General features: G+C 35.3%; 11 protein-coding genes and 3 long non-coding RNA genes across 20 annotated transcripts; 9 read left to right on the forward strand and 5 right to left on the reverse strand.

Annotated features, from left to right (window-relative positions):
- Positions 1-12589: 12589 nt before the first annotated feature.
- Positions 12590-216199, forward strand: LOC123533021 (uncharacterized). Its single transcript, XM_053517102.1, has 6 exons — positions 12590-12596; positions 208215-208472; positions 211585-211840; positions 212367-212504; positions 213187-213832; positions 215136-216199. The coding sequence occupies exons 2-6, from the start codon at positions 208216-208218 to the stop codon at positions 215567-215569; spliced, it is 1731 nt and encodes a 576-aa protein (XP_053373077.1). The 5' UTR covers positions 12590-12596; position 208215; the 3' UTR covers positions 215570-216199.
- On the forward strand, positions 26440-43435 carry LOC123531697 (ORM1-like protein 2). Of its 2 annotated transcripts, none has more exons than XM_045312885.2 (4): positions 26440-26577; positions 38076-38281; positions 41912-42063; positions 42577-43435. In XM_045312885.2, the coding sequence occupies exons 2-4, from the start codon at positions 38108-38110 to the stop codon at positions 42710-42712; spliced, it is 462 nt and encodes a 153-aa protein (XP_045168820.1). In that variant the 5' UTR covers positions 26440-26577; positions 38076-38107; the 3' UTR covers positions 42713-43435. The 2 variants fall into 2 exon arrangements, with proteins under 2 accessions (XP_045168820.1, XP_045168821.1); XM_045312886.2 differs by having other exon boundaries at positions 26456-26565.
- On the reverse strand, positions 33541-35643 carry LOC128546510 (uncharacterized). Its single transcript, XR_008365993.1, has 3 exons — positions 34532-35643; positions 34090-34237; positions 33541-33687 (listed from the first exon to the last, which is right to left on the reverse strand). It is a non-coding gene; the product is annotated as an uncharacterized LOC128546510 (long non-coding RNA).
- On the forward strand, positions 60991-106800 carry LOC123530694 (uncharacterized). Its single transcript, XM_053517099.1, has 23 exons — positions 60991-61106; positions 61420-61512; positions 64990-65050; positions 65415-65573; positions 66306-66473; positions 67086-67100; positions 67481-67721; positions 70423-70606; positions 70817-70952; positions 72063-72131; positions 79548-79580; positions 80558-80764; positions 82426-82455; positions 83212-83247; positions 84055-84069; positions 85614-85826; positions 87739-87828; positions 88544-88567; positions 90301-90507; positions 91034-91114; positions 91439-91462; positions 99327-99533; positions 100915-106800. The coding sequence occupies exons 2-23, from the start codon at positions 61423-61425 to the stop codon at positions 100947-100949; spliced, it is 2325 nt and encodes a 774-aa protein (XP_053373074.1). The 5' UTR covers positions 60991-61106; positions 61420-61422; the 3' UTR covers positions 100950-106800.
- LOC123531772 (transient receptor potential cation channel subfamily V member 3-like) lies at positions 110804-115742 on the forward strand. The gene is made up of 2 exons (XM_045313010.2): positions 110804-112555; positions 113189-115742. Exons 1-2 carry the CDS (start codon positions 111614-111616, stop codon positions 114683-114685), a joined length of 2439 nt encoding a protein of 812 aa, XP_045168945.2. The 5' UTR covers positions 110804-111613; the 3' UTR covers positions 114686-115742.
- On the forward strand, positions 125341-128265 carry LOC128546507 (uncharacterized). The gene is made up of 2 exons (XM_053517103.1): positions 125341-125592; positions 127459-128265. Exons 1-2 carry the CDS (start codon positions 125378-125380, stop codon positions 127946-127948), a joined length of 705 nt encoding a protein of 234 aa, XP_053373078.1. The 5' UTR covers positions 125341-125377; the 3' UTR covers positions 127949-128265.
- LOC123531672 (ciliogenesis-associated TTC17-interacting protein-like) lies at positions 129051-146861 on the forward strand. The gene is made up of 10 exons (XM_045312845.2): positions 129051-129186; positions 132774-132868; positions 138835-139079; positions 140365-140451; positions 140907-140967; positions 141856-141959; positions 142848-142972; positions 143531-143607; positions 144590-144678; positions 145077-146861. The coding sequence occupies exons 1-10, from the start codon at positions 129170-129172 to the stop codon at positions 145326-145328; spliced, it is 1152 nt and encodes a 383-aa protein (XP_045168780.1). The 5' UTR covers positions 129051-129169; the 3' UTR covers positions 145329-146861.
- On the reverse strand, positions 134582-138353 carry LOC128546511 (uncharacterized). Its single transcript, XR_008365994.1, has 3 exons — positions 137196-138353; positions 135827-135934; positions 134582-135231 (listed from the first exon to the last, which is right to left on the reverse strand). It is a non-coding gene; the product is annotated as an uncharacterized LOC128546511 (long non-coding RNA).
- Positions 148796-194266, reverse strand: LOC123530863 (ubiquitin carboxyl-terminal hydrolase 40-like). 4 transcript variants are annotated; one of them, XM_053517095.1, is made up of 30 exons: positions 194206-194253; positions 193924-194125; positions 185855-185922; positions 183742-183855; positions 181795-181920; positions 181061-181099; positions 180440-180586; positions 176339-176482; positions 175566-175691; positions 174852-175061; positions 174003-174307; positions 173388-173545; positions 169669-169750; positions 169004-169172; positions 167923-168013; positions 167123-167196; positions 166270-166459; positions 165945-166056; positions 165085-165223; positions 163924-164032; positions 163373-163461; positions 159491-159614; positions 158329-158468; positions 156733-156835; positions 156093-156327; positions 154867-154932; positions 152141-152360; positions 151633-151731; positions 151134-151234; positions 148796-150683 (listed from the first exon to the last, which is right to left on the reverse strand). In XM_053517095.1, exons 2-30 carry the CDS (start codon positions 194120-194122, stop codon positions 150584-150586), a joined length of 3879 nt encoding a protein of 1292 aa, XP_053373070.1. In that variant the 5' UTR covers positions 194123-194125; positions 194206-194253; the 3' UTR covers positions 148796-150583. The 4 variants fall into 4 exon arrangements, with proteins under 4 accessions (XP_053373070.1, XP_053373072.1, XP_053373071.1 ...); XM_053517097.1 differs by having other exon boundaries at positions 156093-156312; positions 193924-194266; XM_053517096.1 differs by having other exon boundaries at positions 152141-152357; positions 193924-194266.
- LOC123532509 (collagen alpha-1(X) chain-like) lies at positions 198207-199364 on the forward strand. Its single transcript, XM_045313965.2, has 2 exons — positions 198207-198533; positions 198892-199364. The coding sequence occupies exons 1-2, from the start codon at positions 198290-198292 to the stop codon at positions 199320-199322; spliced, it is 675 nt and encodes a 224-aa protein (XP_045169900.1). The 5' UTR covers positions 198207-198289; the 3' UTR covers positions 199323-199364.
- Positions 216200-222724: 6525 nt separating the features above from the next.
- LOC123533020 (uncharacterized) lies at positions 222725-234515 on the forward strand. The gene is made up of 6 exons (XM_045314671.2): positions 222725-222811; positions 226836-227093; positions 229043-229298; positions 230778-230915; positions 231559-232204; positions 233228-234515. The coding sequence occupies exons 2-6, from the start codon at positions 226837-226839 to the stop codon at positions 233656-233658; spliced, it is 1728 nt and encodes a 575-aa protein (XP_045170606.2). The 5' UTR covers positions 222725-222811; position 226836; the 3' UTR covers positions 233659-234515.
- A 1126-nt stretch (positions 234516-235641) lies between these two features.
- Positions 235642-264658, reverse strand: LOC123533019 (coiled-coil domain-containing protein 148-like). 2 transcript variants are annotated; one of them, XM_053517100.1, is made up of 12 exons: positions 264616-264658; positions 254929-255018; positions 254356-254743; positions 253278-253456; positions 252184-252379; positions 250743-250890; positions 246654-246860; positions 244164-244304; positions 241802-241920; positions 240726-240843; positions 239509-239643; positions 235642-236571 (listed from the first exon to the last, which is right to left on the reverse strand). In XM_053517100.1, exons 2-12 carry the CDS (start codon positions 254981-254983, stop codon positions 236422-236424), a joined length of 1836 nt encoding a protein of 611 aa, XP_053373075.1. In that variant the 5' UTR covers positions 254984-255018; positions 264616-264658; the 3' UTR covers positions 235642-236421. The 2 variants fall into 2 exon arrangements, with proteins under 2 accessions (XP_053373075.1, XP_053373076.1); XM_053517101.1 differs by lacking the exons at positions 254929-255018; positions 264616-264658 and having other exon boundaries at positions 253278-253452; positions 254352-254492.
- Positions 262185-264595, forward strand: LOC128546509 (uncharacterized). Of its 2 annotated transcripts, XR_008365992.1 has the most exons (3): positions 262261-262294; positions 262754-262863; positions 264505-264595. It is a non-coding gene; the product is annotated as an uncharacterized LOC128546509 (long non-coding RNA). The 2 variants fall into 2 exon arrangements; XR_008365991.1 differs by having other exon boundaries at positions 262185-262863.
- A 6921-nt stretch (positions 264659-271579) lies between the features above and the next one.
- LOC123531868 (actin, cytoplasmic-like) lies at positions 271580-273475 on the reverse strand. The gene is made up of 2 exons (XM_045313158.2): positions 273288-273475; positions 271580-273046 (listed from the first exon to the last, which is right to left on the reverse strand). The coding sequence occupies exon 2, from the start codon at positions 273040-273042 to the stop codon at positions 271903-271905; it is 1140 nt and encodes a 379-aa protein (XP_045169093.1). The 5' UTR covers positions 273043-273046; positions 273288-273475; the 3' UTR covers positions 271580-271902.
- Positions 273476-288358: the final 14883 nt, after the last annotated feature.

A 288358-nucleotide genomic window follows, 5' to 3' on the forward strand; every position in this document is an offset into this window, starting at 1 on the left:
TAAATATACATTATAATAATCTCTAGTGTAAGTATGCATAAATTGTAATATGTACAAAGTATCTAAAGGTACAAACGGACACAGACCTGGATTGTGGGAGAAACATAAATGCAACGGTTTGGATAACAAATGCACACCAGTTTGGAAAACTTACTAGTAATCTGTTTGCGGTTTTTTGACTAACCTTTTAAGTAATGATTTTAAGACTGACAACAATAATTGTTTCTACTCGTAAGTAACATTTCCGTATTTTACATGGAAAACGTAGAGATTAGTGGTACATGTTCAAAATATATCTTCCGACATACATACCTCTTCAATTATCAATAGCTCATAGACCGCCTCAATAGCTCAGCTTGAGTGCGGGAGGTCGGGAGTTTTATTCTCGACCGCGTTATATCAAAGACGTGAAAAATGGTACTGGTAGCTCCTTTGTTTGGTACTCGTTATTTAAAGGGTTGTACCAGCATTCATTAACCAGTATGTACGTATCTATCACACGATACCATGAAAAAAGTGCGTTAGCACTTACTATTTAGCGGTTGCTCTACAGGGGACAAACGACTTGTTTACCTTATCACCTTTCTATATATGAGAAAAGGTTTATTCACCTAGTGGTGGTTTTGCTAATGACCAATTCAAGATGATCCCAGCTGTTTGTTTAGTTCTTCTACGTTATCTATACTCTAAAGTGTGTATGTATTTTGTGTATAGTTTATTATATAGATATCCATCCACTTATTGCTGTAGGGTTTCGGTATGAATGTTTCACACTGGGTTGCCATAGGGTCTAAATTAAGGCTATTTTTGATTTAACTGTTTCTGTTGATATATTAGAGCTTTATAAAAAAAAATTGTGGCAGCCACATTATCAACTAAGGCATTATGAGCCTTTAAAAAAGCAAACGACAGATGTGGTAGACAAATGAACATTAAAATAATTTGAAGAATGTGGGTTCGAAACCTCGCATGGGGTGTAGAACTTTTCATGTAAGGAATGCATTTAGCTGGCTTACAGACAGCTCTACCCTGGTTCCCGCCCATGCCTGAAATAGTGATCGGAAGGGCACCTTGGGTCTTCCTTCACCATCAAAAGTCACTATATGACCTAAATTGTGTCGGTGTGACTCTGCACACAACAAAATTTGTTTTAGATCTAATAATCCTCGAGGCGGTAGACTGGCTTGTGATCGAACCCAGGTCTTCAAATACGAATGTTTTGGATACTCTTAACCGACATGGCACTCAAACGTACTTCCATCGTATAATTTAAAAATAGTTTTAACCTCAGGTTAGATAATGATTCATTTTTTAAGATGTTCCTGGAAATTTATACTTTATCAAAAATACTTAGTTACAGTGTTAATGCTCGAATCGTTCATGCACAGTACCTCTGTTAGATTATCACCTTCAGTTTACATCTTTCACTAGATTTTATGCCATTCATAAACAACAAGACTACCAAAAGATTACTTCTGATATCCAAGAAGTTAGTGAAAGAGATAAGTGTGGTTGTATCTGTTTTTCAACATTGTAACTGATATTTCGCGCAGGAATATGAATTTAGTTTCTATCCACCTCGTTACATATACTAATTCCAAACCGTTAACTGTTTTTCTTTTAGTTCTATCCAAACCGTTACGCATATAATATTTGCGGTTGACTTAAGGTGGTATTTTTCCGCCAAAAAACTAAACTGTCAGTTTAGTGATCAATGGCAATATATGCGAAAATGTTTCTTGTAACACCTTTTTCCATTTTCCTGGTGATACAATTGCAAGATTTTTGATTACATCATTTGAAAGTTTTGTTTTCGCTTCTCAATTTCCATTATCTGTACGTTTTTATCAATAAGTATTTTAACTGGAATGATATCAAATAATCTAAACATAAGAATAAAAACTGAAGACTTAATAATTTTTTTGTGCAAAAAAATGTGTGGTGTTTTGGTAAGAATTAGCAAAACATACGTGCTGTTTTGCCTTTTGTTTGCTCGGGAGAGCCATATTGGACAGATCCAAACATACGGCTACCGGTGTAGTTACCATACAGTGAGTTATCATTATTGATTCATTTGTACTCGCATCTGGGTATGAAATTGTAAAAAACGCGACCACTTTTCATGGAACGCCAAACACGACTTTGATCGTATATTGTCATTCGGCTGAGGGAAGTTTTACTTAATGTAATGGGAACTCTAAAATTCTGGCTCACGCAAAACAGATAAAGATGAGGTTACACAATGTAATGGAACCTCTAACATTCTGGTTCTCGCAAAGTTAATGTAATGGAACCTCTAAAATTCTGGCTCTCGCAAAACAGATAAGAATGAGGTTACTTTATGTAATGGAACCTTTAAATTTCCATCCTCATCCGTCAGAGGTTCGTCTAAATCCCGAGACGAACTCAATTGGGGAACCATGGTAGACCTCTGGTATGCGGAAATGTAAAATTCTGGCTATCGCAAAACAGGTAAGAATATGGCTACTTAAGTACTTATTGACTACTAGTATATTAAGCAATGTTACAGTACACTGTTTTATATGTACATGTTTTAACCTATATGTCAGAAAGCATTTGAATAAAAGATAAAATTATAGTATGAAGAGTATTTGAATAAAAAATAAAATCAAAGAAACACGTTAACATTTTTATCAAAATTCAAGTCCTAAAATTTGCCAAAAACTGACATTGCGAACATTGCATATTGATATGTGTTTTGTAATTGTAAAGTGTCACGCAACTTCAGGGTGGAATAATTTCATTTTCACGATTAGATATTAACCAGGAGATCAATCATTTACCAACGTACAAAATATAAATGCATCAAGCTTTCTTCAACGGTGTTATTGTAACCGATCAAATATTTTCACATAACAACAAAACCGTTCGTCCATTTAAACTACTTTTTGTATGTCTTATTTTGAATTATTTTAGTTGAGATGTGGGTGATATGTTATTCGATCATGTGCTCTTCTATGGTGATATGATGTTCGATCACGTGTCCTGTGGCTTTCTGTACAATGACAAAATTTTATTCAAATAATGCTTGCTTTTTACATACAATGTAGTTTTTTATTTTATTTATTTCCATCCAGAAGGTCTGAGACCCAATACATGTGGCAATACAACAATACATATAAATATGGCGACATGCTAAAGAAGGATATATTCTAATGACATATGTAAATTTCTCATAATAATATTATTATTTTACAAATATATCTGCCAACAACATTCTATCCAGTAAGACATTATGAGTATACATGCAAAACCAATGATCACGTAATTTGAATTTTAACCCTCTGTATATCACATGTTTAAAACGAATATCTTCGAATAAAAATGTTTTCATGAATATTTCTGTCATCTCTTAAGCTACCAAAATTCCAGATCGAGTCACGTCTTGCTCGAAAAGCAAAACTAACAAGGTGTGACATCTGGATTTTTATATATTATGTGTCGCCAATAGACGAAACATCAGACAAATAAATACATTAGATGCACAGAACGTTATATTTTACTATGTAAATATTTAATATATTCGTACATTGAATAGTGAACTGAAACAATAAAAAACGAAATACAAACGTAGTAATGTTGCGTATACATACATTCAATGAGTCTATTAGTATCTTAATATATTGTTATAAACTATTGCTCAGTTACATATCTTAGACAAACGTAATATGTTGATTTCTAAAAAGTGTTGCTTCTGTAAAGTTACCTTCTTCTAACTGCAAATGCTTTTTCTACATATACGCTTAAGTTTCTTATGGCACGTTTATTTTCTGTAATGATTAATACATAAATTTACAAGATTCTTTTCGTGCTTTACATGTCATGCATTTGCCGTTGCTGTTTTTAGGGATTCAGCTGGCATAGATAACTACAATGTAGACTGTTCTATGACTTCGGTACGTAGTACGGATTAAAAGTGAGGTTCGGTGCGCACCATTATCTGGTTAATGCTACCCAGTGGTGTTTTTGCAACTGACGTTTCCAATCCGGTGCCTCATCTAGTTCCTTTATTAGTTTATTTGTCAGCGTTTTCCCTATGTTTTGCTTTGTCTGTGGGTGCGTACGCACGCGCTCGTATATGTGTGTGTGCGCGCGCGTGTGTATGTGTTTGTTGTTCGCGTGCACTGCTGTAAGTTGCGGCTTGGGGAGGCTGTTGTCTTGGGACGTGTCTTTCCTTCTCATAAATTTACCGTTGCTTTTTACAATTAACAGGTATAAAGTCGCTCTGCATTGCATGGTATATATTCATATATCATCTCACCTTCATGAATGTTTAGACTGAATTCTCGCTTTCATCACAACTTCTTGTTTGTGGCTTATTTGTATAAAACTTCATTTTCAATTGATATTTTTTTTGTCGGGCCTAATCATTAGAAATTGTTTAATTTTTGAATGGTGTCATCTATGGACCTGAATAAACATTTGTTAGTTCTCGCCACCGAAGAAGGGAAAATCCTGTTTCGGTTGAAGTTTTTGTGTATGCCGTCGTATTCTAGAAACAACATCAAAAACATCGTTTTCACCAAATTATTTGTATTTATCCAGTTTTGATAATGTGCTTGCGATGTTTCGTTTTTCGTTAACATCTGTCGAGTCGAATTGTAAGTCACGTGCCAGCTCTTTTGCTGAATATACCTTCGCGAGTTCTCTCCTTCGTTGAAGTCGAAAATCCTGTTCTAGTATCAGTGTAAACTGCAGTGTTCTCGAGACTGCCCTGCAAACATCGGGTACTTTCCTCACAACATGTTGTATCTGGTTGTTTCTTATATATCCCATGAGGACAACGAGCATGATAATTTTCATTGTTGAATAACAGTTTTCCAGTCGAAGTTTTACCATATTCTTTTTGATTTGGTGTCGACTCTGGACCTGTATTTACATTTGTTAGTTCCAGCCACCGACTGAGCCGACGATCCAGTCCCGGTTGACGTTGCAAAGAGAGCATTCGTGTTCTAGAAACAGCCTCGAACACGCCGTTATCATTAGAAGTAAGCTCATCATTTGTATCGTCGTCATCACTATCTCTTTCATCACTGACACTTTCATATCCATCTGGCAGATCATCGTCACCGACTGAGTTTAATATTCCCCTTCTTTTAAAACACTTGTCCAAAATCTTCACCGACTGGGTTCTCCATGAGAAATGGCCGTTCATTTTTAATTCGAGCCGCTATTGACAGACGGTCTGAATGCAACTGAAAGCGAACGTCCTTGAGCAGCTCCTTTTTATATTGGTAAACGTGCTAATGTCCTTTTATCAGGAAAGCTAAAAGTGCTCCCTACGTCACTCGCACTAAAACAACGTGACAGTAACCACGGCATCTTCTGTTTTTCTTTCTTTTCTTTTTTACATTTTTTCTCGTTGTATTAGCAGGTACTTTTATACATCTACTGATCGAATTACGCGGTAAGCTTGTAAATAAACACGCTCAGCGCATACATATACATGCTCAGCGCACACAGACACGCTCAGCGATCACATAAACACGTTCAACGTACACATAAACATGCTCAGCGCACACATAAACACGCCCAGCGCACACATAAACACGCTCAGTGTACACATAAACACGCTTAGCGCACACGTATATGGAACAGAATTAGGACAAAAAAACTGCATTGTGCTTTCGTACATCGGATCTTGCGATTTACCTATATGCATTTGTGATTCTCATGTTCACATGCTTCCTTCTGACACCCCAGGCATTTTGCATTGTTACATGACCATTTGTCCATCTTATGTTTGCGTGTTTCTTTCTGATATTCATACATGCTTAATTCTGAAAAATAAAAGTAACACAAACAATCAGATTTTAACCGAACAAGTAAGTTAACCAACTGATATATGAAATTTTCTACATTTTCTAAATAGTTTTAACCACAGGTAAGAGCATGCTTCATTTTAAGACGTTCCTGGAATTTTATACTTTATTAAACGGAACCCATTCTTATGCATCAGTAACAAAAATAGTAAGTTACAGTGTTAATGTTTGAATCCTTCATTTTAAGTTATTATACCTTCAGTTTACATCTTTCAATAGATTTTATGCCGTTCATGAACAACAAGACTACCAAAAGATTACTTCTGATATCCAGGAAGTTAGTGAAAGATAATACGATATTAGACATTCTTGTTTGGAATGAGATAAAAAAATATCTCGAATACTCCCCGTGTACTTCTGTGCTACTGTGTTACTGGGATAAGATGTTGCGTGCTCTAAGATGTCAAGCGCACGAATTAAGATGTCGAGTGCACCAGATAAGATGTCGTGCGCTCGAGAAAAGATGTCGTGCGCACGAGATAATCTAATCCTTAAAAAATGCATGTCCATAACATACCACTGTAAAAAGGAATATTTATATGATTTTCATTTTTGACAATATAAAGCTAACTTTCGTGTTTTTAATTAAAAAAATACAAATAAAAATGTTTAAAACTGTTTGTTCCATCTTCTTGGTCACAAGGTTTTCCCTTCATTTCTTTTTCAAATATGAAGTTATAAATCATTTACAAGAACTTCGAAGATGGTAACAAGAGTTTTGAATGATCTTCGATAGGGAATTTGTTTCCATTGAAAATCTCTGCCTTTTTTGACAAAATAAAAAACCCCCCATCAATTTTGACTTTATTTATGAATGGATTGTTTTAAAACTTTTAGGACATTTAAGTTGTCATATAAACGACATTTCAATGTTAATATTTTGTAAGATTTTTCAATTCTAAATTGTGATTTTGCTCGACACTAAGAAAAAAATGCAATTTTCTCTAAATTTTGCTCAACAGCAATTTTCACGAGAACATTTTCAGAGGGCGTAGATTTCTTATATGTTACATAGCATCTCATTTAAAAAAAATTGGTATACTTTCTAGCCATACAATCAAGGGCTTTAAAAATGCCTTATCGTTATATGGCAATTATTTATACAAATTAGATGAAAAAAGCCACAATTTGCGGCATTTACATGTCAAAATCTTAATATCACCCCTTTCTATAAATTAATTAATCAAGAAATGTTCGAACTATTTGTATTTGAAGTCATTGCAACAGACTGTATCAGTTTAAGAAAGACTGTAGTTTTACTTGTTGTTTACCACGCGACTCTTAAAAAGGATGACGCAAATAGCAGCTAAATGTGAGATGGATATGTCTCACATGCAACAAAGCGTGTTGATTTGGACAAAAAAGTAAACATATTGTCAGTATTTTTTTTATTTTAATTCTTAGTCTGTTTTTTTCCCTGTCATTTTCTAAGCAGCGCTCAACTCGTTTAAGTAACTGCGAGTATTACAAGATCCGTACAAATATACACAGTGGAACCTCTAAAATTCTGGCTCGCGCAAAACAGATAAGGAAGTGTTTACTTAACGTGATAGAACCTCTAAAACCCTGCCTCTCTCAAAACAAATAAGGTTGGTTTAAACTTTATTTCAGCAAGTTTGACATACATGGTATACAACAATAAATACATGAAATTAATGGATCGGAAAACAAGTTATTTAAAACTTATATAAATTCCTCTCCATATATGAAATAACTACAAATCATCAAATACCATATTGTCAGGAATCATGGCTAGTGATAACTAATTTTATATGACAAATAAGAATTATATAACATGGTTGAAATGCTATCTGTTTGTACTGAATTTTGTAAAATAAAAAGGAGTGTTGCTTGAATCAAGTATATACTCACGGTACCGGGGTGCAAATCGACAGAGCAGGGCCGAATTAGGTAGTAAACCTTTTTGTTGCGAGAATGTAACGCTGAACATCAACGATTAGAGATTTATTCTGCTCGAAAGAAAGCCTATCGTTGCCATTGAGAAGATTGTTTACTGACAATGGACATGGAGTATTTAAGAAAAACCTTTCACGAATTGTTTGATATTTACGACAACGAAGCAGGAAGTGATCGACAGTCTCAGTGTTTCCACAGGTGCAAAGAGCGGATTCAGTTAAAGATCTTCTTTGGATGTCATAATTCAGAGAACTGCACCCAAGACGCAGTCGAGTATGTAGAATTTGTCCCTTTCTAGAGCCACAGTTAAACAGAGGAGAAGATTTAGATAAGTTTTTGTTTAGTGCTGATTTGAAAGCTGTTAGGGTAGCTGCTTCTTTTGTCGTTTGTGGTAATGCATTCCAGTCACGGATTGTTTTGGGCAGAAATGAAGAATTGTAAGACTGTGTCCTGGCGTTTACACTTCTTATGTTTCTTAGATTGTAGCCTTCATCGTTAATTTGATCACGACCTGGAATGAGATCAGACATGTAAGATGGAGATAGACCATAAAGCATTTTGTAGAATAAGATGAGACGATGTTTTTTCCTCCGCTCTGCGAGGGTCTCCCACTTCAAATCATGTAATAGTTTCTGGATATTGCATAATTTTGTTGCACCGGTTACTATACGAGCTGCTTCGTTATGGACTGCCTCAATATCATTTTTCAGAGCTTCACTACAGTTGTCCCAGACTACATCTGAGTATTCAAGAAGAGGGCGAATGAATGAAAAATACATTCGTTCAAGGCTAGAGCGGTTAAGCACAAATTTCAGCGACCTCATTATTCCAATCCTCTGCCATGCTTTTTTCAGTATGATGGAAATATGGGTTGACCACTTCAGGTCGTTTGAGAAAGTTAGTCCAAGATGTTTATGAGTAGATACCTCTGTGATTGCTGCATTGTTCATAGATAACATTGGATGATGTGGTTTGGAGTGTTTGCGTGAGAAGACCATTGATTCAGTCTTTGATGGATTGAAAGATACTAACCAGGACTCAGACCAAGAATGAATACTTTGGAGATCTGAATTTAAGGCAGTTGATGCTTGATTGGGATTTTCGACTATTATGTACAGACTGGTGTCGTCAGCAAAAAGACGAATGTTAGAGTTGGTAATAGAGACAATGTCGTTGATATAGGTCAAAAACAGAAGAGGTCCGAGTATGGACCCTTGAGGAACGCCAGCATTAATCTGAGACCAACTAGAAGAGGCGTTTGCATAGACGACACGTTGTTTACGGGACGACAGATAGGAAGAAATCCACTGAATAAGTGAACCCTTTACACCCAGTGAAGACAGTTTCTGTAAAAGTCCACGATGCCACACCCGATCAAAGGCTTTAGAAATATCACAGAATACTGCACGCACTTCCTTTCCTTCATCAAGGGCTCGGCAAATATCATTGTAGATAATTGTAAGCTGGTTGACGGTGGAGTCGCCCTTAATAAAACCAGATTGAAAAGTTGTGAGGAGGTTGTTGTTGACAAGGTAGTTGTAAAGGTATTTATGGACACAGCGCTCCATAAGCTTGCCAATACAGCTGAGTAGGGATATCGGACGGTAGTTAGATGGTTTTGACGGATCTGACTTTTTGAATAACGGTGTGACATTTGCAAGTTTCCAAGAATTTGGAAAGTAAGATTCCATCAATAGTTTGTTAAAAAATTTGGAAAGTGGTTCGGATAGTGCTGATGTGCCTTCGCGGAGAAGTTTTGGACTGACAAGGTCTGGACCACTGGCTTTTGATGGGTCTATAAGAGTAAGAGCATCTTTTACATCCTGGGGAGTGACAGTAATATTAGATAAAGATGAGTTGGTTAACATTTGGCTATGTGGTAAGGGACGATTTTGGTCGTCAATGGTAGATTGTGAGCAGAAATACTGGTTAAGAAGTTCTACTTTTCCCTGGTCTGTGGACGCTTCCATGTTGCCTTCGTATAAGGTTGGGATAGTTTTGGATGTTTGTTTGTGTGTAAGTTGTTTTGCTGTTTTGAACCATGATTTGGCTGAAATATTGGATGAGTTAACTTTTTCAATTAATTTATTTTGATAATCTAGTTTTGCTTTGTGTATCTGATTAGTGACCTCATTACGTACTTGCCTAAATGTAGCCCATGATTCAACTGTATTAGACTTTTTTGCCCTTTTATGTATCTTATTGCGTTTTCTAATGAGTTTACGTAATTTAGTGTTAAGCCATGGGATGTTATTTGGTCGGATGGTTACTACTTTATTTGGTATAGATTCTGATGCAGCTGATAAGATACTCTCTGTAATGTCTTGAGTAACCTTTTCGAGATCATTACTGTCCATCAGAGTCTCCCAGTTCGTTGCTTGGAGTTTTGCTCTGTAGTCATCATAGTTACCTCTGTCGTACAGCCAAATCTTGCGCTTAAATGAAGTATGTTTAGGTTTGTCTAATTTTAGAACCGCAACGACTGGACAGTGAAAACGAGTGAGGTTTGGAATGAAAGGGTCAGCAACAAAGCTAGAAATGACTTGGTTCGTGTTCTTCACAAACATAAGGTCAATTAGAGAATTAGGGTGTTCAGTGAAGTGGGTAGGGAGTGTTATGAGTTGTTCTGCATTGTACGATGCCATTAGGTTTGTTATTTTATTTGAAGTGGTGTTAAGAACATTGATGTTAAAGTCTCCTGTAACAAGTATGTTATCACACGACTGGTTGAAAGCTTGATCTATGCTTTGTTCTAAGAGAAGCCAATGGTTATTGTTTGAGTCAGGTGGTCGATAGATACCTCCCAAGATAATTTTACGTTTGTTAACAATAAGTTCTAACCAAAGCGCCTCAAGACCAGTAATAGCAAGATCTACTCTTTCTGAAGCAATGATACCCTCTCGGACATAAATGGCGACACCACCACCAATACGGTTCATTCTATCACATCGAAAGGGTGGTTGAAAGTTTGGCAAGAGTAGGTCATCAGATACAACAGACATATTCAGCCAAGTCTCCGTGAAAACTAAAATGTCATATGATTGAGACTCGACTTCAAGGATCTCGATCTTGGGTTTCAAGCTCTGTATATTTAGATGCAAAACACTAAGACCACTGTTCAACACCTCACTGTATCCAGAAATTGATGATGTATCTGACACTGTAGTGTCAGGGCCAGGATTGGGTTGAACATCTCCAGAGATTAAAAGAAGTACATAGTATATATATACCGAAGTTAATATCAATAAGAAATCGCTGATTATTACAAGATACGGTAACAGGTAGTAGGACTTCAAAATCAATGGACGGCGCGCACTATAGTTAAAGGACATACACATAATCAAGGCGGATCGAATATCATACATACTGTTACGTGCTGCGCCGCCAGACAGTAATAGACAACAGGACTACCTAGAAGGGAAATCATGCTTGTCGGTTCTAACACCCCGCCAATACCGTGAACAATACAAAGAAAACAAACGAAAAAAGAAACAAAACAAAACATGATTTGAATGATAAAACTAATCAGTATTTGAAATCGGACTAATGTTTTGAGAATAAGATATGTAGCGATTAATGATAATTAGAATAATTAGAATGAACTGTTTTTAATTCCATCGTGCATTAAAAAAATAAGAGATAGAGACTTAATGAACTTCTATAAGATTTTATAAAATTAGTAACTAAGCGTAGCGAAATAATGTTTGATACCGTATGTTTTACGAAGTAATACATTTCTTATTATCATGGTTTGTTAGAAACCTAGAGTACGGTATGATAGATTCAAATTGCGTGCATGCTAACATATAACGTGTCATGCTCATGTCACGCTACTTTTTTCGCTTAGTATACTCTAAAATCTCAGCGGCGTAGGTATAGGTCATTGAACTCTTGAGACAGGAATAAGGTACAACGATGATCACCAATGCGTGACACAGGTGAAATTACAGGTGCATTTTCAGTTATAGCAAATAATGTCAATAGATATTCACCTCTGCATTTCTATAGTCCAAAAATCCAATAGAACACTTAATACAAACACATACTGTCACTTTCAAAATCACTTCTTGCAGTATTCACTGATAATTTTACATAACAAAAGTCCGGAAAAAACAAGAGATTCTACTCCGCCATGACACCGGAAGCCAAAGCCAAATAAGGTTGTGGTTACTTAATGTAATTGAACCTCTTAAATGCTGCCTCTCGCAAAACAGATAAGGTTATGTTTACTTAACGTGATAGAACCTCTAAAATTCTGGCAGGGAGCATTTTCAGAGGGCGTTGATTTTCAAAACTAGATTATGTTTCTTATATGTTACACAGCATCTCATTTTTTTAAAAAAAATTGGTAAACTTTCTAGCCATACAATCAGGGGCTTTAAAATGCCCTGTCGTTATATGGTAATTATTTCTACAAAACAGATACAAATAGCCACAATTTGCGGCATTTACATGTCGAAATCTTATTATCACCCCTTTCCATAAATTAATAAATCAATAAATGTTCGAACTATTTGTATTAGAAGTCACTGCAACAAAATATATCGGAAGAAATCAGTAGCTCTACTTGTTATTTACCACGTGACTCTTAAAAAGATGACGCAAATAGCATCCAAATGTGAGAAGGACTAAGTGTCTCACATGCAACAACCCGTGTTGATTTGAACAGAAAAGCAAGCACATTGTCAGTATTTCTTTTTCATCTTAATTGTCAGTCTGTGTTTTTTTTTCCACCGGTCATGTTTTAAGCAGCTGCTCAACCCGTTTAAGCAATTGCAAGTTATTGCAAGCTAAAGTATATATAACGGAAAAGTCGCTATCCGTACAAATATACACAGTGGAACCTCTAAAATTCTGGCTCCCGCAAAACAGATAAGGATGAGGTTACTTAATGTAATGAAACCTTTAATATTCTGGCTCTCGCAAAACAGATAAGAATGTGTTTACTCAATGTGATAGAACCTTTAAAATTCTGGCTATCGCAAAACAAATGAGGTTGTGGTGAATAATGCAATGTAACCTCTAAAATTCTGACTCCCGCAAAACAGATAAGGACGTGTTTATTTAACATGATAGAACCTCTAAAATTCTGGCTCTCGCAAAACAGATAAGGATGTGTTTACTTAACATGATAGAACCTCTAAAATTTTGGCTGACGCAAAACAGATAAGGATGTGTTTACTTAATGTGATAGAACCGCTAAAAATCTGGCTCTCGCAAATAAATAAGATTATGGTTACTTAATGTACTAGAACGTCTAAAATTCTGGTTCTCGCAGAAAAATAAGTGGTTACTTATTGAAATGGATCCTCTCAAATTCTGGCTTTCGCGAAACAAATAAGATTGTGGTTACTTTATGTATGGAACCTCTAAAATTCTGGCTTCCGCAAAACAGTTAAGGATGAGGATTCACAATGAAATAGAACCTCTAAAATTCTGGCTCTCGCAAAACAGGTAAGGATGAGGTTACTAAATGAAATGGAACCTCTAAAATTCTGGCTCTCGCAAAACAGATAAGAATATGTTTACTTAATGTGATGGAACCTCTCAAATTCTGGCTTTCGCGAAACAAATAAGATTGTGGTTACTTAAGATAAAGGAACCTTAAAATTCTGGCTTCCGCAAAACAGATAAGGTTGAGGATTCTCAATGTAATAGAACCTCTAAAATTCTGGCTGTCGCAAAACAGATAAGAAAATATTTACTTAATGTAATGGAACCTCGAACATTCTGGTTCTCGCAAAACAAGTAAGGTTGTGGTTACTTAATATAATGGAACCTTTCAAATTCTGACTCTCGCAAAACAGATAAGGATGAGGATTCTCAATGAAATGGAATCTATAAAATTCTGGCTCTCGTAAAACAGATAAGGATGTGGTTACTTAATGTATTGCAACCTCTAAAATTCTGGCTCTCGCAAAACAAATAAGGTTGTGGTTACTTAATGTATTGCAACCTCTAAAATTCTGGCTCTCGCAAAACAGATAAGGATGTGGTTACTTAATGTATTGCAACCTCTAACATTCTGGCTGTCGTAAAATAAATAAGGTTGTGGTTACTTAATGTATTGCAACCTCTAAAATTCTGGCTCTCGCAAAACGGATAAGGATGAGTTTACTTAATGTAACTCTAACATTCCATTCACATCCGTCAGATATTCGACGAAATCCCAACACGAACTCAATTGGGAGACATCTGGTATGCGAAAATGTAAAATTCTGGCTCTCGTAAAACAGATAAGATATGAGGTCACCGTGCTTGTTTAGGAGTTATCTGCCCTTAAATCTGGATTTTTCTTCAAAATCTGATATTCAAGGGCTGATAAATCCTGAACAAGTATGGTAACCGTCGATTTTTTCATAATTTTGTTTCAAACATGACACTGTGTTTATATACAAAGTTTGAACAAATTCTATTATTGGGATTTTTTTACCAAACTGCAACATACGTCCTTATGTATTTATTAACTAGATTAAGCAGTGTTACAGTACACTGCTTAATGTGCACATGTCTTAACCCATTTGAATATAAGTAATAAAATTATAGTATGGAGAGTATTTGAATAAAAAATAAAATCAAAGAAACACGTTAACATTTTTATTAAAATTTGCCAAAACCTGACATTGCGTCTTGCGTATTGATATGTGCTTTGTAATTGTAAAGTGTCACGTAACTTCAAGGTGGAATAATTTCGTATTCACGATTAGATATTCACCAGGAGCTTCTTTCTAAACATCAAACATGTACAAACGTACAATATGAATACACCAAGTTTTCTTCAACAATGTTATTGTAACCGATCAAATATTTTCACATAACAATAAAACCATTTGTCCATTTTAAACTTCTTTTTGTATGTCTTATTTTAAAATATTTTAGTTGAGATGTGGATGATATGTTATTCGATCATATGTTCTTCTATGGTGCATGTTATCCGATCAAGTGCTCTTCTATGGTGATATGTTATTCGATCATGTACTCTTCTATGGTGATATGTTATCCGATCATGTGCTCTTCTATGGTGGTATGTTATCCGATCATGTGCTCTTCTATGGTGACGTGTTATTCGATCATATGCTCTTCTATAGTGATATGTTATCCGATCATGTGCTCCTCTATGGTGGTATGTTATCCGATCATGTGCTCTTCTATGGTGATATGTTATTCGATCATATGCTCTTCTATTGTGACATGTTATCCGATCATGTGCCCTTCTATGGTGACATGTTATCCGATCATGTGCTCTACTATGGTGGTATGTTATCCGATCATGTGCGCTTCTATCGTGATATGTTATTCGATAATGTGCTCTTCTATGGTGATACGATATTCGATCATGTGCTCTTCTATGGTGATTTGTTATGCGATCATTTGCTCTTCTATGGAGATATGTTATTCGATCATGTGCTATTCTATGGTGAAATGTAATTCGATCATGTGCTCTTCTTTGGTGATATTTATTCGATCATGTGCTCTTCTTTGGTGATATGTAATTCGATCACGTGCTCTTATATAGATGGTGATACGATATTCGATCACGTGCTCTTCTATGGTGATATGTTATTCGATCATGTGCTCTTCTATGGTGACACGATATTCGATCATGTTTCATTCTGTGGCAACTTGATCTTTGTTCATGTGTCCTGAGGTTTTCTGTACAATGGCAAAATGTTATCTAAATAATATTTGCTTTTTACATACATTTACACGATCATTTTAGTGCTTAACATGTCATGCATTTGCCGTTGCCTGTTTCAATGGATTCAACTGCTGTCATATTCATGAAACAACATCGAAAACAAAGCATTGTTTCCACCAAATTATTTGTTATTTATCCAGTTTGATAACGTGCTTGCGATGTTTCGTTTTTAGTTAACATCTGTCGAGTCGAATTGTAAGTCACGTGTCAGCTCTTTGGCTGCTGAATATACCTTCGCGAGTTCTCTTCTCCGTTGAAGTCGAAAATCCTGTTCCTGTATCAGTGTAAACTGCAGTGTTCTCGAGACTGCCCCGCAAACACCGGTGACTCTCCTCACAACTTGTTGTATCTGCTTGTTTCTTATTTATCCCAAGAGGACAACGAGCATGACAATTTTCATTGTTGAATAACAATTTTCCAGCCGAAGTTTTACCATATTCTTTTTTATTTTGTGTCGACTCTGGACCTGTATTTACATTTGTTAGTTCCAGCCACCGACTGAGCCGACAATCCAGTCCCGGTTGACGTTGCAAAGAGAGCAGTCTTGTTCTAGAAACTGCCTCGAACACGCCGTTATCATAAGATGTAAGCTCATCATTTGTATCGTCATCGTCACTATCTCTTTCATCACTGTCACTTTCATATCCATCTGGCAGATCATCGTCACCGACTGAGTTTAATATTCCCCTTCTTTTGAAAAACTTGTCCAAGATCACAACCGACTGTGTTTTCCATGAGAAATGGCCGTTCATTTTTAACCGCTATTGATAATCGGCCGCCTGAATGTAACTGAAAGCGAACGTCCTTGTGTAGATCCTTTATATATTGGTAAACGTGCTTATGACCTTTTATCTGGAAAGCTAAAAGTGCTCCCTACGTCACTCGCACTATAACGATGTGATAGTGACCACGGCAGCTTCTGTTTTACATTTTTTTCTCGTTGTATAAGCACGTACTTTCCCTACGTCACTCGCATTAACGTCTTTCGCACTAAAACAATGTGACAGTGACTGAGATTCTGATTTTCATTTTTTTTCTCTTTTTTTTTTTCTCGTTGTATAAGCGCGTACTTTTATACATATACTGATCGAATTACGCGGTAAGCTGGTAAACGAATACGCTCAGTGCATACATATATATGCTCAGTGCACACATAAATACGCTCAGCGCACAAAACACGCTCAGTGATCACATAAACACGTTCAGCGTACACATAAACACGCTCAGCGTACACATAAACATGCTCAGCGCACACAAAAACAAGCCCAGCGCGCAAATAAACACACTCAGCGCACATGTATACACGATCAGTGTCACATAAACACGCTCAGTGCGCTCATATACACGCTAAGCGACCAATAAACACGCTAAGCGCTCAAAAACACGTTCAGTGCACTAATAAACATGCTCAGCGTGTATTATGGTATCGCTCGAGCGATTTAAGACTTTTGACATAATAAGAATGTCATAATGGGCTGTATGCTTGCGTGCGTGCTAGCGTGCATGTTGGTTGTGTGTTCTATTATGTTGCGATTTAGGCAGGCTGCGTTCTTGGAACACGGCTTTCACTGTTTGATATTGATATTGATCCCTGATTTTTTTTGAGGGGGATGGGGGGGGGGGGGGGGGGGGGGTAAGTAAAAGCTAAAGGTTAGGGTGACCTGCAGCTGAAAATGGTTTTCCAAACTTTATAGGATAATTGTCTGTCGTCGGTAGATGACTCGTGTGGTCTTTGGTGTGCTATTAGATTAAAGGTCATGGTCACGGTGACCTTCAGACATGTGATGGTTTACAAGAACGTTTTAGTCAACAGTTGTAAAATGTCTTATATTGATTTATTGTGGTCATTAGATGACCCCTATTAGTTAAGAGGTCAGGTCAAGATAACAGTGACCTTTAGCCAATCAATGACTGCACAATACTTTAGCCTATGGCTGCCTGATATTAGTAGTAATCCCTATTGATTTAGGGACCAGTTGGTCAAAGGTGACATCATATATATAGTTACATACCAAGATATACCTCTGACATAAGAATTTATCAGTTATTGTTCATAAAACTCCATGAAATGTGAAGTTTTGCAGTTTTGGTTTTGTTTGTGCTTTTACTTGGTAGCAACAGATTTAGCTCTTCAATATGTTCTTTTTATCTTGCATTGTGCTTAAAAAGAATATAGAGAATCAGCATGTAAATCACCCAGCTTTTTGCTATCACCAACAAACATATGCACCTTTCGATTTTACACACCTCTACTTTCTCATTCAAGTAAAAGTCGCACGGGCGAATAAACTTGGTAGTGTATTTAGTAAAACATGCTTTCAGACTGTTTTTATATTTTATATTACATCACAATTAGATTCCGTATGTTAAGAAAAGTGCATTTTTAGAACAGGTGAGGTGTGACCTTGCATCTGTCATACATCCGCTTGTGTCAATGTCAACATCTCTGAAACTGCTGGTCAGAATTACTGTAGTATCGTAGTATTGATACTTCAGATTTGTTCAAGTAGTTGAGCTTAGCTCTTTTATGGGTCCTAGAAGTAAAAGTTATGATTTTCAGCAGATTTCACCGTTCTTCGTAGGTCATCATGCATAAATTGCTTAAACGAATTTTATTTTGTATCTCATGAAGACTTCAAAGATAATCTAAGGTGAACAAATCTTTGCCCAAGTCTGTCGTCTCGGCGTAAAATACAGTAGTATCTAAGAATGAAAACATGTTCCAAGTCCGTGATGAGGCCTTCATTTAACGTATGCCCTCGGTATCCTGAAAATTAGTCGGCAATGTAACATGTACTCTCTTTTCATCATATATTATACCAATGATATATCCACATCGGTCAATGCATCGAAAAGCCCCCATACACGCTGTGGATTACTGCAATAACAAGGATTAGGGCCCATATCTGGAAGCCTGAAAAATGACCACAGCCACGACTTGCAACAGATTTGGCCGTTCTTCGTTTATACATAATGTATAAATTGCTTAAACTGCATGATTTCATTTTGTAGTTTATAAAGACTCCAACGATGACCTAAGATGTCCAAATGCAGGGTTCAAATTTAGACAAGCATACAAGCTAAATGCTAGTGGAATTTTAAAATAGCTAGTGGGTTTGAAATGTCAATAATACAACAAGCAAATGTCTTCAGAACTTTAGTAAAGTTTAATTGTTTTGAAGGTACACATTTTTCTTCGTGAAAGGAATGTTATCATTTATGTTTATGATATTTTATTGTTCAATAAAAATGGCACAAGCTATTTTAAGCTAATAGAAAAGATTTTTGTTTGTGACTGGCTACTAACAGAGATCAATCAGTAAGTTTTGGCCAGTAAAATATTAATAGAGTAATTAAATATTATTAACTTAACCGGTAGCTTTCATTTTAGCTAGTGATCAAAAAGGGCACTAGCTAATTTCAGCTAGTACAAACTATTGTTAAATTTGACCCCTGAAATGTTGGCTGGAATTCATCGTTCGTTTCGATCTAGAATAGGTTCTATAGCAGTATCTAAGCACAGAAACAGGTATGAGGCCTTCATTGGACGTATGCTATCATCATCCTGAAAATCCATTGGCAAGATGATATTTGCAGTACTATACTTTGGCCATGCATATCCACAAGGTTTAATGCACTGGAAAGCCCTACTAAACGCTACGAATTACAGCAGTAACAAGGATTGGAGCCCACAATCGGACACCTGATAAAAAACAAATATTGTCTCGAGTACATCGTTTCGGTCCAGAATAGGGCCTACAGCAGTATCTAGGCACCAAAACATGTTCCAATTTCGAAAAAGAATCCTTCATTGGACATATGCCGTCGGCATCCTGCAAATCCGTCGGCAGTGTAATATTCTTTTTTTATATATATACATGCCAACCATATATCCACATGGTTCAAATCAGCCTCAAGCCCTACTGGACGCTCTGAGTTACAGCAGTAACAAGGATTAGGGCCTGATTTCGGTTAGCTGAAAAACGCTAAATATTTAAACAGATTTCACCGTTCTTTGTCGGCACATAATGCATAAATTGCTAAAACAAGTTTCATTTTGTATCTCATAAAGACTCCAAAGATGACCTAAGATGACAAATTTTAGCTTAAGTTCATTGTCTCGGTGTAGAATCCACGACAGCTTTAAAGCTACATGCTCGAGGTCCTTCTGAATAATCCCTCACCTATTACAGTCGGTGTGCTTTGTTTTCTTCTTATAGATCTATAATCCCATTTAAACAGCTGCAAGTCCATCCGATATATGGTCTGTTTTTTTCTCCTTGCAATGAAAAACTGGAGCCGCGAAACCGCGGTCCAATTACAGAAAATTGCTCTTACGCCTCTGCACATGCTAAACAAGAGAATACTGCATGAGTGTCTTTTCATATTTGATTTATTAAACGAGTTTAATAAAATAATAAAATGCGAGGCACTGCCAATTTTATTTAACGAGTTTGATACATTACATGTGGAAAGTCACAAATGTAATATTCCATTAATCACATATGTTACTTTTATCTGCCGAAACAAATAACCATTCAAGGTATCGACTTAAAACTTAGGTGGCCGAAATTGGGCTCGATTCCTTCTCACTGCTGCAATTTCCATTAAATCACGGTTTCTTATCTAATTTGCACATTGAAACTTTAGCTCCTCCTTCCTTGCACAGTTCTGTCACAGATCGATTACTATGTCTATTTAAGCTAATATACAGATTATCTGGTTTAATGAGCTCCATGGTCGGTAGTGTACTGTTGACATCTTTCATACGGGGAAACCAAAGGTTTTTCCGTCTGTAGATAATTTTGTGTACGTGTATATTTGTCAAAGTAAACCTAAATACCGTTCGACTTGGGAATATGTTTTATACCTTCACCGTTTTTGTTGCTGTTGTTTGTACCCATAATTCCCAGAACTGCTGCCGCGGTGTTTGCAGTGAATAATTTTCAGGACGACATTCGATAAAATAAAATAAAGTTGCTTATGAACAATCATAAGCAGACCTACCGGCGCCGAATTACCGTTATAGATATATGAAAAAGAAAACAACTTATTCTTATTCTGTCGCAGGGCCGTAGGAACGGGAAGGGGAGGTGGGGGACCGATATTATGGTAATTATCTTAACAATTAATTATATTTTGACAGCGAGTCCATTTTAGCTGTGACCTGTCACCAGACATGCAGTTTTATAATTGTATTGTTAACCTTATTTGTGTTAAATCAAAAAAGAAAACATGTAAAAAATGATAAAAAAAACCTTAGAAAAGCGTTTCTTTGTCGGACCCAAGCCCAAGAAAAAGGTTAGGGGTTTTATACTATACTCACTATACTGTATTCATTTGAAAATGTCGAAATATGGGGTATATTGTATATAAAATTGCAGTGGTAAAAGTGTTCTTAAATGCTCCCAAAATGCAGGAAATGAAGCGCTGAATTTCAAAATTTCCGGGCGAGCATGCCCCGGACACCCCCCCCCCCCCTACATAGTCGCCTAATTTCTTATTTCAGCCTTATTGACAACCCTGAATACTGTATTCATTGGATCTGGGTCTGTTTTAGGTCCCTTGATTTTTATAATGTGTCCCCCCATCTGAAAATGCTTCCTACGGCCCTGTATCGTATTCTAACGAGTTGAAAATTCGCGGTATTAATGGAATCGGTGTCATACGGGTTTCTTCATTGTTGATTCAAGCGTCCCGGCTCCCGCTTATTAATTGTTTCCAATATTGTAATATTGTAATGTAGTACTGTTTGAATGACAAAACCTCGCCAGTTTATTTTTCTTTTATGTAGAAAAATCAGTAATTACAAAAATATTAATCTAAAACTAATCCAGTCATTTGTAGACATAGTTTCCCGTGGTCCAATGGTTAGCGTACATGCTTCACATGCGCGAGTACTGGAGTTCGAACCCTGCTGGAGGCTTTTTTTTTTTTCGTTTTTCGTTTCCATTTAATTTTTTTGTTTTGCTTTTGGTCCTGTTTTACTTTATTATTATATTTGTCACAACTCTTGCAAACATTTGAGCAGAAATCATTAATGTGCATAGTTAACCAATGGTCTGCCTGTAAATTTTGAACAAGAGTTCTGGGTTCAAATTCAAAAGCACAGAAAAGCATATGTTGCTTTTCTCCCTTCCCTTCCACAGTCTTTCACTTACATAGAAAGTACTTTCTCAAAAAATCAATTAATTTATAGAACTAAATTTACACTTGGAAAAAAATGTATATATAAAATTCTGAACAAGAACTTTTTAGAATGAATTTGAAATAAGACTTTTACATGTAAATGGTTGTTTGTCATTCTCCCACATGATTACAAGAGGTTTACCATAGCCTGGAACAACTGATACGTATCAGACCTTCCTGCCATAGCTAATTAGTGGGACAAAAATTGTTCTTAAAGAGTGTCATTTGACAATAATGACATTTAAAAGAATTGCAATAGTCTGTATTTAGGATAACATGATATGTAAGTTCCGGTATCTATACTACAAAAGTTTATTAGAAGAACATTAAATATCTACATTAAAAATTTAAATGATTAACCGTATAGTGGAAATATTTTAATTATAATTCAATAAATTCTCCTAATCTTTGTGATGTAGTAGACGTACTTCTTTTTATTAAGAATATAAATTTTGCCAAACTGAGTTTTAATTTTAATGTAGTCTAAGAATCATAACAAACTGATATTACATTCAGGAATTACGGATGATCATTAATGCAAACAATTGTGTTAATAACTAAATAGAACATCAAACTTCGTAAAAAGAATCTGTAATACCAGGTATTTTCATTAATTTACGATAACACAACTTCTTAATTTTTTTCATGATAGGGCACTAATGTTGATTTAGGCTAATTTCATTTTGGTTTCCTTTTAATTGTGATGTCCATTTTCTCTTCAAAACGATAAGTTTTAAAAGAAAATTCTAAGTTTGCTATGAAGCATGAATAGTGTCACGTCGGACTTGATGTTGCACCAAATATCATTCCAAAAAAAAAATCATTTAAAAGAACAACACACAACTATCCGTAACACATGAACGGAAAAGAAACTTTGCATTCCCGGATTCAGAAATTTGTATAAGAGAAACAAATTTACAGCAAAGACATGATCGTTGGGGTGAATAACGCCAAGTGTAGGTATGTACCAAAGGGGGTAAACTGGACAGTTTTAAATATTAGTATGTACTCAGCAAAAATTCTAACTCCACGCCTAAAATTTTGGATATATCTCGCTAACTTTTGTACATATTTCAACAAAATTTGGACACTACATAGATCAAATATTTATTTAAAAAATCAGTTGCATAAAATGGCAAATTCATTGAAGCGTGAACAATTTTAACAGTCCAACCCCAAAATGAAAAGTCACACAATCTGAGTTCTTAGTATTTCGTGTGCACACCTACAGCATTGATAACGACTGTACACCTGAAACGCATGGAACGAATGATCTGTATGGAATAGCATTCCATATTCTTACAACAGCATTTTGTAGTTCACGGAGATTGCGAGGAACGTTGTCTCAGACTCCTGACTCTTCGCCCAAGTTCATCCCACAGGTGTTCAATGGGGTTCAAATCAGGAGACTTTGAACACAACGATAGCACACGAATATTGTTTTCATTTCAACTAGTTTCCGAATATTATTTCATATAAAATATGTTGTTTAAGCGTGTACCTCACGGTTTGATATGCCACTCTGGACCATTCCGACGGCGCACCCTCTCTCATCTTACATCACCTTGTGCATACTTGTGGAAACCGCAAACTTTTATGTTTTTTCTCTGGGGAGTGATCATACAGATTTTATATACACATATTTTGGATCGTGTAGAGCGACCGGTAGATATTTAAACATGAAAAGCACGTAATGCACGTGCACGGTGGAAATCAATGAAGGAGAGGGTATTTGTTTAAAATAATATCGGTTATCTGTAAGACGATACGTAGGTACTTAGCAAACGACATATAGACATATTACCGGCCATAGCAAGAAAAAGATTCATATTTCAAAAGTGTTCAAAAATATCTCTGGTGCATTTTGGGACTAGATTCTGAGCACCCGAATTTCACTGTTATCTTAACTCATGAACACTATTTTCCATCGTCAGTCCAAAGAGCTATAAAATACATTTATTTTTGATTTACCTTGATTTACCTTGATGTTGATAGCCGTCTTCTGAGTAGAAACTCGTGTTGGCCCAATTTAAATCATACATTCACAATAAAAGTTTATATTACACATGTACGCACACATTAAGGCTGGTGAAATATTTTCATAGTCTACTGAAGGGTGAATTTATTATCTTTATTTTTCCAATCTGTGTTTAGTGCACTCTTAAAGGCATTCACGTTTTCTGCTACTGCTGTCTGTTGGGACATATTGTTCCAATTATTTACGACTCTGTTGGAAAACCTATGTTGACTCACTGGACTGTTTACGTGATTTTTGGATAGTTTGTAACAGTGACCTCTTGTAGACGTAGATGTTGAAAACTTTATGTTAGGAATATAGGATTTGTCATATCCATGCATTATCTTAAAAAGTTGTATAATATCAGCTCGTTCACGTCGATAATACAATGTGGGCAGGCCTAATTTCTTAAGTCTCTCTTCATATGTAAAATCCTTCATTCCGCTCACAAGTTTTGTAGCACGCCTCTGGACATTTTCAATTGAAACAATGTCTTTTTTAAATTTTGGGGTCCACACTACACTTGCGTATTCAAGATGAGGTCTGACAAAACTCTTGTACAGAGGAAGAAAAATATCAGCATCCAATGAAGTAAAGGTGTTACGGATCATCCCCAAAGACTGGTTGGCTTTTTTCACTTTTTGTGCAATGTGTTCATTAAACATGCCCATGATCTCCGTTACAGAAGAGGGTGTTGATAAACTCCTGTAGGGGCTCTCTCCAAACAAAGCCTCTGGCCCAGATGAACTCTCACCAAGAGTTCTAATAGAGCTACACCACGAGATAGCGCCCATCCTTACAATTATATTTAGGTCATCCCTGGAAACTGGATGTGTCCCGCCAGATTGGAGAAGTGCAGTTGTCGCCCCTGTTTATAAGAAAGGCCCGAAATCCAAGGCCAGTAACTACAGGCCAATATCTCTCACCTGCATAGCTTCCAAATTATTGGAACACATTCTAGTCTCCAACATCATGACACATTTTGACAATAATGACCTCTTAAGCCAGTACCAGCATGGCTTCAGATCTAAGCATAGCTGTGAATCACAACTGATCAGCTTTACACAAGAAGTTTACGACAACCTTGAGCAAGGTCAACAAACAGATGTAATAGTAATGGATTTTAGTAAAGCATTCGACAAGGTTGATCACAATAAATTGATATTTAAACTTAATGAGCTGGGTGTCCACCCTCTGGTATCACAGTGGATAAAGTCATTTCTGAAGGGTCGAACCCAAAGAGTAGTTGTAGACGGCTGCACTTCTGACACCCTGCCTGTCCTGTCCGGTGTCCCTCAGGGATCCGTCCTAGGGCCCTGTCTCTTTCTGGCTTACATTAATGACCTACCAGATTCTATTAGAAGTAAGGCAAGACTGTTTGCAGATGATACCATAGTATACCTTACAGTCAAGTCCTCATCTGATGCCCAAACACTACAAAAAGATTTGTACGCCCTTGAAAAGTGGGAACAGGACTGGTCAATGGAATTCAATCCAGACAAGTGTGAGGTGCTGAGAATTACTCGCAAACGAAACCCTGTCATGTTTCCTTACACCCTGCATGACAAGGAACTGAAATCTACCGATACCGCTAAATACTTAGGTGTTACACTAACTAAAGACTTAAACTGGTCTGAACATATTAATACTATTTCCTCTAAAGCAAACAACTCTCTTAAATTCATCAAAAGAAATGTTCAGACAACAAACAAAAAGGTCAAAGAGAAAGCCTATAACACCTATGTCCGTCCACAACTCGAGTATTGCTCATCCATCTGGCACCCCTGGCAAAAGTCCCTCTCATACAAAGTCGAAAAAGTGCAAAGATCAGCTGCACGGTTTATCTTTAACGACTATAACTATACAAGCAGTGTAACCCAGATGATTAACACCCTAAACTGGCAAACTTTAGAACAACGGCGCATACAATCTTCTCTCATCTATTTTTACAAAATCCGAACAAATCATGTATGCGTCGACCATAACCATCTAACTCCGACCAGAAACCTGAACTACCTAATTCCACAGTCCCGTACTCAATACCACATGAATTCCTTCTTCCCCCGTACAATCAGACTATGGAATGGCCTTCCCCAATATGTACAGTCCAGCCCCAGCCTCAACATATTTGCTGAGCGGCTGGCCACTGTACATCTGCAGTAACTTCCTTCACTATGTTTTTTAACTTAGCACCTGTAGTAATTTTTATTCTTTGCACCTAATGAGTTTTCTCATTTTTAACACTGCCCAGACAAGCGCCTTCCAGTCATAATCGTTAATGATTGTTGGAAGTATCATGTAGATGTAGATGTAGATGTTAAAACTGAGTTCGTCATCGAAGATTACTCCTAAAGCCTTTTCTTTTTATTTATTTTTTATAGCTCTTTGATCAGTCTTTTGACACATTTGAAAAAATATTAGCTCTCGTTCATTTAAACCAAACATTTTAAAACATTTGCCTTCGTTCGTAATTTTCATAACAAGAGCAAAACTGTCAGGCTTAGTACTGTCTAGTTCTGGCTACCATAACTTAACTGACGCTGTTTTTATTTTCTGATGGTCGCGTCCACTAACAGTTTTCAGCTAAGTAATGTCAAAACTGAAAATATCAAAATGAAAAATTATGCAGAAAGAAGAAAGAGTCCGTATGAACAGGTTTTCCCGTTAGATAGGCAGAGCCTAATTTCATATTATTATAGAAACAGTTTCCAGTGTGTAGACCGTTTGGACAGAGGCAACTTTTTTCTTGTACGGATTAGTACGGAATGATACGGCGAATATGCACACTACCGGAAGTGTCAATGATATCACTTCCTGTCAATGCCAAACGTCAAACATTTTCGATAAATGTGCATATAAACAGAAAAAAAACAGAGCCAGTTTTTATTTAACCAGGAAAAGTGTGTCTCTAAGTATATGATTTATATATTGTATATTTATAGTTTACTAATGACCTAATAGTTACTTAGTTTGTTTCTATGCATTATGCCTACTTGTCAGTTTTCAATGGTTTCGATCCCTTAGCATTTCCCGAAATAACGCACGAGACGCATCTGACATCAGCCAAGTACTGGTTACATTTGATACGTCGAAGATTCACCAAAGCGTAAAACATGAATTTATCACTCAACATGCGCAAAAAGCAGATAAATCATCAAACAAATGGTTGCCACAGTATATATTCGACCCTAATTTCACCTAAATTCCCGATTATTTGCCATTAAATCGTTGTAGTTTCCATTTAATGTTCGCTAAACTTTCTTCCACGCAACCGGACTCTTGCAGGTGTGTATTGATTTTTCAGCCGGTAGTTGCTTTCCTTCCAAAAACCCCGTATTTTACCGTTAAATTCATACTTACAGGTCCGCCATTTTTAATGCAAAATGAGGGACAATTTCACGGGTGGTTTGGTCATGCAATTGTCCGTGCACCTGCTCTTTTGACACTAAATTTCTTGATTTTGCTTTAAATCTTATTTAATAATACATTTTATTGCATAATACAAAGAGCTATAAAAATAAATAGATAAGCAACTAGAAAGGCATATAGAGCAAATCTCGCTAACATCCCATGATAACTGAATAATATCTCGTTTACCAGAAATGGCACTTTCTCCATGCGCCATTTTGTATGCGAAAGCAATTATTCAACAGTAAATAATTATCACCGTATGACCACGCTTCTTTTGATGGCAAGAAACATGTACTTTGTGTCTTAAGACTATTTCACATTAAATTAAACTAATGTTGTTTTAGAAGTTGACATGTATTTTAAATGTGGTTTTAAAAGTACAAATTGTAACTCTATGCTCGCCGATGTTTGTTTTTACTGAGATAACGCTGATTCACGCTCTGACACGAGATCACGCGAGATTACAGCCAGTTGCCATTCTGTGGGTTTTTAGCCCACCATCATCAGATGGTGTGCTATTAAAATCACTCTGCGTCCGTGGTCCGTCCGTCCGTCATTCCGTCCGTCTGTCTGTCCGTTAACAATTTCTCGTTATCGCATCTCCTCAGAAACTACTGGGGGGATTTTGACCAAACTTTGTCAGAATGATGAGTTGGTACCCTAGTTGTGTCCCCCTGAAAATCAGACTGGTTCAACAATTTATGAGTGAGTTATGGCCCTTTGTTTATTTCTATATTTTACATAGATTTATATAGGGAAAAACTTTGAAAACCTTCTTGTCCAAAACCACAGAGCCTAGGGCTTTGATATATGGTTTGAAGCATCATCTAGTGGTTTTCTACCAAGATGATTCAAATTATTTCTCTGGGGTCAAATATGGCCCGGCCCCGGGGGTCACATGGTTTATATAGACTTATATAGGGAAAAACTTTGAATGACCTCTTGTCCAAAACCACAGGGCCTAGGGCTTTGATATTTTGTATGTGACATCATCTAGTAGTCTTCTACTAAGACTTTTCAAATTATACCCCTAGGGTCAAATATGGCCCCCCCGCCCTGGGGGTCATATGGTTTACATAGACTTATATAAGGAAAAACTTTGAAAATCTTCTTGTCCAAACCACAAAGCCTAAGGCTTTGATACTTGTAATGTAGCATCATCTAGTGGTTCTCTACCAAGTTTGTTCAAAATATCCCCCTAGGGTCAAAAATGGCCCCGCCCCGGGGGTCATATGGTTCATATAGACTTATATAGGGAAAAGCATTTAAAATGTTCTTGTCAATAACTACAACATTCAGATTTGGACCACATGTATATTTTTGAGTGGCGAGATGAACCTTGACACGAGTTGACCTTGATTTTGACCTAGTGACCTACTTCCACATTTCTGTAGCTACAGCCTTCAAATTTGGACCACATGTATATTTTTGAGTGGCAAGATGAACCTGGACATGAGTTGACCTTGATTTTGACCTAGTGACCTACTTTCACATTTCTGTAGCTACAGCCTTCAAATTTGGACCACATGCGTAGTTCTGTGCTCTGGAAAAAACTTTGACCTTGATTTTGACCTAGTGACCTACTTTCACATTTTTGAAGGTACAGGCGTCAAATTAGGACAATATGCATAGTTCCGTGTTTCAAAATGAAATTTGACATTGATTTTGACCTAGTGACCTACTTTCACATTTCTCAAGCTACAGCCTTCAAATTTGGACCACATGCATAGGTTTGTGTACCGAAAAAAACTTTGACCTTCACGTTGACCTAGTGACCTACTGTCACATTTTTGAAGGTACAGGCTTCAAATTTGGACCACATGCATAGTTTTGTATTTCGAAATAAAATTTGATCTTGATTTTGACCTAGTGACCTACTTTTACATTTCTCAAGCTACAGCCTTCAAATTTGGACCACTTGCATAGTTTTGTGTACCGAAATGAACTTTGACCTTTACATTGACCTAGTGACCTACTTTCACGATTTTAAGGTACAGGCTTCAAATTTGGACCACATGCATAGTTTTGTATTCCGAAATAAAATTTTACCTTGGTTTTGACCTAGTGACCTACTTTTACATTTCACAAGCTATACCCTTCAAATTTTGACCACATGCATAATTTTGTTTACCTAAATGAACTTTGACCTTTTCATTGACCTAGTGACCTACTTTCACATTTTTGAAGGTACAGGCTTCAAATTTGGACCACATGCATAGTTTTGTATTCGGAAATAGAATTTGACCTTGATTTTGACCTAGTGATCTACTTTTACATTTTTCAAGCTACAGCCTTCAAATTTGGACCACTTGCATAGTTTTGTGTACCGAAATGAACTTTGACCTTAAGATTGACCTAGTGACCTACTTTCACATTTCTGTAGCTACAGGCTTCAAATGTAGACCACATGCATAGGATTGTGTACTGAAACAAACTGACCTTGACATTGACCTAGTGACCTACTTTCACATTTCTCAAGCTACAGCTTTCGAATTTGGACCATATGCACAGTGTTGTGTACGGAAATGAAATTTGACCTTGAGCTAGTCAATAAGTCTTGAAATTTGGAACACTCAAAAATGGCACATTGGTGGGCGCTAAGATCACTCTGTGATCTCTTGTATACTTCTTTGCATAATGCCAGTATTTTTGATTTTTCAATCAACTAATTGGTGTTTTATAGAGGGTCAAACGAAATAAGGGCAGTGATTTTTTTGCGCCGATTTGACTCCGAAATTCGGCGTCTTCCCAATTGACAAAAATGGTAAAAATTCCCAAAAATGCTTAAAAATTCCCAAAAACGAGATGATTTTTCCCAATTAGACTGATTTCTTGTGAAAGTTGAACAAGAACAATGCAAATAATCATAAAAATTCCGACTCTAATTATGGTTTATTCGCAGAATTTTGTTGCCAATTCGAAGCGCGTTGTTTACATAAAACGGGTCAAGGCTTAAGCTAGGGAGCGACTTGAGCGAAATAGTCGCTTTGTAGCTCCCCACTTCGCTCTAATCTAACATCAAAGCGAAATTCAAGTCACCCGATTTTTTTATACACACTCCTCCAGTTATCCGCTATCGGACTGTTGACACTTGACTGGAATACACGATGGCATAATTTAAGCTCCGCCTACTTCAGATTACGGAGAAGTGCGAAAGTGACACTGTTTTGTAAACTGACTGTTGATAAACAAAGCAGTAGGGATTTATATTACATAAGCTTACACATTCTTTTTTGACCTTTAGAAAGTATCTTACCGTGTTTGGCTCGAGTAATTTCCTTAGATCCACTTAATTTTACTCGTATTTTTCAAAACCCAAACTTTAGAAACATAATATTATCACTGGCACTTTCTGTGACTAAAATTTACGTAACAGAAAGAGCATTGAAACTCGAGGGTAAACGATTTGTACGAGGGGGCATAGCCCCCAAGTATAAATTGTTTATCCGAGAGTTTTAATGTTCTTTCTGTTTTGTATCATAGCCATCCATATATGGTAGTTGTAGGCGTTTCACATTGCCATATACACCAGTTCAGTGGGTAATTAATATCCTTGCTTTACAAATGTGTAAAGCCCAGGTAAAATAAACCAATGCTAGAGCAGAAAATCAATAAAATACACTTCGCTGTCTACAGTTCCAGACACGCTGGCATACTTTCCTACCCAACAGTGCGGTAATTAGCGTGCGGGTATCAAATACCTGCACACTTTTAGTTACCGCACCCTGTATTCACTGTATACGAATTACCTGCACCAAATTTGTTAAGAAAAAACACCTAGCTATGATACAAGCTAATTTTTGACACCTGCCATCAGAAACTGGGTTAAACCTGTTTGACAACTGTTTCTTTTAATGTGTGCCGACACCAGCGTATCAAAGAGACACCAGCAGATCAAAGAAGATGTGTATTCCGTGTGATGTCATAGTGATGTCACTGCTATTGACATGTATTTAATTCACATACTTGTTATTTGAAGTGACTGACTTTGAGTGCATTAGCCCTGGGAGCTTGATTTATTTTTTTTTTGCTGATATGGAATTAACTTTTTTTAATTGTATTCATATTTAAAGGGTTTTCTTGGTTTGGACAATCATTGCAAGAGTGAAAAAAAACTTGAATTTGCAGTTTATATAATCACATAAGATTCCATGGATTCACAAGGTTAAAAATGATAAGAAAACAGAACCGCTGACATTTTCAGTGAATTTGTTATTTACTATAAATTAATAGACTTTGTAAACAAAGACTGGGAATAATAAAAATAGTAACGTTATATTAAGCATATTTAGTTCCTTCTTCAGTTTGCATGTCATGGTGCTAAAATCTTTCCACGTTTTCCCTAAAATCTCGCAACTTCTCTCTAAAATCTCTCCACTTCTCCCTAATCTTACCTGAGGGAGAAGTGACTTCTCCCTAAAATCTTAGCCTAGCTTAAGCCCTGCGGGTTACGGCATAGTACGGCATTTAGTATGACTTTCATCACAGTCACTAAATGCTTTTTCATGCGTCAAAATGAGTCAGAAAAAAATTGTTAGAAAATTATCGAAAAATGTCGCATAATTTCAAATATTATAATAAGAAAATAAAACTTAAACACGCCATCGGTACTCTGGACATTAGAACATCTTTTGATAAAGTTAAAGAGAAATCAAATTCAAACGTCAGAAAAGCAAAGTGATCTGTCCAAGAAATCCGACTCCCTACAAAATGACCCTCAGAAATTAACAGATTCAAGCTCATGGTGACCCTAAGCTATCTGAGCTATCCGATCCCCTGACATCAGAAAATAACCTGTCTGTCCTGTCTGTTCAACCTCAGTGCTCTCAGCTGGATGTAACCTTTTCCATCATTTCATTATAAACTTTCCAAAATGATTTTTTTTATAAAGTTTTGTTAATTTTTCCCAATTTTGATGTTAATCGCGCTAAAAATTCCCAATTTAAAAGGCATGGGCTGTTGCCAAAAAAAAGTAAAAAAATCACTGAAGGGTGCAGTGCCTAAAACTGATTTCTTCGTCCAGAAACTAATAATCCCAGTTGACATGTGTTTTTAAAAAGTTACACTATCCAGTTTGTACATCATTATTTTACAATTCTACATACAAGTGGCTTCAGGGTGGAATGAACGAAGTGAACTGTGCTGTAAATACTAATTTTTCACATTGAACAAGACTTTCTACACATTAATGCATTCAGAGGGTGCGAATTAACAAGAAAGCTTTTTAGTGATCCAGACCGATGACATGATTGGTTTTATGTATGCATAATTTACATGTTTTATATTTCTTTGTGTTTTAAGCTATTTATATCTTTGGAGGAATGCCCAAAATATACTTTGACCTAATTTTGACCCTGGCACATGTCTGTGTTAATGCGCATGCGCGGAATGAAGTGTTAAGGGGATCGAAACTACAGCATAACAGGCTAGTAGGGAACTCACTTCTCAAGGCATGCAGGTTGTTTCGCAGTAGCCTGTTTGTTGTTATTTTCGCAGTACTAAGGGAATAAATGAATAAACGAAAGAAAACAAAAGATTGTGTTGCTGTTATTTCACTGTTAAATTAGTAACATTTTCTTTTTCAATATTACTTCGAACATTTTTCTATTCTTTGTTTACAGAATAGTTACTTTTAAACAGACTTGTGCAGGACAGGTAGAGTACACACAGTAATCAACAGATCATATATAAATCAATTTATTATACCTCTCTTTTGTCTACAATGATAAAATCCTTTTACCCGTGAAAGAGATATTTTGACTATCAAAAACATTTTCAACCTTTTTGACATGTGACTAAGCGAAAGTGATTGTCAGGTCATGTGACCACGCTGATATTTTGAATGTCATATAAGGGCTGTTAACTGCTTTAATATTTTTAGTCAAATGATTCCCTCCCATGTACACATATAGTAGTGACATCACTGTTCAATGTGTACACAGGTAATTACCTCGCTAAATATGAAACTATTAAATTAAATGAATTAAAAACATTTTTAAACATTTTTATGTACTAAATTTTCCCGGCTGTAGTATGTCCATGGATTCCATGGATTTCAGCATGGTCTGTTGTCCATGGAGTATTGGAACACATATCAATGGACAAAAACTGTGTATCCCTGGATAAAAATCCATGCCTGTCCAGGGACAGTGGCCATGGACAATGTCCATGGCATCCATGGCCAGTGTCCAGGGCATATCCATGGACAGTGGCCATGCCATCCATGGACATTGTCCAGTGTCTAGCCATCCATGGATGGTGTCCATGCCATCCGTGGACTGGGTCCATGCCATCCAAGGACCTGTCATCATGCAGCACTTCTTAGCCTAACCTGGCAACTGTGCCTTGAACTTCCTACCGTAACATGGCATTTGTTCAAATCTACATATCAGACAAGTGGATGTCTGGTTAAGAATGATAAATATTCACTTAGCTTCAACTAAAAAATTAAACTAAAAGATATATTAAATATAAAAATGATTTAATAGAAAGTTATGAATACAACAAAATCATTTTTGGAGTTATGATGGCTCAATATAGGTGGCACTAGAATGTCTCTTATAGCTTTGCTAAAACCATCACCAGGGTCAGGAACCTCATTCCAGCCATTTCTGAAATTGATATAAACAATTTATATTAATAATTGCAATTAAAATGTTTAGACAATACAATATTACCTATGTGAAATGAAAACTCTAAATCCAGAATTAATTTGCAGTTACCATTTAAATGTATCAAAACCAGTTACTTTATAATTGGACACTGAAATGAAAATAAGAGCACAATCTGTGGGTACTATCCCTCATCTCAGTAAATGCTTATTAATAATGATGACAGACAAGCTTAAAAAGAAATTTTAGAATTTCGTACTGACAAAAAATTAATGTCATAAAATGTTGATGGAATTATCAGCCTGTCAGTGAAACCTTATCCCCAACAAGATAAATTAATACATCATCAACCTTTTATAGAAATAAATATACTAGTGTAAGTGTTTGCAAATATTTACTTACAGTTTAGTGTTTGATGGGGTCTCTGTCTGTGATCTCATTTCATCCTGTAGCATAGTCACTAAAGCCATCAAATATCTCTGATTACATCATTTCATTCATACATGTTGAAGACAATGCTTCTAATAACTAAATATGTACACTCTTGCATCTGCAAAGTAAAATTATAAGATAATGTTTAGACTTCTTGTAAGCCAAAGTGATTGTAGAACTAATTACAAGAAATGAATAATAGAAAACTGCAAGAACTATATGCATTAAATAAACTGTTGCTACAGAAGCATAATTATGCATCATTCACATACACCTTAAAAAATACCTGTATTTAGCAGTAACCAGGTGAAAGTTTAAGCCGCTGAGATGAATAAAGTTCCTGCTTCAGTCTATTTATTTTAGTTCTATAGATTTTAATTATATTTTAGTTCAGAAAGTTTAATGTTCTTACCTGATATCTCTCTAAAAGCATTTTAGAATTTCAAGGTACAAAATTATTTAGCTTCATTCCATTTTGCCTCCAACATCTAGAACAAAGCACTTCCTGTTTACATTCAAATTTTTGTATTCATGAGCAATATTCCTTGGTACAGTATAGTTACTGAAGGGAATATCTGGAATGTTCTTAAAGTATATATACAGTTCATGAAATTTTTTCCATTTATTTGCTCACAGAATTTGCAAAGATCACAGAAAAAAATAAAAAAGTATTGGGATTATTTCTTGGGGCTACATGTGTAAAACGGCTTCAGAGGTCAGAATCTCCAGATGTTATCAGCTATCTCTGTGTGTTCATTTATACAACAGTACACATTGAACAGCAGTGTATTAACTGGCTGTAAAAGCTAGATAATTAATCACTGCCTGGATTATCAAAGGCATAGACTAATTTAGTTTATAATATGATGAGTTTACATATATGAGCATAATTTCATAACAATTTCTTTGACTATATGACATTTAATCCTTATGAACTACTGTATTTTTTTTGGTGCCATTGTTTGAGATGTTCAATAACAAACTGAAAGAAATAAATAGCTTATATAGTGGGATATATTTTCAATGATGTATGATATAGTGGGATATATTTTCAATGATGTATGATATCTTGTTACATCAACTGTCAAGATGAATTAATAAAATGATATAATTCTAATTTACATTTTTTTTTAATATGCAAAATGAAAACATTTTATTTAGTTACATTCCTTGTTTCATTTCAATTAATTTGAATACCTATATGACCATAAAACTAAGGACAGAAATGAATTAATAATTTTAAAAAAAAAATCCCATTTTTTCGACTTAGAACTTTTTCTGCCTTATTCATCAGAGAATTTCTAAGTGTGAACAGAAAAGCTGACCATGGACCATGTCCATGCTGCTATTCACTTTCCATGGACAATGTCCATGATATCCCTGCCTTCATCCCTGGACAACTGTCCATGGATTCAACTTTTCCATGGAAAAACTCCTAATTCACCTGGATATCCATGCTCTGGCCATGGATATCCATGTTTTAACCATGGATAAAAATATCTGGCCATGGACATTCTACAGCCGGGTTGTTCGGTATAATAAAATAAATATGTGTGACATTGACATTGTTAACCCTCGAAACAGAATTTCACCACTCGGCTTTCGCCTTGGGTGACATTCTGCCCTAGGGCTGACAATATCAATGTCACACACGCTGCCATATGATATTTATATAATATCATTTGTACATATATATAATATGAAATTAGGTGCTACCTAAAAGACAGAGCTCCCTTGAAAAATCACCAGTGCCCCATAAAAAGCTAAAGAAGTGGTGTTATTGCTATGGCTGCAACATAGTCCAAATGATAGGACGTTTGGAACAGCATGATAACTTTTGACTGTCGCTGAGGGATGACAACTATAAAATAACAGATCATAAAATAAGTCATCCTAATTAAGCCTACAAAGAGCTATAAAATATATGTATTTTATAATTTTTTTTGCTACTAATATCTCAAGTTATGGATCCGTTTTTAGGAAGTTTAGTACTGTTTATATTCTATTAGAGCTATTACAATTGAATTAACTGTATTAATGATAATCCATAATTTCTGAATGCAATACATGACGTATAAGCTTGTTACGTCGTAGACATGTGAACACTTGACAAACATTCTAAACAAAAGAAAGTACGGTATAGATACATCTGCATCAAAATGAAGAGAAAAACGTATTTGAATAATTTCTTTTATTCATATTGGAACATAACTGTATCAACAATACATAAATTATTATCATAGTTCTAAACGACTCACTAATAATAAATGCTTAAAATTTAAAAGCTTGGCCTGTGAATGTTTTTTTACCTAATAGTAATAGAATCTCATTAGGCCTATAGCCTAATCAAAGAGCTATAAAAATATGTATTTTATACTTCTTTGGCCTAATTAAAGAAATTGTGTCTCTTTTGGGGTAAATGTTTGGAAATGAACTAATGTAAATATTTTTAGCTCATCTGATTTTTTGAAAAAAAATGATGAGTTATTGTCATCACTTGAGCGGTTGTCGGCGTCGGCGTCGGCGTCGGCGTCGGCGTCTGCATCGGCGTTGCCTGGTTAAGTTTTATGTTTAGGTCAGCTTTTCTCCTAAACTATCAAAGCTATTGCTTTGAAACTTGGAATACTTGTTCACCATCATAAGCTGACCCTGTATAGCAAGAAACATAACTCCATCTTGCTTTTTGCAAGATTTATGGCCCCTTTTGTACTTAGAAAATATCAGATTTCTTGGTTAAGTTTTATGTTTAGGTCAACTTTTCTCCCAAACTGTCAAAGCTATTGCTTTGAAACTTGGAATACTTGTTCACCATCATAAGCTGACCCTGTACAGCAAGAAACATAACTCCATCTTGCTTTTTGCAAGATTTATTGCCCCTTTTGGACTTAGAAAATCAGTTTTCTTGGTTAAGTTTTATGTTTAGGTCAGCTTTTATCCTAAGCTATCAAAGCTATTGCTTTAAAACTTGCAACACTTGTTCACCATCATAAGTTGACCCTGTACAGCAAGAAACATAACTCCATCCTGCTTTTTGCAAGATTTATGGCCCCTTTTGGACTTAGAAAATATCAGATTTCTTGGTTAAGTTTTATGTTTAGGTCAACTTTTTCTCTTAAACTATCAAAGCTATTGCTTTGAAACTTGCAACACTTGTTCACCATCATAAGCTGACCCTGTACAGCAAGCAGCGTAACTCCATCCTGATTTTTGCAATAATTATTGCCCCTTTTGGACTTAGAAAATCATTTTCTTGGTTGAGTATTATGTTTAAGTCAACTTTTCTCATAAACTATCAAAGCTATTGCTTTAAAACTTGCAACAGTTTTTCACCATCATAAGTGGACACTGTACATCAAGAAACATAACTCTATCCTGCTTTTTGCAAGAATGATGGCCCTTTTTAGACTTAGAAAATCATGGGTAGGACAATATTTCCATTACACAAAAAAAATCAGATGAGCGTCAGCACCCGCAAGGCGGTGCTCTTGTTTGTTCCAATTCTAACATTATAGGTCAAATCAAAGGAAAAGATTGCTGCATTTATGATCCTATCGTCATGAAACTTAGTCAGGAATGTTTATCTTGATGATTCCTATGCCAGGTTCAAAACTGGGTCATATGGGGTCAACAACTAGCTCACACACTCAAATCAAAGGAAAAGCTTGTTAACACTCACGGGCCACATTTATGACCCTATCTATATAAAACTTGGTCAGAATGTTTATCTCGATGATTCCAAGGCCAAGTTTAACAGGTGAGCGATATAGGGTCATCATGAGATTCATGACCCTCTTGTTTGGTTAAAGTTTTGTAAAGTTTTTACTGACATTAAATTAAAGCTCTTATTCCAAGTCAAGCACTGAGAAAAGTCGGGTTGTCTAACGGACAGCTCTTGTTTAAATTGTGTTATTGTTAATGAAAGTTTCAATAATTTCATTTTGTTTCTTATTTCATAGGGGTAAATTGATAGTTTGAAGAGGAACATAAGATGCAAGTTGGCACTGCGTCGGGATCTGAGAATCCCACGTCTTACTACTTTAACCAACGGGGAATATGGCTGACGTACATACTTGTGATCTTTTTAGCCCATCTTTTCATATTAAGCATGCCATTCTTCAGTACAGCAGTTGCATGGACACTGACAAATGTATTACATGACATAGTAAGTAAATGTTTAATTTATTCTTTTATTTAATATAAGTTGCCATCAAAAACTATACAGGACTCAGACATTCTTTCACCTAAATCTGTGGTAGTAATGGGCCTATTTGAAAAAGACTCTTTTGAACAAAATTTCAATGGAAATTATTGAACTGTGACAATAAATTGGAAAAAGTTGTCCACAATGTAACTTGAGCAGTTCTTACCGAATGTTCTTCAAACTTGGTCACAATGTTAATAAGCATAATATATCAGCCAAGTTTGATAACCAGCTGGATTGTCCTATAGGCTGTGGAGCTATGACCCTTGGATTACTGAAATTCTGACAATTGGCAGTGTCAGCTCTCTGTCTTGCATAGTTTTTATCCAGTATTCACCAAACTTGGTCATGATGTTTATTTGCATGATGCCTTGGCCAAGTGACATAGCCTGCTGGTCCGTGCTGGATCCTCAATGTCTCTGAAAGCCAAGTGACATAGCCTGCTGGATCCTCAAAGTCTCTGAAGGCCAAGTGACATAGCCTGCTGGATCCTCAAAGTCTCTGAAGTTACAGCCCTTGAATTACTCTAAATTTAAAAAAATAAATTGACATCACTGTCTGCCTTGAGCAGTTCTTATTAATTGTTTAACAAACTTGGTCACAATAATAGTGGGCATAAATCTGGAAAAAGCTTGATAATCAGCTGGATCCACTTAAGTTTGCCTGGCATTATAGTCCTAGAATTACTCAAAATTGCAAAAATGGATACAGTGTAGTATCCCCACTCTACCTTGAGCAAGTCTTATGCACTGTTCACCAAACTGGGTCTCAGTGGGCATAATCTTTAAGACCAAGTTCTATATTCAGCAGTATTGTCCAGAGTTACAGACCTTGAATCACCAGTACTAAAATTTCTTGGACAAGTTTCATAACTAGCCAGGTGCTTCTAGCCACTCTTTAGTTACAGCCTGTGAATTACATAAAATTTCAAAAATTGACATTGTCCACTTCAATGGCGTCTTCAGCAGTTCTTATCTGGTGTTATTATGCATATTATCTTGGCCAAGATTGATAACCAGCTGGGTAGTCTAGGTAATTGAATTAACTGACTACTAATCTGCTCATTTTAAAAGTAGTGTTTTTTAAAGTCAAAAGACATTTGTTGCAACGGGCTTATATTGTGACAGTTTGCCACTCTTGTATTTGAACAAAATAACAATAGTAATATTAGTATATATATTATTACATAGAATTCTAATCATATTAAGCGTTACTTGAAGAATAAGGAAGGCTATTTTCAGGGGTCACACTGGGAATTTTTTTCTCTGAGCCACTGCTTTTTCCGAAGATAAAATTATAAGGGCAATAACGGCGAAGTGCATAGCATTGACGTTCTTGTAGGACTACATTTTATGTACCAAAGTACTCATACTACTCAAGAAGTTAATGTAGTTTAATATTACATATTTCTTAGTAACCCTTTAAAAAGCTATTTAGAAAATCAATTTGTGTTAATTTCTAAAATTATCATTTTTATAAACAGCTGCCCTTTAATAAAAATATTCTGAAAATCACATTTAAAATAAAGATGTCAAAAAAGAAAAAAAATGTTTAAAAAAACAGCAGTGTCTTATTTTGCACAGTGCCTATAAGTGGGTGGGGTTCCCGAAAATTACTTCAAAAACTTACTTCTCAAGAGCTCCTTTTGCAACATTTGTCATATTTTTCTTAAATGTAAACTTTTTATTGGCTTTTTATTAAGATTGCACTAAAAAATATCGTCAGAAATGACAGAAATATCCGAAAATCATGGTCGCGAAAACGGGTGACAAATTTGGAAAACTTAAGTTCGAATTAAATATTTGATAAAATACCTATGTTTTATTGCTTTTCTATCATCATAGCTATTCAATACTTACAATTTCTGCTTGTCTAAAGCATTTTTATTTGTTTTTACTCAAACTAATCCTCGGCAATCAGAGAAAATTTGTCTAACGGCCGACTGCTCATAAAATCGTATCAGGTGCACAAAATGAAGATTATAATTATCCAGTTTGTTATTCAGTAATCTAATTATTGCCGATTAACTGCCTGATCAAATACAAAAATTGCAAATTGGCTCCCTGAGACCCTTTCAATAACGGATGTTGTTACACAGATTATCGGTTTTTCACACCTTTTGGTTCGTAAAACTTGCAATATTCGTAGTTTTGCAGACAGACATAGCTTCGGGCCATTTTCGCCAATTAGAAAATTTCGGAGCCACATTTAATTTTTTTGTCGCAAATGGCTCAAGTGGCGATCGACAGCGTGACCCCTGTATTTTGCATGCCCTGTCGTCGGCATCAGATTTTGGTTAAAATTTAATGTTAAGCTTCTAAGTTTAACATTTATATTGATCTTAGTAAGAGGCAGATACATGTATGTTTTGGTTTACGATGGGTCACCACAAAGATCAAGGTCAGTGTGGTCAAATATTGCTTTAGTGCTGGTAAAATTCTATGCCAAGCTTCTCAATTGCTCTGTATCTGCTTTAAAGGTATATTAGATCCAAATTTCATGTTTAAAATCATTCATGGACAATAACTTCAACATGAAATTAATAAGTTTGTGTATTAATAACAGTACTATGCATTACATATAAAATTACACACTGTATACATGTATAGAAACACAGTATAAATGTGTTTCCCAACTAAAAAACTGGCTGCTTTTTTTAACAGTTATTGTTACTGCATGACATTTAATTATGAATGTAGCTTTATATGCAGACTTAATTTATGTACATGGATTTAAAGAGGATTTTATACATTTGAAGTAAATATTTAAGATAAAATACTTCAATAGTAAAAGATGGCCATGGGATATCGTTAACTTCTGCCAGTAAAATCATCAGACTTCACGTGAGATTGATTTTAGTAACTGTAAGGGGCTTACACCTTTTGGTTTGAATTTGGCATAGATCCGGAGAGGTATTCCATTTTAAGGTATCCGATCCACAAATGAGGAAGTTATATAGGTATATAACAGTGCTATTAAAATATATCAAATACTGATGTCTGGTAAGCTCATATAATTTTGACATCAATTGAAAGTGTATTGTCTACTGAAAAAGAAAATATAAATTACATTAAAAAACATAGAATTTTTATTTTTTTACTTTATATCCTTCAACAATACTTCAACAGAAATCTAGTTGTTACAGTGTAAGGTTTATCATTTTGCATGCATATTATCTATAGTCGTTTTATTTACTAATTCTTGTTCAGCAGACACACCTCTTTCAAATGATACCAAAGGAACGTGGTCACCAGGCGTCAAAATATACCTCTTTGTGGATCGGATGCCTTAAAGCCAGTTTCTGAGATCACTCAGATGGGTAGTCATTATACATGGCTAAATTGTTGCACTTACATTCTAACTTACCTGTATCTATAGTATTATTTCTGGAACAAAAAGGGCAGGGTGCCGTCTTAAAAGGGGTAGGATGCTGTTTCAAATGAGAAAGTTACCAGTGGTTAGCAGTAGTTAATTGACGATAGTTTCAGGGGCACTCTCTGTAAAATCATTGCTGAAATGCCCAACTCATTTTGGGCAATCAATACGTCTTCTCCACCTGTCAATAAAAATTACCATTTTATTGTATTACAGTCATTATTTGTGATTCTACATGTGACTCGAGGTACGCCATACATGCTGGAAGATCAAGGAACAGCAAGAAAACAGACCCAATGGGAGCAGCTTGACCAAGGGAAACAATTCACTCCTACAAAAAAATTTCTCACAATTGTACCTATAGTTCTGTAAGTCAGACCAATTTTTTTATATATTCAAAAAAAAAGACAGTAGAAATTTAGTGTCAACATTAATTTTGATTAAAACTATGAGTGTTTTGTCACATGTGTGAAATCTGTTTTCAAGTACAATTGGCTTTTAGGTCAAATGGTTACAGTTCATATATTGTGACTTTCATGCTTTAATGATTGACAGATGCCTTACACGGTATTATATCTGACACATATAGACTCAAATGTAGAGGTACTGATCTTCTCCAGTTAGATGGCTTGCTAAAACAACAGCCTCCGCAGGACTTGAACCCATAGAGGCCCTTATTTAACATTATCTGATTTATGAAAGACTTAACTCATTTCACCATTATCAATTCAGTAGACGCTAAGTAAAGCGTTAAGAAATCATCATCATCAATAAACAAGATCTCATTTTGGTTCTCACAACATTTAATGAGATTTTGCACTATATATTCATTCGAGTTTCAGATATCTTTGAAATTATGTTTTCTTTTTTTGTCTTTTCAGGTTTTTCCTTGCGAGTTTTTATACAAAGTATGACAAAGTTCATTTTTTGATAAATGCATCATTTTGTGCTCTCAGCGTAGTAGCAAAGATGCCATGGTTTCATGGGAAACGATTTTTCGAAATAAACAAATGGTGAACAGTTTCGATTGCTGCAGTTCAACTGATGAATGTGTTATGTATGAGAAAAAAGGGAAGAAAATCAGGCTTCAAGATTATAAATCTGAGTTTGGGCACCAGTCTCAGAATGCAGTCTAACCATTGGTCAGTTTCAAAATTATTCTCAAAAACAACCAATCAGAAACTGGAGTTTTAAGACTGGTTTACAAATTCAGTTTTATAACCTTGGACTCTGAAATGTTAAGAATGTTGGTAGTGGAGAATGAAGCTGGGGACTCTATGGAAATAGGATTTATTGTTTAACCCCACCCAGCCAATATACAGGTGTGGTTGTAGCTTTGTTTATATAGATAGAAAATATCATGACCATGTGTTAAAACAGAATGTCATCTTTTATAACCATTTGCGGGATGCAGTTAGATTTGCCCTTGTCCGTCCGGGCATCTTGTAGTTGAATTTGTGACATGCATATCTGAAAAAGTATTATTTGATCTAGAGTCAGTAAATATAGGATGTTAAATCAAGATGTGAATTTGTGCACCTGATGTTCTGTTTGGGATTTCAATCCACCAAACAAGAGTTATGGCCCCTGACCTAATAAAAACATGCATTAAGAGTCTACAGGTTTGTGAGGAACATACCCAAAAAGAAACTGACAAGAGTCATGGAACTTATAGGATTGTTGGGGATTTAATCAGAATTTACCCGCACTCCCCCCCTACCCTCCCCTCATAACAACAAATAGAAAAACAGTTTTCGCTCAATATTTTGGATTATTTTGTTTTGTAGTATCCATATTCCACCCTTACCCCGCCTTTCTGATGACTTACGTGCCCAACCCAAGGTATTATAAAGTTTTAAAAGTTTACTTAGTCACGTACTGTCAACAAGTAACATGTGACAAGAAGTGGGGGCACTAGTGTAGTTTCATCTTGAATTCATTTGTTCCCTGGTTTTTAACTTGTGTCAGTAAAATGCCCTTGCTGGATGACAGTTTTTGGTGTTATAGATGAAAACTCATTTATGATTGTTTGGACAGTAACAATGAAATGCTGTTATTTTCAAAATTCATAAAGCAGAAAATTTTGTTTTGAACAAAATATATGTGGAAAATATCTCAAATATCACAGATGCTTTTATTTTCATTTAAGGCAGTGAATCTGTAATGACAGCAGGCAGGTCCATGTATTTTTGTGTTATTTTTGTTATTTTGTTTGTTATTTTATAAGTGATTTAATGTATTATTTCATTATTATGTGGTCTTTGATGAAGTTATGCAAGTACATAGGAGAATGCTTTAATTGCGAAATAATTGGAAATTGCTGATTGCCTGAATGTCGCCGCTACCTTAAAGCAACTGGTTCATAGATGAAGTGAAAATTTCCAGTATTCTCACTTGCAGTCAGATCTGTCTGTAAAGACATTACTTATATTGACCTTTATTTCTCAGATGGTCTATAATGGGCAGTTTGATTATATTTGATATTGCAAGTTTTTAAATTTGAAACACTTATTGTGGTTTTTAAGAGCCTGTTGATCTCTGGTTACAAGTTTTACTGTGCTCACTTTTAAGTACTTAGAAATGAAAGGTAAATCCTATGAAAGTTTTTGTTTTGCTTATAATTTTTATAAAACTTTTTTTTTTTAAATGCTTATAAAACAAAAACCTATGTTGACACAAGTTATGATTTAATTTGAGATGGCCATTTTGAAAATGGAGGCCATTTTTAATAACATAAGATATTTTTAGAAATACTTTAATGATTCATTTAAGAAATAATAAGTTCCCAAGCGTTGTTTATCCTTGAACAACCCGTGTTTTGAGTTCTTATGTGTAAGAATATATCACTAGGCCTTCGTGATATATTGTTTCGCATAAGAATGAAAAATTCGGGTTATTCTACAATAAATCACTCGTAGGAACTTGTTATTTCGATTCTAACACGACATACGTGTACTAGTATCAACAGTGTTAGAAAAAAATGGTAACAACTTTTTACGACATGAACTACACTTTGTGCTACGCATCTGGATCATTCTATACATAGAGTATGACATCACTATATTTGCATGCGCATGGGTTATTGCAAAATAACCGTTGAATGATTTTCTCCTATATGTAAATAGGTTATTTGCTGGTCGTGTTAGAATTCTATATCACCAGTCTTTTAATTTCCAGTGAAAGGTTTAATTCTTGATTTCACTTCTTTTGGTTCCTCTAAAGATAGTGGACCCATAATTAATTTCAATTCGATAACATTTTCTCTGTAGACCATTTCGGAATTCACCTGTTTTATAGCATTGCTCCTATGACCAACATTTAGAAGAGAAGAATGCCAAGATAACAGACAAAATTAAGAAAAGGCATGGAAATTGTTTATTGTTATTGCAGGTCCACTACATTAATGTTGCATTAAATTATGAGTATAATGAAAATAAATGTTTTTCAGCCCAGCTGATGAGTAGTTTTAAGTGTACATGTATGTGAAAATGTTTTCAGTCAAGATACAGTGGCATTTTCTAGTATATTAACTGGTTTTACGTATGAATGAAAAAGTATTTAATATATGTATAGAATAAATGTTGCAATAAATGTTGCAGTAGAAAAGGAAATTTGTGATAACAATATGATTGTTTTCAATTTTGTTTGCTTTCTTAATTGTTGGAATAACTTTTTATGCCACCAGTATCAAAGACTTGGGAGCATAATAGTGTATGAACTGTCTGGCTGTCATCCATCATTCAGGTTTCTTGTATACTTATATCCTACAGTTTCCATCCAATTCAAATGAAACTTTGTGTATACCATCATATTAAGTGGGAATAGGGTATTTTCAGAACTTTAATGTCTGGTTATTTTTCTGGAGTTTAGGCCATTTTTTTTTTTACTTTGAAACATTACACCTACATCTGCACATTGTATAGTCAATCTTTCAACAGTTTTCATCCGAGTCAAATGAAACTCATTATACTACATCAGCATGAAGTGGACATGCACATATTATCAAGACTTTTATGTACATTTATTTTTAGCTCACCTGTCACATAGTGACAAGGTGAGCTTTTGTGATCACCCGTCGTCCGTCGTCAGTCCGTGCGTGCGTGCGTGCGTGCATCAGCAATTTCTTGTCTGCACGATAGTGGTTTCATTTATGATTTTATTTTAACCAAACTTGCACACAACTTGTATCATCATAAGATCTCGGTTCCTTTCTTGAACTGGCCAGATCCCATGATGGGTTCCAGAGTTATGGCCCCTGAAAGGGCCAAAATCAGCTATTTTGACCTTGTCTGCACAATAGCAGTTTTATTTATGATTTGATTTTTACCAAACTGGCACACAACTTGTATCACCATAAGATCTTGGTTCCTTTCTTGAACTGGCCGGATCCCTTATGGGTTCCAGAGTTATGGCCCCTGAAAGGGCCAGAATTAGCTATTTTGACCTTGTCTGCACAATAGCAGCTTCATTTATGATTTGATTTTTACCAAACTTGCACACAACTTGTATCACTATAAGATCTTGGTTCCTTTCTTGAACTGGTTAGATTCCATTATGGGTTCCAGAGTTATGGCCCCTGAAAGGGCCAGAATTAGCTATTTTGACCTTGTCTGCACAATAGCAGCTTCATTTATGATTTGAATTTAATCAAACTTGCACAAAACTTGTGTTGCCATAAGATCTCAGTTCCTTTGTTGAACCGGCCAGATCCCATAATGGGTTCCAGAGTTATGGCCCCTGAAAGGGCTAAAATTAGCTATTTTGACCTTGTCTGCACAATAGCAGCTTCATTTATGATTTGATTTTAACCAAACTTGCACACAACTTGTATCACCATAAGATCTTGGTTCCTTTCTTCAACTGGCCAGATTCCATCATGGGTTCCAGAGTTATGGCCCCTTAAAGGTCCAAAATTGGCTATTTTGGCTTTTGCAGCCATATAGAGACTTCATTTATGGTTTTATTTGATACAAACTTCCAAAATATCTTCAACAACAATAAATCTTGGATTCCATGACAAATCAGATCCAATCGTAGGTTCCAGAGTTATTTTATATCTGATTACCTCCCCTGATTGTAGTCAAAATGGATTTATATCAGTAAGTACTTATAGGACTTATTTGAAACTTCATTATTATCATTAGTTGGACTGAGCCAATCAGGGTAGATAACTATGGACTGATTTTATGTCAAATTACCTCCCTTTATTTCAAATTAAAATGGGTATATCTCCGTAGCTAATGAAGATACTGATCTGAAATTTCATTTATGTCAACAGATTTATTTGGCAGATCCTTCTTTTGTTCACTTACAATAATTTTATTTTTAATTACTTCCCTTTTACTTTAATATGAATAGCTTATTTTTAGTAACTTTTTTATTATTGGCCTTAGGGAAAAACTGAGACCACTTTTCTGTGGTACAACATGGATGGTACCTCCAATTTTAAGGTGTATTTTGACATATCTGTACCTTGTAAGAATTTTTTTTTCTTTTTGGTTAAATTTCTTTCCTTTGTTGTTCCTGTCCTTTGGACTTAAATATTTTTTCTGAGGACCTTCTTGTCCTCAAGTGCAATGATAACAGGTGAGCGATATAGGGCCATCATGGCCCTCTTGTTTCTAGAGTTGTGCCCCCTTTAGACTCAATAATATTACAACTAAATTTTGTTGTTTCCATTCAATTCAAATGACACTTGGCATCAGTCATCAACATAAAGTAGACATTGTTGGATATTTTTGGACATTCTTGTCGGAATACTTTTTAGCTCACCTGAGCACGAAGTGCTCAAAGGTGAGCTTTAGTGATCACCCTGTGTCCGGCGTCCGTCGTCGTCCGTCGTCCGTCCGTCCGTCCGTCGTCAACAATTTGACTGTTAACACTCTGGAGGTCACATTTTTGACCCAATCTTAATGAAACTTGGTCAGAATGTTACCCTCAATAAAATCTTGGACGAGTTCGATATTGGGTCATCTGGGATCAAAAACTAGGTCATCAGGTCAAATCAAAGGAAAAGCTTGTTAACACTCTAGAGGTCACATTTTTGGCCCAATCTTAATGAAACTTGGTCAGAATGTTACCCTCAATAAAATCTTGGACGAGTTCGATATTGGATCATCTGGGATCAAAAACTAGGTCATCAGGTCAGATCAAAGGAAAAGCTTGTTAACACTCTAGAGGTCACATTTTTGGCCCAATCTTAATGAAACTTGGTCAGAATGTTACCCTCAATAAAATCTTGGACGAGTTCGATATTGGGTCATCTGGGGTCAAAAACTAGGTCATCAGGTCAAATCAACGGAAAAGCTTGTTAACACTCTAGAGGTCACAATTTTGGCCCAATCTTAATGAAACTTGGTCAGGATGTTACCCTCAATAAAATTTTGGACGAGTTGGATATTGGGTCATCTGGGGTCAAAAACTAGGTCATCAGGTCAAATCAAAGGAAAAGCTTGTTAACACTCTAGAGGTCACATTTTTGGCCCAGTCTTAATGAAACTTGGTCAGAATGTTACCCTTAATAAAATCTTGGACGAATTCGATATTTGGTTATCTGGGTTCATAAACTAGGTCACCAGGTCAAATCAAAGGAAAAGCTTGTTAACACTGTAGAAGCCGCATTTATGACTGTATCTTCATGAAACTTGGTCAGATTGTTAATATTGATGATCTTAAAGTCCAGTTTGAATCTGGGTCATGTAGGATAAAAAACTAGGTCACCAAGCCAAATCAAATGAAAAGCTAGTTTACACTGTAGAGGCCACATTTATGACCATATCTTAATGAAACTTGGTCAAATGTTAATCTTGATGATCTATAGCTCAATTTCAAATCTGGGTTAGGTGGGGTCAAAAACTAGGTCACTAGGTCATATCAAAGGAAAAGCTTGTTAACACTCTAGAGGCCACATTTATGACTATATCTTCATGAAACTTAGTCAGAATGTTAAACTTGATGATCTTTAGGACAAATTTGAATCTGCGTCATGTCGGGTCAAAAACTAGGTCACCAGGTCAAATCAAAGGAAAAGCTAATTAACACTGTAGAGGCCACATTTATTACCATATCTTAATGAAACTTGGTCAGAATGTTAATCTTGATGATCTTTAGGTCAAGTTTAAATCTGGGTCAGATGGAGTCAAAAACTAGGTCACTAGGTCATATCAAAGGAAAAGCTTGTTAACACTCTAGAGGCCACATTTATGACTGTATCTTCATGAAACTTAGTCAGAATGTTAAACTTGATGGTCTTTAGGTCAAGTTCGAATCTGGGTCATGTCGGGTCAAAAACTAGGTCACGGGGGTCAAATAAAAGGAATAGCTAGTTAACACTTTAGAGGCCACATTTATGACCATATCTTAATGAAACTTGGTCAGAATGTTAATCCTGATGATCTATAGGTCAAGTTTAAATCTTGGTCAGGTGTGTTAAAAAACTAGGTCACTAGGTCAAATCAAAGGAAAAGCTTGTTAACACTCTAGAGGCCACATTTATGACTGTATCTTCTTGAAACTTAATCAGAATGTTAATCTTGGTGATCTTTAGGTCAAGTTTAAATCTGGGTCATGTGGGGGCAAAAACTAGGTCACCTGGTCAAATCAAAGGAAAAGCTAGTTAACACTTTAGAGGCTACATTTATGACCATATCTTAATGAAACTTGGTCAGAATGTCGATCTTGATGATCTTTAGGTCAATAGGTCAGGTGAGCGATACAGGGCCTTCATGGCCCTCTTGTTTGTTTTTTGAGTAAGCTCCATTTTTGGACATAATGATACTATTCTATGAAGCATTTCATGAGGCAAGTGTTGAGTTTATGTACTTCTTGTATCTCAGAAATATGCTCTTCTCTCCTCGCTAGTTTATACTTTCTTTGAGGTACATGATGTTAGTAAAGCAGCAATGTATTAACTTTAACCCTTTGCCTGCTGGCGGCAGTAATTCTGCCTTTGCGACCAGTGCAGACCAAGATCAGCCTGCACATCCGTGCAGTCTGATCATGGTCTGCACTGTTCACTATTCAGTCAGTAAATTTTCAGTAAACACCCCTTCGAATAATAAATGGTATTGCCCAAATTGAATGATGGACCAGTCCATTATAGAAATTTAGCAGGCTAAGGGTTAAGCCATGCAACACATATTCTAGATGCTCTATAAGCCAGGATAAAGGAAACATTCCAGTGCAAAATTGGAAAGAAAAATATTCCCATTTTGAAAAAGAAAAATCCCAGTTGAAAATGAATAATCACCCATCTCTTCACAGTTCTTATAGATCGCTGATTGGGAATAGCACAATACCGTATAGCGGGTTATTTCTGCGATCAAAATATTCTGCGTTTTGGCCCCAAAACTTGTGAAACAAATTTCTGCGTGTTTAATTTCTGCGTTTTCACATAAAAGGAAGAGAAATTTCTGCGTTTATGATGCCAAATAGGAGGTATTTTCTCGTGTGATCGGGCGTTGTGAAAATGATAGCGTATGAAAACAATAAACTAAATTACCGGTAACTGTTGTAAAATAACTTTGCATTTAATGAAAACATTGTAGGGTACAATAACATGTGAATTGAAAAAATATAAGTACAACAACAATTGCACAAACAACAACTGCAAGCTATGGTATATCGGCATAACGGTTATACTTATATAAAGGTTATTAAAGTATAGTTCGGAAGATATTTATTACAATGGTTTAATAAGAATAACACAACTCAAATTCACTCAATTATGTCATTCACAGAAGAAAAATGTTTTCTGAGGGATTAACAGTAAGGGCTTTGATTGACCATCACACCTAATTATACAATTATCGGTAATTGTCAGGTTGCGACGGTAATTTCCAATAATTACTTCGGATTACCTAGGGAAACATAACATGAAAACGTTGGGGAAAAATGCAGTTATTTTTTGCGTTTTAAATTTTTGCTGGATGAATATTCTGCTGGAAATATTTTTGCGATTCTACCGAGAGACCGCAGAAACGCAGAAATATTCCCCCCGTAGAAATAACCCGCTATACGGTATATGGTGAACACTTTTGTTAATGAAATAGAATTTTTACAGGACTGGAGATATCATATTTAGTTGTTTCTTTAAGGTTCTTCCAATTTCAGCATTTTGTTGGTAAAAAAATCCCACTATGTTCAGGGGCCTGTTTCCATGAACTTGCTGAAAAAGCCCTGTTTTGGTGTTTCAATACAACATACGCAGCCGAGATGAATATAGCATAATACTGGAAATTTTTGGATCAAGATCTGGTGTCATAGAATTTTTTTCCATCTTTCTTGTCTGGAAATGAGAAAGGCGGCACAAGTCTATTGAAAATTGATGTGTATATCAATAAAATGATGTAAACATAGGTTATAAAAATTGGCTTTAATTTGTATAATTCTGAAATTGCAGGATACACATTTTTTTGAGTCTTGGAAAATTAAATGGTAAAGTACTTTGTTTACATGTGAGCAGAATTAAACAGTTACGAAAAATTACAAAATCTTGTGTGTTTGAACAACTCTGAACAGCTAATACATTTCAGTATGCTTGTAGATACAATGCTGCAATAAGTTGTTTGTTGGAAACATGAATGTTTGATGTATATATTTATTTGTTTTTTTTCTTCAATTTTTATAAAGTACACCACAGTACATTCAAACTGTTGCATGGCTGTATAGATACGTTTAATTTTGAGGACTGATTATACCCAATTAGATCTTGTTTTTTTTCTTCCATTGTGCATGAAATGTTTCATATTTGATACTCTTTATATCATAGCTTCTCTGCCCCAGTTTTGACAAAAGGGGCTTATAGTTAGCTGATGTAGTTGGGCTATCAGCACTCCGTTTGGTTTCTGATCAATAACAGTAGAATATTTTGGCATGTAGCTGTCAGAATTCATAGGATTGTCTTGTGTGTCAGTAGGCTATATGTTTTGTAAATCTCAAGGCCAAAGTTACATCATGTTTGACAGCAGTATCAGATCAATAACTGGACAGCGGCATAAGGGATGTATGCCTATAATGAATTGGTAGCTTCCATTGTTTTGGGGGATCTGTAAAACATAGCCCAAGGCCTCCGTGTCGTAGGGGCTGAAATGGTTTCCTGTCAATAAATGGAGCCTTTTGGCCTTCAGTTACTTTTGGTCATCTACTGACGCATTTACTAATTAGAACAGTAAGACCTTATGCCATTTAGACAGGTCAGTATCTTGAGAATGCTTGGTTCTGTGGTCATCAAACTTCATAGGATGTTCGCTTGTGGCCAGTAAGTGACCATACTATATTTTCGAATCATATCATGGTCAAATGTCAGGGCACAGCATTCTTTACACATACAATTACTGTATAGTTACACACAACAGACCATTGCTGGAGCATTTATGCATTACAAACCAGCTTAAAGTGAAGCTGTACTTGAGAAAATGAAAATATTAAGAACACAATAGAGGCAGACGTGTGCAAGAGAGCATTTGTGCCAGAAACAACCTGGTTTTTGTCAAGCCCACTTGCGGAAGCGAAGATGAAATTGTCCAAATGGCTGTTCAGTGTATGTGCGTGCATCGTGCATGCGTCCGTCTGTGCGTGTGTGCCTCCGGATTTGTTTGTCCAGACCATAACTTTGACATGCATGGAGAAATCTTGTTTATATTTGGCATGAATGTTAACCTTAGTGAGACAGAGTGTCGTGCACAAACCCTATCTCAAAGGTCAATGTCACAGTTGGAGGTCAAAGGTCATGCCAGATCTTGTCTGGCCCATAACTTTAACATGCATTGAGGAATCTTGTTTATATTTGGCATGAATGTGTAACTCAAAGAGACGGTGTGTCAAGTGCAAACCCCAGGTTCCTATCTTAAAGGTCAAGGTCACAGTTAGGGGTCAAAGGACAGCCTCGACATGTTGCCCGTGGGCATCTAGTTGAGTTGATTTGCTATATTTCTATTTAATTCAAATTTTGATAAAAAAATCAGTCTTTTTTAACCTGTGAGGAAAGAACTACATGGAAAAAAGTCCACTTCTTGACTAATTGTTACAGACCAGTTCAACTGCATTGTGAATAGGCATTATTTTTCCTTTAACCAAGTTGATGATAGCATTGTCACTTCATCTGCATGTTCGTCAGTCAAAACTTGATACAACATGATCTTATTCAAATGATTGTATTTAAGCATTAGAGTTGCTTCAATAATACATGTGTCTCCCAGCTGTTTTTATCCATATTTTCTATGTTTTGATCGCTTGAATCCCAAGATAACTTGAGTATTTTGCTTGTTTCATAATGACCTCGAGTGGTCAGTATTTTACTATAACTTCTGTTATATTTATATAATAATTTATATTTTATCTAATACCGATTCAGTTATGTACACTCTAATGAAATCTGGTTGTATTCTAGATTAAAAAAAAAAGGTCAAAATGAAATTGATGTCAGATGATAATACAGCATCATAATAGTTTTGAGTACTATGTTTTTGCTCAGTCTATTTTTACTGTTATTTTAATGTTATGAAAGTTTGTTCAGAAAGATTGGCTGAGATAACTTCTTTTTTATATTATTTCAGATGTTGATTACAGGAACTGTCATTTATTGTAAATAAATTATGGACTTTAAAGTTTGTTTGTAATTTATTTTGAATTTTCGGAAGACTAACAGTATGCCATTATATGAAATTGTTTCATATAGTTCCCTCCCCTTCAGGATATTAAAGGTAAATCCTGTATAAAACAATTTGTCATTCTGTCTGTAGATATTAAAAGACTGGGATGTACTTAGACAACAGCAATTACTAGTGATCTATAAACTTTGCAGTTTGGTTATATTTATGTCTCGGAGATGAGCCCAAGTTCAGAAGTGAAGTTGGCCCAAAAATATCCCTTCTTGAATACTGGCGGCCATTTCAAAATGGCCACCTAAAGTAAGTCTTATGTTATATTTTTTTACAGAAACATGCTATCCCAGTTTTGTTTTTGTTTACTGTTTAATGAAAGGGATCTTCCTCTATTTGTACTTAGTCACTGTAAAGTTTAAAAGCTGTAGTTGGTTTACTTTAAGATTTACAATCTGGAAAATGTTTTCGATTTCCATGTCACTGTGACTTTAACATTTGACCTATTGATTCAAATCAATAAAGATCCTTAATGGTGTTTAGTCATCCTGTAAAGTTTGAAACCGGTAGTTAATATGCGTTTGCCTTAGAGCCTGGAAACCCCCCAGCTAAATCAAGTCCCTGTGACCTTGACCTTTGAGCCACTGATCACTGACCCAAAGGTCGATTTGGATCTTCATCTAGTGGTATTCAGTCATTGTATTAAGTTTAAGACTCTGACTTTCAGAGTCAAGCAATCAGTTTCAGTCTACATGTCACTGTGACCTTGACCTTTAACCCATTGTCCCCAAAACCATTGAGATCCTAATCAAATGTGTTTAGTCATCCTGTAAACGTTATAGTTGTAGGTATTACACTTTCTGTACCCAACAAGCGACAGAAAGTACACAACAGTAACGAACGAACAGAATTTCCCAACAAATGTCCTTTCGTTTACTCGGACCGACGGAGGGACATCACCATTCCATAACATGTCCGTTTGTTTTAACTCGTGCGTATAAAAGCTAAATTTTGTCTTCATAGCTGAAAGGTTGAAGGTCTTAGAAAAACATTTGGACTTCAGAAATGTATGAAATTCCAATGTTCCACATTTAATTTTTTTTCACTATTTTTTGAGAATGTGGTTCCATCACATGATATGAAACATTGTTTACAATAAGATGTATTTTATGAAGGAAGATATTTTACGTAAAATTTGCAAAGATTATGTTACATCAGAAAACAAAACTGTAATCATGAAACTTGTTTTGAAAAAATAAAGCACAGCTGAAAACAAGCCAAAGACCTGCAAGGCCAGAACTATAGGCGATGGACGTACGGTCCTACGAGTAATACTGAGTAATGATCAAAGTTTATGGTCCGAATCAAAACATGCAGAGTACAGGAAAAATAACGATCAACGGGAAGACATTTGTAGACATTTTAAGATTTGTGGTTGGTGATCCATAACTATCTTTGGGGCACTAGGATTCATTATGAAACAACTGAAATATGTGCAAGTTTAGATTTTCAAGAAGTATAATGTTTCCTCAACTTGAGGTTACTAGAATATGCAGATTGTGCTCGGTCTCACTTCTTATACATAAAGGTTAAGGTTGTACCGAAACAATGAACATAAGCTCTGTAGAGCTTTTGAGCGACCCTATTTTAAGAACAGTGTAGTCATAGCGATATTGCATGGTGCTGTGGTTCATTAAGAGAGTTCCAATGGCCCAAGAACAATTTAAAACCAATTATACCTTACCCGTAGCAATTTGCTGGTGCCCATTTACAGCTGGGTCGACTGAGGCAATCGTGATAAAGTGCCTTGCCAAAGGACATATCGCGATGGGAGTAGACAGGAATCGAACCAGGGGTCTTCACCTCCGTAGGGAAACGTCTTAACACTCGATTAATGCGTCCATATCTATGTTATAAATGAATGATGAAAACAGAACTCGTGAACAGTAAAAACAAAAATAAGTTACAAAGTCAATTCAGAACAGACAGCTGTCAATACTACACATTATCAATTGAAAGCTTTGTAGAATCATATTTTCTCCAAATCACAATTTTCACACGTGTGAAGAATTGGATTCTGTTCGTCACATATGTGAAGAAATGAGATTTAATTTTACGTACAACATAGGCAGAATTTCACATTTTCTGTGAAACTTGTGATCGGTGCAGGTTTTTTTTGTGACATGAAATCGCACTCTTCACCTTTCAGTATTTACGTGCAGTTTTACAAATAAAGTGCATTTCTAAATCTGAAACGCATTTTTCACATATTGCTAGGTTATGAATAGTCTATAATCAAATCGTATGTTTCGCCAGTATTGTGTAATTATGCCCCCTTTTCTTCTCAGGGAATTCGCGGAAAGGACTTTCCGGGCAGCGTTCATTTTCAAATTATCATCATATGATATCTAAACTGCTTTGCACCATACACAAACAGTAACTTCTAGCAGCAAAAAAGTACAGAATGTACAACTGGAAAAAGTCGACCCTCACAGTTTTATTCTGTATTTATATCTGTAAGTTCTATGGTTAAAGCTGTTCGTCGACTCGGTTTAACACATTTAGAATTATGTTTTCTTATTGATACGGCTCGAAAACAACAATTATCTTCCTATAGACGGTTGTGAGTGTTGTTTCTGAGGTTTTGTTCGAAAGAAAACATGATTTCAAAATTATAAGCTCGTGCTGCATTAAAATATCTGTCTGTCTGAATCACGCACTGACGTGTCTGGTAGTACAGTACTTGGAAAAAGAAAAAAACAGTTTCGTCACTACAGCTTCGGTGCACACAGGTTACAGACAACCTACACTGCAAAACCAAGAACAGAAACAGACATGTCTGTTTCCAGAAAACCCAGTGCCGTTGTCATATAAGAAAGAGATAACCCGAATTTTCAATCCTCTCCAGCTTCTTTACAATTACCGCCAAAATATCATCATCATCATCACCATCATCATCATAATCATCATCCACTGAATGCAAAATAATCACTGTCTTCAAAATATAAGATATAATTATCTGAACAGTTTTACCTTCACAGTTTTATCCGACTACAAAGATATCAAATGGCTGATTGAGGATATATATAGAAGCAAATGACCAGAAGACTTTCTAAAACTGGGAGTGCTCCGTGGCCCAGTCCTTAAGGCCACTGCCTACTTACCGATTTGGGTTCGAAACTCTCCTGCAGAGACTATTTCTTCATGTAAGAAAGCCCACCCACACCTAAAATAATGCCTGGAGGAGTTCTATGCGCCATTGCTGGAAAAGTCCACATATGACCTAGATTGTGTTGACGTGACCCTTAACCCAACGAAAACCAAAAACAAAACTTTCTACAAGACGCTGTACAAAGTATCGAGAAACTAAACAAGAAAATTCAGGATACAGGAATTTCGCAAAGATTTACGGGGAAATGCGTAGCTTAGAGAAAATCGCGCACAGACTGTCCATTACTTATTTAACAATGGTTTGCATTATTTACATAAGTATCCACAATCGTTGGTGTTAAATGTAGGTGTGAAGAATTTCTTAAGTAATGAAATACAGAATGTAGCGAACATGTGTAAAAGAAGAATTTTCATAGCAATTAAAAACATAGTTACGAGAATCAACAAAACAAAGGGGTAGAATCGTGTGAATGTTTTCGTCATACGTGAACAGAAAATAGCATATAAATTGTAAATTATGTTTAAAGAATAATTATGGACGAAGAAGAATGGATTGGCGCGACAAATTAGGGAAGATAACAAACAGTGGATTGTCTAACTTTATTTTCTCACAATAAATCCTAGTTTTTGACACGCTTACAAGCCTATTTTTCATCATGAATAAGTCATATTCACCAAATATACATTTCAGTAACGGTCATTGATAACCTGTACATGTAACTCGAAATTTTGAGATTCTTTGCCGCCATTATTTTATGTGATTGAATTGCTGTTGTTTAATTTTGTAGACTTTATGAAATAAATACGTTTCTATGAGAAATTTTACACCCTTTTGTTGAATGCCATATAATGCAAAGTAATTGAAAATATGTTAGGAATATGCTTAAAATATTTCCTTTGGTACACAATTCTGGGCCGTTCGAACATACAAATAAAATTACTTCCTGTGGCAATAAATTGTTAATGCTTGCTTTCGTTCAATATCTATGTTTTGTCAACACGTGTGTAGTTCAAATGACTTCCTACAAGTCACTCCAACATATATTTATAAACTGAAATATTAATATAAGCAAGTCCCAATTTCATGGAAATAGTTGAGTAAATGTTGAATTTCCTGGTTTGTTTTGTGAAATTTCTGGTCTATTTTCTGTAGATCTATGCAGCTTTTTAATCAAGTTATCTTCATTTGTTGGACTTCTTTCATATTCGTCGCAGTTGGGACTTTTGTACTCGCTAACTTCGTATTTTTTTGCTGGTCCAAACCTTTCAGGTTCTTTAAATTTACCAACTAAGTTTTTGTTCTCTTTTGGTATCCATGTAAGTGGCGTGCGCATCCAAGGGGACCTTTTCTTCGGAACCCAGCCCTGAATTATCACTATTCTGTCCCCATTGACGAAATAATAGCATTCATACTCACAGTCGTACCATGGTTGTGGTAACGGCTCTTCTGTAACATAAATGTACAATGCCATGAACTCACGTAAACAGAGTTCTTTGCCAAAGGGCCTTTTCTCTTCAAATGCAGCCTTGTCATTTTCTGGGACTTCAATATATATGACATCGTAACCTGTGATTTTACGGTTCTCTGACAATGTCCAATTCATTTTCTTCTTCCGAAAACATGGAAAACACTCGAAAATACCGTCAGTCATTTTTGCTTTTACTTTTTTCGTTATAACGTTCTAAGCGTTAATTGGCAACCGCTCGGCAACGGCACAATAGAATATGACGTCATTATGTACATTTCACGTAACGATATACACATCAGAGCAGTCCCAGCCATAGCTGACGTTAGTTGCCGAACTGGTGTTAAAAATTTGTTTCTCTCTCAAGAGAAATGTTTTAGACTGGTAAACTTGCATGTCTTTTTTACACATCACAAGGGTGATATGGTGAAGATCTCGATTTTCTGTTATAAATATCGCTAAGGAGGGTAGTGCGGACCTTTTTCCTTAATGGGGGTATTCCATCACAACATAACTGCAGTCCAACCCGTCTGTAAAGACCACCATTGGGAAATGCAAAGGTGACTTTGTTGACAGATGGGCTGTATTCGGAGGCAAACATATATGTACTACTAATGTGAAGGAAACGTCAGTGGCATTTACATGTTACGGCCTTTTATTCGGGATTGGCCTTATAGCATAGGTGTAGTATGTACTATTCTGAAACACGTTTATTACAGAAATAAGAAAATCGTTTAGAATATACTTATTCACCAAAAAAGATGATATCTTAGATTGTCTACTATCTAACCATATTGTTGTAGTAAATATTAAAATGAATACCTACATTGTCCCATTTACTGTTCAGACGGCGCAATTTGTCGTCGTTATTGATATTAGAGACTTTATCATCAACAAATCAACTTGTTAAGGAGGCTCACTGAATTCCTTAGTGGACGATGCCATTTCTGTTAAATTTTCCCGCAATGTAAACTAAGGTGAGGGATTGTTGAGGGATTCATTATGTACACTGCGTATGGATTATCTCATTTTAACAGTGATAGACGGTTCCGGTAATTATAGATTCTGACTGACAGGACTGTCATCCGCGATTTAAAATTTTAATTTCAAAACTATACAGCAGCGTGACCAAATTGCTTCGAATTCTGATTTGGTATCCCATATATGCCAGCGTATCATGTATGTTTCGATTTCATAAGGGGTTTTGATGGTTTCTTTCGTTTAAGACCTGTGGAAGGTGAATGGATCGACATAGGTGCATCCGGAGCATATGGGCATTTCTTCTTTAAAGCTGAAAATTTGGCGAGGTATGATCTTGTACAATATTTTACCGCAATGTTTCTTTGAGTTGGGTTTAAACTACTAGTACTTGTATAATCTAGAATCTACTTCCACCTGGTTTTATTTCGTTAAGCCCTTAAACGTAAAGAATGGTCAATAGCTCAATGGTAAATTGTCCGTTTTGAGGGTGGTTTGAGAGTGTTCGATTTCAGGCCGCGTCATAGCAGAGACGTGAAAAATGGTTCTGCTAGCTCCCTTGCCTGACATTAAGTATTAAAAGGGGTGTGACAGGAGGTAAAATAAGACTTATAAGTAGTTTTTATTGGATACCATCAACGGTAGGGAATGGAGTCAGTGGCGCAGTGATTAGCACGCTGTACTACAACGCCAGCGGCCCAGATTCGATTCCCGGTCGCGGCTGATATCTCGACTAGAGTTCAGTGCTGGGTGATTTACATAAATTGGTACTGTGTCCAGCAGTATCGGCCCAGACTGGATGCTAGGGAGGTAAATATGATGCCTGTCGTGGGCTAGGCTGGAAATAAGTTGTTCCATCCATTCCAGGTGGGGACTTTCGTCGACTACCCGCGTTAAACAAGAAACTACCTTTTTTTTTTACCTTAACGGTAGGTCGAATGCACAAGCCTTTTAGGGTTTTATACTAGACATTTAGGAACAAGGGAGTTTAGCAATTCGATATAAACACATTTTATGTATTTAATTTTAGCGCACTAGTTACTTATGAAGAAAGAATTAACATTTTATTTAGTGACAATTCAGTGTAGGAGCGATAGGTTTTCATACATATCAATCATAATCAAGAAGTGTTCGTATTTATCTACTCAACTGGCACTTTTTCCGAATTGACTAATAGCTTATGTATTCGCTGTTAAATTACGGTGTCCCGTTAGGGCCATCGCCACATATTTTGAGCTTGAAAAAACGAAAAAGAACGATACTACGATACTGAAAGTCGAACGTCGATGGTAAAAAGTCGAACCAACAAAACCACGTTGGTAAAAAATCAAATGTTCTTTGATGAAAGTACGAAATAATTTCGACTTTTCACCATGAATGCAGTTTCGTTGTTTCGAATTTTCAATATCGTAGTTTCATGGTTTCAATTTTTCAATTTCGTAATTTCAATATTTCGACTTTTCAACATCGTAGCATCGTACTTTGCTGTTCCGAACTCACAATATGCGGCGATGGCCCTATATGGACACCGTATTAACTTAAGTTTACCTTTACCTTTGTATTTCGAAATGGGATCGAGGAAATCACCAACGTGGTGAAGACCAACGTGGTGAAGAAGGATAAAATGTAGGTCTTCAGCCTCCGAGGTCAGTGGCTCGAACCTTGATAAGGGTTTCATAACTCTCACAGCACACTGTAATACAAGGTGCACTCGAGTTATTCAGAACTGTAAGTGTCCTAGTATTATAATTAATCTATTCCAGACAAAACATTAAAGAAGTGCCATCCTTTAAAAGTTTTTTTTTCATACAAGTTGTTAGCAAATTATATACTTCGCTAGCCAAAACGTTAAGACCAACAAAACTGAGCAGTTTATTTATAGATTGTCCATAAGTAAAACCGACACATTCTTTTGTTTTCTTTTCCATTTACAATTGAAAATCAGTGAAACGCATGTTTAATTCCATTCATTTATGTATTTAAATATGATTCTTTGTTTTTAGGTATGGCGTTAATAGGTGAAAACAATACTTTTGGTATCAAATTTTCAATGACGTAAATTAAAATTAAAATACAAAGTAATATTTCACAATATACCTGGGTTCACTCGTGGGCGGAAGTTAAAGTGAAAAACTTTTTAAAAAAATCTGTTTTAACTGCTGAAAATTGTTGAGATTTTGAAATTACATTATCAAAGTGAGTATTGTTTACCATATCTATAGCTTTCTATATATAAAAGCTAATTTACATTTCTTACAATTTACTATTAACTAAATTTAATTGTTCATAGACATGTCTTTAATCTTTACAAGTCAGTCATATTAGATCAAATATTTTTTCTCAGTTTTATAAATGTTTCAACGTTGTACAATGTAAAATATAGTTCTTAATACAAAATGAAATTTACATGGAGAAATGAAAAGGTATTACAAAGGAATTTTAAGTAAGCTAAATATATTACGCAAAACTAATAATAGTTTAATCATTACTAAATTCTCGTTTTCGGCAGGTGATGTTACGAACTCTGTGGTTCCTTGGTTTGGTGGCCGTGGCACTTGTCTCCGGACACAACGGCGATGACACGTACACCAACTCTGTTCAAGTGAGTACCCATTTAAGTGATTTTTTGGCTATAAACTTCAGGTTAAATAATAAAATAAGTCGTATTACATTTTTACAGTATCATGAAGTGACCAAATCAAAGAATATTGTTTCGCGTTTTTATGACGGTATCCTTTTGAATTCCTACGGTAATTTGTGTGTGTGTTTTTTTCTTCGCATAGAAATTTTTATTTTATTTACTGTTGACAACAATTTCTATACGACAACGTATTGTCAGTAGCAGTTCGTTTAAAATAAAAACAAAAAAGAACAAAAAAAAAAAAAACAACAACAAAAAACAAAAGAAAAACAACAACATAAAAACAGCCAACTAAACGGAATTATTATTTAATCACATACTTCATATCGTGTAAGTGAAATAAAACCATGTTACAGTTTGAGGTAGACGTCGTTTTAAGGTAGTTCTGCACGTTTGATTAACCGGAATCGATGGCGTAACGTCATTTATCCGGAAAGCATAGAATAAAGCCTGGATTAAGCGTCATTTTATAAATCTATGGCAACCCGTGAGTAAATTTATTACAATGGCACTGTTACTACCTGTCTGTAGCTAAAATATGATATTAAAAGAGCTGACACGTTAATTATTTCAAAATTATGTCTCAAAATTAGCTTGAAATATGCGGTTCACTTTAATCATGGTCAGATATCTCAGAAATAAGCATACGGACCTATACATGTTATTTCACCTCATTATAGACCATATGTTTATTTACGATTGTGAGAATTCCATTAAAATCTACGTTGTAGAAAAATTCCTATTCGTGAAAATGTTATGAAAAAAAAACTCCCATTATGAGAATTTGCGTAAGGTCCAAATTTTTCAAATCAGTCTAGCAAAAAATCAAGCATATGACCCTTTCTTTTATTTGCTGAATTTTCTAAGTATATTCTGAAGTTCTGAAAAATCAGGGTTTAATCAAGTTCTTCATTGTAGAATTTTTTATCCGAATGTGCAGAACTACCTTAAGTATAGAAGACATTGGTCGAATTGACATTGTCTATAAAGAAAGAGCTTTGACCATTTTTGCTCGAATTTAGTAGCCTGTATATCAACCCATATTAAGTCATACACCATACTACACAGTGTATATATAACATATTATACCAGATTTACTTAGCGCCCTTTTCATGATAAAAACGTTCAAAGACGCTTTATATAGCGCAAAGGCAGCCACTCAGTGCGCCAAATTCATCCTCTACTAGGAAGACAAAGAGCGAACTTATCAGAGGGACAGAGCGAGAGAAAGCCCCAAGAACAGAGAAACATTTTTTTAGGTACATGCCTGTCCGGCTAACTTAGCCTTGTTCTTTGCGAAGTGACATCGTATCTGGTGTATATTACCTGGGAAGAACAGTACTAGCCTCTGACTAAAGTGTGAAGTTTTAGAAATTTATTGTGATGTCATCATATCTAGTCTGTAAACAGACCTTTCAAAGGACCTACCTGTGCATGTCAAAAAGCACAAATAAAACGAACCAATCTCTTTGGATGTTTTAGCATACAAAGCTTACATGTGTTAAAAAAGAATCTTGCTTTTGCGTTTTTCCACATAAGATTTATCAAACTCGTAAAAAAAACGACAAAATGTGCGCGTATCATTTTATTAAACTCTTAAGATTTATGAGTACATCATCAATGACAAAACACAGAAAACAACATCTTTACAATCAATCTATCAGTCCATTACATGTTCTGCCGTACTGTCCCGTACGATGGATTCTTAAAATATTCTGAAAAATTTGTACCCCTTAAAGAATGAATGCCATTTGTAAAGAAATAAAAATAAACAATTTCTGAAAACTACGTACCACCTAGTTATGTGAAATTCTTACACTAGGACATTACTGCAAATGCATCAAAACGAACATAATTATGTAACAGTTCTTTTGAAAATGGTGAGTTTTTAAAGGTGTTTAACTGTCTGAAAATGTCCTTTATGCAGTCCTTTTCCGGAATTCAATGGATATATCAGTATACTGACAATACTTATTGTTTTGTAGAGTAATAAACGTTCAATTTTCATGTTTTCATGTGAAACAACCCGTTCTTTCTATTTGTGTTGTTTGATTTTTTTTTCTCAAAATGTAAGGTTACGCGTTAAAACAGTTGGTTATACGTAGCATTCATTAGGTACATATTGTTAACATAGATGTAGATCCAAAGTATTGTGTACACAGGTGGCAGTATCATTGATTGGCCACCCTCTCCCCACTCCCAATTCCCTAAGACCCCTGATACAACCCTGAAAAAATCTGACATTATCTGGCATTCCGTTATATCCCACTGTTTTGATAGTTGGGATTTTTTTCAGGGTTGTATCAGAGGTCTTGTAGGGAACGCCAGAGAATGTCAGATTTTTTCAGGGTTGTATCAGGGGTCTTAGGGGGTTGGGAGTGGAGAGGGGTGGCCAATCAATGATACTGCAGTGCCACATGTGAGTGTGTGTGTGTAGCGTATACGTGCGTTCGTAATAAAAAGTGATAACTAATAAGTGATTACGTTATAAATTATATGTACGCACGTAGTAGCTATACTACGTGTGCACGTAATATATGATAAGTGTGATGTTTTATATACTCTTACGCACGTACATTTAGTACATGAAGTAAGTAAAACATCCATGTCACCGCCCCCCCCCTTCCCCCACTGTAGAAGAAAGTGGACTATTGTAACAAAAAATGTTCCCTTTCCCCAAACCAATTTCTTCACTTACTGCATGATCGGACAAATTAAGAAACGTGGGCATTTCATTCATTTTTTTAGTATTGGCAGGAATTCATCGGCCATAACCAGATTAAAATTCATAGAATTTGTGAAACCACCATAGCAAAAAATCATTCCAAATCGTCTAATATGGCGTTGTGTTGAGCTGTTAATTCTTTTTTATATTTTGTTCTGAAGACCGAGTAATAAGGAAGTACATATACAATAAAGTTATTTGCTTCAACGATTTTATTTTAAGATCTGTCGTATTTAGTCGTGTTTCAAATCTAAAAAGAATAATTCAATAAAAGAATAAGTAAAAATCTTGACAAGGTCGTTCAAGACGCGGGTCAAAAATAAAAATGAGAAATTTCTTAAAGAATAGTTTCAAATTTTCTTACTTTGATATAGTTTAAATCAGTATGTAATTAGGTTTTTACTTTCATAGACACACTCTCTTTGTTGAAAAGGGAGATTGAATTCAATGCTTATATCAAAGTTATTGGCAAAACATTTAAAGTCGCACCATTGCAAACACCGGTAACTTTATTACACGAAGTTTACACGTGTAAGTATTAAACAGCCAAATTTCTGTTGTATTTTAACAAAGCGTTCAAGACATCTACAAAGAGAGTTTTATAGCAAAGTTCCCGAACTTTTCCATGTGCTGAACTAAATAGCTGTACCATTAATGTCTTTAAACCTACTAGGTGTTTATCAATCCAACTTTTTTATATATATTTTCCACAGACGGCCGTCAAAGATCGAGATGTAGAAGATGGCACCGATGCTATATCTAGATTCCTGGGGTGTAAGTATTACAACTAAATGGACGCAGTTCCACAGTAATGACAGACTGTAATAGGAGAAATCACGTATCTAATATTAAACCATGTAATTTTAGTTTATTTACAAGTGAAGCTGTACCAAAATTGCAAGCAACAGCTCTAACAATTCTGATTTAACTGATTGATGTGGAAGGACCTGCAAGGTCAGTCATATGTATAAGACCCATTGGAAACACGGAATACTTTCAACGAAAATGATAAAGCAGATTTGGTTTGTTTGTGAAACGGGTCAACGAAGTGACGAAAAATTCGAAACTTAAACTCCACGTTGAATGCCTTTATCTGACTAAATTGTTTCACGGCCTGTTTATTTTGTTTTCACAACAGTCAAATGTCCGAAAGGATACCGTTGTCTGCCTGTGTTAGAGTGTCTCCCGTGTGACTACGGCACCTACAAATCTAACGAAGGCTCAGACCTGTGCAAGAACTGTCCATCTGGCTGTACCACACTGCGGAAAGGGGCGGAGAGCTGGAAGGAATGTGTCCGTAAGTTTTTGACCTAAATGATTTGATAAGAATAGTTCGTTCTTTCAAATGTGTCGTAAAACATCCAAATTAGGATTATTTTTCATTAGAAGTCGGAGAAACTGTAAGAAACAATCAATATATACAATTATGCTAGCATTTCGCTGATGAATGACAAAAAAAAAGATACCAATAATTATAATACCTTATCAGACCAACGTTTTCATGCTAAGTTGTGGATGTTTTCAGGTCTTCTTCAAGCGTTTAGACATTAAATTAGGGAAAACGATGTTAGTTGCCATTTAGATTTGATCCCAAATTGAAATAAAAAAAACAACACTTAATTTGACGGTAATGTGATATCGTTGGTTTGAGAACTGTTCTGTATGACGATTTGATAGAAAGCAAATTACGTCTTAAATCATTTGACCAGCACCTCTTGGTGGAGAGGTGGTGGGGCGCTAGCAAAGATTTTTATTGGTGAGGAATACAGGATGAGTGAAATGACGGGCTTTTCAAAATGAAATACAATTTGAAAAAATGAGTTTACGACTTTTCATGTTAACAAACAACATACGTGGTGATTTAGCAGGTGAGTTAGTAGGTTTACACTGATGTTTGAAATCGACAAAATTTGGAGAAATTTTACAATAGCTAAGAAAAGTAATGCACGCACAATTAGCAGTTTTCACTTATTGGCACCATTATGCGCATACGGAAGAGTAAAAATATTACGTGTATAATTCATTGCAGCCAAGTGTCCACCCGGATACGAAGAATCTGAATGTGGCAAAACCTGCACGAAATGCCGTGCGGGATACTACAAAAGCAACTGGAAAAACAAAATGTGCAACAAATGCCCCATGAATTCCATATGGAACCGCAACATGGTTGGCATGAAGAAAAAAAGTCAATGCTATCGTAAGTGTTAAAATTAACGCGCACTGAAATCATTCTCGCACACCAGAGCCCTACCATGGTCCCTCGGTTCGTCTCGGGTACCATGTTGAACATCTGATGAATGAGAATGACTGAAATTGGCAACACATAAAATTAATAGATTGCGTAAATAAGGCATTTTAATTAATTCGTTTTCTTTCTTTCTATTGTGTGGTACACACCCACCTATATATACACATATACACATACATCGGATCAAAACACAATATTATAAAATCTCGGAAATAAGCCGACCGGTCGGAAAAATAAGCCACAAGCTTATTCCGGTAAAAAAATATCAGAAAGTTAGCCGGGCTCACACAGATTAGATATTTGTACGGCCGTGTGACCACACAAATATGTGGAATGTGGATAAATAATTTATATATGGGACATTTGTTGAAAATAAGCTGATTGTATTTTATAACGCCATCAAAACTTTTACTCCAAAATAAACCGGACTCTAAAAGAAGCCACGAAATCCTTACGAAAAAATAAAATATTACCAGTAGTTAATGTATTCAACAAAGTTCTTAGAGCTTGTATTTGTAAATATGACTATTCATTGCTGTCTATTCACTTTATATCTTTCAGAATCGACACAGCCTGGTAAGTAAAGTAAAAGCAATTTTGTATGGCCAACTTGATATAAAACTAAACAATCAAGGAAAGATAAGAAAGCAAGATTAGTTTTTAGCATACATGTTATTGTCCTGTATATTTATCATGTTTTTGGACACACAATGTATCATTGTAAATTTTTAAGTTTTGTGGACTTTTTTCATAGTTGAAGTCCCATGTTTTATTATTTTATGCAAAAAATGCAGTTGTTATCCAGGCTCTTTGAAATAGAACAGATATGTCACAAGACCAGAAAGCGAAATTTTATTAAATATCGCAGCCTCACGATAGAACGACCGTGTTTACTTGCATTTTTAGATAGACTAGTACTACCTGTAAGAGAGTGTTTAATCATTTTTGTTTTGCAGAGTGCCATAGCTATACTGGTGACGTGATAATAGCATTGGACGCATCCGCAAGAGTCAGTGAGGAAGATTTCACCCGGCAGTTACAAGCCGTTAATGACTTTATCGAGGCATTTGACGTCACGGAGAAAGCCGATGCCACACGATTTGCAGTTCTTACGTTTTGCACACAAGTTGGTGAGGTCATTCATTTTGACCATTACGCCAACAAGACTGAGCTACAAAATGAAATTGACGGTCTAAGGTGAGTTTTCTTATTGCATACCTATTGCAAAAGGACCGTTTTCTTTTTTTAATGTACTAACGGGCTTGAGATCAAATTGCTATAATCTATATGACAGTAACATGCGTAAATGTACAAAAGTTAATTAAACATTTATTACTTTTACGTCGAGAAATGTTTACTCAGTACATATAGTTATCGAACAGTTTGTAGGAATACCAAAGTTGAGGGGGGGGGGGGGGGGGGGGGGGGGGGGGGGGGGTATCAGCAGGCAGCAGACGCACGCCCCCATTAAAATCCGGAGAGCATACATTTTTGATAGTCTAAAGCTGGAAAATCAGCCGTTTTAGTGAAAACTTTTCGGCTTCTCGCTTCTCTTGCAAAACTTCAGTAGAACTTATAATTGCTGGAGTGGGGAAATTAGAGGACTGTCAAATTAAAAAAATACTACCAACTTGGTCAAATTAAGTTTTTGTTTTAAATCTAAAAAATCAGAAGTTGTTATTGTGTCAAATATTCATAATTAACCTGTGTCAAATATACGTCAGATTGCATCTTTTGAGTAAAATTTGTCAAACATTTTCCGAGGAAGCATGCCTCCGGAGTTCCTATAGAACACAGCGCTCCACGCTCTAAATCAAAGTTCTGGTTCTGGGCCTCTGGATGTCCGATATATATACAAAACTTTAAATATAGCTGAAGCTTTATACGATGCAACAGAAAAATGACAGAAACATATAATTTCCTGTAAAAAAACCGATAGAAAATAAAAAAGTGCCTGTTTTAGTTATATTTAATGATATGTTTTATTTAATAAATTGAACCGACTTCAGTTGTGTCAGCGCCCCCACCAAAACACGACCAATATCTTATCTGTAGTATCTGTGTGCTTATTATTTTTGTTCTGCCATGTTGGCGCCCTTCAAACGCGTTGTTTTGTTGTTCTGATGTGTTGTCGCGGTTGAAAGGCGCTAACAAGCCAGGACGGAAACTAGATGGTCAGGATGACCCTATATCGCTCACCTATTATTATCACGATAAACATTCTGACCAAGTTTCAAGAAAATAGGGTCATAAATATGGCCTCAAGAGTATTAACCATCTTTTCCTTTGATTTGAGTGGGTGACCTAGTTTTTGACCCCACATGACCCAGTTTCAAACTTGGCCTAGGAATCATCAAGATAAACATTCTGGCCAAGTTTCATGAAGATAGGGTCATAAATGTGGCCCCAAGAGTGTTAACAAGCTTTTCCTTTGATTTGAGTGGGTGACTTAGTTTTTGACCCGAGATGACCCAGTTTTAAAAATGCCATAGGAATCATCAAGATAAACATTCTGACCAAGTTTCATGAAGATAGGGTCATAAATGTAGCCTCTAGGATGTTAACAAGCTTTTCCTTTGATTTGAGCAGGTGATCTAGCTTTTGACCCCACATGACCCAGTTTCGAACTTGGCCTAGAGATCATCAAGATAAACATTCTGTGAAGTTTGTATCAAATCAAAGCATAAATGAAACCTCTATATGGCTGAAAGGGCCAAAATAAATGTTTTGCCCCTTTCGCGGGCAGTAACTCTAGAACCCATGATGGAATCTGATGGATCCAGCCGGTTTCCGAAAGAAACTGAGATCTTATCGTGACTTAAGTTGTGTGTTAGTGTGGTTAAAATTGAATGTAAAATATCACTTCTGTCGAGTTCACAAGGTAAAAATCAACACATTTTGGCTCTTTCAGGGGTCAGTCAGGGGCCGTAACTCAAAAACCTATGATTGGATCCGGCGGATTCATCATGGATCTAAGATCTATTGTTGTTAAAGATATTTTGCAAGTTTGTATCAAATCAAACCATAAATGAAGTCTCTATATGGCTGAAAAAGCCAAAATAGCAAATTTTGGCCTTTTAAGTGGCCATAACTCTGGAACCCATAACGAAATCTGAACAATTTTCGAAAGGAACCGAGATATTATGCCAATACAAGTTGTCTGCAAGTTTGATTAAAATCTATTGCAAAATGTGGTCTCTATCGTGTTCACAAGCCAAAATAGCAAATATTGGCCGTTTAAGGGACCATAACTCTTAAACCCATGAAGGAATCTGGCCAATTTTCGAAAGAAACCGAGATATTATGCCAATACAAGTTGCCTGCGAGTTTGATTAAAATAGGATGCAAACTGTGGTCTCTATCGTGTTTACAAGAAATTGTGAACGGACAGATGGACGGACGAAGGGTGATAACAAAAGCTCACCTTCTCACTACGTGACAGGTGTGCTAAAATTGTCGTCCCGGCAGGGGCGCAAAAACGACAACTGGCGTTTGAAGGGTGCTTGCATGCCAACGTGTTCGAACCTCAAATATGTTCACCCATACGAGTAAATAAGGTATTAGGGTCCTACTGGCGCGCAAATTTGTTATTCCGGTGTGTCTGCGCTCTTCAAACACGTCACAAATTGACAAACATCACCAATCCTGAAATACATAAATTATAGAAGAATAACCAGAGTCGATTCCATTCCCCTATCATTCAAATCACGTAGTGATTATCTGTGTTTAAGAAAACGATTTTTAAAAATAATTTTAAAGCTTTTACAACACTTCTTTGATTGCCTCATTTCCTCCAACAGAAATGAAATGAAAGTGATTATTATCAAAAGAATTTTACTTGAAATCACGTTCTATTATGAATAGCCTAAAACGAAGCCATTTAAATGTGATTTTACAGTTGGATGGGTAGCGACGTTTCCAATATCTCTGGAGCTTTAGACTTTATCAATTACAATATGATAAACAGTGCTGGAAATAGGTATGATGTACAAGATACCGTGATTGTTGTAGCCAACGGAATGTCTCCGTCGCCATCTCTGACGTCATCGTCGGCAGCAAGTCTAAGAGCCGTCGTTGAAAAGGTAAGCTAAATAAGAGTGCGAACGCAGTGGTCTAGTGGTAATTCTGAAGACAGATACTTTAATAGTGAGATATCAGTTTTTTTAGTCTATCGAAACGTCTTATACAAAGATAAATTCCGAACTTTGACCTGCCAAGACGTTTTAGCATACTTATATATTTTAACGTTTTTCGTTTCTAGTATTAGATTTTTCTTCTTATTTGTTTGAAAGGTCTTTTCAGTCGGCATTGGTAATGTCAATGAAACAGAAATGAACGACATTGCTTCAAACGACGCATACACAGTTATTGTTGATAACACTGAGGAATTAGCAAGACGTTTACCCGAGTTAACAAAGGATGCCTGTGGTATGTTAAATGTTACAGTTGATAACACTGAGGAATTAGCGTTACGTTTAAGCTGCTTGTGATATGTAAAATCTTAACTCATCGATCTAGCTTACTTTTACCTGATTTAACAGCAGCTGTTTATGGTCTGTTAAATCTTAACTGAGTACGTTACAGTTGATAACTCTGGGGCATTAGCAAGCTGTCTACCCAACTGAACAGCAGATGTTTATGGCATGTAAATTCTTAACTCAGTAGGTTATAGTTGATAATACTGATGAGTTAGCTAAACGAGTACACGATTTAACAGGAGATTTTTACGGTAAAGGTAAAGGTAAATTTTATTTTTGTGAATCAATGAACGTAACCTCTGTAGAGCTTTTTGAAAGACCCTATTTTAATAACAATTAAAACCAATTTTACCTTACCCGATGGGTCAACTGAGGCAATCTTGACGAAGTGCCTTACCAAATGGACACACCAACGCCAGGAATCGAACCAGAGTAGGACAACGTCTTAGCCCTCTCGACCAATGTGTCCACTTATTGGTATGGTATGTAAAATCTTAACTAATTAGCTTACAGTTGTTAGTACTGATGAGTTAGCAAAACGAGTATTTGATTCAACAGTATGTAAAATCGTAAGTTGTAAATACAGATATATTGTGGAATTTGCAAGGAGTTTATCTGATTTAACAATAATTTTTGTGACATGTAAAATGTAAAGTTGATTATACTTACGATTTAGCTAATGTAAGTGTGATATAAAACCCTAACACGGTAGTTTACAGAAATAGGTTGTTTTTAAAACAGAATTCGTCTGAGATATGTAAAGCACTAAAAGCTTAACGTTTACTCTAGTTAACGGAATTCCAGGAGGATCAATGATGTTTATGAATAAGTAAAAGATATAACCCTTGAAGCTCAAAAATTTTGTTTATACTGATAACTAAAACGATGTAGCAATAAGCTTATTTAAGTTACATAAATGATGATAATAAGACAACAGTATAATATGAGAGGAAAACACTTCATGTTTGAATGAACTGAATTAATTCTGTAACTCGAAAACCTGTGAGCATCAAAGTTCTTTTCATTTTTTAATGGGTATAACCGTTTTTTTTTATTATAGAATTATTTAAGAGAGAACCCGAGGATGCAGTTAGTACACCTGAGCCTACATCTATGCCAACTACTCAAGGTAAAATGAAATTAAGAAATTTTGTTCTTGCATGTAATTATGTCGTGGTAGAATTCTAAATTATTTTTCCGAATTTCGTTCAGTTATAATATTGCAAAAATCACATTTTCTCTGCAACCATGCAGAAAAATACATTATATGTATGTTACCATATAGTTTACACTGCCAAAAGTCATTCTTAGCTCGACTATACGAAGTATACAGAGATATATCCTACCCAGCTCGGCGCCGGCGTCCAGGTCTGCATGTTGTTTATAGTATTGATGCACTTTTTCTTTATCTTTATCATACGCCCGTGAAACGGAAAAAAGTTATCACAAGCGGTCTGGCGGCGTCTGCTAAAGTTGTCCGCTCTGTAATCAGCAGAGGCTCTATACAGTTATTACCCTTGAATTTCTCAAAATTGCAAAAATCGACAGTGTCCGCATTCTAACTTGAGCAATTCTTTTTCATTGTTCTCAAAACTTAGCCACAATGTATATGGACATGATATCTGGGCAAAGTTCGATAGTTAACCGGATGCTTTCGGTCTCTCATGAGATATGGTCCCTGAAATCATGACTTAAGGTGGTTCGCGGGGTTCCTACCAAAATTTCGAAGTATGAGATATAAGACTGATATTAAGTCTGTATGTACTCACATCTCCTGTCTTTCATTTGGAGAAAAAAGAAAATCGTTCCGAGTCCACATTTCCTTTGAAGAGCGCCACCTAGCGGCACATGTATTTTTCAAGGGAAAACGCCGTTTTTCTGTAATAATCGCATTAAAATCAATGTTATTACATTTTTTCAAACTCAAGAATATAGCTAAATTCAATGTTATTGTTTACATGTTGCATTTTGTAAATTAGTTCATTTAGAAAATGCTTAAATAAAGAGATATCCGTAGTACGGGTGGGGAAAAATGGCGAAAATATTCAATGTGTTTCATGGCCGTTTAGCCGAAATAAAATAAAACGGAACGGTCAAAGTTCTTGATTTTCAAATATATTCTTCTTTAATCATTTCTGAACAAGAAAATAAAATAAAAATAGGGGGTCTTCACGGCAGATTTTTTGTAAACTTACTTTTTATTTGTTTTGGTAATTATTGTGACGTAGATACGTCTTTTATGGTGTTAACGTCACACAAACGTTTTGTCCATTATGTCCTTTAAAGATACATTTTTGTATAAGCAGGATGATGAAAGTACACAAAAATGAAATATTTTTACTAAATAGATTCACAGTGTTAAGTAATTTACAATCTAAGTAAATCATCTAGAAATATACTTTCTTGACAGTTCAACAATTTCCTTAAAGACGTTAATTATTTTGTTTATATTATTATGTAAAATGTCATTTAAAAATGATGACCACGGACACCCTTGCCGTTTCTGTCAGGGTATTAAAATTTCAGCCCGTCTCAAATTCTATTAGACTAGCTGTCTGCAAGAACAGAGCCTACATTCACATGGATTTCTGAATACTGGCGTCGTAATTAGCATTGCGTGCAACCAATACGCATCTGCTAAATTGTTTTATCCATTTTTGAAACAGTTTTAGAGCTAACTTAATGCATGAAGGCTTCACTGCAATCAATTCATGGTACATTTTTAAGCCATGGATTTCCAACGCAATGATCACAGTAATTCATTAAGGAATATATCCAGTCGGTGGTTGCTTGTAGACTTCACTATATTCATTTTAATTATGATACAATTGTGATCCATGATATGCAAAACTGTGAAAATAAAATCAACAGAAAAATCTGACAAGGCGCTTCAAAACGCATAAATGTAAAATCCCCATTTGATGCTTGCATATCGTAAGTTCTGTTCACTTTGCGCTCAGTGTCACGGACATTCTTTATGCGGTGTTGCTCATTGCAGTCTGTCACAGCTGGAGCGGTCTTCTGCGCATGTCCTGAACTGATTAACAATCGGAGCGCACGGCAAAAATACGCAAATTATTGTACGACAGCATGCATTTAGTGTATAATATGTATAATATACTGACAAAAGGTTAGGGTTAGTATTACAATGGTCACAAAATATATACATTAAAGATAATTTTCATTCAAATTGCTTGAATCCGGTATATACCGGGGTCTGTAATTTATACAGGCGTTCCAGGTCTACAGTTGCAGTGAGTTGCAGTCCTGAAATATCCGAATTTATTCGCATCTGCGTCAAAATGCTCTTTTACACTAAATACAAGTCAAATATTTTGTTTTCAGCATTCTGGCGAAAAACATTTCAAAGTACATGTAAATTGTGGTTTTATTTATTTCTTAGTTTTATCCGTCTTTTAAATTTTTTGAAACACCAAAGAAATGCACGAGATGAAATCATAGTGGTTACTTTTTTGATATTACATTCAGCACTGGAATACCATACTTCGATTTTGGAATAAAACCTTCATCAAATAAGAATGATCCCAATTTGCCGCCAAAATTCTATAATCGAAACTCTTTGTATGTACAACAGTGAACCATGTCGAAAGTGCGTTTCCTTGAAAACATCTGACAGAAACAGCGGGTCTGAACAATGAATGCATGCCTCTAACCTTTCGCAAGAGCAGCCTCAGTTAAAACCACCCTTCTTCCATCTTTCCATCCTAAAATATCGTCTGCGTCGACTGTATCTGTTTTATATTATTTTCTGAATGTTTTGAAGCGAAATGAGTTAGAGTTTTATTTTTGTTGTGTCATTTTGAAGCAAGTTTTCCCTCAATACGGTTTGCATTGTGCATTCACGTTGACGTTATAAATTTAATGCACTAAGCGGCCCCAAAATGATCTTTATTCAAGTAACGGTTTCAAGTTCACAGACTGAAGTACATTTTTACCGTAAGAGGCATTATCTCATTTATCCATCATCTGCTTAAGATTCCATGATTTTATTTATTGAAAATATTCAATATAGGTTTAAAAAGCAATAAATATAATACACAATTAGAATTATAATGAAAATCAAAACCTCTAAATAAAGTTACATATCATAACAAAAAAGAAACATATTAATGTTTTAGCCACCCTTCAAAAATTTCTTTTTCGTTAAAAATGTATTTCATTTTTGTCTGGAAAACAGTTTCACCACATTTCGTATCTTGTATCTTCGTTGTTAGCTGGTCACTTGAAATATTGAAACAATAAGGAGTGTCGTTCAGTTTTGCACTTAAACATTTCATACAAAAGGTAAAATGAGCCGCGCCATGAGAAAACCAACATAATGGTTTTGCATCCGTGCAGTCTAGTCAGGATCCATGCTGTTCGCTAACAGTTTCTCTAATTGCAATAGGCTTTGAAAGCGAACAGCCTGGAGTCTGAATCCATGCTGGTCGCAAAGCCACTATGTTGGTTTTCACATGGCGCGGCTCAATGTAAATTTGCAAATCACACTTTTTTCTATTTTTTTGTCGGGGAATAATTAAAGAAACCTATGTTTGAAAATAAAGAATTGTGACTCCGTTTTAATTCATAGCGGATAAACTGATAAGGTTTTTTTCTACACCCCCACCCCCGTCCCCCAATACTTCACTAACCCTTAAATACGGAGTCAGATACGCGAGTTATGCATGAAAAAACATTTTCATAAAAAATCCAACCACTTATGAACATGAACATGTTGAATAATTTCACCGAAACTGTGGGCAAGTACCTGTACGAAAAAAGGACCTGTTTTACAGCTGTAAAACGTCTGTAAAAGACCTGTATTTTGAAATTACAACTGTAAAAGACCTGTAAATGGAAGTCTGTTCAGAAATACAGTTAAAATTTTCAGGTGTAAAATATGAAGGTCTCAATTTACAGCTGTAAAAATTTTACTGTTGAAAGTTACAGCTGTAAAATGGTCATGTCTCAAAATTACAGCTGTAACATTTTTGGAGGGAAACATGAGTATTGTCAGCCATCTTTAATGCATTTTGGCGGGATATAACTGAAATTCACACAGACATCACATCTTGTAAAATTTTGGAATTTAAAGCGGTAAAGAGTAAGTACAGATGTTTAATTATCTATTATAGTTGTAAAAGAACATGTATAAGTACATACATTAACTATTTACTCTATACTGGAAGCCGATAAGTTTAAAAGAAATAATTACAAGATTGTCATATGTTTTCATGACTGACAAAGAAAGTTTTATAAACAAGATCTGCATATGTTCTACTTTGTATCCTACTCTTGAATTTTGCTGTTGCTGTACTGTAATCATACCACATATACTTTACGTACTAGATCATTTATTTTGCCATTTTCATAGTAATTGCTACCTTATCTGGAGAATTGCAATTCATCCTTAAACTTTTTGCACCTCTACTTTCGTCCCTTAAAATAATGCCCTCTTTTTCAATACCTATAATATTTCTACAGCTGTAACTTTTGGGCATTTTTACAACTGTAAGTTTTTTCATTTTTACAGCTGTAACTTTTTTTACAGGTGTAGCTCATTTGCATATTTCGAACTGTTTTACAGTCGTTCGACAGCTGTAATTTGAAATCTACAGCTGTAAAATCAATATTGTTATATAAAATCTACAGGTGTAAATTTGGAATAAGCATGACTGTTATTTTGAACAAAAATACAGGCTTTTTACAGCTGTAAAATTTCGTACAGGTAGCTTTAACTGACTCTGATATATATTCCTAGATAATATACTTTGACTGCAAAATACGCATTAATTTACATCATGTGAATATATTCAAATAAAAAAGATTCTAAGGATTTTTGTAAACTCTGAAGGTCCTGTTTATATCAATGAAAGACATAATGAAATCAGCGTTTGCGCGACGTTAACGCCGTCATTGTGTATCAACGTCACAAATTTTACATTACCAAAACAAATAAAAAGTAAATTTGCAAAAAATCTGCCGTGAAGACCCCCAATTTTTATTTTAAATGAATTTTAAATGAATTTAACTGACTCTGATATATATTCCTAGATAATATACTTTGACTGCAAAATACGCATTAATTTACATCATGTGAATATATTCAAATAAAAAAGATTCTAAGGATTTTTGTAAACTCTGAAGGTCCTGTTTATATCAATGAAAGACATAATGAAATCAGCGTTTGCGCGACGTTAACGCCGTCATTGTGTATCAACGTCACAAATTTTACATTACCAAAACAAATAAAAAGTAAATTTGCAAAAATCTGCCGTGAAGACCCCCAATTTTTATTTTATTTTCTGGTTCAGAAATGATTAAAGAAGAATATATTTAAAAATCAAGAACTTTGACCGTTTCGTTTTATTTTATTTCGGCTAAACGGCCATGAAATACATTTAATATTTTCGCCATTTTTCCCCACCCCTACTACGGATATCTCTTTATCTAAGCATTTTCCAAATGAAATAATTTACAAAACGCAACATATACACAATAACATTGAATTTAGCTATATTCCTGAGTTTGAAAAAATGTAATAACATTAATTTTAATGAGATTATTACAGTAAAACGGCGATTTCCCTTGAAAAATACATATGCCGCCAGGTGGCGCTCTTCAAAGGAGATGTGGACTCGGAACGATTTTCTTTTTTCTCCAAATGAAAGACAGGAGATGTTAGTACATACATACCTAATATCAGTCTTATATCTCATACTTCGAAATTTTGGTAGGAACCCCGCGAACCACCTTAAATTTGCGAAAACTGACAGTGTCCACTTAATAACGTAAGCAGTTCTTATCAAATCCTCTTTAAACTACTGTTTATGGTTATATTTTCTTGACCAAGTTCGATAACATAAGAACAGTCTCTGTTGCTTTGGCTCATGAATTTGTCGAGGAAAAAGACGAATACTCTGCTCACAGTAAAAAACTGAGTTTCTTGAAAGTCAGAAGTAATTTACTGCAACGGGCGTATATTGTTACAGATTGTCAGTCTTATTTCTCGAAGCATTTGCTTTTAAACTTAAAATACTTATTTCTTTCTCATCTTAACCGACCGTATACTACACAAGAGTCGTAAATGTGGCACCAATTTTTCATGAGTTATGTCCACACGTAACTTATAAATTGTAATGCACTTTCACTCTATCTCTCTTGTTTATAACTTGAAGTGATTAAAACATAAAACAGATTTTTAAAATCATTACACACATCATACGACATAAATTGCACAATTCTGGCACCCATACCTCATGAGTTATGTCCCTTTTACTTAGAATTTCAGGTAATTTTGATGCATTTTCCCTATACATTGTATTTCTGTTATTGCTAAATGGATTAGATTAAAACTTTAAGTCGCCAGAAACATCCTATGGCGCAATGCCCACAACCCTGGCACCAATATGTAATGAATTATGCTACCTTTTTATTTGGAATTTCAGTTAACGTTGTAATGTACTTTCAATTTATATCTCTGTTATTACTAAATGACCATCCGCAATTGGGACATAAGTCAATCCAGTGATAGCTTTCGTTTCCTCAGATATACCATTTCACTATCCAGAACATCGAAATAGTCGATGCTCTGTCTCCTCTGACAGCTCTTGTATCAGATTTGTTCTGATTTAGTTGCCGCATCGTTAATCAAACGGTCGCTACCGACAACATACTCAAACTAGTCTGTAATATATTAATAGTACAAACAGCATTTGACTTTAACTTAAGTAGTTGTCATGTAGCATCACCGACATCATATGACACTAGATCCATAACTTTGGCACCAATATTACATGTGTTGAGCTCACTTTTTACTTGGAATTTTAGGTTGAGATGATTTTGATGCACCTTCACTCTATCTCTGTTAATATGATAAGATTCAAACTTAGAATAGTTGATCCACGCCACCATCCTCATTATATGATACAATGCACATTACTGTAGAAGAAATATTCCATGAATTAAGTCCCTTTTATACTACCATTTTGATTCACTTTCACTGTATCTATGTTGTTGCTCAGACTGAGATGTGACTCAAACATAAGCTGTTGACTTGTCCAACATGACCATCCGCAATTGGGACATTAGTCAATCCAGTGATAGTTCTCGTTTCCTCAGATATACCATTTCACTATCCAGCACATCGAAATAGTCGATGCTCTGTCTCCTCTGACAGCTCTTGTATCAGATTTGTTCTGATTTAGTTGCCGCATCGTTAATCAAACGGTCGCTACCGACAACATACTCAAACTAGTCTGTAATATATTAATAGTACAAACAGCGTACACAAAAGCTGGGCCTGTGAATTTTGATAAATATCCTATTATGAATACCTTAATCAATATATTGCTGATGATTGCTGGAGCTTCTATTGTGGCGCCATTTTATACTAAGCCTTGAAAACAAAATGACTTCTGTTTTGTCGACTTAAATCCGTAAGTTTTGTCCAAGTTAAAAAAAATTTCCTCCATCTTGAAGATTTAAAACATTATCTTATTAATTAAATGTAAATTAAATGATTGTTTTACATTTCAATTTACAGGAGCAGGAAACGACCGTTGCTACCAACAATACGGTACGTACCGAATTTTAATATTGCTCTACATTCTAGATACCGTTACACGTCATTATCTGTGTTCACATAAAGAAGTAGACCCCAAAGTCTGCACATTAATTGAAAGTTTAGTAATCATAGTGAAGAATTTCCAAAAAGAGTGTACTAAAATCTTGAAAGAAGTGTTTTTCTTGAAAACTGACATGAGTGCAAAGATTGAAATAAAGAATAAAACGACGTCTTCTAATGAACCACTTGATGGAATTTCACCGAACTTAGTCAGTAGCATTCTTGTAAATAACGTTCTCAAATTAGTTCAAATAATTATGCGCTTGACCTTTTTAGGGGCCACTAGAGGTAAATATAGAAGACAAAACTTCTTCTAAAAACCCACTTTATCAAACTTGGTGCGTTTCCTCTTTGTGAGATATTTACATAATATTATGTTTATTCAATTGGTCCCGCTTATTTCATGTAGGGCACCATTAGCTATAAACAGATAAATCTTCAAACGACTTTATCTAATTAATGAACCACTTGTTGGATGATCACCAAACATGGTCTGTAGCATCATTCATGGTCGTTTATCGAGTTAGTTTGACCTCACCTCGTAAGGACAGGAAGAAGACAAATAAAAATAAAACGAACAGAAAGATGCGAAGATGTTCCCCATCTTCCTCCAGTTATGTAAATTGATTCGAAACCAAAAATGTTATATAAACATATCTTCTGTAAAATGATTCCTATATCAATTTATGTTGTAACAAAATACATTCAAATGTATCATAAAATGAATTAAGAATATCACGAAACAAAACTAAGATATCAACAAAATAGTGAACAAACAGTAAAACGGCACTCCATAAAATGATAAAATGCCTATATCGAGAAAAGGGTGATTTAGTAGATACCTGAAAATAATTCGGTATCAAAATACTCACAAACATATATATAAAAATCGTGTTCTTATTCAAATGTAGACTTTCTATTTACTCAAGGAACATGCAATGTTGATGAATATGAAAATGTAAGACTTAAAGGCCTTAACGGAACAAATTGTCAAATCTTCTGTCATTGTGCGCCTGCGTCAACAATGGAAAATGGCTACGTCACTTTTTATTGGGTAGAGCAATTGTGTTCTCCGGGAACATTATTTGATGGAAGCCTACCAGGCTGTATACATTACTACGACGTTATCTGTACAGGTAGGAGTTTCTAATATAATGCGTGTACAAAGATATCAAAATATGTTTTAAGTCATTTATATATCAATCCATTGAATTGAAACTATCTGTTGGAACATGTGACAGCTTCGACAATATATGACCTTTTGTTTAGCTCCTCCTTAAGATAAGATACCTCATATGTTATTTAGAATATTGCAACATTATGTAGTTCCTCTTTCAGATACCTCATATATTCTTTAGAATATTGCAACATTATGTAGCTCCTCCCTTAGATACATAATATATTATTTAGAATATTGCACCATTGTGTAGCTCCTCCTAAAGATACCTCATATATTCTTTAGAATATTGCAACATTGTGTAGCTCCTGCTTAAGATACCTCATATGTTATTTAGAATATTGCAACATTGTGTAGCTCCTCCATAAGATAAGATACCTCATATGTTATTTCGAATATTGCAACATTATGTAGCTCCTCCTTAAGATACCTTATATGTCATTTAGAATATTGCAACATAGTGTAGCTCCTCCTTAAGGTACATCATATATTATTTAGAATATTGCAACATTGTGTAGCTCCTCCATAAGATAAGATACCTCATATGTTATTTCGAATATTGCAACATTATGTAGCTCCTCCTTAAGATACCTCATATATTATTTAGAATATTGCAACATTATGTAGCTCCTCCCTTAGATACATAATATATTATTTAGAATATTGCACCATTGTGTAGCTCCTCCTAAAGATACCTCATATATTCTTTAGAATATTGCAACATTATGTAGCTCCTCCTTAAGATACCTTATATGTCATTTAGAATATTGCAACATAGTGTAGCTCCTCCTTAAGGTACATCATATATTATTTAGAATATTGCAACATTGTGTAGCTCCTCCATAAGATAAGATACCTCATATGTTATTTCGAATATTGCAACATTATGTAGCTCCTCCTTAAGATACCTCATATGTTATTTAGAATATTGCAACATTGTGTAGCTCCTCCTGAAGATACATCATATGTTATTTAGAATATTGTAACATTATGTAGCTCCTCCTTAAGATACCTCATATATATTATTTAGAATATTGCAACATTGTGTAGCTCCTCCATAAGATAAGATACCTCATATGTTATTTCGAATATTGCAACATTATGTAGCTCCTCCTTAATATACCTCATATATTATTTAGAATATTGCAACATTGTGTAGCTCCTCCTTAAGAGGACCTCATATGTTATTTAGAATATTGCAACATTGTGTAGTTCCTCCTTAAGATACCTCATATGTTATTTAGAATATTGCAACATTGTGTAGCTTCTCCTTAAGATACCTCATATGTTATTTAGAATATTGCAACATTGTGTAGCTCCTCCCTTCCTAAATGATATGAGCAAACTCTATGGATACACAATTTTAAAGTTGAAATTTACTGTTATTTTTAGAATAAGTTTAGCTTATTTGTTCAGCTTTTAATATCAACTTAAACCATGGTAGCACTATTTCTTTGATGTCATGTCACAGAATAGAACTTAAATGGAAAAAATGTGTAGGCGGTCGGGTAGCTAAATCTGTAGAGCTTTCGAACGGTATTCCGAGGCCCCGGGGTTCGACTCTCGCTGCACATTTTTCTCATCCTGTGACATCATTTTTGTCTTCTTATTTTATTTCAGATACTGGACCATCAACGACACCTGTAACAGGTTAGTAAAGACCAGTTCTTCGTACTCTGTGGTAGATGTACTTTTCTTTTATGCCTATATATAGTTATGGCAATTGTGAAACATTGAGTATTTCCGTACCCTCTGCATTTCCATATCCGTCGCATTTAAGTCGTCATGTAGTTAAGGCCGCTGATTTCAAATCACTCGCCCCTCATACGCTTGGGGCTTAGAATTCTTTATTTGAGAAAGACCAGGTGCCTGCTCGTGATGAAATAATGCCCGGAGGGCATCTTGTTGCTTCCCCCACCATTAAGAGTTGGAAAGTCGCCATATAACCTATAATTGTGACGGTGTGACGTTAAATCCACCAAGTGAAACAAAACATAACAGTCAATTACATGGTGAATAGACTGATAATGAAGGCTTTTTACTTACATTGGCAACTTATAACCGCCAAAAGAGGGTAATACTTGTTTATTGTAAACAAACTGTTTGCAAGGAGGAACTTACGGAAACAATATGTTTCCAAAACATTTTTTCAGTTTGACCAGGGAATAAATAATGCGTACATGTTAATTATAACAATAGCAGAAATAACATAAAAAGTCATGCTATCATTATCCTGTATTACAGTATAAAGTAGAAATGGAGTAAAAGTAATGAAAAACTAACTGAAAGCATTATTGATGGAATGAAAATTTGATACGAAATAGGTATTTTGGATAATTCAAATTAATATCTGTCTAAAACTGAAGGCATGCCCCTTTAAAGTTTTTATTTTTATTTTTATTACAGTTTTTACAACAACTGCTGAAGCAACAGGCACCATTGGTAAGTTTATTTCTGATACTCGTATAAATACTTATTGTCCAACATGTCATTCAAAACGCGTTATATCACATGATATGAAAATGAATTTAAAAGCTTTGACTCTAGGCCAGCAAACCTGTGTTGAACTACAGACTGGTCAACAGCACAGTCTATGATATTTTTTTTAGAATTTATACCCTTTCTTTATAAGAATTTTGCTATATAGAGGATGGCAGAGTATGTGGGGGCATTCGTGTCATAGAGTTTATTGTAGAGATTTTCATAGAACAATGATTTAAACTTAGATGAAGTGTAGATTGGCTACACTGCTTTTTAAAGTAAGTCAAGAATTGTGTTTATTTTTTAATGACAAATTGCCGCCATGAAATGCTTGACAGAGTAATAAATAAGACATCAAGGTCATTACTCTAAAAAGTTCCGGCAATATGTGCATATCACCTTCATGTTGATGATGTATAACAAGTTTCATTTTAACTGGATGGAAACTAGGAAAAGTTTAGTACACATCGTCAAGAAAGTGTGACTGACGGACCGACGGAGGACTGACGGGCAGACAATTCAAACACTATTATATGCCTCCCGGGTCTCCGACACAGGGGCATTAAAAGTCAAAGATCAATAACCTGTTGTTTGAGCTATTCTCTATCAGTCAATATCAAAGGAACTTCAGTATAAAATATGTGAAGTGTATGCATTGTTCTTAGAAAAAATGAAATTAACTGTGTAAATTGTGTTGTTGTTGTTTTACAATAGATTATCTATCTGAAATATATCTTACTGCTTTAAAGTGAAACTTTTTTGTTTCAGGCTGCACTGTCAACGGTATGTATAACGTTATTAGCTTGAATAAGATTACATTTAAACCTGTAATAAAGACCACCCCCATATAAAGATCACCTCCATATAAAGACCACCTCCATATAAAACCACCTCCTTTAAAGACCACTACTATTAAACCTTCTTATAAAGGCCAATATTTCCTCTTCCTCCTTGAACATAATGTAAATTTACGTGTGTCAACAAGGACCACTTCTTTCATTTGCAAAGGATGATCTATACAGACAGGTTTTACTGTATATGATATGAGTATCGGCTTTATTATTATTCTCATGCTATATAACAATTCTCTAATGTTTTATGACTCTAGGTAAGTACATTTTGTGATACATGGGGCACAAACAAACTTTTATGTTTTGACTAAGTCAAGGACAATGATTCTGGTCTTGCAAAGAAGGGCAATAACTCTAGTCTTGCAAAGTGAAATGAAAGAAAACAAAAAAAACCTCAGAAACACAATATCACATGCAGGATATATTCCCACATGGTTTACATGTTTCTAGATGCAATATTTTTTAACCTTTATCCTGCTATATTTCTAAAATGGACTGGTCTATCATTCAATTTGGGCAGTACCAATTATTACTTAAAGGGGTATTCACTGAAAATTTACTGACTGAATAGCGAACAGTGCAACTGGTCGCAAAGGCAGAATCATTTGCGGGCAGAAGGCTAAAGGTTAAGATATATGTAACACAAGCTTTTAAGCACTTTATGTGTATTTTACTAAGTAAAGGATCATAACTCTGGTCTGGTTAAGTGAAATCCCAAACAGAACACCTGCAGGTGCATAACTTCACATGCTGTATTACAAACCCCGTAATGTTTTATGACTACGTCAAATACTTGATTCATGTGATACAAACTTGAACAGTTTTTTAGTTATATACTAAACCTCTGTCTAGTGCAACAACCTCCGAACACCAAATATATTTCAGATTCCCGATTTTATTCTACTATAAAGGTTTGATTCCACTTACTTTTGAAAACACTCGGGCACGAGTTTCGGACCTAGGATGATAAAAACACCCATTTTAATCGCAATACAAGCCAGAATACAGTAAATAACAGTGAAATAAGTGACGCGTTTCAAATGCTGTTGGGCAAAGGGGAGGCCAGAATATCCCGGTTCGAGCCCCGGAACGCTGCATTCAGCGCACACGCTATTGATAGACAATCATGACGAGACAATCTATAGAACTTTCTACCAGTTTATGTTTCTCTTGAATTGGCCTTTCTACTCTCTGACATTTATAAAAATATTTATATATTGAAGTACACGAGATAAACACTTCTAACGTTGTTCACAATATACCTGTGGATTTATGGTACTTTACCGCAATTATATGTATGTACACCGTAATGATTACATTGCATATGCGCTCAGTATTGCTATGTTATTCAAAATATACCCTAATGTATATATGAATGAATAAATACAATATTACAATGAAACGTTTAAGCAAGATGTATGCGTACAAAATGACTATGTAATTTTGACTATACTTATACTGGTTTTTTGACACCAGAGGCATGTACAAAACATGACTATGACGTAAGGAGGCTGAAGCCACAGTTCGGATCAGGCTGTAGAAAGTTTTGCCAATGTGCTCATGACGAAGGATCCGCCGGCACCGATGTCACGTATTACTGGGAGGAACATACTTGTGCCGACGGGACATTCTTTGACGAGAGTCTTCCAACACCAGTATGTAACCATGACTACCTTGTCGATTGTGGCGGTAAGTATATTTCATAACCATGTTTGTATAAAGAGGCTATTTCATTCGCAAACATTAATTCCCACCTATTGGATAATCATATGCGCACGTATTGAGTGTATAATATACTAGAGGATAGGGTTTAACTAGGTTTATAGTTCACCTGGGAGATCACTGCGTAGGGGTTTGCCATTCAATGCGTGTGTACGTGCAATGAGGAAGAATTAATGCCGACCATATTTCATTGACTGAGTACTCAGAATATTCCGCACAAAGTGCACATAATCTGGACCAACAGAGAAGGTTCAGTGTCCAGGAGTGCTTATCTAGAACGTATGCAGGCTGTTACAAATAAAACTGTGTGTTGGCAATTGACAGTCACAGTGACAATAGAAAGTCAGTCCTGGGTGACTGTCCAGTATGAATTGTATAAAATAGCCTTGTTGAGAACAATGTACTGACAAAATATAGACGACCACTCTAAAACAATGTTCTGAGGGAACATGTTGTATACTTATTTTGATCATCCGCTATTATAAATATAGTTTAATTATTGTTGCAACGAACTACCTGTGACGTATTTTAACTACAGTTCAACCAGCCCACTATATATAGTTTCAGAATGGCAAAATGTTAACGGGGTTGTGGAATTACAACATTTTTATACACAAATTTTTGAAAATTAAGTGATTATGTGATGGCGCATGCGTCCGTCTGTCTGTACATTCGTCATAATTCGTGTATGGAGCATAACTTTATAATCATCAAAGGTATTACGTTCAAACTTGGCATGTAGGTAGGTAGGTACCGATGAGACGATGTGCAGAGCCCTAGAACCAGGTCACAATTGAGCTCGAATATCAAATCTGTCCGTCATATTTAGTGTCCGGAGTATCTACTTCAAACTTAGGATACAGGTAGGTGGTGATGAGACGATGTGCCGAGTGCATGAATCAGGATGGTAGGTAAAAGGTCAAGGTTACTGCAAGGTCAAATCTGCCTGTCATATTTCTTGTCCAGAACATAACTTGTTAAAATGTTTTAATATTTAACCTGAACAAAAACACTTCTGACTTTCTTTTCACCATCCCATTTTGTTTTAGATCGACTGTTTGAATAGTTGTATCGCGACATACCCCTGTCTATAGTTTTGACATACCCCGTTAGTATAGTTTTGACAAAACAGAGATTTTATTGTTGTAGAAATCTTAACACGCTCTTTGTAATATAATGGGTTGCTTATTATTGATCTGTTTTGAAATCGAATTGCTGCAGTGCAAAATGTTTTTCAGCACATATGTGTTTTAATGGTTTACGACAATGGAAAATCAGGTCTGGTGGATATCATGTACGGATGATTTAATAGACATGGGCCCTCTGATCAATCTGCACACACTGTTAACATGCTTAAGTCAATGAGTAAAAAAAAGTAGTATTCTGGAATGTTTAGAACCTTCACGGACTGTACTAACTAAAACCTGCTGCAAAAAGAACATTCACGGGATTGATATTTACGACTTGGTTCCTATCAAGTATATAATCTCAATGGCGCTGGGAACCAGAGCAGAACAGTGTATTATTTCATTTCTTTGACATTGATAAGAAGATTACTCTAGACTTTTTAGAACGTCAACGGAATACGAGCAGGACCGTGTACTGACAAGTTTTAGAAGACGACTCTAAAACTTGATAGCAATATTTTGAGTAATCACTGGAATATATGGCAGTTGTGTTTGTAGATGTTGAGAAAATTAATGCGAAGAGCACAACTTTTCCATGAATTTGCCATTGACCGAGAGCTTCAACAGCCTCACGGAAAAAGTAAAAATATTTTGAAGATAAATCATTTTGATGGTATGTTATAGATAATTGTATTAACACAAACCGTTTCTATGAGATATGTAATATTACATAATTTTTTCTTAAATTACAGATGGAACTACAACAACTCATACACCTAGCGGGCCGACTAACGGGTCGACTAACGGAAGTACAAGTCCTACACCCGTACCTACACCTTCAGGTAGTCTAGCTTTTAATACTATTTTAGAACTTTTAAAAAATAGGAGTGTCCGACCAATGACGAAAGAATAAACACACAGATTTTGAAAAGTAATATCGACACCGTGTCTTGATTTTTGGTTGCGGGTTTACCCCGCTACCAAAGTTACAAGTGTATTTCTGACAATCATATAGGATCTTTATTGTATTCCAAATCACATCCAAAGGATGTTCATATACTACACAAAATAGTCCCATTCATGAACAATGCGGATGAATTATCAATGATTAAGCAGTTCTGATTCAACCTCTATCCATTCACACTGACCATTTAGATTATATAAGATAAGGTTTTCCAGCCCATGGTTACATCACAAGCTAGGTCAGGCAGAGTTCATCTTAGATATGAAGCACATTTGTATTTTTACCTGTCGTCGTCTAAATTTAAGTAAATCCATTGTGTGAAAGCAAGTAAAGCTACTGCCTCAAAGTCAAGTACATGTAATACACTTAAGATCTGTAAAATTAGCGCAATATCTTCCCGTAAGAAATACACGTACACTTCTCGACCATTTTTAATTTTAATTAGGAATCATTAAGAATACATACTTCTTCAACCATTATTATTTTTTAATTAGAAACAATTAAGAATATATTGAATTGACTAAATGACTAAAATCTAGTTTTTATGTGTTACAGGCAGTATTGTTTAACACGTTGTATGTTTACTTTTACAGGTGACTTCTGTTATGACGACTACGGTATGTATTATCTTTGCTACAATATTAGCATAATGTTTATCTTTAATATACTTTGGTACTATGACATTATGAAAAAGGCATTTAATGTAAACAATGTATTTATAAAAGCGGAATTCTTTTAAAACTGGTGGTATGCAGTACTCCTTTTCCCTCTTGCCATCACTGCGTTATAAGGTCTGGAAGTGGCTCGAAGGACCGTTTATGGCTGTGGTTGCACTGGAGGTACGCAACAGGGTCACGACGTGTTCAGTGCGTGATTTTGTTATCACTTAACTATCTGGCGGTCGTAAACATTTACCTTCAACGGCATCTCCTCTGAAACGAGTTGGCGGAAGATGAAAACACCTGGCTTGGATGTTTCTTAGAGTGCCCTCTTCCAAAGAAGTGGAAAGAGTATATCGCTTGGGTGCTTAAAATAACAAACATTTCAAACGTGTTCTTCTGTCAACCACGTATCCGATTTACAAAACTATTAAGGCTAATTTTGATTGAGGTGCTTAATCAATCTTTTGTTATATTAACGTACTCTTTTCGATTTTGCGCTTTGTTTTACAAGAAACCATAGAGTACCCGTGGAAATGTGGAAGATTGCATGACATACCATCTACTATAATCATATACTGAACTTGTAGAACTTTTCACACTAGCATATTAGCAATCTGAAAATTGGTAAAATATCTTACAAAAGGTCTACATTATCATAATTTGTTTCAAGTGGGTTTTATAGTATTAGGCTTGCAAAAAAAATGCTTATATAGTTAGTTTTATAAATGTTTGTCGTTATTCACTTACTTGCAGTTCGTTAGTATGATATGCAACCATTATTCATTGTATAATGATGAAAACGATGCTTATTCGCAGATGTTTATAAATTGTGCGTTAGTTATTGTCACGTGCGCGTATTGCGGGTATTGTTGAATCCGGGGCTAGTAGGCGTGCACAGTAGCATGTATGTCCACTACCATCCATGAACATACTCAATTTAACCGAGCCTGTTGTCGTGTTAGGCGACCTGTGGAGTTTCCACGTTGTTAAATTTATGTAAACCTTGGTGGAAAATAGAAGTTTGAAATATTTTGAAATATATTCGCAAAAAACTTCCTTCCTTTGGTTTAACTTCTTCCAAGCTTATGACTGTTCAAGTTATTATGTTTCGTAAAAAACGGCCGTTAGGAGGAGAAGGGTTTTGGATGGGGTTACACGTGGTCACTTTCCTTCATGTGTATAAATAGGAAACTACAGGCCTGGTTTCGAAACAATTTTACAAACAAATTCATTGGGAGACCCTCTACCAAGATTGTTTCGTCTGAGAAGGCGTTGTCTTTATAAATTTAGAAATAAGAATAAAAATCACGTCGTGAGACTAATGATTCTAGTTTGAAATCGTTTCACACAAATTTTCCTAGGATAAATCACTACTGAAAATGTTAAATCATTCTGATCCGTCAAAGACATTATCATCGGAGGGCGTGGTCAGTTACTAAAATTTTTCAATTCATTCGCCAAAAACATGGCCGTCAGGATTTTGGGCTCTTTTTTATCTATCGAAAATGATAATGACACAATGATTCTTCAATGGACCGTTTCACTACAATTTTTCACCGTGATTATTTAATTTGTAATTTTAAATTCAGAAAGAAACTTCGATCGATTCTTATCTAAATGTATCTTCTTACTTATTCTTAAATTTGATTCTTAAGTTGAATTCTTAACTCTGATTCGTAACTTTGCAGGCACATGTACTCAAGACGATCATGATAATGAAAGGCTTAAAGCTCTAGGAGGCGTGGACTGTTCGAGGTACTGTCACTGCGCACCTTCGTCAACACAATCGGATGGTACCACCACCTACTACTGGGAAGAAAAGGTGTGCTCGCCAGGAACTATTTTCGTTGAAAGTCTTGGTGGATGTGATCATGCGAATTCAAATACATGCGAAGGTAAGTTGATAGCCTAGAAGTACCAATCTCACTCTCGAAATCTAATTTCTCTCTGTGACAGTTCGGTCTGATCAAATACAAGTAACTACATTGAATTAAATGGAATGTGATAATTATTGCAGCATAATGTACCAGTCTACACGAGCTGTTGGATTTCTTTTACACAGAACAATGTGATATTCTTCATGTAGATTGAAAAAAGGAACGAGTTCGAACAATAAAAAAACGTGATTATAACACATGTTTCTGGTTTGATTTAAGCAACAAGTGAGAACCGTTTGGATAAAGTATGTCTCACAAAATTTGATGAGGATTATATTGACTTTGGTCATGCCTACAGTCCGTAAAGCCATGTCCAGTTTGTTTGGAAATGTTTTCCATGAATTTGCCATTCAACAGTCTAACGGAAAAAGTAAAAATATTTTAAAGATAAATCTTTTTTTGATGGTATGTTATAGATAACTGTATTAACGCAAACCCGTGCTATGGAAAATGTAATATTACATTTATTTTTCCTAAATTACAGATGGAACTACAACAACAACTCACACGCCTAGCGGGTCGACTAACGGAAGTACAAGTCCTACACCTGTACCTACACCTTCAGGTGGTCTAGCTTTTAATACTATTTTAGAACTTTTAAAAAATAGGAGTATCCGACCAAATGACGAAAGAATAAACACACAGATTTTGTAATACACTTAAGATCTGTAAAATTAGCGCATTATCTTCCCGTAAGAAATACACGTACACTTCTCAACCATTTTTAATTTTAATTAGAAATAATTAAGAATACACACTTCTCCAACCATTATTGTTTTTTTAATTAGAAACCATTAAGAATATATTGAATTCTTATTTAATGGCTAAAATCTAGTTTTTATGTGTTACAGGCAATATTGTTTAACACGTTGTATGTTTACTTTGACAGGTGACTTCTGTTATGACGACTACGGTATGTATTATCTTTGCTACAAAATTAGCATGATGCATGATGTTTATCTTTAATATACTTTGGTACTACGAAATTAGAAGAAAAGCACTACATGTATTTAAAAAGCGGAATTCTTTTAAAACTGGTTGTATGTAGTACTCCTCTTCCCTCTAACCATCATTGCATTATAAGGTCGGGGAAGTGGCTCGAAGGACCGTTTATGGCTTTGGTTGCACTTGATGTGCGCGACAAGATCACGACGTGCTCAGTGTGTGATTTTGTTATCACTGAACTATCCGGTGTTCGTAAACATTTACCTTCAACGGCAACTCCTCTGAAACCAGTTGGCGGAAGATGAAGACACCTGTCTTGGATGTTTCTTAGAGTGCCCTCTTCCAAAGTGGTACAAAGGATATATCGCTTGGATGTTCGAAATAACAAACTTTTCAATCACGTATCCGATTTACAAAACTATTAAGATTAATTTTGATTGAGTCGCTTGTATCAGTCCTTTGTTATCTTTAGGTACTCTTTCGATTTTGCGCTTTTTTTGTGCTAGAAATCATAGAATACCCGTGGAAAGGGAAGATTGCATGACATTACATCTTGTGAAAGAAAATGTACCTTTTGCAGTAATAATGTAGTGATGAATTTCACTATCTAGTTAAATGTCAATATTTATTAATGGTAGAAGAAAGCATCTGGAACACTATTTCTGTGTTAATCATAGCTTTCACAACCTGGAAGAATTGTACTTTAGTGCAAATATAACTATACTATAATTATATACTAGTACTGAACTTGTAGAACTTTTCACACTAACATGTTAGCAATCTGAAAATTGGTAAAATATCTTACAAAAGGTCTACATTATCATAATTTGTTTCAAGTGGGTTTTATAGTATTATATACTTGCAACAGAAATGCTTATATAGTTATAACAAACTTTTTAAACGGGTTCTTCTGTCAGCCACGTATCCGATTTACAAAACTATTAAGATTAATTTTGATTGAGATGCTTAATCAGTTTTTTGTTATATTAACGTACTCTTTTCGATTTTGCGCTTTTTTTTTACTAGAAACCATAGAGTACCCGTGAAAATGTGGAAGACTGCATGACATACCATCTACTATAATCATATACTGAACTTGTAGAACTTTTCACACTAACATATTAGCAACCTGAAAATTTGGTAAAATATCTTACAAAAGGTCTACATTATCATAATTTGTTTCAAGTGGGTTTCAAGTATAGTATTATATACTTGCAATAGAAATGCTTATATAGTTATAACAAACTTTTTAAACGGGTTCTTCTGTCAGCCACGTATCCGATTTACAAAACTATTAAGATTAATTTTGATTGAGATGCTTAATCAGTTTTTTGTTATATTAACGTACTCTTTTCGATTTTGCGCTTTTTTTTACTAGAAACCATAGAGTACCCGTGAAAATGTGGAAGACTGCATGACATACCATCTACTATAATCATATACTGAACTTGTAGAACTTTTCACACTAACATATTAGCAATCTGAAAATGGGTAAAATATCTTACAAAAGGTCTACATTATCATAATTTGTTTCAAGTGGGTTTTATAGTATTATATACTTGCAACAGAAATGCTTATATAGTTATAACAAACTTTTTAAACGGGTTCTTCTGTCAGCCACGTATCCGATTTACAAAACTATTAAGATTAATTTTGATTGAGATGCTTAATCAGTTTTTTGTTATATTAACGTACTCTTTTCGATTTTGCGCTTTTTTTTTACTAGAAACCATAGAGTACCCGTGAAAATGTGGAAGACTGCATGACATACCATCTACTATAATCATATACTGAACTTGTAGAACTTTTCACACTAACATATTAGCAATCTGAAAATTGGTAAAATATCTTACAAAAGGTCTACATTATCATAATTTGTTTCAAGTGGGTTTTATAGTATTATATACTTGCAACAGAAATGCTTATATAGTTATAACAAACTTTTTAAACGGGTTCTTCTGTCAGCCACGTATCCGATTTACAAAACTATTAAGATTAATTTTGATTGAGATGCTTAATCAGTTTTTTGTTATATTAACGTACTCTTTTCGATTTTGCGCTTTTTTTTTACTAGAAACCATAGAGTACCCGTGAAAATGTGGAAGACTGCATGACATACCATCTACTATAATCATATACTGAACTTGTAGAACTTTTCACACTAACATATTAGCAATCTGAAAATTGGTAAAATATCTTACAAAAGGTCTACATTATCATAATTTGTTTCAAGTGGGTTTTATAGTATTATATACTTGCAGCAGAAATGCTTATATAGTTATAACAAACTTTTTAAACGGGTTCTTCTGTCAGCCACGTATCCGATTTACAAAACTATTAAGATTAATTTTGATTGAGATGCTTAATCAGTTTTTTGTTATATTAACGTACTCTTTTCGATTTTGCGCTTTTTTTTACTAGAAACCATAGAGTACCCGTGAAAATGTGGAAGACTGCATGACATACCATCTACTATAATCATATACTGAACTTGTAGAACTTTTCACACTAACATATTAGCAATCTGAAAATTGGTAAAATATCTTACAAAAGGTCTACATTATCATAATTTGTTTCAAGTGGGTTTTATAGTATTATATACTTGCAACAGAAATGCTTATATAGTTATAACAAACTTTTTAAACGGGTTCTTCTGTCAGCCACGTATCCGATTTACAAAACTATTAAGATTAATTTTGATTGAGATGCTTAATCAGTTTTTTGTTATATTAACGTACTCTTTTCGATTTTGCGCTTTTTTTTACTAGAAACCATAGAGTACCCGTGAAAATGTGGAAGACTGCATGACATACCATCTACTATAATCATATACTGAACTTGTAGAACTTTTCACACTAACATATTAGCAATCTGAAAATTGGTAAAATATCTTACAAAAGGTCTACATTATCATAATTTGTTTCAAGTGGGTTTTATAGTATTATATACTTGCAACAGAAATGCTTATATAGTTATAACAAACTTTTTAAACGGGTTCTTCTGTCAGCCACGTATCCGATTTACAAAACTATTAAGATTAATTTTGATTGAGATGCTTAATCAGTTTTTTGTTATATTAACGTACTCTTTTCGATTTTGCGCTTTTTTTTTACTAGAAACCATAGAGTACCCGTGAAAATGTGGAAGACTGCATGACATACCATCTACTATAATCATATACTGAACTTGTAGAACTTTTCACACTAACATATTAGCAATCTGAAAATTGGTAAAATATCTTACAAAAGGTCTACATTATCATAATTTGTTTCAAGTGGGTTTTATAGTATTATATACTTGCAACAGAAATGCTTATATAGTTATAACAAACTTTTTAAACGGGTTCTTCTGTCAGCCACGTATCCGATTTACAAAACTATTAAAATTAATTTTGATTGAGATGCTTAATCAGTTTTTTGTTATATTAACGTACTCTTTTCGATTTTGCGCTTTTTTTTTACTAGAAACCATAGAGTACCCGTGAAAATGTGGAAGACTGCATGACATACCATCTACTATAATCATATACTGAACTTGTAGAACTTTTCACACTAACATATTAGCAATCTGAAAATTGGTAAAATATCTTACAAAAGGTCTACATTATCATAATTTGTTTCAAGTGGGTTTTATAGTATTATATACTTGCAACAGAAATGCTTATATAGTTATAACAAACTTTTTAAACGGGTTCTTCTGTCAGCCACGTATCCGATTTACAAAACTATTAAGATTAATTTTGATTGAGATGCTTAATCAGTTTTTTGTTATATTAACGTACTCTTTTCGATTTTGCGCTTTTTTTTTTACTAGAAACCATAGAGTACCCGTGAAAATGTGGAAGACTGCATGACATACCATCTACTATAATCATATACTGAACTTGTAGAACTTTTCACACTAACATATTAGCAATCTGAAAATTGGTAAAATATCTTACAAAAGGTCTACATTATCATAATTTGTTTCAAGTGGGTTTTATAGTATTATATACTTGCAACAGAAATGCTTATATAGTTATAACAAACTTTTTAAACGGGTTCTTCTGTCAGCCACGTATCCGATTTACAAAACTATTAAGATTAATTTTGATTGAGATGCTTAATCAGTTTTTTGTTATATTAACGTACTCTTTTCGATTTTGCGCTTTTTTTTTACTAGAAACCATAGAGTACCCGTGAAAATGTGGAAGACTGCATGACATACCATCTACTATAATCATATACTGAACTTGTAGAACTTTTCACACTAACATATTAGCAATCTGAAAATTGGTAAAATATCTTACAAAAGGTCTACATTATCATAATTTGTTTCAAGTGGGTTTTATAGTATTATATACTTGCAACAGAAATGCTTATATAGTTATAACAAACTTTTTAAACGGGTTCTTCTGTCAGCCACGTATCCGATTTACAAAACTATTAAGATTAATTTTGATTGAGATGCTTAATCAGTTTTTTGTTATATTAACGTACTCTTTTCGATTTTGCGCTTTTTTTTACTAGAAACCATAGAGTACCCGTGAAAATGTGGAAGACTGCATGACATACCATCTACTATAATCATATACTGAACTTGTAGAACTTTTCACACTAACATATTAGCAATCTGAAAATTGGTAAAATATCTTACAAAAGGTCTACATTATCATAATTTGTTTCAAGTGGGTTTTATAGTATTATATACTTGCAACAGAAATGCTTATATAGTTATAACAAACTTTTTAAACGGGTTCTTCTGTCAGCCACGTATCCGATTTACAAAACTATTAAGATTAATTTTGATTGAGATGCTTAATCAGTTTTTTGTTATATTAACGTACTCTTTTCGATTTTGCGCTTTTTTTTACTAGAAACCATAGAGTACCCGTGAAAATGTGGAAGACTGCATGACATACCATCTACTATAATCATATACTGAACTTGTAGAACTTTTCACACTAACATATTAGCAATCTGAAAATTGGTAAAATATCTTACAAAAGGTCTACATTATCATAATTTGTTTCAAGTGGGTTTTATAGTATTATATACTTGCAACAGAAATGCTTATATAGTTATAACAAACTTTTTAAACGGGTTCTTCTGTCAGCCACGTATCCGATTTACAAAACTATTAAGATTAATTTTGATTGAGATGCTTAATCAGTTTTTTGTTATATTAACGTACTCTTTTCGATTTTGCGCTTTTTTTTTACTAGAAACCATAGAGTACCCGTGAAAATGTGGAAGACTGCATGACATACCATCTACTATAATCATATACTGAACTTGTAGAACTTTTCACACTAACATATTAGCAATCTGAAAATTGGTAAAATATCTTACAAAAGGTCTACATTATCATAATTTGTTTCAAGTGGGTTTTATAGTATTATATACTTGCAACAGAAATGCTTATATAGTTATAACAAACTTTTTAAACGGGTTCTTCTGTCAGCCACGTATCCGATTTACAAAACTATTAAGATTAATTTTGATTGAGATGCTTAATCAGTTTTTTGTTATATTAACGTACTCTTTTCGATTTTGCGCTTTTTTTTTTTACTAGAAACCATAGAGTACCCGTGAAAATGTGGAAGACTGCATGACATACCATCTACTATAATCATATACTGAACTTGTAGAACTTTTCACACTAACATATTAGCAATCTGAAAATTGGTAAAATATCTTACAAAAGGTCTACATTATCATAATTTGTTTCAAGTGGGTTTTATAGTATTATATACTTGCAACAGAAATGCTTATATAGTTATAACAAACTTTTTAAACGGGTTCTTCTGTCAGCCACGTATCCGATTTACAAAACTATTAAGATTAATTTTGATTGAGATGCTTAATCAGTTTTTTGTTATATTAACGTACTCTTTTCGATTTTGCGCTTTTTTTTTACTAGAAACCATAGAGTACCCGTGAAAATGTGGAAGACTGCATGACATACCATCTACTATAATCATATACTGAACTTGTAGAACTTTTCACACTAACATATTAGCAATCTGAAAATTGGTAAAATATCTTACAAAAGGTCTACATTATCATAATTTGTTTCAAGTGGGTTTTATAGTATTATATACTTGCAACAGAAATGCTTATATAGTTATAACAAACTTTTTAAACGGGTTCTTCTGTCAGCCACGTATCCGATTTACAAAACTATTAAGATTAATTTTGATTGAGATGCTTAATCAGTTTTTTGTTATATTAACGTACTCTTTTCGATTTTGCGCTTATTTTTTACTAGAAACCATAGAGTACCCGTGAAAATGTGGAAGACTGCATGACATACCATCTACTATAATCATATACTGAACTTGTAGAACTTTTCACACTAACATATTAGCAATCTGAAAATTGGTAAAATATCTTACAAAAGGTCTACATTATCATAATTTGTTTCAAGTGGGTTTTATAGTATTATATACTTGCAACAGAAATGCTTATATAGTTATAACAAACTTTTTAAACGGGTTCTTCTGTCAGCCACGTATCCGATTTACAAAACTATTAAGATTAATTTTGATTGAGATGCTTAATCAGTTTTTTGTTATATTAACGTACTCTTTTCGATTTTGCGCTTATTTTTTACTAGAAACCATAGAGTACCCGTGAAAATGTGGAAGACTGCATGACATACCATCTACTATAATCATATACTGAACTTGTAGAACTTTTCACACTAACATATTAGCAATCTGAAAATTGGTAAAATATCGAACAAAAGGTCTACATTATCATAATCTGTTTCAAGTGGGTTTCAAGTATAGTATTATATACTTGCAATAGAAATGCTTATATAGTTAGTTTTATAATTGTTTTGTCGTTCTTCACTTACTTGCAGTTCGTTAATATGATATGCAACCATGATTCACTGTATATTGATGAAAACGATGCTTATCCGCAGATGTTTATAAACTGTACGTTAGTACTTGTTACATGTGCATATTGCGAATACTGCTCAATCCGGGGCTAGAAGGCGTGCACAGTAGAATGTATTTCCACTACCATCCATGAACATGCTCAATTAAGCCGAGCATGCAACATTTTCATTTTTTGTCGTGTTAGGCGACCTACGGAGTTTCCAAGTTGTTAACTTGATGTAAACCAAGGTGGAAAATAGAAGTTTGAAATATTTTGAAATAATTTCACAAAAAATCTCCTTCCTATGATTTAACCTCTTCCAAGACTGTTCAAGTTATTATGATTCGTCAAAAACGGCCGCTAGGAGGGGAAGGGGTTTTGGATGGGGTTACACGTGGTCACTTTCCCTCATGTGTATAAATAGGAAACTATAGGCCTGGTTTCAAAACAATTTTACAAACAAATTCATTGGGAGACCCTCTACCAAGATTGTTTCGTCTGAGAAGGCGTTGTCAGTGTTTTCCCTATTTATAAATTTAGACAAAATATAAAGATATAAATCACGTCGTGAGACTGATGATCTTGGTTTGAAATTGTTTCACACGAAGTTTCCTAGGATGACCCGCTACTAAAAATGTTCAAATTATTCTGATCCGTCAAAAACATTACCATCAGAGGGCGTGGTCAGTGTAGGATAACGTTTTACTAAAATTGTTCACGCCATTCGCCAAAAACATGGCCATCAGGATTTGGGGCTTTTTTGTCTATTTGAATCGAAATTGAAAATGGAACGGACCGTTTAACTACAATTTTAACATTATTTGATTTGTAATTTTAAATTCAGAAAGTTGAATTTTATTTCTACAAAAAGAAGCTTCGATCGATTCTGATCTAAATGTATTTCCTTTCTTATTCTTAAGTTTGATTCTTAAGTTTAATTCTTAACTCTGATTCGTAACTTTGCAGGCACATGTACTCAGGACGATCATGATAATGTAAGACTTCAAGCTCTAGGAGGTGTGGGCTGTTTGACGTACTGTCACTGCGCGACTGCGTCAACACAATCGGATGGTACCACCACCTACTACTGGGAAGAAAAGGATTGCCCACTCGGAACTATTTTCGTTGAAAGTCTAGGTGGATGTGGTCATGAGAATTCATATACTTGCGAAGGTAAGTTGATAACTTAGAAGTAATCTCACTCTCGACATCTAATTTCTCTCTGTGATAGTTTGGTCTGATCAAATACAAGTTTCTACATTGAATTAAATGAAAGTGATAATTATTGTAACATAGTGTACCAGTCTACACTAGCTGTTGGATTTCTTTTACACAGAACAATGTGATATTCTTTCCTGTAAATTGAAAAAAAGTAACGAGTTTGAACCAAAAATCGTTGATTTATTTTGACAGATCATGAAATATTCTGGAGCTTTAAAAATCTGTTTTGATATGTGCTTTTAGTATAATTGTATGTGTTTGTGCACAACTACCAGACATGCCGAAAGTCATAACACTTTGCAGTTACGCGTAGTTTTCAACATTCCATGTAATCCTTAAATTCATCTATTATTGCCAGACTATGTGCTTTAGATGGTCCTTTTGTTAGCATTATAACACATATTTCTTATTTGATTTAAGCAACATATGAAAACCGTTTGGATAAAGTATGTCTCACAAAATTTAATGAGGGTTATATTGACTTTGGTCCTGCCTACAGTCCTTAAAGTCATATCCAGTTTGTTTGGAAATGTTTGTCACAAAGATTTTCCGTCAATAACTACTTGGCAAAAGTGTTTTTAAACTTCACACGTGTTTGGCCTTCAGAAATGTCCCAAAATTACAAGTTACATAGCTGTTGCTTTTATTTTGTCAAACTTTGCACAAGTCTGTGTCATCATTAGTTAATCTCGCACTGCAAGTGACATAGCTCTATAGCTTTTATTATGTCACAATTATGCCCCTTTCTCACTCAGAATCCCAAGTTCAAACAAGTCTTGCCGTCATAAGCTGACACCACTGAACAAATGATGTAACTCTAGATTATATTTTGTCACAACTTTGCATGTGAAAGAACTTTTGCAGACAGTACTTGACTCAATGCTTTCAAATTCTAAAAATATATTTGATATCATGAGATGACCTTGCAGAGCAGGTGTCGTAACTCTGACTTACATTTTGGCAAACTTATGCTCCTTTTCACTTGGAAAGTTTCATGAAAGTTTCGCATGTAAGAAAAATTAAGGTTTGACAGTAATTATTGTACACAAGCACACGGTATCATGAAATGACCATTATGAGCCAGGTTTCGTATCGCCAACTTCAGATTACAAAGAATGTTCCTTTTTCAAATAAAAAATACTTTTGTCTGCAAGCTGGTAATATTATGAGTGACAGCCCGGGTTTCAAATAGTGAGCACGGTGCCATTAGATAACTCTTGCTTTAATAGCAATATCCAGCTTCGGATTAATCACATCCACACATCGTTATTTTTCAGTATCAATTACCTATTTCTTAGTATCAATTTGTTAACTGTTATGACTTTCGTTTCAGAAACTGGAACAACGACGACACAGGCCGCACCATGAAATATAAAACTCGATGTTGCTAAAGTCTTGTGCCTAAACCTCTGACTCTAAACTAAAAAAAACCACTTCTGACTTTCTTTTAACCATCCCATTTTGTTTTAAGGACAGTTTGAATAGTCGTGTTGTGACATACACTTCCGTCTAAATCCATTTGCAGTGCAAAATGTCATTCAGATTTTTGATATATTTAAACTAGTAAAACTACTTACGACCACTCCAAAATTACGACCGCACCGCTAATACGAACGATTTTGCAAAGAACGGAATATTTCCTTCTTAAAACCAATGGTCGTTTGTCCGAAAATGCGACCAGACCGCTAATCCACTAATGCGACCACCAATTTCAGAACTGTTTGATTTTTTCACACTTAATTAATCACCGCAATTACGACCACTCAATTTCTTCTGTATGTTACCGCGAATCGCCGCGGGAATCAACACGTAAGACATCGTGTTAACACGTTAAGCGTGTACATTGTGTATTTATCCGTTAATTGCTACAAGTCTTTTAAACGTTATCAAAACAACGTATTAATCTGTTTGATTGTCTAAAATTGTTATTTAAAAATATTTGGTGTTTTACATCACTATTTTGACATAAGAAATTGTTGAAATAATTAATTTGTTTGTAATTAGACAAATGTCCGCTGATCGAATTGACTGGATTAATACGGATTTAATTAGATCTAAACGGTGTTTTTTGTTATTATTGATGTAAATACGTTTGGGATTTCAGCGGAGAAAGAAGTTTGAAATTGTTTGATATTGTTGTAATTGTCTTTAATTGAACGAAATTCAAACCATTATCAGTTAAGTGCGTCCTTAATTAATACATAGTTTGATTAACTCTTTGATTAACACAGTGATCAAGTATTTAAAGCTAAAAAAATTAAAGAAAATTAAGGTACATATAAATTGAACACTGTGTTTGCCATTACTGCGTCTTGATTGTATTCCAATGTGTTATTATCTGCCAGACCATACCCGTATAGCCTTGTCCACTAATCAGACCAGACCGCTAATAAGACCAGTTTTACAAAGAACCATGGGTGGTCTTAATAGCGGAATTCTACTGTAATATGTTTCTCAAAAGGCTAAATTTTACAGATAAATAGATTTTAATGGCAGAGCTACAGTAACGAGTTTAAAAAAAACTTCTAACTGTTATGAAATGTATAGAGGACGTTTCTTTGTTTTAGTGAAAGCACGAGTGAACATTTCGCTGTTCCATAAAACAAACATATTTTCTTTTCAATTCATTTTGTTTTCCAAATTATACCAATTTTACCCGCGAAGCGTCACGTGAATTGTGTCATAGGTTAGAGACCACCAATTGTTTAACATAGAATTCCATTACTAGTAGTAACATTATACGTGTACGGCCTTCCATAAATCGAAATATGTATATCTAATCACTTTTTTTTTTCAAGAACTATCTTAGTTCCACCAAAATATCGGACGAGAAACATATGAATAGTGATACTTTATTTGAGTAATTTTCTTGTGAATGAGATGACCCCCTGTTTACATCGTTGGCATTGCGGGAAAAATCCGTCTGATATTTTTTTTTTCAATACACATAAAATGTAGAAAATTTTGTAAAATGTATCTATAATAAAATACTGTAAATGCAGTAAAAAATCAATTTTGAAAAAAATCTATTCTTGGGTTTGTTTACATGACTGACCAATCAGAACGGACAAACATTACCTCATTCCCAGGTATACACTTACCTTATTCCCTGTACTTTTTTTGAACTGGTGGTCTCTAGCCCATAACGTCGTTGCATTCGTCGTCACAATGTCGTGACATAACGATATCTTGTTCACAAAAATGTTAAGGCAGTGGACTCGTGATAACACTCGGCATTTGTCGTGTGATTACGTATTCTCGTAATGCAATCGGTAATCTTCGGACGTAAAAATAGCACAAGCGAACATGCCTTTCTGTTATACCGGAGAATGGCGAAATCACAGACGGAGAATACATAATTTGCTGATTATCAATACGGATCCACTACCTTAAATAATTCCATGATCTACTAGATTTGTTTTTTACCTTTTGATACGATGGAGGGTATATGTTTATGTATTTGTATGTATTTATATACATTTGTGTATTTTTGAGAAATTCCGTACCAGTAAAAATAAAAATGATAGATTCACTGTTTTGAAACACAGAAAATATCAATATTCTTTCACTGATATATTGCCATTTCCAGTATTTCACTGAAAAGCATCAAATAAAATTTTGTACATCAGATTATTGTAAACACCAGATTCGCTTATAAGATAGAGGAGGGATTATAACGATCCTTTTATACAAGTAATCATCCAACCATTTATAACGCTGAAAATTTTTCGAAATCGGACCACTTTTGAAAAGGATATAAAAGATTGACATTGAAGAAAATGGCTCTTTGTTGAGGCAGCCATTTTAATGTAAATGACATCATTACTACTCTGCTGAATGATTTTTAAACCTAATACCCTTTTAAATAGGTTAATTCTTATACTTTCTTACAGTTTAGATATAACGCACTATAGTACCATGTGATCTAAATGGAAACTTAGAGATATCTTTTTTCCCCCAAAAAAATTTCGTTGAAACTGATGACTTGAAATATATAAAATTTATCCGCCATTTTGCAAGTCCACCGACAGCGATCATGACGTCGGAAAGAAATGCAACACTTGCATAACACGGATGAAAGGGCAAAGAATTTTATAGAAAATCTGCCTTTTCGACGATTTTTAAAAATATTTTGCTTCGAGAATAGATCTATAAATTATTTAACACTAATACCGAAGAGTTTCTGTACAAATATTGTTGTTGTTTTCTGCAATGTTTTTATTTAGGCTATATATTTTTGTTTGTCTTGAAAAATTCATATACATGTATTATATATAAAAACTGAGATGTATTTCATTAGCTCATCTGAGAACGAAGTGCTCAGGGTGAGCTGTTGGGATCACTCACCGTCTGCGTCCGTCCGTCCACACGTTTCTTCAGACGACATCTCTGAAACCGATTAAACTTTGCCTGGATGTTCTTTGCATGGTCCTCTACCAAAGTTGTTCAAAGAATTCCATTCGATATAGAATTATTGTTGCAGTGGCAATCAAAAGAAAACCTTTAACAATCTTCTTCCCCAAAATGGCAATGCCCGGCGAGCCAGAGTTTAGATATTTGACATGTAGCATTTTTAGTGGTCCTGTAATAAACATTTGTTAAAATCATGCCCAAGTGGTCAAAATTACCGCCTTTCGTGGGTTCACTTGTTTTACATAGACTTGTATAAAAAAACTTTAAAAAAAAATAATCTCAAACCGTAAGACCCAGAACTTAAATATTTGGTTTGTACAATTGTGTAAATGTCCTCGACCAGGTTTGTTCAAATCATGCCCCTTGGATCAAACTGGCCCAACCGCTGGGGTAATTTAATTTCTTGTCTCAAACCTCAGGGCCGAAAGCTTAGATATTTGGCATATAGCATTGTGTAGAGGTATTGTACTAAGTAATTATGTACGCATTTGAGTCAGGTGAGCAATATAGGGTCATCATGGCCCTCTTCTTATAAGAAACCTTAAAGTGACTCGCCGCCAGACTTTAATAACATCAGAATATCATAATATAGTCCCTAAGGTATTAAAAATAAAAAAGCAATAGAATTTATGTTGATGATTTCAAAATGAGTACGAGTGTGATAAAAAGCGTTGCAGTCGCTTTGAGGCCTTTACTAAATATTTGACATATCAAAAACGTTGGAGCAGGGGAGCGCCGTCCCCAGTTTGAAATCGCTCTTACGCTACTGAATACTTTTTCATGTACCATAATTATCATATTATAGTTTTTGCTAAATTTCCTAAAAAATGTGGAAGCGTGTCTCTTTAAAGCAACTCGTTGCTGGGGCAGCGTAAACAAGTAAAATGAAGTCGGCAATGTCCGTTTGATTACGTAATCTCCGTACATTCAGAAAGTGTGAAGTTGAATAAGAGAGTACCTATAAATCGTATCGGCACCTTATTTTTGATCAGTGCGACAGGGGGTTGAGTAAAAAGCATGTGTAATAAAATCATTGATCTATATGTGTGCTTATTTCACACATGTAAAACTAATCTAACAATTCTATTGCAAAGTAGATGATGAAAAAATATGCATTCTTAAAAAAGGTCTAAGCTAAAATTATCAAAAGTATTTTTAGATATATCATTCAAAAACTCTGTAGCCGTTCTACTAATGAATAAGATACTGCTTTATATATTTCCAAAATGAAAAATGAGTATGTTAAGCACTAAAAAAAAAACTGCCAAAAAATGGTTCCAGTTTTACTCAACTGAATTTGAAAAATTGTATACATTAATGTTGCAGCGAGTACATTATTTTTCGATGCTACCGACAACAACATTGTGCTTACTTAGTTAATGTCGGAGTTCATTGACCATATTCAAGTTGTTTGTTGTTTTTTAGTATTTTTGTTTGAAATTTGGAATCCATGTATTGTTACACAAACGGGGACATTACTGACTGATCCGTCAAATATGTAATGGAGTTTGAGAACTTTTTTTTTCGGAATTCTATAAAAAATATTTGGGATATGTTACTTTTATGCCAAATAAGATATTCGTAAAGTTTTTTGATATATCCGTCAAATTGAATTTTTAAAACAATTTTCGTTCCAAAGTACCTAAATTTTACCGTTTAAAAACAGTTTTGTTAGATCATGGATAATTTCAATATAAAATTAAATTAAATATTTTGTAAAACTTGAAAAGTTCCTGTTACCATATGAATGGAATTTCTTTCGACCTGTATCAACAAGGAACTCAATAAAAAATCTTGTTACAGTAAAGGTGGATCAGACAGTAGTTTTTCTTGTTGTGTATATTTTGTTTGTTTTTAATGTTTATTCATTTTTGTGTTTTGTTAAAGCTGAAATTTTCTGAAGATTATCTTACAATTGTATTTGTTGCATAGAAGTGACCGTGATTTAGTTAAGGTAGTTATGCACGTTTGATAAACCGGGAATAATTACGTTGCGTCATTATCCAGGTAATATAGAATAAAGCCTAGACCCGCTGTACGGAAGAGAAAATTATCGTACGTATAAATTTCACCCCGTGTGTACACTTATAAGACAGCAACATTACATTAAATTGTTTAACGTTTCATCCAAATCTACATTGCAGAAAAAATCTTTTCGCAAAACTGACATCAACATTGTGATTTTTTCTTTATATCCCATTATGAAAACTTACGTGAGATCCATCTCTTTTAAAAATAAGTCTAGCAAAAAGTCAAGCGCACGATCCTATCATTTTTATTTTTCCTCATTTTCTTAGTATAACATTATTTTTATTTATTATTAAGTTTCTTTAAAAAAAGAAGGGCTTAAAATTCCAAATTGTATAGAAAAAAACGATTTGAACTTGCAGAACTACCTTAATGAAGAAGTCCACTTGCTGTTTATGCAGATTTTAACTGAAGCCCCGACTCCTTCTGGCTCGTGCATCAACTTTGTCTTTTGTGTTTTAGCTGATGCCGTAGCTCATTGTTTACTGATACATGTGATAGTTGTTGTTTGTTTGTGTTTTTAATTTGGTCATGCAAAATACATCTAATGCAGAGAAAGCAATTTTAATTGCATACACAGTTTTTGAACAAAGTCAACGATTTCTCTTCATAATTTTGTAGAAGTTACACCAGTATATCATTCTATTTATGCCAAAACTATTCAGCTTAAAATTGTTAAAATTCATTATTTTAATGACGGACAGCATATAGATGATAATGTTGCCCTTTCTTTAAAGATTTTGGTATTTTCATTAAATAAAACATCTTGTTATATGTTCATATGTGTTGTTTTTTATGTTCTTTTAGAACTGATGTTACTGATTAACAATAGTGTCATACATATTTATCAATATCAATTGAGCCCTGCCATGAGAAAACCAACATAGTGGCTTTGCGACCAGCATGGATTCAGACCAGCCTGCGCACCCGCGCAGTCAGGTCAGGATCCATGCTGTTCGCTAACAGTTTCTCAAATTCCAATAGGCTTTAAAAGCGAACAGCATGGATCCTGACTAGACTGCGCGGATGCGCAGGCTGGTCTGGATCCATGCTGGTCGCAAAGCCACTATGATGGTTTTCACATGACGCGGCTCAATTCGTTTCTTTACTCTGTTTTGTTACTAACAAAACGGAAGAAATATGTTAAAATACTGGCAGTTATCTAAGGTGATACTATTTCTAAACAGTTCGAACCTTGCTTTAAAACAAAGCTACAAATGTTAAAAACCTTCTGAAATAGTCTCACTTACGAAGTCTAGCGTTCCTTTACTGTTTGATTTGTATTAGGCTAGCTGTTTCAATGTTCTCTCGAGTGGTTTTAAATTCCTCACGTTTTACCTACCTCTTTATCCAGGAGCTATAAATATACACTGCACGTGCACTCCGCAAGTTTAAATCAGAACTGAAATCTGTTATCTCTAGAAGGGAAGTTGTTACTGTTCGTAAGTGATCTTCAGCACACCTTTGACTATAACTGAACTTACTTTAGCTGCCGTATGTTATAAGTAACCACTTGCCATTAGTAGCCAACCAGCTAACTTCCCAATTTGACCTTTCGTTTTAATTTCTGCTTGTCTTTAGCGGTCATCTGTCTTAACAGTCACATTGCATCGCTCATTTGCTAGCTTATAAATACATATTTAACTGTATAATATTATATAAAAATACAGGCACAACGTTAGATTTTGCACACAGTTTTAAAGTTAGTGGCGATACATTTAAAATATAAACATTATCAATATTGGTTTCTATGAAACCTTCCTCCAAGTACATGTAAAGAACTTGATGCTGTCAGTATGCCTAGAATCGATGACAGAGCCTGACAACTTAGACTTAACCACGCGTTTAATATCTTTAATGACAGAGCCAAGCAATATTTATATAACAACTTTACTAGAGTATCTACAGTTCACACTATAGGACCAGATCTAGCTCATGTAACTTTATCGTCCCTAAAATAACAAGTTTTGAATACGGATCTTCCTATTTCATTGATATAAAAGACTGGAATACATTGTTAGAGAGTATTAAAACAATCAAATGTAAACAGGGTTAAACTTTCAAATATGAAGTTAAGAAATACTTGTTTAAATTGGATGGAAATAAGTACTTGTACTTTATTGAGCTATCACAGGTTTACGTGATAACTACCATATATTTGTAATTAATTGACTATTAAAACTGTCTTGTTGGTACGAACATGTATCGTTTTTAGCTCACCTGAGCATTGCTCAGGTTAGTTATTGTGATCGCTCGATGTTCGTCGTCCGCCGTCTGTTCACACTATGCTTGTGTATGCAATAGGGGCTGCATTTTTCAGTGACTATTCGTGCAATTTGATCAGAACATTTGTCTTGATGAAATCTAGATAAAGTTCGAATATGGGCTATCTGTGGCCAAAAACTAGGTCACCCGGTTAAATCAAAGAAAACTGTGTATGTGCAATAGGCACTGCATTTTTCACTGGATATTCATGAGATTTGATCAGAATAATCGTTTTGATGCCATCTACGTCAAGTTCGAATATGGGTCATCTAGGTTCAAATAAAAGAAAATCTTGGTGTGTGCAATAGAGACTGCATTTTTCATTGGATATTCATAAAATTTGATCGGAATAATTGCCACGATGAAGTTTGAATATGGGTCAACTTGGGTCAAAAACTAGGTCACTAGGTCAAATCAAAGAAAAAGCTTGTATATGCTATATATGGGCTGCATTTTACGCTGGATATTTATGAAATTTGATCAGATTGTTTGTCTTGATCAGTTTTAACAGTTTTCGTAGCATTTGTTGAGAAGCCATTAACCTACACCCTTCAAAACTTGGTGGGGTGATTGGACAAATGGAATAGATACCCCTATTGCTTTTAAGATCAATAGGTTTAAGGTTAAGGATGGAGAAGCCGGAATGATTCCTCCCTGATTCTTTCTTTAAACAAGAGGCCAAGATTGTCCTAGGTCGCTCACCTGAGTATCACACCATAACAGTGTGATCCAGTTTTTGAAACCACAGGACCCAGTTTCAAACTCATCATTCTCACCAAGCGTCATGAAACATGGAGCAAAAATGTAGCCTCTAGAGTGTAAACAAGATTTTTCTTCAATTTGATCTAGTGGCCTAGTTTTTATCCAACCTTACCCAATTTTCAACCTGTCCGAGATCTTATGGAGACAAACATTCTGACTAAATTTCATTAAGATTGGACTAAAAATGTGGCCTCTTGGGTGTAAACAAGATTTGAACTAGCGGTCTAATTTTAATCCCACATGACCCAGATTAGAACTTGTCCAAAATTTTATAGAAATAAACATTCTGACAAAGTTTTGTGAAGATTGGAACAAAACAGTGACCTCAAGAGTGTAAACAAGCTTTCCCTTTGATTTGACTTAGTGACCTAGTTTTTGATCCCACATGACCCAGATTTAAAAGTGTCCAAGACTTCATAATAACAAACATTCTGATTAAGTTATATGAAGATTGACTATAAAATGTGTCCACTAGAGTGTAAACAAGCCTTTTCTTTGATTTGACCTGGTAACCTTGTTTTTGACCAACGTGGCCCAGATACATTTGTACAAATCCATTCGAGATTTCACGGAGACAAACATTCTGACCAGGTTATATGCACATCAAATGAAAATATCCATTCAAATTAAAAATAAAGGGAGGTTAAATGTCAAAAATCCACTCCGGAGTTGTCTACCTTGATTGTCTAGGTCCACTTATAAACAAGAAAAAGGGAGGTATTTTAAAATAAAATTAGTCCAGAGTTATCCACCCTTATAATCAGAGACCACCTGAAAACATATACTTGAACTTTCAAATCAATCACATGCACATGATTAGGACTGGTGAAGAAGAAAAAATGCAAAACACTGTATGTGAATTATAGCAAGTTTTGTAAATCAAGGGTACATAACTCTGGTCCTACTAAACTGATTTAGCTCTTGAAACTCATCCACATTCTGTGTAAATATTTGTTTGGATTGGTGAAGAAATGAAGTGCTTGAGTGTAAACAAGGGAAAATACAGCAATTACTGTAAAATCAAGGACGAGTAACTCTAGTCCTAATGGTCAGATGTCACTCATAATCGACCTAATTTGAGATCTTATGCTCATACACATTCTGTATAAATATGATTTAGATTGCTAAACGAATGATGAAGGTGTTATATCGTAAACAAGGTAAAATATAGGGATTTTTGCAATATTATGGGACCATAACTCTGATCCTACTTGTCTGATTTTGTTCAAAAATAAACTCATCTATGGCAATACATATACTGTGTAAATATGTTTTTGGATTGGTGAAAAAATGAAGGTGCTAGAGTGTAAACAACGTAAAATATAGTATTTTTTTTTGTAATTCAATTGCAAGGGCACATAACTCTAAACCTACCAGCCCGATTTTGCTCATAATCAAACTCTGATCCTACTTGTCTGATTTTGTTCAAAAATAAACTCATCCATGGCAATACACATTCTATGTAAATATGATAAGGATTGGTGAAGAAATGAAGATGCTAGAATGTAAACAAAGTGAAATTAAGCGAATTTTATCAATCAAGGGCAAAAAACTCTTGTTCTGCCAGCCCGATTTTGCTCATAATCAAACTCTTCCAAGATCTTGAAGTCAAACACATTCTATTTAAATATGATTAGGATTGGTGAAGAAATAAAGATGCTAGAGTGTAAACAAAGTGAAATATAGCAAATTTTGTCAATCAAGGGCACATAACTCTTGACATACTGATCCGATCTAGCCCATAATCAAATTCGTCCGAGGTCTTGTGACCAAAAGCATTGTGACCAAATTTGATTAAGATTGCTTCAAAATTGTAGATGCTAGTGTGTAAATAAACTAAATGTGAATAGACGGACGGACGACGGACATTCATCGATCCAAATAGACTGAAGGCTCATGGTGAGCTAAAAATACAAACAAAATCAGAGAACAATTTCTTCAGTCACACTTTCAGCAGGATTATTCAAGATTTTCCTCAGATGACAGACAGATCAGTGACATGGGAATATTCGGTCCTCTTGTTTATGTAACTTCTATATCTTAGTCCGCTTCTTATGTAATTTGTATTATTGATCATATATGAATCTATTAAATAAAAAATTGAATTAAGGGTTTAATTTATTTAAGAACAGGAGATAATTTTAATCTAATGTAAAGTCATTTTAATCAGTTAACTTTAATAAATGACACATTAATAGCAAGATAAATGCTATATTTATCTAAATAGATAGATATAGACATTTAGACAATAGTTCAATAGCGCTTTGTACTATAACAGCAAAGATAACGTCAAGTCAGCAAATTAATATAGGCAAAGCATGCATTCACAAAACATTATCTAGTTGCCAAAACGCATGTGGATTACTTTAGATCTTTAAATGGCGGTCTTAGAAACTGTCCTGTGGCATTATTTATCAAAATGGTTTTGATTACATATATTTCAAATAGTCTAATCGTCAAATTAACATTTCATTGTATTTGTTATATCGTATTGATTGATACAACTGTTTTAGACATGGAATAATATTTTGATCGTTGGACACTCATTAGAGCATTTGGACGTAATGGCCTGCTTATCTAGTGATGATACTATAACAGGTAAAAATGGAAATGAAGACCAGAAGTATGAAGAGGCTAAAAAACTGTATGCACATCTCGATGAAATTTCCAAATTGGACGAGGATGATGAAGAAGCCGGGTTTGATGCCGATACGTTTCAAACTTTTTTTGATAAAGAGAACATTGACCATCTATTTAAAGATGAACTTCTTGAAAGTGTGGTCACAGAATTCCACAGGGATAATGTAGCTAATAAGGGATCAAGTAAGCCATGGAGTATAAATGGCGAAACTTTACTTCTGCGGGCGATGTCTATCCCATCTGTTAACGGTAGCAACAAACAAAGAAGGTTAAACGCAATCATAAACACAATTGTGAAAAACGCACCAGAAATGGCAATTAAAGAAAGGAAAGGTGAAACACACGGGTACAGCGGCATAACACCATTACATCTGGCAATTCTGAAACAAGATATATCCATGTTAAAGAAAATGAGATGTGGTTTAGAAAAGAAAGGAAAGATAGATACTATAGAAACAAATATGAAGACTATTGACGCTAAAGGAACAAAGTTTCAGGACACAGTTATGATGGCTGGGACACCACTGGGAGTTGCCGCTCTTAAATTCAACGAGGATATTTTCAAAATCATCCTCTGGCAATTCTTCTCCGACCTATGCGTTACAAATACAAAGGGAGACAATATCGTACATTCCTTGATTAAGTACGTTCATTTACATCCGAACTATTTGGACGAATCATTGAAAATGTTGAACTTTATCTTAAACAGTCAATGGAATGATACCCAAACACCAATGCACCCTGGACAGGCCAGAGATAAGACCAGACAGCTATTAATCTGCCAAAACAAGGAGGGACTGAACCCATTACAGCTAGCCGCCAAACGACAACAGTACCAAATATTTGACCTGATTTTAAAACACGAGGTAAATCTGACTTTATTTTTCAGATGCATGCTGTAGACATAGAATTAAGGGGTTAAGGAATATTCTAGATGTTAAATAATATTAATTGTCGGAATATAAACGATCTTATTTCTTTTTTGTTGCATGTAAAGTCACGCCGACTCAATTTCGGTTACATGGTGATGGAGGAAGACCCAAGGTGCCACTCCGATAATTGTTTTAGGCATGGGTAGAACCACCAGCCTTCCATAAGTAAGCTAAATGGCTTCCTCACATGAAGAATTCTACACCCAAACGAGGTTTCGAACCTATATCGGTGTGGGACAAGTGATTAAAAGCCAGCGACGTTAACCAATCGGCCATTGAGGGCCCCGACTATATTTCTTGACTATAACAGTTCTTACAAGACAAAAACTGAATATCAAATCGTCTTCTTCATTATTAAGTCACTGTTCTGGCAGAGCAAATATGAATATTTATAACAATTACATCCATAAAACTACTTTTCCTGATGATTATAATAATAACAGAAGTTCGAAATATGATATCTACACTATATCCCCATGTACTTTAAGTTAAAAATAATATTTTCTTTTTTGTCATCACGTTCTTTTCATGACAGGCTGTCATTATTTCTATAATTTGTTTTTTTAGGTTTATCGTTCAACTGATTCAAGTGATGGGCTTTTTGACGCGGAAGAATATGATGTCACCGAAATTGAAACATTTGCACCTGAAAATAGAATCACAGGCACAGAACACGAGCATATCAAATCCGCTCACCACGAATCCATTCTGGAATACATAATTACTCATCGAACTAATTCAGCTTTTCTATTCGCTGACTGTCTTCCTGTAAGGGCGGTAATCAGAATGAAATGGAAGTGGTACAGATATCTATTTTGGTCTTGGTTCATTTTGCATGTAGTTTTTATGAGCTTCCTAACTGCTGCTGCACTTCGCCGATCAAAACTTGAGAGCTCGGCTTTTGCAAATGGAAGTGCTCTTTTGCCCGACACAGCTGTGTACAAGAATGTTGTTACAAACGATGGTTTCGTTACTGCTGTAAGCGCAATAGGCGTTGCCATAGGTGTGGTATTCTTGATTTGGGAATTTATTAGAAGGGTTTTCATTCGTAGATTTCAAGCACGGACATCTTCAGTGTGGTATATTCACTGTTACCGAGACTTGACTATCCCGTATTCCAATACACTGTTTGAGATTTATTTTGTATTATTTTCGTTATGTCTGGTTATAGATTTCGCCGTTGCAGCAGCTTCAGTACCGCAATATGAAAACTATTGTTTGGTGTTTGCTGTTATTATAGGATGGTACTTAGTCATGTTTTACATTCAGACACTGAAAGCATTTAGCTTCTTCACGGTATTGATACAAAAGGTCATTTTAGATTTGGCAAGGTTTTTTTTTGTGATGTCAATATTTCTTGTATCATATTCTGCAGCCATGTCAATGGTTATGCAAGGAGCCAACACGACTGAAGATGATTTTGATGATTTTGGTAAAACCATGATGAAAATGCTTACTATAATGCTGGGTATAGGAAAATTAGGCATTCTGTTTAATGCGAGACACCCTGCTCTTGCAATTTTCTTCTTTGTTCTTTTCGTACTTCTTACGACAATACTACTACTTAATGCTCTTATAGCTTTAATGTCGAATTCCTGCACGGATCTGATGAGTAGCCAAGGTGGCGTGGTTGCAACAAAAATGCATTGTCGTCTGCAGAAACTGTCGGTAATTTTATTTCTTGAAAGCTATATTCCGCGTCAGCTGTGTAAGGTAGTAGGAACGGAAAGAACAACAACTCGCAGTAAAGATGATCAACCAGTTTGCAGAAGATTCTGGTGCCAGAGTTCTGTGCAAAACCAAAGTAATGCCGACGATGACACAAAAACTGATGAAAGATTGACTGCTACACAAACTTTATCTACTGTGCCAATACCAGAAAGCGATAAAAGAAAAGAAAAGAAGTCCAAGAAACGGAAGTCTAGCATTCGACCAACGGATAAACGTCTGGAAAGGCGCATAGAAATTAAGGACTTGGACAATATGAAATGCAATGTTTGTCTAAATGAACATTTGGTAGCTTCGTACACGCAGGAAATAGTGGAAACAAATACTTATGTTTAAATATAAATGGACATTTAAACCAGTGAGGAGTAGATTGTTTAAAATAAATTAAGAAATAATATATAGCTGCTTAACAAAATCGAAACAACACGATGGGGTTATACGTTTGCGGAATAATTTCACGAAGGCGTAGCCCTAATGAATTGTATACGCGGCGTATAACAGATTCGTGTAGTTGAGATATGTTAAAACATGCTTTTGCTTTGCGTTATTTCAATTCTGATATGTCTTTCATGTAAACCAGTATATGAAATAGGGAAGCACTATTTCATGGCGCATGTATGTGTCGCAGGTGTGATAGAACCCTAAACGAATGTAAATTATGTATACACTTACCGACATATAAGATTGTCACGACGTAGGCCGTATACTTACGACGTAGGCGTATACTTACGTATTTTTTATGTATACTTACCTAGCCCATTCTTACACGTGTCCATACTTACCTGTGTCTGTATTTACCTATGTCTATACTTACCTTTATTCATTGAGAGTCACCAAGATACATAGAATCCTATAATTATTTCCTATATTTACCTATCAGTAGTAAGCCGTAACATATACAATAGATGACTAACGTGACTAACAAATTACCTGTCCTTTTATCTGTATTAATATCTTATTATCCCTTTGTTATGGTAATTATTTATTATTATTCCTATACTTTTCAGTCAATCGTATCAACGTATTAGTTTACGATGATATTTTGAAAATGTATAGTTGTTTGGTTTTCAGAACCTAAATAAATTATATTCCATATAATATAATATATTAATAAAGGGATTATATATTGTTACAGGTGCGTCACTTTGCATATCTTCAATTGCATACAACTCATTTAATTATGTTATATGTATCTTGCATTTCTGAATAGATGATTATGTTCAATGTATATTCCAAGTAATCGTCGTCGGCCATGTTTGTTTACATTTGCTTATATATGAACGTATTAGTTTACGATGATATTTTGAAAATGTATAGTTGTTTGGTTTTCATAACCTAAATAAATTATATTCCATATACTATAATATATTAATAAAGGGATTATATATTGTTACAGTTGCAGTCACTGAACATCCCCAGTCCCCAGATAGTAAATCACTCTACCGCTGAGACGAATCAACATCCCTACTCAAACAAATAATAGGGACGCAAAGCGCCTCGGCGACATCACCAGCATGGCTTCAGATCAAGGCATAAGTTTTACACAAGCGGTCTCCCACCATCTTGTGAATGGCCAACAATTTGACATCAATGTAATGGACTTAATAAAGCTTTCGGCAAAGTTGACCACCATAAATAATTAAGTAAATTCGACACACTAGGAGTCTATCCAGTAGCATCCTGTTGGGTCAAGTCATTTCTCAAGGACCAATCCCAAAGAGTCGTTGTTAGGGGCTGCACCTAATCTCTCTCTTCTCTCTTTCTCTCTCTCTATCTATCCGTTTCTTTCTGTGTCTGTCTGTCTGTCTATCTATCTGTCTGTCTCTGTCCGTCCGTCAATCCGTGCGTCCAACCACCCATCCACTCACCAATCCATCCATCTTATCCATCCAGCTATCCATCTGGTCAGAGACCACCAATTCAAAAATATACAGGGAACTTACCAGGAATAAGGTAAGTGTTTACTTGGGAATAAGGTAATATTTGTCCGTTCTGATTGATCAGTCATGTTAACGAACCCAAGAAGCATTTTTTTTTTCAAAATTGATTTTTTTTTACTGCATTTACAGTATTTTATTACATATTTTGGCAAAATTTGCTACATTTTATGTGTATTGAAAAAAAGCTTTATCAAACGAATTTCTCCCGCTATGCCAACGATGTAAACATGGGATCATTTCATTCACACGAAAAGTACTTAAATAAAGTATAATTATTCATATGTTTTTCGTCCGATATTTTGGTGGAACGAAGATAGTTCTTGAAAAACATGTGATTAGATATACATTTTTTTCAATTTATGGAAGGCCGTGCACGCTATAATGTTATAATGGAAGTCTATGGGAAAACAGTTGGTGGTTTCAAATCATCTGTCAGTTCGTCTGTCCATCCATCCAACCAACCTATCATCTCTCTCTCTCTCTCTCTCTCTCTCTCTCTCTCGCCATCCCTCCTTACTACGTACCTACTTGCTTAGCTACCTCTCTCTCTCTCTCTCTCTCTCTCTCTCACTCTCCCTCTCTCTCTCTGATCTTACCCACCCTACTCTAGCTACCAGACCGACTCGACCCGACCCAACCCACCCAACCTTACCTTCCTACCTACATACCTACCTACATACATGAGAGTTACAGACAGGACTAAATGGATGTCGTAAATATTAGTTTAAAGTAATAAAAAGAACCCGGCAATGAACATTGTCAGGTATACAGTGAGACTTGAATGAAAGTATATATCAGTCAATCGTTAAATGTTATAAAATAAAGTAAGAATACTGCAAAAAGTAGAATGTAAAAACATGAAACACCAACTAATAAATATTATCTTCATCTCGCATCCTGCTTGAACGGGTTAAGGTTAGGATGTTACTAGGAAGTTGCTGTGATTACATGTGCAAAAAGAAAAACGAGAACTTGTGATCATCAATTTATTTTGCATGACGAATATATCATAAGACTTCGTTCAGGAGTCTCCGTGGTCAAGTTGTTAACGGTCGCTGAATCTGAATCACTTGCCTTTCACCGATGTGGGTGCCAGCCTCGCACTACAGAGGACACTACATTGGACTCATTGTGGTTCGCAATACACTGCCGAATAAGAGCTTTTTATAGCAATGTTTTAACGAAAATGTGTTCATTTTACGCTATTTTCTGAAGCTTACTTATGGCTAAATACCTTAATCTTAACTGGTCAGTCCATATCAACAATATTACAGTCAAAGCAAATAACTCCCTCTGTGTCATCAGGATAAAGGAAATTAAAACACCTATGTCCACCCCCAGTTAGAATATGTTCAGCTGTTTAACACCCTTGGAAAGAGTCCCTAAATAACAAAATTGAAATGATTAACAATGCAGCCGCTTGCTATGTCTGTAAAAATTATAACTACGCCAGCAGTGTTTCCCACATGATAAATACTATTGTAACTGTGGGAAACTTACCAGGTGGAATCAGTCTGTACTTTATGCTAATTGGGACAATAGCCAAATAATATTGTCTAGCAACACCAGCAACGTCTTTTCATGCTGCCCGCGCCAAGGGAAATCACTCTTGCTGTGTTCCGGGTTAAGGCTATCGCCCCGTAGGCCGTACCAGACCGTACGCAAGCACAACACTCCTCCCCGTCCTGCTGAAAGGAGGTAGTCCCTACACCATGGAAGTAGACCATGGTGTCTTAGACCATGGAGGTATACCATGGTCCCTTAGACCATGGAAGTATACCATGGTCTCTTGCTAATATGAGATGTTCCTGGGTTTAACCAGTACTAGTATTGTGCCACTTTAGCCACAATACCACCGTTACCGGCGACCATGGATTTCCGCATCCATAGTGCACCGGGATCAGCCCCTATGGCTTAAACAGACTCAGTTCTTCTATAGATAGTCAATGCTATCATAAGAACTGTTCCTACTCCAAGAATGGTCAGCAGCCGAACACTTACCATAAAACAACCTTTAGTCAAACAGGCGGCTGACTCTTACCTCACACAGTTGCCTCTACCTGAGCTTTGCCTAACAGAGGGGGGGGGGGGGCTAGGTAACCTTACTGCTAGTCCAAGCAGAGCTCAAGTCTCCTCTATGAGGCCTTGCGGTGCCTGCCCTATCCTAGTAAAACTGTGTGAGACCACACTTTCCTCGTCTGAGGTCTCTTGGACGAGGCTTCATCGGACTAATCTGTTTCAGAGTCCGATGTCTCAAAGAGGGAAGGCTATGACGGAGTTCAATAGCTTCCTCCTTCAGACTTTTCAGCATACCAAGATGTATGTCATCTTGACCTTAGTCACACTAACATAAAACACAATCTAACAGAAGAAATTGTTCCCTGTTTTACCGATTTGACTCAGCTACTGGACTGGCATGAAACAGATCGGACCATGCCGGATCTGTCCTTTCTCAATACCAATCCAAAACAAACAGCAATTTCTCATCCTGTTTCAACACTTCACTCAGCTCCACCACTAAGAACCACCAACTACACAGTCCAATTTTATCCCTCAGAGCTCCTTGATCCGGTACCGAGATGGAATTCTGAAGGCTAGACCCAAGACCCTTTGTAGAGTCAGAGGTACCTGTCGCACTCTTAAGCACGGAAAGTCTTTTGTTTGTCCTTTCCGGGGATAGGACCTCAGACTGTGAACTTGGTTGTCCTACAGTAGGCACTGAACTGACTGTCCAGACGTGACTGTATTACCGATAACCGAGGCCCTAAACAGCCTCAGTCACAACCCTCCTTGTGGTCACCATGTTCATGTTTACAACACCATGTTTAAACATATCTACCACAAAGAAGCTTACTACCTCACAGTAGTCTAAATCCATACCAGCATCTGGTAGGCTACTTTTCTCAGAAGGGTCATCCCGCATCTGAGACTACTATTTTAAGGATTGGCTTGCCACTCTTACCCTCGGTGTCATCTGTGGCTCCATCGTGATACCCGTAGACAGTCGTACCCATGCCCTTGTTGGTCTCAGGTTCTCCGGATGCTCTGTGATGTAAACTCCAGGTAACCCCTTTACCAACGACACTGCGTCGTCTACATCAAGATACCCGTAGACAGTCGTACCCATGCCCTTGTTGGTCCTAGGTCCCTCAAACGTTCTATGATGGAAGCTTCGGTGTACCCTATGACCAACGGCACTGCGTCGTCTACAAGGTTTAAGGACCCCGACTTTCGTTGTCTTCTTAACAGTAATTACACCTGCCACAAGGTAACTCCTCCGGTCGTGTCCCAGCATGATACTCATTGCAATGCCTCAAACCCAACCGGCATTCAAGACATTGCCTTAGCTTTATCATGCTCACGACCTACCCCGTGCTGCAGCACAATATTCAACCGAGACAGCTCCTCCGGCCACCGTCTCACCAGTTAACCTTGAGGCTCTTGGAACCCCATGAATCACCTTAAACTTGAGTGGTCATTCCGTACAATACAGTTTACCAAATAAGAACATAACTACCATAACTACCATATGCAATGACCTTCTCCTTGCCGACCTGGACCTATGGTACCTATGCACTGATCTATTTATTCCATGCATTGGTGTAAAGCATAAACTCATCCATCCCCATCAGCAAGGCTAACCCAGGCGGTTGCATCAGAGCCTCTTATCAAAACTTCAAAAGCTCTGACCCACTCTCCCCGCCACACAAACCGAAGTTTGCCTGTCAAAGCATAAAACAGATTTTGCTTTTATAAAGCCTCTATGGTAGTTCACCAGATTCACCTCTACTGGATCTGACTGTCATGACTTCTTCAAATTTAAGCTCTAATTGCTTAAGTGCCTCCATGACAGTCCTATCATCTGGTGCCCCTTGTGTGCTACCGGCCATTTCTCCCACTGCAAAAATACGTTCCTCCTCTTCGCACCATTCCTCCTCTTCGAACGGCTTAGGATGGTGATTTGACATACCAAATATAGCCATGTGTGCTTGTTGGTATTTACGGACTACCTGCTTGGCCTGTTGGATACTCATAGGATCAAGCATAAACACATGATGGCCTTCATCCTTATCTAACAGGCCCTGACAGAAACGACTTATGACTTGTTTAGTCACAAATGTATCTGGCAGGCCTCTGAACGCTCTTTCTGCAAGTGTCAAAAGCCGGTCTGCAAAATCATCTAACGACTCGCCCTCTTCCTGGCAAGCCTGTTGAAATTGCAATTGAGCCGCAGCTGGCAACTCGTGCTCACCAAACCGCGCCTCAAGCTAAATATGTAAACCCTGGTAAGAGTTCACCTCACCACTATCATGTATCAGTACATAATAGTCCATAGCTTTGCCAGTAAGACACCAGCACAAGCCCTCAAATTTCTCAGCATCTGACCATCCGCATATCTCAGCATATCTGGAAAACTTTAAATCAAAAGCTTCCCAGCTGCCCTTACCATCAAATGCCAAATGCTTTTGCAAAGAACTTAATTTCTTTGCCAGCTGACTATAGTCGGCTCCCACTCCCCCATCCGATGAAGGTCTACTTGCATTGGCATTACCATCATCACCAAAAGGAGTGCTACCTTCACCAAGGTTGAAATTCAGTTTCGTTTCTGGTAACGATACCTTATAATTCCTACCCGATGCTGGTGTCCCAAGGAATTCAGCTGGAGTTTTCAATAATGGCCTGTGCATACCAGAAGATACAGCATGCATTCTGGGTCTAGGGGTGATCAAGTCCCCAGGCCTAGCTAGAGTATTTCCGGTCTTAACATGTGACCAAGCACAGGGTTCTTTTCTAGCCTCAGGCTCCTTATCACTGTCCTGAAGTGGCCATAGTTTATTCTGGGTAAAATCAATTCGACCCAGCTCAGACTCTGTAAATTTCTTACGACACAGCACGGACAAGACTTCCGGGGTTATGTTCCCCGTTGCCTCACGCACCAACAAAATTGCACTGGCAATTTTTGTATTAATTCCAGGTATCATTCTCAATTGCTCAAGGGTAGCAAAATTAATTGAAACCACTTGTGCACTAATACCAGATGTAACTGACTTACCTTCTGGACTCTTAATTTTGTTGTGACATCTTTCATAAAAATAAAAATAACAAAAACAAAATCAGAAATAAATTTAATTATTTCAATTCCAGAATGATCCAAAAAAATTCTTTTAAAGATCCGAAAGCTTCAACAAAGGTAAACTACAATGCCAACTATAGGGATTTCCGATGGTATAAGTCCCAACAAACTGTCTGGAAATGTCGAATAATTTTTCAATTATTCAACCTATAACAAGTGTTTTAGACCAAGAACGTTATCGACTAAATTCAATTACGCCTCACCCGGTCCCTTTTCCAACACAAGTCACAACTGTTTTTCGACTGGCAAGTTGGCCAAGCCTAAAAATAGAAGTTCGGTAGCGATTTATTGGTCGGCAAAATATGGGCTCAAAATGAACCGCTGCCACCAATATTGTAACTGTGGGAAACTTACCAGGTGGAATCAGTCTGTACTTTATGCTAATTGGGACAATAGCCAAATAATATTGTCTAGCAACACCAGCAACGTCTTTTCGTGCTGCCCGCGCCAAGGGAAATCACTCTTGCTGTGTTCCGGGTTCAGGCTATCGCCCCGTAGGCCGTACCAGACCGTACGCGAGCACAACAATACCCTAAATGACAAACCCTAGAACGCCAACACCAAACCTCTCTGATTATATTTTATAAAAATGAAATATAACCTAAACCACCATCTCACCCCTATCAGGAACATTAACTACCCAATTACACATTCACGCACACAGTACTTCTAATCTTCTTTCTTTCCAAGAACAATTCGTCTGTGGAATACCCTCCCAAGCAATGCACAGTCCAACCCTAGTCTAAATAATGAGACCTCGGGTAGACCGATTTTACATTTTGACATTTTACGTTGTCTACCTAGAGAGGCGGATATCGACAAGTCAAGAAAATATAACGATATTCAACTCTCGAGTACAATTATTTGGACTAAGTCCAACCCCAGTCTTAGTCTATTTGCTTAGCGACTGGCTACTAAACCCTTTAATCAAGGTATTTCTTTTGTTTTAACCATGATAAGCAGTTTTTAAATCCTACCAGGACTGAACTGTTTTGATATTTGTCTTCTGGCCTGTTTTGTCGGGCCCTTAATGGTGTTTCTCTTGTTGCTCTGTCTTCTGAAAAGGCATTGAGTACATACGTTTTTGGTTCTTAAGGTTTGTTTTTTATATATTTATACACGAGCATTTCTGTGTTTTACATACCATGCTTTTTTGTTTCCATTACGTGTGTAAGAGATTCACCATGAGGGGATTACTTTTATTTACACTGTCCCATGTCTTTGGAACATGGTGGGGGTAAGAGTGAGGTTAGGTGCACCATAAACCGGTTTAAGCTCCCCAGTGGTGTTTTTGCCACTGACCATTCCAAGGCGGTGCCCCACTGTGTTCCTTTGTTTGTTCGTTTCGTCTTATGTGTGTATCATTATGTAGATAATGTAGTATACTCACAGCGCATGCGTATATTTTATACACACCCAGTTTGGGATGTTGTTTCAGCAGTTGTTAAGGCGCACTCATATAATAAACATATACTTATAGTAAGAATACTGTGTTGGTCATTCTTTACAATAAGACATGGTGTCAGAAAATTAACGATTTTAATACATCCGCATTTGTCAGGATTATTAACAATCATTGTGCATATAGTGCATATAGTGTATCGGATTTAAATAATGGATTTAACCGGTGTACCGACGCCTACAATGGACTGGGACAGTCCGAATTTGTTGGAAACATTCAAAACCTTTAGAGGTCACGCGGAATTGATATTCCAGGGTCCGTTAAAGGGGAAAGATGAACCAGTACAAATCACATACTTGCTCCTATGGATGGGACAAAAAGGAAGAGAAATTTATAAAACTTTAGTGTTGACAGCTGATCAGAAAAAATCAGTAAAAGATACCGCCGACGCATTTGAAAAACACGTTCAGCCGAAATCAAACCCAGTATTTGCGCGGTTCAAATTTAATAATGAAGTGCAAGGTGAATATACCATGGAACAATTCATCACACGACTTAAGATACTTGCAAATGACTGTTCTTATGGCGAAGCCTACAAGGAAGATTTGATTAGAGATCGAATCGTGTTCGGTGTAAAGTCGTCCAAAATAAGAGAGAAGCTTTTGACAGTAGGTGAGAAACTAACATTGGCGAAAGCTGTTGACATATGTCAAACTGTAGAATATGCACAAGAGCAAATGAATAACATGCAAGAATCGTCTTCTATTAACTTTGTACGGAAAACTACTCACAAAAAAGAGGAATCGAGAAAACGAAATATAAAGTGCAAAGGCGGGTCGCGGAAATCAACGGAAAACAAGCCCGATGTCGCGCACAAATCGTGCCAAAACTGTGGTCAATTCCATGGGGACAAACAGTGTAAGGCGAAGGGAGTGCAATGCCGAAACTGTAAAAATGGAATCACTACGCGAGGGTGTGCAGGAGTAAACGTGTCAATGAAGTGAGGGCTGATGATTCATCTGAGGATATTTACATTGATACAGTAATTAGTGCTGTGGACAAGATGTGCAATCGGGCATTTGTGGATATTAAAACTGGACCTCTGGGAAACAAATTTCTTTCAAGAGAGACACTGGCGCACAGGTGAATATTTTACCTCATTTTGCATTGCAACAATTAGGTGTAAAAACCGCACTCTGTTCCTCTGTAACGAAGCTCACAGGTTATAATGGCAACCCTTTAGTATGTCTAGGTTCCATTACCCTGCAGTGTACCCATGAACCTTCTGCACAGACCAAGTTTGTAGAATTTCATGTAGTAGACACCCAGTCACCACCCTTGTTTGGTTTTCAGACTTCCATAGATTTTGACCTAGTTAAACTCGCACATGCTGTCACTTCCAATTATGTATCCTCCCCGCTTAACAAAACAGCAGTGCTGAATGAATATTCCCAGGTTTTTAAGGGCATTGGCTCTATTCCAGGGCAATGTTCTATTTATCTGAAACATGATGCTAAACCTGTGGTTCATCCTCCACGTAGGATTCCCTGTACGAAAAAAGGACCTGTTTTACAGCTGTAAAACGTCTGTAAAAGACCTGTATTTTGAAATTACAACTGTAAAAGACCTGTAAATGGAAGTCTGTTCAGAAATACAGTTAAAATTTTCAGGTGTAAAATATGAAGGTCTCAATTTACAGCTGTAAAAATTTTACTGTTGAAAGTTACAGCTGTAAAATGGTCATGTCTCAAAATTACAGCTGTAACATTTTTGGAGGGAAACATGAGTATTGTCAGCCATCTTTAATGCATTTTGGCGGGATATAACTGAAATTCACACAGACATCACATCTTGTAAAATTTTGGAATTTAAAGCGGTAAAGAGTAAGTACAGATGTTTAATTATCTATTATAGTTGTAAAAGAACATGTATAAGTACATACATTAACTATTTACTCTATACTGGAAGCCGATAAGTTTAAAAGAAATAATTACAAGATTGTCATATGTTTTCATGACTGACAAAGAAAGTTTTATAAACAAGATCTGCATATGTTCTACTTTGTATCCTACTCTTGAATTTTGCTGTTGCTGTACTGTAATCATACCACATATACTTTACGTACTAGATCATTTATTTTGCCATTTTCATAGTAATTGCTACCTTATCTGGAGAATTGCAATTCATCCTTAAACTTTTTGCACCTCTACTTTCGTCCCTTAAAATAATGCCCTCTTTTTCAATACCTATAATATTTCTACAGCTGTAACTTTTGGGCATTTTTACAACTGTAAGTTTTTTTCATTTTTACAGCTGTAACTTTTTTTACAGGTGTAGCTCATTTGCATATTTCGAACTGTTTTACAGTCGTTTGACAGCTGTAATTTGAAATCTACAGCTGTAAAATCAATATTGTTATATAAAATCTACAGGTGTAAATTTGGAATAAGCATGACTGTTATTTTGAACAAAAATACAGGCTTTTTACAGCTGTAAAATTTCGTACAGGTCCTGTTGCATTACGAGATAAATGCAAGAAGGAGCTAGATAAGATGGAGAAATTGGGGGTCATTACAAAAGTAAGTGAGCCTACTGAGTGGGTCAATTCAATGGTGACAGTACAGAAAAAATCAGGTGACTTGCGAATAGTACTTGATCCGGGTGACTTGAACAGAAACATTCAACGTCCTTATCATCCGACAAAAACACTGGATGACATACTTCCCCAGCTAAACGGTGCTACATTTTTTACAAAATTAGACGCTAGGTCAGGTTACTGGGCCATGCATTTGACAGAGAAGTCTTCCATGTTGACTACATTCAATACCATATTTGGGAGGTACAGGTATCTGAGGCTTCCAATGGGTATTTCGTCTGCCATGGATCTGTTCCAAAAGAAAATAGACGAAATATTTGAGGGTCTCCCAGGGGTAGCTGCCATAGTAGACGATATTTAGTATATGGCAAAACAAGGGAGGAGCATGATGCGAATTTGAGAGCAGTGCTCCAAAGGTCACTAGAACAAGGTATACGCCTTAATCCAGATAAGCTGGAGGTTGGGCAGTCCCAGATTAGTTATTTCGGTCATGTGATATCTAAACAAGGTCTTAGCCCAGATCCAGACAAGGTGTCTGCAATTCGAGAAATGCCTATCCCGGAAAATAGGTCACAACTCGAAACGGTACTTGGCATGAGTCAGTATCTCGCTAGATATGCACCTAGGCTATCTGAGGTCACTTTGCCCTTACGAGAATTATTGGCGAAAGATGTAGAATTTCTCTGGGTGAATCACAGCAGCAAGCTTATGATCAGATGATTGATTCATAACGCAAGCTCCTGTCCTTGCTTTCTATGACCCGGCCAAACCCTTAGAGTTGCAAACCGACGCAAGTAGGTCAGGACTTGGGCCACACTCCTTCAAGAAGGTAGACCTATAGGTTATGCCAGTAAAAGTCTTACGCCAAGCCAAATGAACTATGCTATGATTGAGTTAGAGTGTCTTGGACTGGTATTTGGCTTGAAGAAATTCCACCAGTGGGTGTATGGGAAAAAAGTCAAAGTAGTTACAGACCACTTACCATTGATAGCTATATGTAAAAACCCTTATTTGCTGTACTGTTAGGTTACAGCGGCTGCTCTTAAACATTTCACAGTATGATATAGATGTCACTTATAGGCAGGGAACTCAGATTCCTTTACCAGATACTTTGTTTAGATTTCCGGTAAAGGATACAGATCCGTCCCTGACGGAAACTGTAGAAGTCCAGGTTTATATGGTCAAAAGAAGCTTACCGGTAAGTGACCGGAAATTACAAGAAATCAAGGTCAATACAGACAGGGACGAACAACTTTTGTCCCTGAAGCAAGTCATTATTGAAGGTTGGCCAGATGAAAGAAATCACTGCAAGTCAGAACTGCTAGATTTCTGGAATTACAGGGATGAGCTTACCGTCATGGATGGGGTAATAATGAAGGGTCACAAAATTGTTATTCCTAAATCCCTAAGGGCAGACTTATTGTCAAAACTACATTCTTCAAGTCATATGGGAATAGAGAAAACAATAAGTAGAGCAAGTGATATTGTTTTCTGGCCTAGAATCACCCAGGAAATTAAAGATCTCGTTCTGAAATGTCCTGTATGTTTGCAACACAGAGACTCAAACCAGAAAGAACCGCTTGTCTACACCCAAGTTACAGAATACCCATGGCAGGTAGTTGGCACAGACCTATTTGAGTTCAACGGCAAAGACTTTTTGATAGTCGCTGACCATTATTCACATTACTTTGAGGTCAAAGAGCTGCCTAACTGTAGAAGTTCGACAGTTATAAGTAGGCTCAAAGGCATATTTGCTAGATTTGGCATACCAGAAATTGTAGTATCTGATAATGGGCCATGCTATGCATCTCATGAGTTTGCAAACTTTGCAAAGCTCTGGGATTTTACACACCAGACCACAAGTCCCTACCACAGCTCCGGTAATGGTTTTGCTGAAGCGTACGTGAAAATTTGCAAGCGCATTTTCACGAGGCCAGAGCATCAGGCACCGACCAATGATAGGAATACAAGAATATAGGGTTACAAAACTTAAAATAGGTTTCTCACCCGTGAAATTATGTTCCAACGTCAAATTAGGTCAGTGTTGCCAGTTGCTAAGTCACAATTACTTCCCCGGCAAATCTCACACAAGGTCATTCGTGAGAAATTGTCAGCAAACAAGGAAAGGGAGAAAGTGTATTATGATATGACAGCCAAGCATTTACCACCATTAGAAATAGGAGATTCGGCACGAATTCAGCAAGCAAATAAAAATTGGAGTCCTGCAGTAGTAGTGCAAAAACACCATGATAGGTCATACTCTGTTAAAACACCTGACGGTAACACATATCGTCGCAATAGGAGGCATTTGTTACAAACCAATGAATCAAAAGAGTGCATACCTAAAGTTGACATGCAAAATGTGGAAAATAACAACCTTTCGGCGCCTCAAGAAAATTCTGACTGTATTTCACAATTCTCTGATAAAAGCAATAAAAGGTCAGATAATGAAGCAAGTGAAAAAACATATATGAGTAGATCTGGCAGGGCAGTTAAACCTCCGACAAGATTAATTGAAACAATGTAATATGATAACATTAGATAGCGGAACACGCGTGCTATGTAAACAGTGAACAGAGATAATTAAGTGCTGATAGCAAAAATATGCCATTCATGGAGAAACAGACTTTATGAAAGAAATTTTACGTTATAGTAAATTTGGAGTATTTTTATTTTTTTATTTTAGCTTTCAGAAATTGTGTTCCTTGTTCTTTGCCAAAAGGGGAGATGTATCATTATGTAGATAATGTAGTATACTCACAGCGCATGCGTATATTTTATACACACCCAGTTTGGGATGTTGTTTCAGCAGTTGTTAAGGCGCACTCATATAATAAACATATACTTATAGTGTAACGATTACTGAATGCATAAAGGGAAGTAATTCCATTAATATGCAAATTTGTAAACCTGTCAATTGTCATTGGAGTAAGATGACAGTATATATGCACATTAAATCACCTTTGGTGATGAGCTAGCTTTTCACCGACGGGATTTGTGTGGCACTGAAACGTAACAAATGGTGGCAGCGGTGGGATGAAGTCAACTGCCGGACTGGAGTTGCCTTACCCATGAATTTCCTAGGCCAAATCTCGGGACGAGATTTCTCGGAGGGGAAAGTAATGTAACGATTACTGAATGCATAAAGGGAAGTAATTCCATTAATATGCAAATTTGTAAACCTGTCAATTGTCATTGGAGTAAGATGACAGTATATATGCACATTAAATCACCTTTGGTGATGAGCTAGCTTTTCACTGACGGGATTTGTGTGGCACTAAACGTTACAATAGTAAGAATACTGTGTTGGTCATTCTTTACAATAAGACAATGTGTTGGCTTTGTGTACGTGTGTGTTGTTCGTTTTGTCCTAATGTGTTGGCTTTGGGTGTGTGTGTGTGTGTGTGGTGCACGCGTCTGCGTGCTAGGGGTTTCGTTTTGGGGAGGCTGCGTTTTTGGTGCATGGCGTTCCCTGTTTGATATTTTTCTTTGTTTTTATAGAACAATAGTATTTTTATTCTTTAAATGTTCACATGACTTACGCCTCTGCCTATTGATCAGTATTGATTGTGCAGTACGGAGGCCTCTTATACGGTAATTATACGTATTTAAACGGATTTTATCCAATACCGGATGTAACTTACGAGTTACTTCCCATCCCGGAAATATTGCCATAGTGATAAAATTATCATCTAAATATGTAAATTTAAAGTCTTTGCAAGTTTCTGATTAACTACTACTTTAAAACATGAGCCTCACGACAAGGTACACTATGATGTTATTGTCATTATAGGATTTTATATGGATCTTATAAGCTGACGATGTATGGATACATTTTTATGTTGGCAACATATCATATGAGTGCATGCTCAAATATTTGAACACCAAAGCTAAACATTTCAGGTTCAGAGATGTTTATCTGCTGTTATAAATCTCTAAGGTGAAATGAACCCGGTATTGAAATCCAACTAGAAATTGTGGTAGGAATCTGTCACGCTATAATTTCAATAATTGTTGTTGTTGTCTGTTTGTTATCGTGTAGCAGTTAACTTGGGTACAAATGAAGTATTAATATGTAATATGAAATAAGGCAAAGCCTCAAAGTGAGCTCAAAGAAATCAGATTTAGCTAAAAATATTATGCATCATTTATTTGTCACAAAGAAACTATTCACTAGTCACAAGAATTCAGGAGAACCTATTCACTTGAAAAAGTCTACATTTAGTGTCACCATGCCTATAACCGTGAATATCATATGTTGCAAAATTTATGGGAAGCCGGTGTCACGATGACATCATTACCGCGTTCCCGTTTCTTTCTGCTTATTAATGACATTTTTTCCATTTTCTGGCCGATGCTTGATCTTTTAAATGCAAATAATATTTTTTTTTCAAACAACTGGAAATCATTCTTTCATTATTGTTGAGTGATGAATAATTTTTAGTAACTGAATGAAGTTCTGTATTCACTCCGGAAAGAAGTACTTCCTGTGAGCACCAGTCCGCTAGGGTGCGCTTTTTTTAAACTTCCGACGAAACTTTTCAAATCCATCACCAAGTGTGAAAGTAAATTTGCGTTACCGTAAAGCTCGATTCTCGAGCAGGCCCGAAGCTCTTCGAGCTCGCTAATAAGGCAAAGCCTCAAAGCAAGCTCAAAGAAATCAGATTTAGCTAAAAATATAATGCATCATTTATTTGTCACAAAGAAACTATTCACTAGTCACAAGAATTCAGGAGAACCTATTCACTTGAAAAAGTCTACATTTAGTGTCACCATGCCTATAACAGTGAATATCATACATTGCAAAAGTTATGGGAAGCTGGTGTCACGGTGAAATCATTATCGCGTTCCCGTTTCTTTCTGCTTATTAATGACATTTTTTTCCATTTTCTGGCCGATGCTTGATCTTTTAAATGCAAATAATTTTTTTTTTTCAAACAACTGGAAATCCTTCTTTCATAATTGTTGAGTGATGAATAATTTTTAGCAATTGAATGAAGTTCTGTATTCACTCCGGAAAGAAGTACTTCCTGTGAGCACCAGTCCGCTAGGGTGCGAAACTTTTCAAATCCATCACCAAGTGTGAAAGTATACTTGCGTTACCGTAGAGCTCGATTCTCAAGCAGGCCCTTTGGGCCTGCTCTTCGAGCTCGCTATCACTGTCATCCTCTGTACTTCGCTCATGTACTTTCAATTCAAAATCACTGGACTCACCTTTTACTTTAATATATTCCTTATAATCCATTTTTCTTTTGACCTGACATTTATAAAAAAAAAACCTGAGGCAACACAACTTGAAGACAAGTTTAATACACACACAACAAGGACTTAAATTATCTGGATAAGAAATTATCAATTTATTAGTAAATGAGACTGACTTTTTAAATCTCGCTTAAACCTTTGCACTACCTTCGAAAGTTTTCAACAGTAATCATAGATTTTCTCCGAGCACTTAATTGTTCGGTAGTAAAATTACCAACGAGTGATTGGCAAATTAAAACAGCGCCTGTGTAAAGTCCATTAACCATTATCTTTCATAATTGTTTTCGCATGTATAGATGAAACTCTGACAAAATTCTTATATAAAAATAAATCTAGACTTAATTGGGGTCATAAAATAAGAAGAAGAAAAAAAGCGGCATTAACGTGAGAACCCATAATTCTGCAAAATTTAGGATCAGGCTGGAAAATACACTTGCCTTATTTGCAAAATATACCAAAACATATAGGGGGAATATAAATTTAAGCTAAATTACCAGTTAAACACCAAGAAAATCAAAAATGTAAGTATTGTTTATGTTGGCAGATTAAGTAATAAATCTACAAGCTCATTATTAAATCAAGCTGGTCAGCATTGTTCATATCTTGCTTCACTGCGAAAATTTTAAGCATTTTCATTCTCACCATTTTTGATTACTTAAATTTTGTTCTTTCATTTGGCTCCGATTTTCACTCAAAATTTTTGGTTGATCTCAATTATGAACCTACACCACAAAGATATGATTGTCCACTAAATGAATGGTGTAGACGATATATAAATTTCCATTTGGAAATGAAATAGTAATTTATTTAGAAGCTGTTTGTTATATTTATTGCCAATTTTCACTGCTTTTCTAAGATTTGTTTAAATGGCCGATTTTTTTTTTTTACAATATCCCGCAGTTTCACTGGTGACTATGCAATAATCTCACTTACTGTATATTTTGCGAGAGCGGATACAATTTCATACAGAATACATAGGAAGTAGTATATCCTTGTAGATTTTTACGTCCCATAACTTAACTGATACTATTTTTATTTTCTGACTGTTGTGTCTACAAAGTTATGGTGTACATTTTTCACGTATTTGACCTTGATTTTTGGACAACTGCAGTCATTTCAGTCTAGATTTTCTTACAAAAACCTTCTAATAGGGAACAAAAGCTTCAGAAAGCAAAAAATATAACAAATGTTTCAGTAGTTGTATTTCTTTGCATTTCTTGAGAATATACAAAAAAAAATGGCAGACTCTATGATTTGTTGGTTTTACATATGATTTACTGAATACATAAGAGGGTTTTTCCTGAATTTTGGATTTACTTTGCAATTTCCTTAATATATATCAATCATTTATACTTTATTCTAAGGTCAGTAGAGGTCACAGGTCCTATGAGCTTATTTATTTAAAAAATATCATTAAGGTAGAAATATTGCTGTAATTTCTGCAATGCAAATAATGATTGTTCAATAAGGCAATTAACTTTAATGTATCAATCTTAAAAATGTGTGAATGTGTTTATCCTAAAATGAACATCTTATCATACAGAATACAAATACAGCTCCATCAAAATTTAATAAATTAAGTTATCTCCAGTGTTATCTTCTTAACTTTACATGTCTTGCTGCTAATTACGGTTTTAGTGCTAGCTGACCGGCAGTTGCTTCTAATAAACCAGAGGTATGCCAAATTTTGGGATATCTGCACTTTACCAGTAACTTCACACTTTTAATCAATACTTTATTCTTATGTAGGCAGCCTAGCTTTTAAAACCATAGCTGAAATTGTGTACTGGTATTCTATCCCAAATTTTATTTCAAGTTGGTAGTATGGAACATGCAGAAATACTTATTTTATAGTTTTAAAGCAAACTTTCAGTAATGATATAATCTTATTATTGACATGCATAGGAGATTAAAAAGTGAAAGTTTGTCAAGTGTTAAAGTACATCATTGGTATAAGTAGCATCTTATAGCAGTATTTTGCCATCAGCTCAAAATCTGTTAAAAGACTGCTGTTTTATGGTTTTAGGCGTACATTGATATCATACAAAATAATGATTTATTAAATGTACCTTTAATTTTACTGTTCACAGTTCAGCAACATCTGGAGAAAATGTTCCGCCTACTCCAGCAGATGTACCACCACCAAAAGCTTCAACTGAAGCAGTTAACTTTCTAGAGAGTCTTGGTAAGTCATGATGGTAATTTACCAGGGTTTTATACTAACCTTTTCTGTATGATTAGTATGCTGAAGAAAGTTACTTGCCTGACAGAAACTGTGTTAATTAATCTTCAGTACAGTTAGGAATGTAAATTTAACAATTCAAACAAGTAACAGCTGCTTTTAGTCTATACTTTTAAGTCCATAAAATTAATGTGAAAAACAGAAAATGAAAAAAATGAAAGCAAATTCATTTGTTGATTTTTGTGACTTTTGATCTTTAAAAATGTTACAGCTAATTATAAATGTCCCTAACATAGACACTTGCTTTAAAATTTCACTGAATATGTTAAATCAGAAATTTTGCTCTTAGTGAATGTTTCATGGATTGAGCAGGAAATACTTTGTATTGAATGCACAAGTCTGCAAGATTAGCATGTTATAAAATAATGCAATTATTGCTGCATTTTGTACAGAGCTACTGCGGAATATTTCATTTTTACATTAATGAGATTCTCATATTTGAACCCAGTATTGAGATCTTTGATATGTTAGGGAGATTCTCATACTTGAACACAATACTGAGATCATCGATATGTTAGTGAGATTCTCGTACTTGAAGACATACTGAGATCATTGATATGTTAGTGAGATTCTCATACTTGAACACAATACTGAGATCATTGATATGTTAGCGAGATTCTCATACTTTAACACAATACTGAGATCATCGATATGTTAGTGAGATTCTCGTACTTGAACTCAATACTGAGATCATTGATATGTTAGCGAGATTCTCATACTTTAACACAATACTGAGATCATCGATATGTTAGCGAGATTCTCATACTTTAACACAATACTGAGATCATCGATATGTTAGCGAGATTCTCCTACTTTAACACAATACTGAGATCATCGATATGTTAGTGAGATTCTTGTACTTGAACACAATACTGAGATCATTGATATTATAGTGAGATTCTCATACTTGAACACACTTCTGAGATCATTGATATGTGAATGAGATTCTCATACTTGAACACACTACTGAGATCATTGGGAGTTCTGAACATACGGATTCAAATGAAGGATTTGATTAAACAGTGTTTTTTCAAAACTTCAGGATATACTGAGAAAATTCTGCAAATAAAACAAACAGGGTTATTTGCTTGGTTTTTTGCTAAACTGAATTGAAAAAGTTGGACTTTGATTGTACAAGTGTTCATAATAGGAGTCTGTGGGAAAATCACAATTTTAATGACCTACATTTTTGTGAATAGAAATTTTTCTGCAATGTAGAATTTAATGAAACTTTTCACAGGTGTAAATAAACATTGGTCTATAATATGGTGAAATAAAATGTATTGGTCTGTGTGTTTTTTTTTTTTTTTTTTTTTTTACATTATAATTTCCCATAATCAAAGAGACTTGCACATTTCAAGCTGAATTTAAGACATTATTTAGTATTTTTTAATGTGTCAAACTTTTTAAGATCAGATTTCACCTGTAGAAAGATAGCAATGTTGCCATTTTTAATAAATTTACTCAGGGGTTGCGAAATGATTATCCTTTCTGTACCAGGCTTTATTCTATGTTTTACAGATATATATGACAACATACACCATCATTATTGTGTTAAGTCTGTTTTTCCTTAAGCAAAAAAAGTCAAGTACATACATGCACATCCTTAAACTTGGTCTAAGCAGAGAAAACAGTAAGAAAAAGCTGACATCCCGTCTCTAGATTTGCCATGGAATTCTATGGAAATCCATGGAAAATATTCCATGGAGTATTCGGACTACCAATTTATATCGTCTTTTTATGGAAAAAAAATGCGTGGAGTTCCATGGATTTCAATGGAATGCCACAGAGTTCTGTGGAAATCCACGGCTTTCCGTGGTACACCACAGATGACCACGGAAACCAGCGAAATTCCATGGCAATCCGTGGAGTATTCGGACGGCTTGCCATGGCAAATATTTGTGGAAATCTGTGGAAATACCATGGAAACTTGTTGGTGACAGAACTGGACTGAAATGAAAATCAGAAACCATTATGCATGTCACATCTTAATTTATAATTTCATAACAGTCTGTAGTATAACAAAACTGCTTATGAATTTTGACATTTCTTCACTAGGTGACAGAAAACAATATAGAGCTAAAATGTCACCAGTTTCTATATGGATCCACTGTCATTGTAGTATATCAATGTTTGTTATAATTGAGTATAGTCAGTATAAGATTATGCCATCACTTTCAACTAAATGTAACTATTGGTTGAGAAATTTTCTGTCACTGTTCACCACCATCAGTGTAAAATACCATGTAGTTTTCATTAACCGCCACAAAGCCATCATTTGCCATCAGTTGCCTCACTGCATTAACCTGTTGAAATAATAAACCAAGAGATATTAAACCAATTAAACCATAAAAGCAGTTACTTCATTAGTTTTGTCCTTACTTCATAATTTCAAAATTTAAAATGGTATTCAAAGTAGTGCATCTTTATCATACAGGCAACACTGCAGATTTAAGCAAGTAATAACATTACTTATTATATTTTCAAGAAATTGTATTTTTAAATTTGATTTCAAATGTTGGTAGAATAAGGTTCCAAAAAAAGGCATGCAGACAGATATTCACTGTTTTGGGGTAGTGATCAGTAGGTTCAACTTGTACATTGCTATTATTGTATAAATGGTGACCTAATTTAAATTCTACCAGTTACCTGCACTAACACCAAAGTTGTGTTGAATGCCAAGTGATAACTTAATTTGGTACTTTTTTAATCATTAAATAAAATACTGGTCTGGACTTTATATAAGGGAGATAATTATAAAACCTGTTGTGGGTTCTGCTTGAAATTATGAAGTTCATCCATTCAGTCGTGTTCGGGAAAATTGTCAGTTGCCCACTTTCAATCAAACTTAGAACAATGGTAGTGTGTACATGTATTTATAATACTATAGTAATTACTTACATGTCTTTGAATTTTTGGATGGAGCCTCCTTTGAACACAATACATCCAGGGTCACTAAACTGAATTATCTCCATTCATTCATTCATACTGTATGCTGTTTATGTACTCCTGAAAAACAGATATAGTTCAAAACCTAGATATCCATAAAAAAAATTGGTTTATTATTTATTACTTATGTCAATGACCTGAAATTAAAACTATAAATCATGATGAATAAATGTGGCCAAAAATATCTTATCAGCAGCTTTTTCCAGATGTGGCAAATTGAGGGTTACATTAATCAGCAAATTTCTAACTTTACCCTCGGATAAGATTATATAAAAATTTTGTTTTTGAATTTTGGCACACATTTTAAACATACAAATTTTGTAATACAATTTAAGTGTATAATATTAACTTTTTATTTTATTTAATTTCATGGAAAGTTTGATATTACATTAACAAAAATATCTTTTTCTAAAACAATCTCCCTGAACATCATAAATATATAATTATGTAGTCTAGTATTCTGTAAGAATCCTCTAAAATGAACACATACATCTGTACATTATAACCAATTTTCATTTACTTGTACATTCCAGTTTATATAGTGTTGAAAAGAGTAAATGTTAGACATAGATTTTCATTTTAGTAGGCTCTTTAATAATTTAATGTTGGAGCTAAGGGACTAGACATCAACTTCACTGAAAGATTCTATCTTTTTTTGTAAATTTAAAAATCATATTAATATTGAAAATAACTAGGAAGTTGAATATATCAGAATTCAAAAGAAAAAGTAATAGTACCTAAATAACAAATAGCTGCTTAATATGTGTATTATTGCTAAATTTTCGAAACAGTGTTAAACACTTTCAATAAAGAGCATAATCATCGATTAATAACAAGTAAATAATCCATAAACATTTATTTCTACTAAAAACTTAATTCTCATTACATTCATAAATGTGTGCAACACCAATAAACCAATTTAATAACAGGTTAAAAACACATACTATAATTCTCTGAATTTACTTAGTAAACAGTGGTCAGCTGACTGGTAGCATTGTTTAACCTGTAATACAGCAGTGCCACCTGTGGAGATGACTCTACTGGCAAAAATTTTATTGACACCATTGAATAATTTCATTTAAAAAGTATCCAATTTTCCTTTTAGTAAATTAAAAGCATTATAAACTAGAAATTACAGCTGCTTAATAGAACTTTGCAAAACAAAAGCTGTTAAATAAATGAACAAAAATCATTTGTTGCATAACACAATGAAATCTAAGCCACCTGCTTCCAGTTTGAATCCATTTACTAGTTTTGTTACTTTTGCTATAGGTATTCTACATTGCTGGTGGAAAATCATGAATAAATTTTATGAACTCACCTGGTGTATTCTTTTAGTTATTGTTAACTTTCAAGCTGCATGTAAACACAGTAAAATAACTCCATCCTGCTCTCAAACAAAGAACTTCCTGTGTAGATTTGAAATTCAGATATTCTTGGGCAAATGTGTCATTTACAGTCAGCTATTGGAGGATAAATCTAGGATGTTAAAAATATTTTTGTACCACAGGTTGATTTTATTCCACTTACATACTCATTATTTTTGAAGTTTGCCCTGATATTAAACAGAAAAATGTTCAGGATTACTTTTTGAGGTACAATTACAGCCCCCAGAAGTAGTTCCCACAGACTTTATTTTCATTGGTTGATCTCTTGTTATGAGTTTCTAAATATAAAGCAGACAAGATCTTATCATGCAGTCTGGGATAATCTCCTGTTGTGAGACAAGCAACAGGTACACTACAGAAGATTAAAAGAACCAAATAATTTATTACTTGATTAACTAAGAATCCCTTGGCCAGGTAATTTTTAATGAATGTTGGTGTAAAGAATTGTAATATTATATATGTAACTACTGTTAGTGCTGTTCATTTTGGTGTTATCCTAGGAGAAAAAGTCATTCTCGATGAGATTTCAATAATTTTTTTAAAGATTGGTTCAAAATGAATCTATCTGCTAGGTGAGTTTATATGACAAGCTGCATTATAGTAAATGTTTTTCAGTAAAACCTGCTTTAGCAGTCACCTCCATTAAGCAGCCAGTGTCTCATTTCCCAAAATGGTCATTCATTCTATAAATTACCTGCATTAAGCAGCCATCTGCCATAAGCAGCCACTTTTTCCTACTGCCTTGGCTGGCTTCTTAAGACAGGTTTTACTGTAATTCCATTAGTTGTTTTACCTTTCTAATTAAGTTAGTTGCAGTTATTGGTCATTAAACATACTAATCCATTAAAATATTCTATGTTCACAAGAAATACCTCCAAAAAATTCTAAGACCACAGTTTCCATCAATTTCTATCACAAAAATTTTCTAAGTTATTTTCTATGCTATTTTCCATCCCAAAATTTTACTAAGTCCAACTTTCCATGGCAAAAGCTCCTGTTTCCATGGAAATTGATCAATATTTCAGCTGTAATCCGTGGAAATCCATGGCAAACTTACTGTTCCATTCAATGTCCATGGAAAATTTCAATATTCCACGGATTTCCAGGCTTTTTGCCACGGAACTCCATGGAATTCCATGGCAAAAGCCTTATTACCATGGCAAATCTAGAGACGGGATGATAGCTATTCGTCCAGCAATTGTGAGGAGGCCTTGGCCTTTCAAACTGGGAAATACCTGTCTGTGAAATAATTGCCAATTTTGGTGAAAGACACTTTACTGAAACAGGGCCACTTTTCTTCTAACACAGAATCTGAATTTGGTGGCTTCACAGTCTGATATTAACTAAGTATTATTGAATATGTGAATGAAATTTCCAAAATCAATACAAAAAAATGTTGGTTTTCAAATTGGAATGTTTCTCTGCCACAGTTGTGAAAAAATAATCTTTCTTTTGATTGGGAAGAGGCTGATATTTTGCCTCAGTTATATCAGGATGAAAAACCATGTAATGTGATAGTAACACTAAGTCGTGCTTGTATGTTATCAAAATTCTCAATTTTCTTCTGTATAGTGCCAGAGGATGATTTCAAATATTTGATGTTTGAGGACCATTTGGTGACGACATCAGACACAGGGAAAGAACTTGGAGAATTTGCTGTGTCGATTGAACCTACAAAACACAAGGGACAGGAATGTTTTCTGGTACATGCAAACAGTCATGGAGCTATAGATGGGGTACCGTGTGGTACATCTATCACAGCTTATGTAGGAGATAATCTAGAGACTCTGGAACAACAACATCATGAATATGTGAAGGTAAGGTTTTGCTTCTTCACAACATCATGAATATGTGAAGGCTAAGGTTTCACCTCTTCACAGCATCATGAATATGTGAAGGTATGGTTTTGCTTCTTCACAACATCATGAATATGTGAAGGCTAAGGTTTCACCTCTTCACAGCATCATGAATATGTGAAGGAAAGGTTTTGCCTCTTTATAACATTATGAATATGTGAATGTAAAGTTTGACCTCTTCTCTCATATATTGCAGAATCATTTAATGTTTTTTATCAAAGTGGCAATTTCATTTGGATATGAATTCATGGATTTCAAGTTTTGAAGATAAAATGAATGGTATTCTATGGGTTAATTGAGATTTAATTTTGTGGAATGACATACCTGCAAAATCCGCAAAAATATGTCCTGCACGAATAGTATCAAGAGATTTGTTCCTGTTTCAAGGGATGAATTGAAAATTGCATTATTGCATTTGACTTCTAGGACAACTTGCAAAACTTTTCTGTTAAGGTTGGGATGATAAATGAGCTTTCAGTACATATGAAGTGAGATATTTGAGCCAGCGAATCTGTTCTTTTTAGTTTAAACTTATTTAGATGAGTGTGCGCTTTGTAACCTCTAGAGAATTTCATTTAACTTTTCTTCCATTACCCAGTAAGATTCAACCTGGTTGTTTCAGGGTTAGAATTCTGATCCTTAGTAAGTTAGTTATTCAAACAATCTATTCAGATATCTTGTATGGTATTATTAATTATGGGTAAAAATGTTAATGACCCACCACAAATATTTCAGTGGATGGTCACAAACAAACGCTATAACTGATTTGTTTTATTGACCACTTATTTTTAGCCTATAACAACATGAAAATGAACTGACCCTCAACAGAAATATAGGTCGCCATGTGACCACCTTTTATCCAATGGAAATACTAGAATCTTATGAGAGGTAAAACAAAATGAGTCACATCATGAGAAACCAATATAGTGGCTTTGCGACCAGCATGGATCCAGACCATCCGCACATCCGTGCAGTCTGGTCAGGATCCATGCTGTTCACTTTCAAAGCTTATTGCAATTAGAGAAACCGTTAGGGAACAGCATGGATCCTGACCAGACTGCACGGATGTGCAGGCTGGTCTGGATATATGCTGGTTGCAAATGCTTCCTGTTGGATTTCTCATGGCGCAGCTGAAATTCAGTATAAGTCATGCTGAAGCTCCTGTTGATAGATGCAACTTTCATCAAAATCTTGATATGTATGTATAGAAGAAATATTTCTAAATACTGAACTATTTTATTTTCAGCTTGAAAATTGTCCTCTGGATAGAAAAACATTCATAGTTAAACAGGAGGATGATTTTGTGATAAACAGAGTAATCACACAAGGGGAGGTAATTGCTTTTTTATATATCACAAGGGAGACAACTCAACTTTTAATTTTTAACATGTATATGTAAAATATTGATCTTATACTTTTTAAATAACATATATATTAAATTAAAGATAAGTTTATTAAACTTCTTCTTTCCTAAGTGTGAAATTCTAGGTTTGCTTTCCTTTTTTGGAAGCAGTTTAAAAATTTTCTCTTGTAATTGTACATCTAGTGTAAAATTTATGTAGGTAATTGTCAGAAATGCAGTCTATTTTGTATCTGTACATTGATCTTGATTACTTCTCTGTCATTTTTTCTGTTGCATCATAAATTATTACCTATAATACACTGATGCTCTGTATATTTGTACATGTTTCCATTTTGTTTAGATATCTGTAATTTGAATGATTTAAAGATATAGTAAATGGGTTTAATTGAAAAGGGGCCCCAAGAAATGTACCAATTTACTTTCAGGATATTCAAAGGTCATCAAAGACAGTAAACCAAGAGGTGATGAAAGGATTTGTCTCAGAGGGTAAGATTCATGCATTTTTTCATTTAATATTCATCCACTATCTTTCATCTGTTTTTCTTCAGTCATTTATCAGTCATCAGTCTCTATGTTCATTTGTTCATTCTTTTGCCAGTGTTTACAAGTGGGTACTTATTCTGCTGGTGAGGCAATAGTAAATGTAGTAAATGTATTCTGTTTCGCTAGTAAAATGAACAGTAGACAGAACAAAAGGGTAGCTACATTAAAAGAGATGTCCATACATCCATTCATCCCATCCTCATCATCCTATCCAGTTCATCCACCAGTCCATCTATCCAATCTCTACATTCGTTAAATATTCATTTGCATGCAGTATACTTCAAAGAGACAACTGATAAATTTCGTGCAAGGTTTGAATTGGGGAAAATTTCAAATTGATAATAACTGAAACATGTGTACATAGTTTCCTTTATACTTTGTCCAGTTACAAAGACTATATTCTGCAATGAATTTTTTGTGCAACAGAATTATCATTTGTTTCATCCTGAAATGTTATCTTCTTATATATTTTTCCTGTGAAAAGTAGCATTTTTTCCACCGTAGATATTAAACTATGCCAGCAATGCCCCAGTCTGCACAAATATAAAAAATTACAATTATGCCAGTGATTAAAGAAACATTTTTATATTACTTTATTGTATCTCATATGGTTGAATAATTTTGTAGGAATTTATATATATTTAACTTGTATATTATACAGTGTAAAATATTTTGGAAAAAGATTTGTTTGAAATGATAGAAATTTTCCATTTTAGAACTTGCTACAGTCAGAAGTCACTTGTCCTATTCTGTAAAAAATGTAGAAATATTTAAATTTAAGAATACTTTTTTAACCAATATGTAAAATATCTAATTTTGTTTTCCTTCTAGGTTCCAATCTTTTACTACACAGAGTGTTCATTGAGAAAGGAATTCCAGAGAATTTACAGCTGATTTCATTTGACTCAGATACAAACTTATGTCCTGCCATATATGTAAGTTTTAAACCTTTACCCTGCTATATTTCTAAAATGGACTGGTCCATCATTCAGTTTTGGCAATACCATTTATTATTTGAAGGGGTGTTTAAAAATATGCTGACTGAATAGCGAACAGTGCAGACCATGATGTCTATACAGGCTGATCTTGGTCTCCACTGGCCACAAAGGCAAAATCACTTGCCGCCAGCAGGCTAAAGGTTAATTCATTAAAGGTTATTTCTATATACCTTTGTTTTTATATAATGTGAAGTTTACTACCGGTAGTAACTTTATTAGAATAAATCCTGATTCTTAAAAAAAACCCCAGAAGAATGTCACATCCCTTACAAAAACTTCTCAAATAAAAGCAGCTATATAAAGCTACTGGCACAATTAAAAATGTAATTTCCTAGAATTATTTTCAAAGACAGATTTTAGAAATGTTGACATGGGCATAAGAATTGCTCATGGAATCATCCCTGTTTTGATACAGATTAATGCTATGAAAACCTCTAAGCTTAACAATGCTGAAAGACCTAAACAGTTCTGTTTTGACTTTAAAGTTGCAAACCCCAAGGAAGTATTACATGCTTGATTTGTAAAATGCTTCTTATTTTGGATTTTTATACTCCAGAAAGGAATCATGTAGTTATTGCAAAGTCCATTGCCACATTAGTCTGTCTGTCTGTTAAAAACACTTGGAGATTGAGCTGTAACTTTTAAATGATTCCATAAAACTTACAAAAAATATTAAGCATGGCAAAAAGACTCGGGTATGTATCTCTAAGGTCAAGGTCAGACGAAAGAACCCTAACCGTACAATTGTAATAGCCCTAACTCACAGGTAAGGGCACTACTTTTAAAGGGAAAATCACTTACTCGTGACATCTCTTGTTCTTCTAGAGAAGATTAGAGGAGAGAACACAGACAGTGGACAAAACAGAGCTGAAAGTGTTTGGTGTCGAGAGAACTATCAACTCAACCGTAGATCTCCCAACAACATGGCAGTCTTATTTTATGAAAGATGGGTAGGTCTTATTGTAGAAATGCTGTAGTACCAGCGGTTGATTTGTTTTCACTATTTTTTGCTGACTATTTGAAAAAAAAATGTATAATTCTGAAATGTATTTCACTACTTGGCCAAACATTGCCAATATTCTACCTTTTGAACTTATTCTCATTCTCAAAATAGCAAACTTTTTGCCTTGTGAAAATATTTCATTTTAGAAGAGATCTTATTGTGTAAATAAAACCATACAGCGGATAGTTCAATAACAACGCATTAGCCATACATACAAATTTGTCACAATTACATCTTGGCTCACACCTTCATCAAAAGTAAAACAAGTGTTTTTATATTCCTCTTTTAACAAACTTGATGTGCTATGGTACGGTGTTGTCCATTCGTCTGTTAAATCTTTAATATTTCTTTGAAGTATGAGAACACCATCTTAGTTTATCATTAGTAAGCCATTGTTAACATTTCGCAAAAGTGGAAAACAGACCACTGTATGATGCTATAACCATATAATTTCAGACATGTAACAAACAGACCACTATCTAATTCTGTAACCGTATAATTTCAGACACCTAACAAACAGAGTACAAGTTGGGTCTCCTGTTACTATGAAACTTGCATTTGTTCCTCCATACATCATCAGAGGTAATTGCTGTTTTTATTTCTGTTTTAATTCAACTGTTATGTAAACCTTTGAAGAAGACATGCTAAATTGTTTCCTTGGTGTTGGTCTGTCTGAGAGTATTATTGTTATTTAGTTTCTGACCAATAACTAGAAAACGCAGTCTGCAGCAGTTAAACTTGTCTGTGGTCTGTGGTCAGTAGATGACCCCTACAGTTGTTAGGGTCCATTGGTTAAAGGTCAAGTTCATTGTGGACTCCAGACTGAAATTGGTTTTTGATCAGTAATCAGGAAGGCTTGGTTTACAGCTATGAAACTTTTAAAAGTCAAAGTCACATAATTATTTACCTGGAGATTGGACAAGGTTTTGATACATATCTAGAGAACATCTTGGTCTGTGACCCTCAAACTTAACAGAGTAATTGCATTTGATCTATGGATGACTCGTATTGTTCAAGGGGCCGGTAGGTCACAGGTCAATGGCAAAGCCACCCCATTAATGATTGACAGATGACCACTATTATTTTTAGTATCAGTAGGTCAATGACCAAAGTCGTAATGGCCTTGAAAAATAAAATGGTTTCCCATTAATAGATGTAGAGTGCTTTGATCTGTAGTAGTGTAAGTTCATATAATGATAAATATCCTCCAGATCACTGTTTTGGGGTCATTATGCCAAAGTCACCACATACATGAGACTTACACAACCAGTAACCATTGACAGACCAGACAAAAGAAAAAGGGAGCGTAATTTTGACAAAAGAAAAGCCAAATTATTTAACTTGTCCTGGGAGGTCATCTCATAATGCCAAAGTCAGGAAGTTTGAAGGCATCTGGCCTGGTAGTTTTAGAGAAACCTGTTTATGTGTAAAACTTTTGTAACACAGACGCTGGCACCAACGCTAGCAGAAGGGTGACAATAGCTCTGCTATTTGATAAATTTCAAACAACAAGCTAAAAATATTTGGAATATTGTATGTTTACTGCATGCTTTATGTGTTATAGATGAAGAGCCACCAAAGCCAACATTTGAGAAACAGCCATTAAGATGGGAGGACGATGCTCAACTCTACTCTCAGTTTCTTGATAGAAAGGTACACACATCCCTTTCCCTCGTGTATTCATTGAATTTGTGTGAGAAAAAAAATCAAAATTTTGTTTTACTTACACATACGTCTAGCAGGTTTGCATTGAATTAAGAATATTTCTTGTGCATTTATAATGTGCCCTGTTTGTTATAATGTACCATGTTTGTCAAATGAATCTCGTTAGTTTAATTTTTCATTCAGTACCTGGTGGAATTGGCTAAACCTTAAAGAACAGATACAAAATACAGAAATTTTTGGAATGGTGCCTTAATTCCCAGAATTTTTGAGAAAGAAATCTTTATTTCTAAGAGCCACCTGTATCCAGTTTACATAGTTTACAGATGTCTAAGTGTAACTTTGATTTAAGATTATAACTAAAGTCTTATAATAAACGTATGTTTCAGGAGGAGTTGAAAGCTGATCATGCCAAATACATGCGTCATCATCCCGAACTAAAAGCACTGCTGGCCGACTTCATGCAATTCCTGTTGCTACGGAAACCTGACGATGTCATCGCATTTGCTGCTGAATATTTTGCGGCATTCTCCACAACAATGCCGTCACCTTCACCTTACCTTGCGTCAAGTAGCGTCACACCTTTCCCAAATAGCAGAACTAATACAAAAATAGAACAGCTACGAGCTCCAACACGATAAAATTTAAACAGAACAATTTACAATGCAGAAATTTACAGCTGGTTATCGTATTACTGCTGGAAGAAAAAGAAGAAAACAGTTTATAAATAAAAATTGAAAATATTCTTTGTATACTTTAAATATAAAAAGATATTTAAATTTCTGTACAGTGGTTGTAAAATACCAAGATATGTATATCACTCTGTACACTTGTGAAGCAAAATCGGAGTCAGTGCAAAAGCTTTGATTGGTTATTGTTATCTTTCTTGAAAAGTTGTTAGAAACAAAAATGTGATATTTGGATACAGAATTGTAGGATAGGTTATGTAAGCTTCCTAATAAACAGTCTGGTTTAAGGTATATTATCAGAGAATATAACATGATAAAACAGAGTCAATGTAAATTGTGGATATTACCTTGTTCTGTGTTAGGTATATATGCATGTTTGTATTGTTTTGTCATGCCTGTTTTACAATGTGAAAAAGGAATCTTCAGAAGTATATACAGTGTACAAAAGGCCACCTTTAAACTGTAAAGACTACTAATGTCAGTTCTGATTTGTACTTCATTCTGTCAATAAATACAGTGGGACTCTTTCTGGGAGAATAACCTCGAGACCAAAGGAAAATTAAGTTTAGTTTTGAGACACTTCTGGTTTAGAGGGTTTCGTTTCAATTGAAGGAACTTAGACCATTGTTCAGCTTATAGGGGTTTCCAGTTTTGATGGTTCTGGTTAAGAGGTGCACCACTTACATTAAGGCTTTCTCAAAGATGGTCTTAATACACAGCTTTTACTGAACAGCAAAGACTCTCTATAGCCTGCAGAGTAATTCAAGTTCAGAGTCCACGGTTATCAAACTGAATTTTATAACCAGTCTTGAAACACCAGCATCTTAATGGCCGTTTCCATGTTGTTTCGAAACTGACCAATGGCAGTGTTGCATTTTGAGACTGGTCACCAAACTCAAGTTTAGAATCTTGGAGGTAGTTATAGGTTACAGAATTTATTTGTTATTTAAACGTGTATGTTCATAGGTGATGCAAACTGATCTGCCATGATTGTCATGTTGTATGTTTATTTGATGTATACTTTATTCAGGAAATAAGGTCTTGATTTTCCACCATTTATTTAAAGAGGTCTGCTCTTGTATTAATTAATGTTTAGTTAAATGTTCAGGACAAAATACATATATCAGTTATAAAGTATCTGAAACGAAAAATATTTAAGTCCAATTTTAATTCTATTTTAAACTAGCTTCCATCTTCTGTAGGAAGTTAAATACTAGTACTATATAAAGCCTAAATAGCAGAAATTGTGTTAAATATAACAAGAACAGCAGTGTGCACAAGTATTGAAATGTCAAGAAGTGGTCCACATAACTGAGCAATTTTTGACATCAAGGCAGTTTGCATCACCTATACTTCTTATGTTGATATACAAATGTGATCTGATTTTTTCCCTCCTTAGAAAGGTTGTATTATATCACTGGATTATCTAACTGAAGTTTTGTGTTATATTTATATGATGGTTAAATAAATGAATTACAAAAAAAGCATGGTACATTTATTTACTGGGTCACTGCATCCACTCTTACAGCTTAGATTGAGGTATTGTCACCAGACTTTGTATGTAACAAACTAACACAGGGACCTAGTGTTGTATTATGGACATCTTGGGCTTCTAAAACAAGAATATTGAATTCAGCTCTGTAGCTGTAGTATGGAGTAAGATGTTGTGATAAATCCTGGATGTAGGAAACTTATGGGAAGGGAAATTATGAGGATCTGTATTATTAAAAGGAGAAAGTTTTTATCCAATAACTTTACAGGTTGACATATTTCACCAAACTTCATGTACATCAAGCCTTTATGCAGAGTTGGCTTGGGAATTTATTTGGGGCCACTTGGGTCAAAGTCATTGTTACCAAAAGTTCTTATCGGGGGTTGCTGGTGTTTAGGTCACTGTTACTAAATAGATCAAAACAAAATTCACTCCATAGCGCTAGTTAGAAATAAGACAATTACAAATAATGTAACTGCATTGTAATGAAACATGGTATGCAGGTAGAACTGCAGGCCGGGAAACATCATCAGAACCTGGGCATCCATGACTGTGTAGCCTAAGTCAAAACTTATTTGTGTTACAACAGAAATCCCTACCAGTAGTACATTAGCTGATCATATAATTCAGTACTGTAACAGTAGAAATTGTGTCAGTTGAAGATGATCACATTCTGGCCAATGCTAAAAATACTTTGATTCCCCTAGTGTGACCTGTGACACTGAAGACTGGGTATATAAGAAAAGGACATTTTTAGCTCATCTGATTTTTTGGAAAAAAAAAATGAGTTATTGTCATCACTTGATCGGCGTCGGCATTGCTTGGTTAAGTTTTATGTTTAGGTCAACTTTTCTCCTAAACTATCAAAGCTATCTCTTTGAAACTTGCAACACTTGTTCACCATCACAAGCTGACACTGTACAGCAAGAAACATAACTCCATCCTGCTTTTCGCAAGAATTATGGCTCCTTTTGGACTTAGAAAATATCAGATTTCTTGGTTAAGTTTTGCGTTTTTAGATAAACTTTTCTCCTCTACAGCCAAAGCTATCGCTTTAAAACTTGGAGCAGTTATTCGCCATTAAAAGCTGATTGCACAGAAAGTACTGTAATTCTACATTGCTTTTTTTCAAGAATTATGTCCCCTTTTGGACTTAGAAAATCATGGGTATGACAATATTTCTATTATACTGAGACAAAAAAATCAGACGAGTGTCTGCACCCGCATGGCGGTGCTCTTGTTTTGGATATAGGTCTCAATTTTATTTGTAAAACAAGAACTGTCACCGATGGTGACAAATGCCCCCGCAGCGCCTTGACCTTTGACCTGGTGACCTTGACCTTTGACGTGGCGACCCCAAAGTCAATAGGGGTCGTGTACTTAATAAGTACTATTAGCATGTGAAGTTTGAAGGTCCTGGGTGCAGTGGTTCGCGGGTAAAGTGCCTTCATGCAAAAAGTTAACATTGGCCCCTGTGACCTTGACCTGGTGACCCCAATGTCAGTAGAGGTCGTGTACTCAATGAGTACTATCAGCATGTGAAGTTTGAAGGTCCTGGGTGCAGTGGTACATGAGTAAAGTGCCTTCATGCAAAAAGTTAACGTTGGCCCCTGTGACCTTGACCTGGTGACCCCAGTCAGTAGGGGTCGTGTACTCAATGAGTACTATCAGCATGTGAAGTTTGAAAGTCCTGGGTTCAGTGGTTCGCGAGTAAAGTGCCTTCATGCAAAAAGTTAACGTTGTGACTAACGAACGAATGGATGAACAGTTGAAAACTAATATGCCTCCCTTTGGGGGCATAAAAATCCATTTACAAACATTCTTCTAAAGAGTGAGAGTAAAGTCTTGAAAATTTTAACAGTAAGTCCAAAAGAAGTCAGCATAACCTAGCTTTACATGGGTATGATATAAAGAACACACAAAGTCCTTCTATTCAGATTTTTATTGTGTTATTATCACAGTATATGTAGACTTTTTCTCTACATTTACAGACTACAGAAATTCAAAAAACTAAATCGGTTTCATTTCTATCTTATCATTTACTATTACAAACAATTATAAACAAACTATGAACTATGACATAATTTTCTGAATACTCAAAAATACAACTCCTCCTAAGGAAAGGGCAGAATCAGTGGATACTGTTCAATTTCTAACAGAAAAAGCAAAATAAAATGATTCTTCTGTATCTTAAAGACTTATAAATTTTTTAAAGATATAAATAATTCACATTTTGAATAAAATTTCTCTAATTAAATACTAACACTTTATCATCATAAAAGAAAGAACTGAACATCTAAAAGTCAATACTCAAAACAAGGTTGGATGGTTTAAAATGAAAGTACAAACAATTAAGGGCATTTCTGCCAGTTGTTACTGCGCCATCTATTGCTCAGTGGCTAGTCCGTTACATGTAGATTGTTTGTTTTTTTGTTAAATAGGAAGTTTATTTTCAAGAAGTATCAAACACTTCCCTTTAATGGAAACAAACTGGTAATGAACATGTTTTAGATGATAAAAAGGAAACTAGTCAGTTTCTATATAAAGGAGCGAGTGAGTTGGGTTTTACGGCGAATCGACACAAAATGGTCATATATCGCCGTCTATATAAAGGAAAAGTAAAAAGAGAGTCTGAAAGACGATGGAAAGTATGGAAAATGTACATTTTGTAGCCATGAATGAATACATTTACAATTAAATTCTCAATCATGTTGAAGCATGTTTTAAGTGTTCGATAATAATTGTGTGTATAGGATGAGTTTTCTGAATCTCAACATCCAAGGAATGAAACAATACTGGTGGATAATAGAGTTAAGGCCTCTGTCAAAAATCAATCAAAATTTGAGAAATATCTAAATATCGCAGAAAAAACATAGATACTCATGATGTTTACGATTTCTATCTGATCCTTTATTCATCACAAATATTTCTGTTTTCACAACATTAAAGCAAGAATCAATTAATACCCTGAATAAATGTAAGACAAGAGCTGTCACTATTAGTGATACATGCCCCTGAAATGTGCCCAAGAATGCTACAGTTGCCTGTGCAAAATATGCAAGAATAGTTTAGGTATGAATTATTTTGAGACAAGGCAAAAAAAAAAAAGTTCTCCAAAGGCAACCTTCACCTTGGAGCTCTGGATCTGGGTCTTGCGCAGGACACATCAACTCATTATAGGGAACATTTGTGCTAAATAATTTTAAAATCCCTTGATGAATGGCAGAGTTATTGACTGCACAAAAAAACAGACCCTGTTAACCTTTGACTTCTAACTTTGACCTTGACCTTGGAGCTAGGGGTCTGGGTCTTGCGCAGGACACGTCACCTCATTATGATGAACATTTATGCCAAGTTATTTCAAAATCCCTTAATAGATGGCAGAGTTACAGCCTGGACAAGAATTTACACAGATGCATGCACGGACGACTGTGCGAATTTAATATATCCACCTTCGGGGGCATAAAAAATGTAATGATAAACTTCCAGTACCATTTCTCTTCAAATTAACGTTCTGCATGATACAGTGTACTTAAGCGTGTTAAGGAGATAACACAAATCTCATTGGTTCCCAAATGTTAATCCCGCTAAAAGCAGAGTAAGAGGACCCTTTCGGGTATTTTGTTTTCATGATTAGAGTAAAAGTTTTGGCCTCCACTTCACAACCAGTCCTTCAGCAGTAGTATTTATTCATAACTAAGTAAAACATTGTACATCAACTGAAGTCTCCAACTTTGATTGTAATGCCAACTTCTGGTCTACGTTGTTTCTGAACTGGTCCAAAGTCATTCTCGTACTTCTTCCGCTCTTCTCTCCTGCAACAACAAAAATATTTATTTTCTTAATCTAACAAAGCAAATAATACTGCATATAGCAAACATTGTGCTGAAAGTATAAAGATAGAGAATTGTTGCTGCTAAACAAAGAAATTGTCAGCCAGACATTCATCCATCAAGAAGTGTTTTGTCGTGACTCTGTGATGGGCAGGGCAGCAGTGGTGATCCGGCACTGTTTGTCCACGATGGATGTTACTGTAGCTTGTATCTGCCTAACATGAATGCTAACTAGATACTTACTCAGCAGCTTTACAAAAGACTTAGGCTGCAGGTTTTCTCCACCTTCCTCTTATACCTCAAAGATGTTCCAGACTGACTGGTCAGGAAAACCTTCTGCAGCCTATTACCCCATCAAATAACACATCTTGTCTTTCTCATACATGTTTATAACAAAAGAAAAAAACAACTAAATTTCGTTTTAAAATTTACATTTTTCTTTTTTCCTCGATTTCCTGTAGCAACTGAAGCTTTCCTATTTCGTCTTCTTCCGTCATAAACTTGTCCAGATTGTTTGGATCATACCTCATATCCTGAAATTGTTTATCAAACAATCAAAACATAAATATTTTAGAACTTGCTTCTAGCAGGGTTGCCAACCCACGGGACTTTTGGAATAGTGTACACACCGAGAAAATGTCCCCATTCAGGTAACATTTTGCCTTTATTTTCCTAATTAAGGATTTTCATATGATAAAGAGTGTGAAGGAAAAGCTAGTTAATGATATGCTGTAATATATTATAGTTCTTCATTTAGGATTATCCCAATACTTCAACAGTAATTCAGTAATAATAAAATAAACATCCAGGGCCAATTTATCCAAATGGCATTTGATTTCTGTACTGTTACAATTTCTTGACAAAAAATTAAATGCAAACAGACATAAAATTCCCATTTATTTTATCTTTTAAATTTATGAATACCTCCTACCTTAACCCCAATAGTATCTCCATCACGTATATGGAAAGGCGCCAGTTTTATATTGTTCTTTGCTTGTCCTTTTTTTTTCTTCCCTTTTTGATTCCCTTGCTGTTAAGTAATTAAAGACAAATTCAAGTTAAGATTTTATTATTGAAGGATATGCATGCTCTTGTATAATTAAATAATTTTGTGATGCACTGCTTACAGAAGGCTTGTATTCATGCAGAAATGTTTGTGAAAAATACAAATCTAATAAATAAAGAGTTTGAAATCAGTGTTGTAGCAATAACCATTTTTGTTCTCTTCAATGAGACATAAAAGCATGCAAGTTGTTAATACTAACTTTTAAAACACTTTCTTGTCTCAACATATGCTTTCCAAGGGAGCTAATATTTTCACTTTTAAAAATTTAATATCATTTCTCAGTAAAAAATGACTTGCCATACATTTATGCTATATTTTTATTAATATTGGCCAGTTTCGGACCATGGTTCATAAAAATCTGTAATGTTCATACCTTATCATTCTTTTCTATCACCATCCATTCATACTTCTGTGGAAAATGTTTTGCCATACACATATGCTCTGTTTCTATAAACAGAACATTGGCTATAGCCTGTTTCAGACTATGTATGGTGGCGCCACCACTTGTATCCCACACCAGTTCTACTGAAGGGCTGTAATTACTAGTGTCTGGAATCCTTTGGCAAATGTCCAAAACTATCTGGTCATTCCTACTGAAACAGAACATTTATTTTAGATTTCAGTATAACTACACATATCTGTATATGCTGAAATTGTTAATACTTAAATCATAGACAGGCTGCAATTTCAATGCATGTTCTAGGCAGAATACACAAAAAAATACAAGCAAGAGAATAGTGACTGACCATTTCCCCCTAAAATCAAGTATCATAATGATCGATTCATTTGTATGTGTGTGTGTTTAGGTTTAACTATTTTTCAGTCATATAAACGATGGTGTGTACTTATAACAGTGAGCACAATGCCCAACTTTATAGTGTTTCCTCACTCGAATATCACGCAGTAGACACGTGGCATGATACCTCATCCAGTCACATTATACTGACACCAGGCTGACCAGTCTTAGTACTATCCTCTTAATGCTGAGCACCAAGCAAGGAAGCTACTAGTGTCATTTTTTACGTCTTTGGTATGACCTGGCCATGGATCAAACCCACGACCTCCCACACTTGAAGTGGATGCTCTACCACTAGGCAAATGAGGCAGTTCTTTAACACCTAGATGTTTATTATTAATAAGTAAGTACAAAGAAAGCATCTTTGGTGACAAACAAAATCTCATATATTGAGATTTGATGGGACTTATGCAAGTTTCAGATCTATTGTATCTTATAGATCTTTGGTGTACATGGAAAACATCTCTATACAGAACAAGCATCTGTCCGGTTTTTAAAACTTTTTACCTAGTTGCTTACTACACAAGTAAATCAGATGTCAAACTAGAGATGCTTTTGAGAAAAGCGCATGTCTCCAACAACTGCCCCTATGAAAAATGTCTAGTGTCTCTAGATGGCTTAGATGAGTGGATCCAATTAGATGGTCTGGACGAGTGGATCCAATCAGTAAATCAAGGGCCATAAATCAAAAAAGCCTAGGCGGATTTGGCTAGTTATCGAATTTGGCTAAGGTCTTATGGCCAAACACATTTTGTTCAAGTTCGGTGAAGTTCGGATGAGAAATGTTCGACTTAGAGAGCGGACAAGAGTAAAAATGCAGATTTTTCAGTAATTCAAGGGCCGTAACTCCAAAATGCCTGGACCAATTTGGCTAGTTATCAAACTTGGCCGAGGTCTCATGGTCAAACACATTTTGTTCAAGTCTGATGAAGATCAGATGAGAAATGTTTGACTTAGAGTGCGGACAAGAGTAAAAAGGCAGATTTTTCAATAATTCAAGGGCTGTAACTCCAAAATGCCTAAACCGATTTGGCTAGTTATCGAACTTGGCTGAGGTCCCATGGTCAAACACATTTTGTTCAAGTTTGGTGAGGATTGCATGAGAAATGTTTGAATTAGAGTGCGGACAAGAGTAAAATGGCCGATTTTTGGTAATTCAAGGGCCATAACTCCAAGAAGCCTAGACCAATTTGGCTAGTTATCGAACTTGGCCGAGGTCTCATGGTCAAACACATTTTGTTCAAGTTTGGTGAAAATCGGATGAGAAATGTTCGACTTAGAGTGCGGACAAGCTTTGTGACAGACACACACACACACAGACTGGAGTAAATCAATATGTCTCCCACACCACCGTGTGGGGGAAGACATAATTTACAAATAAAATTTCGAACATATACAGCTAGAGTATGTGAAATTTGTAAAGTTATGAAGTTTATCACCTCAGATATTTGTTGAAAAAAGAAAAAGATCTTACAAGTAAACATAGATGTACAAGAATGAGATCTTCAATTATTTTTGAAAAGTGATACCCTTCCATAAAAGGCTCATTCAGTAAATCAGATGTCTCTCTGCTTGTTCATAGGAGTTTAGAAGGTATGCAGCAGACATCAATTAAAGCTATTTGACCTTTGACCTAAAGTGACCTTGACCTTGGACCTAGTGACCTGGGTAGTCCTCTGCATGTCATCTTGATAAGGTAAATATTTGACACTAGTTTTATGAAAATCTTCCAAGCAGTTAAGATGATATGCAGCAGACATAAATTACAGACAGACAGACCAATGGACATGCATGGTTTCAAAAATCCCCGATATACTTTGTATCCGAGGGTATAACAATTACTCTAGATTTATGTTTTACAAGCATTTTTGACATCTGCATTATCAACATCTCTGATGCTTATCAAAGTATACAGAGTTTAAGTGAATGGGTTTAATTCTGCTGGGTTTAAGGTAGTGGGCCTGTAATGACTATCAGAATTTTCCATCCAATAATGTATTCACTTTATGTAACTTCCACATTGTCCAATTTTTTATTGTGGCCAAAGCATATTGAAATAGTACATGAGAATATGTAATCAAACGAAAATTGCAGACTGTCATCGAGTCCATTACCTTAATGCTAATTTTCAGTATCATATATAGAGGACGAATGAACCAAGACACATTGTCTCCTGTCATTTATTACCAAGAACATATATATGTCTCACAAGATCTTCAACCTAAAACCTCCTATTTGGAAACCCTGCTGAGCAGGTTGCAAGAAGAGTTAATGTTAAAGAAATAGTGTAACAATACCGATACCTTAATTCCTCCTCCTCTGGCAGTATCTGTAAAGCTAGTACACTGTTTGAGGTCAACTTTAATCGTCTGTAATTGATAATGTTATGTAAAATTTAATGATGTATATCAAATGTCAAATTCTTTAAAACAGACAATAACTTCAATAACTTATCAAAATTGACAACTGAATACTGTAACAACTAACTTGGAAAAGTACGGTCTTCAAAATAGTTACTGAGAATTTATCTTGTATGGTGATCGAACTTGTGACTCTTTGAAGGAATCCTTGTGCTCCCTTTTTTGAGTCACCACAATGCTGAATATGAGTTTTTAAATCATTTTATACTTAATAACTTCTGTAAATCCACATTTGTTTCTATTTATTATCTCTGTCAAATACTGACATAATTATTTCAATGACAAAAAGTGGCAAGGGGTTTGGTAATCGGACCTCTACATTAGGAGTCTAGAGGTGAAGCTACCAGATCTCTAGATAACTTGTACATGGACTGTCTAGAAGTCTAGTAATCAATATACTAATCCAAATAGCAGACATGTGATGGCCCAATGTTGGGCCAACTGAATACTCTTTGTTAGTCAAACAAAGAGTGCAAGCACTGGCCCAATACCATTTGGCTAATGGGTGCAACATCGGCCAAATGACTGGCATACAACTGACCCAACCACTGACATACTACTTTTGCATTGGCTCTCTTTAATTCATCTGTCACTGTTGGTCCAACGTTGAGCCAGCTCCAATTTTTTGCTGGCCAAATGGAAGATCCAAACATTATCCCATTGATAATGAATTTTAAAAAAATACTAAAACTAGTATTTGGTACATATTTTTTCTTCAAATATAATAGCTTTAGTTCAGTATTTAAGAAATGTAATATTCATTCAAATTCCCTTGCCAAGTTGAGAAAGACAACAAACATTTCATTTCATCATTACATGTCAAACACTAATTCAAGCAAGTTGTGTAAACACTGTAAAATACAACAATCAGGAGCTATAACTCTGCTGAAAATCTTCAAACTGGAACACACCTATGATATGCACAACAAGACTTGGCACTGATCATTTCTGTGAAGTTTGGTTGGAATCCACCTGATGGAGTGGACAAACTTTGTGACATACAGACAGGCTGACTGAGAGACAGATGCAGAGCACTAAATCAAAATAAGAAAAATGCGAACTAATAAATCTAAGCCACAATGTTGAAAGATCACAAGAAAACAGCTTACTTCAACGTCTGATTATTATCCCTAAGAACTGTTGTTAGTCGTTTCTGCTCCTTCAATCTTAGTCTCATAAAATCAACTGATGGAATAGGTAGGTCACCCACGAGAGTCAGAACTTGCTCCTTGAGGTCAAATAGCGTGGATTCTCGTGAAATTTCGATTTCTCCAATATTGACAGGATGAGGTTCTGAACTAACTTCACTGGTTCTACTTGATTGTGTATCTGAAACAAATTGCCCTGAAATTAAATCAAAACTAATTATGAAAAGTATGTGTTTTGTAAAATAATAAATTTTAATAAAAAGACAGCGCTTTTTGCAACCTGTTGCCAAGTAGTGATAAATTCAGCTTGAAAGTTAAGGTTTACTTTCATTTGGACAAGTGTCTCAAAATCAACACACAAATCTATACATTTTATTAGTACATAAGACAGAAAATAGGTAAATCTATAATTATGCAAAATGTCAGCAAAACTGTGAATTTCAAATAGAATTCTATTACCAAAATATAATGAAGTTCTGTTGTAGAATTATTTCAAGTCAGTGTCAGAAGGACATACACACATAAATAATAAACAGCACAGAGATATCTCAAAAGTCAAGCATTGAATGAACAACTGTATGTATTTTAATGACTCACTTACCAAAGAAGTTTGACACCCATGACAGTATGCTACCATTTTGTTGGTTCCCAGCTTTCACACTTTCTGGTGTAGAGTGAAGCCATACTGGTATTCGTATAAAACCCTGAAATAAACATCACTGTGGTAAATTCAGTCACTTCAAATTCATTTCCTTGACGAGTATGATATGCTGAGTGAGCCATGGAGGATGTGCTCTCTTATCAGCTAGACATCTTCCCTGACCATCCAATATATGGATGCCTCCTTGCAAAGAAGCAATACACTGGTCCCAAGTACATATGTAAAGTCTCAAGGCATTGAAGACTACATACAAACGTGCAGCAACAGTACATTATCAAATCAGTGAGATCATATATTGTAATACAGTGACAGAAAATAACACCAATATAAGATGTGACAGGAAATACTATTGGATCCATTAGTATCACACTCTCCACCCAGTAGGGATCAATATTTTCCGATAGAATGGGAATACTCAGCCACTTCATTTCATTTCCTTGATGAACCTATATACAGTGACTGTAATCCAATTTCTAATGAATTAGGTTAATCCCCAAAGTTTGGCTAAACACAAACTTTGTTAGGAACAGTAACTGACGCAGTTAAGGCAAACCCATCAAAGGTCCTAGGTATGAAACTAATTACTGCCAGGACCATGCCTGCTTATGAAGCAAAATGCTATATTTACACCTGTCAATTCATGTATAATGAGTGTTTCTGTTTTATTGGATTTTAAAGCCATTTTTCAACAGTGTTTAAGTTATATATAAGCGGGTAAGTTAATGTTTCCAGTGTTACAGGATACTTAACCAGAATTATCTGTTTATCTGCAAGTAACTGAAAATGTCCAGACATGAAGATGAAAGGTAAATCACCCTGAACATGTAGTTTTCATTACTGAGAACATAAAGCCCTGCCCAAAATTTGAACCTATGACCTTTGAAATTTAAAGTATTGTGCTAAACATATTTTGAACTCATGGCACTATTTGTTGTTTTGCCTTTTTTCATTTTCATGGTACTTTTTTGCAAATCATCATCACTATATCCTTTTTCCTTTTTAATTTTTGGCTGCAGAATCAAACTAACATTTAGAAATCACTCAGATATGTCAATTTCTGCATAATCTGCATCATGAAGTTGTCCAATATCAGTCTATGAGTATAAATCTCAGTCTGGAGACCAGTCACAAATCTCAAGCATCTGACTGGTTGACCCTGAGGTCAATACTGAAATTGACCAATGACAAAGCTGTAATCTGAGATTGGTCTCCCGCCTTTTGTTTTATAACCCTGTACCATGATTTTAAATATTCTGAAACAAGAATATACTAGTATGTACCTTTTTGATATTTCTCACACCTGTCTTTAACTGGGCTGGAGACATTTTAGTAATATTTTCTATGACTCCAATTCAAAACTGACTCCAATCAGGATCAAACAAATAAACTGTAACAGGGAATAGGGTCATAGCCAAACAAGGTACACATAAAGTTTAAACAGACCTTTGAGGTCTTTGAAATTGAAGTCTGGACATGTTTTCATAAAACATTGATTCTGCTTTTTCTTAATGATTCTCAAAAATATGGAGACAATACCTTGGGTGGAAGTCGGCCACGTTCCAGAAGCAAAACATCACCATCATTGACAAGACTGTATTCCAATGAAGAATCTGGGTCATCCAGAAGCTCTGCTGCCTCACCACACCAATTTGTCTTTCTTAAATGCCAATCCCCTTCTGTAAAATTGTAAAACATCAATAATCGGTAACATTGTTATTCTACTAGTTTTCATATAACAGTATAATCTGTTTGGTAGCAGAAATTACTCTCCTAACACCTTCAAACTCATTCTTACAGACAACACTAACAGTTCAGTTTTTGATTATCCTTTGTAACTGTAAGGACGAATTTTTATAATAAAATGTGGAATTATCTAGTTAAAATACTACTTTCAAGTTTGGTTGTAACTACTATGTTTGATAGTAAGGTCAGACTTTTTAATGTAATAATATATAATTATCTAGTTTATAGGTATATTAGACCCGAACAATTTATATTTATGTAAATATTAACATGTTTATGTGTTTTGACTGGTACTATGCATCTGGTTAAAAATAGTACATACTTAATATAATCAATGCATTTTATGTTTAGTTGAATCATATTTTATTGCTTATTATTACTTAATATATAGTAACATATATCAATAAGTGTACATGAACAGCCAAAAAAAATAAGTAAATGGGTCATACGTGCAGTCTTATCAAGATCTGCACTGTTTGCCATTCACTGAATGGCATTCAGTAAGTATATTTTTGGTAAGCACCCCTTTTAACCATTAATGGTACTGTCCAAACTGAAAGATGGACAAGTTCAAATTTAGCAGGGTAAGGGTTAATGATTAGTTTTACTGCTTTACAGCTCAGTGGCTAGTGATAAGTCACAAGTGGGGGTTCCAAGATTCAAACGCCAGTGACAGCTGGACTCTCCATATATATATATTAATTCTAATAGTCTTTCAGATGCGACTATAAATAAAGGTTGCATATACATGTCTTTCTATCCTACATGTTCAGAAATCAAGGGAAGCTTTTGGAATCAGAGCATCTCCTGTATACTGCACTACATCCTCCAAATTTGAACAACTAACATTCTTTTAGATGAGTCACTGATATAGGCAAAAGGTGTTAACTACGTACAAACTTTGATACAAAAAAGTCTTATTTTTATCTCTGTAAAGTATATACTTTTTATTTACCTGTTATTTTTGCTCTCTCTAATATACATTGTAAGCAAGAGCCAACTGTACTATTCCGTTTTACTATGACTTCACTGTAATCTGGGCCCGACATGCTCAACTCACAGGTAAATGATAAAGTAATCTACAAATATATAAGAGAAATACTCTCAACAAGTCATATAAACATGTAAATGTGCATAGTGTTATTCGATTTTCTTTTCACTTGAAACAACCATTTCTGTTTGCAACACTCATGTTCCCCATACTAGTCTGCCAGAGCAAGTGGGTATGTAATTTTGTCTGACCTTGAATACAACAGGGGTCACCTACTAACTACATCATCATATGGATTGAAGACCATAATCTAAAGACTTTCCCAGCAACTGATAATAAGCCGTCTTCAATCTCTAGGCAACTATGACCTTGGCGCTTAAGGTTCTGACTAAAAAATCAACAGGTGCCAACTCTTGGCCATAATCATCATACTATGAAGTTTGACGCACAACCCAAAAAATAGCTCCAGGATATTATTTGTCAGAATCTCTTACCAGTTACAGGATCACTGTGACCTTCACCTTTCACCTCCTGACCATAAAACATTTTTGGGAAGAAATTTTATGAAGACAATAAGAGTGCCAGAATGTCACAATGTATGACCGTCATAGCAAATTATTTACACAAGCTCCTGTATTTGCAAATGGAATTTTAATTCTGTGGTTGTGTAGTAATTCTTGTAATTCTTTTGTTTTTCTAAGTCCACAAAAAAAACTCCTTACCAGGTAGAGATACCTTAAAATACACCTAAACTTTGAAAGTAACATCTATGTTGTACCTCAGAAAAGTGGTCAGGGTTTTCCCCTACAGTCAGTTATAAACAAGAGGACCATGATGGTCATGAATCGCTCACCTAACCCACATGAACTGAGTATGAAGTCGTTTTTTCTATTATTTGACATAGTGACCTAGTTTTTGAGCTCATGTGACCTAGTTCTGAACTTGACCTAGATATCATCAAGATAAAAATTCTGACCAATTTTCATGAAGATCCATTGAAAAATATGCCCTCTAGAGAGGTCACAAGGTTTTTCTATTATTTGACCTAATGACCTAGTTTTTGAAGGCATGTGACCCAGTTTTGTACTTGACCTAGATATCATGAAGGTGAACATTCTCACCAATTTTCATGAAGATCTCATGAAAAATATGACCTCCAGAGAGGTCACAAGGTTTTCTATTTTTAGACCTACTGACCTAGTTTTTGACCGCATGTGACCCAGTTTGAAACTTGACCTAGATGTCATCAAGGTAAACATTCTGACCAATTTTCATGAAGATCCATGGACGCACACACGGACGATGGACGCCGCGCGATCACAAAAGCTCATCTTGTCACTTTGTGACAGGTGGGCTAAAAAGTTACAAAATCAGTTATTTATAGTAATAACAAAGGTAAGTAAATCTTAAACATGCATGTTGTATCACAGAAAAGTGGTATCGATTTTTCCCTACAACCAGTAATATAAAAGTTACAATTTATTAAGCTATTTATAGTAACAAGAAAGGGAAGTAATTCTAAACTAGGGACCTGGTTCCTGCGCATGACACTCAGTCCCATGATGGTAAACAATTGTGTCAAATTACATCAAACTCCCTACATGCATGAAGAAGAAATACTCCAGACAAAGTTACATCAAAATCCCTCCATGCATGAAGAAGGAATGCTCCAGACAAAGTCATTCTTATATCTAACCTTGGTCTCCAAGTGTGACCTTGACCTTAGACCTAGGGACCTGGTTCTTGAGCATGACACTCCATCTCATGGTGGTGAACATTTGTGCCAAGTTACGTCAAAATCCCTCTATGCATGAAGAAGAAATGCTCCTGACAAAGTTGTCATTCTTGTATCGTTTGACCTCTGTGACTTTGACCTTAGACCTAGAGACCTGGTTCTTGTGCCTGACACTCTGACTCATGATGGTGAACAATTATGCCAAGTTAGATTAAAGTCCCTCTATGGATGAAAAAGATATGCTCTGGACAAAGTTTGAGGACGATGCCCACCCGCCCTCCTGCACGCCAGGGGTGTTCTCACAATACGTCACGTTTTTCAAATGGGCGTATAAAAAGCAATAGGCATAAGTATTCTCCAGTTAATAAGTGGAAACGTTTTGCAAACCCAGAGCTCATGTGACCTTGTCCTTTGATTTACTGACCCCGAAAACAGTTGGGGTTATCTACTGATAACAGGCAATCATCCTATGAACAGGCAATCATCCTTTGACCATGGTAGGTCCAAGCATTTTTCTAGTTATTAAGTGGAAACACAATGTCACTACTGACTAACAGACAGACAGGACAGACAGACAATGAGCAAAAGAAATATATCTTCTTATCCTCATGAAATCGTTATTTTTGTGAATGACTTAATTTGCTGGATTTCATGCTTATATCAATCAACAAACTTAATCCCAACACATCTTAAAAATTCCCATATACTTTTTATCTTCAAAATTTGAAATACATGAACATGATGAACAATGAAATATAAAATTTTCTGTCAAACACTCTTTTTTCAATTTCTTCTTAATTTTGACAGTGTGGACAAAAAGTTTACAATGTGGAGTCTAGACTACCGAAAGAACCAAATGAATATTATTATCCTTCATTACATTGATCTCACACTTAGAATGGCTACCACTGCTACAAGAATGTATTTAATAAACAAGAGGGTCATGATACTTACTCTTTTCACCCCAGGGGCATAATTTGAACAATTTTGGTAGAGGACTACTGGACAATGCATCATACCAAATATCAAAAGCATAGGTTGTATGGTTTCAGACAAAAAGATTTTTAAAGTTTTTTCCTATATAAGTCTATATAAAACTTGGAACCCCCAGGGCAGGGCCTCTTTTCACCCCAGGGGTACAATTTTAACAATTTTGGTTGAGGACCATAAGACAATGCTACAAACCAAATATCAAACGTCTATGTGTTGTGATTTCAGACGAAGATTTTTAAAAAAAAATTTCATATATAAGTCTATGTAAAACTTGGGACCCCCAGGGCGGGGCCGTATTTGACCCTAGAGGGATAATTTGAATAATAATTGGACGTCGGACATTGAGCGGTCACAATAGCTCACCATGAGCCTTTGGCTCAGGTGAGCTAAAAACAAACCCATTATTAAGACCACTTTCTTAAAAAAAACTTTGCTGGCCTTTATAGCAAAATTCAAATGAACATTTAGCTATAATATCAAGAATATGAGGCAACATTCTGTTTAAAATATTGGATTCTGTTGAACAACATTCATCTACTACACATGCCTTTCCCAAAACATAGATAAAGCGAAGAACTAACTCCAGAAATATACTTTTTACTTCAAAACTAACATGTTTCGTCGATTGGACTTCATCAGAGTATAATAACAAAACAGTATCCCCTCACAGAAAGTACGACGTCAATGACGACGTCAAAAGACGTTACCCATTTTGGCGTAATATTCACATATAGTATAGGATCAAAAATAGATACTTATTTCCCAAAACAGTAATTCTTGCCTTATATAGTCATTTTCATTAGTTTATGTATTGAATTTTAAGTCACATCAACACAATTTAAGTCATATGGCTTTCTCCCAGCTTTATATGGTGAAAACTTCAGCTGCAATTCCAGACTTTATTTCAGGCATGAGCTGATCCATGGGCAGGACACCTGACCTTCAATAAGCCAGCTAAATGACTTCCTCACATGACAAAATTTAATTTCTCATGCCAAATTTTTGACTAAAAGTGGTGAAAGGCTAGTGATTCAAAGTCAGTTACTTTAACAGTTTGGCTCAGGAGGCCATCTGATCTATGGCTAGTATTGTAGTACTTTTAAACACTTGCACCTTACCTCATCAGACTGCGGTGATGGACCAGGTTCAAGCACCAGACGACTTCCCTGGGTTATACCAGCATCAAATATTGACTGTTCTTCATGTACTGAAATTATCACAGAAACTAGAGCTGCTTTTGAGAAAAGCTCATGTCTCCAACAACTGCCTAATCATCTGAATAGAAGTATATGAGTGAACCATGCACCAAAACCTCAACTGCCTAATTATCTGACATGATTAAATCTTGGGACATAAATGAACCATATACTACTATTCACATTAGTAGTATATGGGTCCTTTATGTCCCAAGACCTGCGCGATTTTTGGTAATTCAAGGGCCATAATTCTTAAGTGCCTGGGCCGATTTGGCTAGTTATTGAACTTGGCCGAGGACTTATTGGCAAACACATTTTTTTGAAGTTTGGTGAAGATTTGATCTTAGAGTGTGGACAAGATTTGTGACAGACGGACACACAGACAGACAGACAGACAGAATTTCTTCAAACATTGGATATTGAAGGACAGTCATCTAAGAAACAAAGATATGCTGATCATAGACTTTACTTACAGGGTTGCCTTAAGCCGAGAGTATCATGGTCAATTCTTAACCTCCCACCATCAGGAATAGTTTCAAGATGCAATTTTGTCATTACAATCCCTTTCAGCTCTGATACAGTCTGAAACAAAAGTTTGTATAAATATAACTGAAAAAAAAAAATCATTCTTATTTCTAATAATTAATGCCAATGATGATGCCACACTGACCTATTCATATAGACCAAGACGTAGTACTGGTACTTTAATATTCATCTAACATTTTATTTAAGGCAAAAATTTAGAATGAAAATAACTTATTGCAGAACTGCGCTTTAAATTATCTGAACATCATGAATCAATTATATGCCGCACAAAACTTGCTACCTTCAGAAACTATTTTGTTAAAGTATCAACTCTTTGTCATGTTTGAAACAACTGAAATACACTGCTGTTATACATGTTTCATTTCTTCAATCAATTGAAACTACGAAAACAGCAGCTGCAGGTAATCTGTCATTTGATCAGTTTTTTTTTTTGTTGCTTTATATTCTAAATTATCACACATATTTTCAATCTCTGATTATTTACAAGAGCTACTGAAACATCAATATTTATCCAAACTGACAATAAAATTCATATCTTGTATGTATTGTCACTTATGGTGTCATTTCAATACTACTGTTGATAATGTAACTGTGGCTTAGGTCTTAGACAATGTGTATTTTGTCTTCCATTTTTGTTTCATGCTGGAAAGTTGTCAGTGACTGACGTGCAAAAAGAAAGTTAGAACATTTGGAGGTAAATGAAAACAGTTATATAACTAAAACCCTTATCAAACGAACAGGAACAAAACATGTCATAAGTTTCTAATGAATGCCTGAAAGCAGACTGATCATGTCTGTAGATAAAGTTTATATGAGTTAGGTTCCTCATCTGTGGTTTTGACCCTGAAGGTACAGACCTGAGTCTTCCTGATGACATACCTTCTCATGATGCTTAACATTTATGTAAAGTTTCATTTAAATCCCTTGAACTGCTTACAAGTTAAAGGTCTCTGCTTAGAAACAAGCTGTTAAAGGTCTCTGCTTAGAAACAAGCTAACTAATGATGTTATTACTATAAGCCTAATGTTAGGGGTAAAATAGTTTTGGACATTCTCACTTTACCTAATGCTTGTAAAATTTTTACTTACAATTGTTCTGTCGACTTCAACTTTGGTGGTTGGATGCTCTAAGGTGCCTTTGCTAAGCTCAACACATCTGTTTTCCACCTGAACAACAAACTTGCAACTGTATATAGTGCTTGACACACTCTCTTCTGAGATACCTGACCTGAAACACAGTTTACTCAAATATCACAGACAAGAATGGTGTAGTAGCACCTGTAGTAAATAGTGATATGAGCCACGCCATGGGAAAACCAACATAGTGGGTTTGCGACCAGCATGGATCCAGACCAGCCTGCGTATCCGCGCAGTCTGGTCAGGATCCATGCTGTTCGCTAACAGTTTCTCCAATTCCAATAGGCTTTAAAAGCAAACAGCATGGATCCTGACCAGACTGCGCGGATGCGCAGGCTGGTCTGGATCCATGCTGGTCGCAAAGCCACTATGTTGGTTTTCTCATGGCGCGGCTCATATTATACTTCTATTCAAACTCCTGTAAATATTTTCTCCCAAACAGATGAACTTGTCTAAAACATAAAAACAAACACCTAAAATGGTACTCTATCAAAGTAAATGAAATTAGTGATTTTTACTACTAGTCAAAATGGAAAAGGGATTTACCTCAGAAATAATATACATGACAGATTTTAACATATAATATATTAAGCACCTATGGAGGCATAATTCAGACAAGTATGTTCATGGAACACATGTTAAAATGAATTTTGTCATCCAAAACAGTGTACATTTATGAAGCGCAAGCCACTCGATCAATTTATTGTTCTAGTCGACAATTATCATCATTGATAGAGATTTACTACATACTGCATACATGTACCAATATGATATTTATATCAACACTTCTCTAAAGTAGTTTTTATAGATACCCTTTTTCAGCTGTATCCTCCGCTAGCAGCTGGTCCCCATCTTTTATCTGTAACTCCGCTAGGCAGGAATTCTCTTCTTTGTTAGTCAAAGGAACCATCTTCACTTCTGAATCTAAATTCAGACATGTTAAACAACCTCTCACATGTATTAAAAAGTACTTCTAGAAAAACTAGACTTCTGTATTCATCTTCTCTAGTATCTCTGGAATCTGGCATACTGGACAAGAACTTTTGGTATGATCTCCTTACAATATTCAGAGGGTGCATGAAATTGCAGAAAAATCAGTATGACAGTATATAACAAAAGCTATTTTAGATTTCTTACCTTTACCATATATTCTCTTTAGTCTGAGGTTTTTAACTTGTATCCTTATTATATCACAGATGGCAGTTTTGATATTATGTAAGGTCAGAGCCTTGGAGTAGCCTCTACTAAACTGCAGGCCGTCACCATATATCACAGTTATATAGACTGGTTCCTGGTCTATACCAGTAGGGACCAGCATTCCATTAAGCTTAAAATCAAAACCATTCGTTTATTAATACAATGAATAAATTTTTTCTTCAGATACAGTTAATGAACCATTAGCCTGCTATATTTTCTAAAATGGACTGGTCCTTCATTCAATTTAGTTAATACCATTTAATATTCGAAGGAGTATTCACTGAAAATTAACAGACTGAATAGCGAACAGTGCAGACTATGATCAGCCTGCATATCATCATGGTCTGCACTGGTCGCAAAGGCAGAATCACTCTGCCAGCAGGCTAAAGGTTAACATAACCTGTGTTCTAAGAATAAAATTTGAAAGTGGAAGTCTTTAAAGTTAGTTTCTGTTCACAACTGGTTTTAACTAAAGGGTTGTCTGTAAGTTATCAGAAAAAAAAAGAGCTGCCTATACGCCTGTTTAACTATTTTGAAGACATTATCACAACGACGAAATTGTTCAAAAAAGAGCTATAATTTGTATAAATTTCACCCAAAAATTATCTAACATGGCTACCTGAGTACACCTATTGATTCTGAAACCTTGTGTGAAGTTTTCAATCAGATTTATTTATGCAATAACCTGACCTGGGTACAAAATCATCACTCAAGTGAATAGAACTGATCTTGCTGTTCTCTGAATAGTCAAGCTCAACATAATGTATAAATAAATGAATTTTGAATGACTCACCGACTCTCCATCCCAAACAAAGAGCTTTGAGCCATCTTGTACATCAAAATGCTTTACAAGTAGGTCCTCACTTTCTAAAAACAAATACAATTGACTATATTACATAAAGGGAAAGGCAAAATTTTTGTAATATAACCTTTACTCTGCTAATTTTCTATATAACAGACTTGTCTATCAATCAAATTAGGCAGTATCATTTATTATTCAAAGGGGTGTTCACTGAAAATTTACGGACTGAATAGCAAACAGTGCAGAATATGATCAGCCTGCATGGATATGCAGGCTGATCTTACTGTCCACTGGTCGCAGAGGCAGAACCACTTGCTGCTAGAAGACTAAAGATTAATGCCGAAAGAAATAAAACAAGTTATTTCCAGACTAACGCATGGCATGTGTCATATTCAACTCCCAGCATCCAGTCTAGGTCAATACTACTGAAAACAGTATCACTTCAATCAAATTACCAAGAAGTAAACACTATTTAGGATATCACTGGTGTACTGACTCCCTATACTGACAGATTCTACAAAATTAATGAAATGTACATATACTATAAAACATATTGCTTAAGCTATGAGTGTATAAGACCTTTCAACTTTCCAGAATAAACATATTGAGAAAAATGCCCATGTTCTATAGTGGCAATGTCTTTTGACAAATGAAATATTTTAATTTGAACGACTGATAGCCAGATGACAGATGGTGAGTAATCACAATGGCTCACCCAGAGCATTTGTGCTCACATAAGCTGAAAAGAATCATTAAAAATACTGTAATTTCCACTTCAATTTTAATCATACCTTGAATACTGTCATATATATGGCCTCCAGCAGGTAACTCCTTGAACTTGGCTATTCTAAACTGATCACAGGGGAGATATTCCATGCCCAACTGAAAATATAGTGCATCCTCTGTTTACTACACCTTCTCGAAACTAAGGTTGATATTTTCTTTCACAGTAGACAAAAACCTTGGTATATTCTGAATAAATAAACTTCTCTTGAGCAACAACCTCTGTACAATGCATGCATTGCAGTAAGCTCAATAATTATATAATTCCATTATATACAAATAAGAGTCTAGTCAGTTTATACAATTTTATAACCAAGACTGACCTTTCTTTCCTTAAATTTCTTACATTTTGCACCATTTTCAAGCTAAAATAGTAGTCCATAAGCCACACATTTATTTAAAATATGCTCCACAAATAAAAGATGCTTGAAGAGGCAACTAGGGCTATCACTAAAGGCAACATGGGAAAATGTAATGTTATTATCATGTCACCTGGGTTGTAAACTATACAGGTTCTCCTATATCAGGCTAACAACCGATGCTAGTTTTATAAAAATCCTTCCTGTGGTCAAGAATTTAGAGATCAGACAAAAATTTAAGCTATCTGATATTTGACCTCTGTGGCTTTGACCTTGAAACTAATGACCAGGGTTGTGAAGTCTGCATGTTGTCTGGATGAGGTTAACAGTTGATTCCTGTTTTATGAAAATCCTCCCAGTGGTTAAGAAGATATGGAGCTAAGATTCAGCAATTGACCTTTAACACGCAACCTTGACCTTGGACTTAGTGACCTGGGTTGTGAGCTTGGCACTACGTCTTGGTGAGGAAAACATAGTTTATGAAAATTTTGTTCAGGCACTAGCGAAGTTAAGGCATTTGACCTTTGACCTCCAAGTGTGACCTTACTCTGTCTGATAATGAAAAAGGAAATGGACAGTAGATATTTTTGCATCTATAGACATATGTACAAACAAGATTACATCTTAATCCTTACCTTGCTCCTTTCCAAATTTGGAGGGTACATAAGATACAAGGAAAAGAATACGCAATTTACGACCGAAATACATATGAACTTTCGAAATAATTTACCTCCATTACCGCCTCGTACAGCTGTGTAGTTGTATTTCTCTGATCTATAATAAGTTCTTGCCATGATAACATCCCATCTCGAGGTTTGAGGGCACCCTCTCTATACTGGTAACATCGCGAGAAATGTATCTGCAGTGTTAACTTATTCATCTCAATGTCATACTGTTTCCTGTAGAAAATTAAAAGAATGTCAAACAATTCTAACAGCTTTTAAAGATGCGATGATATTCCGTGAGTATAACTGTTTGCAAGAAGTCACACAACCTTGAAAATTTATGTTTACATGTTTCATTAAGTGATTGTTTTTATAAAATGTTTCTATCATCGATAGATTCTGACAATCTGTCAATGCCTCTAAATGAGCAAAATCAAGCGTTATATTACCACTCTTGAGATGGAATTGACATTTTATTTATTACTGTGCATGTCAAAAGATTCTAAATGAGAAGGAATAGTGGCAAATCAACTACTAATGTTTAAAATCAATATAGAATATTTAATAGTCCAAAATCCAGAAAGAAAGCTATTTGGACATACATGATAATCTAACTGTATTAATATTCAAAGACCATGCTATTTTGTTCAGATGTATTAACTTGGAAGCATTGAGTGATTCCCATGACTACATTAATGTTATAGTAACAACGGTTTAACAAGTATCATACCTTTCCTCATCAAGTAGTGAGTTTTCTGTCATCATTTCTGTGATAAGATTCTCGGACATGCAATATGTCTTGCATTCATAAGCTACAAAACGTAAAAAAATAATTCTGTAACAAGTTAATAGCGGGAATCACACACTATCAGGCTTTCCACTGACCATATCATTTCTAAATTTGAAATCACATTAAAAATAGGATAGATTCATAGGGCTGTCAAGTTTCACTTAAAAAAGCTTCCAGTGCAATTTCTACTCGTAATGAACAGTTAACACCATTAACACCAAAGAGCCATGAAACATGTCCTTCAAGGTATTTGTTTGGAGACTCCACTACAGCAACTTTTACAGTACATTTTTACTCCACTAGAGTGCTTTAGACCTTTGTTGACTCAACTAGACTATGACAGTCTATCGTTTTTTTGATTCCACTACAGTGCCTATGACCTTTGTTGACTCAACTAGACTATGACAGTCTATCGTTTTTTTGATTCCACTACAGTGCCTATGACCACTGTTGACTCAATTAGACTATGAGAGTCTATCGTTTTTTGATTCCACTACAGTGCCTATGACCTTTGTTGACTAAACTAGACTATGACAGTGTACCATTTCTGACTCCACTTGAGTGTCTATAACAGCGTACCTTTGTTGACCCACTGGAGTGTCTATGACAGCTTACTTTTGTTGAATCCATTATAATGTCTACGACAGCATACCTTTTTTTAGCTCTGCTGGCGTGTCTATGACAGCCTACCTTTATTAGCTCTGCTGGAATGTCTATGACAGCCTTCCTTTGATAGACTATAGGGTCCACAACAGCATACCTGTATTAGCTCTGCTCAAGTGTCTATGACAGTCTTCCTTTGATAGATCCACTACAGTGTCTACGACAGCATACCTGTATTAGCTCTGCTGGAGTGCTATGACAGCCTACCTTTGCTGGCTCCACTGGAGTGTCTATGACAGCCTACCTTTGCTGGCTCCACTGGAGTGTCTATGACAGCCTACCTTTGCTGGCTCCACTGGAGTGTCTATGACAGCCTACCATTGCTGGCTCCACTGGAGTGTCTTTGACAGCCTACCTTTGCTAGCTCCACTGAAGTGTCTATGACAGCTTATCAGTGCTGGCTCCACTGGAGTGTCTACGACAGCCTACCTTTGCTGGCTCCACTGGAGTGTCTATGACAGGCTACCTTTGCTGGCTCCACTGGAGTGTCTATGACAGCTTACCTTTGCTGGCTCCATTGAAGAGTCTATGATAGCTTACTTTTGCTGGCTCCACTGGAGTGTCTATGACAGCCAACCTTTGCTTGCTCCGCTGGAGTGTCTATGACAGCCTACCTTTGCTGGCTCCACTGGAGTGTCTATGACAGCTTGCTTTTGCTGGCTCCACTGGAGTGTCTATGACAGCCAACCTTTGCTGGCTCCATTGAAGAGTCTATGATAGCTTACTTTTGCTGGCTCCACTGGAGTGTTTATGACAGATTACCTTTGCTGGCTCCACTGGAGTGTCTATGATAGCCTACCTTTGCTGGCTCCACCGGAGTGCCTATGACAGCCTACCTTTGCTGGCTCTACTGACAGCATACATATGTCGACTCCACCGTTGTGTTCATGACAGCATACCTTTGTTGACTCCACTACTGTGTCTATGACTTTGTTGCCTTTGTTGATTCCACTTGTCTATGACAACATACCTTTGCTGGCTCCGCTAGACTGTCTATGCAGTGTATCTTTGTATACTCCAATAATCTATGACAATTTATCTTTGTTGACTCCAACAATGTCTATGACAGCGACATTTTGCTGGCTCCACTAGCGTGTCTATGACAATGTACCTTTGTTTGCTTCACTAGATATGCTATGACAATATAACTTTTGTGACTACACTAGCCTATCATATGTGAATGACAATTTCATGATTATGTGAGACAACTTTAGACTTAAAAGATTTTTAACTTGGTATACTTAAGACTTTTTCAATCAGAAAGTAAATCAGTTGGAAAAGCAATAAAATAAGATAAAACTAGAAAATGCTTTTGTAAAAAAGCGCATGTCTCCCCCAATGCAAAGTCCTATCAGCACGAAGTCAATAGGGATCAGGAGCGAAAGTCAGAGACACTGATGGTTGGCTGCAATAGGGATCATCTACTTGGCATGTCCAGTCATCCCGCTAAATTTCAACACTAGTGGCCTAGTGGTTCTCAAGTCACTGTTCAGGCTCCTGTGACCTTGACCTTTGATCAAGTGACCTCAAAATAAATAGGGGTCATCTACTCTGCATGTCCAATCATCCTATTAAGTTTCAACATTGTAGGTCAAGTGGTTCTCAAGTAATTTCCAAAAAATGATTTTACATGAACAGGCCACTGTGACCTTGACCTTTACTAGACTGACCCAAAAATCAATAGGGGTCATCTACTCTGCATGTTTAATCATCCTATGAAGTTTCAACATTCTGGGTCAAGTGGTTCTCAAGTTATTGATCGGAACTGGTTATCAATGTTCAGGCCCCTGTGACCTTGACCTTTAACGGAGTGACCCCAAAAACAATAAGGGTCATTTACTCTGCATGAACAATCATGCTATGAAGTTTCAACATTCTGGGTCGAGAGGTTCTCAAGTTATTGAATGGAAATGGTTTTCCATGTTCAGGCCCCTGTGGCCTTGACCTTTAATACAGTGACCCTAAAATCGTTAGATTTCATCTACTCTGCATGACCAATTATCCTACTAAGTTTCATCATTCTGGGTCAAGTGGTTCTCAAGTTACTGACCAGAAATGGTTTTCACTGTTCGGGCCCCTGTGACCTTGACCTTTAATGGAGTGACCCCAAAATCGATAGGGGTCATCTACTTTGCATGTACAATCATCCTATGAAGTTTCAACATTCTGGGTCCAGTGGTTCTCTAGTTATTGATCAGAAATGGTTTTCAAAGTTCAGGCCCCTGTGACCTTGACCTTTGACGGAGTGACCCCAAAAACGATAGGGGTCGTCTACTCTTTATGACCAATCATCCTATCAAGTTTCAACATTCTGGGTGAGGTGGTTCTCTAGTTATTGATTGGAAATGGTTTTCAATGTTCAGGCCCCTGTGACCTTGATCTTTGACGGAGTGACCCCAAAATCAATAGGGGTCATCTACTCTTCATGACCAATCATCCTATGAAGTTTCAACATTCTGGGTCATGTGGTTCTCTAGTTATTGATCGGAAATGCTTTTCAATGTTCAGGCCCCTGTGACCTTGACCTTTGACGGAGTGACCCCAAAATCAATAGGGGTCATCTACTCTTCATGACCAATCATCCTATGAAGTTTCAACATTCTGGGTCAAGTGCTTCTCTAGTTATTGATCGGAAATGGTTTTCAATGTTCAGGCCCTTTGACGGAGTGACCCCAAAATCAATAGGGGTCATCTACTCTTCATGACCAATCATCCTATGAAGTTTCAACATTCTGGGTCAAGTGCTTCTCTAGTTATTGATCGGAAATGGTTTTCAATGTTCAGGCCCCTGTGACCTTGACCTTTGACGGAGTGACCCCAAAAACAATAGGGGTCGTCTACTCCAGCAGCCCTACAACCCTATGAAGTTTGTAGGTTCTAGGTCAAATGGTTCTCCAGTTATTGCTCGGAAATGAAGTGTGACGTACGGACGGACGGACGGACAGGGCAATAACAATATGTCTCCTGGGGGAGACATAATTCTAGGACAGCCGTACCTTTGTTAGGTCTAACAAGAGACTTCTTCCTATAGAACAGCATGTAGGCACTCTCCCTGCCTGAGAACTGTTTCTCTATCGCTTTCTCATATATCGGATGTACATGTGAGTCATTAAAATCAAACCAGGCTTTACCAGGGTTTGGCTTCTCTGAAAGCCTGCAAAAATAAATAATATTCTGTCAAACCTGTATACAATGATCCCATCTGGGAGTGCCAAAACGTGATTTATTTACAGGTTTTCTTTCCTCATACATCAATTACCGGTACACTGGAAATGTTAACAATATCTTGAAAATGTTGAGATTAAACAATGAAATTGTTGAAAGTACATGAAAAATGATGAAAACTGCAATGTTTAAATTACACGGAAAATAATGAAAATACATTTGAAATGATAAAATACACCTGAAAAGTTAATTCTATGCTGGAAATGTTGAAAATACACACTAGAAATGATGAAAATACACTAGAAAGGTTTTTAAAAATAGGCTGGAAATGTTAATAATGACCTGGAAATATAAAAATTACAAATTTCTGTTTCTTTTAGAAAAATATTTAGGTTGAGAAGCTGTATTAACCCTACACTGTATTTTAAAATGATAAAAAAAATTACCCGTTTCTTTTCTTCACATTCCTTGAATCACCCTGATCATTTCTGTCACTCCCAGAATTCCTAGCACATTTATCACATGTTTTATCACATGACTTATCACTGGACTGGTTCTGCTGTTTATCTGGTTCCCTGTTTTCATCACTAGCTTTATTTTTATTTTTATCACATGTGCATTCACTAGTAGAAGGAACAGGTTGAGTCTTTGCAGGACTGTTTTGTGTTTCACTGTTTGGTCCATATGTTTGCAGAGATACATGCTTGTGTACAGGATCAAATATAAACTTGTCGTTGTACTTTGTTAAGAACTGGAAAAAACAGAGGTATCAATATAAATACTTGTCCAATATTTACCCAAAAATCAGTATTTATAGACGTCATCATTGCAAAAGACATCCAGAATGTACAAAATAGTTGTCTTGGTGACCCAGATATGCATTTCACCGTCAAATGGATATAAATACAGAACTTCTTTTATCATGTTTCTTTGTTTTAAAGTCATTAACCAGCTAAATTTCTGACAACTTCCCCCACATAAACCTAAGTGGTAAAAGATAAATAAACTTAGAATAATGTCAAGTCAAACACTCTGAAGAACATACATCTAGCTTCCCGTAATAAGCATATAATCCTGTAAAGTCAGATATTGTTTGGAGGCAGAAAGTTTGCTATATTATAAATCAGACTTGTTTTACATGGTAGAATGTTCACCATATATGGGAAACTCATGAGAAATTGATGGCTATTTATAGCAACAATAACACTTTTGGGAGTATTTTTTTGCAAACAGACATTTAGCAAATATAGCAAAAGTAAATCCCACACAATTTCTTCTGATTTTACTTAACTTACTTTTGTAATTGCGCCATATTTTCCCTTGAATCTTTTATTCCAAGATAAACCAGTCTGTTTGAGTATTTCCTGTCCCAGTTTGTCTACTGACATTCCCTTATTCTTCTCTCTGCTCAGTATGACTTGTACAAGGTCTATAGGAGAATCACACTCTATAAAGTCAACGGTACCAGTAAATGGATCAGTCGGCACAATAATCTCCTCCTCTTCCTGTAACAGCCAAATAGATTGTAAACAGTTAAGAACTAAAATGTCTTTTTTTCATTTGAGCTTGTCATGTAAAACTGAAGAAGTTTATATCATATGGTCACTTTTCGAGATTTACTGGTGCTGTTTTAGGAATTATTTCTGGCATGGCTGGGCATCGGGTAAGATTGGATTACAGGAACCCATGGTCATCTGCAAGTCAGTTAAATGTATTCTTGCTCACAGCTTGTCTCTAGCCTACAGAACCGAGGGACATATGATTTGTATTAAAAGAACTTAACTGTTCAGTCATACATGCCATCTCAGTTAATTCGTTTGTTTTGGGTTTAACGCCATTTTTCAACAGTATTTCAGTTATCTCAAAGTAAAACAATATTGCACATAATATTATGCAAAATATCAACTTTCAGTATTAGTTTAGGTATGTGCACCAGCAATAAAATCTAAGCAATTAAATGCCACAAGACTTTCACAAGTGATCAAATAATGACTTTGCAAATAACTTACAGGAGTAACCCATTGCCCAAGACCATCAATATCTCTGACGTAAGCATGGTAATGCCCGCCTCCAGCTCCACCTATATGAATCACAACTGAGAATAGTTCATACTCTAGGTCCTTCCCGTCTGCTGCCTGAAACAACAAACAAAAGCTATGTACATAGAACAATGCCACAAAATTCTCCACCAAACATACTGTCAGATGACATTACATATCTTTTAACCTGTCATGTTTGCAAGCCTTGAAAATTATAATTCAAAGGCCCTTCTATGAGACCTTGTCTTACAAGCAGTCTAACTTACAGTTGATATAGGTAAAAGACCTTCTAATAACAAGTCTGCACTGTTATTTTTTAAGTGTGAACTCGATATAATATATGAATTTTCTGACAGACCTGCTTGAGCAATTATGTTTATTAAGAGCAAATTATCTTGTAGTAAGAGATAACCTATAGTAAGAGACCTATTTTTTGGCCTCCCTTAAGTGGTCTCCTTATTTAAGTTGTACTGTCTATGCGTATGTGAGTATAATATATATCTATTTCTTGCTGCATGGTGAGACCTTTTAGAGACAAAGGTAAATTCAATCTTAGCAGAAACATAATCTTGTAAGACTTAGAAGTCCAGTGCTATAACCATGTATCTCTAACGGCTGTCAATACAAATACATTTCTACTGTCAAAAACTATCAGCTAATGAAAAAATGAACAACATTGCCTTCTTCTTGTTTATTCTCCTTCATTTATTCACAAGTATATATATAAGCATGTCAGATCTTACATTTTCACAGTAAGGTTGCATGTTGACTGTGTGGGGAAACGAGAATTTTCCAGTCTCCTTGAATCGCTCCATTTTCCCAAAATCAAAGCTGAATCGTAGCAGCGATATAGTGAGAATGGATGGTAAACTTCTTAACTTAGCACCCTGTAATCAAAGAAAACATATATACACAATGTGGAACATTAAACATTTCATTATAGTTACAGATATTTGACAGCAATTTGAGCATGTGTTAACAGTATTTTAGAAATATGACAATGCAAAGGTTACTTTTACAGTATGATGAAGAATAAATGACAATACATGATAAATTCTCCAAAAGGACAGTTACAAATCTTTTTGGGAAGTACATGTTAGTCAAAAATTTTCTCTTCAGTATATTAACCTTGAGCGATGGTAAAACATGCATGATTTTAAAGCTTCAAGCTCATATTCTTGCATGCTTTACACCTTGTGAAAACTTTGCTGGAATTCTTTGCAAACATTCATTTGCATAATGTTTAAAATGAATGGCTACTTTCACAAAAAGATTGATGAAATCACAGAAAGACAGGAAATAAATTAATTTTGTTTTGTTTTACAATGTCATGTGAGATAAAAAAAAGTCTTTCACTCAATCTTAAACTAAATGAACAAACTGCCATTTCACTTCAAACAAGAGTGCAAGAATGTCACAATATACGCCCGTCACAGCAAATTTCTTTACTCTAGCACCTGTATTTGCAAATGGAATTTTAACTTTGTGGTTGTTTAGTAATAACTAAGTGTTTTGTTTTTCTAAGTCCACAAAAAAACTCCTTACCAGGTAGAGATACCTTAAAATACACCTAAAATTGGAAAGTAACATCTATGTTGTACCACAGAAAAGTGGTCTTGGTTTTTCCCTACGGTCAATTATAAAAAAGTTACAATATTAGTTATTTATAGTAACAACTAAGGGAAGTTAATCTTAAAAAAAAAAAAAAAAAAAAAAAAAATAAAAAAATAAAAAAAAAAATTGTAAGTCCTCACGAAAATCTTTACCAGGTAGAAACTGGTCAAAATACACCTCAAAATTGGATGTAGCATGCATATTGTACTACAGAAAAGTGGTCTCGATTTTTCCCTATGACTAGTAATGAAAAAGTTACAATATAAGCTATTTATAGTAACAACAAAGGGAAGTAATTCGAAAGAAGGGAACTGCGCATGACACTTCGTCTCATGATGGTGTATAATTGTGTCATGTTACATCAAAATCCCTCCATGCATGAAGAAATGCTTCGGACAAAGTCATTCTTGTATCTGACCTTTGGCCTCTAAGTGTGACCTTGACCTTAGACCTAGGGACCTGGTTCTTGCGCATGACACTACGTCTCGTGGTGGTGAACATTTGTGCCAAGTTATATCAAAATCCCTCTATGCATGAAGAAGACATGCTCCGGACAAGGTTTTCATTCTTGTATCCTTTGACCTCTAAGTGTGACCTTGACCTTAGACCTAGAGACCTGGTTCTTGCGCATGACACTCCGCCTCATGGTGGTGAACATTTGTGCCAAGTTACATCAAAATCCCTCTATGCATGAAGAAGAAATGCTCCGGACAAAGTTTTCATTCTTGTATCCTTTGACCTCCAAGTGTGTCCTTGACCTTAGACCTAGGGACCTGGTTCTTGCGCATGACACTCCTTCTCATGATGATGAACAATTGTGCCAACTTTCATCAAAATCCCTCTATGCATGAAGAAGATATGCTCCGGACAAAGTCTTTCTTGAATTTGACCTTTGACCTCTAAGTGTGACCTTGATCTTAGACCTAGGGACCTGGTTCTTGTGCATGACACTCCATCTCATGATGGTGAACAACTGTGCCAAGTTTCATCAAAATCCCTTCATGCATGTAGAAGATATGCTCCGGACAAGGTCTGTGAACGCCGCCCGCCCGCCCGCCAGGGGCGTTCCCATAATACGTACCGTTTTTCAAACGGGCGTATAAAAATGAATTATAATTCAATGTACTTGTCCACTTTTTGCACAGAGGTAATAAAATATCATCTGTCTAAAACTAGAGCTATCACTAAAGGTGATGAATGTACACCCCGCATGCACTGACACAGTACATTGTTGCAATTTGACGCACACAAGATTGCATAATTATGTGGACTTTATGTATAGACTGTATGTATACAGTATAGTAACAAAAAACAAAGTGCCATAACTATGCAGAATATTTATCTAAAAGAACGTAACATGCACCATGCACAACTAGGGTTGGCACTGATCACTTGTGTGAAGTTTCATTAAGTTGTGTGCAAGGGTTTGAAAGATTAGGCGTGCACAAGATTGCATATTCAGACTGTATGTACATAGTATGTTAACAAGAAACAAAGTCCCAAAACTCTGCAATTTTTGTTGTTGAAAGAACGTGCCATGCCTGATGCACAACTAATGTTGTTACTGATCACTTGTGTGAAGTTTCATTAAATTGTGTCAAGGGGATGAGGAGAGATGGTGCGCACAAGATTGTGTCTATGTATATAGTATAGTAAAAAAAAAACAAAGTCCCGTAACTCTGCAAAAAAAAAATTCTGAAAGAACCAAACATGCCCCATGCACAACTACTATTGTTACTGATCACTTGTGTGAAGTTTCATTAAATTGTGTCAAGGGGATCAGGAGAGATGGTGTGCACAACATTGTGTCTATGTATATAGTATAGTAACAAAAAACAAAGTCCCATAACTCTGCAATTATTTTTTCGGAAAGAACCTAACATGCCCCATGCACAACTACTGTTGTTACTGATCATTTGTGTGAAGTTTTATTAAATTGTGTCAAGGGGATGAGGAGAGATGGTGCGCACAAAATTGTGTCTACGGACAGACGGACAGACAGACAACCTGAAACCAGTATACCCCCCCTTACAACTTTGTTGTCGGGGGGTACAAAAATTTGAGACAACATTAACTCTACCTTTAAACAAAGGTATGAACTAGATAGTCCCTTTATATACATGATTCTTTTCAATTTCAGGAGCATCTTCTTACCTTTCTTTCATGGTCAACTATTTAATCTCCTTTGCGAAGACTGGTTCAGAGTGTATGATAATTTATATTACCATAAACATTTCAATTAGTTTTAAATTGTATAACATTTAAGTAAACCTTTGGCCTGTTACATAAAGCAGATTTATGACAAAACTAGAATCTAGTGGAACATGTTTCACAGACATAATATATTTGAGCCGTGCCATGGGAAAACCAACATAGTGGCTTTGCGACCAGCACGGATCCAGACCAGCCTGCGCATCCGCGCAGTCTGGTCAGGATCCATGCTGTTCGCTAACAGTTTCTCCAATTCCAATAGGCTTTAAAAGCGAACAGCATGGAGCCTGACCAGACTGCGCGGATGCGCAGGCTGGTCTGGATCCATGCTGGTCGCACACCCACTATGTTGGTTTTCTCATGGCACGGCTCATTTAACTAGTAGTCAGTTCGTAGGACAAGAATCAAATGAAAATATAAAAAGTTATAACAAATATTTAAACTGGGGACATTTCTTTTTAATGAAGTCACAACATACAGAAGAAATGTGTAAAGTTGCAAAATTAAACACTTCTAGTAAATAGCTAAGGATGAAACTTAAATGTTTTTGTGAAACAGGCCCCTTGAAGCCAGCTGCTTTTTATATAGGTCTTACTATCAGGTTACGGGCCAATTTCTTAAAATTTCATATGGAAATTTCGCCAAAAGTTCTGTCACCAAAAGTAGATTTTGACATAGATTTTTTTCCTCTGAACCTTAACCCTGCTAAATTTCTAAAATGGACTGGTCTATCATTCGATCTGTGCAGTTCCATCTATTATTCAAAGGGGTGTTAACTGAAAATTTACTGACTGAATAGCGACAGTGCGAACCATGATCAGCCTGCACGGAGGGCAAAATCACCAAGTCTTGCCACCTGCAGGCTAAAGGTTAAATCAATTTCGTTCTATGGACTGTCTAACAGTGGGAAAGAACTAGCTTATTACATACATGGACTTTTGTAAAATGCCTTTCTCCTAAGTTTGATTTCTCTGCAATGGGAAAACAGACTATATAACTTTATATCAGTGCATGATTACCTTTTCAGCATCAACCAGTTTCTTACAACCACCACATCTATACTGGTTTTTCCCATCTAACATTTCAACCTCCCGATACGCTACATGTAGACTTTCCTCTAGGCTGTTAAGCCCTGCAACTGCTACAGGGATATCCAGAAAATCTTCCTGAAATATAGAAGGTTTATTTAAAAAATCTTCATAAAATACATTACAAGTCTCTAGAAAATCCCTGGGAAATACCAGTAATGCAGAATTCATAAGAAAATCTTTCTTCTGCATTCTTCTGGGCAAAACAAATTGGTTCGGTGGGAGAGAAAAAAGCCTCAGTCAAATTACCTAAACCACAAGGGAGTTTTAGTTTTAACAGATGAGCCGCGCCATGAGAAAACCAACATAGTGGGTTTGCGACCAGCATGGATCCTGACCAGACTGTGCATCCATGCAGTCTGGTCAGGATCCATGCTGTTCGCTTTCAAAGCCTATTGTAATTACAGAAACTGTTAGCAACAGCATGGATCCTGACCAGACTGCACAGATGCACAGGCTGGTCTGGATCCATGCTGGTCGCAAAGCCACTATGTTGGTTTTCTCAGGCGTGGCTCAGATGCATTTCAGGATAATATCATACAGTTTACATACCTCTCTTTCACTTACTTTACCACACTGAGTACATCGAATCTGAAACAGTCAAATTGCATTTTCTCAAATGATGTGACACAAAGTATGAAACATACTTTAAATATTGTATTGTTCGGAATTAAGAGTAACCTGAAAGTTTTCCTATTTCCTAGGATTTTTGTACAGCAAAACACAGAAGAAGGAAAATCATAGAACAGAATTAATTTAAAACTTGAGGTGCTTAAAATCATAACAGTAATAAAAATTTAATGATGAAAATAAAAACATTTTATTAATTTTGGAATTTGGGCTTTATTTCAAGCACAAGTTTGCACATGGTATATTTTTTTCAACTTCCTTTCATGAAAGAGATCAATACTTGATGAAAGATATCTAGCTCAAGCATAATGTTACAGCAGTAACAAAACTCTGCTGAGTTACTAGCCAAACAATTTTCCCCAAAAGCTACATATTCACAGCAATACCTACAACCAGACATTTATTATTTTCTTGCAAAGCGTCTTCTACAAACAATAGAAGAAATAAAGTAAAATGAAAATTTTGTTTTAAGCACCTTTTTCTCATAGTATTATATGAATTTACATATTTATTCATATACCTACGGGTGTACTACAAGTTTTGTCAGCATCATTGAAAACACTGGAAACTCCAAGAAAGATGATGTGCGAGTATGATGATTTTCTGCTAAAACACAAAAATGTTCCACAGCAGTCAATGAAGATATCATACTATACCTGATTGACAATCTTGCCATGGTAAAGCTGTTTGATGAGGTTACAGCCACTTGTTCCAACCAGTGAGCTTTCAATGGCACTGAACAATATACGGTTCAATTCTTGAACATCATTTTGATAAAATTGCTGAAAAAGGCCAGTGCAATACATTTTGAAGTTGGTTCATATAAATAACAGACATCATTTTCAGCTTAATACGGTAACTGATATTATGCAGAATTTCTTTTTAAACTTTACCAAATCCTACAAATTCTACAAAGTGTAGTTTATGCTACAAAAACTTGAAGTTTAATTGAATCCCTCTGGAGTCGGCCGTGCTTCCTAGTAAAATCCAGCACTGTTGTCATATGTAGTGGTGTACATAATAACTTCTTTACCAAAGAGAGGTTTGAACTCATGCCCCCTTTCTTTGAGAAAAAAAACTATAACAAGAGGGCCAAGATGGCCCTAGGTCGCTCACCTAAGAAACACACCATAACAGTGTAAAACATGTTTGACCTAGTGATTTCATGGAAACAAATATTCTGACCAATTTTCATTAAGATTGGACCAAAAAATTGGTCTCTTGCGATAAAACAAGCATTTTCTTAGATATGACCTAGTTTTTGACCCTAGATGACCAATGTTCAAACTCGACCTAGATTTTATCAAGGCAATCATTCCAACCAAAATTCATGAAGATCAATTGAAAAATACAGCCTCTATCACATACACAAGTTTTTTCTTTGATTTGACCAAGTGACCTAGTTTTTGACCTCAGATGACCCATATTCCAACTCGAACTAGATTTCATTAAGGCAATCATCCTGACCAAATTTCATAAAAATCAATTGAAAAAAAAACAGTCTCTATCGCATACACAAGATTTTTCTTTAATTTGACCTAGTCACCTAGTTTTTGACCTCAGATAACCCATATTCAAACTCGACCTAGATTTCATCAAGGCAATCACTCTGACCAAATTTCATGAAGATCAATTGAAAACTACATCCTCTATTGCATACACAATGTTTTTCTTCGATTTGACCTAGTGACCTAGTTTTTGAACCCAGATGACCCATTTTCGAACTCGGCCTAGATTTTATCAAGGTAATCATTCTGGCTAAATTTCATGAAGATCAGTTGAAAAATACAGCCTCTATCGCATACACAAGGTTTTTCCTCGATTTGACCTAGTGACCTAGTTTTTGACCCGAGATGACCCATTTTCGAACTCGTCCTAGATTTCATCAAGGCAATCATTCTGACCAATATTCATGAAGATCAATTGAAAAATACAGCCTCTATCGCATACATAAGGTTTTTCTTTGATCTGACCTAGTGACCTAGTTTTTGACCCGAGATGACCCATTTTCAAACTCGGCCTAGATTTCATCAAGGTTATCATTCTGAACAATATTCATGAAGATTAATTGAAAAATACAGCCTCTATCGCATACACAAGGTTTTTATTTGATTTGACCTAGTGACCTAGTTTTTGACCCGAGATGACCCATTTTCGAACTCGGCCTAGATTTCATCAAGGTTATCATTCTGACCAATACTCATGAAGATTAATTGAAAAATACAGCCTCTATCGCATACACAAGCTAAATGTTGACAGACGACAGACGATAGACGACGGACAACGGACGCCGGACATCGAGCGATCAGAAAAACTCACCTGAGCATTGCTCAGGTGAGCTAAAAATAGAGAAACAAACATGTTCCTAGTTTCTTTTTTGCTTAATAGTTTCACCTTTAGCCTGCTGCTGGCAAGTGATTGTGCCTTTGCGACCAGTGACTAGACCAAGATCAGCCTGCACAGATCATAGTCTGCACTGTTCGCTATTCAATCTGTAATTTTTTGGTGAACACCTCTTTGAATAGTTAATGGCATTGCCCAAATTGAATGATGGAACAGTCCATTTTTGAAATTTAGCAGGGCAAAGCTTAAGTTAAACTTACCTCATCATTAATCCAACCAAAACTATGAGTGAGATCTTTTGTAGATACACTTTGGCAATTCTTCAGCAACAGTCGTGCAAACAACCGCTGTAAGTGGATAGGTATGACCCTTACCTGTAACAAGAAACATATTATATTTTTACAAATGAGTGCACCTTTATATTAAATATGACCAAGTATTATCTGAAAAAATCATTGCCAAACAGCAGACTGAAACAAGAGCACCGCCTTGCGGGTGCTGACGCTCATCTGATTTTTTTTGTATAATAGAAATATTGTCCTACCCATGATTTTCTAAGTCTAAAAAGGGCCATCATTCTTGCAAAAAGCAGGATAGAGTTATGTTTCTTGATGTACAGTGTCCACTTATGATGGTGAAAAACTGTTGCAAGTTTTAAAGCAATAGCTTTGATAGTTTATGAGAAAAGTTGACTTAAACATAATATTCAACCAAGAAAATGATTTTTCTAAGTCCAAAAGGGGCAATAATTATTGCAAAAAGCAGGATGGAGTTATGTTGCTTGCTGTACAGGGTCAGCTTATGATGGTGAACAAGTGTTACAAGTTTCAAAGCAATAGCTTTGATAGTTTAAGAGAAAAAGTTTACCTAAACATAAAACTTAACCAAGAAATCTGATATTTTCTAAGTCCAAAAGGGGCCATAAATCTTGCAAAAAGCAGGATGGAGTTATGCTTCTTGCTGTACAGGGTCAGCCTATGATGGTGACCAAGTGTTGCAAGTTTTAAAGCAATAGCTTTGATAGTTTAGGATTAAAGCTGACCTAAACATAAAACTTAACCAAGAAAACTGATTTTCTAAGTCCAAAAGGGGCAATAATTCTTGCAAAAAGCAAGATGGAGTTATGTTTCTTGATGTACAGGGTCTGCTTATGATGGTGAACAAGTATTCCAAGTTTCAAAGCAATAGCTTTGATAGTTTAGGAGAAAAATTGACCTAAACATAAAACTTAACCAAGAAATCTGATATTTTCTAAGTACAAAAGGGGCCATAAATCTTGCAAAAAGCAAGATGGAGTTATGTTTCTTGCTATACAGGGTCAGCTTATGATGGTGAACAAGTATTCCAAGTTTCAAAGCAATAGCTTTGATAGTTTAGGAGAAAAGCTGACCTAAACATAAAACTTAACCAGGCAACGCCGACGCCGACGCCGACAACCGCTCAAGTCATGACAATAACTCATCATTTTTTTTCAAAAAATCAGATGAGCTAAAAATGCTTTTTCAAATTTACAAAACATGTGATACTTTAAGATTGTGGATATGTAATGATAACTGGCAAATTATATAGAGAATATTTGTTTGTTCTGAGTAAATATGGAATATATCTCACTGAGAAGTGAGAAATATTCGAATATTTTCATAAGCTTGGTTCTTGCGTGTAGCGCGTGTGAAAATTTTCTCACTTTGAGGTGAGATATTCCATATTCACGAAAAACAAACAAATTTTCTTTTTATGTTATGCTTAATTACGTTGAGATTATGCATTTTGCAACAATTTTTAATCTCAGCACGGGAAACAGACGCGCGTAAACGAACATGACGTCAGACGTGTTGTGACATTAGAAAGACCCAACATAAAGTTTCCATTTTATTTCTTGCTGCATAACGTTATGAAATTCTCATTAAGTAGAATAATTTGAACTGAGAAATATACTATAAAGAACAAAGTGTGACTACAATTTTCATTCTGTTTTAAGCAAATAATTTAAAATTTATACACAATGTACAAATACATTGGCAGTGAGTAATATGCAGTGAGTGACATGGATTATATCTCACTGATAAAACACAGTCTTTCATCAGCTAGCATAAAATAAATGTACATATGCTCCATATGTGATTTTGCCATTGCTATAACAATAATCAGATGTACCTGCTCTTACTACACCAGAACCTTTATCTGAAAATCAAGGGAGGACCTTCCTGTTTTGTTTTTATTTTGTTTTTTGTTTAAAGGGGTTCCACTGAACACAACTTTTAACATGGAATTAAGTAACACAACTGTGATCTTGTTCAGTTACAAGAAATTAAGGAGATTAATTAAGTTTTAAATTTGCATATTAAGTATAGTTCTATGGAAAAGCCTGAATACCTTAGCTCTTGGGTTGTCAGCATCACACAATCTTCCAAGCTCATCTTCTCTCAAACAAAACAATCCATCTGAAATTCAATAAACACAAGTTATATACCCAATCATTTGAAAGTATGTTTCAATTCTTTTTTGTAACACCTACTGCCATATTATGCAGCGCTTATTAAGTTTTCTAATGGAGAAGTATACGTTTAAGTTTTCTCCTTGCAAATTAAAAGCTAAATGCATGAAAAATGTTCTGCTCCTTGCCCTCCTACCGCATTCCTATATGCATGTATATTAGAAAATATCTGCTCATTTTGCTAGCACATGCTCACTCCTTAGCAACTTATTAAGGCAAAATTCAATAGCATAAACCATAGTCTTCTCATTTTCCTGGCATGTCATTCTTCATTATACATAATACCACCATGGCAATATTCCTATGAAATTGAAAGCTTAACCTTTAGCCTGCTTGCTATTTTGATTTTGCCTTTGCGACCAGTGCAGACCAAGATCAGCCTGCAAATCTGTGCAGGCTGATCATGGTCTGCACTGTTCGCTATTCAGTCAGTAAATTTTCAGTGAATATCCCTTCAAATAATAAATGGTACTGCCCAAATTGAATGATAGACCAGTTCATTTTCAAAATTTAGCAGGGTAAATGTCAAAAAAGCTCTACTAACATCTCATAATTATATTACAGCCACCTCAGATACTACTCCAGTCCACAAACAAAATCTTTCTGCTCATGTGTCATAATCATTATTCAGGAGGATCACCAGGATATTCCTATAAACAAGCATGAAATTTCTAGCTTGCTTCACTCACACATCTTCAGTCACATTAACATTTAGCCTGCTAAATTTCTATAATGGACTGGTCTATCATTCAATTTGGGTAGTACCACTTATTATTCAAAGGGTATTCATGGAAAATTTACTGACTGAATAGCGAACAGTGCAGACCATGATCAGCCTGCACGGATGTGCAGGCTGATCTTGGTCTGCACTGGTCGCAAAGGCAGAATCACTAGCTGCCAGCAGGCCAAAGGTTAAAGTCTCACACAAAATGAAGGCCTCTACTAACAAAAAATCCACATAAACAAAGCCAAAAGAAATTGTTTCTCCAGTCAGTAGTGATCTGAAATCAGGGTTTCCACTTGGTTGAGAAAATGAAATTCCCTGACTTTTCCCTGACTAAACCATATTTTTCACTGACCAATACCAGCATATTTTTTCGACCTCCTCCTCCCCTACAACAGTTAAATCCAACCTTTGCTCTGGAGGCAAAGGTTGCAAAGCCTTTCAGTCTTCAAAATTCCAAAGTTAACATAAAAAAGAAACACATTTAAATTATGTTTACACACAATTACACCAAAATGTGTTTGGAAATACTTATAAATACTGCTTGAAGACTGCCATAGCCACTGAACATTTTAAACATCAGCCCAGAATTTCATTTTCCCTGACTTTTCTAAAATTTCATTTTTCACTGACCATTATCAAGATTTCCCTGACAATTCACCGACCTTGAAAATTCCCCACCCCCCCCCTGACCTTTCAAGGTAAGTGGCAACCCTGGAAATACTCTGCCTGTTACAATTGTTCTACAGCCACATTTAGGACCATTTCAAGAAGCCACTACAGCTCCCAAGACTTTTCTGAGAACTGTCAGAATGAACTGTTCCTTGTAAATAAACTATTCCTTGTGACCTTTATCTTCAGCAAGACATCTGATGTCAGAAAAAGCTGAGTACTTCGCAAAACACCTGCTCTGAAGCTGGAAGCTGAAGCATTGTTTTTTATATATAATATAAGAATGTGCAAATCCATGATTTTGATCTTGAAATACTGGCAAACAACAAGAGCTGTCAGTGGACAGCGCGCTCGACTATTCTCAGTGCTTGATAGTATAATATAAGCTATGAGTAAAACTTTAACATTACAATAAGCATATTCTAAGTCAAAAAGGGGCCACAATTCAGTCAAAATGCTTGATAGAGTTGCCTCCTCCTTTTTACAGACTGGGGTCATGATGGTAAACAAGTATGCAAAATATGAAAGCAATATCTCAATGGACTTTGAAAATATTTGGGGTGGTACGCAAACTTTAACATTTATTCTAAGCCAAAAAAGGGCCATAGTTCAGTCAAAATGCTTGATAGAGTTGCCTCCTCCTTTTTACAGACTGGGGTCATGATGGTAAACAAGTATGCAAAATATGAAAGCAATATCTCAATGGACTTTGAAAATATTTGGGGTGGTACGCAAACTTTAACATTTATTCTAAGCCAAACAAGAGCACCGCCTTGCGGGTGCTGACGCTCATCTGATTTTTTTTGTGAAATAGAAATATTGTCCTACCCATGATTTTCTAAGTCTAAAAAGGGCCATCATTCTTGCAAAAAGCAGGATAGAGTTATGTTTCTTGATGTACAGTGTCCACTTATGATGGTGAAAAACTGTTGCAAGTTTTAAAGCAATAGCTTTGATAGTTTATGAGAAAAGTTGACTTAAACATAATACTCAACCAAGAAAATGATTTTCTAAGTCCAAAAGGGGCAATAATTATTGCAAAAAGCAGGATGGAATTATGTTGCTTGCTGTACAGGGTCAGCTTATGATGGTGAACAAGTGTTGCAAGTTTCAAAGCAATAGCTTTGATAGTTAAAGAGAAAAAGTTGACCTAAACATAAAACTTAACCAAGAAATCTGATATTTTCTAAGTCCAAAAGGGGCCATAAATCTTGCAAAAAGCAGGACGGAGTTATGTTTCTTGCTATACAGGGTCAACTTATGATGGTGAACAAGTGTTGCAAGTTTTAAATCAATAGCTTTGATAGTTTAGGATAAAAGCTGACCTAAACATAAAACTTAACCAAGAAAACTGATTTTCTAAGTCCAAAAGGGGCAATAAATCTTGCAAAAAGCAAGATGGAGTTATGTTTCTTGATGTACAGGGTCTGCTTATGATGGTGAACAAGTATTCCAAGTTTCAAAGCAATAGCTTTGATAGTTTAGGAGAAAAGTTGACCTAAACATAAAACTTAACCAAGAAATCTGATATTTTCTAAGTACAAAAGGGGCCATAAATCTTGCAAAAAGCAAGATGGAGTTATGTTTCTTGCTATACAGGGTCAGCTTATGATGGTGAACAAGTATTCCAAGTTTCAAAGCAATAGCTTTGATAGTTTAGGAGAAAAGCTGACCTAAACATAAAACTTAACCAGGCAACGCCGACGCAGACGCCGACGCCGACACAACCGCTCAAGTGATGACAATAACTCATCATTTTTTTTCAAAAAATCAGATGAGCTAAAAAGGGCCATAGTTCAGTCAAAATGCTTGATAGAGTTGCCTCCTCCTTTTTACAGACTGGGGTCATGATGGTAAACAAGTATGCAAAATATGAAAGCAATATCTCAATGGACTTTGAAAATATTTGGGGTGGTACGCAAACTTTAACATTTGTGTGACGCTCACGCTGACACCGGGGCGAGTAGGATAGCTCCCCTATTCTTCGAATAGTTGAGCTAAAAAGGAAGTGTCAAGGGGTACAGATCAGTACAGTCATCTATAATCTGATTCTAGAGGTACAGATCCTACCTGTAGACAAGCCTGTTAAGGATTATCTAACAGTATGGGCCTCCTTTTTCCAGATATTGTGAGTTATTCACATCTACAACAAATATTATAAATTATATTTTACAAAAGCTTCCTTCACTTGGCATGTGCCTTGTGAATGAAATTTTACTTTGTTATAAATATATATTGTTCAATTTGCTTTATTTTGTGATAAACAGAACATTTTGGGTTTTTTTGTTCAAATATCTAAGGGAAGTAACTCTAATGTGATGGCGATTGATCAGCAAAACGGAAGTGAACAAGATTTGAAACAAATTACAATTACATTCGTTAAAGGTGAACCAGGTAAGAGAAGCTTTTGTAAATTTATAATTATTTGTTATAACTTACACATAATTATTATGTGGTTGTATTTTATTTGTAGAAGCTTTTAAATGGCTGTTTTGTCATGACATTCGTATAGCCACGATCGTTTCTTTGTAACACAGTTATCAAATCTTTTCAATTTTAAAATACTTATCAGAAATGAGCGACGACATGAAAATCATCTACCCGGGAACTGGAAGATACATGTGTAGGGTGTTGTTAGAATGTGGATATTTGGCCATGTCTTTTTTGGTTAAAAAAATGACAGTGCGTGAAACGAAGATTGTCATGAAATACAGCACTGCCGACTTGTTTACCTTCAACTAATCAGTTATATAGTAAATGGGTGCTGACTGGTTTTATCATATATAGCATCAATAATGACCAAACAAACGTTCAGAATGCCTATTGATCAGGTCGGCATGATGTCACTTCTGTTGCAACCGATAATGCAAATATCGAGGAGGTGAAAGGAGATCATACTATATTAGTGACTCGTAGTGATTAAACTAGCGGTGGGGGCTATGATGTTTTTTTTTCAAATAAAACAGAACGAGACACTGTTCATTTAGTTGATTTTATTATCTGCAGTCCCTATGGTATATATTTTTAAAGTTTTTGTCAAATTATTGATTTATTAGCATGTCAAAACGGTCTGAAAGAAGTGACAAGTTGTGTATTATCAATTCTCCGGTGCTTTGGATAATGTTTTACAAGTTCCCAAGTTTATTCAGCGTTTTCTCACTTAGCAATGTACATATAAAAACATAGGTGCTGATCATGAAGGCAGCCATTTTAGTGGGTTTATGACGTTATTTACACACTGATGAATTCTTTATTTAGTTAATAACTTTTAAACAGATTAATTTTCATATGTTTCTTGAGTGTAAGGAGTAAAACATGATAATTTCTTTCATTATAACTGGAAAAAGAGTAGAGAAATTATTTTACAGAATTAAGTAAATACAGTTCAAATGTGTATCTAAAAATTTAATAAGTCCGCCATTTTGTTTTTTGTTGCCAAGGAAACAAAATGGCCTCCAATTTGACCAAATATTTAAATGCGCATAACTTCCTCATTTTTACTCCGATTTTGAAAATTCTTTCATTTCTTTAAATGATTTTAAAAAATCCCAGCAGATGAAATTGACGTTAGAACAACGTTGCCTTTCCCTTTAAAGGTGTTAATTTAATTAAATTTGGTGTCACAGTGATTGAATCGACTTTGACACCACAACATAAACTAACCTGGCATTTAGAACTATTTTTTAATGCCAGGATACAAAACAGAATGAGGGTCAGTGAATACAGAAACCCAAATATTGAATTATTTAAATTCAAAGGAGCTCCGATTTATCGAATTATGATTTTCTTCCAGTCTGCCATAATGCAAATATAGACTTCTTTGCAGTGTCCATGCCGCATACACTGATCTATTTATACCGACGGTCTTTTAATGCCAGACTACAAAACAGAATGAGGACAGTGAATATACGTGTGAATGGAGAAACCCAAATATTATATTATTTAAATTTAAAGGGGCTCCGATTTATCGAATGATTACAGTGTTCACAAAAGACCCTGAAAATTCACAGGACAGTCGGTCTGGTAAACATTTTTTTTTACAGGACTGGATAATACTTTACCACACCGAATTCTTTTTAATAAATTTGATATCTGATCTTTAAAACTGGTATTTATACATAGTCTATATAGACAGCATTACACAAATTACATCCTTTAAGTTTATTTCCACATATTAATTGAAACAGATTTCATACATTAAGTTTTCAGGCTGTAAAAAGTCTCCCTGTACTTGGATTCAGTATTGTTATATTTTCTGGTCCTTTGGGACCATGGAGTCCATTCAACATATGTGTAATAGATCTAGAGTCCCGCTTAAGCCGTTGCTAGGGGGCGTGAGAGATGTTGCACATTTCATTACCTCTCGCGAACAGACTCAGTCAAAATGAGTCTGCTGTTATTCTTCTTAGTTGCATTCTTTGCTTCCAAATGATCTTTTTACAGATATTATTCATATTCATTTGCTATATTATCACTGTATTTTCCCCCACAAGTCTGTTTGCACCGAGTCACATTGATGTTGACATATAAAGAGAAAGATGACCTTGGAATTTCTGGAAATTCCCGTCTGGTTCCCGCGTACATAAATCGAGTACCATCCACTATTAGTAAGCATCCAATGATAACGCGCGTTCTTAGAATTGTCGTGACGTCGTGAGGGATTTCCACTGTTTTTATTTTAAGTATCAATGAAACAAGCGCTTACTAAAATATAGTGTAACCGTTTTGGGTAGGATGGTTGTTGTTGTTGTATCGCCAAGGGTCAAGCAAGTGCTTTTATGGCCGGTAGGGCACACCGGTCAAAGCATAGATATATGACCTCGCACCAGCCGATCCCGTGAGGCAGAATGACTCTATCTCCCGAGTTCAACCTGTGTTCGGTATGTGGACCTTATCCTACTGGGATTCGAACTTTGTCCGACCCTGGCAATAAGATTTGCTGTGATATATCAGGGAGGCTACTGTCCCCTAGGTTCGACTCTGGGTACATCCATTGACTCTAAAATCCAGCCAACAAAGAAAGAACCAAGCTGATAAACAGTTTATGACTTTATTCAATTTAAGAAAAACTCCAGCTATTAACGTATAAATTTATACTAATTTCACTAGTAGTGAACCTTAAGTTTTATCCGTAAAATTTGACAGATTAACCCTAATCAATCATATAGTGACCTTAATAATTCAAGAACAGAAGGCTTATCTCTTAATACACAAAATACATAATCAAACAGAATAGTCCCTTAAAGACAAGTAACAAATGTGACCCTATAATAATAACACCTAAGTAGGAAATCAGAACCTACAAAAGCAATAATAAAACACATTTAGATAAGCGATGGCACTTAAATATTATCAGCCGACCACAATTAAGAAGACCATCTATCAAAAAGTTCGGGAATCCACTGTCGGAACCTTCCCTAGTGGCACAGATCGGAATTTGGCCGTCTGTTTACCTCTTTGTACATGCAACTGAGCGTGAATACAGAAAAACCTTAATTGACTTATAAATTATAGAATAAAGTGAAAGTTTCACGAATGCAATGCGCTGGACAGAATAATGCTGCCAGAACTGTGAAACATCCTTAAATGCAGTGTGAGACCTATAATGTAGGCTCCAGAACGGAATATGGCTGTCTGGGACCGTGAATTGATACCGTATATAGGACGGGAGTTAAACCTTTCTCCTCGATTAGAGCTGAAAAAGAGATTATAAATAAGCCGAGAAACGACAATCTGAATGGTTCGGCAATTGTCTACACAAAGTTGACAGTTTGTATATAATAAAACAACTTATAAAAAGATAAGAAATTTTAAAGTGTGGAATATTTCGTTGTCCAATACATAAAAATAAATGCATTATACAGTTCTTGAGAAAAACAAGGGAGGTAATTCAAGTAGTATAGATTTAGTGTTGTTACAAGAGTTATCATACGATGAACAAAAGTCAAAACCGCTACAATAGTTTGACATCAATTTCTCGGGATTCCGTGTTACAAAATGATGAAAGTCAAACTTACGCGAAATCGTGGACTTTCTTCTTATTTTATCATATTGACCTTCAATTTTTATCAGACACTCGGTCTTGTGAACTTGATATATCACGCCGGACCGGATCAAAATTTACCGGAAATGTGTCCGACGGTCCGACGGCTTTCGCGACCTCTGTGATTATTTTCTTCGAGTCCACCATAATGTGAATATAGGCTTCCTTGCAGTGCCCATGCCGCATACACTGATCTATTTATACCGACAGTCATTGTGGAATATCACGTCTGGAATCCAAAGAACGAAAGGTTTCTTTTTCGGAAGTGATTGTAACGGGAACATCCAGCAACATTACAAATAATTGACATATTAATATTGCCACATATTAAACAAAGAAAAACGAAAAACTCTAGTGAAATATGCAACGCTTTCCAATTACAAATTAGCGTTAACTTTCACCTCCGCTTGTTGCTACGCAACGCGATGCACTGAAGTGCCCGGATATCTGACCTGATCAACAGACACTTTCAAAAAAAAAAATTGTGCATGGCAAATATAATACCATACCTCTGAATTCAGGTGTTAACAACAAAGTTTGTAACAGTGAATTCAAGTAACAAGTTGCTCCTTGGTTGTCAAGTCCGCTGAGCTGGCATTGTCCCCTTGGTCTGGGTGGCGCTGGAATTCCTGACTTGTGACTGCGAGTGGTAATTTCTCCACTGGCAGACCCTTCTTCTTCAAAGAGATTTCCAAGCAAGCCGGCCATATTCTACAGATAGAAGACTTTTAAACTGTTACGGGCAAGAATCGGGATAAACCATAAAAAGAGCAATTTATGTTAAATGCAACATTTCATATCATGTCGAAACTGAAACTGGACTCCATTTTGTTTGGATCGACTTGATTTAAATTTTGGGCGAAATGGGGTTAAGAATATGTTCTTCCGTAAAAATACTATCGTAGGCAGTTCGGTTAAATAGTTTGTTGGTTCAGCAAATCGTCCGCTTTTCATTCATGTAAAGTTCATTAATTGTTTGGAAATGGCTTTATTGAAGACTGGATATATTGGCAAATTTAATCATTTAGTTAATGTTTAGTCTTCCTACTGCAGATATATGTTACGCTCATCACCAACAGAAAAATTATATATACACCCACTCATGGTGGCATATTTCTGCCACGAGATAGCTAGGTAGCTATCACGATAATTAATTTGTAAACTTTCTAGGAAATGTGTGCATTTTTTTCTGAAAACATATCAGCAATGAATAATATTTTCTAGACATTTTATTTATTTCCTGAAAATGTTTTAGCGCAAAATTTCGCGTTAGTGCTTGGAACTGCCACGACATTCTCGGTAACTAGACAAGCTTACTGTCGCTGAGTGGCTGTTTTTTAATTTCTGACATTTGCAGCCACCGCGACGTTACAGTTTGACCGTCACAATATAAAACAAACTGTATGCGTCAGATTAGTTCGACTACAGAACAGAATTTTATTGAGACTTGCATTCTAGCCTGTTACACTGATCTGTCTTATCGAATACAGTTAATATATAGTATTTAACCCGTGGAAGAGTCTAACTTGCATTCTATACATAGAGCGTGACGTCACTCATTCCGTCAGTGCGACAGTAAGAAAGCGCTACGTAGTGTACACAATGTTGAGACTTGTACATCGTACATCGTCTAAACACCAATATTACAATATACATAGTCACGTTCATACAATTTTAAAGAAAGTAACAAACATGTTATTAACAACTAGAAAAGAGAAAACATTACCTAGACATATAATATATAATCAAATATAATGTAATTAACAAAGGAAGTGAGAATACAATGACATGTATACTTTATAATGTATTAATTATTGATAACCAAATTCCTTTTTTTGATTGCCTCTTTGATATATTTACACACATTAATAAGCTCATCTTTGTTGGTCGAATTTAGTAATAAAAGGAACTAAAAACTGATGGATTTACAAAATACTATCGCTTAATATATTTTTTCCGTATTTGTTGATAATATGGACAAATACAAATAAAATGAAATTCATCCTCTAAAGTCTCATTTATTACAACACAAACAATAACGTTCATTTCGTGGAATATTGTTACGTAAATATCTTCCCGTTTATCACGATAATATTTTAAACTTTTCAGCAAAGTTGTGCGTTTTTCAGAAAACATTATCGCAATAAATTATTTTTTCTCGACATGCTTTTTATTTTCAGGAAACTTTAAGCTATTGAAATAAACTTTTCAGAAAAGTTCGAAATATCAAGATAAATACTGAAAGTATCGAGAAAGCTTATCTAGCTAACAAATGAGAGTTGTGATAGCTACCTAGCTATCTCGTGGCAGAAATATGCCACCATACCCACTGAATAACAGCATTTCACTTGAAAACTTAGCTCTCATAAGTTTTTGTGAGGATAATTTGTTTACAAAACATTTGTGTATCTTTGTTCGATTAAAGCAGACCTGCATAGGGCGCCAACAAGTCCCTTGAGATAAACAGTCGAAAAGTGCGTTATTCTAGATCTAAGCTTATATTCAATCTATGACATAGAATAAAGTTCTTACTGTTGATTTTAAAGAATTTAAACAAATAAAATGCTTTCAAAACTTTTTGAATCGCATGTGTTTCATAGTTTTACAAATTCCCTTTTGGCGAATTTGTGGTGTTCTTGTCGAAACAGCGAATCCTAAACGGAACTAATAGTAAATAACGAATTTCATTACGAAACTGACCTTATAAAAGCTACACTAATGACATGTGCTGACTGACACCAACCAATCCATCGGGAGTCTGCAGATGTTATATAACACGAACAAACATGCGTTATCCCTACATTATAAACTGCGTAAATATTTTGCGAAATTGCACTATCGTTATTCAGATTTTGTCATTTGTTTTTGAATACTTAGGTTTAACGTCGCACCGACACAATTTGTAATAGGTCATATGGCGACTTTTCAGCTTGGATGGTGAAGGAAGAACTCAGGTGCCCCTCCGTGCATTATTTCATCATCACGTATGGGCACCGGGGTAGAATCACCGACCTTCCGTAATAATTTGTCTTAAGATTTAATAGTAATTAAAAGACACTTCTCCGAGAAGGTAAATCAAAACCTGATGATTCTATGGGGATGTTGTTTACTTCGCAAAGTTTTGGATCGTGGCACTGTTTCAGTTGTGTTTGTTTAAGTTATTAAAACTTTATTTAAAGACTTTATAACCCGACTGTTTGAGGCAACAGTCATGTGACTTTTGAACACGGTGAGTTTAGGTTCGCACCACATACCGGTAAAAATTCCGCGGTTGATGGTGTTTTACCAATGTCCAATGCGGTGCCAGTAAACTGTGTTCATTTATTCGTTTCATCCTCTTTGTTCCATCTGTTTTACTTTGTCTGTATACTTTATGATAAACTGAAGCTAACATAAAACAGTGATCAAAAGTGAAAGAAAAATTCTAAATAGGCCCTTTTCCCAACAATTAATCAGACGGACAAAATATTAACTATATTTGTTAAAACACTTTGTCATCGAAATAGAAAATGCACTCATTTCCCATGGCCTACACTTAACAATTCATTTTTTAAGTCGTCCCAGTGATCTGTCAGAAAGTTTATGTGCATAAAGATTATAAATACATCAGTTGCATTCAAGAAAGTTTCCAACTTAAAATGATCGTTCCTGAAAATATTTAAGTCATTGTTTTAAAAGTGTTTCAGATGTTAAAGTCATTTTTAAGGATTTTTTTTACTTTTCCGCTACAAACAATGTAACACAAAGGACTACTGTCATCAAATGTGATTTTATTAGGATAAACAAATTGTAATATCCCGTTCAGTACGCGAGAAACTTTAGAAATCCATGGCAGTTTACAACCTACATTAATTTCATGACTGTTTACATATAACTTAATAAAATTCTACGATAGAATATAAGTTCTCAATACATATTGAGACAATTTTGTCAATATGAGGTATACAGACACTAAATATGAAAATGGCAGGAAAAGAAATAGTACACGCATAATGGCGGATTCAAATAACTCTCAGTTTTTTCACTATAGAGCATTTTACTTATTTTCTTGCATTTGTTTTGCTGAAATAACATGACAGATCTATGCTTGACATGCATTTAGGTAGCATTTTCATAATGAAATGATAACATGACAGAATTTGTCATGGATACTTAGATCATACACCACCACCACAATTCGGGGGTCTCATTTTTAGCTGATTTTGCAGTTTGTGTGTTTGACTGAAATATTTTTCTTACATTAAACATGACCCCACTTTTCTTTTGATTTTTATTCAGCACTGACAATATTCTTAAAGAAAATATATGAGGTTACATCACACTAATTAAATAGCTGTTCTTCTTTATTCTATATAAAATCGACATATTTCCAATGGCTGCAGCACACATCAGGACCCATTTTGAATGTCTGTAACTTATATTTTGTTGCTAAATTCTGTCATGTAATCATTTCATTATGAAAATACTACATTTAAACTGTTAAATATGTTACTTTTTACCTCTGACTGCTAGAAATTAGCATTCTTTATGCTTCAAATATGCAGTTTTTGAAAAAAAAATAATACACCCAAAACAGTGAAAATATGATATTTTTGTGTATTATCCATATTTACAGCAAACTTGCAATATATTTCTTATTTTCTAATCGAAGTAGCCCATTTCCACCCTCATCTTGCCAGATTTCAATTTTTACCAATGTTGCCTTATATTATGAGATATAGAAATCTAGTACAGATCTGATGAAGAACTTTTCCCTTATCTAACATATAATTGCTCGACATATATAGTGAAGTTAAGACCTGATTATGTACAGATAAGATATTGTCAAACAATATTTAAGTCGACGAAAGTAAAATTAGTTTAATTTCTACCAAAATGAATGTGTGTTTTGGGGTATTTATTTTACTTTCTGTACCTTTCTCATCAATTAACGGTGCATACTCAGAGAATATAGAAACCGTGGTACAAAAACTTACCGCACAAAATGAAAAACTCATGGCGAAGATTGACAAGGTTGACTCTGAACTGCGCGAAGAGAAAGCAAGAAACAATCAGCTTAGAGAGAAAGTTGATCTTCTTGACGCGAAGCTTAGACTTAGCGGAAGAAAACAAACAACACGTAAGTTATCCTCATAATATGGGTAATGATGATTTTCCTTAAGTGTCTTTTAATGTATTAGAGAGCTAGGTACGTGTTCTATAAGACGCGTTATCGAGGCTAGATTTGGTGTTTCTTTCCGGTACGTCTATATTCTAATTCCAACTTATTCTACACAATCTCTTTGACAGAGTTATCGTTCCTGGCCTAACTTTCACAGGTGAGAGTTGGTTCTGAAGCAGAAGTGAAAGAACGACAACTCTGTATGGGACTGGGATTGTTTTCCGCCGCGCGTACCGTAGTTCCGCAGAATGTCAGAAAAAAGTAATCGCATCAAAATAAGACTTTTCTGTACAAAGATGTGTGTTTTATATTTTAGGACAACTGAATGATCCTACAGTAGCATTCACTGCTGTGATCTCACCTTCCGACCTGACAAATCTCAATGCCGGACAACCGATTATCTTCGACAGGACCATCACCAATATGGCGAACGCTTACGACACAAGCAGTGGTATTTTTACCGCTCCAATCCGCGGCGTCTACATTTTTAACATGGGCATTATGGTGGAGCCTGGCGAAAACGAGTACCTTCAGTTTGTAAAGGATGGTGCCCATGTGATGTATAATTATATCCACGCAAGCGGTGGCCTTGATGACGTATCAAGTAGCAGAACTGTCGTAATGGAACTCGAAAACGGGAACCAGGTTTGGATTCGAACTACCAAGAGTGCAACGCACGGAAGTGGAAATCTACATGGCAATGAATTCTCTACATTTTCTGGATGGCTTTTAGCAATTACTGAATGATTGATTGTTAAAGCGAAATTGAAATACAAGATTTAATTTTTCTCCAATGCTTAGCTTTCAGAAAGTATAGAATTTAATACAAAATGATTTGCAGTCCGTTATGTCTTAACATTTTCATCTGCCAATAAACAATATGATGTCTTAATACATGTAGGTTATGACTTCTAACATAATTAATAAAATCTGCAAAAAGATCCTTTGGAAGCAAAGAATGCAACCAAGAAGAATAATAGCAGACTCGGTTTGATTGAGTCTGTTTATGAGAGGTAATAAAATGTGCACCCTAGCACCAAATTAAGCGGAACTCTATTACACATATGTTGAATGGACTCCATGATCCCAAAGGACCAGAAAATATAACAAAACTGAATCCAAGTACGAGGAGACTTTTTTACAGCCGCCACACGGCACTTAAAGATTGCTGTTGTGATATTTAATAAAATCTGTAAAAAGATCCCTTGGAAACAAAGAAGTGAAACCAAGAAGCATAATAGCAGACTCGGTTTGATTGAGTCTGTTCATGAGAAGTAACGAAATGTGCAAAACAGCTCTCACGCTCCCTAGCACCGGCTTAAGCGACACGACACTTAAAAATTGCTGTTGTGATAGCTTATAGAATCTGTAAAAAGATCATTTGGAAGCAGAGTGCAACCAAGAAGAATAATAACAGACTCTGTTTGATTGAGGTTATGAAACAACACCTATCACGTCCCCTAGCACCGCCTTAAGCGGAACTCTGTTACACATATGTTGAATGGACTCCATGATCCAAAAGGACCAGAAAATATAACAACACCGAACACATAAAATAAAGGGCTTTTTAAAATATATATTTTCATATGACAAACAAATTTATTGTCACAATTTAAAAAAAGAAAACCGCATACGCTATGAACTGTTTCAATTCAATTCAATTCAAATTTATTCATGCGTAAGATCATAAAATATTATATAAAACTAATGCAATAAAAAAAGCATGTATACAATAGCTAATATAGATTAACATGAATTGATTATAATGTTATAAACATCTTAAAATAGATATGTTAAGTAATACATGAAAGATTACGTCAAGTATACTTTATGATTTATTAAATAGAATAAAGATATGATCTTAATACCTGGGATGACCCATCAAAGTAAAATTAATCACTTATTTCCACTGTTTTTAAAGACTATGAATGTTACAGTGTTCTGATAGCGCAATCTTACTGTTGTACTGTTAATTCCTGCTGAGGTACGGGCAATACTTTAGATATTAATGAATGGTATACTTTAATTACGTATATTTAAGCTAGGAAAAATGCTTACCTTTGGAAAATTTCAAACAGGTTAGGCCTAGTTTAGCCGATAGTCGATTGCGTTTTTATACACTGTGTTGTATTAATCGTATGTTTTTATTGGTTAAAAATGTTAATTCCCCGCTTTCTTTTCACGAGTCCAACTATTTCCCAAACTAGCAGTGTCAAGATGAAGAGAAATATGGGAGTCGTCTTGAAAACAAATTGCTTTAAGTCCTTCTTTTGGCTAGAATCTGTTAAAAATCATTAAACAGTCGTATAGGTTGGTTTTTGTTATCCTTCCAAAACAATCTGTTATCTTTCATTGTTTTTGCCTGCTTGCTATTATCTTCAGACATCCAGTAATTAATCATTAATTACGCTGAACCGTCCTTGACCTGATGCTCTGTTTTGGATTTAACTCAGCCAGACAACAGGTATGGTCCTTGACCTAGAGCAAAACATACATTAAGTGCTAAAAAGGTTTGTGTTGCATATATCTTGCAAATATTTGACCAAGAGTCACGAAACCATGTAGGAATATTACTCAGCGTGTGAATTTGTGCACCCGAGTTTCTTTGGATTTCACTCGGAGTTATGGCCTTGACTTGGTCAAAACTATGCATTAAGGACATAAACATTTGTGTCATATGTATCTCAAGAAGTATTTGACCCAGAGAGGATTGTTATGTAGCATATGTTATGCATCCATCTAGTTTTCTGTTTAAGATTTCACTCAGCCAGGCAAGAGTTATGGTCAATGACGTAGTTAAAATACACATGGAGTGCTTATGTTGCAGTTATCTAAAACAGTATTTCACCTCGAGTCATGAAACCATGTACAGCGACAGGAAGTAGGAATGATACATCAGTGTCCCAAGGACACACATTTAGTTTTAACTTTTTCATTCAGTAATCTCTTTTCAGTATCTTAAAGTTTTAAAACCACAGCTAAATACAGAAATTATCGTTCAATGTAGAAATGAAGTGTGGTCTAAACTTAACTAATTGCATCAAGTATTGCGCAAACTGTTAAACTTTTAGACATTATAACACATTGCCTTGGTCTCCTATGCCACTGCCAATTTGTAAATATAAAAAACTAGATAGATACTTGAATTTGTCTATTTTTCTAGGCAAATCATTTATAACTAATACAAAAGAATAATTATTCTATGATGGCTCTTTCAACAGTTTAAACTCTCCAGTTGTGTTTTGCCACTGACCGTTCAAAGGCGGTGCCCCAATGTGTTCCTTTATTTGATCGTTTCGTCCTCGTTGTATTTTGTTCCACTTTGTTTGCTGTCAAGTATAAACCGTGCCTTGTATTTAATACTTCTGACTTCGACACCTAAGACGTTATTTAAAATAAAGTAGGAATTCTACAGGTACACGTGTCCGTTCAAGAATAAAATCGCAATCTCTTTTATGTCTTCACTTTGTAATTGAATTAATTGAATAACACAGACAATTATTTTTTCTGACCCGTATAATGAGATATGGAATATCAAGTAGCAAGAAATATATGGTAATTATTATAGAAAGTTGTCGTGAGATTTTTCTCTCTCTCAAATACATACGAAAAACTTGTAGTTAATAAAGATGTATGGTAACGTATTTTTTTTTATAATTTATTTTTAATATAATCATCACATGATACATATTAATACATATCTATCTAAATACTACAGAAGAATAATAACAAATTTCTTTTTTTAAGTTCTCAAAAATATCGTTTTCTATATGTGATGGTAACGTATTAGCATTTATAACATGTTGTTTATAAAATTAATTTTATCATTATGTATATGTGAATTATAGACACCTAACACAAATTTGTTTGGCATTTGGCAATTAGCATGGCGCACCTGCCTTCCATACTTGAACTTGTGATCGTAACCTTTCATTATTTGAAGACATATAGTTTTCTACTAGTCTGACTTGAAACAATAACATGTTCTACCGAAAATAAGAATACTGGAAGCTTCTTAAAATGATTAGAACCAGTTTTTTTTTTTTTTAAAATCATGTTATGTAACAGAGGCCAATGACATTTAAAGGATGCATTTTTAATGTAAAATGTTCCACAATAATTGTCGGATTTGGGACACAAACTCATGCTTAATAGCCCTCATGGCATTACTTTTTTACATACACGTTGCTCCTGCTATTTTCACGTTAACATTTTTTGTTAAATAAAACTATTTTTTGGCCAATTAGCCAAAATGACCCCCCCCGCTCTTTATTATCAACTAATTGATATTTGATCCCTCAGACCTAAATGTTCTGCTTATAACAAAGTTAATTAATCCACAATTGACGGATGTAGTGAAACGAAGATGACCAAGACCTAACCAAACCACAAATATATGTATAGCGTCCCTGTTGCTGTGGAAACGCTGTCGAAGTACGACACCAGAGGTGGTGAGTTGGAGTCCCCTCTCATAACGCTAAAACATTTAAAATTCAGTTGAGATAACGGTACCGAGTAGGTTTGTTTTACCACTAGAGAACCAGGGAAGATTCAAGAATAAGAGCTCGCACTCATATGCAATTAATTTTACTAACAGTCTTCTAGAGGAGTCGCCCATATTGGTTACAGGTGGCGACTATAAAAAAAGTTTTATTACAAGACATCAGAAATAGATTCCAGTTGATATTGTTTTAAGTTTTAGACCTTAGCCCAACAAAATATGGTATTGAGCTAGGTGTCGGTCATATACCGTAAGTTAGCACAAACTATGGACGGGTAATTATAGGAGGCGTCATGTAATAATACACTATTAATGTGAATAATACACTACAATACATCAGCTGGTGTCCCAAATATAGAACACATGACACGAATGGAGTATTATATTTTGCAATTGCAAAATACAAACAAAATATATGCTATATAGAGCATGACTAGTTAGCTATATATTTATACTCATCGTAGAAAAACGCGCATTATAGGAAGAGTTCGGATCATACAAATATACTCGTGAGTTTTTGATGAAATTGTTACATAACAGCTTAAGCACAATTTTTGATTCAACTTTTGCGTTTTTGATTAAGCATGTACAGAATAATAGGCAACAGCTGTAACAAAAGTCTTTTTTTTTCAGTAAATTTTTAACTGTAAGTACGACTTCAGGTTATTATTTCAACTGTTGGTATAGTAGAATGGTATTGTAGCTCATCTAGAACGCGTATTTTTCTTGGAAATACGTCTAATTTGAGAAGCGGTCATAGGCTTATGTTCTTATGTTCGCACTAAAATAATCAATGCGTCATGGATTAGCGTCATAGATTATGACACCATCCGTAATTTTCATTATTTGCCCGTTTTCCGAAGGCATATAACACATTTACGAAGGAATGGCAAAGTTTCTTTGATAGTTTATTTTGCGGCCATATGGTAAATACAACATCGATTGTACTTATGTAATATATAATGTCTACATTTTTAGACCAATTTTGTAAGATGGAGAATATATATTATATTGTATTTTAGTTACAAATTGGAAAATCTTTGTTTTCAAAATCTGAAACAGGGACACTTTACCTGCTGGGCTTTACAATCAGTTTTCTAGTTTCGTTTTATTCAGATTGTTTTAGGTAAATTTAAAGATAAGTCCATTAGAAAATATGACTCTTCCAGAGTTAAAACGCCGGAAATCAAGCCTACTATCCGTAGTAGGAGTGCAATGTATCCTGTATAACCCCCACCCCCTGGTTATCTCAATATAACAGAAAACATGTCTTTATTAGGAGGTAGGTTCAAATGCTGAATGAAACATATGTAAGCGAGCTTAGATTCAAATTGTCCTCCAACATTGATTCATGTTGTTTAAAACTGGTAAGAAATCAAGGTCGCCTTTCATAAACGAATAATTTTGAAAATTAGCGTCAAGGGTAGCAAAAAAGACAAACATAATATATTTGCTTGTTCATGAATGTTAACGACAGTTCTTTTCATTTTTTTTTCTCTTCTTTTCAGGGGGATGTGTGTGTGTGTGGGGGGGGGGGGGGGGGGGGGGGGGGGGGGGAAGCTGTTTACTGAATTTCTCGTCATTCAAATATCAATTTCTTCCGCGTGTACTTTATACAAACCGTAAATTTTAATTGATTCGTCACAAAAGGGACGGAATGGTTAATGCCACTGACTTAGAAATCACTTACCCTTCACCACTGTTAGAATTCTTTCATCAGAGGAAACCATTTAGCTGACTTTCGGAGGTCGGTGGCTCTACCAAGGTGCCCGCTTGCGCCTGAATCAATGCTCAGAGTGGCATTTGGGATCTTTCTACATCATTGAAAGCTGGAAAATTAAAGTCACCAGAGGATGTCGGTGTGATGTTAAACCAAACAAAAAGAAAAACAAAAAGGATTAATCACAAAAAATACGGATAAACTTTCTCACATGATACATATTTAAAGTTCATAATCCTGTCCTTTTTGTAGTTCAACGGTTTCGTTATAATGCATGGATACTCTACATTTTAGTTGTTTCGAAATCAGAAGTATTGAATTACAGTCCGAAAACTAGTAGAAAACGTGTTCACGAAGTTTGGACTGTGTATTTACCCTATATCTTGATCATGCATGTATCTGTCAATAAAAAAAAAAAGGCAAGATAAACTGAAAGTTTTTTAACAATATCCATTTACAAAATTAGTAAAGTCAAAAACATTTTTTTTGGAGATAAATTCATAATTTGAAATATTGCCATCGTTGGAGTTTTTAGATCGATGATATTGTCCTATATTTAAAGGGAAATAAGGTAAAAACTTTATTACTGAAAAGGTGGATCAAGTAATAATCTGAAACGTTGCACAGATTGTTTGATTTATGTCTATTTACTTGAGGAGTAATGCTTACACTTAAGATGTTTGACTATTTGAACATTGAAATTACATTCGGTTTAGTTTCCATATACACGTTTTTTGAGATATACTAAGCTAAGTATCATTTATCATGTACACGTGTTTCATACAGTGGCAATAAATTACTAGAGGCATTGACACACTAGTTAACTATATATACTGGTCTTTTGTATTCTATAAAATTGAGAAACTTCCAATGGTGGCAGCACCCATCAGGACCCATTTCAAATATCTGTAACTTGCATTTTCTTGAAGAATATTGTCAGTGCTGTAAGTATTTAGTGACTGCAGTATAGAACTGAGAATGTTAAAAATAAGGATTGTTTAGGTCAGGTATTCTGTTAGTACTGCTTAGTTGCAAAATACCACGATGTTCTTAAAAACAATCCTGCTTTACAAAAACAATTTACATGTCATATATTTTGAACCGCAGTTGTAGTACTGAAGTCCTATTGATTTTATCAATATAATGTTTTCTTTACATCCTAAGTTTATATCTTATCCTCATACAATTTTGTAATACATTTGACATCAGGCGTAACGTATTTAAAAAGAAAATATATAGTGCATGACTAGTTAGCTGTATACTTAAACTCATGGTAGAAAAAAACAAATACATATCGGAAGAGTTCGGATTATAACAAATTTACAGGTGAGTTTTTTTTTTATGAAAACCATCAACCTGCAGCAAAATATCGGTTGTTGCGTTTTTTTATTGAGCATGTCAACAATTATACGCCACATTTGTAACAAAAAAAATGTTTTTCAACAGAGTGCTTTGCTTTAATTAAGTTGTAATGTCAGTACATGTACTTCAAATGTAAAGTACAATCTATCCACTATGATAGAAAAAATAGTATGGTACGTAGCTTATCTAGAACACAGAACGCTTAATTTTCTTAAAAAGAAGCGGTCATATGTTCGTATATTTATTCTTTATTACTGCCTGGTCAGTGTACAGCTTTTATAACATAATATTGACATAAAATAAACTACCTCTTTATATTATTACTTATAAGAGATTTATAGCTAAAACATCAATATATGTTACAGTATCTTATTTAAAACACGTAATGACAGAACTAAGATATAGTTGCTTATCTTGAGTCAAAACGTAGTATAAAGGTAAGCCCATAAATAGTACATAATGTCATAGATTTTGACACTGTATTTTTCATTAGTATTCCTTTACGCACAAAACATGTGCATATATTGTACAGCTAGGTACCAAAAATTTTCGTATAGTTTATTACGCAGCTATTTGGCAAACTGTTACAACGATTCCATTCGTTATATGATTCAACGAATAAAGTTTAATCCAAATATGTAACATCATTCTTTCACGCTAGAGAAAAGATATGATTATTGACACACTATTTTCAAATTCTGAAAGAGAGATACTTTACCTTCTAAGCATTAGAATGAATGCCTTAGTTTGATTAGATAAATTCTGTGGAAACAAAACTCTTCCAGAGTTACAACGCCGGGAATCGAACCTACGATCTATTGTAGGAGCTCAATGTATTCTGTATTAATGTACCATATTGATCAAGCGAAGAGCGTCCTCTTCCAAACACATCCGTTTATCTTACTTTAATTAATTGATTGAATGAACTCTGAATTTGTCGGTTGTCCAACATTGATTCGTGCAAGTTAAACTGGCAGGGAATCAAGGTCGACGTACATGAATGAATAATTTTGAAAAATAGCTTTAAAGGTAACAAAACAGACAAACATAATTTGCTGGGATATGGAATATGTATGTTATCGAGTGCCTTTTACCTTGCAGTCTTTTCACACGTCACTTTTATTGAATTTCTTTTAGCTCAAATATCACTAGTGTATTAGTTACGAATTGCCACGATTGATTCATCACAAGAAAAAGAGCCCATACACGGATAAACCTTCTCATATAACAGATATTTAAAATTTATAATCCTGTCTTTTCATACTTAAACGCTTGACATTTCGTAAATTCGTTGTAACGAAAAGGTACACCATTTTATAATCATTTCGAAATGAAAAACATCGGATAACATGCCAAAAACTGGTGCAAAATTTTCGACGTAGTGTGCATATTATTTCTCGACCATGCATGTCTGTTTCACTCCAAAAATCAGCCAAGAATCCATCAGTTGGGGCTACATAGTTCTTTGTTGGCTTTGTATGGGATATACGCTGTCAAGTGAACCAAGTAAAAGGCCGAGTCTGATTCGAATAAGACAACCTAAATCCCATGTTTGGTTGCCAACAAACAGTTATAGACTTTATCTTTCAAACCCCCTCTCTGCAGCCCCCACCCCCGCCACACACAAACAAATAGAAAGTTGCAAATCGGCCTAGTGAACAAAAATGAAATCTATAATTAACCTTGTTTATTGTATTTATAAGGTTCAGGGTAAGTCTGTTCGATGCGCGTCATAGAAATTCACGTTTGTCTTTGAGGAACATGTTGATACGGAACTTTATATGAAAATATTCCATAGAGCCTTAAACAGTTTTGCAAGGCAGACTAGTGATAGAATATGTCTGCTTACTTGAGTATAATGCTGAACTATTACATTTTTGTGTTAAAACTGAAATTATATATATTTTGTTTTCAAGATGGCACAGTGCAGTAATTTGTTGCTAGGCAGGCCTACTAAGCGATATCTTGTTTATCTTATACATGCATGTGTATCGATGTATTTTCTTTGTGAAGTGGCAGTAAAATACTATATTGAAAAATAATATAAACCTTTCAGCATGCTGCGATATACCGTGGTCTTGTTACTGTGTTGTTACGTTGGCCAATCAGTAGCTGCCGTTGAGACGCTGGAAGGCAACATGACAATATATGACGTGAATGATGTCATAGCCATCAGATGTTGTCCAGCAGACGAGTGCTATCCTTCGCAGCCAGCAGTTGCATCTCTTAACAATAAATTGAAAGGCAGATTAATTCTCCCACATATGTATGAATACATCAACCAGTCACATATGTACAACACCATTGAGCAGAGGTATGTGATACATGCTTGTCAAGATGTAATGGAAACTGATGATTGACAAATCATATACATCTTTTATGGTCTGTATAGAGATAACATTAAATCTGTAGGTCCAACGAAACATGTATACAGGATCCAGTTGGATAAAATTAATGTTCATTACTCTTAGCAAATAATTTAACGTCTTTATGCAAAGTCGACTAATCTTTTAAGCTGTTATGTATGCTTGGCATAGTACAGGGCCTACCATTCAGTAAATAGCTCTATGCAAACTGTTCCAGAATTCCCAGAAATATATGATCATGCGACTCCATATATAAATTGCTGGTCCATAGTTGTGATATTTAGCGGTTTACATTTCAACACTCAGTTTGCTAAACTGAAAGACAAAGAAAAAAAAGGAAACAAAATATTTCTGATGTCATTCGATACACTTGACTGGCTTGCTTAAAAATCAAAACTTATTTGCCATTCAGTCGTCGGGCAATAGTTAAGACTATTGACCTTTAATTAAGCGAGTCAGTAAGTGTGTAGTATTTCATTTATTATAATTAGCATCGAGTGGTCATATATGTATCTGGGTCTATTGTTCGATTCATAAAAGATATACACTTTCTTACCATAGTATATCAGTTTAAAAACTATTCATCCTTGAGCAAGTTGTTCCATTATTGTAATGCATTCTGTGTGATGATGAATGATATTAAGTGTATATATTAATATTGTGTGTCTACAGTGAGAAATACCACAATTTGTACAACAATTAGAATTTATACAACAACCGTTCATAAAATGAAAATAAAAAAGAAGTACTCATATATGTTTCCTATGACATTCGTATCTTGATAAGGTAAATGATGGTAAGATATACAACCCGACATGTAATGCATTTGATCTCATTTTGAAGGCTTTATTACAATATACAGCTAATTTGATTAACACTGACTTCCTTTCTAAATTAAGCAATTCTATCAATTGATACATGCTGGGGTTTCTTACAAAATAATTGGATATATACTGTTTTCTTATAGTATCATACAAAGAGCAAATCAATATTAAGTGGTATTCATCTTCGAGGTCATTTTTTTTACCGATGCAACATTTTCGTTCATTTCTATCGATATTATTGTGTCTTCCTGTTTCTATAGATAAATTATTTGACGATAATCTGAGTTTAGTCAATGTGTTTTTTAATTTCATACTGTCTACAATGTTAAGGTATCCAGATCTGCTAAATTCTGTCTAAGTATGTTTATACAAATACATGTATAACGAAGAACATAGACTTACTCTAGAGTGCCAATATGTGATATCTCTCTCTCTCTCTCTCTCTCTCTCTCTCTCTTAAACGATGTTGTAGTACTGGTATAAATACATTTCAGTTTGTAGATTCTGGATACATCAATACCTCGCTAAATCCCGCACTTTGCAAAAGAGCTTTTACTTTGAACAGCCAATTTACAGCATTAGGTTTATACTCTATCTCCAATCTCTGGCTTTTAACAATGTTATATAGTATACAATTACTGCTTTTATTTTGGTGTTACTTTGAGTTCTAAATTGTCCGCCTGCATACTACCCCATATCTCACAACCATAATTTAGAATTGGTAGAACATATGCATCAAATAAATTGAACATGATGTCAGTTGGGATTTGCTTCCCTTTTGGTACATTTAACAATGAGCTCATTGTCCGTAGTGCTATACCTTTCAATGTGTTTGTCGCAGGCATGAATGATTCACCACCATCAATTCCACAATTTATTAGTTTATACTGGCCACAGACAGTTTTTGTATTCCCTTTTTAAAGTCGATAAAGAAGCAAAGTAGTTTCTTCTTATCGTTTATAAAGTTTTCAGTCAAAGAATTTAAAATAAAAATAGCATCTACAGTTACTGTACTGTAATATATTTTGATCCGTAATCTTGTCATTATCCATAAACCATTTATTCAGTCTTTCATTTATAATCACAGAGAAAAACAACTTGTTATTGTAATGCCCCTATAGCTATTTGGATCTGAGGAATCACTCTTTTTATATAAAGGAATAATGAACCCCGACGACCAGCATCTCGGAAAAGTTCTACTACCAAGAATGTAGTTAAATAGCAACTGTAAAGGATTTACAATATCATGTACATTTTCTTTAAAATATTCATATAAAATATTATCAACCGAACAAGCTTTATTACTACTCAGGCATTTAGATGCCAGTGAAATCTCTTCAACAGATATAGGTCTATCAAGTTCTTCAAATGCTGCGTTGCTAAAAAAGCTTTAACAAAGTCATCACACTCAGCATTTGTTTCAGGTTGGTCGCGGTTTAAAATGCTCGTAGAAGGCGCCACTACATTTTCACAAGGAATGTATAATGTCATATATTCTTGTTTTTTTCCAGCACAGGCTGAACCGAAAGATAGTGTCTGTAGTGCTGGCTAAGGATGCATGACACCTTATTTTACTTTAGTTTCGTTTCCTATTAATTTAATACCTTAAAAATATATAAAACTCACTACCTTAGGACTGCTACTTTAAATATTAATTTCAATACCTTAAAATGTATGCAGATCGCTGTCTGTAAACTGCCACCTTTAAAATTCTTGAATATTATAGTGAATACTGAATTGATAGAACTGTTAATTCTGAATTAATTTTGTATTATAACATTATCGGATTGTAGTGGTACTTGATGCTTTAGAGTGATAGTGCTAAACTATTATACTTACTTCATTTGAACACTCGGATGCGGTGACTTTGTGTTTACATTTAAATTTGGAATATTTGAATGGCACTTTTCTGCGTGCCAGTTCATTCATTTCATTATTACGGCTTGATGTTACAAGATTCATGAATACAGGGTGAGGGTCGCTGTCTATAAGGGCCACGCCAACCTAACAAATACATACAATTGTTATTTGCTCACTACGACTTGCTGAAGTTTCTCTTTAAAGGTCTTCCAGAATTCAATCTTAACGTTTCAATCAAATATTATATCCCATTGAAAACGCGACGCATTTTGGCAACTTTTGCATTAAAAACTAAACCAAAATTTTGCTGCTTTTGCCTTTTATTAAGAACATTGTGATATTGTAAAAGTTATTCAAAATATGTCCACTTTCGCAGATACCCACGAATACTTGCTATGGTTCATTCAAAAGAAGACATTAAAGAAACAATCCTGTTTGCCCGGAAGTACAACTTGCACGTGACAATTAGAAGTTCCGGTCATGACTATGTTGGAAGATCAACGTGGGACGGAAGTATTAACATAAATTTGTCCGAAATGAAAGAGTACAAGGTAAAACTCGATTCCAGTAGAAATGAACATGGAGAAATCAACGTGCAGACCGGACTGACTTGGGCAGAAATATATGAAATGGTAAGGAGAGGTGTGTGTGCTTTTACGCAAGTTGTTTTCAGACATTAAAAATCCTAAATACAAGAATTAATAACGTTTATCTATGTTTAAAGAATACAAAATTATTATATCAGGTAAAAATATTTTTACAGGTACATACCTAGGTTTTTATATACCGTAGTGTCAAAATTGTTAACAGATATCAACAAAAACTTGATTCAGTCACTGTATAATTTAGGTTGATATCTTATGAGTCTGATACACAAAACGGCTATTTTTTCTCTGTTTTACATCGCAGACTATACAGAGTGACTAACTGTAAATCGTTCAGACATGAAACTATACAATATAAGGTCTGAATGAGCTTTTAGCCGTACTGCATAGCTCTCATTGATGTAATTTACAATTTTTCAACAAATGAAATAAAAGTCCGCTTAATATTTACGCAAGTAAGGGTCACGTGTACTACCAAATGACTATATACCATAGTCTTAGACATATGGTACTTCCATGCCAGAAAACAAATTTGTTTGATTATTATTTACAGCTTGACAAGACCTACAATCGCACAATTGTAGGCGGAAGTGCACACACAGTGACACCTGGTGGTTATACTCTTGGTGGAGGTCACAGTCCTATCTCAAGGTCACTTGGATACTCGGTTGATAATGTTCTGGAAATCCAGGTATATTGTTTTCAGAAAATGATTTCCTTCGCATTCTTTGTAGCTGTGAGTGATATTTAACATTGACATGGAATATATGTCGATCATGCTAAACACATCGTCTGGCTCCCATCCTAGAGGTTTCATATTCAAATGAAGAGATGAAAACCTATTCTACACACAAAAGAATGGAGGTATATCTATGCCGGTTTTTGTTTTGTTTAAATACCTATAAAAAGATTAAAATTGCCGAATTTTCGTGCTTTCCTGATTCGACAATAAACATTTAATTAAGATGAAATTATAAGGAAACACAAAATATTCTGTATGTCGCCCTTGATTTGTCGTAACTTTGTGTCTCTGCCCGGAAGACATGACGGCATATTTGACGTCGTTTGAAGTGTTTGGGAGGGAAACGAGGCAAATACAAAGCGACAACATACCCGCCGACACAAAAGATTGCAAACAGAATATTACGTGTGTTCAATAAGTTTCGTTTATTCATCTAAAAGTATTTAGTGCTATCTTGTCTACAAATCCAGACACAATACAAAAGACCATTTCAAGCTGAAAGCAAAACATACAAAAGAAAACTGTTTTTTGAATGTAGAAAGATATATCTTACATATCTAAAACATACAATGTACATCCTCTTTGATTCTAAGTTAAAGACTTAAAAAGTACATTTTCTTGCACAATTTAGGTTGTGCTGGCAGATGGTCGAATTGCTACATGCACAGAGTCGAGATGTGAAATTGAAGAAGTTAATGGAGAGACTGTTACACACGATAGTAGTTTATTTTGGGCCATGCGCGGGGGTGGTGGTGGAACCTTTGGAGTTGTCGTTTATTTTGTTTTCAAATTGCACCCAATGCCCGCAGGAATGGTCAAGGTGAACACATGGCTGCCTCTTAAAGTAGATACATATGGTTTAGACTTGAGTAGAGAGCTTTTATCCGCATTGGGTGACCTTATTACTTCAATGCCTAAAGAATGGGGTGGTTATTACTTAATGAATAACGCCAAAGTTACCTACGAAGGTGTAGCAATGACGGGAAGTTTGCAGCTGGCGATGAACAAGTTTGGTCCTTGGGATGGTACAGAAGAAACACTCTTTAAAAAGTTCATTGACGTCGCTAAACGGCTACAAACCAACGTGACATTCACTAATGTAAGCAGCTTCTGGGAATATGAAAAAGATGCATATGATCCACCTATAAATAGGGTCTATCTGGTTGGTACCATGCTTCAGCCGGAAAAAGTCAACGACATGGTGGAATTCATTCAGCAAGAATTTTTCACGAACTTTAAAGACATTCTCCTTGCATGCACCGGAATATCACTTGGAGGTAAGGTTCAACAGTTTTTACTAAAGTCGATAACACAGTTATAAAAATGTTGTCAGTCACTTTTGAAGCTTATAAGTTTGACGATTTGATGCAAGTTTACTTTGGTAATTCACAATGCGAAACTTTCTAAAATAAAAAAAATGTATTGTCGTTTCTGTTACATGTACAGAGTTTTATGGTGTGAAGGTGGACTTTTAAGATCATGTTTTTTCAGTATCTACATGTAGCCTATTTACCTAGTAATTTCCTGTCACTAAATCGGTTAACTCATAAGTTAAAGACTCGGAGCTTTCTAAAATTACACAAATGCCAAGTATAAATTACAAAACTAAAGTAATATTGTGACTCTAGTGCAAATCCTACTGTCACAGATAACTCATAAATTGGTAAAATTCACATTTTAATCCCTGCATTATTGTCGGTAATCTAAACCCGTTTGAAGGTAACACATAGTAGGCCGTGTTTGACATTCGAATAAATGAAACAATGTTGCTGGCAAACAGTCCTGACGTTTAAAAGCCGAGTTTGAGCCAGCAAACCCGCCGTTTAAAGCTGAAATAACTGCATTTTTGTTGCTAGCCAGTAAACCCGACGTTTAAAGCTGAAATAACTGCATTTTTGTTGCTAGCCAGCAAACCCGACGTTTAAAGCTGAAATAACTGCTGAAATAACTGCATTTTTGTTGCTAGCCAGCAAACCCGACGTTTAAAGCTGAAATAACTGCATTTTTGTTGCTAGCCAGCAAACCCGACGTTTAAAGCTGAAATAACTGCTGAAATAACTGCATTTTTGTTGCTAGCCAGCAAACCCGACGTTTAAAGCTGAAATAACTGCATTTTTATTGTTAGCAAGCAAACCCGACGTTTAAAGCTGACATAACTGCATTTTTGTTGCTAGCCAGCAAACCCGACGTTTAAAGCTGACATAACTGCATTTTTGTTGCTAGCCAGCAAACCCGACGTTTAAAGCTGAAATAACTGCATTTTTGTTGCTAGCCATGTAAAGGTAAAACTTAATGTAATCTTTGACATCTAAATGGCTGCAGTATTGCAGCTAGCCAGCAGGCCTAATTAACTGAGGTTAAAGATTCGGACCTTTCTGAATGTGTTTGAAAACATGCTATCATCAAAATTGAGCAAATACATTGTTTAAAATCTAAACACTAAAGAATGTTACGAGTGCCAAACAAACCCTAAGTTCACAGCTAAGCAATTGATATTTAAATGACTGAAATATTGGTGCTAGCCCGCAGACTCAAGGTTAACATTGAATGACTGTAATAATAGTATTGTTGACATTTTAGGCAGAACTACAGAGTTCCCTGTGGATTCAACACCACTCAATCCTGGCTACAGAACTGCTGTCTCATGTTTATCTTGCGGCGTGCCACTCGCTGATGCGGCGAAACAACCGTGGTTCGAGCAGTCAAAATACGACGATATTTTGATTCCTATAGCCGATGCATTTAGCGAGAGACTTCGTAGATTGGGCACTGGTATGTACGTTAACGAACCAACAAAAAATAATCCACACTGGCGAGAAGATTTCTGGGGCGACCATTACACGAAGTTACTTAAAATCAAGCGTAAGTACGATCCGGAGAACTTCTTCACGTGCCATCACTGTGTCGGATCAGAGACCAAGGGCAAATCTACAACACCTTGGACGTCGTCTGCTGCCGTGAACAACGTTAATGTTTTCTTAGCAATCGCTCTCCTCTTCTTGAAATTCTTTTGATTGTTGATTAAGATATGTGAAATATGTGACAGAGGAAGTTTTATGTATATATTATTATTTTATTACAGATTTATATAGCGCCCCTTTCATGATAAACACGTTCAAAGGCGCTTTACATAGCGCAAAGCACGAAATTGCCGAGGATTACGTGTCATTACGTGTTTTTAATGCATTGTTATTTTATCTTGTTCACATGTTCACACTTTATATGACACAATCTTTTAAAATTTTCAAACGGATTTTAATATACCGTTCTAGGCATTTGAAAAATAAAAGATAGAAGTGGCCATCTGACAGATCTATTTAACACCATCGTAATTGAACATGAGCACTAGGAATATGTTTTTAAAATTCATAGTAAATGATAAATATCTTAAGATGTAATTTCAATCATTTTGTGTTGTTATCAACCTATCCAGTGACCACCGCTTCTAGCCGTGTATTGAACTTTTTTTCTTCTTTTTTAATGATTTCCACACTCTTTATCATTACTTCGCACCTTTTTTTTTAGTTTTACATTCCTAAAATCTTTTAGATCATTATCATCGCGGATTTTACGCAAAACCATGTACGCGTTGAGGTACGTTTATGACCGAAGACTGCCTAATTTATCAACGTGAATTTTGCCGAGAGTTACCTTAATAAGAAGGTTAGTAGCATTAAATGCTGTTGTGTTTTGTTTCTTTGGAATCTCAGCAACATATATATTTTCACATTCATAATTTATTTGCTTATGTCATACAACCATGATGCTAACACATCTTTATAAACTTAATACAATTTGTATAAATGTATATCTTTAATGGAGGTTTTTTAAATTACAACTTAATTTAGTCATGTTCAAAATTCATGTGTATATCTTTATATGCTGTTTTCGAAGTAAGTTATATGATCAAAACAATTCAGGTGCTTCTGAACATATCCGACAAAATGAAATATTTCATAATTTGTTTTCATTCATCATGTGATATTTGCATAATATATATATTTTAAACCTCTCTACATATTAGTGTTGTCTTTCATTTATACATGTACTCAGTTAAAATAAAACCCCTGAAAGTATGCGTTTCCATTTTTTTCCGTTCAAGACGGGTGTAATGATTTTGTTCACTGCATTTTCTCTGGATCAAATTAATTCAGTTTCATAATATGCTATTCAGTAGTTGTATGTAAATTGATTTGACAATGTGTGTTAGTTAAACAAAGGAGGACGTATGTGATAAACAACGGTCGATGTATGGACCGATGAGAGCACGTTATGACGTCAATTATGAAATTGCCGCATGACGTTCGGTTCAGTACTGCTGTAATGAATGAATTTCAATATATAATTTTATCAAAATATTTAAAATATCATGTTAGAATGAAAATAAACGAGGCTTTCTTGTGATTTATCGGGTTATCGTTCAGTTGTTCGGATGTTTACATTCAATTCCTACGCATCTGACCTTTGAACCATGGTAAATTAGAAATAAGCCACGTACGCGAAGGACTGGGTCATTTGATTAGGTAAAATGATAGGAGCTCAATCAATAATTATCTCAGACCGAATTATTTGCAGGTGTGCATAGTAATTGTTCAAAGAACAATTCAAAAATAAGCGCAAAAGGGTAGATAAATAAACTTTGCAAAGTATATTCTGACAATATGTGCGAGCTCACTTAAAAGTAATGCATTTTTGCTAGTCCGCATGTATATTCTGAGAATATGTACAAGTTCACTCATTAGTAATGCATTTCTGCTAGTCCCCTGTTAGTCCATTGAAAACTGTTACAAGAGTTACCAGCGTGAAGTTAGCAATACAGCAATAACAGCAGTATCCAGAACAGCCTCGCCTTATAACACTGACATCAAAAGACTGTATAGCCTGATATTCTCTACAAAAAACGGTCATTAAACGGCTGTGCCTGTAGTTCCATAATCTCTGTCAGTTTTGGTAAGAAGTCAGCGCAAATAAACCTCCTGGTATTGGCACGTGGCGTTATTCCTTGTAATACAGGTGCAACTTTGACATTTAAGCTTGGGATATGTCGAGTTGCGAATGACATATATTATCTTTTTATGGGGAATATTTGTGCCAAGTAAAATACAAATTTCTTGATGGATGGTTGAGTTATGGGGTGGACAGGATCCAGACCATGTTAATACCATATCATTGACGATAGACTTTGCCAAATTATGGGAAGCCCGTATGAACCCACATCATCGAGAACAAGTGAGTCGAAGGCAGTAACCTTAACTAATCGGTCATAGAGGCTTACAATTCTTGTTTTATTTTTTAATCTTTTGATGGATGGTCGAGTTACAGGCCGTGCAGGAAAACTGTTAACCATTAGCTCCAAGTGTGACCTTGACCTTTGAGCTTGTGATCCGGATATTGGGCTTGACATGGCGTCTTATTATGGAGAGCATTTCTGTCAAGTAATAATCTCTTTATGTATGGTGGAGTTACAGATCTGACAGAACACAGAAGACAAGAGCTCTGCAAAGCGGGGCAATATATGCCCGAAGTTCCAGACCAGAGGTGGAAGTACATTTTACATGAAAAATATCATTTTAGGTGTGTGTGTCGGAGTATATAGGAGGGGGTGTAATGTGACGGTGGAGTCTGGGGTTTGGGAAGGGGGTTGTGTGGCGGTGTTGATGGATAACTAAGGGACCAGAAACTAAAAGTAAAATTATTATTATTATAATAATTATTTTGGGTGAGGTGCAGGGTGTGGTGAGGAGGTTAATGCAAGTGTGTGGGTGAGAAATAGAAAAAGCGGATACGACTATGAAATGTCTTCCATTCGCGTGCGTGATGTATGGTTTATGGTACAATAATTCATTTAAAGAATATTTGGTAGTTAAAAAACGAATTGTCGGGTACCGGATTCTTAGTACTTCGGGGATACGTGAATAGTGGTATCAAAAGAAATAAGAACGAAAATATTTGAAGCGGCACATAGTGGTCATCCAGGTGTTGTGTCAATGAAACATCGGCGTGAAGTTGGCAGTACAGCAGTAGCAGCAGTAGCAGCAGTTAACTGCTCCTACTGCCAGCAGTTACAGCAGTTAACTGCTCGTACTGCCAGCAGTTAACTATCACCAGTTACAGCACTTGATCGTGTTTGCTAACACCAGTAAACTGCTACTACTGCCAGCAATTATAACAGTTAATAAAGCTGTATTACCAGATGATGAGAATGACATAAGGTATTTATTTTGTCAGCGTCCTACATATAATACTGGCAGCAGTTAAATTGTGATATTAAAATCAGTTTTACAAGATTCCTTCAGATGTGTAATAGGCCGTAAAACCTACCATTCTCGTGTATCGTTTAAAGATCATTGAAGCGTTCTTAATATATGATTATCATGAATTATCTGCCCTTGAAACCGACATTCAAGGGCAGAAAATTCAGAATCAACCCTGGGTACCTATGATCTTTAATACATATTTTCGTTTTAAACTTGATTCTCAGTCACTATACAAAGTTCAAAGAAATTCTGCCCGTAGGAAAAATTTTTGCCTTATAGAAAATTGTCCCATTCACCCTTAAATTCTCCTGTAAACTATGTAATACAGTTAAATGGTTTACAAGTCTCATTTATGTTTCTGCCAGCAGAGTGGTCTATGAGAGCATGTCACTTCTAGCAGTGAAATGAGTAAAGTGACGAATGAAAGCAGTTTTATATGTGTTACTGGCAGCAGTAAAATGGTTTATAAGACCAGTATACCAGTTTTTTTACATGTAACTACCAGCGATTAAATGTTTACAAGGCTCCTCTTACTCCTAGCAGTAAAATGTTTATGACAGCAAATAACAAGGCTACTGTTACAGCTAACGAGAGCAAGTTACCAGTTTCTTATATATTTCTGGTGTATTTAATCCTGAAAGACAACCACTCAAGCCGCATTCAGTCTCGAGTTCCTAAAACAAGAATTCTCCTTGGAAACACCGCCCCACCTCACCCCGGGTTCCTCCCAAACAAGAGTTTTCCCCGAATGGCACCGGATGGGGGACGACCCCCTCTACAACGGCCACCAGGTCCGATCCAAAAGTCAAGGTCTGGGGCGGAGCTGGGGGTGCCCAAACTAAAAAATGTGAATATTTCCAAAAACAGCCTCGGACCAAGTTTGAGACCCGCTCACGAGTAAACAAGAGTTTTCCCGGGGTAGCCGTTTCGCTGGCCCCCCCCCCATACACCATCACCTTCTACAATTGTCATTTCCTGTTTTGCATGATCTTCCGCGCCATTCAATTTTCAGTCGGGAGCTGAGAAATTCGATTTTAGCACACAACAACTTCCTTCAAACTATTGTTTGTATTTTTACTTCAGTTATCATTAAAATAACTATTTGAATATAAATGCCTATAAAACACATGTACTCATTTTATTTAGAAAACGTGCCCGCCCGGGCCAAATTCGAAACCATCCCTTGCAATTTAGAAAAGCGCGGGATTTTCTACTTTCAGTTTCTTAAGATACAATCTGGGGAGGTAATTACATCATAGTAAAGGCCAAAACTCAGATTTAAATACACTATATTATAAACTGATTTGACATTTGAGAGTTCAATTTATAGGCTCGTCTCTCAATTTTGTAAATCAGCCGTGTTTTATTACAAATGTATATTCACTTCCTGTCTAAATAAAATGGTGTTGTGGTTGCGTGGAGTATTGTCACGTAAGCGGTTGGGTCTCTGTCAATTCATTTTTTTATTAACATTTTATGTGCGATAAAATTAATTCATTCTTTCACTTACTAGTGTATGTTTTCTATTTTTCTTTTCATCTTAAAGCAAAATACCATGCATAATTTTCATTATTAGTAAGTTTCGCCAGCTAATTCGTCAGAGTCCATAGTACAATGTTTTTTAGCCAAGAAATTCATAAAATTATAAATAATTTGATTTGCACATGCATGCATCACATCCATTGTGCATTACATAAAATATTTTGTACTTACTTGTAAAAAATATTATAATACGCATTAGACTTCCATATAATTTCGTTTGATCTGTTGTGGCTTTACATAACACTGTGTTAAAGATGAAAATTTATATTGATTAAAATACTGATGGATATACAAGCACTGCTTATACCTACCATACTATCACAGCTATTTAGGTGATTCATCTTTATGTTGGTAAAATTAATTATTATACAAAATAAATCTGTACTACTATATTGTATTTGCAAACACTATCCAAATTATAGACCGTTCCTTTAAAAAAAGTATAAAGCATCGCTAACTTTAAAACCGAAAAATAACTCGTGGCAATAGCAGCACTTCACTTGTGGTAGTACAAGCAATTTAACTGTTGTAACTGCTGGCAGTAGGAGCAGTTAACTGTTGTAACTGCTGGCAGTAGCAGCAGATAACTGCCCGTACAGCTGGCAGTAGCGGCAGTTAACTGCTGCTACTGCTGTACTGACAACTTCACGCCGATCAATGAAACAGTCACTTCGTACACGCGTATGGCGGCTACAGATAGATCAAGATATTGAGAAATATTGTAAATCGTGTCACGGGTGTCAATCAGAAGGCTCTCCAGCACCTCCGGAACCGCTAAAAGCGACAACACTACCTAGTGGACCATGGGAATATTTAGCATGTGACTTATAAGAACCACTTCCGACAGGTAAACATTTGGTCGTGGTGATACATTTTTACAGTCGATTTATGGAAATAGAAATCGTAAAATCCACCACAACGGAAAATGTTGCTACAGTATTTATCCGCCCTAAGGGTTCGAAATGATATACCCATGTTCCCCCCCCCCCCCACCCCACCCCACCTGTGAGAAGTTCATTAAACCTCCTTCGTATTCATTTTTATAGATCTTTAGAAGTTATTTTTTGAAACATTGCACCCTTTTGGTTTTTTGCTCTTTGGTCAAAAAATGAGGTACCAACCTTTACCTCTTCGATAATTTCAAGTGTTTGATCAGAATTTCATGACTACTTCGCGATGAATGCCCACGGATGCAGCTGTTTTGGAAATTGTATATCCAATGGCTGTTACAGCAGCAATGTTAGAGGATGCTGACGTTTAATCAGGGCGCCCTAGCTACACTAGGTAGATTTTGGACTCTAAATTCTTCCTTATTAAATACACTTACACACCTATAAACAATGGCTTTAGATAAGGAAAAATCACCGTAACCATTTTCAAAGCTTTGCATTGCATCTTTGTGTATTATTTAATTTCCTTCCTACCTTCCGATAAAATAACACCAGTGTAAACGAGTGTGGTGTGTCAAACCGCTTGTAACTCGGCTATAACAAAATCTTTTGTGTTGACCTGGTTATTGAAACCCCATAGAAGTCTATGAAAAGAAATAGTGCTTGTACCTGTAATAGCTTAATATATACGGAAGCGCGTTAGTCTGAAAATCTTCTGAATTCCCATTCATAACAAGTTAAAGATCACACTTTGTTTTTATATTATTTAGAAAAAAAGATAACGAAAAACGTTGTCAAGAACTTAGTTAAATATTGTATTTGTCCTATTCTTCGGCGTAATAACCTCTTCCTATTTTTGGAGGTTAGTTGAAGAAAGAGCCAATGATACTTCCGAAGCGGCGGTAATTAACGTTAAGAAGGTGAGTTGATGTTATAGCTTCTGTATCAATTTGGAACAATATTCCTATAAATGAGCAATGTATTTCCATTCAGAAATTAGTTTATCTTACATAAGTGAAGACCAATGCTTATCTTTAGATAAAAAGGAGTTGGAGCCACTGTTTACAGGCTATTATTTGCTATTTACTTAAAATAGGAAAAACTACACTTCGATACAACAATGGTCGTATTTTTCGCGATTAATCAAGTGTTACGATGAAAGATTACAATTTGCTGAAAATGTTTGAGAGAATATCCTTCTGTTGTCACGTGCTTATACACATATTTAATTATTGAACATTAAATGCGTTTTATAACAAGTCATCAGAAATAAATTTAAGTTAATATTGTTTTAAGTTTTGATTTTAGCCTGGGCCAGTTATATAGCACAAACTATGGACCGACAATATATAGAAGGCGTCATGTAATAATGTACTAGTATCAAAAAGTCCTGTCATCTGGTGTCCCAAATATGGAACACATGTCACGAATGGTAGGGCGCAAATTATATCTACAAACAAAATATATGCTATATAGAGCATGACTGTTTAGCTATATAGTTATTTATTTATACTCACCGTAAAGAAACACACTTTATAGGAGGAGTTCGGATCACACAAATATACAGGTGAGGTTTGATGAAATTGTTACATAACAGCTTACAAATTTTGATTCAATTGCTGCGTTTTTGATTAACTAAGCATGTATTGAATAATAGGCAACATCTGTAACAAAAGTCTTGTTTTATAAGTAAATTTTTAACTGTTAATACGTCTTCAGGTTATCATTTCAACTGTTAGTAAAGTAGAATGATATTGTACCTCTTCTAGAACGCGTATTGTTCTTGAAAATTCGTCTAATATGAGAAGCGGTCATAGGCCTAGGTCCACAGGTCAATGCGTCATAGATTATGACACCATCCGTAATTCTCATTATTTGCCCGTTTTCCTAAGGCATATAACACATATACAAAGGGATTGCAAAATTTCTTTATACAGCCATTTGATGAACAATATTGATTGTATTCGTTATGCAATATATGATGCAAATTTTGTAACAGCATTCTTTCTTGATGGAGAATATATATTATATTGTATAGTTAAAAATTTGGAAAAGTTTTCTTTTTCAAAGTCTGAAACTGGGACACTTAACTGCTGGGCTTTACGATCAATTTTCTAGTTTTGTTTTATTCCGGCCGCAGGCCAGTATTGATTTCATCTTTATTTCCTAAAAATCTGGGTTGAAGGTCATTTAACAGCTGATTAAAGCAAACTCCAACGCAGTGATCTCCCTTGCCGCTTCGATCAATGAGCGGAACGGCAAGGGAGATCGCTGTGTTGGAGTTTGCTGATTAAAACTGTACATTTTGATTGGTGGATGAGCAATTCCGAAGGTTTCCCAATGGAATAGATAATATTTTCTTAAAGGATGTGCAGGTGTCCTGAGCTGTGTTGTTAAACAGGATAATCCGTTGCAAGTCTCTTGTAGAAATAGCTTGTATAACGCCATAAACATGAATCCCCTGCGGCAGAGTTTAACTCTGCCACTCTGATACAGAGTGATCTCCCGTAAACGATTTACAGTCAACTCGTCCCCTAGTCAACTCTTCCCCATTTTAGTCATTTCGTATCCCTTGACGATTTCTAAAAAGGTCATGTCGCCCCCTCCCACCCGCACTTTTCGGCCCCTCCTTTTTTGTCTTATTTTTGGTTCAAAATTTCGTTTCATAAAGGTAACAAAAAAGACAAACATTGCTTTGCCATGAATGGCACTTAGTACAAACCGTAACCTTTGATTCCTCACAAACTGACTTAAAATCACTTGTCCTTCACCAACTGGTTCAGAACCTCGTTTGGTGTGTAGAATTCTTTCATGTGAGGAAGCCATTCAGCTGACTTATGGAGGTCGGTGGCTCTACCAAGGTGCCCGCTTGTGACTGAAATAATGCTCAGAGTGGCATCCGGGATCTTCCTACATCCTTAAAAGCTGGAAATTCGCCAGGTGATGTCGGTGTGATGTTAACATTCCCCCCCTAAAAAAGAACAAGACAAAACAAGACAAAACAAAAAAATGATTCATCACAAAAATATTAACTTTCTCACATGATATATATTTAAAGTTCATAATCCTGTCTTTTTGTAGTACAACGATTTTGTTATAATGGAAAGATACTCTACATTTTAGATGTTTCGCAATCAGAAGCATTGAATTACTGTCCGAAAACTGGTGCACTGGTACAAAATGTGATTGGTATTTATACTATTTTTTGATCATGCATGCATTTATCTTTCAATGAATACATATGCACGAATTCTAGAGGGTGATAGTAGGATATTTGTAATTTTTAGAATATCTTTCTTTATATCATTTTTATAGCAACACAGTATTTGTCTAAGATTCGGTCTAAGATAAACTGAAATGTTTTAATTCAGTCACAAATAGGGTAAAAAGGCCATTTCAAAAAAATCAAAATTTGAAATATTGACATCTTTGGAGTTTTTAGATGGAAGATATTTGTCTTATAACTGAAATTACACATGTGGTCAGTTCTGTATGTATTCAGTGACCGCAGTATAGAACTGAACATGTTGAAAATATAATGAAGACTTTTTAGGTCTGGTATTCTATTAGTACTGCTTAGTTGCAAATTACACGATGTTCTTAAAAAGCAATTCTGCTTTACAAAAACAATTTACATGTCATATGTTGTACCACTAAAGCCCTATTGATTTCACTAATATATGTATTCTCTACATCCTAGGTTTATATTTTATCTTCAAACAATTTTGTAATACACTTTGACATTAGGCGTACCATACTTACAAAGATAGGATACAGTGCATGACTAGTTAACTATATACTTAAACTCGTGATAGAAAAAAAACCAACACATTATAATAACAAATGTACAGCTGAGTTTTTTATGAATATAAAAATATCGATATCGAATAGCATAGTAGCATATCTAGAACACTAATTTTTCTTAGAATGAAGCGGGCATCTCATCTTTATTTCTGTCATGTCAGTGTACAACTTTTGTTACATAAAATACATAAGGCGTAAAAAAAAAAAATTGTTTGTTTCCGGTATCCCGACCTACCCTAAATTTTTGGCCCGACCCTAAATGTTTTTATGGCCTTTGAGAATATTTTTTTCAACTTTTTGACAAAAAGTTGAAAAACTGCACTTTTTATGTTTAAAACAAGGCCAGTGATGTTAGAAAACAACTTACTGATGCTTTAAAGGCATAACCTCCTTATTTGTATCCATTTTTTGACACAAAAATAATTTCCGAAAAGTCTCCCTTAATAAAAAAAAATTCCAAAAAAAAAAATATTTTCCGACCTACCTACCCTAATTTTTTTGAGCATTTTACCGGAAACAAATAATTTTTTTTAGGCCTAATACAATATGGCATAAAATGCGCACTGCCGCTCTGTAAGCGACTTATACCCGAAATATCAATGTCTGTAACTGTAATATATTTAAAACATGTAATGTAACCTATGATCCACAGCAGGAGTGTAATGTCACATGATCGTGTATCAATGTACAATATTAGTAATGCATAGAGCGCCGCCCCTACCCCACCCGTTTATCTCATTGAAAAAGAAAACAAGACTTAAGTAGAAGATAGGTTCAAATTTCGTTGGTCCGCCAATATTAATTGATTCGTGTGGGTTAATACTGGCAAGTAATCAAGGCCGCCATACATAAATGAATATATTTGAAAACGAGCGTTAAAGATAACATAATTTGCTGGGACATGGAAATGTATGTTAACGAGTTCTTTGTACATTATAGTCTTTCGCGTATTATTGAATTTCCTTTAGTTAAAATATCACTTTTTCCACGGGTACTTCGACTGATTCGTCACAAGAAAGATCTAGCCTATATATGGATAAACCTTTTCATATAACAGATATTTAAAATTTATAATCCTGTCTCTTCATACTTCAACGCTTACCATGTCGTGAATTCGTTTCAGTATAACGAAAATGTACACCTTTTAATCATTTCCAAACATGTCACATGCCAAAAACTAGTGCAAATTTTTCAACGTAGGGTTCATATTATTTCTCGACCATGCATGTCTGTTTCACTGCAAAAATTAGCCAAAAAATCACATAGTTATTTGCTGACTTTATATGGGATATAACGCTGTGAAGTAAACCAAGTACCGGTAAAAGGCCGAGTCTGACGTAAATCGATCCTATGTTTGATCGCCAACAAATAATTAAAGACTTTATCTTTCAAACCTCCTCCCTACAGCCACGCCCCTCCCCCCAACACACACAAACAAATAGAAAGAACTGGTTAATGTTAGCAAATCGGCCTATTGAACAAAAATGAAATATATAGTTAACTTGTTTATTGTATAAAGCCCTGAGTATTACAGAAGATGAAATATTGTTACACTGCTAGTTTGAATTACATGTATGTCTGCTTACTTGAGTAATGCTTAACTATTGCATTTTTGTCTTAAAACTGATATTATATATATTTTGTTTTCAATACGGCACAGTGCAGTGATTTCTTGCTATGCAGGCCTACTAAGCGATATCTTGATTTATCTTATACATGTGTATCTATATATTTTCTTTGTGAAGTGGCAGTACAATACTATACTGAAAAGTAATTTAATCTTCCAGCATGCTGCGATACACCGTGGTCTTGTTACTGTGTTGTTACGTTGGCCAATCAGAAGCTGCCGTTGAGACACTGGAACGCAACATGACAACATATGACGTGAATGACGTCATCGCCATCAGATGTTGTCCGGCAGACGAGTGCTTCCCATCGCAACCAGCAGTTGCATCTCTTAATAATAAATTGAAAGGCAGATTAATTCTCCCACATATGTATGAATACATCAACCAGTCACATATGTACAACACCATTGAACAGAGGTATGTGATACATGCTTGTCAAGATGTAACGGAATCTAGTGATTAACATATCATAGGCCTATAAATTATATCTATAAGTCCAGCAAAACTTATATACAGGATCTAGTGGGATACATTTAATGTTCATTGCACGAGTGCATCTGGTTCACACCTTATACGTAGATTTAAACGTCTTTTTGCAAAGTCGGATCATCTTTTAAGCTGTTATGTATGCTTGACATTGTATAGCTCTACCATTCACAGCAAATATGCAAACTGTTCCAAAATTTCCAAAATATATTATTACCTGACTCCATATATAGTTTGCCGGTCCATACTTGGTCTAAATTTCAACACTAAATTTTGCTTAACTGAAAGAAAAAAGGAAAACAATACTTCTGATGTCATTCAATACACTTGACTGGCTTGCTTAATAGTCAAAACTTATTTGCCCTTCAGTCGTCGGGCAACAGTTAAGACTATTGACCTGCAAGCGAGTCAATATTATTGTTTATATGCCTAATAACAAATACAATAATGTACTATTAAATTAAGTCAATAAGTGTGTAGATCTAGCATTTCATTCATTATAATTATCATCGAGCGGTCATATATGTATCTGGGACTACTGTTCGGTTTATAAAAATAAACAATTTCTTACCATATATAATAGTATATCATTTTAAAAAACAATCATCCTTGAGCAAGTTGTTCCACTCTGTGATGCATTCTGTGTGATGACAATTGATATTAAGTGTATATATTAATAATGTGTGAGAAATACGGCAGTGAATATAAAAGTCGAAAAAGGGGCAAAATGTTGTTAAATTGCAAACCAGGATTATGGAACCTGTACAATGCATATCAGCTTATGACAATGGACAATTGTGTGAAGTTTCAATCCATTCCCATTAGTGGGTACTGAGATACCAGCTTACATACAACATTAAACCAAAAACTGCTAAGTAAAAAAGGGGGCATAATTTTATAAAAATGCAAAGTAAAGTTATGGAACTTGCGCATTACAGGTCAGATCATGACAGTGAAGAAGCGTGTGAAGTTTCAATCCATTCCCATTAGTGGGTACTGAGATACCAGCTTACATATAAAACCAAAAATTTCTAAGTCGAGAAAGGGGCATAATTTTATAAAAAAACAAAAACAATGTTATAGAACCTGTACAATGTAAGTCAGTTTATCACAGTGAATTAGCTTACATACAAAAACTTAACCAAATCGGGACGCGGACGCGGACGCCGACGCATGGGTGAGTCCAATAGCTCTACCTATTCTTTGAATAGTCGAGCTAAAAAGAAGTACTCATATGTTTCCTATGACATTCGTACCGTGTACAATCAGTAATATACTTGAAATAATACTCTACGTCTTTTTATTGTTTAAATATTTGTCAGTAATTCACATATTTCAATGCAATTTGACACATTTTAATGTTTATTTGATTTAAATAAAACATAAGAACGATAAACATTGGAGGTGAATTCATTGAGGAGTGATAGTTACGAAAGAGTAACATCATATATTCATAACTTATGTCAACTATTTACTGTTACGGATGACGGACTATACAGCGGCCAACTCTCGCACACTATCATACCTCTTGATCTGTTACTTTAACGGCTCAATGGGATATTGTTGTTTGCTTTTATCAAATAAGTAAATGACAAAAATTTAGAAAAAGCGTTAAGTGTAAATCATTTCATTATGTATATGCAACCATACTTCCAACGTGATTATTTGTTAGAGCGGTTTGTATACGCCCTGACATACAAATATTGTTTATCAACTGTAAAATCGTCTACACAGAATATCTTAAAGAAATATTATGTCCCATCAGAAACGCCAGACATTTTGGGCAACTTTTGCATTAAAAACCAAACCAAAACTTTATTGCTTAAAACTTGCCTTCTATTCTGAACAGTGTGATATTCAAAACATGTCCACCTTCACAGGTACCCACGAATAGTTGCTATGGTCCATTCAAAAGAAGACATTAAAGAAACAGTCCTGTTTGCCCGTAAGTACAACTTGCACGTGACAGTTAGAAGTTCCGGTCATGACTATGTTGGAAGATCAACGTGGGACGGAAGTATTAACATAAATTTGTCCGAAATGAAAGAGTACAAGGTAAAACTCGATTCCAGTAGAAATGAACATGGAGAAATCAACGTGCAGACCGGACTGACTTGGGCAGAAATATATGAAATGGTAAGGAGAGTTGTATGTGTTTTTATGCAAGTTGTTTTCAAACACTAAATCTAAATACAAGAATGAATAACGTTTATCATTGTTTAAAAAATACAAAGTTATTATTTTAAGTAAAAAATATTTTGAATTTGAAAGGTACATACCTAAGTATTTACAAACCATAGTATCAAAATTGTTAACATATGTCAACAAAAATTCAAAACTTACAACTCAGTCACTGTATAATTTAGGTTGATGTCTTATGAGTCTAATATACAGAACAGCTACCTTTTTTCTGTTTTACGTCGCAGACAATACAGTGTGACTAATTGTAAATCGTTCAGACATGAAACTATACAATATAAGGCCTTAATGAACTTTTAGCCGTACTGCATAGATCTCGATGTTATTTACAATTTTCAACAAATGAAAGAAAACTGCATAATATTTACGCAAGTCAGGGTCATGTGAACTACCAAATGAATATTTATCTCGCCTCCTACAAGTTTCTTGCATTTCTATTGGTCAATAGAAGTCACGTGGAGACAGGATATATTCCATATCATGCAAGTACATTTCAGATATGAATTTTGATTAAAACAAAATGGCCCCCGCATCGCTGGCGTAATAGAATCAATTCAGATTATTAATTACTCCAGCTATAGATATCGTTTCCGAGAGTAAATTTAGTGTTTTCTTGCCGTTTCATTTTTCTACTTAGTTTAGGCTCGTGAAGTTGGACAAAAGTTAGCCGTAAAATCGGAAATAGAAGAATAACAACTCTGTATGGGAGACGCGGCCGTTGAAATCTTCTTTTAAGCACAGGTGCTCGTCCAGTCTTGGTGCCCATATTGGTCCCCCCATTAAAAAACAACATGTTTTTAAATGGGGGACCCATATGGGCACCAAGACTGGACGAGCACCTGTGATCTAAAGTTAAATCATTGTAAAACAAAAGAATTGATATATTTGTCATACAACAGTTTGTTGTAGGATAGCTTAATCTATAGGATAGGATATAACAGGAAACGGGATGAAAGCCAAATTTTCAAGACATAATTGACATCGTGAAATCTGATGATTTTCGAAAGCATAGGGAACAGAAAGATTTCGAAACCAGTTCATAACCTGTATAAATGAGCTTTTGTGTTTCGTGATTCAGTCAAAATACAGCTCATTGTACATTTTATGGCTGGTGTTAATCAACTATAAACAAAACATGATGACCAAACAAATGATTGCAGGATTTCAGTGTGCACTGCAAGTAGATTTATTTATTTACAAAATGTTTCGATTGTAGCATGGAAGTAAAGGGTAGTCGTCAAGATAAAATCGTTACACTGCTTGTTGGTGACAGGAAACGGGATATACGATGTCTCGAAAATCCATGGTTTTCCTCGACAGCGTATATCCCGTATCCAGTCACCAACAAGCATACCATAACCTTAGATATATGGTACTTTCTTGCCAGAGAACAAATTGGTTGGATTATTATTACAGCTTGACAAGAACTACAATCGCACAATTGTAGGCGGAAGTGCACACACAGTGACACCTGGCGGTTATACTCTTGGTGGCGGTCACAGTCCTATCTCAAGGTCACTTGGATACTCGGTTGACAATGTTCTGGAAATCCAGGTATATCTTTTTTTTCTGAAAATAATTTCCTCCGCATTCTTTATAGCTGTGAATGATATTTAACATTGACATGGAATATATGTCGATCCTGCTAAACACATCGTTTGTCTCCCATCTCAAAGGTTGCATATTCAAATGAAGAGATGAAGAGCAATATTACACACAAAAGAATTACGGCAGATTTCTGCCGCTTTTTTTGTTTAAGTGCCTTCACCCCAGATACAAGAGGATTAAAACTGCCGAATTGTCGTGTCTTCCTGTTTCGGCTCGAAACATTTAACTTTAAGTCGAAATTATAATGAAACACGAAATATTATGTTGGCAAACTTTTGTATCGCCCTTGATTTGTCGCATCTTTGTGTTTCTGCCCGGAACACATGACGGCATATTTGACGTCCTTTGAAGTGTTGTGGAGGAAAACACGTCAAATACAGGGCGACAACATACCCGCAGACACAAAAGATTGCAAACACAATGCAAAGGAACATGTCGAACTGAAAGCAAAAGTACAAAAGAAAACTGCTTTTTCTTTAATGTAGAATGATATATATAGTATATCTAAAACATACAATGTACATCGTTTTGATTTGTAAATTATTTCACTAAGAAAGACTTAAAAAGTATATTTTCATGCGCAATTTAGGTTGTGTTGGCAGATGGTCGAATTGCTACGTGCACAGAGGCGGGATGTGAAATTGAAGAAGTTAATGGGGAGACTGTAACACATGATAGTAGTTTATTTTGGGCTATGCGCGGGGGTGGAGGTGGAACCTTTGGAGTTGTCGTTTATTTTGTTTTTAAATTGCACCCGATGCCCGCTGGAATGGTCAGGGTGGACACATCGCTGCCTCTTAAAGTAGATTCATATGGTTTAGACTTGAGTGGAGAGCTTTTATCTGCATTGGGTGAGCTTATTACTTCAATGCCTAAAGAATGGGGTGGTTATTACATAATGAATAACGCCAAAGTTACCTACGAAGGTATAGCAATGACGGGAAGTTTGCAGCTGGTGATGAACAAGTTTGGTCCTTGGGATGGTACGGAAGAAACACTCTTTAAAAAGTTCATTGACGTCGCTAAACGGCTACAAACCAACGTGACATTCACTAATGTAAGCAGCTTCTGGGAATATGAAAAAAATATATATGATCCACCTACAGTTAGGGCCTATCTGGTTGGTACCATGCTTCAGCCGGAAAAAGTCAACGACTTGGTGAAATTCATTCAGCAAGAATTCTTCACGAACTTTAAAGACGTTCTCCTTACATGCACCGGAGCATCACTTGGAGGTAAGGTTCGACGGTTTTTACTATAATAGTCGATAACACAGTTACAAAAAATGTTGTTTTTCACTTTTGAAGCTCATGTTTGACGATTTGTTGCAAGATGACTTTGGTAATTTAAAATGCAAATCTTTCTGAAATAATAAAAAAGTATTGTCATTTCAGTTACATGTACAGAGTTTTATGGTGTGAACGTAGAAATGTTAAGGTCATTTTTTCCAGTATACTATACAGCCTGATTTCGTGGCAATTTGCTGTCGCATGAATCTTAAGGAGTCGAAACTTCCTAAAATTACACGAAAACTAAGTATAGATTACAGAAACTAAAGTATATTGTGCTAATTGTACAAATCCGACTGTCACAGTTTACTCACTATTTGCTAAGACTGACAGTTGAATTGATGCAACATTGTTGGTAACTTCATGATATGTTTAAAGGTAAAACATTATAGATCGGGTTTGACATTTGAAAAACTGAAATATTGTTGACAGTGGCAGACCCGACGTTTAAAGATAAACCCTAATAAATCGAGTTCGACATTTAAATAACTGAAACACTGCTGTTGGCCAGCACACCCATCGTTAAAAAGTCGAGTTTGATATTTGAATGGCTGTGGCAATGTTCCTATCCAGCGGACCCGCTGCTAAAGGTAAAATTTAGTTAAGTCGAAGGTGACATCTGAATGATTGTAATACTGTTGCTAGTTAGCAGACCTGACGTTTAAGCCAAGTTTGACATTTGAATGTATTGTTGTAAGCCAGCAGATCCAACATTTAAAGGTACAACCTAATTAGGAAAGGTTGAAAATTCAAAATTTCGTAAATTTTTTTACAAACATGCCGATCATCAAAATTAAGCAAATGCACTGTTGAAACTACAGAAACAAACGAAGTGTCCCGATTAGTAGGTTACGGTTACACAGTTATGAAACAACTTGATATTAAAATGACTGAAACAGTGGTGCTAGCAAGCAGACTCGATCCAAATTAGTTTGACACTGAATTACAGCAATGCTGTTGGTATTTTAGGTAGAACTACAGAGTTCCCTGTGGATTCAACACCACTCAATCCTGGCTACAGAACTGCTGTCTCATCATTAACATGCGGCGTGCCACTCGCTGATGCGGCGAAACAACCATGGTTCGAGCAGTCTAAATACGATATTTTGATCCCTATTGCCGATGCATTTAGCGACAGACTGCGTAGATTGGGCACTGGTATGTACTTTAACGAACCAACAAAAAATAATCCACACTGGCGAGAAGATTTTTGGGGCGACCACTACACGAGGTTACTTAAAATCAAGCGTAAGTACGATCCGGAGAATTTCTTCACGTGCCATCACTGTGTCGGGTCAGAAACAAAGGGCAAATCAACAACACCTTGGACGTCGTCTGCTGCCTTGAACAACGTTAATGATTTCTTAGCATCCACTCTCCTTTTCTTGAAATTCTTTTGATCTTTAAGATATGTAAAATATGTAGCCGAGTTTTTAAGACATGTTTATCTTATTTTTTTTCACATGTTCACGCTTATTTGACACAAATTTTCAAACGGATAGGCATCTGAAAAATAAAATGATAAAAATTGCCATCTGACAGATCTATTCAACACTTTAGTACTTGAACATACCACTACGGTAGGAATATGCTTTTTAGAAATTCATTCTAAATTTTTAATATTTTAAGATGTAATTTCAACCAGTTTGTGTTGTTATCGACCTATCCAGTGACTACCGCTTGTAGCCCTGTACTGAACTTTTTTTGTTGTAATGATTTTCGCTCTATTTATTACTACTTTGCACTTCTTTGAGTTTTATATTTCTAAACTCTTTTAGATCATTATCATCGTACGTGTTGAAGTACGTTTATGACCGAAGAATGCCGAATTTATTAACACTAATTTGCCGTGTGTCATTAAGCGTCAAATACCTTAAAACAGGCATTTTAATGTCACTGTGTTTCACATTCATAATTTATCTGCTTGTGTCTTATGACCACGATGCTAACTCACCTTTATAGAGCTTACAATTTGTATCAATATTTATTTGTTTTTGTAAATTAAAACTTTTTATTCTAATTAAGTAACGTTCAAAGTTCATGTGTATTGCTTTATATGCTGCATGTTTTCTAAGTAAATACTATTTAAACAGATGAAAACAATTCAGGTGCTTCTGAACATATCCGACAAAATGAAATATTTGATTATTTATTTTCATTCATCACATGGTATTTGCATGATATTTATCTTTTAAACCTCTCTATATCTGTGTTTTCTTTCTTTTAGGCATGAATTCATTAAAAAAAACCCCTGAAATTGTGCGTTTCCATTTTTTTTCCGTTCAAGGCGAGTGTAATGATTTTGTTCACTGCATTTCCTCTGCATCAAAGGAATTCAGTTTCATAACATTCTATTCAGTAGTTGTATTTAAATTGATTTGTGTGTTAGTTAAACAAAGGAAGTCAAACGTTGTATATTCTGTGATAAACAACGGTTGATGTATGGACCGATGACAGCACGTTATGACGTCAATTATGACATGAAATTGCCGCATGACGTTCGGTTCAGTACTGCTGTAATGAATGAATTTCAATCTAAAATTTTATCAAAATATTTCAAAGATCAAGTTAGAATAAAAATAAACGAGGCTTTCTTGTGCTTTATCGGGTTATCATTCAGTTGTTTGGATGTTTACATTCAATTCTTACGCATCTGACCTTTGAACCATGGTAAATTAGAAATATGCCACGCGAAAGCCTCGATTATTTGATAAATAAAGTACAAAGGTGGGAACTCAATCAATAATTATCTAAGACCGAATTATTTGCAAGGCGGCGATCGTTCCTCCTGTCATTGCTTACAAACAATAACTCAAGATCTTTGAAACTCCACTCAGGTGTTGCATAGTAATTGCTCAAAGAACAATTTAAAAATAAGTGCAAATGGGAGGATAAATAAACTTTGCAAAGTAATGTATACGAGTTCACTTAGTAGTGCATTTCTGCTAGTCACCTGTAAGTCCTTTGAAAACTGTTGCAAGAGTTACCAGCGTGAAGTTAGCAATAGTTCCATGGTATCAGACAGACCTTAGGACTGGAAGACAACAGTGCAGCATCTGAGACTCCTGGGACTGTATTCATTAATGTTTAAAGCCTAAAACTTAGATCTGGACATAAGAAAGATAAATATTCTAGTTGCTATAACTTTGAAATGTTTATAGCATATTTATGGCAGTCAATTATTTCAGAGTTGTCTTTAGGTGAAAAATGCACAATCATTCGTGCAATTTCATTACTATCTGTAACATTGTAACTATGACAACTAAACATGAAAATCTAGTATTTTAAACTGTAAGTAAAAAAATCAAATTTTAAATGTTGGTGTATATGGGTCCCAGATAAACTAACTAGATAGACAATGACAGAAATACAAAACACAGCTAGCATTTGTGTCAAACATACATGTATATATTTCATTTACATTGTACTTTAATTATTACAAAACAGCACTCAATATTTAGTATTGTACATGTACAACCTCCTAGCTTATAAATATTAGCACAAATTATCACAGAAATGCTATGTTTTAAGTGTGATGTCACTTAATGTGCATGATCATAGGCAGAAGAAAAAAATACTTTAGACCTCTGCTAAGTAATAATTTTGAGTTTTGTGAAGTAAAAACTTATTTTCAAGCAGTTTTTTGTTGAGAGCAGCACAATGTACCAAAAGATGAATAAACTCAAAGTAATAGCTTCCTACCATTTTAACTATGTAAACAGGTACGTGAAGGAGAAACTGTAATTAAACATTTCAGACTAGAAATAACACAACAAAATATTGGCAAACAACCACACCTCTAAATGATTTGCTTCAATCCGTGGTATTAACCATAATAATTATGTCTGTTAAGCCAGAGGTAGGGTAATGTTTACATGAAGTCTGTAATGAACCTGAGATTTGACAAAAAGCAAAATTAATGCAAGAAAGGTACAGCATACTAATAGTAATTCAGCACTTAATAAAACTTCTTGTAGTGTTTTCTTTACATTACGCACTATGTTTGAAAATCTGTGTGTTTCAGTCAGTACACAGGGTTTAATACCAACTTAACTATTTTAAGGCAAGCTGAACATTTAGTTGTCTTTTTCTGATTGTTTTACTTCACTGTTCAGACATTATGGATTTTTAAAACCCTATTTTTTCCTAAGAAATGCCAATTTTTATTCAAATTTGAAGACGTTTGATTCCATATCTCTTCTAGGTGCCTGTGGTGGCGCCACCTTTTTAAGCATCTGTCTTGCATAGTTTGACGTGTGCAGCCCTGCCTCTCGTAACTTCTGTTCTAGTTTCACTCTGTTGTCTGATGTGACCTTAAAACACCAAGCAGAATGTAACTGAATTACAAGTCATTTGCTTTCTCAAATATCATATCGATTTCAAATTATTTGCTTCTGTTTACTTTACAAAAAAACATACTGCAAAATATTTTGATTATGCAAATTAAGACTGTTAACCTCAAAATATTTCGTGATTTGGCAGGTTTTAGTTATCGTAACACTGCATGTCTATTTTATGTCATAAATTATACCAATTTTAACACACAGGTACCTGCATGTAGCTACTCACTTTCTGTTTCATTTTGAATGTGTCATACAAGCGAATCGGTAATAAACAGCCAATAAATTATAACATTACGGCAGCGTTGTGCAATTATTTCAGCCAGTATGGTCTGATTAATTGGTACATTCATTGCAATACTGATTTCTACAAGAAACAAGAGCTGTCGGAGGACAGCAACGCTCGACTATTCAACAGCCTTGTCGACTGAATGAATACGAAAGTCGAAAAAGGGGCATAATTTTGTAAAAAAGCAAAATAGAGTTATGGACCTGTGCAATGTAAGTCAGTTTATCACAGTGAATAAGTGTGTGAAGTTTCAATCCATTCCCACAAGTGGTTACTGAGATACCAGCTTACATACAAAACCTTAACCAAAAATTTCTAAGTCGAAAAAGGGGCATAATTTTGTAAACAAGAGGACCATGATGGTCCTGAATCGCTCACCTATCCCCACATGACCCAGTGTTGAACTGAGTATGACGTCATTATTTCTATTATTTAACATAGTGACCTAGTTTTTGAGCACATGTGACCTAGATATCATCAAGATAAAAAATTCTGACCAATTTCCATGAAGATCCACTGAAAAATATGGCCTCTAGAGAGGTCACAAGGTTTTTCTATTATTTGACCTAATGGCCTAGTTTTTGAAGGCACGTGACCCACTTTTAAACTTGACCTAGATATCATCAAGGTGAACATTCTTACCAATTTTCATGAAGATCTCGTGAAAAATATGGACTCTAGAGAGGTCACAAGGTTTTTCTATTTTTCGACCTACTGACCTAGTTTTTGACCGCACATGACCCAGTTAAAAATCTGACCTAGATATCATCAAGCTGAACATTCTCACCAATTTTCATGAAGATCCGTTGAGAGATATGGCCTCTAGAGAGGTCACAAGGTTTTTTCTATTTTTAGACCTACTGACCTAGTTTTTAACCTCACGTGACCCAGTTTCGAACTTGACTTAGATATCATCAAGGTGAACATTCTGACCAATAATCATGAAGATCTCATGAAAAATATGGCCTCTAGAGAGGTCACAAGGTTTTTCTATTTTAGATCTACTGACCTAGTTTTTAACCCAACGTGACCCAGTTTCGAACTTGACCTAGATATCTTCAAGGTAAACACTCTGACCAATTTTCATGAAGATCCATTGAAAAATATCGCCTCTAGAGAGGTCACAAGGTTTTCCTATTTTTAGACCTACTGACCTAGTTTTTGACCGCACGTGACCCAGTTTCGAACCTGATCTAGATATCATCAAGGTGAACATTCTGACCAATTTTCATGAAGATCCATTGAGAAATATGGCCTCTAGAGAGGTCACAAGGTTTTTCTATTTTTAGATCTACTGACCTAGTTTTTGACCCCACATGACCCAGTTTCGAACTTGACCTAGATATCATCAAGATGAACATTCTGACCAATATTCATGAAGATCTCATGAAAAATACGGCCTCTAGAGAGGTCACAAGGTTTTTCTATTTTTAGATCTACTGACCTAGTTTTTAACCCCACGTGACCCAGTTTCGAATATGACCTAGATATCATCAAGGTGAACATTCTGACCAATTTTCATGAAGATCCATTGAGAAATATGGCCTCTAGAGAGGTCACAAGGTTTTTTCTATTTTTAGACCTAATGACCTAGTTTTTGACCCTACGTGACCCAGTTTCGAACTTGACCTAGATATCATCAAGGTAAACACTCTGACCAATATTCATGAAGATCTCATGAAAAATATGGCCTCTAGAGAGGTCACAAGGTTTTTCTATTTTTTAGACCTACTGACCTAGTTTTTGAACCCACGTGACCCAGTTTCGAACTTGACCTAGATATCATCAAGGTGAACATTCTGACTAATTTTCATGAAGATCTTATGAAATATATGGCCTCTAGAGAGGTCACAAGGTTTTTCTATTTTTAGACCTACTGACCTAGTTTTTGACGGCACGTGACCCAGTTTCGAACTTGACCTAGATATCATCAAGATGAACATTCTGACCAACTTTCATAAAGATCCCATGAAAAATGTGACCTCTAGAGTGGTCACAAGCAAAAGTTTACGGACGCACGGACGGACGACGGACGACGGACACCGCGCGATCACAAAAGCTCACCTTGTCACTTTGTGACAGGTGAGCTAAAAAGCAAAATAGAGTTATGGGACCTGTGCAGTGTAAGTCAGTTTATCACAGTGAATAAGTGTGTGAAGTTTCAATCCATTCCCACAAGTGGTTACTGAGATACCAGCTTACATACAAAACCTTAACCAAAAATTTCTAAGTCGAAAAAGGGGCATAATTTTGTAAAAAAGCAGAATAGAGTTATGGGACCTGTGCAATGTAAGTCAGTTTATCACAGTGAATAAGTGTGTGAAGTTTCAATCCATTCCCACATGTGGTTGCTGAGATACCAGCTTACATACAAAACTTAACCAAATCGGGACGCCGACGCGGACGCCGACGCATGGGCGAGTCCAATAGCTCTACTATTCTATGAATAGTCGAGCTAAAAATGCACTTGTCCTGCATGACAACTTATTAGAAAATTCTAATACTCATACTCAGGACCTTCCCATTCGTCAATATGAACAGATGAGTGGAATGCATATTCCTTGACTGGCCTAATCATTAAGAATCTACCTATAAAATACGATTAAAAACAGAATAAATACCTGTGAGGCAGTAAAACCATGCACATCAAACAATGGTTTTTGAATATAGACTGTGTCATCTTCCTTTAGCCTAGACTGCCAGGCTTGTGTCTGGGACATCATTCGGTCTGGATTACTTTCTGCTACAACTCGAACCTTGTAAGAAAAACATGTCATATGTAGAGTAAACTTTGGACTTTTTGCAAGGGTTTTATTTCCACTGTATTTGTTAACAGTGTATCTCCGTTACAGTAAATACTTGCAAAAATGCTATAATAATTGATAAATATAATCCTACATGTACAACAAGTTGGCCATATATTGCAAATATTCCATCAACAAAGGCTATTTCAGTTTCAAATATTTACAACTTTTAACCTTAAGAAAATATTTGATTTCATAGTACAAGTAGTCATTAATTTTGTTATAAGCATGATAAGATTTGTAAACATACTTAGCAAATATTATGGCATTTAGTATCAAAAAGGAAAGACTCGTACTTTAAGTGCAGAGACTGTGAGCTCAGTCACACAGCGAAATATGTACATACTCTATTTCAACTCATCTGAAATCACTGATCATTCTAAACTTCAACACGCAGATAAAATGTCAGTAACTTAGAGAGACTGTTTAAATGCGGATAATACTGACTAACCTGTACAGTGCACAATTTTGAGGCCCTGCATGATTTTACTAGCAAAGTATGTTTTGTTATAATTTCATGCAGCCGCAGTTTTTGCAAGAAAACAGTAAGGTCATGACCATATACAGGGTATCAAATTTCTATTATTAATTATAACAGTTATATACATATCACTTCAGTTTTACACTGATTTTACATTGATGGTAAAACAAATTCTTCTATCTTACAATAATGTTGAAAGCAAAAGCATTTTCCCTATGCATGTTAAAAACCGCGTTACTGTATATTAAGTAAACTACCCCGATTTTTTAGTAGCGTAACAGGATTACTGAAGTGTGGCGGATAGATGTTTTTAAGGAAACAAATAACTATTTAATAGGTTTCTTCTAAGATACATAATGTTAACCTAAACACATTAAAAGGGAACATTGCCTCTCTTCTCTTATATCATCCTTGGGATAGATTCTATCAGGAATGAGGTGTCGAGACTGATTAATATAAGCTGAAGAACTTGCTTCACAATCAACTTAAAATAAATTAGTACAAACTAAAACAAAATGCAAATGCTCAAAACTAAAGAAGATCTTAATTTTACCTTTTCCCTTAACATTTCAAGCCTATACTCCTTCTCTCTTTCTTCCAAATCCTTTTCTTCCTCTTTGAACTTCCTCTCTTCAATCTTCCTCTGTATCTGTTCTTCTCTATACTGTATTCTACAAAAAATGTGTTTTTATATATATACATGTATATATAATTTTTGCACCTAAAAGGAAGAATCATTTGATGTGCCATATCAGTACACTGTTAGTTTGGTTTCAGTCACTCTGACACAATTTAGGTCATACTGTCAATTTCAAGCTTTGATAGTTGACTGTTTTATTCATGCACTGCCAGGCATCTGGTATATGCTAATATCATTGTTTGTTTGTTTGATCCTGTACCAGTACTAACCTGTTCTCTGCAAGTAACTGCCAACTTCTCCACTCGAAGGAGAAGCAGAGCACAAAATGACTTCAGACACAATGTCTTTTATGAAATCATCAAAGAGAACATATGCTTTGCCTACTGGGATCAGACTCATGACTCCATGTTCCACACATATATACTCTCCCTGCTTATCTAAGTGAGCACGCTATACTGGCTTTTATATTTTCCATTATTTGAAACTTGTCCATATTACAGTTAGTTAATTCTGCTAAGGCTGTCTGTAACAGAAATTAAGATAACAGATTATAGTTGCAGTAACAGCATTCAAATAACTATTAATAACAAGCTTAACATCTACCACGCAACAAACATAAATTCTAAACATTTAACTTATTCTTCTGGAAAATGATGAAATTAAGTTTATACTTTCACTGCTATTACGATTTTTGAGAAAAATCACATCTGATAAAGGTAATTTGAAAAGCTGAATTGCTTCTTTAGTGGTCAGTATAGGGTTAATACCTACAGCTGGGTAATAATAACTCTCCAACATGTCAAAATTGCCTTTTATATGTTCTGCTGAGATCAGTCTAGAGAGAAAAGGGATTTAATAAGCAAAGACTTCTTAATCTCATCAGACTTTGTAAGCCTTAGAAAGACTATTATTTTGTTTCATTCCAATATCTTACCACGATTAGTTAGCATTTCTGTAAATAAAACATCCTACTTGTTACGCAAACTTACCTTTCTCTATCAAACACTGCTTGTTCTGCTAGAGCTTGCTGTAACTCCTCCAATCTTCTCCTATCCGCTTCTTCTCTCTGCCTTTTCTTCTCTTCTCTATCATTTTGAAACACCTTTATCTGAATGTATAATTTTAAACCCCTCATGATTTATGTTCAGTTTTAACCATCATCATGCTGGACACGATTGATTCTGCCTTTGCGACCAGTGTAGATCATGATCAGCCTGCACATCCATGCAGTCTAATCATGATCTGCACTGATCCCATTCAGTCAGTATCTTTTTGGTAAGCACCCCTTTTAACAGTTACTGGTACTGTTTAAATTGAAAGATGGACAAGTCCATTTTAGAAATTCAGCAGGGTAAGGAATAAGTTTTTCTTAATGTAGAGCTTCTTTCATCTTTTTGTTATTCTAAAAAAAGTTAAACAAAGCCAGGGTTTCTAGGAAGCACAATATTAACTTATAAGAGGGTTACCTGAGTTTCAGTGATTGCTTCCTTGAACAGTTTTGGTAGAGAAAAACATTTGACATATTGTGACAACTCAAGAAACAGAAAAAGAATCAAGGTGGTAGGGGTGTAATGCTGGGGAGGGATGTAGGGTAAACATAAGGCAGGGGTGAATGATATGATACAAAGAGATAGAATCAAAAAACACAATAAACTAAAAGTAAAGCAGGAAACTACTTTTGAAAAAGTGCATGCACCACATCCCCCATACTGATTCATTTGAATGCAAGTGGTGACTGATATGTAATATCCCTTCATGGATGGCCCAACAGGAAATAAACACAACTGATGTTTCACCTCCAAGTGTGACCTTGACCTTTGAACTAGGGGTCTGGATGTTATGCAAGACACATCATCTTATTTTGGGATACATTTATGTAAAGTAATATTAAAAGTGCTTCAATTATGATAAAGTTATGGATGGACTGGACAGGAAAAAACAAACTATTTCCTTTGACCTCTGAGTGTGACATATTTTCCTTTGGGCTTGGTGTCTGGTTGTTATGCATGACATGTCGTCTCATTATGGAATACATTTGACATTTTGTGCCAAGTAATATCAAAATGTTATAGACTGGACAGAAAAACTGGCCTTTGACCTCCAAGGGTGAACTTGATCTTTGAGCTAGCATTCTGAGTCTTGCGCATGACACGTTGTCTGATTATTGGGAATATTTGTGCCAAGGAATATTAAAATCCCTTCATGGATGGCTGAGTTTCAGCCGGACAGGAAACAAGCCCTGATTACCTTAAAAGTTTGCTATATGCTGCCCCCCGTGGAGGGGCATAAAACACATTTTGCGGGAAGATGGTCATGGTAATGTGTGTGTGAGGGGTAATATGGACAGGGATGTGAGGAAAATAACACTATGGAACAATATCAAGAAACTAAGAAACTACAAGGTGAGTGGGGGTGTTAACATGGGAATTTGGAAGAGGGTCAACCAAGAAACATTTCTGTGAAAAATATTAGAATTCTGGCCAGCTAATTATAAACTAGTTAAGAGTGAACTAGAAGTAAACTAGAAGATGCTTTTGTAGAAAAAAGCACATGTCTCCCCAAAAGCATAGTAATAACAAGCAAGAAGTCAATCGGGGACAGGAGTGAAAATTAAAGAGACAATGACGGTTGGCTTAGTGACTGAAATAGGCATCATCTACTCAGCATGTCCAATAATCCGATGAAGTTTCAATGTTCTGGGTTAAGTGGTTCTCAAGTTATAGATTGAAAACAGTTTTCCATGTTCTGTCCCCTGTGACCTTGACCTATAACTGACCAAAATCAATAGGGGTCATCTACTCTGTATGTCCAATCATCCTATGAAGTTTCAATATACTGGGTCAAGTAATTGATCTGAAACTGTTTTCCATGTTCAGGCCTCTTTGACCTTGACCTTTAATGCAGTGACCCCAAAATCAATAGGGTTCATCTACTCTGCATGTCCAATCATCCTATGAACCCAGGATTAATGACTCTGAGTTGAATACTTTTTGAGATACGCATGGCACAAAGTTGAACAGATGGTCAGACAGACAAGGGCATTTTTTTGCACAAACAGTTCAGAAATGATCGCATTTCAGTGACTTTGATTTGAAACACTGTAGCTGATTTCACCATGATTAACAATGACTTGTCACTAAATTTCCAAGGATCACACTAGGAAGAACTAGGCTGTTAACCAAAAGCTGACCAAGAAATGTATGCACTGGTGCAAGGTATGCAAAGATTCTGGTATAGTTGGCAGATTAAAACTTGTACTTAAGTAAAAGGGAACACAAAATGTTATGTTTATAAAAGTTTCACTGATGAAAACTGATAAATGACCAATTATCACCTGATTAAGTTCTTTACCTGCTTTTTGTCCTCATTTCTTCGTTTTGTTTCTTTCTCTTGCTGTTCATTCAATTTCTTCTGTAATTCCTCCTTTTGTTGATTCCACATGTCTTCATGTATACGCTGTACTTCCATTTTATGTTCTCGCCATTGTTTCACCTATGTTTCAGAAAAAAAACAACAATTAAAAATAAAGGACTTGTACAGGCTTTTTAAGTTTTGTACAGAGAAACATGCTTAACTTCTACTACAATGGAGCTGTTGTGCGACAAGAAATACAGTAATACTCTGTATGTATGCTTTTTTGTTGATAAAAAGCTAATATTTAAAGTCTTTTATAATTCACGGTTCATAAATATTATCCAAGACAAAATTCAGGTACTTTTCAAGGACTGTAAAATTTTCCAGTACCAGTTTTTTTTCTTGGTCTTTTTTCTTGAAACACTATTTAAATAATAGTCCCAACTACTTTAATCCACTATTTCTAAAACAGAGTTATACATGTAGAATTAATTGCACTCTTGGGTAAATTGTGATAAAAAAACATCTTTTCTGACTACTACGGGTGCATACTGCATTATTCAGTGACCACATAATGATAACTGTCTTGCAAACTGCCTTAATTTTTTCTATTTATATTTTTAAATTTATTTTTTCCACAACAGTTTCTGACAGACTATTTTTCAAAGCGTTCTGACTGAAATTCAAGGACTTTTGTTACAAACAGCAGTTTTTTTTTTCAAATTCAAGAAGTTTTTCAGTTTTCTAAGAGGTTTTTGTAATTTTAACCTTAAGCCTACTGGCGGCAGATGATTTTGCCTTTGCGACCAGTGCAGACCAAGATCAGCCTGCACATCCATGCAGGCTGATCAAGGTCTGCACTGTTCGCTATTCAGTCTGTAAATTTTCAGTGAACACCCCTTTGAATAGTAAGTGGTATCACCCAAATTGAATGATAGACCAGTCCATTTTAGAAATTTAGCAGGGTAATGGTTAAAGGATTTTCAAGTACTAGTATAAGATTCAAGTACTTTTTAAGGTCTTGACAAACCCTATTTAATAGGTATAGATTTACACTGAAAGAATGTTAAGAACTGCTCAAGTTAAAGAACGGACAACTTTCTAGGACGCCGCCCACCAAATCACCTGCTGTAGATGTTCTCGTAATACATTCTGTTTCACAGGTGTACGAATTAACTATCTGTATATCCAGACCTTGTTCCCAGAAAAACAAGGCAGTCTGAAAGACAGCTAAATCCCCCGCCACTGCTATGGATAGTGAAAGGGTAAAACCTTTGATTTTAGCTGTGACCTTGAACTTGAACTGACACGGCTGACTCATGAATTCTGCACAACGTCTTGATGAGGTGATCATTTGACCAAAGTTTCATGAAAATCCTTCAAGGGGTTTAGGAGATACAGAGCTGAAACCTTTGACCTTCAGTTGTGACCTTGACCTTGAGTTGACATGGCTGTCTCATGAGTTCTTGATGAGGTGATCATTTGACCAAAGTTTGATGAAAATCCTTCAAGGGGTTAAGGAGATACAGAGTGGACACCAAATGGAAGGCTCAAACCTTCGACCCTTAGTTGTGACCTTGACCTTGAGCTGGCATGGTTGACTCATAATTTCTGCACATCGTCTTGATGAGGTAATCATTTGACCCAGGTTTTATAAAATTCCTTCAAGGGGTTTAGGAGATATAGAGTGGACACGAAATGGAAGGCTCAAACCTTTGACCTTCAGTTGTGACCTTGACCTTGAGCTGACATGGCTGACTCATAAGTTCTGCACATCGACTTGATGAGGTGATCGTTTGACCCAAGTTTGATGAAAATCCTTCAAGGGGTTTAGGAGATATAGAGCGGACACAAAATGGAAGGTTCAAACCTTTGACCCTAAGTTGTGACCTTGACCTTGAGCCGGCATGACTGACTCATGGGTTCTGCACATCGTCTTGAAGAGGTGATCATTTGACCCAAGTTTTATAAAATTCCTTCAAGAGGTTTAAGAGATATAGAGCGGACACAAAATGGAAGGCTCAAACCTTTGACCTTGAGTTGTGACCTTGACCTTGTGCCGGCATGGCTGACTCATGGGTTCTGCACATTGTCTTGATGAGGTGATCATTTGACCCAAGTTTTATAAAATTCCTTCAAGGGGTTTAGGAGATATAGAGCGGACACAAAATGGCAGGCTCAAACCTTTGACCTTGAGTTGTGACCTTGACCTTGAACCGACAAGGCTGACTCATGGGTTCTGCACATCGTCTTGATGAGGTGATCATTTGACCCAAGTTTCATGAAAATCCTTCAAGGGGTTTAGGAGATATGGACCGGACACGAATTTGTTACGGACGGAAGGACGGACGCAGACCATTCCTATAATCCCTCCGCCACGGCGGGGGATTAATTAGTCATATGCCTACCGTAAAGCAGTAATTTGTCTGTAAATCAAAACAAGTGGCTATTGTTTTAGCTCATTTATAGGTAAATACAGTACTGTACCTGATTATAAAGGGCATCTCTCAAAGCTTCCTGTTTCTTTGTATATTCAAGTTTTACTTCTTCCAGCTCATGAGCTACACAAGCCTCAGTGAAAACAGCTCTCGCCTTCTCCAGAAGTTCTTCTCTGTCTCGTTTCCAGTCTGACATAATGGCTTTACTTCTTTGGTTGAAAAATCTGTATGTGTCCCACCAATGTTCGTGTTCCACCTGTGAAGTGAATTACATACAAAATATAGAGGATATCTTTTTATGCCAGTGTGAGAATCTTAGATAGAAACATCTCTTAGGTGGTAATGCCTTCTATAACAAGAGCTGTCCGTAAGACAGCGCACTCCACTATTAGGCGATTTGACAGTAAAATGAATTTATGTCTCAATAAGAGACCTCTACTTTAAAAGGAAGATACACCAAGATATAAAAAAGACAGAAGGGTTAAAGGTTAAGTATGGAAGGGGTACTGACATTCTTTATTTTGATGGAATTAAATTATATCAGAAAAAACAGTCCAAGAAACTACATGCACATAAAGTATAAGGCAAAAAAAAAAAAAATTCCTTGTTTTCGGTAACATGCTAAAACAAGAAATATCTTTAAAAATGATGGTCGGCGAATTGTAATAAAGTAAGAAGTTTATGAATTTTTCATCTAACATTCATCTTTCATCTAACATTTTGCAAAACTAAACACCGCACTTTAACAATTTAAATGGTTCTCTTTTAATTTTTCGCAAAGGTTTCGTAGGGTTGCAATTTTGTTTCGTTTATCCTTAGACGAATAATTACAGCAGTAGTTTGATGAAGATTCATGAAGCGGTTCATGAAAATAGGTCATTAAACGTGTTTATATTTTTAGCTAAATTGTCCCTACCCCCATTTGTAACAAAATAGCAAGAGACCTTACGATATTGTTACACATCGAGTTTGATAAAAATCCATTACATTTTAGTGGTTAATGCGAAGAAAGGCATATCTACTTTTAGCTATAGTGGTACCTAATAGGGCCCAAGTTCCTATATAAATTAATTTGGAAGAGGACCTTATAACGATGCTCCAGACCAAGTATGACAAAGATCCACCAAGCTGTTCATGAGATGCTGTATAAAGGCATTTCTAGTTTTAGCTCTAGCAGCCCCTAAAAGGGGTTAAATGTCCCAGCTGAACAAAGTTGGCTGCGGGCCTAATAAAGATGCTACAAATCAAGTTTGATTAGAATACATGAGAAACAAGAGCGCCGCCAAGCGGGGCAATATAAGCCCGAAGGCTTACATCATAGGATGGGAGCAAAATTTTAAGAACTTGACTGTTGTAGCCCCAAAGGACTGGAACAACAAAAGGAAAACTTCAAAAAACAAATCTAAGTCCACAAAAAAAATATTCAAAGTCTACAAAAAAATCCTTATCAGGTACAGGTATGTAAAAATACACCTTAAAATTGGAGGTACCATCCATGTTGTACCACAGAAAAGTGGTCTTGGTTTTTCCCTACGGCCAATAATAAAAATGTTTCAATATAAGCTATTTTTAGTAACATAAAAAGGAAGTACCGGTAATTAAAAAAAAAAATATTTTGTAAGTACAAAAAAGAGATCTGCCAAAAAAAAAAAAACAAGAGCACTGCAATGCAGAGCAAAATACAAAAAGCAAAGTCATATATGACCTTTGACCCTTAAGTGTGACCTTGACCTTGAAGCGAGTCATCCGGAACATGCGCTCTGCACATCGTTACAATGTGGTGAACATTTCTTCCAAGTTACTTTGAAATCCTTCCAGCAGTTCAAGAGTTACAGAGCGGACACGAAACAAACTGATATGACTTTTGACCCCTAAGTGTGACCTTGACCTTGAAGCAAGTCATCCGGAACATGCGCTCTGCACATCGTCTTGGTGTGGAGAACATTTATGTCAAGTTTCTTGAAATCCTTCAAGGGGTTCAAGACTTACAGAGCGGACACGAAACAGACTGATATGACCTTTGACTCCTAAGTGTGACCTTGACCTTGAAGCGAGACATCCAAAATTCAGTCATTATATAGCATATATATATAATAAAACAAATTTCAACTGAGTTCAATATTTGCATACCATACTAAAGAAAGATTCATATATAATAAATCAGTTAAATAATTTATAACAAATATATCAAAGCAAACAAGTACTCATTTTAATATGCAAATTGAATAAGTCACAAAAGCAAGAAACTTTTTCATATACAGACGACAATTCCAGGGCTCAACGCGAAACTAGTCTAAGTGTATATAGAAATAGAAGCAGATAGACTAGTTTCGCATTGAGGGCGAGAATTGTAACAAGGAAAATCTTTTAAAAAGCACTTCTCTACATAAAAGACTCTTATCACACCCTTATTCATGTGATATGCAGACCGTATTCAGCTCTTTCTTTAATTTGATATATGCTGGTATTTGAACAGGTTTTTATCATATTTATTAAACTTACTTATCATTTTGAGATATATCAATATTCTTGCTAAATATACTGAGCCAAAGTTAGCTTTAAAACTGTGAACAGCGTCGTTTAGGATGAACGCTTTGTCTACATTTCACTCAGCGTAGCACAATCAACAGAGTGAAAGAAATTGACAATCTCGTCCAATCAGGCAGAGTGTTGCATAAATGTTCCATTTTGATAAATTATCTATAATGCGTTATCAAGTAGTTTGATTTGCTAACTGAAGTCATGTGGCATAGGTAACGAAAACGAATTTAGACGGCGTCGCCGAAAAAATTAGGGTACCAGGTAGGTAGGTCAGAATTTTTTTTTTTTTAATTTTTTTTTATTAAGTGAGACTTTTTGGAAATTATTTTTATGTCAAAAATGAATACAAATAAGGGGGTTATACCTTCAGAGCATCAGTAAGTTGATTTCTAACATCACTGACCATGATTAAAGCATAAAAAGTGGAGTTTTGCATTTTTTTGTTAAAAAGATGAAAAAATATTCTCCAAGGCCATAAAAACATTTAGGGTCGGGCCAAAAATTTAGGGTAGGTTGGGATACCGGAAAAAAAAAATTTTTTTTTATGCCTAAAGACTTTGCTAAACTCACATTATATTTCTATTTATTTTATATTTATTTTTATTCATCATTATAGCAGATGATGATGATAAAGATACATTTTAAGTTTCAAGTCATTATCTTATATTGTACTAAAGTTATATCCAGAATGTGAAGATTGCCAAAAACCTTTAAGTATGGAAGGAGCATAATTCTGTCAAAAATACAATTAGAGTTATGGGGTTTGTAACCACACATGCAGATGATGATTATAAAGAAATAGTTTTAATTTCAAGTCATTATCTTTTAAAGTACCAAAGATATGTCTACAAACAAAGCTTTTGAAAAAATTTAACATGAAAATAATTCCAAGTATAACAAGTTGGTGACCTTGACCTTCGATATAATGGGCCCAGTCTCTGTACATATTTTGTTTGTATGCTGAACAATGTTTATGTAAAGTTACAGTAAGATTAAGCAATAGTAACAAAGATCATGACAGAAAAATAAAGGTTGCCAAAAAACTTTAATCAAGAAAAGACACGTCCGGGGCAAGTAGAATAGCACCCCTATTCTCTGAATAGTGGAGCTAAACACGTAAGATAATGGTGTCCACAAGTGAGAGAAAAACAACCCTTTTCTTTTTTATTTTCTCTTGTTTTTTTTTTTTTCAATTGCTTTTACCAATTTTTATCCAGTATGTAGTTCCATACTAGCAAAAAATATATTTAACATTTTTCACTGTGAAATTACCAGATATATTTTACTTGAATATTTCAATAGTATTCTGAAAAACAAGTAACAAAATGTGTGATGTATATCACTGACTTTCACATTTATAGCTTCTTGCTGACACAGTCAGTAGCAAGAGATAAGGTAGGTTTGGCAATATTCGCATATTGATATTAGGTTCGAATTCTAGTTTTTATCGCAAAAGCCTTACAGAACTTTCATAGTATGTTTATGGCAAAAATGCTTGAACTCAAAACAGAATTTAAATATGTATACAGGGTATATTATCAATGTCTAAAAAAATGACAAAAAGAAAATGATCATCTATCTGAAAAGACATACTTACGATATCTGCCCTTGTTTTTCCCGGCACCTGTCTTTTAATTCTGTCAATAATTAACATCCGCCTGTTAGCAAGATCATATGTGTATTGATCGTAGATAACAACAAAATTAGTGTGATCCATTTCATCCCAACCTCCATACTGTCCATGACTGAAAAAATGAGGAAATAGTTTAAATCAGTGAGATCAGAATTTATACCTGGGTACTGTCTGTCACTACACCAGACTGTCACCAGTAGTATTATCTTAACAGCTGACAGATTGTCTTTCAGAATGGAAAAAAATTGTAAAAAACATTGAAAAAAGTGGTCAATAGATTTTTATATTTTGCAATTCTCCTAATTTTTCAATATGCAATGCAAAACTTATGCATAGCCATGCCAAAAGTATGCAAAAAAACCCATTCATTTTCAGTTCAAAATCAAACAAACAATAAACACACATGACTCCCTAAAAATTGGAAGACCATCATCTTTGGAGGAATCAACTCTGCTTTAAAACAAGAAAGGTAGAAAATCAGGATTGGATTCTGTCAAATACTGTTGGTGTAGTGTGCCATATCAACTGTTGAGATGTGTGATCAGTGTATTGCTTGATCAACCAGTATGGCTATCTATTCATTTAACACCAGCAGACTTTCATATGGTATAGAATTTTACTTTGATTTTTTCATCCCTGTATTTAATCACCATATCAGTGTAAATTATCAAATTGGCCTGATGTCCAACAGGAATAGTCAGATTCAAAGAATGTAGCAGTTTATACAGCACCACACCTGGAAATACTGGTCTGTGTAAATGTATATACATGTGCACTGGCTGAACACTGGTGTATGGTAACCTTACTAAAGGTATGTATTAGTCTATAGTAAAATTTGTTTCAAGGTGTGTGGTAAACTTAGCAAACTTATGCACAAGTAAGCCTACAGTGGAAACTGTTCAAGTATGTGTCATGAACTTAGCATATGTAAGCCTAGATAGAAGTTGTTTCAAGGTGAATGGTAAACTCAGCAAACTTATGCACATGTAAGCCTACAGTGGAAACTGTTCAAGTATGTGTCATGAACTTAGCATATATATGCATTATGCTCCGGACAAAGTCATTCTTGAATTTGACCTTTGACCTCAAAATGTGACCTTGATATTAGACCTAGGGACCTGGTTCTTGCGCATTGCGGCAAGACACTCCGTCTCATGATGGTGAACAACTGTGCCAAGTTTCATCAAAGTCCCTCCATGCATGAAGAAGATATGCTCCAGAAAAAGTCTGTGGACGCCGCCCGCCCGCCCAACCGCCCGCCAGGGGCGTTCCCATAATACGTCCCGTTTTTTAAACGGGCATATAAAAAAAGAGTAAAAGCAAATTTAAACATCTTTGCTGCATTTGTTCAATAGCATTCCAACCTTTATCACAAGTTTACACTCTAGTTAAATTTGAGACTCACCTTAACGTCCATTCATGATCTTCTTCTAAATTGTTTAATCTTTCCAGGTACTTCTCGTCTATAAATATAAATTCTTTTAGGACATTGGCTTTTAGATCTTCATCTGGACATTCCATATCAAATGCCTTTTCTGGTATACCTTGTTGAATGTGTGGTCGACGGTAGAGGTTAGCGCTTCCCATTTCTCCATGCTCACCTGAACAGAAAAATCATATTAATTAAATTCATGAGTTCTAGAAGATAATGTACTACGTTTTCCATTTAAACTCTATTATACTTAACTCTAATACCATGGACTACTTTAAAGATAACAATATTATACTTGTCCACAGTTTGGGTGAATTTTTTCAACATGTTCATTTCCACCAAGTTTGGCATAGAATGTATATAATAACACTGAAACTGATAAAGCGGGTGAAAAAGTTAGATATTGGTAAAAATGCATAAAAAATTTAAATTTTCTTCATTATTTCAAAAGCGTTGCAACGGTTTACTAATTTCTGCACAGTATTTTTGGTTATTTAAAAGAATACCTTGCAAAAATCCTAGTCAGTAAGTTTGTACCACTATTCACTTACAGGGTACTCACTTTATATAGCTTTTTGAGAGAAATTATTTTTCACCTAAAATGTATGGGTTATTCCTTTTAAACAAAAGTAAGTTTTAACTGAACACTGTTTTCTGGAGTTTCCAAAGTAATTACATGTAAGTTTAGGTTTAGATTGATCTTCAAATTAGACTAAGACCAAAAGTCTCTGTCTAGGTATCTTATGCTCTTTAAATACAAGATACATTTTCAAAACATGAGAAAACAGACAGCAAATTTTACTTTGATCTTTTACTACTCAAGACTTCCTTGTATATTCTATAACCTCTCTTTGTAAGTAAGCACTGTGTACTTATATCTAAATTTTAAAGACACTGCCTTATAAAATATAAAAGATAGTTAAACAATGTTTGAATAGAAATTCATAGTTGTTTCTCGGAAATCAAAGAAAATTAAGTAGTTTTGCCACAGAAGCAAAAACCAGCAATTGCATAAAAATTTAAACAATTCTTAATAATGAAAAATAAAACCATGATATCAATGTTACCAATTTTCAGTTCCTGTTCTAAACAGATCTGCTCATGCTTCAATCTCTCTAAAACTTGCTGTTGTTGTGCCTTGACTGAGTCCACCATTGACTTGATCTCTTTATGCTTTTCCACAGTTTCTGGAGCACCAAGTCTCAGATCAGCCATGTTTTCCTGTAGCCAGAACTGTAAATCCTCTCTGCAAATGTGTATAAGGTCTAACAATAGAATGTACAACTATTTTGGTTTTAATGTCTTGCCCACTAATATATTAAATTTTGGTCACAACACAATTTTTCAGCTTTGATGTTTTAGACAGACACAAGGTGTCCCTATAGGAATTATTTTAGACACAGAAGAACATCATGGGAGACCTTTTGTGAGCCAACAACATAGATAGGCTTTATAAAACAAGCTAGACACACACAAAACTGTAGCCCACAGAGGTGATGAGCTTGTGATTCTAAATCAGCAACCATTAAACCAGTCAGCCACAGAGACCACACCATAAATTTTAAGGCTCTTAATTCATAAGCTTGTATGGACATTTTCCAGGTGTACATGTAGCTGACAGGAAAGCTTAACTGACAAAGCTGCATTCTTTATACTTCAAATTTACATGTTTAATCCACACTTTCACTTCTCATCTTTTTATTTCCATTAATTCATTACTGACATAAATTATGATCAAACAAAATTTTGCTTTTATGTCTTTAAAGCTACTCGCCCATAGTTTGAGTGAATTTTTCCAACATGTTCATTTTCACCAAGTTTGGCATAGAATGTATATATCATGCCACTGAAAACTGATAAAGTGGGTGAAAATAAAAGTTACATATTGGTAAAAGTGCAAGAAGAATGTAAATTTTCTGTGTTATTTCAAAAGCGTTGCAATGGTTTACTACCTTCTTACACAGTATTTTTGGTTATTGATAAAAATATCTTGCAAAAATTTTATGTCAATAAGCTTGTACCACTTGTCACTTTCAGAGTACTCACTTCTTATTGATTTTTGAGAGAAATTATTTTTCACCTAAAATATGTGGGTTAGCCCCTTTAAACAAATGACAGACTGGTTTAATACATTACATGACCTACCTTAAATTCCAGACTGGTTCTGTCGTAGATTTCTTAAAAGTGGCAAACTCTGCATCAAGACGAGACTGGCACTCCTCAAACTCCTGATAAATCTGTGCACAAATTCCTGTATCAGCTGCATTAGTTCTGATATGATTGTCTATATCAGCCTGTGTTCTCTTTCTTAAACTGTTCAGCTTTATAAACTCTTTCTGCCACACCATTTTGTGCTGCTTTAATAGATTATTCTCTTTATTCTGCTTGGACAGATGTTCAAACTTTTTCACTTTCAACAAAGTTTTGTGTGCTGAAAATTTCTTCTCTGCAGCAATGTTTCGTAATTTTTCATAATCAACAGGTCGTATTTTGTTGCTTCTGACTCCATCTATAGCTCTGTGTGCCAAGCGATCTGCGGCAAAATGAATCAGATCAAATAAATCATTGTATAAAAAATAGAGAATAGCAACCTTCAATTTAGTCAAAAAGTGGGAATAATTTTGTCAAAAAAAAAACAAGTTTTATATGGAACATGACATAATTTTTATATTGTATTAAAACTTTGAACTGATATTATATATTCAAAAGCTTATATACCTATTTCATCTGACTTGTAGGTGAGTACAAACGGCTTTTGATCAATTGGATTCATTTTTGTCTCTCAGTATCTGCTTGCTTTCATACAATCTGTGAATGATAAAATAAAAATTGTTTTTTCTAACCAAAAGATATCATCTTCTCCAACAAGGACTTGTTTGTAAAACACATATGCCACCTACAATGGCATGTCAGATCAAACTGGGTGTGTAATTTCAGTTTCATGGTCATTGTGACCTTGACCTTTGACATGCTGACCTCTATAACGATTTTACTAATCACAGGCAATCATTCAATGAAGTGTGACTGTAGCAGATCATCCAACTCAAGTTAGAATACTCAATCCCAAAACAAAAGTGTATAAATGTTGGGTAAATGAAACAGTTTCAAACAAACAAGAGGGCCAAGATGGCCCTAGGTCGCTCACCTGAGAAACATACCATAACACACCATAACAGTGTAAACATGTTTGACCTAATGATTTCATGGAAAAAATATTCTGACCAACTATCATTAAAATTGGAGCAAAAAATCTTGAGTATAAACAAGTATTTCCTTTGATCTGACCTAGTGACCTAGTTTTTGACCCCAGATGACCCATATTAAAACTGTACCTACAGTTCATCAAGGCTATCATTCTGACCAAATTTCAAGAAGATCAATTGAAAAATACAGCCTCTATCGCATACAGAAGGTTTTTCTTTGATTTGACCTAGTGACCTAGTTTTTGACCCCAGACTGCCCATATTCGAACTTGACCTATATTTCATCAAGGCAACCATTCTGAACAAATATTATGAAATCCAGTGTAAAATGCAGCCCCTATTGCATACACAAGGTTTTTCCATTATTTAACCTAGTGACCTAGTTTTTAAACCCAGCTTATCCATATTCAAACTTGACCCAAATTTCATCAAGGCTATCATTCTGACAAAATTTCATGAAGATCAGTTGAAAAATACAGCCTCTATCACATACACAAGGTGTTTCTTTGATTTGACCTAGTGACCTACTTTCTGACCCCAGATGACCCATAATCAAACTCAACGTAGATTTTATCAAGGCAATCATTTTGACCAAATTTCATGAAGATCAGTTGAAAAATACAGCCTCTATAGCGTACACAAGTTTTTTCTTTGATTTGACTTAGTGACCTACTTTTTGATCCAAGATGACCGATATTCAAACTTGACCTAGATTTCATCAAGGCTATTATTCAGACATAATTTCATGAAGATTTTTGAAAAATACAGCTTCTTTTGCATACACAAAGTTTTTCTTTGATTTGACCTAGTGACCTAATTTTTGACCCCAGATGACCCATATTCAAACTTGACTAATATTTTATCAATGCAATCATTCTGACAAAATTTCATGAAGATCAGTTGAAAAAATACAGCCTCTATCACATACACAAGGTTTTTCTTTGATTTGTCCTAGTGACCTACTTTTTGATCCAAAATGACCCATTTTCAATCTCGGCATAGATTTCATTAAGGTTATTATTTTGACCTAATTTCGGGAAGATCAATCGAAAAATACAGCCTCTATCGCATATACAAGCTTTTTCTTTGATTTGACCTAGTTGCCTAGTTTTTGACCCCAGATGACCCATTTTCAAACTCGACCTAGATTTTATCAAGGTTATCATTCTGACCAAAATTCATGAAGATTAATTGAAAAATACAGCCTCTATCGCATACACAAGGTTTTTCTTTCATTTGACCTAGTGACCTAGTTTTTGACCCCAGATGACCCATTTTCAAACTCGGCCTAGATTTCATCAAGGTTATCATTCTGACGAAAATTCATGAAGATTAATTGAAAAATACAGCCACTATTGCATACACAAGGTTTTTCTTTCATTTGACCTAGTGACCTAGTTTTTAATCCCAGATGACCCATTTTCGAACTCGGCCTAGATTTCATCAAGGTAATCATTCTGACCAAATATCATGAAGATCTGTTGAAAAATACAGCCTCTATCACATACACAAGCCGAATGTTGACAGACGACAGACAGACGCTGGACATCAAGCGATCAGAAAAACTCACCTGAGCAATGCTCAGGTGAGCTAATAAAAATAAAAGGTACAGAAAATTTAACAAGAGCTGTCACAGGAGACAGAACGCTTGACTATTTCAATGCTGGATAGTGAAACTGGGCACATCTGATTCTGAGGAAGCTGGAGCTGTCACTAGAGTGTTTGACTCCAATCAGAATGAAGATATTGAACAACAGCTTGAGTCTGTGTCAAAAGTATTAAGTAATAAGAGAGATAAAGGACATTAAACAAGTATAATATTCTAAGCAAACAGGGGAATAATTCATGAAATACTGGCGCAAGAGTGATTTTTGCACCTTGTGTCATATGACATGGGTGATGATGTGGAATAACAACTTCAAGTTTGAATCAAATCCATTTAGTAATAACTGAGATATAGTGAAAATGCATCAAAATTAACCTGAAAGTCTAAGTAAAAGGGGGGCATAATTCATGAAATATTGGTACCAGAGTTATGCACCTTGAGTCATATGATGTGGTTGATAAGATGGAACAACTATTTTAAATTTGAGTCAAATCCATTTAGTAATAACTGAGATAGAGTGAAAGTGCATCAAAACCTTAACCTGAAATTCTAAGTAAAAAGGGGGGATAATTCATGAAATATTGGTGTGACAGTTATGGCCCTTGTGCCATAATATGATGTGGGTGATGATGAGGAATAACTATTTTAAGTTTGAAACAAATTCATCTAGTAATTACAGAGATAAAGTGAAAGTGCATCAAAACTTTAACCAAAGTGCGGATATGGAAGGACGCCGATGCCGGGTAGAGTAGGTCGTATGGAGAGTCCATACTTCGTATAGACGAGCTAAAAAATAACTAAAAAATGCTTATACATTTTGTATATGTTTTTATGGATCTCTGAGATGTACACTGGATGTGACCATAAGAAGATGAAAAATAGCGTCAGTTAAGTTATGGTAGCCAGAACTGTTCACTTACCCATGTTTTATTTTTTTATTTGAAACTATTTATTTGATTGTACTATGCATATTGGATAGAGTTTTAAAAATACAGGATTTTGATGATAAGTTTTTTACTTTTTGAAACATTGAGGGTAATGTACTATATGGGTTGCAATGGTGGGTCAAGGTCATGTGACTGGCACCTTTTTATAAGTACTAGTTCTGCATGTTCCTGTCAACATAACATTTTCACAAATAGAAAGTTTTCTACAATGTTTTCTAAAGTGTAGAATGAATTTAATGAAATTTCTGAACAGTCGAAAACAAATGAGGCTCAATTATAAATATGGTGAAATACAAGAGCTGTCCGTCAGACAGCGCGCTCGACTTTTCTCAGTGCTTGACTCTGAATTAGAGCTTTGCCAGTAAAAAAAAATCCAAGTTTAAAAGGGACATAACTCTGTCAAAATTCAAATCAGAGTTATGGGAATTGTGTCTCTTGGTGTAGACTTTGATAGTAAATAACTATTTTGAGTTTCAAGTCAAAAGCTTTAATAGTAACACAGATATTTGACTTTATCAAAAATTTTAACAAAAAAATCTAAGTTAAAAAGGGGCATCATTCTGTCAAAATTCAAATCAGAGTTATGGGGATTTTTTCGCCTGGTGCAGACTTTGATGATAAAAAAGTATTTTAAGTTTCAAGTCAAAAGCTTTAATAGTAACAGAGATATTTGACTTTATCAAAAACTTTAACAAAAAATTCCAAGTTAAAAAGGGGCATAATTCTGTCAAAGTTCAAATCAGAGTTATGGGAATTGTGTCTCCTGGTGAAGACTTTGATAGTAAATAACTACTTTGAGTTTCAAGTCAAAAGCTTTAATATTGACAGAGATATTTGAAGTTTATCAAAAATTTTAACAAAAAATTCTAAGTTAAAAAGGGGCATTATTCTGTCAAAATTCAGAGTTATGGGGATTGTTTCTCCTGGTGTAGACTTTGATGGTAAATAAGTATTTTAAGTTTCAAGTCAATAGCTTTGATAGTAACAGAGATATCTGACTTTATCAAAAACTTTAACCAAAAATTCTAAGTTAAAAAGGGGCATAATTCTGTCAAAATTCAAACCACAGTTATGGGGATTGTTTCTCCTGGTGTAGACTTTGATAGTAAATAAGTATTTTAAGTTTCAAGACAATAGCTTTGATGGTAACAGAGATATTTGACTTTATCAAAAACTTTAACCAAAAATTCCAATTTAAAAAGGGACATAATTATGTCAAAGTTCAATCAGAGTTATGTGAATTGTGTCTCTTGGTGTAGACTTTGATTGTAAATAACTATTTGGAGTTTCAAGTCAGAAGCTTTAATAGTAACAGAGATATTTGACTTTATCAAAAATTTTAACAAAACTTCTAAGTTAAAAAGGGGCATAATTCTGTCAAAATTCAAACCAGAGTTATGGGGATTGTTTCTCCTGGTGCAGACTTTGATAGTAAATAAGTATTTTAAGTTTCAAGTCAATAGCTTTGATAGTAACAGAGATATTTGACTTTATCAAAAACTTTAACCAACGGCGATGCCGACGCAGACACCGGGGCAATTGCAATAGCTCTACTTTTTCTTCGGAAAGTCGATCTAAAAATGACTGTGAGTCCATGTGCTTGGTTTTGAGATATTTGCCCATGATTAAAATTAGAAACGCACATTTTAAGCTGATATTAAGATAGCCTTACTCATTTGGCTTATCGGGACGACTTATTTTATGATCTGATATTTTATAGTTGTCATCCCTCTAAGCCTTACCAATATCTGCATTTTACTGTTAGGAAAACAAAGACTTTAAAAAGTCCAAGAAAGTCATAATATACTGGTCAGACTTACTTGCTTTAACAAATTTAATATTAATATTCATGTAGAAACTTCAAATGGGTTGAATTTAATTCATATTTTCAAATAAGAGACTTAAATCTTCGAAAATATGATGTGACAGGTGCGAGGAGATATATCTACCCTGACACCAGTTTCAATAAACAAACACTAAATTGCAGAAACAAAACACAAAATATACATTTATAAAATGTCAGTGAGGCAAGTTTATGCTTTAATGTCAAAATAAATCATTAGCAGGGATATACCAGTAATCATACCAATTAATTAATTTAAATACTTTGTACATGTACCAGAAAACGTTCCCAACAGATTTCACTGGGGATTTCCTAACAGAAATATGCAGAATAAGTCTGGACGTGACGGAGACAGTCAAAAGTTATCATGCTGTCCCGAAACGTCTATTATTTGGACTTATATCAAGACAATATATTTTTGAATTACATTTTTGTATTTAATTTAATGTGTCAAACTTTTTGATATCATATTTTATCTTTAGAAAGACAGAAACATTGCCGTTTTAATAAATTTCTCATCCATCAGCTCATAAAATGATTTTAATTTCTATTAATATTTATAAATGATAAATGACGTTATGCCATTACTTCCATCGTCCGGTTTATTAAACGTGCAAAACTGAATTTAGTTTAAAAACTGACATACGATTGTACAGGGTTTATAATTGTCTGGGAAAGAGTTCCATGATGCAGTACTAGTATATCTGTTGGGGTGCCTACCATATATTGTAGTATTAACTCTTGTTAGATTCTACCTGCAAGTTATATGAATGGCAGTGGCTACGATTACGGTACTGTAATCCTAGCCTCCGGTTCTAGGATTACGGAAGTGCCGTATTCCTAGACAACCCTATGAGGATAGGCTAGGATTACGGAAGTATTTTAAGAGGCATAAAGTATATGTTAGGACACGCAAAAATGATGTTGTAAACTTACTTATTTCACTTAATTTTTCATGCCTGCCTTATTATTTCGTGTTTTCTATCCGCCATTTTGGGTTAGTATAATCTTAATGGCGGCGCGCGGAAATATATTAGAAATATGAGTGTCAAAGTTAGATTTAAAAAAAATTCTATACTTTGAATTTTATGATTTATAACCATATTGTATGTTATTAAAGACCATTTGTGTTGACTTGATGAAAAAAATGCAGGTATATACGAAACATAGATAATTCTATAATATTTCCGCGCACCGCTATTAAGATTATACTAACTCAAAATGGCCGACCGATAGCACGAAATATTAGTGAAATGAGTCAGTTTACAATGTCATTTATGCATGTCCTAACATAAATTTGATGCCTCTTAATTAAATTTTTCTGTAATCCTAGCCTATTCTCATAGGGTTCTCTAGGAATACAGAACTTCCGTAATCCTAGAACCGGAGCAGAGCTCCTGATAAGATTTTAGGTTAAAGGGTATTTTACCCCCTGGTTTTTTTTTCAAATGGTATTTTACTCCTAGATGTTTTTTCAAAAGGGTATTTTAGAATTCTAAATGGTTTTTCAGAATTCAAAATCATTTAAAAGGGTAATAATAATATCTGTTTGTTTGTATAATTTTCTGATATTCATGTGCTCCGCTGAAGTGCCTTTGTCGACCAATGCTGTTTTCCTGAATATTTTTTGAGCCTTCATTCAAATAGTTTTAACATTTTATTTACTGCATACATTACATCTTACACTACATCTTAATTTCAGTTACTGACCATTGCGATATATCAACAGCCAGTGATACTTTGACTGTCAATGTTTTTTTCAGAAACACCCACATGTATGGTGCTTCGGCTTTTTCAACAGTTACCAATAGTATATCATAGATCACGTGCTTAGCGATAGGCATTGTCCGAGTCATCTCTTGTCATACACTAATATACTTGAAGAAGAAAATGGCATTATTTTACGATATCGTTTGCGTTTGCTTTTATGAGACGGCATTTTTGTTTGTTGTACTCGATTACAAAAAGGATGTGCTTGATTTACGATAAAATTGGATTACGCACTTAAATCGAGTAAAATACGTATCCCGTTTTTTCAATGCGTATCAGTACATGTAGCTTTGATTTTAAATGAGTTTTTTTGTAAATTTCAAAATGTATTTACGCAAATACGCATCTTATCTGGAGCTCTGACCGGAGGCTAGGATTACGGTACCGTAATCGTAGCCACTGCCTATATGAATATACCTAAAACTTATTGAGGAATCATGGAATTAGCCCGTTTTTTACAAATAAATCAGTATCAAAGATACACTTGAAAACATTCACAGTTTCATATGTTTTCCACAACAATTGACGACTAAAATTTTTTAGTTTGAATAACTCTGAAAGGATCAAAACAACAGATATATCTCGTAAAAATGTCAAAGATTGGTAGCAGTTGGTAGTTTCCAGCCACAGATTCGAATTGGCCAGGGTCAAAATCTGTCATTAGAGATAAAACCTTGAAGTGAAGGCAGTTTTGATGTTTGAAATATTTGTTGATGTGAGTTTGTGATTAACAAGTTTAAGAATGGTATGTTGCAGAAATTCTGGCAGATGCGAATGTAAGCTTGATGGCATCATTTTCATATAACTGCTTGAAATGCATATATGCCACTATCAGCATTGAGCGTCTCGTGAACTGTCAAATGTCTTATAGGCCTCACACAGTTGAAAATAGTGAAAAAAGTAATCGGTTGACAGGTATTTTTGTCCAGCTCTGCAAGTAATACTTGAAACTGAGTACAGAATGCAAGTGGCCATTTGTCTCTATCCATTCCCCTAACATTTTAAGGCCAGTTGGAGATATGGCTAATTTGGGCTGAAATGTCATGTATTTTCGCGGGCTGAAATTATCTTTCAGGTGGCTTGTGGATTTAAAAATCTATGCTTTGTATGAAGTTTACTATGTATTTTATTTCTTCTTCAAGTAAGATGTAAACCGGTATCTTTTTATTTTCAGGTCTGCATCTCGTAAGATATCGGAAGCCGTGTGACTTGGCCACATCGCTCGGAAGTCTGAAGTACTAGAAAAAACCGCCATCTGCTACCTTAAGACATTTGTCAATTTTTGTAAGTACTATTTCATGCTTTCTTTTGTGTTGTTCAAGCTCTCCAGTATGTGTTATTTAAAAATCCGAGCTGAATGGATTCATAACATAGACAGATGTTGTTTGATATGGTAGAAGTTAAGGGGAGGTAACTCTGATTTTACCGGGTAAGTAAATCTTATTTTTGTTTGTAGTGTAGGGTTTTCTTAAAATTTCTAGCGGGAAACACATTTCTTTTGTAGTTTATATCAAATTTAAAGGAAGAAGGACTATTTAAAGGAAATATAGGTGCAACTTTTTGGCATTTTGTAAACACATGGCTGTTTCACAAGGCTCGGAACTGGATTCTGTGGTGATATTTCTTTCGAAGATATTTCTCGAGTGGCAGGTATGATTTTAGTTCTTACAAATTTCTATTGTGGCTTTATCGGTGTCAGGACATGACGACAGAAGAAAAGTGTAGAGAGTGGATACATCTTGGGTGCATTTAAGGTCCTGGAGTGAGGGAACATTTGCAGATATTTGTTTTTAATTAAGAGAAGATACGGTTTCTCGGAGATGTACTGGGAGATTGCTCGAATTCGTTAAAATAGGTAAGTTTGGCAACAACAACAACAACAACAACAACAACAAAAACAACAACAACAACAAAAGTGCATTGTAAAATATTTATTTAAAGCTATTTTATACTTACTGTATGTAAGGTAATATGAAAAAGTACTTGTAAACAGGGGCGGCTTTTCCTGAGCTTGCGGATTTGAAGTACAGTTAGTCTTGGGTAAGTAAGCTGTGCTGCTTTTAATTCTGTTCCTCAAGTATGCAGGGCTGTGCACAATGCTAATACAGTACATTTATGGCCATCATGTAATAGTAGGTAAGTCTTTTTTTTAATGTCAGAAAGATAGATGCAGTAAGAAATATGTGTGTAAAATGGGGCCAAATCCACAATATTGTAGACATTGTTTGGACATGTGCAATTTGCAAGAAGAACAAAGCATTGTTTAAATATTGGTAAGATTTTATTTGTCATAGATCATTTTCTTAGAATCAGGTGCCAGACAGTCCATGGAGATGCATGTCTTGGTCCTTAAGGTAGCAGTTGGTAGTTTCCAGCCACAGATTCGAATTGGCCAGGGTCAAAATCTGTCATTAGAGATAAAACCTTGAAGTGAAGGCAGTTTTGATGTTTGAAATATTTGTTGATGTGAGTTTGTGATTAACAAGTTTAAGAATGGTATGTTGCAGAAATTCTGGCAGATGCGAATGTAAGCTTGATGGCATCATTTTCATATAACTGCTTGAAATGCATATATGCCACTATCAGCATTGAGCGTCTCGTGAACTGTCAAATGTCTTATAGGCCTCACACAGTTGAAAATAGTGAAAAAAGTAATCGGTTGACAGGTATTTTTGTCCAGCTCTGCAAGTAATACTTGAAACTGAGTACAGAATGCAAGTGGCCATTTGTCTCTATCCATTCCCCTAACATTTTAAGGCCAGTTGGAGATATGGCTAATTTGGGCTGAAATGTCATGTATTTTCGCGGGCTGAAATTATCTTTCAGGTGGCTTGTGGATTTAAAAATCTATGCTTTGTATGAAGTTTACTATGTATTTTATTTCTTCTTCAAGTAAGATGTAAACCGGTATCTTTTTATTTTCAGGTCTGCATCTCGTAAGATATCGGAAGCCGTCTGACTTGGCCACATCGCTCGGAAGTCTGAAGTACTAGAAAAAACCGCCATCTGCTACCATTGTTTACATTCGATACGCACCATCATGAATGTAGCATTCTGGGTAGATCGTTTTCCTATGCTATCTCCCGCACTACACCGTATAGTTCCGCATCACAAAAGTATCGCAATGCGTAAAGGTTACAACACACTAAATAGCTGTTTTTTAAAGGTAAAAGGTAAAGGTAAGTTTTATTTACCGTTGCTTGGTGAAACAATTAACATAAGCTCTATAGAGCTTTTCTGCGACCCTATATTAAGAACAGTTAAAACCAATTATACCTCACCCCCAGCAATTTGCTGGTACCCATTTACAGCTGGGTCGACAGAGGCAATCATGATAAAGTGCCTTGCCCAAGGACACACCGCAATGGGAGTAGCCAGGATTCGAACCAGGCCTAGGGGCCTTCACCTCCGTAGGAAAGCGTCTTAGCCCTCTCGACCAATGCGTCCACAAGTTCTTCTTTATTCTATATAAAATTTACTTATTTCCAATGGCCACAGCACACATCAGGACCCATTTTAAAATTCTGCAACTTACATTTTCTTGAAGAATATTGTCAGTGCCGAATAAAAATCAAGAGAAAATTGGGGGTCATTTTTGATGCAAGAAAAATATTTTCAGTCAAACACACAAACTGCAAAATCAGCTAAAAAATGAGACCCCAAATTGTACTGGTCGTGTATGATCTAAGTTTCCATGAAGAATTCTGTCATGTTGTTATTGGCTGTGACTAAATACAGAGTTGGTGCGCCCGTGATATATTACAGACTCCGGTATATACCGGATTAACTAAATTTGAACAAAAATACCTTAAATATATATAATATTATTTTGTAACCATGGTGATTCTAACCCTAACCTTTAGTCAGTATATTATGCACATTATACACTAAATGCGTGCGGACATGCCAAAAAATGAGTATTTTTGCCGTGCGTTCCATTTGATAATAATTCCGCGCATGCGCAGAACGGCTGCACCAACTCTGCAATGAGAAACATTCGTTGTTATTTCAGTATGAAAGTGCTACCTACATGCAGGAAGGTCTAATATGTATCAGTTGTTCCAGCTACATGTCAAGCATAGATCTGTCATGTGATTTCAGCAAAAAAAACTGCAAAGAAAATAAGGAAAATAGCTCTACAGAGCAAAAAAAAAACCAAAAAAAACTGAGGACTATTTGAATCCGCCATTATGCGACAACCATCTTTTTTCGCGCCATTTTCCTATTTAGTGTCTGTATGCCTTAAGGCTCGAGTATTATGTTATTGGTATAAAGTAATTAATTCAGGTTGCGATAAGATTTGTAAATTGTTGTACGATGCAATTTTCTATTTGCATATGAATGGTACACATATTTCCTCTTATATTTCTTTTGTAAAAATACTCCTGATGAACTTGGAATGTCTGAATATTTTCATGCTAAGTATATATATAGATATTAATTAACTTAAAACAATTGTGAAAAGTAGGTTAAAAGATCAGCTTTTGCAAAATTAGTGTTGTCACTTCACAAAAATGTCTAGTCTATCGTACTTATAAAAAATAATTTGGTTTTGAGGAGTATCTTGATATATTACCTTCTAATTTGAGTAAGTCGTTGTGTAAATTTAGAACTATGAACCATTTGTTGCCATTGAAAAAGGTAGACACTTGCATATAGAGCGCAGTCAAAGAGTCTGCCACCTTTACCCGAAGCACTTGCTAGCTAGGTGATGAATTTCATTATCTTTTGGAATGCAGTTACTTCAAATCCATTAGGAAGAAGTTTATTCCCAATAATTTTACTACTCGTTCTAATATTCATCAACTTGCTAGCCTCATGAATAGCAAAGATAAGCTTTTACTTGTTAAATTAGCACTGTTTTGTAAAATTTTAATGTCAAATTTTAAATAGTTCATTCTCTAGATTCGATATTTCTTAGTATTGATGATTCGAGAAACTACTTTCTTTGTAAACATGTACAAAAAGTATTAACATGCTTCAGTTTTGGGTATAAAGTTGAATATTACGACTATGTAGAAGTTAATTATAACGCATCATTGTTTTTGGTTTCTGGTGTAAATGTTTTGGACCCTCCATTATTGAATTGGTTTATATGTTGTATAAGTGAGAACACTATAAGTGATTTCATCTGTATTTCCAAGCCACTGGTTTTTTTGCAACAATAGGTAGTATTTTGGGGAATATACTCTGTCATCATTTTTGTATTTGTAGTTTTTAGGTTGTCTCCCTTCCATCTTTGGGTCATGTTTAGTGTGAGGGGTCCAGTTCCTTTTTCTTAGTCAAACATGTTTATTGTAATCTGATATGTTAAGTTTGTACCGCATTTTATACATTACTGATTTTATGACTATTCTATTATTTCACCTGTTTTATCCACATGCATATTATATGCCATGGATTATAAATAAAACTGAAAACTGAGCTTGCACAGGGTTGGCATTGCCGTGAGTGAGGATGTGGGATGTGGTGCTCATGAGTGGGGATGTCTTGTTCTTGCATGTGGACCAAACGACTTTTCTTTTTATTGCATGTTTGACTAAATCTACCCGTCTTATAGTTTCTTACCAGTTAAAAGTATATTTGATATTTTTCTCTGTGAAAATACCGGATGTATTTCACTCTATGTTCGCCCGTAATTGTAGTGCTGTTCAAGCGTCTGACATCCATGGTAAAAAACTCTCACAAGTAAAGTTGAAAATGTTCAAAGGTCAGCTGCCAGGTACGTCATGTCTGACTACAGTTACACTAGTAATGGAACACACTCCAATACAGAAGGTCATTCAACTCATTAGTAATGTTTTACAAAATAAGGGCCCAGACAGTTACAGTGGACTAATCTCATCTTATCCCAACTAGAAACTTAAATTACTTAATCCACCATTCTCACACTCAGTAATTTTCTAACTTCTACTTCCCGAGGACCATCCGACTTTGGAACTCCCTACCAACCTATGTCAAATCCAACCCAGCCTCAGTATCTGTAGCAAGAGGCTGGCGGTGGTCAACGTGTAATTGCTTCGCTTTTGTCCTATTTCAACTGTACCATACTGTCTTTTTAGGTTTTATTCTCTTAACATTTGTAACATATTCATTTCTTTAACAACTGTTTCTCTGACAGCGCCTCCCAGTGATAGCCGGAAATCGACGGTCGGGTGGAAAGATGTAGATGTAGATGTAATATTTCGAAAATTCACTGAAAATCATGTTATACTAGTAACTCATATTTCATGCTATCATACTTGAATCTCATAACATCTTTGTCAATTTTCCATTTTTATTATTTTGTTGCTATTTCATTAATTGTTAATTGTTGTTGTCAGATGCCTATGGCTTTTATCGATAAACTTGGGACAAACTTGAAACATGGAACAAGCAATATAAGCTGTTGGGAACCGCGTCAAGTTTGGTAATAAACATAAAGAATACATGATATACCATAATTTTGACATCATAAATGAGCAAAATTAAAAAAAAAAGAATACTACAACGCTCTGACTGCGGTTCCTTGAGAATGATGTCACACGGTGAACTCCCAGCTATTCAAGTTTGTGTATCAGTTTATTGCACCGCTTCTGACGAGTCTTAAACCCTCTTCCTCCAGATCGTGATGCAAGCTTCCATTTCATAAGGCCAGTGCAATGAACTGTTTTAAGGTCGACTACAAGCTTATCAGTCCTGTTATAATTTCTGTTTTGTAGTAAACGGAACTCCGCTTTTAACAATTTCGAGAGAGCAAAGGGGCGTTCATATTTCATCACATTCCATGAACGACTAAATGAAACTGTGTCTACTGTCATTTTTTGTTGCTGGCTTGCATTATTATAGTCCAGACATGTTTAATTTTAGTGTTTCATCCACTTAATACGCAACATGGCTTTTCATGAATTGCAACTTTGATATGCCGATTTTTTTTTTGTAATTTCCGCGTGATAAATAGCACCTAATTTCATATTAATTGTTGCTCATATGAAATCAGGATATAATTCCTGGAAAGTAGAACGAATGAATAAGGCATGTTGACCTAAGTCTCGCAAAAACTGAATACACCCAAGAACTTTGACGAAGTCCTGACATGGAAAACGACTTAAAAGTTAAAAATGAATGAAAAAGCTTGCAAAGACGTAATGTTGTGTTGTCTAAGACAACAACCAACTTCACGCGTAGCAGAAATGAAAGTAAACAACGTAAATGGAAGAATAAAGAACGAGTGAAAAGGTAATTATTGTGGAACATTTCAATCTAGACTCAGTCGTAGACAAATGTTCCACAAAAAGCAAACACAAAGCCATAAATTTGCTTCAGGAGAAGCAGTGAAATACAAGAAACTTACACATAATTTTACCGCAGATAAAACCCCAATTCGCAGAATAGGTATGTTAGTGCACAAAAACAAAAAATGCATATTATTAGCACGAAAATTGTCTTAGTTTATGTTATACTTAGAAAAATTCGGCAGGGGATATAATACCATCGGCTTTAGTTTACGCGGAAATTTATTTAAAATAGTAAAATAAAGTTCTCGAGGATCCACTTTTTGTACCGAATTACCTCATTTTTCCTACATCTCTACACACTTTTATCTACCAGTCTCCTGAACAAACACTGAAATAAAATAGGCAAAGAAACACCTACCTGGTGATTTCATATAAAATATAATTGGTAGTTACTTGGTCAGAATAAAAAAAAAGAGATGAAAGTATCGTATTATCAATATCTGTAACATTTCAGTGCTATGTTATATTAATTTCTTATTCAGGATTTCTTTTCTGAAAAACTGTTTTGTTTATTAATTACACTGAATAAAAATATTATAGAAAAAGTAATAACTCATGTCGGCCTGTCATATTAGTGGCAGTCTGTGAGACAGCACTTGGCGAACAATTATGAATGAATACTGTACATCACGAGGTATGTACAAATGCAAAGCAAAAGAGTTCATTTGTAATGCCACTTAATAATAAAACGGGAGTCATTGAATATGGCGCCCTTAATTCTTACAACTACATCTTCGGTGTACTGCCCTACAATCAATATGGTAAGTCATGACTGGGGTGCTCTTCTCTGGAACAGACTGTTGTGTGATGAGCAAGTTCATTAGGTGCAAAGAACCACAGGCGTCTCCGTCTTTTGTTAAAGTTTTGAAGTACTTCCACTTTATCTCTGTCAGTTATAACCTGATGGATTTGCTTCAAATTTAGATATTAGTTCCTTAACTGGAAACAGACAAAATGAAAAAAAGAGGTTATTACAGTGGAACCTCCCAACAACAAACACGTTTTGGAGCTGGCATAAGTGTTTGTTGCTGGGAGTTTGTTGTTACTCTGAGGTTCATGACAATGAGGAAATGTTCACATATATACTCATACCTGTTTATACATGTTGCATTAGGGATGTGAGGGATAGGTACAAGTATGACCTGCTACAGCAGTAAGGGTGTGGGTATGTGCGCTGTAGACCTTGTTTCAATAATTTAACTTTATCCTCCTGTCAGAATTAACGTAGTTTGTTATATCAGTTAAATCTATGTATTGAGCATCTTAATACCAAACGTTTTTCTACTTAGACGTCTAATCAAGCCATCCGCAGCGGGTTGCGAGAACAGCCGCCGCAGAGACTTTCCGATATCAGACTGACTTGCGATTTACATTGAAATAAAAGTAAAGGTCATTTATTGCCAAAATGCCAAAAAGGAAAAAAACTCGCAAAGAAATGAATTTTTGTGTAAGTATTGTACAAAATGTATGTAACAACATATAAAACGTATAGAAAAGTATCATGACGCAAAATGTCTATTTTTGGGGTAAAATTGTTAAAAATATGAACGAAACTGCGGATTTCTGGAATCGACCTGTAGCAACAGAATTATGCATCTGAATAGGTCCAATTTTGGCACAACATTAGACTACTATATTGTGCAAAATGTAAACTCATTATAAATGTAGAAAAACAAAATGGCGTCCTAAATTCAATATGGCCGCCATAAAAACGACATTTTAACCAGGATTATCGTCGATTTTATGTCAAATTATCTCATATCATTGCTTCTTTTACATATAATAAGCTGGTCATGTTTGTAATAATATGCAGTTTAACTAAGATGGAAAACATACTGTCAGTAGATTCAATACGGGGCAATAGTGAAGTATACAGACAAAATTGCCGAGTCATTCAGTAGTAGAAATTGTCGTAAAGCAGCGATAACTTCCTTATTTATTAACAAAACATATGAGCATGGGTACTTTTTTTCGTAGTAAAATCATTTCCCATCTGATAATCATGGTTTTGAGGAAAAATTATATTAAATATTGTTTTCAGATATTTTTTTTTTCTTTTTCACTAAATACATGCGGCCCGACAATCGACTTCTGACCCGATTGTTGACTTTTATATTTAACTTAGACCCTATAATTAACCAAGTTTAATGACCACAGTGATATAAAGCTACCATTTCATCCATCTTTTCCGTAACAATTTTTTCATTGATTTCTCTCTGAATATCAGACACAACCACTCTATAGACGGGGGACGAAAAAGTTTGCAATGACTTTAAAAAAAATACCGCGGCGTTTTTTTTATTATACGCAGTCAAAGATGCAGCAGTGCGTCAAAAACAGGTACGTTTATAACGTTTTGACGTTGCATTTTTACCGATTTACACACACTCGGAGAATTAACGACAAATATATAGTAATGTTTTTATAGGTATTTTCGTCGTGATTACAATGTAATTTGAATTTTACGACAAACGAACAAGGAATAATGGTTGAACGAACGAAGATTATAGAAATTGAGAAAAACTTGCTAGAAATTTGTGTACGTCAAACTTTTAACCAGCCATTGGCGAGTGTATGATAAGAATACACAGTAGAAATAAAAGTCATCTTGATCTTACTTTGATGGTTCAACTTAAATGTGTCGTAAATGCGTTTTCATATTCAACAAGTAATTTTGTTAGATCTATCAGTCATTATATGCATAAATGCTTTACGGTTGTCTTTCGATGATATTAATTTGGAGTTATCAGAAATCTAAATACAAAAATATAAACTATTTATGATTTTTCTAACTTTATTTTTAAATCGTTTGTAGTAACAGTGATATTGTAAGTATCGAAACATGTTTATTTCAAGAGAATCAAATCTTTCCTGTGAATATGAAACATTGATATATGAAAAATAAACAAATATATCACAATCATGAGTTAAAAGCGGCAATGTATACTACAGTTCATGAGCCACATGTTCATATAAATGATGAAGAATTATTTACAAAAATGACATGAAGAAAATTGCACTGAATAGTTCGAGTCCTGCTGTTGCCTTAGAAACATTTTCTGTGAACAATGCTTGGGCCGCACTCGTCGTATTCCTGTTTAGAGATCCACATTTGACCGAACGTGGAAAGAGATGATAAGATAGAGCCACCGATCCACACTGAGTACTTCCTCTCTGGTGGAGCAATAACCTTGACCTTCATGGAACTGGGAACCAAATTGTCTAATTCCTTTTTCATTCTGTCTGCTATGCCAGGAAACATTGTTGAGCCCCCTGAGAGTACGACATTAGATAGCAGATCTTTTCTTATGTCAATATCAGATTTCATTACGCTGTTATACAGCTGTTCGTGTGTACCTGTACTTTCCATGCCAATAAATGACGGCTGGAAAAGTGACTCGACACATCGGAACCGTTCGTTACCAATAGTAATAATTTCCCCATCTGGAAGTTCGTAACTTTTCTCTACTTCAGACGAACCTGCAGCAACATTCATTTCCTCTTCGAAATCTAAGGCCGCATAACATAGTTTCTCTTTGATATCACGAACTATTTCCATCTCGGAGGAAGATGTGAAGCTATATCCGCGTTCGTTCAATATTCTCGATAAATAGTTCGTCAGATCTCGTCCTGCTAAATTTATTCGTTCGATAGCATGCGGTAATGCATATCCTTCGTAGATTGGAACCACGTGTGAAACACCATCTCCGGAGTCGAACACTACACCTGTGGTACGTCCAGCAGCGTACAGTGAAAGCACTGCTTGGATAGACACGTAGAAAGCTGGAGTGTTGAATGTTTCGAACATGATTTGGGTCATCTTTTCTCGGTTAGCCTTTGGGTTTAATGGCGCCTCAGTCAATAACACCGGATGTTCTTCCGGAGCCACACGGAGTTCATTGTAGAAAGTGTGATGCCAGATACTCTCCATATCGTCCCAGTTAGTGACAATGCCGTGTTCGACTGGATATTTCAGTGATAAAACCCCTCTCTTATTCTGTGCCTCATCTCCAATATATGTATCCTTACCACCCATGCCTGTCATCCAGATGTCATACTTTGGTCGTCCTGTCACCGCCGGGAACACAGCTCTTGGGGCATCGTCACCTGCGAAACCGGCCTTACACATACCGGAACCGTTGTCAATTACAATGCCGGCGATATCGTCATCATAGCCAAGAGTCATTGTTCTGAAATGAGCAAACATATCAAATTGTAAATGCGCATGAATTAGCAGACAACTTCAGTAGACATTTAAAGTAACTTTTTTTCTCATTTGCTACTTGATTAGAACATTTTACAGAAAACTTGAAAGAAAACAAAAGCAACGTATAACAAAGCTTTAGAATTGTTTTAAACTAAATACACAGTAAACACATAAAGAGCAAAGTAGTATTCAAATCAACTATTGAACTGAATAAGTCTACTTACATTTAATTTTGTTGAACTGAGCACTAACGTTTTCTCCAAGTTGTTTGTTGAATTATGCCTCTCGCTGCGAAAGGGTTCATATTTATAGGTAGTGGATACGGTTATGTGTCATGCTGAAGGGCCAGTCACAGAGATTTTCCACGAATTCTTACCCTATATGGTAAACTGTATTGATCATAACCTTATTTTACCTATGATATACTTTCATTTCATTTAGTCATGATTATTCAGGTCATGTTACTAAATATATCTATGATAATATACTGTTGTATTTAAAACTAGCACATATATACTATCGGGTACATGTTAGGTCAGCCGAGTTTTTATTAGGTATGGAACAGTCGGACAAATGCGTATGTACTGTTTATGCGATATGTATGTAATTGTAGTTGAATCACTTATAATATTCCCATTCTTTGTTATTACACATTGTGGTATCCGTTTATTTGAAAGAATGTATTGTGACTATTTAATGGTAAACGGTATAGTTACCCGTCAAAGTCTAAATATAGCTACATAATATTTACATTCGAAAATCTAAATTTAGAAAATCTAAATTTAGATAATAAGGTTCACCTTAAATGTACATGTCTGCAATTCGCCTTATATGGAGTTTATTCAAAGAGTTAAGGTAGCTCACTTCAAATCACTTGCCGCTCACCGATGTGGGTTCGACCCTCGCGTGAGGCGAAGAATTCTTAAAGTGAGGAATTAATTATAACATAAATCTAAAATCAGCAATAAACAATAAAAACTATCTTTAAACATATTTAAACTGTGACTTAAGTTGCACCATTCGTCAATCAATTAATCGAATCTAACTTGTAATTGTTTTAAAGGCACCTTATTGCAAACAACATGTTTTTCTATAGTTTCGTGGAAATGCGTCAAAGATTCTTCATCCTATAGTCTCACCCTTCTATTCCCGGCGGACAGGAATCATTTTTTTTATTTACTTAATTAATTAGGAGAGTTTTGCTTAGCCTACTCTAAGAAATTGTACTCTTTTTGTATACGTCTACCATGAAAACAAAAATGTTCAGTCCAGTTTTAAATGAAATTAAATTCCTAGCAAATGATGAAAGAGTGAAAACCTTTGCGTGTCGGTTGGGAAGCGTCACTTCAAGCATAGTAACTGGTTGTACTTCATATGTCAAGTATGCAACGGTTTTGCTAAATAGTTAAGTTTTACTTGAAGTGCCATTCGAGTACTCACTGCAATTAGTTAGCTAAATTTTTGTTTGACACTTCCTAAGAAGTGGGTATAAATGGTCAAATCATTCAATAGCACATCTCTTATGATCAAAAATAGTAGTCATAGATAAAGGTAAGATGTTTTCCCTATTACTTGTTTGCTCATATTTGTCAACCTCTATATGTCAAGAAAAGTAAATTCAACAAATTTCATTATGTTTTCTGTATACGTGTTTCAAGCAACGATGTATTTTGTCACTTTTAACAATTAAACAGGTATTTAGGAAATCAACAAAAAATATAACATAAAAATAAAATGTATCTAACAAATCTAGAATTCTGGAAAATAAATTCAGCGATGGGAAAACAACGCAAACATATTCGATGGAGAAATGAAATAAAATGAAACAAATTTTGTCACTTTGAATAATCGGAAGAAAATTTAAAAATCAACAACATATGAGCCGTGCCATGGGAAAACCAACATAGTGGGTGTGCGACCAGCATGGATCCAGACCAGCCTGCGCATCCGCGCAGTCTGGTCAGGATCCATGCTGTTCGCTAACAGTTTCTCCAATTCCAATAGGCTTTAAAAGCGAACAGTATGGATCCTGACCAGACTGCGCGGATGCGCAGGCTGGTCTGGATCCATGCTGGTCGCACACCCACTATGTTGGTTTTCCCATGGCGCGGCTCATATCAATTTTGAAATACAACATACTTAGTATCAAACTTATAAAGAAAGAAAAAACAACAACAGAAAAATAAATTGAATAAAATGAAATAATATTTCATACAGAGGGATTCCAATGTAATTAACATGATAGATCAGGCATCAGCATTTTTTTTTTAAACTGAGCTTTAATGCTATTTGTCACTGCCCGTTTTTGTCAGTGGTATTAGCTGAATCTTGATTAACGATTAAAAACACCATCTTGGGTTTAGCTTTGGTATTACATTGTACATGTAAGTGGTAGGCATAGTGTAACAAGGTGTAAGTATCTTATTATTCTAATGTTTTCAATGACTGTATACTGATGTTTTATCTAGGCTATTTTATAATTTATTTGCATTGTATGACTATAACAAAGACTAAACATACTGATGGTGGTTTATGTTCAGCACTTTCCGTAGCAAATGTATACTTTCTCATACGAGCCAGAAAAGTCGCTTTATGATCAAACTTGTGTCGGCGTTAACAAGTAAAAAACCAATGGCAAATATAATACAGCGTAACTCAAAATGCAAGTTGATTTTGAATACCGTCTTTGTTCCAATGTTAGCATTGGCCAAAATGTTTATAAAAGATGTAAAATTGCATATTTTGCAAATATATTTTATAAAAATTGTCATGAAATAAACTAGTATATATATTATATACCTCCATGAAACCGACGAGGGTGAGAGCGAAAGTGTTTCAAGTGCATGTAAATAAAGAACCGTTTGGAACAGTTCGCTCTGACCCTCGAGAAGTAGTAGGGCCACGTGTTCACAAAACAATTTTCGGTCTCAGCTGAGTTTGAGTTGGAAATTTTAATATCAATTTTTCTATAATTTCAAGGTTAAATTCCAACTGAGAATGAGTATCAATAATGAACAGCTACTTGAAAGTAGTTATTAACTTAAAATTTAGTTTTAAACATGCTATTCAGATATACTCGAAAATAAAGTTTCATTATCAAACTCAGCTGAGAGTGAAAATGTTTTGTGAACACGGGGCCAGGTATTGGCCTTAATAGTGTACTTATATTTTCAGTATTTTTAATTCGCACAACTGACAAGTCACCATCAATGAATCTATGTACGACTGCAAGTCAATGTAACATCTGAGGGTACTTGCCAGATTTTTTTTTCTCAAAAATTTAACTGGTCTTAAGTTTGGTTTTGGATGAGTCTGTAATAATTTATCCGTCATTGTAGATACAGATAATGGTATTTCCTCATCTAACGTTATTATTTGCACCAGTTACAGCACTATATATTTAAATAATGGCCCAGTCCCTTAAAACGGTAAATCAAATATTAAAAAAATTTTTTTGCTCTACCTTTTAGAGGAGAAGCGGGCTTTTCTCACAATATTTCGTCGTTGTACGGCACATTTTGTACATTAAAGAGGATAAAAACCACATCAGGTTTCATTGGATTAGATGGCCATACTTTCTGTAGGTTTAAAAGTGACGTTTTTACTCTAACTTGTTGTTTTCCAGTGTAGATTTCCCATTTTTAGACCGGTATATTATGTGATTCGTGCAAGTTTTTACTATGAATTCATCTCTCCGCGCTGTTATCCAAAATGTGTTACAGTCATTGCATATTTTGCCACTGAAAAACAGAGCGGCATCCTTATTGTTTGTGCTTGCTTTCGTAAACAAAAGTTCTGTTTCCTGGCACAAAGCATGAATTATGCAACATAGTACTCATTTTCTTCCATAAACATTCAAAACAATAGTAAAGTAATCATAAAGGCATTCTTATTGCTGAAAGGTGAATCAGTGGCTTTTTTAAATTTATATATTTATGCTTTTCTAAACATAACCATAAATTCTTTTTATCATAAAATGAGTTCGGTTCAAACGAATGACCTATTTCGTATTTTAAAACTTCAAACGAAAACAAATGTTCTTTATATATTCCATAAAACATATTACCATACTCTCGAAACTCATAAATCATAAAATTAATTTGCTTTAACCAGCATCACGCATGGTATGTAAACGGTTCATGTTACTATGTACATGGTAACTAAAACATGCATTTTACAAATATTTTCGCACAGCAATCGATATTTAGAAATGTGTCAATTTTTGATAGATAGTATTATATATTTTTTTAATTTTCCAATACTTGTAAAGCACAGGGTTAGGTCAGTTGACATGCATGTATATCTCGTACAATATCACGTGCACGACTTTCCATGTGGAGTGTTGTATGGATGGCTAAGTGCTTTAATTGTGGCTTGTTCTATTAGACATTTTGTCCATGTTTCTAAATAACATTTTGAAAGATCGACATAATTTAAGTGTACAATTATACATTTCTATTCATTTAATATTTTACTCTGATAACACGAGCGAATATAATTAAAAGAAAACAGAGGCATAGATACTTTCCTCTCATATAGAACAAAATGTTCTTATACAATGAATAAGAATGAGTAAGAATGGCTCTGAGTAAACGGATTTATTTAAAATATTAACAATCCAGAGCAAGAAAACAACCTTCATTGTTGTAAGAATGATCTGTTCTGACCATTTCAGACAACGTCTTTATTGTTTTGTATTTGGCTGCTGCCGATAAACTCGGATTCTGACTTCTACAAAAACAATATTCAGAATAACAGAATAGTAAATGTTGAATTTTGGATTTATATATAGAAATTAAAAAACAAAGATTCTTGTTAATATGAGAATAAGCTGATGTCAAAATTATCGAAGATCCGAAATACATTTTATTTGTCAGTAGCCAGTTCATGATATGCAACATGCTAAAAGTGTCTAGGTAAATGAGTAATTTTTAAAGTCTTGTAAACCTTGAGGCATACCTTTATTAAATGCAGAATCAGCTCTTGGAAAAAAAGAATTATAATTTAAGGTGCATTTAATAAACTGAAAAACACGTACAAGTGAAAATAACTTCTAGACTATTTTTAAGTTGATAAAAGTTTTTGCCACTGACAGTTCCAAGGCTATGCCTCATGTTCCAGTATGTATTTGTGTTCTCCTAGTTGTGTATTTATTTCACCGTGTCATATATACAATAATGTTGATTGTTTTTTATTTTAAAAAAAAGCTGCGTTTCTGGCTGTTCCAATGTGATTTGTTTGTATCCGTTAAAGCATAAAAAACGTCCATTTAAAGATATCAAACACCTACGTCATTTATAATGAAATTCAAATTCAAGTAGAAATATAATAATTCAATTCGTACATTGTATTTACATGATAAAAAATTAATTCGGTCATATTTTAAATTGAATGTCCATTGAATGCTACTTATAAAAGTCAACTACGTGCTGCCAAGTCTGAATACGGAATGCGTTAATTTGGAAAAATATGTATTTAAACTACCGAGAGGAGGAGTTAATATTACTTGTATATAACATACGATAAATTCTTAGGGTTTCATATTTAAATTGAACATTTTAAGTCGTGTCACATGTACAAAATGCTATTTTATTAAACATGTATCACAGGACAAATTCTGCATGAAAACAAAAATCAATAGTTAGCATGCAAAATTGTAAAAAGTAGCTTTACTGTGAAATGTTAACTTTCACCACATAAATTTTAGCCAAATGATAGCCGGAAATCGACGGTCGGGTGGAAAGATGTAGATGTAATATTTCGAAAATTCACTGAAAATCATGTAATACTAGTAACTCATATTTCATGCTATTATACTTGAATCTCATAACATATTTGTCAATTTTCCATTTTTATTATTTTGTTGCTATTTCGTTAATTGTTGTTGCCAGATGCCCATGACTTTTATCGATAAACTTGGGGCAAACTTGAAACATGGAACAAGCAATATAAACTGTTTGGAACCGCGTCGAGTTTAGTAATAAGCATAAAAAATACATGATATATCATAATTTTGACATCATAAATGAGCAAAATTAAAAAAAAAACTAAAAAAAACTACTACATCTCTCTGACTGCTGTTCCTTGAGAATGATGTCACACGGTGAACTCCCAGCTATTCAAGTTTGTGTATCAGTTTATTGCACCGCTTCTGACGAGTCTTAAACCCTCTTCCTCCAGATCGTGATGCAAGCTTCCCATTCATAAGGCCAGTGCAATGAATTGTTTTAAGGTCGACTACAAGCTTATCAGTCCTGTTATAATTTCTGTTTTGTAGTATAACGGAACTCCGCTTTTAACAATTTCGAGAGAGCAAAGGGGCGTTCACATTTCATCACTTTCCATGAACGACTAAATGAAACTGTGTCTATTGTCATTTTTTGTTGCTGGCTTGCAGTATTATGGTTCAGACATGTTTAATTTTAGTGTTTCATCCACTTAATACGTAACATGGCTTTTCATGAATTGCAACTTTGATATGCCGATTTTTTTTTGTAATTTCCGCGTGATAAATAACACCTAATTTCATATTAATTATTGCTCATATGAAATCAGGATATAATTCCTGGAAAGTAGAACGAATGAATAAGGTATGTTGACCTAAGTCTCGCAAAAATTGAATACACCCTCGAACTTTGACGAAGTCCTGACATGGAAAACGGCTTAAAAGTTAAAAATGAATGAAAAAAGCTTGCAAAGACGTAATATGTTGTCTAAGACAACAACCAACATCACGCGTAGCAGAAATGAAAGTGAACAACGTAAATGGAAGAATAAAGAACGAGTGTAAAGGTATTTATTGTGGAACATTCCAATCTAGACTCAGTCGTAGGCAAATGTTCTACAAAAAGCAAACACAAAGCCATAAATTTGCTTCAGGAGAAGCAGTGAAATACAAGTAAAATATATAGAACAGAACAGAACAGTTCTGTTCTGTTCTGTTCTGTAAAAAGTAAAATATACATAATTTTACCGCAGTTAAAACCCCAATTCGCAGAATAAGTATGTTAGTGCTCAAAAACAAAAAATGCATATTATTAGCACGAAAATTGTCTTAGTTTATGTTATACATTGAAAGATTCAGCAGAGGATATAATACATGTACCATCGGCTCTAGTTTACGCGGAAATTTATTTAAAATGGTAAAATAAAGTTCTCGCGGATCCGCTTTTGTACTGAATTACCTCATTTTTCCTACAGCTCTACACACTTTCATCTACCAGTCTCCTGAACAAACACTGAAATATAATAGGCAAAGAAACACCTACCTGGTGACTTTATATCAAATACAATTGGTAGTTTCTTGGTTAGAATAAAAAAGGAGAGATGAAACTATCGTATTATCAATATCTGTAACATTCAGTGCTATGTTATATTAGTTTTTTATTCAGGATTTCTTTTCTGAAAAACTGTTTTGTTTATTAATTACACTGAATAAAAATATTATGGAAAAAGTAATAACTCATGTTAGCCTGTCCTATTAGTGGCAGTCTGTGAGACAGCACTTGGCGAACACTTATGAATGAATACTGTACATCACGAGGTATGTACAAATGCAAAGCAAAAGAGTTCATTTGTAATGCCACTTAATAAAACGAGAGTCATTGAATATGGCGCCCTTCTTACATCTGCATCTTCGGTGTACTGCCCTACAATCAATATGGTAAGTCATGACTGGGATGCTCTTCTCTGGAACAGACTGTTGTGTGATGAGCAAGTTCATTAGGTGCAAAGAACCACAGGCGTCTCCGTCTTTGTTAAAGTTTTGAAGTACTTCCACTTTATCTCTGCCAGTTATAACCTGATGGATTTGCTTCAAATTTAGATATTAGTTCCTTGACTGGAAACAGACAAAATGAAGAAAAGGTTATTACAGTGGAACCTCCCAACAACAAACACGTCTTGGAGCTGGCATAAGTGTTTGTTGCTGGGAGGTTGTTGTTACTCGGAGGTTCATGACAATGAGGAAATGTTCACATATATACTCGTACCTGTTTATACATGTTGCATTAGGGATGTGAGGGATAGGTACAAGTGTGACCTGCTACAGCAGGTGGGTGTGTGCGCTGTAGACCCTGTTTCAATAATTTAACTTTATTCTGTCAGAATTAACGTAATTTGTTATATCAGTTAAATCCATGTATTGAGCATCTTCATACCAAACTTTTTTCTTCTTAGACGTCTTATCAAGCCATCCGCAGTGGGTTGCGAGAACAGCCGCCGCAGAGACTTTCCGATATCAGACAGACTTGTGATTTACATTGAAATAAAGAAGGATTATATATTGTTACGACCATTCTTAATTTCTGTTTTGATATTTAAATTGATCACTGTTCCTGCGATAAAAATCATTTTCTTCTCTTTCCAGTGGTGTATATTTTATCAATGTAACACTTTTTCTTCTTGCTTCCAATTTCATTTGGAATCAGCCATAGTATTTCCCTATGTAATGTATATAAAATGCAAGCAAAACACGTTTTTCTCTAACTTTAAAGGACATTTAATACTGTTTCTCTTCTCAAACAAATTTTATCACTGTTATGACATGACAGATTTTCATCTGAAGTAAATTTATTTTCATTTTTGTGCAAATTTCACACCTGAAATAATTAAAATTAGTCATCCCGCACGTGTTTCACGGGTATGAAAGGTGGCCTGCGGCACAAAATGTGCCCCGCTGAAAAGAAGGCATCGCACTTCCTACGGCACAGGCATCGGAGCTGGATGTTGACAGAAATAACAGGCACGGTGAGTAAAAATTAACGTTTTTGGTTATTTTCTTTTTACAGTAAAAACTTTTAAGGAATCGGAGAATGCAGCGGGATGTAGTTGTAACTTGCCGACATATCCACTTTGGGAAGAAATATGTAATATTGTTATTTTGCGAGTGTTTTTGATCGGGTTCAGTAACGTGAAAATTCTAAAAGTAGTGAATATTTCGAGTCATTTTACCTCCTGCTAAAAAAGGCATGATGTATTTCTGTCGTATATATTATATAAAGACATAATATCTGATCGATTGAGATATAAAACATGTCCAGGAAAAGACAGCCGACTATTTAGTTTAGTTGTATTATAAAAGCTATCTTTTCAGTGTTAAAACATGATCTGTATTGAAACGCAAAGGGCACGGCAATCATTGTAAATAAATCTAGACAAGTTAGGATTAAGCGTCTCTCAAATGTGAGAGAACAAACTGTAACATTAAAGTAAATGCATTCAAATGTCTCATTTGTATGAACTTGGGGTTTTTATAACGCATTACCTCCTGTCAAGAAGTCTTAAATGCAGTTTCATTATTTTTCCCCCCAGACTTTAGAAGATGCATTGAACGTTTTTATGGGAGTGTAAATTGAAGTTAATGAACTGAAATTGTATACAGTATCGTGTAATCCCGAGAATGGTGGAGATAGGAAAATAAGAATCAGCGATCAGAAAGGTGGTTAATCAGATTCTAGTCAAGAAAAGACTTGTCCCAAACATTAACATCTTATTTGTGTTCACTTAGCATATAGTGAAATTTAGATTTTAACAGGAGATATCATTAACCCAGATAGCAGACATACGTTGGCCCAACGTTGGGCCAACTGCAGACTCTTCGTTGGCCAAACGAAGATTACCAACGTTGGCCCAACGCCATTTTGCTAATTAGCGCAACGTTGGCCCAACGGTTGGTACACCGTTGGCCCAACGACTGGTTTCCTACACTTATCGTTGGCCCTCCATTGGGCCAACTACTGGTATCCTACACATATCGTTGGCCCTCCATTGGGCCAACAACATTTTTTCGTCTATCATGGTTGGTCCTACGTTGGGTCAATTCTATTTCTTTGTTGGCCGAAAGAAGGATGCCAACGCTATCCCAACGATTACGAATTTAAAAAAAATAGACGTAAACTAAAATTATTTAGTACACATTTTATATTTAAATAATTTTGATTTTGTTTGACATTTAACAAGAAGAAATCTAACGTTTATTCAAAGTTTGTTTGCAAGTTTCCTGAAGAAATATAACCGGATATTTCATCACAACATGTCAAATATTTATTCCAGCTATTCATTTTTCAGTCACTGATTAAATCCTATTAAAATGAATTACTGTCTGTATTTTAACTAATTATATGTCCAAATTCTGGCTGATTGTTTTCTTTTCTCACTGATGTTGCAGCTTTCTATCCTTTCTTTTTTTCCTGTGCCCCACAGTGCTAGGCGCTCAATTATTACTCCCTTGAACAGCACCCTGTAAAAATCGAAAATCATTATGTTGATTAAACCATTTACGTCATATTGATAACAATAACTATACAGATGCACATAAACCTCTGGACATAAACTGTATGAAATTTAGTTTTGTCTGTATTTAACCGAGAAAAATATGTTAAAATTAACGAGAATATGAGTTATTTTACTTACAGAATTAAATACTCAACACTCGTGTCATCCACCAGTTTTAGATAAAAGTATTAAACATATGTTCAAGTCACATAGATACTACATGCATACAGGCTATAAAAAGAAATTCTCTATAAGATTCAACAACTTTATCAAAAAATATTCAAAAACTTCTACTTACAGTTTAATTATAGCTAGTTGACCGGGTTTTTGTCAACATGTATAATAGTTTCCTTTACTTCACATGCCTATGCAGCTAGAAATCTCGCCTTGAGAGTAAAATTAACCACATTTTCTGGGATTTCTTACATAACTCGGGTTAACGAGAGTTCATGTTCTGGAATATTCAACAGATTTATTGTAAACATTTTATGATTGTACAAAATTAGATATTTGTTATAGCAGTTTTTTTTCTTCAATATTTTTTTTTCACAAATTCTTCAGGTAGTAGATTTGAAATAGTTCAAAATATCATTACGCCTGCAGATAAATATTAAGTTTAATTAGTCCAAACTATCAGATTACGAATTGGTGCAGAAAAGTATTTAATTATTAATTAAATAGTGCATGTTACACCTACACAACGTGTTTACCTGTAGGGGCTTGTGATAAAACAGTGACCTGTAAACTATATAACTATTATATTATTACTTCTAATGGGCCAACGTTAGGCCAACGATGTTTTCTCTGTGTAAGTCTTTCCCTGAAAATCAGTATTGGGCCAATGCAGAGATATCTCTGACTGAAATTTAAAGTTGGTTCAACGTTTTCCCAACCGCCAAAAATTAAATTAAAATCAAAAAAAGTTCACTATATATGATATAGTGTTTAATACGGATTTATATATGAGCCGCGCCATGAGAAAACTAACATAGTGGGTTTGCGACCAGCATTGATCCAGACCAGCCTGCGCATCCGCGCAATCTGGTCAGGATCCATGCTGTTCGCTTTCAAAGCCTATTGCAATTAGAGAAACTGATAGCGAACAGCATGAATCCTGACCAGACTGCGCGGATGCGCAGGCTGGTCTGGATCCATGCTGGTCGCAAACCCACTATGTTGGTTTTCTCATGGCGCGGCTCATATAGTTTTGTATAGATTTATAGTCGGAAATGCACTTCCGTATCATAGTTTGACTTTGCCTGAAGTTCTTTACCTGGTGATGTTTCAGAGGTGATAATAGTCAGTTCTGTTCTGGCTGAAAATAAAACACCAAGCATTTGAAGGTATATATAATAAAAGGTAATTATAACACTAGCTTGATCGGGGATGTTTTCAGCTTTTGTGATTCTACCAGGCCGGATCATTAGGCCCTTCCGTGCCCCGTGCGATACAGGCATGGCAAAAAATCCACAACATCTCAGATGAAACTACTTTGTAAAAAACATTATCATCCAGTTTCTTTCTAGTGCATGGTGAAATTACAGAAAATGGAAATGGTGGCTCTCGTTTCTTCGCAATGGCTGCAATGTCATAAACTGTTTGTCGTGAAACCGTCAAACCATATGTTACTGTACTCAATATGTCCCTTCCACATTTTTATTCCAGACTTTAGTTTCAACCAGTGCCTTTATTTATACAACGAGTCACTGAATTATGAATGAACTATTACAGAATAGCTGTACAAGGAGTTATGTTTATATGTTTGCTTGGCTAAAGTCAAAAAGTAAAAAGATGTTCAAGAAGTTCTTTCAGACGTCATAAGTGAATTATATATCAGTCAAAAGTATTTTCCCAAGGGTCTAAGTGTATAACCCGTATCGTAGATGATTTGCATTTGAAAAGACACTTTTATTTCTGTGAACAAATTGTCATCTTGTTTGGAGACAAGGAAATACAGGATTTAACTGGTTAACGCCGCATATAACTTATTATACTGTTAAATAAAATTCTAACTGAAAACACAAATGCTTGTTAAATAGCATCTGTATAAAAACCATATATAATGTTTAGTTTTCTTGATATTTTACTTTGACAGTAACACTGACACATTAAAATAGGATAAAATACATTTTTGCGCAATAATAGCAGAAATAGTTTTTCGTGATCTCGTTATTAACATACTAGATAAAGCAAAAAATAATCCGTGAAATTACCTTCTCCATTTCAGCTGTCTGCAACTTGGCAGTTATATCGAATAAGCAATTTACGAAGAATTATAAAAAAAAATGATTTCCGACTATTCTACTTTCTTTGCAGACGAAAAAACATTAATAAGATGTAATAAAACAGACCCACCTCTGGTTGTTTGCATTAGACATACGGGGGATGTCCAATAAATACGGAATATACAACATTGTTTCTGTTATACGCATCTTAGAGTAACTGATAACCATTGTAGTGGGTCTTAGCTAGCAATAAGAATGACATTATACAGTATATGGTGTTTTCTCATATTCTCAGGGGCCTAAGGGGTTGTTTTGTTCCCAATAACAGATTGACCATTTCATAAACAGTATTTTGGTGTAATGTTGTAAAAAATTCACTTGTCTTTCAGATGGAGCCATGAGATGTTACAGGAATTATCCCAATTAATTGTTTTGATACAGTATTTGATACCACCTCTAACTTCAGAAATGGACCAAGAGTTTCTCGTATTCCCGTGGATTTAGGTTAACTTGTAGAATTTAAAACATTTAAATTACTATGGTGCAATAAAGAGATATATTCTGTATTACATGTATGAAGATATATGACAATTAATAGCATAATGAATAACTTACGGCAATTTTGCTTACCACACCAGATAATAAAAATAAGGATTTTTTTTTAAATCAGTAAAATGCCAGTATTTTCATATCAATTTAACGTATTTTTCGAATGACCCTTTTACATGCTTTGACACATATGGTATATTCATGTTGGTCTTTGGTGACAATTTGAACTATTTCCGACAAAGAATATATAAGTCGTTCGAGACACACTATTTCCAAGTCGTACAAAATAACGGACAAGGGATAATTTATGAACCATTCGTATCATTTTCTAAAGACACATTAACAAGCATAAAAAGCAAGGACCGGAAACACAACTGATGTATGAAATTTCCATTTGAAACTTATAAAGGTTGAGATAAGTAGCATGTGAACATGAAAGACGAACCAGGGAATCACGACAAACCTGAGGTTGGAGAAGAGTCTCAGAATGGTACATTGCTATTGGTCAATTTCAAAAGTGAACTCTGAAAAAAAAACCAATCAGATGCTGCAGTTTTGAAACTGGTCTGTTTTATAAATGTAGGCCCTCGTAGGAACGAATAGTGGATTTCGAAGACGACCAAGTTTCTAAGATATTTAGAGATATAAGACAAAAACACGTAAGATACTAGTAGCTAAATTGTTTAAGCTGTTTTCCACAACAAAATTACACAAATGTCAAATGTTTAAAATTTTAGACATTTTGAAACGAATACTACAAAATAAAAAATCACAAAGGATCGAAGTATTGAATATAAGCATTTTCTCTATCATTTATTTCGAAATTAATATTTGTTAAACTAAATTAACGCTATATATACAGTGAAACCTTGATATTCCGCGCATGTTAGAGTCAAGAAATCGTCTTTATCATTATCTATATTTCAGACAAGTTAAACCAGGAAATGAAACAGCCCTAAGAGCCAGCTGACCTCTGCTCATATTAACTAAATTGTAAATCTTTGGACAAAACACGCAAACAGGAAGTAATGTCTGCACCTTGAACACAAATTATCGAAGCGCTTAGAGATAAGAACTTTTAATTCCTTAGAGCTTTCAGACGGCAATCTAATTAACAAAACTACGGAAATCGCCAGTCACATTTTGTCGGGACTTTTTATTAATTAACGGTAAATTTACGAAAGTTCCGACAGGAAACAGTGTGCTATATTATTTATGAAATTTCAACATTCAAACTAAAGTTCTTTAATGCACTCCAGTTTGTCGAATATTTGCACAAGGCCAGCTTTTGCACAGTCATGCAGCGCTAAGTCTGCCAAATATTTAGATTTCACTTAAACAGTTATTGTTTGATATGCCTCGCCCGGGGTCGAACCCACGACCCTTGCGGATCAAGAGGTCCTGCGGTCAATCCTCGATTGGGGAGTATAATTCTATGTTGTCCGTGGTGATATGAACAAAACTTTGTGTCTCAAGTCATTGCGTCCCCCGTCTCGGATTCATTTTGAAAAGCTGGCAGTTATATTTGTAGAGCACGGGTTACTGGTATTGAATCCACGAACACTGATAAGTTAATTGCCCGTCGTTACATCACTAAAATATACTGTTGAAAAACGGCATGTACATTTGCAGGGAGCTGCCCCCTAATATGTAACTGAAATATTGTTAACAAGAGGGCAATGATGGCCCTATATCGCTCACCTGTTATCATTGCACTTAAGGACAAGTCTACAAGGTCAAAAGATCATAATAGAAATCAATCAAAAGAATTATGAGAAAATATAGTTGAAATTTTCTTTAAGTAACTTTAAAAACAAGATTTGAAAACTTTTTGTAGAGGTCCACTAGGCAATGCTACATGTCAAATATCTAAGCTCTTCTGGTTTATTTTTAGAAAATTTTGAAGATTTTTCTATGTACAATCAAGTAACCCCATGGGGCAGGGTCAATTTGACCCCAGGGGTCATGATTTGAATAAATTTTGTAAAAGTCTAACAGGCAATGCTACATGTCAAATATCTAAGATCTAGGCCTTCTGGTTTATTTTTAGATTTTTTTTCTAAGATTTTCCTATGTAAAATCAAGTGACACCTAGGGCGGAGTCAATTTTGACCCCGGGGGACAAGGTTTGAACAAATTTTGTAGAGGTCCACTAGGCAATGCCACATGTCAAATATCTAGTCTCTAGGCCTTCTAGTTTATTTTTAGAAATTTTTTGAAGATTTTCCTATGTAAAATCAAGTGAC

Source organism: Mercenaria mercenaria, chromosome 11 (genome assembly GCF_021730395.1).
Source record: "Mercenaria mercenaria strain notata chromosome 11, MADL_Memer_1, whole genome shotgun sequence".
Classification (NCBI taxonomy): domain Eukaryota; kingdom Metazoa; phylum Mollusca; class Bivalvia; order Venerida; family Veneridae; genus Mercenaria; species Mercenaria mercenaria.

Bases quoted from the DNA above. Each gene is read 5' to 3' on its own strand.
- LOC123531868 (XM_045313158.2), bottom strand. From the start codon at position 273,042: ATGACTCTTGGCTATGATGACGATATCGCCGGCATTGTAATTGACAAC.
- LOC123531772 (XM_045313010.2), top strand. From the start codon at position 111,614: ATGGCCTGCTTATCTAGTGATGATACTATAACAGGTAAAAATGGAAAT. The intron at 112,556-113,188 runs GTAAATCTGACT...TTGTTTTTTTAG, and splicing joins ACCTGATTTTAAAACACGAG to GTTTATCGTTCAACTGATTC.
- LOC123533020 (XM_045314671.2), top strand. From the start codon at position 226,837: ATGCTGCGATACACCGTGGTCTTGTTACTGTGTTGTTACGTTGGCCAA. The intron at 227,094-229,042 runs GTATGTGATACA...CCACCTTCACAG, and splicing joins TACAACACCATTGAACAGAG to GTACCCACGAATAGTTGCTA. The intron at 230,916-231,558 runs GTATATCTTTTT...TGCGCAATTTAG, and splicing joins ACAATGTTCTGGAAATCCAG to GTTGTGTTGGCAGATGGTCG.
- LOC123531672 (XM_045312845.2), top strand. The intron at 140,452-140,906 runs GTAATTGCTTTT...ATTTACTTTCAG, and splicing joins GAGTAATCACACAAGGGGAG to GATATTCAAAGGTCATCAAA. The intron at 143,608-144,589 runs GTAATTGCTGTT...TATGTGTTATAG, and splicing joins TCCTCCATACATCATCAGAG to ATGAAGAGCCACCAAAGCCA.
- LOC123530863 (XM_053517094.1), bottom strand. From the start codon at position 194,122: ATGGCCGGCTTGCTTGGAAATCTCTTTGAAGAAGAAGGGTCTGCCAGT. The intron at 185,923-193,923 runs GTATGGTATTAT...ATTGAATTTCAG, and splicing joins GTTAACACCTGAATTCAGAG to ATGGATTGTTTTGTTTGAGA. The intron at 173,546-174,002 runs GTAATTTTTTTT...TTATTTTTGCAG, and splicing joins AATGTGAAGAAAAGAAACGG to GCTTTCAGAGAAGCCAAACC.
- LOC123532509 (XM_045313965.2), top strand. From the start codon at position 198,290: ATGAATGTGTGTTTTGGGGTATTTATTTTACTTTCTGTACCTTTCTCA. The intron at 198,534-198,891 runs GTAAGTTATCCT...TTTATATTTTAG, and splicing joins CGGAAGAAAACAAACAACAC to GACAACTGAATGATCCTACA.
- LOC123531697 (XM_045312885.2), top strand. From the start codon at position 38,108: ATGCAAGTTGGCACTGCGTCGGGATCTGAGAATCCCACGTCTTACTAC. The intron at 38,282-41,911 runs GTAAGTAAATGT...ATTGTATTACAG, and splicing joins CAAATGTATTACATGACATA to TCATTATTTGTGATTCTACA. The intron at 42,064-42,576 runs GTAAGTCAGACC...TTGTCTTTTCAG, and splicing joins ACAATTGTACCTATAGTTCT to GTTTTTCCTTGCGAGTTTTT.
- LOC128546507 (XM_053517103.1), top strand. From the start codon at position 125,378: ATGGAGAAATTGGGGGTCATTACAAAAGTAAGTGAGCCTACTGAGTGG. The intron at 125,593-127,458 runs GTCAGGTTACTG...ACGTCAAATTAG, and splicing joins TTTACAAAATTAGACGCTAG to GTCAGTGTTGCCAGTTGCTA.
- LOC123533019 (XM_053517100.1), bottom strand. From the start codon at position 254,983: ATGAATCCAATTGATCAAAAGCCGTTTGTACTCACCTACAAGTCAGAT. The intron at 253,457-254,355 runs GTAGGTCATGTA...ACACATTTGCAG, and splicing joins GAACCAGTCTGGAATTTAAG to AGAGGATTTACAGTTCTGGC. The intron at 252,380-253,277 runs GTAACATTGATA...TTTTCTGTTCAG, and splicing joins AGAACAGGAACTGAAAATTG to GTGAGCATGGAGAAATGGGA.
- LOC123530694 (XM_053517099.1), top strand. From the start codon at position 61,423: ATGTTACGAACTCTGTGGTTCCTTGGTTTGGTGGCCGTGGCACTTGTC. The intron at 61,513-64,989 runs GTGAGTACCCAT...TATTTTCCACAG, and splicing joins CGTACACCAACTCTGTTCAA to ACGGCCGTCAAAGATCGAGA. The intron at 70,607-70,816 runs GTAAGCTAAATA...TTTGTTTGAAAG, and splicing joins TAAGAGCCGTCGTTGAAAAG to GTCTTTTCAGTCGGCATTGG.
- LOC123533021 (XM_053517102.1), top strand. From the start codon at position 208,216: ATGCTGCGATATACCGTGGTCTTGTTACTGTGTTGTTACGTTGGCCAA. The intron at 211,841-212,366 runs GTAAGGAGAGGT...TATTATTTACAG, and splicing joins GGGCAGAAATATATGAAATG to CTTGACAAGACCTACAATCG. The intron at 213,833-215,135 runs GTAAGGTTCAAC...TTGACATTTTAG, and splicing joins CACCGGAATATCACTTGGAG to GCAGAACTACAGAGTTCCCT.